At 46.4% G+C, this 288,358-nt stretch overlaps 2 protein-coding genes across 5 annotated transcripts; one reads left to right on the forward strand and one right to left on the reverse strand.

The window, feature by feature from the left end:
• Nucleotides 1–12,359: 12,359 nt before the first annotated feature.
• si:ch211-214p13.7 lies at nucleotides 12,360–96,562 on the forward strand. 2 transcript variants are annotated; one of them, XM_038802197.1, is made up of 4 exons: nucleotides 12,473–12,627; nucleotides 49,919–49,941; nucleotides 75,514–75,539; nucleotides 92,059–96,562. In XM_038802197.1, the coding sequence occupies exons 1-4, from the start codon at nucleotides 12,599–12,601 to the stop codon at nucleotides 92,233–92,235; spliced, it is 255 nt and encodes an 84-aa protein (XP_038658125.1). In that variant the 5' UTR covers nucleotides 12,473–12,598; the 3' UTR covers nucleotides 92,236–96,562. The 2 variants fall into 2 exon arrangements, with proteins under 2 accessions (XP_038658126.1, XP_038658125.1); XM_038802198.1 differs by lacking the exons at nucleotides 75,514–75,539; nucleotides 92,059–96,562 and adding an exon at nucleotides 52,178–52,834 and having other exon boundaries at nucleotides 12,360–12,627; nucleotides 49,921–49,941.
• LOC119969041 (cell surface glycoprotein CD200 receptor 1-B-like) lies at nucleotides 15,220–167,068 on the reverse strand. 3 transcript variants are annotated; one of them, XM_038802194.1, is made up of 6 exons: nucleotides 166,866–167,068; nucleotides 148,574–148,903; nucleotides 133,327–133,608; nucleotides 127,064–127,196; nucleotides 117,773–117,800; nucleotides 15,220–15,459 (listed from the first exon to the last, which is right to left on the reverse strand). In XM_038802194.1, the coding sequence occupies exons 1-6, from the start codon at nucleotides 166,987–166,989 to the stop codon at nucleotides 15,451–15,453; spliced, it is 906 nt and encodes a 301-aa protein (XP_038658122.1). In that variant the 5' UTR covers nucleotides 166,990–167,068; the 3' UTR covers nucleotides 15,220–15,450. The 3 variants fall into 3 exon arrangements, with proteins under 3 accessions (XP_038658122.1, XP_038658121.1, XP_038658124.1); XM_038802193.1 differs by lacking the exon at nucleotides 15,220–15,459 and adding an exon at nucleotides 110,041–110,196; XM_038802196.1 differs by lacking the exons at nucleotides 15,220–15,459; nucleotides 127,064–127,196 and adding an exon at nucleotides 110,041–110,196.
• Nucleotides 167,069–288,358: the final 121,290 nt, after the last annotated feature.

Genomic DNA, 288,358 nt, shown 5'->3' on the forward strand with positions numbered 1-288,358 from the left:
GAGAATCGCCGCTCGCCGTAAAAAATGGTGAGCGGCGATTCGTGGCGTGGGTCGGGCATGGGGGGGAGGGCAGAATAGCGGGAGGGCGTGAAAAATGTTGGGAGGCCCTCCCACTATTCTCCCACCCGGCGTGGGGGGCGGAGAATCGCGCCCAGGACCTCTAGGGTTGCAAACCCGGGATTACTCCCTGTGCCGTGTGCCAGTGAGGCTAGAAATAGGAAGATAGAGCAGCTAAACGTGTGGCTAAACAGCTGGTGTAGGAGGGAGGGTTTCAGTTATCTGGACCACTGGGAGCTCTTCCAGGGCAGGTGTGACCTGTATAAGAAGGAGGGGTTGCATCTAAACTGGAGAGGCATAAATATCCTGGCCGTGAGGTTTGCCAGTGTAACACGGGAGGGTTTAAACTAGTATGGCAGGGGGGTGGGTACCGGGCCAGTAGGTCAGAAGGTGAGAAAATTGAGGGAGAACCAGGAAATTGGGCCACTATGTCTCTGAGGAACAGCAGACAGGGAGATGTTGCTGAAAAAAGCGGGACTGGTGGCCTGAAGGGCATATACTTTAATGCAAGAAGTATAACACATAAGGCAGATGAACTTAGAGTTGGATTAGTACTTCGAACTATGATGTTGTTGCCATTACAGAGACCTGGTTGAGGGAAGGACAGGATTGGCAGCTAAACGTTCCAGGATTTAGATGTTTCAGGCGGGACAGAGGGGGATATAAAAGGGGAGGACACCTCAGAGGGCAACGAGGCTATATGGGTAGAGATCAGGAATAAGAAGGGTGCAGTCACAATGTTGGGAGTTTACTGCAGGCCTGCCAACAGCCAGCAGGAGATAGAGGAGCAGATAGGGAGACAGATTTTGGAACGGAGTAAAAGCAACAGGGTTGTTGTGATGGGAGACTTCAAATTCCCCAATATGACTGGGACTCACTTAGTGCTAGGGGCTTCGATGGGGCAGAGTTTGTAAGGAGGATCCAGGAGGGCTTCTTAAAATAATATGTAGATAGTCCAACTAGGGAAGGGGCTGTACTGGACCTGGTATTGGGGAATGAGCCTGGCCAGGTGGTAGAAGATTCAGTAGGGGAGCATTTTGGGAACAGTAACCACAATTCAGTAAGTTTTAAAGTGCCGGTGGACAAGGATAAGAGTGGTCCTAGGGTGAATGTGAAAAATTGGGGGAAAGCTAATTATAACAATATTAGGCGGGAAATGAAGAACATTGATTGGGGGCGGATGTTTGAGGGTAAATCAACATCTGACATGTGGGAGGCTTTCAAATGTCAGATGAAAGGAATTCAGGACCGGCATGTTTCTGTGAGGAAGAAGGATAAATATGGCAAATTTCGGTAACCTTGGATGACGAGAGATACTGTAGGTCTCGTCAAAAAGAAAAGGGAGGCATGGGAACAGACGAAGCGTGTGTGGAATATAAGGATAGTATGTTATTCTCTAACTCTGAATAAAGATTGTAGACTTCCAGTTAGCACAAATAATTTATTCAATGGGTTTGTTCTGTTTCCAGACCTTATCTAGATGTAATACAGTCAAGAGGTATGACTAGTGAAGCTAAGGTAAGCTGCCTATGCTGAGCTCTCTCTGTGTGCTGCTGCTGCTCACTAGCCTTGTGTTTCTGAAAGAGGCAGATCCTCCCTTGGGCTGGACCCTTTATACCCGTCTCTGATGCTGCCCTCTGGTGATGCTGTGGCTGTTACATCTGTCTGAAGTCCCTGGTGTATGTGCAGACGTATGTACAGATATACAGATCACTACAGAAAGTAGGAAGGAACTTAAGCAAGGAGTCAGAAGAGCTAAAAGGGGTCACAAAAAGTCATTGGCAAATAGAGCTAAGGAAAATCCCAAGGCTTTTTACACGTACATAAAAGTCAGGGAAAGGGTTGGTCCACTGAAGGACACAGGAGGAAATCTATGTGTGGAGCCAGAGGAAGTGGGTGGGGTACTAAATGAATAATTTGCATCAGTATTCACCAAAGAGAAGGGATTGGCGGATGTTGAGTCTGGAGAAAGGTGTGTAGATAGCCTGGGTCACTGGGTCAAAAAGACAAGGTGTTGGATGTCTTGAAAAATATTAAGGTGGATGCGTCCCCAGGGCCTGATTGGATCTACCCCAGAATACTGAAGGAGGCAAAAGAGGAAATTGCTGAGGCCTTGACAGAAATCTTTGGATCCTCACTGTTTTCAGGTGATGTCCTGGAGGACTGGAGAATAGCCAATGTTGTTCTTTTGCTAAGAAGGATAGCAAGGATAATCCAGGGAACTACAGGCCTTACGTCAATGTTCGGGAAATTAATGGAGAGACTTCTTCGAGACAGGAATTACTCCCATTTAGAAGCAAGTAGTCTGATGTGTTGGGTACTCTGGACCTGTGGAGACTGTGTTTACCTTAGCAGTAACATAGACAGGCTACCAACACTTGTAATAGTACAACTCTATTTTATTAAACTAAAAGCTGTTAAACTTACTTGTACTGTGTGTCGACACTATGTTAGATTTATTGAAGACCTATGCCTAACCTGACCAGCCTATACTGCTAGCACATGGTGGATGTTTGTGCTACTGACTGCGGGCTCTGTCTGTCTTAGAGGCTGCATCCCGATTGAATGGGAAAACTAGTGCCCTCTGGCTTTATAGTAACCGTGCCATAACTGGTGATTGGCTGCTGTGTTGGGTGTGTTGATTGGTCTTGCAGTGTATCAGTCAGTGTGTGTCTCTGCACCATCATATACTGAAGTGTATATTATGACATAGTCGTATTAGAGAGAGGCAGCATGGTTTTTCGAGGAGGTTACAAAGATGATTGATGCAGCTAGGGCAGTGGATGTTGTCTATATGGACTTCAGTAAGGCCTTTAACAAGGTCCCACATGACAGACTGGTACAAAAGGAGAAGTCTCACGAGATCAGAGGTGAGCTGGCAAGATGGATACAGAACTGTCTAGGTCATAGAAGGCAGAGAGTAGCAATGGAAGGGTGCTTTTCTAATTGGAGGTCTTTGACTAGTGGTGTTCCGCAGGGATCAGTGCTGGGACCTTTGCTGTTCGTAGTATATATAAATGGTTTGGAGGAAAATGTAACTGGTCTGATTAGTAAGTTTGCGGACGACACAAATGTTGGTGGAATTGCGGATAGCAATGAGGACTATCAGAGGATACAAGAGGATTTAGATTGTTTGGAGATGCAGATGGAGTTTAAACTGGACAAATGTGAGGCAATGCATTTTGGAAGGTCTAATGCTGGTAGGGAATATACAGTGAATGGTAGAACCCTCAAGAATATTGACAGTAAGAGAGATCTTCGTGTACAGGTCCACAGGTCACTGAAAAGGGCAACACACGTGGAGAAGGTAGTCAAGAAGGCATACGGCATGCTTGCCTTCATTGGCCGGAGCATTGAGTATAAAAATTGGCAAGTCATGTTGCAGCTGAATAGAACCTTAGTTAGGCCACACTTGGAGTATAGTGTTCAATTCTGGTCGCCACACTACCAGAAGGATGTGGAGGCTTTCGAGAGGCTGCAGAAGAAATTTACCAGGATTTTGCCTGGTATGGAGGGCATGAACTATGAGGAGCGGTTGAATAAACTTGGTTTGTTCTCACTGGGATGAAGGTGGTTGAGGGACGACCTGATAGAGGTCTACAAAATTATGAGGGGCATAGACAGAGTGGATAGTTAGAGACTTTTTCCAAGGGTAGAGGGGTCAATTACTAGGGGACATAGGTTTAAGGTGCGAGAGACAAGGTTCAGAGGAGATGTACGAGGTAAGTTTTTTACACAGAGGGTAGTGGGTGCCTGGAACTCGCTGCTGAGAGGACGTGGTGGAAGCAGGGACGATAGTCACATTTAAGGGGCATCCTGACAAATACATGAATAGGATGGGAATAGAGGGATAAGGACGCTGGAAGTGTAGAAGATTTTAGTTTAGACGGGCAGCATGTTCGGCGCAGGCTTGGAGGGCTGAAGGGCCTGTTCCTGTGCTATACTTTTCTTTGTTCTTTGTGGCGGCGATCCCGCGGGCGCCCAAAACTCGGTGCCAGAGAATCGGCGAGCCGGCGTCGGGGCGGCATGGCACGATCCCCCCCCCCCCCCCCCCCCCCCCCACCGGCGATTCTCCAACCCGGCGCGGGGTCAGAGAATCCCGGCCCTGATCTCCCAAAACTTGAGCGTAGAAGGTCCGAAAGTGCATTTGGATTGGTTTAATTTAAGACCATACTTGTTTATGCGCTGAAAAACATGTTTCAATCATTCAATATGTTCTTCTTTTGTTGATGACCAAATAATAATGTTATCTACGTATACCCAAATACCTTCTATTCCTTTCGTCATCTGTTCCATGAATATTTCAGATGCAAAGATCATTCTGAAATGCACTCGATTTAAACAAAATCTTCCAAAAGGTGTATTAAAAGTACAGAGATGTCTGCTTGAGTCAGTCGCATTTGCCAGAAACCTTGCAATGCATCTAATTTTGTGAAGATGCGTGCATTTGCCATCTCGCTGGTGATCTCCTCTCATTTTGGAATGGGATAGTGTTCCCTTGTGATGTTTTTGTTGAGATCCTTGGGGTCTATACATATCCGTAGATTGCCTGACAGTTTCTTCACGCAAACCATCAAACTGATCCAGTCAGTTAGTTTAGTGATTCTTCAAATTAGCTCTTGGTTCTGTAGTCGCTCTAATTCTAGCTTTAATCTTTCTCTTAGTGGAGCAGGAATTCTCCCAGGAGGATGTCCCACAGGTTTGACATCCATCCTTAACAAGTTCTTATATTTGAATGGAAGTGTACCCATGCCTTTAAATACACCTGGATATTGATTTAAACTGCTTTGAATATCATCATTCAGTATGGGTTGAGATGAAATTGCAGTATAAATCTGCTGTAATAGGTGGGACTCCTTGCAGGCTTGTGCACCTAAGAGTGATGATTTATTTGACTTGACAATCTCAAATCTTAGTGATGTGACAATATTCTTGTTGGAAACCTTTAAATAACATGATCAAATCAATAAGATTAAATTTCCATTGTAGTCTTTCAGTTTACAGGCTGATGGAAGTACCTCAGGTGCATGTTTCAGCTTGTTGAGTTCCAGCTTTGAAAGTAAGTTAGCTGAGGTGCCAGTATCCAATTTAAATTGAATTGGACAGTTATTAACTTTTACAACTGTGTTCCATTCAGTGTCCAAATTTATAGAATGAATTAGTTGAGGATGTTTTATTACTTCAGTGGATTCTTCACATTTCTCTATTATCCCAACAGAGGACGTGTTTTCCAGTGAGTAGCTATCTGTGTCAGTTGAAAATTCTCTTCTAATTTTTCTTCTTTGGATTCAGCACTTCGTACATTATTCTGTCTTGAAGTCTGTTTTGCAGATTTAAATGTGAGTGACAAACTGCACTGTGCAGCAAAATGGTTTAATCTGCCACATTGTGAGCATTGTTTTCCTCTGGCAGGGCATTATTTTTGGAAGAGGGAGGTGCCCCACCTTGAACATGTCATGACGTTGGCGTCATTACGCATGACACTTCTTCGCACACGCTCAGATCGGCTCTCATCCGTCTCGCAATTTTTTACGAAGTGCGCAGTTGCAGGGTTTGAGTGCACGCGCGCAAGATGACTGCCGTCCGAAACGTACATCTTCTTTTACACATTCAGCCTCATGGCGGATTTTTGCGCCTTTTTCACAGAGATAATATTCTTGGTACTGATTCTTAGATTGTTAATGAGCAAGGCATTTTTTGATCACGATTTCTAAAGTTAAATCCTTTTGTCTCAGCAATCTTTCTCTGACGTGCTCATCATTGATACCTAACACTATTTGGTCCCGATTTAAAGAATCATGCAGTGCTAAAAAGTTATAGGATTGTCCTAGCAGTCTCAGATCAGTTACAAAGCTGTTGAATGATTCCCCCTTGTTTTGTAATCTCTTATGAAATACGAAGCGCTCAAACATCTCATTAGTCTGTATCTTACAGTAGTCATCAAATTTGTTAAGAATAACATCAAAAGTTTTGTCTTGACCTGCAGTGTATTGAAATGAGTTGTAGATATCTATTGGATGTTGACCATCCATAGTTAATAGTAGTGCAATTTTACGAGCAAAGGTTGCATTAGTTAATTCAGATGTTTCCAGATAAATTTGGAATTGCTTTTTAAACAGCTGCCATTTTGCATTCAAATTAGCAGTTGTCCTTAGGTGTCGAGGAGCTTGAGCTTTGTCCATCGAGTTGTTTGTCTTCGAAGGTCTTGTTTGCTGATGATGCGTCTCGAGTCGAACAGTTGCTGAGACTTTCTTCTTTTTCTGAACTTAGTATATTACTCTAGCTAGTTTGCTGAAGCCAAATCCTGGTACCATTTTATATTACTCTTTGGTACGATATCATTACACTTTGCTATATATTTCCAGAATGGTCTGATGGTGTGATTCTCAAGAAACCACTGATCTTCAACTCTAAGCATAATAGATTTAATTAATAATGAATTGATTGATATTGAGTTTGTACACTCTTACAGAAGTCTAAAGAGCAATCAAGTAATTCAGAATAAAGTATTACCTATTTTAACAACACGTGCTAACTACAATATTACCTATCTCTCTAACACTCTGCTGTCTAATCACTCCAGGTTTGAAAAAAACCAAGATCCTTTGAGTTCTCATATTTATACATTTAATCAGTGCTGCCATCTAGTGGTTGCATTACACTATGATGTAGTCATTAACCCTTTATATGTCTCTATATACACACACACACTGTAATCTGCTCCTCTCCCCCGAAACCACACACACTGTAGTCAGCTACTCTGCCCCAACACATGTAATCAGCTCCAGTATTCCTCAACACACACATATACTGTATTCTGCTCTTCTCCAGCCAACACAGAGATGCTGTAATCAGCTCCTCTCCCCCAACATACACACACTGTTATCAGCTCCTCTCCCAAGACACACATACTGTAATCAGCTCCTCTCCCCAAACACACATACACTGTAATTAGCTCCTCTCCACCAACACATGCACATTGTAATCAGCTCCTCACCCGAAGACATAAATACTATAATCAGCTCCTCCCCAACAGACACACACACTGTAATCAGCCCTTTCCCACAACTCAGACACACTGTAATCAGCACCTCTCTTCTCAACACAACACAACAAACTGTAATCAGATCCTCACCCCCAACGCAGTCTTTGTAATCAGCTCCTCTCCCCCAACATATATACATTCTAATCAGCTCATCTCCCCAACACACATACATACTGTGATCAGCTACTCGAACCCAACACACACACACTGTAATCAGCTCCTTTTCCCCAACACATACTGTAAACAGCTACTCTCCCCAACACACACAATGTAATCAGCTCTGGAAAACTCACCAAGTGTCTCATGTGAATATGCTTAAAAATTACTTTGAAAGGGAAGGAGAGAAAAAGGAGGAGGTTTTAATGATTCTAACTCAAAGTGATGAACCAAATCCAGATGACTGTGAATTTGACATACCTCAAATTAAATTGTAAAACGAGGATGTTCTTAAAAATTGGGATAAATTGTTGAGTTACCTTCCAGAGGAAAAACGGACTGACCTGAAAGAGTTATTGATATCACATGGGCACGTTTGTGTAGATAAATTGGGAAGTAGTAAAATGGCTGTACATGATGTAGATGTGGGAAATGCTATTCCAATCAACCAACATTCATATAGACTTAACCGTTTAAAATTGGCATAGCTTAACAAAGAGATTGAGAGTATGCTTAAAAATGGCATAATTGAAGTGGGTTGTAGCCAATGGAGCTCACCCATAGTGATGGTACCTAAACCAGGCAGTACCCAATGGATGTGTGTGGAATATAGAAAGGTTAATGCAGTTACAGGAACGGACTCTTATCCTATCCCATGTTTGCAGGATTGCATTGAGAAAGTGGGACAATCAGCTTTTATTTCCAAACTGGATTCACTTAAAGGTTACTGGCAGGTACCTTTATCCAAAAGGGCAAAGGAGATTTCAGCTTTTGTGACTCCAGATGGTATATACCAATTCAAAGTTATGCCATTTGGTATGAAAAATGCCCCAGCCAAATTTCAATGTTTAACTAACAAAGTAGCTTCAGGATTACCCAATTGTGCGGTATACATTGACGATCTGGTAATTTTCAGCCAGACATGGAAAGAACATTTAAAACATCTGATGGCCTTGCTGATGAAACGTCAGTGGACAGCGGACTTTCAACAGGCATTTGATGGCCTGAAAGCTGTGGTAACGAATGCTCATGTGTTGGAGAATTACAAGGGACACTGGGATCAGATTGAACTAAAGTATCTGACTTTAAAGAGAAATGCCGAGGCGTAGAGAAATGGATGGATTGTGCAAGGATCTTCTTGTTCAAAGAGACTGTCAATCGAGAAGGATTTCAGTTGGAGGAAGAAGAACAAAAAAAATGGACTATATTATTATACCTGTTTGCGTGTGTTGTTTTTTAAAACGATAATGTATATTTACTGTGTGCATTTCTTAAAGGATGGTGAAAAGGTGAAAAATGAAACCATCTTGAAGTTGATCGTTTATTTTTTTTTCTTGGGGGGAGGTGTCATGTGGGAGTACCTTTAAGAAAAATAGTGTTTAAGAAATGTACCTTTAAGAAATGGGTGTTCAAGAAATGCACCTTTAAGAAATCGGTGTTTATCAGTGATGTCAGAGTGCGGGTGGAGCTGGGCTGTCTGTCAGCTTTTTACTTCTGTTTTAGGCTATTTGCTGCAGAGGTGTGTTTTTGTTTTGTTTTCAAAGCTGGATAGCTGCAGTCACAGCCAGAAGGTGTAGTAGAGTCTCTCTGTAATCTAAAGACTGTAAATCAATCCTGGTGATTTAAAACTAATAACCGTAGTGACTTTAACCTGATGTGCTTCTGGTAAAAGGTGTTTTAAGTCGTATGGATGTTAAAAGGAAAGCTTAAAGGATTACTTAGTGTTGTATTCTTTGGGGGTTTGTATTAGAATTAATGGTTGCTAGGATGTTCACTGTATGTTTTAAAAAGGTTAACTTGAGTCCATAGAATAAACATTGTTTTGCTTTAAAAAATACTTTTCGATTTCTGCTGTACCACACCTGTAGAATGGGCCGTGTGCTCCCCATACCACCATCTATTAAAAGTTGTGGATCAGGTGAACTCCATGATACATTTTGGGGTTCTCTAAAACCTGGCCCATAACACAAGGCACACACTGTAATCACTCCTCTCCCACAAGACACACACACTGTAATCAGCTCCTTCCCAACACACACAAACTGTAATCAGCTCCTCTCCCACAACACATGCACACACTGTAATCAGCTCCTCGCCCCTAACACACACACTGTAATCAGCTCCTCCTCCCAACACTTACAAACTATAATCAGCCCCTCCCCTAACCCACAGACAATGTAATCAGCTCCTCCCCAACACACACAAACTATAATCAGCTCCTCTCCCCAACATACACCTGTAAACAGCTCCTCTCTCCCGACATACACAATTGTAATGAGCTCCACTTCCCCACGCACTGTAATCAGCTCCTCTCTCCCAACACACATACACACACTGTGATCAGCTCCTCGCCTCCAACACACACTGTAATCAGCTCCTCCTCCCAACACTTACAAACTATAATCAGCTCCTCTCTCCCGACACACACAACTGTAATGAGCTCCTCTTCCCCACGCACTGTAACCAGCTCCTCTCTCCCAACACACACACACCAATCAGCTCCTCTTCCCCAACACATGCACTGTAATCAGCTCCTCTCTCCCAACACACATACACACACTGTGATCAGCTCCTCGCCCCAACACACACACTGTAATCAGCTCCTCCTCCCAACACTTACAAACTATAATCAGCTCCTCTCCCCAACATACACCTGTAAACAGCTCCTCTCTCCCGACACACACAACTGTAATGAGCTCCTCTTCCCCACGCACTGTAACCAGCTCCTCTCTCCCAACACACACACACCAATCAGCTCCTCTTCCCCAACACATGCACTGTAATCAGCTCCTCTCTCCCAACACACATACACACACTGTGATCAGCTCCTCGCCCCAACACACACACTGTAATCAGCTCCTCCTCCCAACACTTACAAACTATAATCAGCTCCTCTCCCCAACATACACCTGTAAACAGCTCCTCTCTCCCGACACACACAACTGTAATGAGCTCCTCTTCCCCACGCACTGTAACCAGCTCCTCTCTCCCAACACACACACACCAATCAGCTCCTCTTCCCCAACACACACACTGTAATCAGCTCCTCTCTCCCAACACACATACACACACTGTGATCAGCTCTTCTCCCACAACACGCACACTGTAATCAGCCCCTCTCTCCCAACACACATACACACACTGTGATCAGCTCCTCTCCCACAACATACACACTGTAATCAGCTCCTCTCTCCCAACACACATACACACACTGTGATCAGCTCCTCTCCCACAACACACACACTGTAATCAGCTTCTCCCTCCCACAATGGTAGCTAGTGTAAAGATTAAGAAACTGCATGTAATCTGGTATTGTTCGGGTCAAAGTTGAAAAGTTTAAATATTGTTTTCTTTTCTTTGTTCTAATAAAGTTTGTTTATGAAATAAGTAAGCCCTATTTCCCATATTATCAATATCACTCCTGGGACAAATCGATCTTTCCACATCACCGTGAAACTTAAAAAAGTTATGGCACTGGGCCAGTCTCTTAGCCACTGTTGAAAGCTAAACAGGCTTCCGAAACAAGTCGTGCCAGGCTGGGAGAGCAAAGGCCCCCCGATATCAGCTTGCTCATGCCACAGATCAGTCCTGGAGATGCCATGCCATTAAGAGGTGGGTAAGTTGGGGGTGTGTGGAGGCTGTGGTTGGGAGGGGGGATAGAGAGATCAGGGCGACATTTAAAATTGATGGCCTGATTGCTTCCTGTATTGGCGAGCTGAACCTGTCAGTGGAGGAAGTGAGGTAAGTGTGGCCACTTCAGGACTTTCCTGACTAAGGCAAAAAAAAAAGAATCTCAATGCTGCAGGTGTTGAGAAACACCCTGCCAGTGGTGCCAAAATGGACCTCTTTTTTGGGCATTAAATCGCACCCTGTAACTATCAGTAAAGATTCAGTAGACTGGGATTCTCCATTTTGGAAAAGAGAAAACTAGGAGGACAGCTGGTTGAGGTCATTAAAATTGTAAAGTATGATACCGTAGATGTGGAGATTATTTCCACTTGTGGGTGAGTCCAGGATAAAAGGATATACATATAAGTTAATCGCTAATAGATGATGTAGAGAATTTAGGCGAATGTCTTTACACTGACTGGTGAGGATGTTGTAGGTCCTACCATATGGAAAGGTTCATTCTGATATTAAAGATTTAGGGGAGACTTGATGAAGTAGTGAATAGAGGCATAGGAAGGAAGGATGGAATTAGAGCTCTAGGAGACTTACCTGGAATACACGTATCAGCAGTTCATTGGCATATGTCGATTATATGGCTGTTTCAGGTTAATGGCCCTCAATTGAATATTACAGATCAGACCTCTCCGATATTGCCATCTTTCCTTTACTGAATGGTTATTGCAAATCTCTAAGGTCTATTAAATTCAACAAACTCACAGCAGGAAATCCTAAATAAACTATGAATATAGATTTCAGAAATGAAATCTGTGGTGTGAAGGTGAAGAATTGATTTGCTCAATTATCAATCGGAAGTGCTTAGCTGTCCCATTAACTGGAAAGAATTCAGAGTTTTAAAAAAACTCAGAAATTGAGAATTAGTAGACATTCCACTTAGAATCCCGACTGTGCAGAAGGAGGCCATTCGGCCCATTGAGTCTGCACTGATCCTCTGAAAGACCATCCACCGAGGCATACTCCCCCACCCTATCCACGTAATCCCATCTAACCTTCACATCTTTGGACACTATGGGACAATTTATCATTGCCAATCCACCTAATCTACACATCTTTGGACTGTGGGAGAAAACCTGAGCAACCAGATGAAATCCACGCAGACAGGGGGAGAAAGTGCAGACTCTACAGTCACCCAAGTCTGGAATATGGGTCCCTGGTGCTGTGAATCAGCAGTGCTAACCACTGTGCCACCATGCAGTTTATAATATTTACACAATAAACGATCTCTTCATTCTACTTTGTGGATTTTAGCATTGCTGATAATTCACCAAAGTTCACTCCGTATTTGTAAGCAGAAAGGAGGGTTCAAAATTTCGGAACTATAACATTTCCTTTCTCTCTATGTATTGACAGATGTGCTCATTTCCACCTTTAGCTGATCTCTCTTCAACACTCTGTTCCCTCTTGAAAAGGTTATTTTTAACAGCGTGTAAGACAAGTTGTATATTCTTCGGAGCATACATCAAACTGTCGTTCAAAACTGACAGATGAGAGGAAATGACGCTCTTATCTTAATTCAACATATAACTCATTTTCCCCTCCGGTCATGTCTATGACTTCCGTCTAACGAGTGCTGGTGCTGTGTGTTTGCAGTTGCTGCTGAATAAGTTTGTGAGTCAGTCTTCAGCAGCTGCCCCTGTGACACATCCGAACGATATGGGAAATTGTTGCAAGAAAGCAAAAAAGTGAGTACAAGAGGTGGAATGTTAAGCAACAAAATGTAAAAGACTCACAACTCAATAGATTACACCCTTGATCAGCTGTTTTACCTATATCTTTAAAATTACATTTTGATCGAGACCTTTTTTTAAAAAAAAATAGATTTGACCCAGTATGGGAAACGACCTGGTTCATCTGGTTTTAGAATGAAAATGTCACTTTGAACGCCCCACGGCCAACTCTTTAAACAGGGGCAAAGTCAATGCGTTGGAAAGTTATGAGCTGCTTTGAAAAGGCGGGGCCTTTATTGACAGAGAGAGAGCAGCTGGAGCTCCAGCCAGCGAGCTGCCAGCACCATTCTCCTTTTTATCATGTTTCCTGATCCCGCTCCAACTAAAGGCTGCTTCCAACTCAAAGTGAGGAATGTGGCTCTCTGCATTTGGTTATAAGTGAAAACTGGCATTTCGAGTGATGTATGTAAATGTGAATTTCTAGATATATTTTTAGTAGGTTGTTCATTTTTTTTTACAAATATTGCCACAAAAAACAAAAAGATAGTAAGTAACAATGCAAACCAGATACAGTACAAAATAAGAATTATTGCAAATATGGGAACAAACAAGACAGAATAAATTTAGAGCAGCTTATTTAAGGAACTAGAGAGTCCAGTTTGATACCGGATCAATCCAATGTATATGGGAATTTCTGACGTAATTGGGCCTTAGTATGAATTCCTTAGATTGTCATTGCCAGGAATACTGTACACCTGGCTTCAATTATTCCCCATCAGTTTAAATGCACTTTAAACTCCACCTGTTTTTACAGACAGCTCGGTTAGCACAGAGCCTTATCCTTTTTATTGAGCATCTTCCAATAATAGGGGTTTTTCACAGTAACTTAATTGCAGTGCTAATGTAAGTCTGCTTGTGACAATAAGGATTATTATTATATTATTAATAAATGGAGGGAAAATAATTAGTGGACGTCCAAAATTTCTTTGGAGTGCAATATTGACGGTTATGCCAGGCATATATTCAAACTTGCACAGTGCGCGGGGAAGGCATTCTATATGAATTTGACAGGTGAGAACTAGCTCCACTTTGGAAACATTTCCGGCACCTGCTTACTCCTTGCCCTTGGAATATAGGTTGCCCCCCCCCCCCCCCCCCCCCCCCCCGGGGGGGCATGGGTGTGGTCAGCCTGTTGAGCATGGGGGGTCCTTTAATGCTTCAGATTGCATGTCTCATGTCATGACTTCTGTGGGGGCTGCTATGTCTGACCTAACTAGGCTTAACAGCTGCATTTACTATGCCAGCACTCTGCCCCAGTGGGTCACTTTCCTTGTAAGGTCAAACTTTCTCGTCCTTTCATGTCTAAAAGAAAACCCTAAGACAAGGTGGAAACATGGCACTGCTAGGTTCTTGGCATTTTCTTAGTTCTGTTAGTCTCCTGCTAGAGTTGCAGTGGGGGAATGTCAGCATAAGAACAAAGAACAAAGAAAAGAACAAAGAACAAAGAAAAATTACAGCAAAGTAACAGGCTCTTCGGCCCTCCCAGCCTGCGCTGATCCAGATCCTTTATCTAAACCTGTCTCCTATTTTCCAAGGATCTACTTCCCTCTGTTCCCCGCTTGTTCATATATCTGTCTAGATGCATCTTAAATGATGCTATCGTGCCTGCCTCTCCCACCTCCGCTGGCAAAGCGTTCCAGGCACCTACCACCCTCTGCGTAAAAAACATTCCACGCACATCTCCCTTAAATTTCCCCCTCTCACCTTGAAATCGTGACCCCTTGTAATTGACAACCCCACTCTTGGAAAAAGCTTGTTGCTAACTGTCGAAGAACTTCAGGGCCAATCTTTAAAGTTGTCTGATAATTTGTTTGGCATAGATAAGTATAAGTTTGAGGGATGTTGTTCAGGGAATAATTTCTGAAAGTTTCTTTCATCCTACCACGAGTCTCGAAAGACGTGCTGTTAGGTAATTTGGACATTCTGAATTCTCCCTCTGTGTACCCGAACAGGCGCTGGAATGTGGCGACGAGGGTTTTTTCACAGTAACTTCATTGCAGTGTTAATGTAAGCCTACTTGTAACAATAAAGATTATTATATATTTAACGTCAATATACTTCTCTTCTTTATTGAAATTGCAAGGAAAGGCTCACACTTATTTTAGACAATGGGCAAGTATGTAAAATTCTGGCTAATGAAGAGAGTGCTTCATGAAAGCAAACTGATTCCTTTTAGTCCCAAACCATCAAATTTGATGAAAGTATTGTCTGGCACACATTGTGTATTCTCCAGCCTGCTTACTTTATTGTAAATTAGTTCATAAAATTAAAATGAGCTTGATCATCAAGAAGGACCAAATGACTTGGGAGAATAGCAAAGAGAATAAATTATGGAACCATCTTATATCTTGTGTGAATTTAAGTGTATGAAATTAATTCTAGGGGAAACTGCTGCACAAGACGTGCTACATTTAACATATTTTTCAGAACTCCAATAACAATATAACTAAATGCGTTTTTGAAACTGATTTCAAGGGTACAATGTCAAAATGTTCCATAATATTGTGAATTTTTCCAATTTTATTTCCAGCATTCAGTACAGAAAAGGCAAAGCAAATTGTTTTTGCGTATGTTGCACAGAAGAAAATATTCATCAGACAAAATTCAATTGTATATTTTGAAAGCCGAACAAATGTTTTGGTGCTTAAGATGTTAGCAGAGACAAGTAGATGATATACTGTTCTAATCAGGCTACGCAGGTGGATCCAGTGACCCAGAGTCATTGTCTTACTTCCTTTGTATTTTCTGAACGTTTTTGCCTGTGTACCCAGATGGGTCTTAACACACCTGGAAACACATGAAGAAACAGTAAAATTGGTCAAATATTGTGATCCAAAGTTAGTATTTATAAATTGTAACTTTTACTCTATTGATATCTCTCTTTCTGTCTCTGTTTTCTGGCTCTCTGTTTTTCCTGCTCAGTTTTTTAACTTATTATGCCTCTCCGCCTTGTTCCCTCAAGCTCACCTTGTTATATTAATATATTGGTGTGCTGTGAGAGTCTGAACATTAGATTACTCTGCAGTCCAATGGAACAGAATTTAGCATGGATACAGTTTGATTGCATTCATCTTTAATATACTAGGTTCTGCAATTAATCTTTAGTGTCTTATACTGTCAGTAACTAGAAGAAGTGAAGCACAAGAGAATAACATCTCAGTAGTACTGCTTAATAAGATGGTACTAAACAAAAGCAGCTCAAAGGCAAATTATCTTGTTTGTATCACTGCCTATTTAAGCTCTGCTCTGGCTATCCGTTGTCCTGATTCCACTGACTACATCGACACATTTTAGCTTTTCAAATGGTTACTGAAAATCTCTAAGAATATTTTCTTCTGGGGCTTTTACACAACAGTAACAACTTGCATGTAAATAGCACCTTTAACATTGGGAACCGTCCTGGGACACTTCGCAGAAGCGCAATAACGCAAAAATTATCATTGAAACAAAGAAATAAATATATGGAAGGGTAACTAAAATCTTTGTCAGCATTGAGTAAAAAGCAATGAGAGTGATTCAGCTGCCACTCATAAATCAGATGGTAAACTTTGTAGCTTAAAATCGTACAATTTATTAAGGTTTGCAGGTTTAATGGGGGTGTTCAAGGGGCCTCACGGTAGCATGGTGGTTAGCATCAATGCTTCACAGCTCCAGGGTCCCAGGTCCGATTCCCGGCTGGGTCACTGTCTGTGCGGAGTCTGCACGTCCTCCCCGTGTGTGCGTGGGTTTCCTCCGGGTGCTCCGGTTTCCTCCCACAGTCCAAAGATGTGCGGGTTAGGTGGATTGGCCATGCTAAATTGCCCGTAGTGTAAAGGTTAATGGGGGGATTGTTGGGTTACGGGTATACGGGTTATGTGGGTTTAAGTAGGGTGATTATTGCTCGGCACAACATCGAGGGCCGAAGGGCCTGTTCTGTGCTGTACTGTTCTATGTTCTATGTTCTATGTTCAATCTTGCAATTAAATGCAGGCATGCCTTCAGGTCTAAAAATGCTAAATATATTTAAGGTGCATTTGTGAGGTCAACACTTGCATTAATTGTGGGCAGAATGGTAGCAACAGTGGTTAGCACAGTTGCTTCACAGCTCCAGGGTCCCAGGTTCGATTCCCGGCTTGGGTTACTGTGTGGAGTCTGCACATTCTCCCTGTGTCTGAGTGGGTTTCCTCCGGGTGCTCCGGTTTCCTCTCACAGTCCAAAGATGTGCAGGTCAGGTGGATTGGCAATGCTAAATTGCCCTTAGTGTCCACAAAGGTTAGGTGGGGTTATTGGGTTACAGGGAAAGTTTGGAAGTCTGGGCTTAAATGGGGTCCTCTTTCCAAGGGCCAATGCAGACTCAATGGGCTGAATGGCCTCCTGTACTGTAAATTCTATGATTCTATGTTTATGTACCAAGGTAACAATACACATTTAATATATCATCAAGGAAGAAATAGCAAGGCATCTGGATGGAAATTGTCTCATTGGATAGATGCAGCATGGGTTCATAAAGGGCAGGTCGTCCCTAACTAATTTAGTGGAAGATTTTGAGGACATTACCATTGCTGTTGACAATGGGGAGCTGATGGATCTCGGTGTCTATTCGGAACCCTGGATATCCGTTAACCCTTCTCAGTTTCCAAATAACAGAGGTCAAGTCTGTGCTTTTTGGCAAAGTCCACTTGTACTTTATTTGCCAGCTGTGCCACTGGTAAACTTATTTTCAATACAACATTTAGAAAGTTCCAACTAGCCCTGCAGCAAGTTAGTCAGATTGATTGTCTTTAGCGATAGAGTAGTTGAGTTTTCATTCAATTACAGATCGTAGTAATTCTTCAAATCATAATACACAAGATAAAAGTAATTTAAACAAAAGAAAGATGGTGATTAGCAAAAGCAAGGAGCAAAGGAAATAGGTTTCAGAAATATAGATGGAGTAATCCTAGGATGAGTTTTTCCATCCCGGTAACTGATTCTCAAAGAGCTTATTATCTGAAGGTCTAGCCTTCTTTTTACTTCTGATTGGCTTTAACTAATTTATAATTTACTCAATTCGGCCAAAATGTCTGTCCATCAATTTAAGAGATATATGTGTTGAAATGTATCGGTGCAAATTTCCCATTCCATAATTTTCCAAATTATCCACACCTGCATCGAACATTAATTAAAAAAACACAGTTTTCATTAAGACATTATCACCCTAGACTGGCTGTTACCATAGAAATGGGGTTACCCATCCTGGGACAGCAGCACCAGTTCTTACAATACAATGGGGCCTTTTAGCTAGTTGACGTCACTGACCTTGTAGGTGTGAAACCTAAGTTTAAGAAAGAAATTAAAGTGTATGATCTGGATTAAGTGGATTCCGAGCTATTGTTGCATGCAAGTAATGCTTAATGTAATTATAGTTAATTATTCTTAATGAGTTCTCATTTAACCCTTTTACCTTTATCATCTTCCCTTACTCTCATGGTTAGAGCTGGCTAGAAAAGTCAATTTCTATCAGGAGCCAATGGATGTGGTATATCTGGATTTCCAGAAAGCTTTTGACAGGGTGTCACACAAAAGGTTGCTGCATAAGATACTGATGCATGGTGTTAAGGGTAAAGTAGTAGCATGTATAGAGGATTGGTTAATTCATAGAAATCTAAGAGTGGGGATTAATGGGTGTTTCTCTGGTTGGCAATCAGTGTCTAGTGGTGTCCTTCAGAAATCAGTGTTGGGCCCACAATTGTTCACAATTTACATAGATGATTTACAGTTGGGACCAAGTGCAAAATGTGTCCAAGTTTGCAGACGACACTAAGATGAGTGGTAAATCAAAAAGTGAAAGTGAAAGTGAAAATTGCTTATTGTCACAAGTAGGCTTCAAATGAAGTTATTGTGAAAAATCCCTAGTCGCCACATTCTGGCGCCTGTTCAGGGAGGCTGGTACGGGAATTGAACCGTGCTGCTGGCCTGCCTAGATCTGCTTTAAAAGCCAGCTCTTTAGCCCTGTGCATGTAGAGGATACTGGATAGTTTAAGTGAATGGGCTGGAGTCTGGCAGGTGGAATACAATGTTGACAAATGTGAGGTTATCCATTTTGGTAGGAATAACAGCAAAAGGGATTATTATTTCAATAATAAAATATTAAAACATGCTGCTGTGCAGAGGGACCTGGGTGTCCTCGTGCATGTGTCACAAAAAGTTGGTTTACAGGTACAATAGGTGATTAAGAAGGCGAATGGAATTTTGTCCTTCATTGCTAGAGGGATGGAGTTCATTGCTAGGGAGGTTATGTTGCAACTGCATAAGGTGTTAGTGAGACCACACCTGGAGTATTGTGTTCAGTTTTGGTCTCCTTACCTGAGAAAGGATGTACTGGCGCTGGAGGGTATGCAGAAGAGATTCATGAGGGGGTTGGATTACGAGGACAGGTTGAGTAGACTGGGGCTGTACTCGTTGGAATTTAGAAGGATGCGGGGGTGGGAGGGTGGGGATCATATAGAAACATATAAAATTATGAAGGGAATAGATATGATAGATGCAGGGAGATTGTTTCCACTGACGGGTGAAAGCAGAACTGGGGGCATAGCCTAGTTTAGGAGGAAACTCTTCACCCAAAAGGTTGTGAGCTATGGAATTCCCTGCCCAGTGAAGCAGTTGAGGCTCCTTCATTAAATATTTTCAAGATAAAGACAGATAGTTTTTTGAAGAATAAAATAATAAAAGGTTCGATGTTCGGGAGGGAAAGTGGAGCTGAGTCCACAAAAGTTCCGTCATGATCTCATTGAATGGCGGAGCAGGCTCGATGTAGATGTGGGGGGGGAGAGGGGACATGGGTGGGAGAGAGGTCAAATGAGAAAAAGGGGGGAAAGGGGTAGCAAAGGGGAGAAAAGGTAAGGAAAGGGGGATAAGTTAGGGGGAAAGAGTGGGGGAAATATATATATATAAAGAAAGACAAGAAAGAAATAAAAGGTAAAAGACAGTGAAAATGAAATGGACTGAAAACAAGGGGATCAAGGTTTGTAGGTCTAAGGAATGCAGTTATTAATTATCCCAATTTTACCTGACTTAAAAGCTAATTGTACATTTGAGCCGGCACACTGGCACAGCGCCGCCATTCGATTCTGACCTTGGGTGATCATCTGTGTGATGTTCGCACTTTCTCCCCTTTTCTGCGTGGGTTTCCTTTGGGCGATCTGGTTTCCTCCACAGCCTAAAGATGTGCATGTTCGGTGGATTGGCCATGCTAAATTGCCCCTCAGTGTCTAAAGATGTGTAGGTTAGGTTATGGGGTTGCTGGGTTGCAGGGATAGGGTAGGGGAGTTGGGCCTAGGTAGGGTGTTCTTTTGGAGGGTCGGTGCAGACGCAATGGGCTGAATGGCCTCCTTCTGCACTGTTGGGATTCTATGATTCTTCACAGTCACTTTCTGCTGTCACTGCTTTTAAGGTTCTGGATTCAGTATAATTATCACCATGAAGTTTAGTTTCACAATTGTTCCACTCTGCATTGGGGAAAAAAGTCTAAGTTACAGTCCAAATTCAACAGAGTAAGATCTGCATTTTTCATTAAAATGGCAGATTTGTGACGCATTTGAAAACTGCTTCCTTCTTCACCTATATATTGATTTGAACTGCTTTGCATTGGACTGTTCCTGCTTGTAGTGACATTTGATTCAGAGGCATACTCTCAACACGGAAATAATCATTTGGCATATTGGATGTTATTTGCATGCAAAGACAAAATATTGTAATGTAAATGATACAACTGAATTGGAAAACATGGCTATGTTTTATGCCAGTGTTGACAATATTTAGTTTCCTTTCCACCCTCTCCCAAAGGGAAAAGCATTAGTCAAAGTTTTCCAGGAAAGCAGGGCTATCTAAAACCACTTTAAAGAAAGTCCTGATCTTACATGGAAATACATAGTTGTTAGAATTCAAATTCAGCACACAAAAACACAATGCCCAATACAGAAACACAATCTCAGATGACTAATATGTGATCAGGGGAGGGTGGGTGCAAGGACTGCCCCCTCATTCCCCCTTCCAGCTGATCATAATAGGGTTTTTGGAAATTTATAAGGATGAATGTGTCAATTCAGTATGTGTACTTAACTAGTTATGGGCTGTTTGAAAATAATTCAGTCTGACAGCTCTCTTTAATTAATAAACTTTATTGTCACAAGTAGGCTTATATTAATACTGCAATGAAGTTACTGTGAAAAGCCCCTAGTCGCCACATTCTGGCGCCTGTTCGTGTACACAGAGGGAGGATTCAGAATGTCCAATTCACCCAACAACCATGTCTTTTTGGAGGAAATGGAAATACCTGGAGGAAACCCACACAGACAGTGACCCAAGCTGGGAATCGAACCTGGAATCCGGGAGCTGTGAAGCAACAGTTCTACCCACTGTGCTACCGTGCCACCTTGAGTTTAAACGAGTAAAGGATTCATTTTTTATAGTAATAAATGCTCACCCAGGTAAAGATATTAAAATATTTTTTAAATATAAACCAACCGTCGCAGCATTCGCACATACATACATACAAGAGTGCAAAAATATAAGTTACCAAGTAGTAGAGGTTAGGTTAACTTTTGGCCAAAGTAAGATTCAACAATGTTGGGAATACAAGATGGCGTCGGAGCATGGTTACTCTCTGCGAGTTCTCTCCCCCTGTCCCTTTTCTTTCATCTTCTATCAGCATTCTGACCTACTAAAACTATTTTCCTCTTCTAATATAATTACTAACAATGTTACGCCCTATGCTGCTCTTGCTTATGTATTTGTTTTGTTTGACCCCTTGTTCCATTTGTCAATATTCTCTGTTCTCTGTTGATTATTCTTTTTGTCTGTTATGTACGTACTGTGGACGTTCCCCTGGCCGCAGAAAAATACTTTTCACTGTACTTCAGTACATGTGAGAATAAATCAAATCAAATCAAACAGTAAAAGGCAAAATGTGGAGTTCACTGATGGAGTCCTTTTCCACTGTTCATAGCTGAGACAGTATAGAGATAATCTATAGTCCTTGTTTTTATTTCCCCTGGAAACGCGACTTATAATTAAAAGACTTCTTTCGAACTTTTCTTTATTTTTAAATTTAGAGGAGCCAATTATTTTTCTTTTCCAATTAAGGGGCAATTTAGCGTGGCCAATCTACCTAACCAGCACATCTTTGGGTTGTGGTGGTGAAACCCTCAAAGACAAGGGGAGAATGTGCAAGCTCCACACGGACAGTGACCCAGGGCTGGGATTCGAACCCGGGTCCTCAGCGCCGCCGTCCCAGTGTGGACCATTGCGCCACATGCCACCCTCTTTCGAACTTTCCTGCCTGCTGTCCACAGTAGAATATAAGCAGGCAGTGTTCATGTTTGCTGAGAGAGAAACAAGTAGCTTTTTTGCTGCCTTTAGCTGTTCCTTCTCCAGACTGCCTCAAAGCCAACAGGGTTTCATAATAAAATGCTTAAAAAAATCAGAGTTTCAGTCACGTGACGACTGACCATTGATACGCAATGGAATACAATTCAAGAGTCCATTGATATTAACAAAGGAGTTTCCACCTTTCCTGGTCAAAACTATCAAAATATAATGGAGGCAGAAAGGAGTCTCCAGCACTTTCCTTTAGCACAATCAGTTTTGAGAGTTCTCCTTTGTTACTTGGTGGTCCTGGAGTCAGAAGATCTGAGGCCTTATTGTACTTGTTGTTTAAGGGTAAGCGCTGACAAAGGCAAGTGGGACATTCCACAAAGATTGGTCCAGGCATGTTCATTGTAATCCACCTCTTCGAAACTTCAAGAAGCTTGGCTAACTTGCAATCCCAAATGTCAAGTGACCAATGGCATCCTTTCAAGTCAGTTTCCATGTTTTAAAAGTTGAAACTGTCTTTTTAAAATTGTTCACTATGTAAGTCCAGTGGATAAAATTAAAATTTAATATCTGACAACACCACACCTCCGTGACTGCTCCTCGTTTTGCAGAATGAAATGCAACTTGTTAGGAACATTTCATTACACGGTGTAAGGAAAAACAAAACACATGGCACCCATGTCCATTTAAACCTTATTGTTATGGGTACACTCTGTTTTTGCTTTGGTACCTAAGGACCAGACATATTAGTCATCTGAGATTGTGTTTGTGTATTATTCATTGTGTTTTTGTGAGTTGTATTTGAATTCAAACAACTATGTATTTCCATGTTGTGGTGATATGATTTGCATAGCTGTCTGCCATTGGTGCAGAACACCGGCTTACCATTGGCCCTGGTCGGTCATGTGCCTCTCGACCGATTGGTTGAGACCAGTCATGTGAGAGGTCTCCGATTGGTCGAGAGGCTGAGTTAACCACGCCTCCTTACCGAGGTATAAATAGTCGGAGCGCCCGGCGGTCGTCCATTTTATTGTAGACAACCGCAGGGCTAAGTTAAAACATAGAACATAGAACAGTACAGCACAGAACAGGCCCTTCGGCCCTCAATGTTGTGCCGAGCCATGATCACCCTACTCAAACCCACGTATCCACCCTATACCCGTAACCCAACAACCCCCCCCTTAACCTTACTTTTATTAGGACACTACGGGCAATTTAGCATGGCCAATCCACCTAACCCACACATCTTTGGACTGTGGGAGGAAACCGGAGCACCCGGAGGAAACCCACGCACACAGGGGGAAGGCGTGCAGACTCCACACAGACAGTGACCCAGCCGGGAATCGAACCTGGGACCCTGGAGCTGTGAAGCATTTATGCTAACCACCATGCTACCCTGCTTCCCCTAGCTTATTAACTTATAAGTTCTAGCTTATTAAAGCCTAACTTTTGTATAGCAACTCGTCTCTCGTGCAATTGATGGCTCATCACATGTAAGATCTGTACTTTCTTTAATTGTTGGGTGGAATCTTGAGGCCGTCTTTGCTGCCTGTGGGATTAGTGGTGCGGGCAGGAACTTTGAGCAGAATCTCGCCAAAGAGATTGCATTTTCCAATTGTCCCCTCCCCTTGCCAGTGACGTCACAAGATTTATGCCCACAATGGGTGTGAACAACATTTCAACACATTATAATAAATTTCAATTTATTTCAATGTACTTAGCGGCCCCCATGCCAAATGATCCCCCCCTTCATGGAATATTGAAATCTGGCCAATGTGACGTCATATCAGCAAGGCTTACAACAGGTTGGGCCAGGCGTGGTGCAGTTGAGGGGATCTCTCCGGGGCATAAAGGTAAATATAGCCCTCAGTAGAGGTAGAGGGACATGCCAAGACTAACCCACCATGCAGTGCCAACCTTTGCTGGGGGCAGTACTGGGAGGACAGCCCCCGAGACCTCCATTTTGTGTGCTGGGGGCCATTGCATTGCAGCGCTGGTTGGGGCACCCATTAAAGATGGCGCCCCAATCTGGGTGGAGCCAGTTCCTGCCTCTGAGACTTCCCACCCCACCAGAGTGACAGCATAAACCATGCTCACACATTTTTTTGGCAGAGGCTCAAGATTCAGTGAGAAAACTGGTCAGTCTTCTGTGAGAGCTTGACACTTTGCCAAATTCTGGTAAGCTACCTCAGGCGCAATTCTCCCCCCCCCCCCCCACGCCGGGTGGGAGAATTGCTGAGGCGCCTGGCAAGTCCTGCCACGCCGCCCCGGCACCCGCACACGATTCTCCCACCCCACCCAAACCGGCGCGTTGAGATTTACGGCAGGCCGCTTGGAGAATGGCCGCTCGCTGTTTGTAACGGGCGAGCGGTGATTCTCCGGCCCGGATGGGCCGAGCGGCCTGCCCAACACGACAGGTTCCTGCCGGCGCCGTCCACACCTAGTCGCTGTGGGGGCCTCAAAATGGGTCTGGCCCGCGATCGGTGCCCACCGATCGGCGGGCCGGCCTCACTGAAGGAGGACCTCCTTTCCTCCTCCGCCCCGCAAGATCAATCCGACATTTCTTCCTGGGCGCCCACGGGGAGAACGGCAACCGCGCATACGCGGGTTGGCTCCAGTCAATCTGCGCATGCGCGGGAGACGTCATTTTTGTGGCGCCGGCTGCGTAATTTACTCGGCGCCGCTTTTACGCAGTGCCAAGGCCCAACGCAGCGCCGCTCCTAGCCCCTCGGGGGTGGGAGAATAGGGGACGAGGAGCGAACTCCGACGCCGGAGTGAAACACTCCGGTTTTCACTCCGACGTCGGAACCTAGTCTCCCAATAGGAGAATTTCGCCCCTCATATCTCCCATCGATTATGCCCACAGCCAGCTTTACAGAATTGCACTTACAATGCAAATTTTGCCAGCCTGATCTACTCATATCAGTATTAACACTTCATCGTGAACTTCTATAAGCCATGGATTTAATTGCCCGGATCCAGGCACTTTTACAAATCTTATTTCCAGGAAGTCAGTGGGTTGTAATTTGATTTGAAGCCCCGGTACATTGTCTGGACTTGCTTTCTGTGCCTCACTTTAGAGGACTTAGCCTCCATATTTCCGGCTTTGTTGGGGTTGAAAACCTGAGTTTGCTCATTTGATTTACCAGTGGATAACTCCTCTTGGTTTTCACTGGTGTACTTCTTGTGGGCTCCACATGCTGTGTTTGTTTTGGGGATGTTTGCTTCCCTTTGTCTTTCCTGGTGGGAAAGAATTTTCTCCTTAACTGCTCCATGTCTTCTGGAACACTACCGTCCACAGGAAACTGTTCAATTCCTGCTAAACTCTCCTGTGACTCATCAATTAAGTAGGGCTTCTCCACCACTGTCTCCTTGCCTGCTTGAGAACTTCCATGGTCTCCATGTAAATCTGAAAATAAAGTGCCTGTCAACCCAATATCTGGGTCACTCACTTCAACTTTTTGAAACTGCATGAACCTTCCTTGACCTCTTTTAACTCTACTGGCCTGGCTTCTACATTTTAACTTCCTTGGCTTCAGTCTTAACCTTTCCTAACACTGTTGGCCTGATTTCAGCCTGTCTTAACTCAACAGGTTCACTCCTGTTTCTTTTTTACGGTACTGGCCCAGTTTCTGTTGACTCAAGAGGTGTTTCTACCGCCTCTTCAACCCTCATGGGTTCTATTGCCACCTGCATGGCCTCTAAACTTTTTACAGCTTTCTGAACCTCTGCAGAACCTTCCTCTATCCTTTTCAGACTGTTATGATAAGCGAGGAAGGGGAAGAATGACTCCCCTATTCTGTGATTCCAGGTCCGACCGTAACAGGGATTTTTTTTTTGTGAATTTCGAGCATTGCCAATACTGCAGGAATCCTACTATCTATCTCTTCAGACTATAACGAATTAGACAGGTTTTATGAGTTTAAACAAAGTACAAGATAGGTTTATTGAAACTGGAGTCAGAAAGTCATAAGTTCATAAAGTACAAAAAAGGCCCTCTGGCCCATCGAGTCTGCACTGGCCAAACTACACTAAATCTACGCTAGTCCCACTTGCCAGCACTTGACCCATAGTCTCATATGTTATGATATTTCAAGTGCTCATCCATGTACTTTTTAAAGGTTGTGACGTTTCTCACCTCTACTTCCCTCACACACAGTACATTCCAGACTCCCACCACCCTCTGAGTGAAAAACGTTTTCCCCAAATCCCCTCTAAACCTCCTGCCTCTCACCTTAAACTTATGCCCCTCGCTATTGACCCTTCAGCTAAGAGGAACAGTTGCTTCATATCCACCCTGTCCATACCCCTTATAATCTTTCACAGCTCAATCAGTGCCCCACCCCCCTCAGCCTTCTCTGCCTTAAAGAAAACAACCTGAGCCGGCGGCGCCTAAGTGACGTCAGCCGCACATGCGCAGGTTGGCCGGCTCCAACCCGCACATGCGCGGTTGCCATCTTCCCCTCTGCTGCCCTGCAAGACATGGCGGCTTGATCTTGCGGGGCGGCGGAAGGGAAAGAGTGCGTCTCTCGGAGACGCCGGCCTGACGATCGGTGGGCACCGATCGTGGGCCAGTCCCCTCCCGAGCACTGGCGTGGTGCTCACTCCCCTCTCCGCCCCCCACAAGCCACAAACGAGCCTTTGGCGCCATGTTCACGACGGTAGTGACCAGGTGTGGTTGCCGCCAGCTTGAACAGGTCGGGAACGGCAGGCCGCTCGGCCCATCCGGACCGGAGAATCGCCGGTCACCGTGAAAAACGCCGGCCGGCGAATCTCCGAGCGGGGGGTGGGAGAATCGCGGGGGGTGCCAGGGCGGCGGGTCGTGAGTCGCCCGGCGCTCCTGTGATTCTCCCACCAGGCATGGGTAGCGGAGAATCGCGCTCGGGATCTTTCATTCTCCCCAAAGGGTTTAAGTGTCTGTTCATTTTCATCCGACTCGGTGGAAAGCACGTTTGTATATTGTAGCTGGCTGGCAAGGCTCCATTGTTTTAATATGACTACATATTGTTTTTATTGCTTTTTACAATCGAGCCAGGAAAAAGGTTTAAATTGTATCATTTTTAAAACGCGCATCCTCATAACATGTCTCTCTGGACTGTCCTTGACCTTTCAGGGCTATTATCCTCCAACTGGCAAGGTCATTTTCTAGAAAAATGGTGGCTCCTTGCATGGATAAACTTGGGATTACACCCACTGTTACTAGACCAATAATCAGCTCACTCTGGAAGTAAAATTTACCAGGGACACATCTACATTCTCTCCTGTGAGCCCTTGATTAATACTTTGAAATTTATCCTGCTATCATGTGACAATTCTTTAGCCCCCTCACTAGCAAGCTTGTAAACAGCCAGTGTCTTGGCGAATGCCGATCTCTTTTTTCTGCACTTTTATTCAATGAGGGATCATCTTTCCCCTTAAATACAAACTCCTGGTAATTATTCTGGCCAGTGGCAATGCCTAAACACAAGCTGACTACTTCCATGGTCACTGATACTGGGTGTAATGATACGTAGAACATAATTTGTGTATAATTTAATAATTGAACTGTCAGTAAAGATGCATAGACTGAGATTCTAGCATCCGACCACTAGGTGGCTTGATGACAGGGGACTGTTACTGGAACACACGAGGCGTGCAGCAGAACGTGGATAGCAGGCGTAGAGTCCAGCCAAATATCGAGTAGCTCCTTAGTCAACAGTAATTAATATTAGTTAATCATAATTGTATTTAGCCATAGTATCAAACTGTGGTTCACATTGCAGAAACTTATCGTTCACATCGTAGAAACCTTTATAGTGTTTAGTTAGTTATAATTTTGTTCTTTAACAAAGCCGAATGTTCTCTAATTGATTCAACCACAAGGTCATCGCCATCCGTGAACATAGAGAACATTACCTGGTACCACGGAGTGAGTGTCAAACAAATGCGGTTAGGGAAAACTAGATACAGTAAGAAAAATTGAAAAGGACAATTGGAGGCTCGACAAGAAAGAGATCTGCTGAGAAACACAAGACGGCCAGGTGAAGCGAGGTGGTAGCACTCAAGACTCCCAACCCACTCCTCACGACTGGTAATGTAGACGCCAACTGACATGCTTTTAAACAGCAATTTGCTTTTTACTTGGAGGCCCAGGGTCTCCAAGAGGCCCCAGATCAGAGGAAACTAGCCCTACTGATGACTGTATCTGGTCCCCAGGCAATTAACTTATGTAACACGATCTAGTTTGCCTCGGAGGACGACAGGAAAAGCTATGATAAAATAATTGAACGCTTCGATGATTACTACCATCCGAAGAAAAATATAATCTTTGAGCGATATGCCTTTCTTTTGTAGTTACAAAAATTTGGGGGAAGCAGGATTCATTAATCAAGGGCCAAATTGTTTATGGACTTAAATGCAAAACATTATGCGAACGATTGCTGCGCGAATATGATTTGATTTTATCCGATGCAATACGGATTTGCAAGGCCAGCAAAGTTGCTTTGCAACAAATCACTGAAATCAAGCACGGGGAAGTGGCATGAAACGAGAAAGCGAGACCGATCTTTGCTGTGTTGCAGCAAAAGTACTAAAATTGTCAGCATGGGACTGGCCACATTAGAAGACCATTGGAACATGCCACTTTGTGTCCGAGGTGCGGCAGAACACACAGCCCATGTAAGTGCCCTGCATATTGCAAAACGTGTGCCAGATGCTCAAAGTGCAGCCATTCTGCCCAGCATTGCTAACACAGGTGCCAAGGAGTGAACACAGGTGCCGAGGAGCATCAACTATGTAAATTAAATGAGAAACGACTATACCATATTGCAAAATGCCTTCCGGAATAAGCACGATGAGCACACCTGTGTAACCGATGGCGACGAAGATTAATTTTTCATCAATAACGTCAAGGAAGGCATGAAACGATTCTACAAGATAAAAGAAACGGGAACAGGCCAGGTGGACAATTCGGCAATTTAGCTAATGCTAAATCAATTCAGCACATTCATCAAAATGGACACTGGTGCTAGAGCACACTTAATAAACGGAGCAGACCTCAAGAAGATGTGTATTCAGCCACACATTCAGCCAGACAATGAGTGCAGTCTCACAGACTACCACGGCGCACAAATTAAGATGCTTGGAAAATGCATTCTGCAAGTATAGATTAATGAACAATCATATTTGGTGGAATTCGTGGTTGTAGAGGTGGATAAGAGATCACTCCTAGGCACGACAGCATGTGAGACCCTACAACTAGTCCAGCGACTAGACGGCCAAGATGGCGATTTCTTTGAACTCAACGCATTGCACAGTGACTATGTAATCGCTGACACAGAAATTCAAGACACAGACACTGAGTGCATACAGATGGCACACAGGGCAGCCAGCGATGAAAAGACACAACAGACGCCAGAGAACAAATCCAAAGCTCAGGCCACAGCACTGCTCAGAAAGAAGCACTATCAAGCTGCTACCGAAAGCATGGTTGGAACAGAAGACATGGTTGTCTCCGAGAGCATGCACCAACACAGCGACAAAAACCGTAAGTCGAATGAGATAATCAACACAATGCAACGTGTATATCAACAGCTGCAAGAACAACTAAACCAGAACGAAGGAATCATAGAAAACAATCGGCTAATCAGAAAACAGCAAAACGCTGCGATGAGTGCCTGCAGCACAGCATCAAGGACACACAGACAGAGTGGAGCCACATTCAGGCACAATGCCCTCTGAGGTTGTGGTTGAGTCCTGTGGTTTGGATCTTTATGATGAGACGAATTCTGTTGATTGCAGGATGCACAGCCCTTTTGTACCCTCTTCAAAATTCAACTGCCTTTGCAGCACATGGACACCAGCTGACATCGAACAGCACAATTGGTATAGCAAGGCAATCCCTGAAGCCAAATAAAACAGAACCACTTCCTTCAAAACTTAAACAGGAAGTTGGGCTGACAGCAAAAGCCGGGAAGACATTTAAACACCACAAGCTCAAGACAAAGAACACCCTACACATCTGTAGCGCTAACAATTATACTCAAAGCCGAGAGACTAGTACAATAGAGGCTTTATTGTTGTACGATGTTGTCCCTCCATCTGCAACAGTAGACTAAGGGTCTGAGCAGCTCTCATACATTTATACATAAGCTCCCTGTGGGCGGAGCTAGCCGGCAGGGGCTTACCGGAGGAACCTGTATTACAGGTACAGGCATACATCCCCCTACTGCAGTACACATAACTACAGTGGTTATCTCACCACATTCACCCCCTGTAAAAAATGAGTCCGGCGGGGGTGACATGTAACTGTAATACAAAGGATGCTATTTACAAGAGGGTCCAACAAGGAAAATCAAGAGTCCATCCGGTTAGCAGGTTACAGATTGAGCCGAATCGGTGGTCGAACGTTCCGCTGTGATCGGCGTAGCTGTGGTGGTGATGCCGGCACAGGCGGTGATGGCAACGATGGTGCAGGTGTTGGCGATGTTGGTGCTGGCTGCTGGCGGGATGACTCCGAGAGCAAGCCGAAATCTTCCGTGTCCTCCAGGGTGGGCAGGGTGATGAGGGATGGACCTGATGGGGACGAATAGGGGGGCGCTGGGGTTGGCGCAGGAAGGGGTGTGGGCATGGGATCGGCACCTGAGGGAGCCAGGTCCCGGAGCGAGACTGTGTCCTGGCGGCCGTCGGGGAACTCCACGTAGGCATACTGAGGATTGGCGTGGAGAAGGCGTACTTTGTCCACCAGGGGTTCCGCCTTGTGGTGCCGTACATGCCTACGGAGGAGGACTGGGCCCGGAGTCGTGAGTCAAGTCGGGAGCGACACTCCGGATGTGGACTTCCTAGGGAAGGAAAAAACACGTTCATGGGGTGTACTGTTAGTTGCGGTGCACAGTAGCGACCGAATGGAATGGAGCGCGTCAGGGAGGACCTGCTGCCAGCGAGCGGCTGGGAGGTTCCTGGACCGTAGGGCCAGCTGGACGGCCCTCCATACCATCCCGTTCTCCCTCTCTACCTGCCCGTTTCCCCGGGGGTTGTAGCTGGTCGTCCTGCTGGAGGCGATACCCCTGCTGAGCAGGAATTTACGCAGCTCATCGCTCATGAATGAGGATCCCCTGTCACTGTGGATATAGTCGGGGAAACCGAACAGGGCGAAAATGGAATCCAGGGCCTTGATGACGGTGGCAGACGTCATATCTGGGCATGGGATGGCAAAGGGGAACCTAGAAAATTCATCGACCACACTAAGGATGTAGGTGTTGCGGTCGGTGGAGGGAAGGGGCCCTTTGAAGTCCACGCTGAGGCGTTCAAAGGGGCGGGATGCTTTCACCAGGCGCGCGCGATCTGGCCGGTAGAAGTGCGGCTTGCACTCCGCACAGATCTGGCAGTCTCTGGTGACTGTCCGTACTTCCTCGGCGGAGTAGGGCAGATTGCGGGCTTTGATCAGATGGTACAAGCGAGTGACCCCCGGATGGCAAAGGCTGTCATGCAAGGCACGGAGCTGGTTCACTTGTGCACTGGCACATGTACCTTGGGAGAGGGCGTCTGGGGGCTCGTTGAGCTTGCCGGGGCGATACAAGATCTCGTAGTTAAAGGTGGAGAGCTCGATTCTCCACCGCAAGATTTTGTCATTCTTGATCTTGCCCCGCTGCGTGTTGTTGAACATGAAGGCTACCGACCGTTGGTCAGTGAGGAGAGTGAATCTCCTGCCGGCCAGGTAATGCCTCCAGTGCCGCACCGCTTCAACGATTGCCTGGGCTTCCTTTTCGACAGAGGAATGCCGAATTTCAGAGGCGTGGAGGGTGCGTGAAAAGAATGCCACGGGTCTGCCGGCCTGATTCAGCGTGGCGGCAAGGGCGACATCTAAAGCGTCGCTCTCTACTTGGAAAGGCAGAGTCTCGTCTACGGCGTGCATCCCCGCCCTGGCTATGTCAGATCGAATGCGGGCGAAGGCCTGTTGTGCCTCGGCCGAGAGGGGAAAATGTGTGGACTGGATAAGTGGCCGGGCCTTGTCTGCGTATTGCGGGACCCAGTGGGCGTAATAAGAGAAAAACCCCAGGCAGCGTTTGAGGGCCTTGGGGCAGTGGGGGATTGGGAGCTCCATGAGGGGGCGCATGCGGTCGGGATCGGGCCCCAGTAGTCCGTTTTGGACTACGTAACCAAGGATGGCTAAGCGGTCTGTGCGGAACACGCATTTCTCCTTGTTGTACGTGAGATTAAGGAGAGATGCGGTGTGGAGGAATTTATAAAGGTTGGCATCATGGTCCTGCTGGTCATGGCCGCAGATGGTGACATTGTCGAGGTACGGGAAGGTGGCCTGCAGTCCGTACCGGTCAACCATTCGGTCCATTTCTCGCTGAAAGACCGAGACCCCATTCGTGACGCCGAAGGGCACCCTCAGAAATTGGTACAGACGACCGTCTGCCTCGAAGGCAGTGTAGGGACGGTCCGATTTACGGATGGGGAGCTGGTGGTAGGCGGATTTCAGGTCAATAGTAGAGAAGACCCGGTACTGTGCAATCTGATTGACCATATCAGAAATGCGGGGGAGGGGGTACGCGTCGAGCTGCGTGTACCGGTTGATGGTCTGGCTGTAGTCCACGACCATCCTGTGCTTCTCCCCGGTCTTAACCACTACCACCTGGGCTCTCCAAGGGCTGTTGCTGGCCTCGATGATACCCTCCCGAAGCAGCCGCTGGACTTCGGACCTGATGAAGGCCTTGTCCTGGGTGCTGTACCGTCTGCTCCTGGTGGCGACGGGCTTGCAATCCACAGTCAGATTGGCAAAGAGGGAGGGAGGCTCGATCTTGAGGGTCGCGAGGCCGCAAACGGTGAGGGGAGGTAGGGGTCCACCGAATTTGAGGGTGAGGCTCTGGAGATTGCACTGGAAATCCAGGCCTAGTAAGAGTGAAGTGCAAAGGTCGGGGAGAATATACAGACGGAAACGGTCGAATTCCACGCCCTGTACAGTAAGTTTAACCAGGCAGAAACCCCGGATCGGGACAGAGTGGGAACTGGAGGCAAGGGAGATCTGCCGGTTGGCGGGATGGACCGCAAGGGAATAGCGCCTTACCGTGTCCGGGTGGACAAAGCTCTCGGTGCTCCCGGAGTCGATGAGGTAGGAGGTCACATGGCCGTTGACCAGCACCGATGTGGAAGAGGGTGCCAGGTTGCGAGGACGGGACTGGTCGAGCGTAACGGAGGCGAGCAGTGGTTGGTCGGTGGTTGAGTCAGATGAGTCCGACGAGGAGCGGTAGCGACCCGTGTCCCGTGATGGCGGCCCCTGGAGACGAGGTGGCGGCATCCGCAGTACCTGTGGGTAAAATGGCGGCGTCCATGGAGCGCACGCTATGGGGTTGGAACAAAATGGCGGCACCCATGGAACGCACATGGCTGTGGTGGATGAAGATGGCGGCACCCATGGGGCGCACGTGGCGGGGGCGGCAAAAGATGGCGGCGCCCACTGATCGTACGTGGGGTCGGGGGAAGCGGACGGCGGGGCCCATTGAGGGAGCGGCTGAGGCATGGGGACCGGCGGCGCGATAGCGGCGACCGTCCAGGACTGACACACCGCTGCTAAGTGGCCTTTCTTGCCACAAGCTTCGCAGGTCGCTGTGCGGGCCGGGCAGCGTTGGCGAGGGTGCTTCTGCTGGCCGCAGAAGTAACAGTGGGGGCCCCCAGGGGGTGCGGTGCGGCGGGCAGCGCAGGCATAGTGCGCGGGGGCGGCTGCTGGGGGGGCCGTTTGCGGGTTCCACGAGGGGTAGGACGGATGGCCCTGGGGAGCCGTTTGCGGGGTCCACGAGGGGTAGGACGGGTGGGCCGAGTGGCTAGCGGAGTAAGTTTGCACACTACGGGAGGCGGCCGTCATGGAGAGCGCCAGGGCCTTTGCGGCCGCGTGGTCGGGGGCGACCCCTTCCAGCAGTCGTTGCCGGATGGGGTCCGAAGCAATGCCTGTAACGAAGGCATCGCGCATGAGTAAATCAGAATGTTCCGTGGCTGTGAGGGCCCGGCAGTCGCAGTCTCGCACCAGAGGTATAAGGGCCCTCCAGAAGTCCTCATTCGACTCACCCGGCTGCTGGACGCGAGTAGAAAGTTGATGCCTCGCAAACAGGGTGTTCGCCGATGGTGCATAGTTCTCCTTGAGCAGTTCCATAGCTGCGGTGTAGTCGGTCGCATCTCGAATGAGCGGAAAGACGCTGGAGCTAAGTCTGGAGTACAGGAGTTGCTTTTTCTGAGCCTCCGTCGGGGGAGGGTCTGCTGAAGAGATGTAGGCCTCGAAGACTGCAAGCCAGTGATCAAAGTCTTTTCTGGTGTGAGGCGAATGCGGATCCAGCTGCAGACGGTCAGGCTTGATTCTGATGTCCATGGTGACTGGGAAATCGTACAACAATAAATTGTAGCGCTAACAATTATACTCAAAGCCGAGAGACTAGTACAATAGAGGCTTTATTGTTGTACGATGTTGTCCCTCCATCTGCAACAGTAGACTAAGGGTCTGAGCAGCTCTCATACATTTATACATAAGCTCCATGTGGGCAGAGCTAGCCGGCAGGGGCTTACCGGAGGAACCTGTATTACAGGTACAGGCATACATCCCCCTACTGCAGTACACATAACTACAGTGGTTATCTCACCACAACATTGAAGGCTATGAAATAGCAGAATAAGCCAAGAGACTGATACAGACTTTTTAAAATACTGAATACTTTAGAAATAATTTGCATGTGTACAATTTGACCCATTTTAAACATTTATGTATTTATAAATAATTCATATGTGCATGTAAATGATTTGACAATCATCTTTAAAAAGAGGAGGATGTAATGATATGTAGAATATCATTTGTGTATAATTTAATAACCGAACTGTAACGGTAGCACGGTGGTTAGCACTGTTGCTTCATGGGGCCAGGGTCCCAGGTTCGATTCCCGGCTTGGGTCACTGTCTGTGCAGCATCTGCACGCCCTCCCTGTGTCTGTGTGGGCTTCCTCTGGGTGCTCCGGTTTTCTCCCACACGTCCCAAAAGACGTGTTGTTAGGTCATTTGGACATTCTGAATTCTCCCTCTGTGTATCCGAACAGTCGCCATGTGGCGACTGGGGGATTTTCACAGTAACTTCATTGCGATGTTAATATTAATTATTAAAGATAGGTGCCGTATGTATAGACTGAGATTCTAGTATCCGACCAGTAGGTGGCGTGACGACAGGAGAACATTACTGGAACACACAAGGTGCACAGCAGAACGTGGATAGCAGGCATAGAGTCCAGTCACATATCGAGTAGCTCTTTAGTCAATAGTAATTAATGCTAGTTAATCATATTTATTTGTATTTAGCCATAATATCCTACTGTACTTATCGTTCACATCGTAGAAACCTTTATAGTGTTTAGTTAGTTAATTAATAGTTTTGTTCTTTAACAAAGCCATATGTTCTCTAATTGATTCAACCACAATGATATCGCCATCCGTGAACATAGAGAACATTACACTGGTTTGGCTCTCGGAATCCCTGTGGGCTTCTTCACATGCCAACAATTTCCTTTTAAATGGTCTGTTCCTCACATTGGTAGCACATAGAGCAGTTTTCACTGGTGAAATAACGAGAGGAGATCTAACTGAGGTATATAAGATGAAAAAAGCTATTGACAAAGTTGACGTAGAGTGGATTCATCGTCTTGTGGGGCAAACTAGAACGCAAGGTCATCGTTTTCGGATAAAGGGTAGCAGATTTGAAACAGAGATGAGAAGAAATTACCTACCTCAAAGGGTCGTGAATCTGTAGAATTCACTGTACCAGAGTGCAGTGGATGCTGGGACATTGAGTAAATTTAAAGAGGAGATAGATTTTTAATAGTAATGGGTTGAAGGGTTATAGGTAATTGGCAATAAAGTGGAGTTGAGGCCGAGATGAGATCAGCCATGATTGCATTGAATGGTGGAGCAGACTTGAGGGGCTGAATTGCTTACTCCTGCTCCTAGATCTTATGTTCTTGTCCAGTGGTTGAAAGCAAGTTGCTCGACACTTGTAAATTCGGTGTAAGTTTGTTGGCTGCTTTCAGGATGGTTCAGAATTTCCTGCCTTAAGCCTCAGGGACTAGTTCATAAGCACTGAGGATAGTTTTCTTAGTCATTTCAAGATTGACTGAAATCTCATCAGGCAACATGGCATAAACCTCGTGGGCTTTGCCTGTTAGCCAGCTTTGCATCAGCAGAGATTTTCAATTTTCTGCTGGCCATTTCATTTGCTTTGAAATCTTCTCAAATTAAAAGGAAAACACTACTTTATGCCCCCTTCTTAAATTATGGAATAATGTGGGAGAATTTGAAAGATTCAGCATTTGGCCACTTGTTGTTTTCTCACTATTGACACATTCATTGTATCCAATGAGTCTTTCCCACTCAGTTCATGCTGTTTCAGTTGAAAGCCTGCCTCTCTTTCCTTTTTCTCTTTGTAATGCCCCCTTATTGTCCTCTTTCCTCTCTCTCTTTTTCTTTTCCTCCTTTCTCGCTTTCCTTTTCTCCAGCCTGAAATTCCAGCTTCAGCTTCTTCTGTTTCAGCTGTACTTTTCCTGAAGCTAGCTGTCTATTTCAGTACCTATGCTTATTGCTGCTTTCTATAATTCAGTGTCACGATTGTTGGCCACTAGCTTTTGAATTTCTTGTTTCTCATCGAATATTTTTCTCTAAATATCTAGCCACACTGTTCAATTCTTCAAGGGTAGGACCTTTAAACTGTTCCAAGTTACCTCACCCTGTTCGAGAAAAGCACTAGCTTCTCAGAAATGGACATTATGTTAGTCCTGTAACACCGTGCACAAGAAAACGTAGATTGGAGTTTTTAAATTGATGTCTAGAGATTAATTTAGTTCCCATTTCCAATTTCTCTCATTATGTCTGTCTGTTGAAATCTGGACACTATCCCACAAATATGTTAAGACCAGGGGAAGATAGATGCAAGGATTCTTACCATTCTTTTCCCACACCTCAGTTGATCACAGCGGTGCATTTTGAAATTCATAAAGCTCAATATACATATCCAGTGTTTGTCTGAAATTATTCATGTGCGATTGCACACATCTCAGTCAAACGGGTTTTCTTTAGTTTAAATGAGTACAGAATTATTTTTTAATGTGATTAAGAATTCACCCAGCGAAAGATATAAAAATATAATATAAACATCTAAGCGATTAGATGTTGAAAAATAAAGTAAACATGCCCTGGCCATTGCAACAAACATTTAAAAAAATATAAATTTAGACTATCCAATTCTTTTTTTTTCCAATTCAGGGGTAATTTAGCATGACCAATCCACCTACCCTGCACATCTCTTTGGTTTGTGGAGGTGAAACCCATGCAGACACGGGGAGAATGTGCAAACTCCACATGGACAGTGACCCGAGGCAGGGATCGAACCCGGGTCCTCGGCGCGGTTAGGCAGCAGTGCTAATTACTGCACCACCCTGTCGCCCCTTGCAACAAACACACATACAAGTATCCAAGTTACTAGTTAAAAGTTACAAAGTGGAAGCGGTTAACCTCAGGCCAAATAAAGATTAAATGATAAAAGGATAAGATAGAAAGAGTTCACTGATTATGAGTCCTTTACTGCTGTTCATGGCTGAAGCAGTTCTCAAAGCCGTGGTCCTTGGTTTCCTCCCTGCAAGCCCTACTTTGTGGTTTCAAGTCATCTTTAGAATTTCTCTGTGGATTGTCCAGTGTATAATATAAACAGACAGCATTCATTTTAGTTGAGAGAGAGAGAGGCAAGCAGCTTTTTGCTAACTTCAGACGTTCCTTCTTCAGACTTCCCCAAAGCTGGCAGAGTTTTATAATAAAGGACTTTCAAAAATCAAAGCATTTCAGTCATGTTGGTCATTGATATTCAATGGAAGACAATCAATAGTCTATTCATTTTACGAAAGGGTTTCCACCTCACAAGGTTAAAGCCATCAACATACAATGGAAGCATGAATGGGTCCTGAGCATTTGTCTTGCTTTGTTGATTTTGTTAGTTCGGTAGAATTTGAGACTTTATTGTCATTGCCATTTTGGAATAAGCCCCGACAATGGCAAGTGCAACATTACACAAGAATGTGATCTAGGCACGTTCATTGTAATCCACCTTTTAGAAGCTTTCAGAAGCTTTGCCAACTGGTGTTCCTGAATCTCAGGTGACCCGTGGCAGCCATCTTAAGCCAGTGCTTTTATTTGAACAGTTAAGACTGCCTTTTTTTGAACCAAAATCCATATATCAGTCCAGAAGATCAGATTGAAGTGTAATATTTGATATTAACATACCTCCATAACAATAAATAGAAAGTTAATAGTGTGGTAAAAGTAAAATTCTGATTTTTGATGTTCCAAAGTCAGCAAAAAATAAAAATACGCGAATATATATGGAGTTCCAGACAGAAGGAAAGAAACAATTTACATTTATATATTGTCTTTCATACCACAAAGAATTTCAAATGCGAATGAAGTACTTTTAGAGTGTTGCCACGATTGTAATTCAGAGGAAGAGTTTATAACACAAACTGAAGGATTAGTATTATCTTTCTGTCTCTGAAATGAAAATTTAACAATTAAATTTAGAAATATAATCCCTTATTTTCTCAATTTCTCTCTCTTGGTTGCCTGCATGCCTCAAATTTTCAGCCCCTGGTCTTTTTCATTATCTCTCAACTGTGGGGATCTAGAAGCTTCAACTCGACTCATCCATCATTTGCTGCTGGTCTGATGGAATAGTTCCTTCTACTCCTGCAGTTACTGCATTATTTGACATGATATTCACTTAAATGTACTCTTTATTTTACTCTGCCAAAAGGAACTGCAAATCACCAGAAATCAACTGTGACAGTATTATCAAATCTAAGATGCATCAAGGTGACTTTTCAAGGCCATTCTTTATCTAATATTGCATTGAAAGAAACAGTGTAAGAGATTGTGATAGAGTAATTTTGTACTTATCTATTTCAAACCATTAAAACTGCAGTTATACTTCATGCTTTACTGTAGTCCATGCTGGCCTCTCCACTGATGTGCAAAAATGTCACTCTGAAGGTGGTGGTTTGGCAACCTTCAGCACTATCTGCACTTTAACTGAAATAAGTATATGGCGAATGTGACCTCAAGAGAATTTCAACCTCTAATTTACTGCTCATTGAGATTTGCTGCTAGATATGGTGGGTGGGATTTTCCACTCTCCCCGCAGCATCTTTCATGGTGGCGGAGGAGGCTCACCATTGGCCAGCAGCAGGAACTTACAATCCCACCCCTCTCAACAGGTGGAGGGGGTGGGGGGGGGGGGGGGGGGGTGGGGGGTGGATTCTTTCTTTCTTTGGGAAACAAGGTGTACCAAAAGAGTAGGGCAAAAAGACAAAAGTATGATTTAATGACAAGACGTACACCATCAGCATATCAGTTTGGCAGAACAATTGGCAGAAAGTATAGCCAGATATGAAGGCACCAATAAGGGCAGTGTATTGTCATCCATGAATCAAACTTTCATTAAAATCCCCCCCATTAACCTTACACTACGGGCAATTTAGAATGGCCAATCCTCCTAACCCGCACATCTTTGGACTGTGGGAGGAAACCGGAGCACCCGGAGGAAACCCACGCACACACAGGGAGGACGTGCAGACTCCACACAGACAGTGACCCAGCCGGGAATCGAACCTGGGACCCTGGAGCTGTGAAGCATTGATGCTAACCACCATGCTACCGTGAGGCTACCGTGAGGACGTGCAGACTCCGCACAGACAGTGCGGAAGATGGAACATTTGGGGTTGCTGCTTGTAAGAAGGCAGTGATGGGTGACTTGATGGGTTTTTTGGAGAATACGGAGATAAATACAAATCGGAACAGTAGATGTATCCAGCCTGGGACAGTATCAGAAAAACAGGAACACAATGAAATAGGAAAAGGGTCGGAGTAGGAAGTAGGGGAAAAGTAAATGAAAGGTGGCATGACTGGGGTACATGAATTGGAAGAGGCAAGAAGGAAGGGATCGACAAGGTCAAAAATGGATAGAGAAGTGATGGACCATGGCAGCAGCCAAAATAAGTATGCGCGTGGAATTAAGGTTACATCAGCATGGCAAAGAGTTTCTAACATTGCAATATTTGGCTGTATTTTTGATATTCAATTGAGTATTTCAAATGTTCTTAATGTGGAGATTGTACTGAGTTGAATAATTATCCCATTAATCTCAAAGTTTGGAAACCAAGATGACTTAGACTAGGGCAACAGTATAAAGTATTTTTAAACAAGAATGTGGCATAAAATGTTGTTAGGTCAAAAATTGCTCAGTGCTAATCTTATAGCCCCAGTTTAGAGTTGTGGTTTTCACTTGCTTGCTGTTTAGTCAAGTAATTTACTGAGAAGGGTTTCTGCACCAGTCCTATTCTTGCAATTGTATGTGCAGCTGATGTTATCAGGTGCAACAATTTCATATTTGTTCATATATGTTTGTTGTCACAATTGGGGAGGCTTTCTATGCTAATTTGGGCTTAGTGTTGATAGGACATTTTTGTAACATTCTAAAAGTTTTTCAGTTTGGCATTTCTAATTAATTTTAGCAGTTGCAGGATACTGGATGTAAAATATGTACTATCCAAGTTGACGGAATAAGTGTAATAAAGGAATTGCAAGCTTCACTTAAATGTTATAAAATTACTTTGACATAGCTCGTTTTGGTCCGTTATCTTGTAGTTGCACATATTCTGATATACTCTGATGAATGTCAGTGTGCAGCAGTGCATTTAGCATAGAGCAGTTGCAGCAATATGTGTCAGCTGTGGTTCAGTCGATAGCACATGCATCCGAATCATAAAACTCCAGGTTCAAGTTCCACTCTCAGGGCTTGAGCACAAAAGTCAGCGATGCCACTCCAGCACAGCACTGAGGGAATGCTGCACTGTCAGAGGTGCTGTCATTTGGTTGGGTCATTAAATTGAGGTCCCATCTGCTCGCTCAGATGGATGTAAAAGAACTCACGGCACTATTTTGAAGAAGAGCAGGGGAGTTAGCCCCGATGTCCTTGCAATCAACACCACAAAAATCAGTTAATCTGGTCACAATCACATTTTGTTGTGGAGGTTTGCTGAACATGAATTGGCTGCTCTGTTTCCGAAATTACAACTTCAAAAAGAGCTCTGAGGTGTCTGGTGATGGTGAAAAGTTCTGTTCAAATGCAAGTCTTTCTTTTTTCATTTTAAACTTCTACTCTTTGAGCGCCAACACTGTGCCATGAACCTAAGGTTGGAAGAGGATATCTTAGCAGAATGTAAATTGTCTGTTTCTCACACCATTCATTTTGTGGCCTCCCAAATCAGAGAATTCTGAGCAGTTTAAGTTGGAGTCCTTTGTCCACCTAGGACTAGAGTTGATTTTGCAAAACCATCTTCATGTCACTTTACTGGAGCTAGCAAAGGAGACAGGGGGCTGGATTCCCCGATCCCAACGCCGAAATCGAGTTCAGCGACGGGGTGGAGAATCCCTGATAACGCCCAAATTGGGGGCAACACTGCTTTCGCAATGCTCCGGGCAATTGGCTGAGGCCCGCTCCACGATGGGACACGTGTGGTCTAACCCGTCGAGAACTCAGCAGGGTAGGGCGATTCTCAGGCGGGGGGGGCTTCAATCGGGGTTGGGGGCACTGTGGGCGGGCGGGCCAGGGCACGCAAGTGGCCAAAGGGGGGTACTATTTTTGCTGTCCAGTTCCGTAGGCTGCGTCTGCCATGAAGCACAGCGCGGCCGCTGCAGGCCGCCGTCGTCCACATGCGCGGCCACAGACCTGGCAATGCTGCGGGTTGTATCGGCAGCTAGAGCTGGGAGCACTATGCTGCCTACCTGCTAGCCCCCTCCGGAGCAGGGAAATGGTGGCCGTTTTGCGCCAGTTTTCCTGGCGTAAAACATGACCATTTTCACACCGTGTGGGGACTTAGTCTCCCAAATGGAGAGGCCAGCCCAGGATATTTATCTGGATTAAGAACGAAGTACACCCCTTATTACTAATAAATGTATTTCTGTTGTTAATACATTTCTGTGGCCTATCTGTTATTTTGACTTATTATTGTATTCTGTCATGTGAGAGTGCCTTTATGAAATAGATGTTTATAAATGGGTGTGTATATAAATATCTGAAGTGCGAGTACCTTTAAGAAATGGGTGTCTATTACTGCAATGATGTCAGAGAGTGCGTGGAGCTGGGCTGTCCATCAGCTTTTTACTTTCATTTTAGGCTGTTTGCTGCAGGGTGTGTTTTAGTTTCGTTTTCAGAGCTGGATAGCTGCAGTCACAGCCAGAAAGGGTATTAGTCTCTCTCTCTGTAATCTAAAAACTGTAAATCGATCCTTTGGTGATTTAAAACTAATAACTACTCTCACTAGTGACTTTAACCTGATGTGCTTCTGTTAAAGGTTTTGTTTTTAAGTCTTATAGATATTAAAAGGAAAGCTTAAAGGATTACTTAGTGTTGTAACCTTTGGGGGTTGTATTTGAATTGATGGTTGCTAAGATGTTCACTGTATGTTTTAAAAAAGTTAACTTGAGTTCATAGAATAAACATTGTTTTGCTTTAAAAAATATTTTTCCATTTCTGCTGTACCACACCTGTAGAGTGGGCCGTGTGTTCCCCATACCACAATCTATTAAAAGTTGTGGGTCAGGTAAACTCCATGATTCTCTAGGTAAAAGTTAAATTCCTAGTGTGTGTGTGCTCTTTCATTTTCATAATTCAGGGTTCTCTAAACCCTGACCCATAACAATTCTCATCATTTTTATTGCAATACTGGGCTGTATTCTCCTCTGGTGGGATTCTCTATTGTGTCAGAAAATCCCGCCCATTATCATTGTTCTCCTTTGGATGATTGATATTACCTTTTAAAAGCTAATAGAGTTTGTGAATATTATCAAGAGTCACACACACCTATAAACCTGCCACTGTCATCGACCAGGCCGGTCTAATTCAGTCTCGAATATTTTCTTCGACAAGAGAGTCAAAGGTTACTGGGGACTGACTGGAAAATGGAGTTGAGGCCATAATCAGTCCAGCCATGATCTTATCAAAAGGCAGGACAGACTAAGGGGCAGAATAGCTTACTCCTGCTTATAATTCTGTGTTCTCTAGGTAAAAGTTAAATTCCTAGTGTGTGTGTGCTCTTTCATTTTCATAATTCAGCAAGGAAGCTATGCTAAACTTATACAAGACACTAGTTAGATCTCAGCTGGAATATTGTGTGCAATTCTAGGAACCACACTGTAGGAAGGATGTGAACGCACTGGCGGGAGTGCAGAAGAAGTTCACAAGAATGGTTCCAGGGATGAGAAACTTCAGTCATGAGGATATATTGGAGGCATTGGGACTTTTCCTCTTGCAGAGAAGAAGGCGAAGAGGAGATTTAATAGAAGTGTTCAAAAGCATGGGGTAGGACAGACTGGATAGGGAGAAACTGTTCCCACTCGTAAAAGGATTGAGAACGAGAAGCACAGATTTAAAGTGATTTGCAAGAGAAGCAAATATAATGTGAAAAAAAACTTTTGCGCTGTCATCATTCTCTGTTTCTGATTATTTAGGGGGCAGGGTGGAAATCAGACTAGGGATCTGGTTAGATAAGTAAAAGGCACATCTTATGCAGCTGCAGCTGGAGTGTGGGCTACAGTCCATGTCTGGAAACGTATGGCAGACTGTGGGTATAAGACTTTCAGGTTTGAGGCCAATATTGGGCCTTTTCACAGTAACTTCATTTGAAGCCTACTTGTGACAATAAGCGATTTTCATTTCATTTCATTTCATTCATTTTCATTTTTCATTCATTTTATTTCATTTCAATGTGGGGGCAGAAGATAAGGGTGGAGTTTAAGCTGAAGCTGTGCTTTGGGTTTGGCATAGCTGTGTGTGAAGGTAGAGAGTTTGGCAGCTGGATGCAGTCCAGGCCAGAGGCTCAGTATCAATCTGGACTGAGAAAGGAGATAAAGAGCAGGACTTCTGGCTCATGAGGGCCACTGGGACTGCAAAATTTAGATGCATATTATCTGCATTTTTGGTATTATGGGTGCTGTTCCAGTATCAAAATGATATCTACATTGTATGCCCACACTCCTGGTGGGGACGTGGCAGCTCAAAAAATATGCTGAATAGCCAGACTGTGACATCAGTCAGTCTGTAAACCTAAATTGATCCTAGTCATCCTATTTTTGATTTCAACGCTCCAGCTCACACTCTGCCTTCACTTGTACGAGTAGGATTCCCCACCACTGTTATTTAGAGGGATCAATAAAGTTTATTTGTTGATTGACATGTATTGGTTCTTGCTGAATGGGTAGAGTATTCAGCTCTCACGGGATTTACTGCCCGCATCCTGTCCAAATTCCAATGGGACATGGCCGTTAAATCCCGCCCCATAACTAGTATGTTCAGGGATCAATTCTCCTGCTTTAGACTAAGTGAGGAACAACGTGTGATGTCATTCAGTGGGGGCGAACATTACACGGGGCTGAAGGTATGACAAATAGAATATAAACATAAGAACATAAGAACTAGGAGCAAGAGTAGTCCATCTGGCCCCTCGAGCTTGATCCGCCATTCAATAAGATCATGGCTAATCGTTTTGTGGACTCAACTCCACTTACCCACCCTCTCACCATAACCCTTAATTCCTTTACTGCTCAAAAATCTAAAGCCATCTAATGATATTAAAATCAATGCAAATTCATGCTGATCACGTCATCAGCGGGGGTAGGGAAGATTTAAAACCGAGATCTCCCTGGCGCAAATCCTGTTCTGGCACTTCTGCAGGATTTAGCAACCATAACGGGATTGGCGCCCGTGGGGAACAGACCCAAAAATCACGCCCAGAGTTTATCTGATAAAGAATATAAACTCAACATATCTCCCAGTTTCTTTGCATTTAAAACCTGACATTATCAATCAACGTAATTTTGTATACCTCTGTCACAGATATAATTTAAGACCATTTTGATCAACTAAATGTGCATAATTAAACATAACATACCAATCATTTATCTTTGTGTCGTGACAAAATAGCTCTATGCTTTTGAGCATGTAAAGCTTTTCCAAAGTTCTAACTTGGGATCAAAGCAAAGTAATGCTATGAAGAATGTCTGTTTATTGGTCACAGCCCAATTTTTGACTTTTGCCTCTTTTGCGAAACATTCACCGGGAGTGTTTTACGATCAAATCTGGTTATCTGCTAACGTCCCCCCACCCCCACCCCCCTCCCCATTTGGTTGTACAGCTTCTGCAAAATTTTCTTTTCATAAATTTAGAGTACCCAATCATTTTTTCAATTAAGAGGCAATTTAGCATGGCCAATCCACCTACCCTGCACATCTTTGCGTTGTGGGGGTGAAACCCACTCAACACGCAGAGAATGTGCAAACTCCACACGGACAGTGACCCAGAGCCGAGATCGAACCTGGGACCTCGGCGCCGTGAGACATGCAGTGCTAATGACTGTGCCACCGTGCTGCCCCCTGCTTCTGCAAATCTTAACCAGAAATTTGAATTCAAAGTATGATGAAGTTAATCACAAATATTGCAAAATAAGGACACATTCAGCATTAGCATCAATTATTGTTCAGGAATGTGGAGATTTTGTGGAGGCCCTGCAGTAAACACTTGCCCTTTATTAACTTGACTTTTGCTCATGTTTGTAAACATTTTCACAACCATTTCAAAAACTGGTAGTTTTACGCTTTTCAAAGCTGGATTTAGTGCACTGGTATTTTAATGAATTGAGCGATCATTAACTGCTTCAGAAATGTTACAATCGACTTTATGGGAGGTGTGACCGAACTGACAATTTCCGTTGTTTGTGGTGAAGACAAAATCAGCAGCATCAGATGTGACTAATACTGTGGTTTATTAATACAACTTTAAAAAAGGATGAAAATATGCTTCTCTAATTAAGTTATTAGAATTATAATTTATTATAGTAGTATATGACAAAAAAGCATTTAACTTTGACTCAGTTATTCATCTAAATGCATATTTTAATGTCTGGTAGCACCCTGCCTCTGCGTTAAAAGATCATGGTGAGCAGAGATAAGAGAACATGGCTGTTACTTTTGGCTCCCTAATGCTATCGGTACCAGCACTACCAAAGTCCAGACATCGGAAAAAGGTGGTTGAAATGCTTCCAGCTATTTCTGGTGTGTGGGTGCACCAAGTTCATGCAGATGCTAATGTTAAACAGCCTCTAATGCTGATTGGCACCCAACAATAATTTTGGATCTTTCAGATCCTGTTAACATCCTCCTTTGAACACACACACACACTGAACATGTGTTGAGCTACACACAGGACCTTCCTTCACACGCCTGTAGCATAGGCTGCACAGACGCTGCCTGATGTGCAATACGGAACAGCAAAATGTACTTTCTTTTCCTATATCATTTCTTTCTGCACATGAAAACAAGTTGCAAAACCTATCAAATGGCAAAAAAAAAGTCTAAATTTGAGGCCCACTTTGACCTTTAGGCACAGGCCAAATGGCCCTCCTGGTCCCTCCTCTCCTCTGTTTAGCTCTTGTTCCAGCTTATCTGTTCCAATATCACCAGAACATCCCCATGCAATAGTTTGCCATCCTGCATCCATGTGATTATTCCCAGTGTGCTTTGCTCCTATTCTCCCCCTGCAAGTTGTTATTCAGCAGGAAGGCAATGGCAGACTAGATTGTCACTGGACCAGTAATCCAACGACTCCGAGTAATGTTCTAGGGGCCCAAGTCCAAATTTTGCATTCAATTAAAATCTGGAAAGTCAAATGACAAACACAAAAGCATTGTCATAAAAACCTATCTGGTTCACTAATGTCCTTTAGGAAAGGAAATTTGCCATCCTTACTTGGTCTGGCCTACATGCAATTCTGCCCCACAGCAATGTGGTTGACTATTAAATGTCCTCCGTGATGACCTGGAAAACCATTCAGTTCAAGGGGAATGAGAATGAGCAACGGAATGCTGGCTTCACCAACAACATCCACATCCCATTAATAAAACTCAACATTGGATGAAATGTTCCGGCCTTTCCTGCTGGCGGGATCTTCTGGTCCTGCGACAGTGACCCCCCACCCAGTGGTAGAAGGTGTGGGTGTGAACAATGGAAAAAGCTGTTGACAGCGGCGGAACCAGAAGATCCTGCCGTTGGCAGATGGTGGGACTTAGACTATAAGACCATAAGACATAGGAGCAGAATTAGGCCACTTGGCCCATCGAGTCTGCTCCACCATTCAATCATGGCTGATATTTTCTCATTCCCATTATGCTGCCTTCTCCCCATAACCCCTGATCCCTTTATTAATCAAGAACCTCTGTCTTAAAGACACTCAGTGAATTGGCCTCCACAGCCTTCTGCAGCAAAGAGTTCCACAGATTCACCACCCTCTGGCTGAGAAAATTCCTCCTCATCCTGTTTTAAAGGATCGTCCCTTTAATCTGAGATGGTGTCCTCTGGTTCTAGTTTTTCCTACAAGTGGAAGCATCCTCTCCACGTCCATTCTATCCAGGCCTCACAGTATCTTGTGCATTTCAATAAGATCTCCCCTCATCCTTCTAAACTCCAACGAGTACAGACCCAGAGTCCTCAAACATTCCTCATACGACAAGTTCTTCATTCCAGGGATCATTCTTGTGAACCTCCTCTGGACCCTTTCCAAGACCAGCAGATCCTTCCTTAGATGTGGGGCCCAAAACTGCTCAAATACAGCCTCAGAAGTACATCCCTGGTCTTGTATTCTAGCCCTCTTGACATGAATGCTAACATTGCATTTGCCTTCTTAACTGCCGATTGAACCTACACGTTAACCTTAAGAGAATCGTGAACAAGGACTCTTAAGTCCCCTTGTGCTCCTGATTTCCAAAGCATTTCCCCATTTTGAAAACAGTCTATGCCTAGATTCCTCCTTCTCACGTGCATAACCTCACACTTTTCCACATTGTATTTCATTTGCCACTTCATTGCCCACTCTCCGAGCCTGTCCAAGTCCTTCTACAGCCCCCTTACTTCCTCAATACTACCTGTCCCTCTACAGATCTTTGTATCATCTGCAAACTCAGCAAAAATGCCTTCAGTACCTTCTTCCAGATCATTAATGTATATTGTAAAAGGTTGTGTTCCCAGCACAGACCCCTGAGACACACCACTAGTCACCGGCTGCCATCCTGAAAAAGACCCCTTTATCCCCACTCTTTGCCTTCTGCCAGTCAGCCAATCCTCTTACCCTTAACACCATGGGCGTTTAACTTATTTAACAGTCTCCTATGTGACACCTTGTCAAAGGCCTTCTGGAAATCGAAATAAATCACGTCCACTGATTCTCCTTTGTCTAACTTGCTTGTTACCTCCTCAAAGAACTCTAACAGATTTGTCCGACACGACTACCCTTTGACAAAGCCGTGCTGACTCAATGTTATTTTACCATGCATTTCCAAGTGCTTTGCGATCTCATCTTTAATAACAGACACTAAAATCTTACCAATGACCAAAGTCAGGCTAACCGGCCTATCATTTCCCATCTTCTGCCTCCCTCCCTTCTTAAACAGTGGTGTTACATTAGCCACCTTCCAGTCCCCTGGGATCCTTCCTGTCTCCAGTGATTCCTGAAAGATCATCACTAATGCCCCCACAATTTCCTCAGCTATCTCTTTTAGGAACCTGAGGTGTAGTCCATCTGGTCCAGGTGACTTATCCACCTTCAGACCTCTCAGTTTCCCCGGAACCTTCTCCTTAGTAATGGTCACTGCGCTCATATCTGCCCCCTTGTTCTCCTGGTGCTCTGGCATCCCACTAGTGTCTTCCACCGTGAAGACTGTTGCAAAGTAACTATTCAGTGAGTGTGCCATTTCTTTGTTTCCTATTATTAATTCTCCAGCCACATTTTCTAGTGGTCTAATGTCTATTTTTGCCTCTCTCTTACCATTTATATATTGAAAAAAATCTCTTCATATCTTCCTTTATATTACTAGCTAGCTTGCACTCATACTTCATCTACTCCCCCCTTATTGCTATTTTAGCTGTCCTCTGCTCGCTTTTGAAGGCTTCCGAATCCTCTGGTTTCCCACTAGCCTCGCCACTTTGTATGCTTTTTCCTTAGCCTTTATGCTGTCCTTGAGATCCCTCATCAGTCATGGATGCCTTGTCCTCCCTTAGCATATTTCCTCCTCCTTGGGATGAATTTCTGTTGTGTCTTCCCTGCTAGGCTCCTTCTCCAATGAACTCTGGCCTGCTCCTCCCTCATGTCTTTGTAGTTACCCTTATTTAATTGTAATACCGTTAAATCAGATTGCAGCTTCTCCCTCTCAAACTGCAGGGTAAATTCTATCATATTGCGGTCTCTGCTCCCTAAGGGTTCCTTCACCTTAAGTTCCCTCATCAAGTCTGCCTCATTACACATCACCAAATTCAGAATTGCCTGTTCCCTAGTAGGCTCTGTCACAAGCTGCTCCAAAAAACCATCTCTTTGACATTCCACAAATTCCATTTCTTGGGATCCACTACCAACCTGATTTTCCCAGTCCACCTGCATATTGAAGTCCCCCACTTCTCTGCTGTCAGAAAACAGGCCACTGAGTGAGTGGAAAGTCCCATCCATTATCTATTTGGTGAGGCCGGATTTTCCACTCCACAGCTGTACTTTTGATCAGCAGTCCTCCAGGTGCTGTGGCTGCTTGGATCTCAAACCCACCCAAAAGTGCCTTGGTTCACCTTGCTAAGCTGTAAAGCCATATCATTGAAATTGTTGTTCATGTGATTAGTATTTGTGTCGATGTGTTTGGTCCATTTTTTAAAAATCAGTCTCTCAAATGCAGTATGTGGCAATTTAAGTTAAAATAGTGCCTTGAACAAGAAGATTGAGATGAAAGCTACCTTTCATTAAATATTAATATGAATTATCTTTCTTTTCTTTCAGAAAGGAAAGTATCCAAGAATTGGGTAAGTTTGATTTAATGTGACAGTTGGATTACAACTTAGAAATACTGCGCCATAGTCTTCCAATAATTATATTGATTTATACCGAAGAAAAATAAAATATTGGCAAGTTAAATTGCATTGGATTCTCCTCATATTCAGTTAATGCAAAGAACAGGCTCACGGATGAAGAATCGTGGCTCACGGATGAAGAATCGTTATCAAAGTGAGGGGTTGGAAGGCTGCTCCTTCCCATGAAACTGCACTATAAGATAAACCTATACCCCATAAATAAGAGGGGGAGGCAAGTGTGGAACATAATGATTTAAGGGTAGATTTCCCAAGTCCTCATAGGTGGGAAAGCACTTTGAACACAGCAAGCAAGAATTGGGAAATCGTAAGAACTTTATTGATGATCGTGCTTCCAGCCTGATGAGGAAGGAAGCAGCGATGGATGTGGTTCTGGAGAATAAAGAGGAGCAACTGTAGCATGTTTCAGTGGGAGTGCATTTTGGGCAACAGTGTTCATTACATCATTAAATATTGAATTTTTATGGAAAAGGGCAAGATACAATGAAGTGTAACAATACTTTGAGGAACTCAGTTAGTTCTAAATAAATCTGGCCTAGGTCAATTGAAATCAAAAATTACTTAGGCAAAGTAGAAATTGAACAATGCCTGACCTTCAAAGAGGAGATGATTTGGTAATGGAGGATATGTTTTCTTACAAGGATCTCTGGATGGCTAGAAATATAAAGGTTAAAATTAGACAGAAAAACTAAGTGTATAAGAGTAAGGTTAATGATATAGTTGAGGACCATGTTGAATGCAGGAAGTAGAGAGATCTAAAATAAGAGGGTAAAAGAGAGATGGTATGTAAATGGATTAACAGTTATAGATTAACAGAGGCCTCCTCCTGCTCCTATCTTCTATACATCTATGGATCCTGAAGGTCTTCCAAAAGTATATAAATGATAAAACGATAGTCAAAGGAAGGGTTGGACGGATTAGGGACCAAAAAGGAGATACTCAAATGGAGTCATGGCTGAAGTACTAAATGAGCACTTTGCATCTGTCTTCATGAGAGGAGAGGTTGCAGTCAATGCAGCAGTAGAGGCGGACATAATGGCAATATTGGATAGAATTAAAAAAGATAAAGGGGAGAAACATAAAAGTTAGAAATTCACAAAGTAGAAATGTCGCTCAGTCCAGATGGGTTTACTGAACGAAGTAATGGGGAGATTACAGAACCTCTGAGAACAATCTTCCAATCGTCCTTCAATATGTGGGTAGTGGCAGTGCACAGAAGAATTACAATGTGATATCTTTGTCCAAAAAATGAAGAGGAATAACTCCAGTGCTACAAGCCAGCCAGTCTAATTTTGATATTGGGGAAATGATCAGAGACAATGGGAAGAGTTTTCTGTCCCTGACAGCAGTAAGAATCATGGTGGGTTGGGGCATTTAATTTGGGGGAAGGCAAAACATCTGTTTTCCGACAGCAGAATAAAGTGTTGGAGTTTTGTTCTCCCAACTTTCAAGACAGGTTAAAGGCGGTACGAGCTTCAAGGCTATTTGCATGCATGTGCACCACATGCATTCTCAATAAGAGGCCACCTCAAATGTACTCTACAAATTAAGTTCCTCACCAGCAAGAATCTAGAAATTTCAGTTTTACAACTGTATGCTGTGCACATGCCGAGCATCAACTTTCCCATGACTTTGAGGTCCGTAGATGTTGCTTTCTCTTTCTTGGGAACCTCACACAACTTCACTTGAATGTTGTTAGCAAATGTTGCACCAAGGCCAGACAAGGGAGGCAGGCGGAAGCTGAAAGCAGGGAAAATAGGCAGGAAAGGTGGAATGAAGGCTGGACAGGCTTATGTGGGAAGCGTGGGAAGGGTGTCCGGGGAGGAGGGGGGGGGGGGGGGGGAATGTCCTTAGAAGGGGGGGAAATGTCTGGGAAAGAGAGGAGTACCTCAGAGGGTGGGGCCTGTAGTACCACTGGTAGGGCCCTGGGCGGGGGGGGGGGGGGGGGAACAACTCAATGTACTGATGGTAGGCAGGAATAGTCACATATCAGAGGGGGGAGTGGGATGAGGTAGGGTGACAGGTCCAGGGAGTATGGTAGGTGAAGAGCTCATTGGGTAGGTAATTAAAGCAGTCAAAACAGGTTCTTGGATAACAGGAGGGGACAGGGTTGGGGTGGGCATGGACTATGAACTGATGTATATATTGAGCACTTCTCATACATTGGCAGCTACCTCTCTCAAAAGGCCATCGTTGACGGGGATATCCAATACTGGTTTTGCTGTGTCAGCTCTGCCATTCCAATCATCAACAGTAAATGTGTAACACCAGCACTCAAGATGTTCAATGTCATCCAGGACAAAGCGACCCACTTGATTGGCGCCTCATCCACTTCTTCCACCATCCAGTCCCTCCGACACTGATGCATAGTGGCACAGTGGCAACAGCGTGACCATCTACAAGATGCATTGCAGCAACTCACCAAGGCTCCATCGGCAGCACCTTTTGCAATGACCACCACTAAGAGGACAAGTTCAGCAGATACCTGGGAACACAACCAGTCTTAAGTTCCCCTCAAGTCACACACCATCCTGACTTGAGACTATATCTCTGTTTCTTCACTGTCGTTAGGTCAAATCATGGATCTCCCTCCCTAAAAGCACTGAGAGTGTACCTACACCATATGAATTTGAAGAATTCAAGAAAGTGACCGCCTTCTCAAGTGCAATTAGGATTGGGTTTAGATAGTGACATCTACGCACTGTGAAAGAATAAGAACAAAGATGTCCACAAGTCAACCAAAGTCCTAATAGTTGTTGTCACTACATTCTTGTATTGCAGTCAGACCTGGACTTTGTATTAGCAATACATAAAAGCACCAGCAAAATTCCCTCAGAAATCCTTCTGGTTTACTGGGAGAGCCATCAAGTAGTGTCCTTCTTGAAGTCAGCTCCATAAGTATTCAGGCAAAATTCCTGTCAACTCAACACTGATGGACTGGACATTGTGTTCAGATGGCCGAAAACTATCTCCTCTGCCATGTCCTGTTTTCTCATCTTTAAAATGGCCAAAACTCCTTGAAAGGATGAGAAAAATGCTTCAAAGACGCACTAAGGTTATTCCTGCAGACCGGCAGCATTGACATCAGTGACTGGGAGAGGTTTGCCACCCATCGATCAAAATGGCAACAACCTACTCATCAAGTTGCATCTTTGAATCACAATGTCTTCCTGATGAGGCAGAGCAGTGACAGAGAAGAAACAAAAAGATGCAAATCCTGCTCTCCCGATCCCATTACTGAATGACATCCTGCCCCATGTGCACAAAAATCTGTATGTCGAGAATTGGCCTTTCAGTCACATGAAGACATGGCAGAACGTTTTGGTGCTGAATAGACATCATCCTCAAATAAGGGACGGCTGCAAATGAATGAAATCCAGGAAACAATTAATTGGCATTTGTAAAACTATGAGTTAATTACGGAATTCAATGTATAATTGTTAAAGGAAAATCATGTTGGACTGACTTGATTTTGTTCTTTGATGAAGTAGCCAAGAGTATTAATTAAGATAGTGTGGTCGATGTGTATACATACTTTCACAAGTCATTTGATGGAGTACCACATGATAAACTTATTAGCAAAGTTAAAATTATTGGAATTAGAGATGATGCACGAAGCAACGCAAAATTGGCTAAGGGACAGTAAGTACAGAGTAACGATGAAGTACTCTTTTTCAGACTGTATGGAATTATAAAATCAGTATTGCAATTACTTCTCTTTTTGATTAAAAAAAATAACCTGGACTTGGGTACATAGGCCATCATTTCAAAGACTACTGTATGAACTGATACTTAGGCAAGCAGTACGTTATGAGGAGGATAGTAACAGACACCAGGAGAATGTAAACAGGCTAATAAAATGAGCAGATGAATGGCAGATGATATTAATGCCGAGATGTATGTGTGTAAAGTTCCTGATGAGAAACAGTAAGCTATTCAGTAAGAAGTACTCAAAATCAGAACTTCATGTTCTGTTAAAACATGGATTATTTTCAATTACTTTTTACAACTCCCTCTGCTGGAATATTTGTACGGTAACTGTATGTGTCTAAAATGCATAATGCAATTTTCAATACACTAAATCCCCCCCCCCCAGTGAATGAGAAGCATAGCATGTTTCATTGGTTTATCTCAAAAAGCATAAACAATAAACTTAAGCATAACTTGAATATTCAGCTTCACCAGTAACACTATTCAATATGCAAACTTCTGTATTAATTTAACAATGCACTAAGTCATATACAATGAATTACATTTAAAATAGTTCGCATTGTACCATATCACTTAAGTATGGTGGACACTTTTTCATATGAGCAGGGTATTTTCTGACATCAGGTGTAATCTCACATAAATCATTCTTCATCTGAAATATCGGTGACGGAATCGGATTCAATGCTGGAGAACGGTATTTTCAGTGCTTTGAAGAATGATTTCCTGTGATGGTCTGTGAACCGTGCTTAGAAGTGATCATTAACCATTTAGTGTTTGGCCATAGCAATGGTTGGATGCCACAGGGAGTTGTTTGCTTTCCAACACAAATGTCACATTTCATAAGCACTTGATCACCTGTTGTTAATGGTGTAGCTCAAAATTTCATATTTTGCTCTGCATTTACTTACATTCGATCCTTTTGTTCTCGATTGTGTTCACATATATGTTGCACATCAATTCTGCGGGGTAGCTCAGGATATGTGATCAGAGGATGAGCAAAGATAAGTGTGGCAGGAGGCTTTCCAGTAGTTGAGTGAGCAATGCAAAGAAAGCACTCTTGCTTCCATGACTTGCTCTCAGCTGTAGCTGTGCATATCACATTTTTCTAATTACTCATAAATCTCCCAACTTCTCCATTTGTTCTGGGCTAAACAGGGTGTCCTGATGGATGAAGAGAGCTAGTTTTAAAATTTACAAAACAAATCATCGCAGCTGAATTGGGGTCCATTGTGTCACATCTGACTGCTTGAGAGATTCCAAACTTGGCAACAATATGGAAAGACTTTGGAATGACTGCTCTTGTAAAAGTAGATGTAAGTAGATTCCATGATGGGGAATCTGCTGTTGTTGCCAGTGAGAAAAAGTAGGTGTTCAGCAGTGGGGAAAATCTGTGTGATTGACACTAACTTCAATCCATAATCCTAAGGTAGTTCAGCCAACTTGAAAGGATTTGACATTGTGCTTGTTTGACAAGGCAAACACTGATTGATTTTGTGTTCTACCATGCGGTCAATTCCTGGGAACCAGACCTCTTCCCTCAGGAGTTGTTTGGTTTTGTCCATTCCCTGGTGGTCTCCACGTGTGATATTGACAACAGTCCCTCAATGTTGCAGATTGACAATTGCAGTGTAATATGAGAGCAGATCTGTTTGTAATGGCAAACTCACTTTGAACATTGAGAAGCTCTTAGGCATGGTTTAACCTGGACCATCCTCCCCGAACAGGTGCCGGAATGTGGTGACTAGGGACTTTTCACAGTAACTTAATTTGAAGCCTACTTGTGACAATAAGCAAATTTCATTTCAACAGCTGCTTTGCACTTGGACAAGAGCACAACACAGCCATTAGATCGAAGGGGGAGGCTAAAATTGAGAATCTTGCAGGACGACAATCATTTTGCAATCTAACTGGCCCAATCCTGTTGGCAAGAACTGAATTCTACTGCGGCGTGGCAAGAAACCAATAATCACCAATTAATGCCAATCTCCATTCAAATAGCGGGAACGACCCCTATCGAACGGGCTCCCGTTATCTAAATTCCTCCCCAGCATGCGGTAATGCAGGTACCAAAGAGTATATATTCCTTTTTAAAAACGTGAACCTGGTGGGATGGTTGCTTCTGGAATCCACGGAGGTGAGCAGCCAGCTTTGATCCCGGGCAGTGAGATCAGGGGCACTGTGGTTTGAGGTACAGGGCCTGCACCCAGGGGCTCCAACTGTGACTGGGGTGCATGGACAAGGGGGATTCGATAGCACCCTGAATGATGGCAGGGGATGTGAGGGGGGAGGGCGGGGGGAGCCATGGGGGACTGGAGGGCTCCTCTCCAATTTCCTACAGATATTACACAATGGATGATATCTTGGATCCCGCGGAGGCTGCCATCATGGTGCTGGTGGCAGGTTGGGCTGCTAGACGCTGGAGAAGGCAACAGCAGCATCGACAGAGGCTCGAGGTGGAGTCCCACGTGCAGGGCTCCACCCCACACCCTGAGGACCAAGCCGCCCATCAGGCTAGGGAGGAACACAGAGGAGAAGGCTGATGATGGCTTAATGTGTACAGACATTGCTGATTTTTCGAGCAGATGATGGACAGCGTGGGCCTCAGGATGCTTCGCCTCAACCAGAGGATGGTGCGGCACCTGTGCCATGTCCTTGTGTACCACTGCGAGGCGGAGGATACCTGCTCCCTGTGGCCGTCAAGGTCACCGTAGCCCTGAACCTTTACACCCCAGGACCATTCCAGGGCTCGAGCGGGGAAGTTGTGTGGCATTTCACAAGCTACACCCTTCATCAATTGAGCGAGTTTCCACTTCCTAAATGTTCAACTTATGTGCAACCACCAGCTTCGGATCTGCACAGATGCGCACATTTCTCAGGGAGTGTGCATGACAGCTACATCCTGGGCAGTCAGAGATCCCTGGCCTCTTCGAGGATCACCCCAGATGGCCTGTTGGCTCTTAGGGAATTGCCAGCACACTCCAGAGCATGTTGGATTGGAATCCAGGGGCTGGTTTAGCACACTGGGCTAAATCACTGGCTTTTAAAGCAGACCAAGGCAGGCCAGCAGCACGGTTCAATTCCGTACCTGCCTCCCCGAACAGGCGCCAGAATGTGGCGACTGGGGCTTTTCACAGTAACTTCAGTGAAGCCTACTCGTGACAGTAAGCGATTTTCATTTCATTTCCTTCACATCGGTTGCGGTAGGAACCTGGAGATGACCTCGGGATGGAGGAGCAGCTGGATTGAACTCCAGGTGCCCCTGCGCCACCTGACTTTGCCAGCCTTGCTGGCTCCCCTATGTCTCCACCATGGCATCAACGTCCTCAATGATGCTTCTTAGTGACCAGAACATGCTCTGGAGTGTGCTGGCAAGGTCCACCTGAGACTGGAACATGTTCCCCAGTGACTGGGACATGCTCTGGAGTGTCTCGGTGATGCCCACCTGAGAGTGGGACATGATCCGCAGCGCCTCAGAATGGTCCACCTGGGACTGGGACACATCCACCAGCGACTTGGATTTGCTGCTGAGGCCCTCAGCCATTGCTGTCACTGACTGAACCATGCCTTGGACACCACAGCTTATGTTGCTTAGATCATGCACAGGCTTTGCACTGTGGTTGCCACCCTAGCACTGTTGGCCTCAGTGCTATGCATCGCAGGCACCATCCCCTGTGCCCTGCAATCGGCTATGGACCTGCTGGAGTGTCCAAGACGTCCCCCTCTGAATCTCACTGCCGCACCGTATTGACTGCAGCAGCTCCGGGTAAACCTAGCCCAGAGGCTCAGCATCTGACTGGGACCCAGCTAGGTCTTGAGATCCAGCAGTCTCTGACTGTTGTACCCCTATGAATATTCCTGCCTCCACCTGATGTGGGGGGAAACCACCCCAGATGGGCCGGCTCCATTGGATGGTGATCCTGCGGGGAACAGACAGGTGGCCAATGCGAGAGAAGGATCATTCTATCTGGTGTCAATATCTCACATGTGACAGGTCATCTGGATGAGGGCCGATGGATTCTCACCACTGCTCCATACTCCAACCTCTACATCAGTGACTGATCTGTCATCGGCAAACTCCATGACCTCCAGGGCCCTTTCCTCGTACAGGGTGGGTGAGGACTCTGGTGTCCAGCACCCTGTCGGCCATCTCAGCCCTCTCCCTTCTGTTATGGGGCCAACATCTCCTGTGGAGACACAGAAGGGACATTGAGAGCCACATTCTTCATGCAGCGTGGGGTTAGGGAGGGGAGGGGAGGAGCAGGTGGGTGGGAGGGTGAAGGCCTGTGCACCACTTCTGGACAAGGGTGGGCTGGGGCACAGTATGGTACAGGGTGGGAGCGGGGGTGGTACCAGGTGCATGGTCGTCCGCGGAGGGTGGGAAGGGGAGGGAGGTGCCAGGCGTATGGTCGTCGGTGGTGGTGGGGAGATTCCAGGTGAAGGTCAATAATCTTCTTATGGCACTGGGTGCCGGTCCTCCTGGTGACACTCCTCAAGATGGCGACTGCTGACACTTCCTCCCAGGTAGCACCTGCTGCCCTCTGGTTGACCCTCTGAGCCCCTCGGGGGAACATGGCATCCCGTCTGGACTTCACCACATCCAACATTCTGGCCAGGTCTGCATCCCCGAATCCTGGTGCAGATCTGCGCGGTGACATGGCTGCGTGCTGTCTAGGATTTGTTCTGTGGGATGGATTTAAGTGCTGCTCCCCCTTGTTAGCAGGAAGCTGGCTGGCGCGGTCCCGGTGAATCAGCCAGCGGGACAATCATTTGCGGCATGAAGTCCACGGGGCCTCGTAAGTGCCTGAACGGGCGGTGGAACCAAATTCAATGGTGATATTCAGAAGGGAATAGAATAAATAGGGTGTGGTGTTCTTTGTGTTGCTTATTCAGGATGGATTGCGTAGTGTTCCTCAAAGACCACAGTATAGCTTTTATTTAAACAACCTTTTAGAATACAGAATTGATCAATATCATCGAACTATACTCACCTACTGCTAATCTCACTCACTGGTACAACTTTAATCTAACCTTTTCATACTAACTGCTCTGATGACCTCGCTTGAGCTGTCTCCTGCTTATGCCTCCCCTAAGGTTTAGCATCACTGCTTTATACAGTAGTATCTGCAGCTCCCTCAAGTGGCTATTCATGGTACTACATTAACCCTTGTAATGCTGATAGTTATGATAATACCACATCCCCTTTCTTTGCAAAATAAAATATCATCAGTATTACAGTGTTTGTGATATTTTCTTTTATCTCTCTTCCAACAGTATTGCTATCTAAATGACTAGTAATGACTGTTTTGGGCAGCATGGTAGCACAAGTGGATAGCACTGTGGCTTCAGAGCGCCAGGGTCCCAGGTTCGAATCCCCACTGGGTCACTGTCTGTGCGGAGTTTGCACGTTCTCCCCGAGTCTGCGTGGGTTTCTTCCGGGTGCTCCGGTTTCCTTCCACAGTCCAAAGACGTGCTGGTTAGGCGAATTGGCCATGATAAATTACCCTTAATGACCAACAAAGGGGAAGAGGGATTAGGTTCTGGGTTATGGGGATAGGGCGGAAGTGAGGGCTTAAGTGGGTCAGTGTAGACTTGATGGGCTGAATGGCCTCCTTCTGCACTGTATGTTGTATGTTAACTATCACTACCTTATTATCATACATTACAGTATTTGTTTAAATTATTACAGTTCCATCACTTGGATGAGAATGGTTAAATTACATTCACAAGTTCAGTCTCTCTGGAGGTTGTGTTCTTCTGGTGAAACGTCTCAGTGGAATATTCAAGGCATTATATTGCTCTAGCCCATCCTCTATCTGTGTTATTGCTAAACTTGGATCTTGTAAGGCAATGTCCTTAATTATGTTGTCTCGTGGAACAACTGTTTTCCGTTGAGCTTGAACGTTGTGCTGGACACGAAGTAACGCTCGTCTGTTCTGAACAGCACTCCTCGTTCTGTTTGCACTAGGTAGGATCTGGGTGTTACCTGTTTTAGATCTGCAGCAAGATTGGGCTAACCACCTTTTGGATCTTGAATCCTCACAAAGTTCGCTTTGTGAAACTCAGGTAAAGGCCTGGTATGTCTGTTGTGTACCTCTTGTTGCTTCTTCTTTGTCTTAGTGATTATTTCACTTATCTTCTTGTTATCAGTTTCTGGACTGATGAACTGTGGTACCTTGCTATTTAAGGATTTCTACGGCTGGTGGTAATGTGGTTCATAGTTTCTCCACAGCAGCATTTATGGCTGTGAGAGACCCAGACTGGTCCCAATTGCCATTTGTTACACAGATTCCTTGCTCTGTGCAGGTTGATGAATCTGACAAGTCGGACATGCGTGCACATAATGATCAATCTCTCTGTTTATTCCTGGCCCATACGCCAATTGTCTGTCTCGCCTGCGACACTTCTCGATGCCTTGACCCTCGTGAATCTGCTGCAGAATCCCTTGACCTAAACTTGCAGGTATCACTATTCTGTCTCCTTTTGGCAGGACACCATCTATTGTAGTCAGATCATCTCTTATGTCTTAAAAGGGTGATCTGGATCCAGCCGGCTATCCTTCCCTGTTGTATTGTTTTACCTTCTGGAGCATTGAGTCCTTTTCCGTTTCGGCTTTTATGGTCTGTAGTTTGCGAGCAATTACTGGTAGTATCTCAGCTTGCGATTCCTCTATTCAGACTAACTTAGGTTCTGATGTGTAAGCATAAGTGATTGCCCTGTTTCCTGATGTTTCAGCATCAGTAGTAGTTAGTTTCCAGGGCCGGGATTCTCCGACCCCCCGCTGGGCCGGAGAATTGCCGGGGGTAGGCGTGAATCCCACCCCGCCACCCTGACGGCGGTTTTGCGATGGGGGCGGGAATCGCACCGTGCCGGTCAGGGACCGTTGGCAGCAGCCCCCACGGACGATTCTCCGACTCGCGATGGGCTGAGTGGCCGCCCATTTTCGGCGGGTCCCGCCGGCGTGAAATATACCAGGTCCTTACCGGCGGGACCTGGCTCTGCGGGTGGCCTGCGGAGTCCTCGGGAGGGGGGGGAGGGGATCTAGCCCCAGGGAACCCCCACAGTGGCCTGGCCTGCAATCGGGGCCCACTGATCTGCGGGCGGGCCTGTGCCGTGGGGGCACTCTTTCACTCTGCGCCGGCCGGTGTAACGGTCCGCCATGGCTGGCGTGGAGAAGAACCCCCATGCGCATGCGCTGGGATGACACCAGTACACGCTGGCACTCCCGCGCATGCACCAACTCGCGCCGGTTGGCGCGGCACCCACCCCGCCGATGCCGGCCTGGCCCCTGAAGGGGTGGAGGAGTCCGCTCCTTCGAAGCGGCCTGATGCCAGAGTGGTTCACACCACTCTCCGGCACCAGTACGGCCCGCCCCGCCGGTTAGAGGAGGAGAATCCCACCCCAGATGTTTCATCATCAGTCAAAGCTATGTGTTCTGCAGTTACGTCCGGCATCAGCCAAAACTATGTTTTGTGATGTTTCAACATCAATCAAAGCTTTGTTGTTTGATGGTTCATCATCAGAATGAGCTATGTTTCCTGATCTGGCAGCATCTGTAGGGAGAGAAAAGAGCTAACGTTTTGAGTCCGATGGCTCTTTGTCAAAGCTAACAGACAGGGAAAGTGGGAAATATTTATACTGTGGAGTGAGAATGAAAGATGAGTCATAGCCACAGAAACCCAGGGAAACCGGGTGCTAATGGCCACAGATACCAAGGAGAAAGAATATTAATGGCAGTCCCCAGAGAGGACAAAAGATGTGAAAGGTCAAACAGCAGGGAAACTAACATCAGAGGATGAACTGTGGGTGTGGGGGGAGGGGTTTCCACCCCTCCATCACTTTCACCTGGACAATCTCAGACACTTTCCTTCCCTTCCTTGATCTGTCTCCATTTCCGGCAATAGACTATCCACTAATATCCACTGCAAGCCCACTGACTCCCACAGCTATCTGGACTACAGCTCTTCACACCCTGCACCCTGTAAGGACTCCATCTCTTTCTCTCAACTCCTTCGCCTCCGTCGCATTTGTTCCGATGATGCCACTTTCCAAAATGGTGCTTCGTAAATGTGTCCATGGTGCTGTGAGGCAGCAGTGCTAACCACGGAGCCACTATGCCATTGTGCCTTACTCCTCAATTCTGCTATTCCACACATAAAACCATTCACCTCTCTACCTCTTCCTCTTCATTTTAATACTCAGTAAAATCTTTTTGTCCATGCTTTTTCTCAATTGTCTGCATATTTTCTTATGTGCTTTAGTGCCATATTTTGCTTGCTATCATTAGTGCAGTGTCGAGCAATGTTTTGTAACCTTAAAGGCGCCATACAAATGCATGTATATCAGCTACATTGAGAGCAGTTTCACTATAAATTGTCAATATTTAACTGCAACTGTTAGAACTTAGGTGGCAATATGTTGGGTTTTGAACATTTAACACTAAACACATGTGTTGGACTTCAGCATTATGGGAAGAGCTGAGAGAAAAGGAGAAATCGTGGGCAGCACGGTAGCATTGTGGATAGCACAATTGCTTTACAGCTCCAGGGTCCCAGGTTCAATTCCGGCTTGGGTCACTGTCTGTGCGGAGTCTGCACATCCTCCCTGTGTGTGCGTGGGTTTCCTCTGGGTGCTCCGGTTTCCTCCCACAGTCCAAAGATGTGCAGGTTAGGTGGATTGGCCATGATAAATTGCCCTTAGTGTCCAAAATTGCCCTTAGTGTTGGCTGGGGTTACTGGGTTATGGTGATAGGGTGGAGGTGTTGACCTTGGGTAGGGTGCTCTTTCCAAGAGCCGGTGCAGACACGATGGGCCGAATGGCTTCCTTCTGCACTGTAAATTCTATGATAAATGATGAAGGATATCCTACCATTTTCATAATTGTTCCAAAACCTATCAGACATTGAAGTGAGGGGTCCCCAGCTGTCAGCAAGTCAAATTCAAATTTGTGGAGTATCCTTCTGAAGTCTTTGGTTAAGTGGCACAAATCAAGTAAATCACTCGGCTCCATAGTCAGAGGGACAGTCATTACATAGCTGATGGTGTCCGCAGACCCGGGGACTCTAGCTGCCAATTACTCAGGAGAACTGCTTCCATGGTACGCTGCAAGTGTCAATACCATCTCCTCCATAGACATGCTGCCCCATTATCCTTCAAAGTGACAGTAATGCAGAACACATACAAGTGTGACTTCAAATTTAGATGTAAAAAAACAAAGTAAAAAAAAAACAACCACAATGTGCCCACGCTCTATAATCCCTGCTGGCGAATTAGGAAGCAGTTTCGCTTTCCCATGTTCTTCATATTCTGTCAATCTAACTTATTTTGACAGGCTCAAAGCAGCCTTTGGAACATCTGAAACAAATGATCCAAACTTTTAACCCCATTTTAAATGCTCAAAAAAAATTGTTCCCTGATGTGGTTATTTACCCATAATTGAATGTGCCAGGTAGCTGACCTGACACACACTTTTCCAATTTTTCGGGTCCCATCTGAAACGGATGAGAAAAAGTTAATTAGTAATATAAAAACAGATAGGAAGCTGTTCACCAAGTACTGAAAGGGGGAAATTACCTGGACACTTTATTCCAGGCGACGGTTGCACCATGCGGTGACAGACTGTTAAGGGGATATTGAATAACTTTCAGAGAACATATATCCCAGTGAGGAAAAAAATAAGTGAGAAGGTCGCATCATCAATAGCTGAATAAGAAAGTTAAGGATAGTACCAAATTGAAAAAATATATCAATCTCCAAAGATTAGTAGTAGGTTTTAAAACCCGTATAAAATGATTGAAGAAGTAATAAAGAAGACGAAAGAAGCAGATGAGAAAAAGTTAGTAATATAAAAACAGATAGGAAGATGTTTTCCAAGTATCGAAAGTGGAAAAGTGTGACTAATGCGAATGATGGTCCTCGAGAGAGTGAGTCTGGGAATTGTGAATGGAAAACATGGAAAATGCAGAAGTGTTGACAAGGTATTTTTTGTCAGTCTTGACTTAGGCCAGAATATGTTGGATACGTGCCTGATGTATGGTGCACTTGTTTGAAATTATAGTCGGCGGACGTGCGTTTGAGCCTGCCAATAATAAAACAGGCAATTAAGCCCATTAACAACCTAATTGCCTCCAATATTACGTTATTCATACAATTTAGCACATGGTGCACCAGCACCACAGACAGGTGGCCAATCCGTGTTTTCACATTTATCATCATTTACCAAGGGCAGGATAAAAGAGGATCAGAGCACTGACTCCGTAAGTTATTTGGAGTTCAGGTGGCAAATTGCTGCTGCTTTATTGCTGAGATTCCATACCATTTCCTGTGATTTCTTCTGAAGTATTTGCCTTGTTAGTTTTGTTTTGAGGAGTCTTGTTTTGTCAAATCTCTTGGAGCATTTCTGCCCTTAAGTCCACAGGGCTGTGCAATCTGCATCTCAGCAAATGGGGTATGTGTACTCTACTGTGGGGCCCACTGCTCAGGAAGAAGAGATGAGCAGAAGGAAGGTGAGGCTAGGTGTCTGCAGGCTGCATTGTCAGGAGAGACATTTGGGAGGAGAGGTGCATCTGTAATTATGGGTGATTTTAATCTGCATATAGATTGGGCAAATCAAATTAGTCACAATACTATAGAGGATAAATTCCTGGAGTGTATACAAGATCGTTTTCTGGACTAATACCTTGACGACCCAATGAGTGAAACGTGCATCCAAGACTAGGTATTGTGCAATGAGAAAGGAATAATTAGCAATCTAGTTGTGTGAGACCCCTTGGGGATGAGCGGCCATAACATGATGAAAAAACTTCATCAAGGTGGAGAGTTATTTAGTTGATTCTGAATCTTAATAAAGGAAGCTACTATGATATGAGGTGCGAGCTGGCTATGATAATTGGGAAATGTTATTTAAAGAAATGACGGTGGATAGGCGATGGCAAAGATTCAAGGAGTGCATAGATGAATGGAGGAACTGCAGCAACTGTTTGTTCCTGTCTTGCGCAAATATAAAACAGAAAAGGTGGCCAAACTTACAAGGGAAATTAGAGATAGTATTAAATTCAAGGAAGGAGCATACAAATTGGCAAAGGAAAACAGCAGACCTGAGGATTGGGAGCAGTTTAGAATTCAGCAAAGGAGGACTAAGAAATTGATTAAGAAGGGAAAAATAGAGTACGGGAGTAAGCTTGCGGGGAACATTAAAACTGTTTGTAAAGGTTTCTATAGGTATGCAAAGAAAAATGGATTGGTGAAGACAAATATAGGCCACTTGCGCTCAGAAACAGGGGAATTTATAATGGGGAACAAAGAAATGGCTGATCAACTAAATACATACTTTGGTTCTGTCTTCACAAAGGACAGAAATAAGGTACCAGAAATGTTGAGGAAAACAATGTTTAATGAGAGGAAGGACCTGAAGAGATCAGCATATGTAGAGAAAGCGTTGGGGAAACTGATGGGACTGAAGGTCAATAAATCCCCTGGGCCTGATAATCAAAGTACTTAAGGAAGTGGCCCGTGAAATAGTGGGCGCATTGGTGGTCCTCTTCCAAGATTCTATAGACTCTGGAACAGTTCCTACAGTTTGGAGGGTAGCTAATGTAACCCCACTATTTTAAAAGGGAGGTCGAGAGAAAACAGTGAATTATAGACCAGTAAGTCTGACGTTGATTCTAGAATCTATTATCACAGATTTTATAACCGAGCACTTGGAAAACAATGCAACACTTGTAAAATTAAAGCTTATCGGTTTAGGGGTAATGCATTTGAGATGTATCGAAAACTGGAAACAAAGAGTAGGAATAAATGTGTCTTTTTCCAAATGGGGTACCGCAGGGATCCGTACTAAGACTCAAGCTATTCACAATATATATTAATGATTTAGATGAGGGAATGAAATGTATAATCTCCAAATTTGCATATGACACCAGGTTGAGTGGGAGGGTGAGCAGTGAGGAGGACGCAGAAATCCTTCAGTGTGAATTGGACCAGTTGAGCGAGTGGGTAAATGATGGAAGATGCAGAATAATGTGGATAAATGTGATGTTATCCAATTTGGTGACAAAAATGGGAAGGCATATTATCTGAATAGCCATAAATTAGGAGAGAGGAATATGTCACAAGATATGGGTGTCCTTGTACATCAGTCACTGAAGGTAAGCACGCAGATGCAACAGGCAGTAAAGAAGGTAAATGGTATTTTAGCTTTGTGGCCAGAGGATTCCACTGCAGAAGCAGAGATGGCTTGCTGCAATTGTACAGGCCTTGATGAGGCCACATCTGGAATATTGTGTGCAGTTGTGGTTTCTTATCTGAGAAAGAATATTCTTGCTCTAGCGGGAGTGCAGAGAAAGTTTACCAGGCTGATTCCTCTGATGGCAGTAGAGATGTATGAGGGGAGATTGAGTGGGTTATGATTGTATTTGCTGGAGTTCACAAGAATAAGGAGGGATCACATAGAAATTATAACAGGGCTAGACAGGGTAGATGCAAGAAGGATATTCCTGATAGTGAGTGTGTCCAGAACCAGGGGTCACAGTCTGAGGGTCATTTAGGACAGAGGTGATGAGAAATTTCTCCACCCAGAGAGTGGTCAGCCATGATCATAATGAACAGCTCGAAGGCCAAATCGCTTCCTCCCGCTCCTATTTTCTATGTTTCTATGACAGCGGGTGTAGCACCAGCAGGGAGAGAAGGGGACTCAGATGATGCCACTGTCCTACTGCCAGAATGTACAGGCAGTGATCCAGCTCCCTCAACATGTCAGATGTTCTGTGCCACAGGAAGCTCTATCTCTCTACACCATGAAATTAATATGCCAGATGATTGGGCCAGAGATCCCCTCCAACGGTGTGCTATCCAGTGCCAGTGGCTCTGAACGTCATGGTAGCGTTCAATTCATTTACATCCAGAACCTTCCAGGGGTCAGCATGGGATCTAATATAATATATAATATACAATATAATAATCTTTATTGCCACAAGTAGGCTTATATTAACACTGCAATGAAGTTACTGTGAAAAACCCTGAGTCGCCACATTCCGGCACCTGTTCGGTTACACAGAGGTAAAATTCAGAATGTCCAAAATACCTAATAGCACGTCTTTCGGGACGTGTGAGAGAAAACCGGAGAACCCAGAGAAAACCCCATGCAGACACAGGAATTTTGTGCCGACTCCACACAGACAGTGACCCAAGCCGAAATCGAACTTGGGACCTTGGAGCTGTGAAGCAACAGTGTTAACTACTGTGCACCGTGCTGCCCTGGGCACGATTTTGAATGAGGGAGGAGACTCAATAGGGAGGGAATCTGTATAGGGGGAGGGCATAAAGGTGTTAGGGCCCAAAGCGACTCCATAGCAGGATATGCTTAATTGGGGGGGGGGGGGGGGGGCACGGGGGGGGGGGGGGGGGGGGGGGCAGGGGGGAGGTATGCCTGATGTCCACAAAGATGAATGGATAAGTGTAGAACAGGGTCACCCTCATGCCTGGGGGGGTGGGGGAGTTCTCTCATTAATTTTTATTGTGGGGGGGTGGTGAGGAGGTTGCCCCTCAGGGTCGAGGGGGTTGCCCATGTTTTCGGTGGGAGAGTTTCGCATTGTTTGTGGGTGCGGAATGTGGGGGACCCTCAAACTCACTTTGAGATCAGAGCACCCTTTCAAAATGGCGCCCTGATCTCTGAGGAGCTGCTCTGGCAGGAGAGTTTAGTGCCCCACTGCAGAAAAATTTCGAGGTGTGGGCTTGACCGGTGAGAAACTGCCCAAGCTCCAAAAAGATGACCAAGGGTGGGTGAATAGCGGGCTGGATCTCATCCAAAAATCAGATGGGAGCACCTGGCAAACCCACCCGAAATGTCTGTGTGGTATGTTGCAATCAACTGTTGATACCTGCATCAAGCTCATTTCTGATGCTCTGTTCAGATGGATCCTCACATTCATTCATCACTGGAGGACAAAGGCAGCCAGGCTGAATGAACCAGAGGTTTTGTAGCTATTGCTGGATTGTCCTGAATCCAGGGTGCCATGGACTGCACTCGTGGCCATCACGGCACCGGTGAGACAGCTGGGTGCCTTCGTGAATAGAATGGCTTACCACTCGATGAACATGTCAATAATATGTGACCACAAAACCCAAATTCCGTATGTCTGTGCATGGTACCCTGGCCTGATGCATACATACTGTGACAATCCCATTTTCCAAGGCTTTTCATCGCTCCAGATCGGCTGGATAGGTGGCTGCTGCATGACAATGAATATCCCTTGATAGGTGAAACAATTCTGAGAAAACGTCTATTCCTGGTTCAGCAATGACACAAAACTGCATCTTCTAGAGAAGAATATCTGCAATCTGTCATGACTTTCAATGTTAGATTAAACAGGATTGCATCGCACAGATCATAAATTGAACTGACCTCTAACTGTTGGATGAAAAACTAGCCTGTTACCCCAAAGAGGGTTATATTGTTCCATATCTTTGATATCGCATGCTATGGATTTGTCTGTCTACATTTCTCAAATTCCTTGCCATTAGAAGTCATCAGGTGTATAACCCCAGTAGTAAACAGTTTTTCACACCTCAATATCTCTCGTGGCCTGATAATCGTGTTACTGGGCAAATCAAATCTCATTATTCCTCGAGACAGCTCCAATCTTGTTACTTGTCTGTTACTTCATTTTCATCTCAAATTCACTGTTGACCTCGTTAATTTCCCAAATTCCTAACAGGAGAGTAAACAGGAAACTACAAGTCAGTTGGCCTAACATCTGTCATAGGGAAATTTCTATAACCCATTATTCTAATGTAACCAGGTAAAGCCACCTTAGGTATGTGAAAGGTAATTGTGTTTAACTAATTTATTAGAATTGTTTTCAGAAAGGAGCAAACAATCTGCAGATGTGTACTTGGATTACCAGAATGCATTTTATAAGGTGCAACATCAAAGGTTACTGCAGAAGATAATATTAAATTGTGTAATGGTTAATATATTAGCATGGATAAAGGAATAGTTAGGTAACAGGAAGCAGAGAATAGGGATAAATGGGTCTTTCTTGGGTTGGCTTTGTATAACATGTGGAGTGTCACAGAAATTACTTAAAAGGGTGACACGGTGGCACAGTGGTGAGCATTGCTGTCTCACAGCATGTGTTTGATTCCAGCCTGTCCGTGTGGGAAATGCTCATTCTCCCCCTGCGTGGGTTTCCTCCGGGCGGTCCGGTTTTCTCCCACAGTCCAAAGTTGTGCAGGTTAGGTGGGGTTATGCAGTTACGGGTATATGGGAGGGACGTGGACCGGGGTAGGGTGCTCTTTTGGAGGGCTGGTACAGACCCAATAGGCCAAATGGCCTTCTTCTGCACTGTAGGGATTCTATGGGACTGGAACTTAAAATAGGGAAGTTTCACTGAAGTGCTACAAGGCACAGATGTGTGAGACCACATCTGGAATACTTGTACTACTTTGGTCTCTTTAATTGAAAAATATATAATTGCATTAGAGGCCATACGTAGAGGGTCCACTACACTCATTCCTGTGATGAGTCTTATCTTATGGAAAAAGGTTGGATGGGTTGGATCTATTAGAATTTAGAGGAATGAGAAGTGATCTTATTGAAATATATGCAATCCTGAGGGGATTTTACAGCATAAATACTGGGAGAATGCTTCCACTTGTGGGAGAAACTAGAACCAGGGACGTAGTTTAAGAATAAGAGGACTCCCTTCAAGGCGGCAAAGAGTAGGATTTGATTTTTCATAGCATCAATAGTATGTGGAATTCTCTTCCTGAGAAAGCAGTTGAGGCTGGGTCATTGAATTTATTAAAGGCAGAGTTAGACAAACATTTGATAGGCAAGGGTCATTGGGGGGAAAAGTGGAGTTCAGACCACAACCAGATCAGCCATGATCTTATTGAATGGTGGAACAGGTCTGATGGGTTGAATGGCCTCCTCCTGAACCTAAGTCCTACGTTCCTATTTTGCACAGCTAATTGACGAGAAACAGTTTATCTGATAGTAGAAAGCACAGAAAAACACACGTAACTGAATTTCTGGGCATTTCAAAAAAAACATAAACCCTGACATCTGTGTCAGCTTGTATCAGTTTCCTACAGCTTTCAAAACCAAACTTTGCACAACTAAAACAATGCGGTTTCAAATCTCCTCTCTGCAGAATACTCCTGGCAAACGTCCAAGTGATCGAAAACAAGCTGGATGAGTTAACGCTAGACTTACCTCTCAGAGAGAAGTGAGAGATTGTTGTGTGCTCTGTTTCAGAGACATGGCTCATTCCTGCCTCACTGGCCATACAACCGGATTGCTTCGCAGTTCATCGGATGGCCCGCACCGCGTCATCGGGCAAAGCGAATGTTGGAGGGGTTTGCCTCCTCATCAACTACTCCTGAACTTCGGTGGTGCTCAGACGTGGCGACCCTGGCAAACTACTGCTGCCCGGACCTGGAATACCTGACTGTGAAATGCCACTCATACTATCTTCCATGGGAGTTCACTTCTGCCACCGTCATGGTGATCCCTAGGCGGAAGTGAAGGAGGCTCTTGATGAATTGTACACCGCCATATATAACAGTCAAACAGAATACCCTTGTTCATCCTGGCCGGGGACTTCCACAGGCCAACCTCAAGAGTGTACCACCAACATTCCACCAACACATCACCTGTCCTACTAGGGGCCTCACATCCTTTACCACTGCTACACAAACATCAAGGGCACCTACCAATCCATCCCCTAACTGCACTTCAGAAAATTGGTCCAAAAGACATTGGGCGCGATTCTCCGCTGCCCATGACGGGTCGGAGAATAGCGGGAGGGCTTTCCCGACATTTTTCCCGACCTCCCGCTATCGACCTCCCGCTATCGATCGCGGGCAGCGGGTCCGAAACCCGCGCACTCTTTGTTCCTCCGCCGCCCCGCAGGATCAGTCCGCGGGGCGGCTGAGGGGCATGACGGCCCGCGCATGCTTGGGTTTGACGCATGTACGTGATGACGTCATTTGCGCATGCGCGGGTTGGAGCCGTCCAATCTGCGCATGCGCGGCTGACGTCATCATGTGCGTCAGCCGCTGTGACCCTTGGCTCGCGGGCTTAGCGACGGTCGCTAAGCCTGCGATGCCGTGCTTCGCGGGGCCGCGCTCCTAGCCAAGCCCCAACCAGGGGGAAGAATCGGGTCCCGGGAGGGGGCGCGGAGGCTGCCGTGAAACACGGCCAGTTTCATGGCAGCCTTTACGACTCTCTGCATTTGCGGAGAATCGCGCCCATTTTTCCTTCTCTCGGCAAATAAGCAGATACTTAAGCATGAGCATCAGGTTAAGAAGGTCATGCTATGCTGGCCCAAGGCAATGGAAGTGCTCCTATGCGACTGCTTGGTCTCAGTGGACTGGTCCCTATTCAAGAACTCATCGGCCAACCTAAGTGTGTATGCCACCATCGTCACAGATTTCTTCAGCAAGTGTGTAGAAGATTGCATGCCAAAGAACGTACTACGTGCGTTCCCCAACCAATAACCATGGTTTAATCGGGAGATTCACTCCCGACTGAAGTTCAGGTCTGAGGCGTTCAAGACATGCAACTCTGACCTATACAAGAAATGTAGGGACAACCTCTGCAAAGCTATCAGGGATGCCAAGAGCCAATACCAAATTAAGCTACAGTCACAGACGAATGACACGGACTCTCATCAGTTGTGGCAAGGCTTAATCAATATAACTAGCTACAAGACAAAGCAGAGTAGAACCACTGGCAACAGAGCATCTCTCCCAATGAACTCAACGCATTCTATGCTTGTTTCGAGCAGAAAACCAACAAACAGTTGTCAACTGTCCCAACAGCCTCACACACACCCATAAGCACAGTCACAGCTTCAGAAGTCAGATTGGCATTCTTGAAAGTGAACCTACGGAAAGCAACGGGTCCTGACAGAGTCCCTGGTCATGTACTAAGTTCTTGTGTGGACCAGCTGGCGGATGTGAGCACGGACATCTTCAACCACTCCTTACTCCGTTCTGAGGTTCCCACATGCTTCAAGAAGACTACCATCGTATCTGCTTATGGAAAACACATGGTCAACAGTAATGGCAGAAATAATTTTGCAGCCCAATGTTATTCCAGGAGAAAGCCTGAACAACCAAAGAGTATCAGCGCTATTGATGAAGTGTGTTCAGAGGACACACTCTTTGTAGACATGATCTCCAGCGAAGACAAGGAGACTCAAGTCATACCAAATAATAATGTATTTGTACAAATCTGCAACAATAGTGAATTGAAGGCAAATAATCATAAGGATAAATGGACAGTGCCATGAAATATAAATGGCGCAGTGACAACAGTTAAGTTTGACAACGGTGCGAAGGCCAACGTCATCAACCTGTCCGATATAAAAAAGCTGTGAATTGAACCAAAAATAGTTAACAGACGGTATTGTTAAGAGATTACAATAGTAACAAAATCTTGTTTTTAAGAGCATGTGAGCTTAATGTCGACGTAAAAAACAAAATTCACAAGTTGAAGGTTTACTGATGCCACGACCGTGGTGGGTCAGATCTCAAACAACAATGAGTTAGAGTACAGGAGGGAGTTAGAGAACCTAGTGATATGGTGCAATGACAAGAATCTCTTCCTCAATGTCAGCAAACTAAGCTGCTGGTCATCGACTTCAGGAAGTGAAGTACCGTACACACTCCTGTCTGCATCAATGGTGCCAAGGTGGAGATGGTTGACAGCTTCAAATTCCTAGGTGTACACATCGCCAACTATCTGTCCTGGTCCACCCATGTCGACACTACAACCAAGAAAATACAACAACGCCTATACTTCCTCAGGAAACTAAGGACATTCAGCATGTCCACATTGACTCTCAACAATTTTTACAGACGAACCATAAAAAACATTCTATCTGGCAACATCACAGCTTGGTAAGGCAACTGCTTGGTCCAAGACCGTAAGAAACTACAGAGTTGCGAACACAGCCCAGTTAATCTCACGAACCTGCCTCCCATCCATTGACTCTGTCTATATATCCCACTGGTTTTGGAAAGCGGGCAGCAAAATCCTCCCATCCGGGGTACTCTGTCTTCCAACCTCTTCCATCGGGCAGAAGGTAGAAAAGTCTAAGAACACCCACTAGTAGATTCAAAAACAGCTTCTTTCTTGCTGTTACCAGACTCCTGAATGGCCCTCTTATGGACTGAACTGATCTCTTCACTGATCTTCTCTACTGTGTAACATTACACTCCATATTTTCACCCGATGTCCATGTCTATCACTTGTCCTATGTTTTTCATGTATGGTACGATCTGACTGGACTTTACGCTGAACGATACTTTTCAATGTACCTCGGTACATGTGACAATAAATCTATATCTAAATCGTACGTCAGTTGAGCTGGCATTTGTTAACCCTGGTGGCAAAGTTTTCAAACCTTCTAAAACATACTTCTGTCACCAGGTTCATCATATCCTGTATTTTTTTTATCATACTTATTGAAACATAAAGTTTGATTAAGGTTAATACTACTTTGAAATGTGGCTGCTGTAATTTTACCACACTGAGCCTCTGGCTAAACATTCCATGGCCTCAAAGTATCTTCTTCTTCACAGTCCAATATTGTTTGTGGAAAAGCAACGTGCAGCTTTTAGTTGGTTTTGCTTTGGCCTTACAAAGCATACTTATGTAACATTTGCTCAAGTATTTAAATTCAGTTAAGTTATGTCAAACAAGTGTCCATACAAGGCCTTGTCAGTTTGACAATTTATATGCAAGCAACATTGTTAAGTGCAGCTGCCCCTCTAAAAGGGCCATTAAGAAGACCAGGCTGGTGGACCACGGATTTGTTGACAAAGTTGCCTGTTTCCCCTGCTGAGTTTTGAAGCCACAGGCAGTGCATAGGAGAAGGGAGCAGTTTAGGAACAACTCAGGTCAACATTGCAGTCATTTAGAAGAAGTAGGTACACTTGTTGTTAGCACATTTTCACACCCATATGTGGTATTTTATCTTTTGGAGAATAGTGGGGGATGTGGCTCACTGACCCAGCATGATGTCTTGAATTTGATGCTCATCTATATCAATCTACATAAAACATAACAAGTATTCTTGAAAGAAAATGTTTTTATTAAAGGCTTCAATTTTACAAAATCATACAAAACATACATATTTTTATAAACCCCTTGAAACATCAAACATGAAAAAAATACAAAAGGGAACACAATCCCATCCCACACACCCCCCCCACCCACAAACCATCCTCCCCCACCACAGGGAATTCCAGACCCTTCAAAAATGCTGGCATCTCTAAACCCCCCTCTGGCGGCTTCAACCAGTAAAGGTTCTTATAGAAATCCTCAAACAAGCCACTTACTCTATCTGTGGTGGACTTCAGCTTACAGCTCAAATTCCTGACCTGAATGATTTCCCATGAGTCCACCTGGTGCCTCAACTGGTGAGACAGGAGACGGTTAGCCGTCTCCTGATATTCATAAATGACCCCCTCGAATGCCGCAGTTAGCGTATCACCTTACCCATACACAACAGATCAAACTGCGTCTGTAGTTTCTTCCTATTTGGCAAGAGCTCCAGGGCAGTCCTGGAGTCCACCTCCAGAATATTGTCAACTAGCTTCTCTTACCTTCCTATTCATGTGTGCCATGTATGATATAATCACCCCTCTGATAACCGCTCTCAAGGTCTCCCACAGTGTGGAAGGAGAGATAGACCCGTTCCCATTGAACCCAACATACTCATCTATAGCCTCAGAAATTCTCCCACAAACCCCTATATCTGCCAATAGCCCAGTGTCCAATATCCTACCGGACGTTGAATAGGACCAACCTGTAAAACCAAGTCTACCAAGTGCAGGGCATGGTCTGAAATGGCTATAGTTGAATATTCTGCTTTCTTCATCCTAGGAAAAATTAAATACACCATGCTGCACAGAATTGGAATATTTTTAATATTCAATGGAAATACATGGGGCTGGATTCTTTGTTGATGGGATCGTCCGCTTCACCGCAGAGCACTCACGCCCACAGATTTCCTGATGGCATTGGGTGCCCACAATGGGAAACCCCATTGGCTATCAAAAGTTGCCCATTAAAAGATGCCTATTTTGGAGTACTCCTTATGAACTGGGGAAAAGAGTCCCACCAAAGAAGTTGGACTCATTGAACCATGTCTAAACAGGTCCAACAGGCCGCAGCCCCTCCCCCCACCACACTCCCGATCACTAGCTAAAAACCTTGCTGCTAGCGAGGTAGCCCCCCTCCAGGATAAATATTGAGGAACATTAAGAAAAGGAACTCCCTCGCCTGTCCCCATTACATATAGAAGAAAATAAAATCCAACAGCCTTGCAATGTTCAAATTTTCACCAGGGACCATGGGCGGGATTCTCTTTCCCGTCGTACCTGTTTTCCAGCACAGAGTGCCCCCGCCGGCACCGGGATCCTCCATCCCGGCAGCTGGCCAATAGGGTTTTCCATTGTGGGCACCTTCGTCGGGAAATCCCTGGGCGTGAGTGCTCTGCCAGTGAAGTGGAGGTTCCCGCCGATGGAGAGTCCAGCCCCATGTATTTCCATTGAATATAAAAAATATTCCAATTCTGTGTAGCACGGGTTGCTGAATTTGTATGCTTTGACTTAAGTAGGAGTATGATTTTGATAGAATATGAATTGTTTGCTTGTATGAATTTGTTTTGTGTTTTATCAGCCTGTCAGTTGTTGAATTTATCAGTTCAGTACTTTTGTGTTTTATTAAACCTAAGCAACTGAATGTTCATTGTTTCATAAAATGTATGATCAATTCTAGGTGAACAGAAGGATACCAATGAAAGAGTAAGTAGCAACATATTTTTGTGTTCTTTCACATTTATGAAGCTTATGCCGGTTGATATTTACGATATTCAATTCTTTTGCACTTCTCCTTTTATGCAATTAAAGGGATGCTTTCTTAATGAAAATGCTGGATGAACCCCATCATGTGCTGATCAAAGAATGATATAATGAAGCAAACCCCATTTTAACATGTCATTGCATTTCTTGCACATTGTATACTTGTGATAAGACCCCCCTCCATAACAGAATGTGTTTTGCTAAATTAAAATGGATAATGCTGGGAACACACAGATGGAACAGTTCAGGTTCAAAACCATTGTTCAGAATATCCTGCTTCCGTCTTTTCCATTGATGCTGCCTAACCTGCTGAGTGTTTCCAGCATTTTCCATTTATATTTCAAATTTCCAGCAACTGCAGTATTTTGCTTTGCGTTTTGCTCGGCACGTTTTTTATTCAGGCTGTGGTTGACTGAATCAAGGAGGAAAATTATCACAGCTAAGACCATAAGACAATAAGGCATAGAAGCAGAATTAGGCCACTTAGCCCATTGAGTCTGCTCCGCCATTCAATCATGGCTAATATTTTTCTCATCCCCATTCTCCTGCCTTCTCCCCATAACCCCTGATCCCTTATTAATCAAGAACCTATCTATCTCCGTCTTAAAGACACTCAGTGATTTGGCCTCCACAGCCTTCTGCGGCAAAGAGTTCCACAGATTCATCACCCTCTGGCTGAAGAAATTCCTCCTCATCTCTGTTCTGAAGGATCGTCCCTTTAGTCTAAGATGGTGTCCTCTGCTTCTAGTTTTTCCTACAAGTGGAAACATCATCTCTATGTCCACTCTATACAGGCCTCGCAGTATCCTGTAAGTTTCAATAAGATCCCCCCTCATCCTTCTAAACTCCAACAAGTACAGGCCCAGAGTCCTTAACCGTTCCTCAGACGACAAGTTCTTCATTCCAGGGATCATTCTTGTGAACCTCCTCTGGACCCTTTCCAAGGACAGCACATTCTTCCTTAGATGCGGAGCCCAAAACTGTTCACAATACTCCAAATGGGGTCTGACCAGAGCCTTAGACAGCATTAGAAGTACGTCTTGTATTCTAGCCTTCTTGACATGAATGCTAACATTTCATTTGCCTTCTTAACTGCCGAATGAACCGACACATTAACCTTCAGAGAATCATGAACGAGGACTTCCAAGTCCCTTTGTGCTTCTGATTTCCTAAACATGTCCCCATTTAGAAAATAGTCTATGCTTAAATTCCTCCTTCCAAAGTACATAACCTCCTCTGCAAACTTAGCAACAGTGCCTTCAGTTCCTTCTTCCAGGTCATTAATGTATATTGTGAAAAGTTGTAGTCCCAGCACAGACCCCTGAAGCACACTACTAGTCACTGGATGCCATCCTGAAAAATACCCCTTTATCCCCACTCTCTGCCTTCTGCCAGTCAGCCAATCCTCTATCCATGCCAGGATCTTACCCTTACCACCATGGACTTTTAACTTATTTAACAGTTGTCAAAGGCTTTCTGGAAACCTTGTCAAAGGCCTTCTGGAAATCTAAATAAATCACGTCCACCGGTTCTCCTTTGTCTAACTTCCTTGTTACCTCCTCAAAGAACTCTAACAGATTTGTCAGACACGACCTCCCTTTGACAAAGCCGTGCTGACTCAGTCCTATTTTACCATGCACTTCCAAGTTTTTCGCAATCTCATCTTTAATAACAGACTCTAAAATCTTACCAATGACCAAAGTCAGGCTAACCGGCCTATAATTTCCCGTCTTCTGCCTCCCTCCCTTCTTAAATAATGGTGTTACATTAGCCACTTTCCAGTCTTCTGGGACCCTTCCTGCCTCCAGTGATTCCGGAAAGATCCTCATGAATGCCTCCACAATTTCCTCAGCTATCTCTTTTAGGACCGTGTGGTGTAGTCCAACCAGTCCAGGTGACTTATCCACCTTCAGACCTTTCAGTTTCCTCAGAATAGTCTCCTTAGTAATGGTCACTGTACTCACCTCTGCCCCCTGGTTCTCCTGGAGCTCTGGCATCTCACTGGTGTTTTCCACCGTGAAGACTGATGCAAAGTAACTATTCAGTCCACCTGCCATTTCTTTGTTTCCTATGACCACTTTTCCAGCCACATTTTCCAGTGGTCCAATGTCTATTTTTGCATCTCTTAACTTTTATAACTACTTTATGATATTTCTGACAAACACTTTCTGGAATTACTGCCGCTAAAAAAATAACAACATGCAAAACAAACAATTAAATGAATCGATTCTTCAAAAATACTGTTCAGGAATATTTTCATTAGTAACATGCTCGCTAAGCGCAGAATCATTTCATTTTTATTTAACTTTTATTTTAATCTTTGTGAATATTGATAAAGGTACTTGTATGGACTGCAAAACATGGTTTTATTTGGAAATACTATCTGGATATGCTTACTGGTCTTCATTGTAAGAGTACAGGAGCAGTGGTATCTTAGTTATATTGTACAGAGCTTTGCTCAGACTACACCTGGAGTATTGTGTGCAGTTTTGGTCTCCTTATCTGAGAAAGGATATATTGCCACAGAGGGAGAGTAGCGAAGGTTCACCACATTGATTCTGAGGATGATTGGATTGTTGTATGTGGAGAAATTGGGTCAACTGGGTCTGTATTCACTGGAGTTTAGAAGAATGAGAGGGTATCTAATTGAAATATATTAAATTCTGACAGGGCTGGACAGACTGGATGTAGGGATGTTGTTTCCACTTATGGGAGGGGGGTGGGGAGGGGGAGTCTATAAAATGGCTCACAGTCTCAGGATATGGGGTAGGCCGTTTAGGACTGAAATGAGGAGAAACAGCTTCACTCCGAGGATAGTGAACCTGTGGAATTCTTTACCACAGCACGCTGTGGAGGCCAAGTCACTGAAAGAAGGAAATAGATTTCTCAGGTGTCAGTGGGTATGAGGAGAATGCAAGCGTATAGTATTGAAATAGAGGATCAGCCATGATCATGTTGAATGATAGAGCAGGCTTGAAGGGTTGTATGTCGGCTTCCATTGTTTATTGGGTGAGATGGGGGCACAGTCGTGTGGTATTCTCTGTGTTTCTTATTTCAGGATGGTTGGCGTAGTGTTCACAAAGACCACAGAACAGCTTTTAACTTAAGCAATGATTTTATTTACACTACTAAACTGGAATTCAACACAGAGTCCTTAAGAATACACAACTGATCAATAACATCTAACTACACTCATCTACTGCTAATCTCACTACTGGTATAAACTATAATCTAACCTTACACTATCTTCTCTTATGACCTTCACTAGCTATCTCCTGCATACACTCTTCCCCTGAGGTCTAGCATCACTGTCTTATATAGTTGTATCTGCAGATCCCTCTAGTGGCTACTCTCGGCACTACATTAACCCTTGTAATGTTGACAGGTTAAATTCTAGTGTAATTCTGACTAATGGCTAGTAACTATCACTAACTCATTGTCATACAATGCAGTAATTTGTAATGACTGTTACATCACTTAGATGAGTATAGGTTCATTAGACAATCATTAGTTAAGTCTCTTTGGCGGTCGTCTTCTTCTCGTAGATCGTCTCAATGGAACGTTTAAGGTTTTGGATTGCTCTGCTACATCTTCTAGCTGTGCCTGCGCTAAGTAAGGATCTGGAAAGGCAATGTCCTTGAATATTTTATCATGTGGTACAACATTTGAACGTTGAGGTTGAACCTTATGCTTGACACGCAGCGATCCTTGTTCTGTTCATATTAAATAGAATCTAGGTGCTACCTGTTTCAGAACGTTTGAAACATTTTGCCAGCTTCTTTCTGGATTCTGAATTCTCACAAAGTAACCTTCCTGGAGTTCAGACAGAGTTTTGGTATGTTTATTCTAGACCTCTTGTTGCTTCCTTTTTGTTGTTGTGATTCTTTCATGTATCTCTTTATTATCAGTTTCTTGACTGATGATCTCTGGAAGTGATTCTTAGCCTTCTTCCATCAACATTTGAGCAGGTGAGAGACGCTTGATAACGGTATCTCTCAGTATGCTAACAACGCAAATGACATGTCTTTACTCGCTTTGTGGAATAACTTCTAAATTATCCCTACTCGTTTTTCTGCTTTTCCATTAGACTGAGGATAACATGGGCTAGATGTCACTTGGTTGAAATTATATTGCTCTGCAAAATGTGTAGACTCCCAACTCGAGAAACAACAGACCATTGTCAGAGACAACGTTAAGAGGTCTCCCATGGCGTGCAAAAATTGATTTTGTTGCCTTAATCACTGATTTGGCGGTCGAATCCTTCAGCATCATTACCTCTGGAAAGTTGGATTTTTTGGGCAGGATTCTCCGACCCCCCGCCAGGTCGGAGAACCGCCGGGGGGGCGGCGTGAATCCCACCCCCGTCGGCTGCCAAATTCTCCGGCGCCGGAGATTTGGCAGGGTCGGGAATCGCACCAGTCAGCGGCCGCTGGCAGCGGCCCCTCCAGCGATTCTCCGGCCCGGGATGGGCTAAGTGGCCGCCCGATTTTTGCCGGTCCTGCTGGCGTAAATTAGAGTAGGTCCTTACCGGTGGGACCTGTTGGTGCGGGCGGCCTTGGGGGTCCTCGGGGGGTGGTGGGGGGACCTGGACCCGGGAGCTGCCCCCATGGTGGCTTGGCCCGTGATCGGGGCCCACCGATCCGCAGGCGGGCCTGTGTCGTGGGGGCACTCTATTCCTCCACGTCGGCTGGTGTGGTCCTCCGCCATGGCCGACGCGGAGATGATCCCCCCTGCGCATGCACTGGGATGATGCCAGCACACGCTGGCGCTCCCACGCATGTGCCAACTCGTGCTGGCCAGCGGAGGCCCTTCAGCGCAGTTGGCATGGTGCCAAGCCCCCTCCCCACCGGCCGGCACGGCGTAAACTACTCTGGCACCAGCCTAGCCCCTGACTCCGCACCTTTGGGGCGGCCCGACGCTGGAGTGGTTCACGCCACTCCTTGGCACCGGGATCCCACGCCCGCCGGGTAGGGGAGAATCCCGCCCATAGTCTATGACTATCAAGTAGTCATGACCCTGAAAATAGAATAAGTCCATGCCCAATTTGTTTCATGGGCCAGTAACGAGTTCCCTCTGTTGCTTGGTTTCTTTTCTCTGTGAAGGCTGGTGCATCTGACAAATTATACATGCTTAAACATATTGGTCGATACCTCTGTTTATTCCCAGCCAGTACTCCGATTGTCTGGCTCGCCTATGACACTTTTCAATGCCTTGATGACCCTCGTGAATCTGCTGCAGCATCCCTAAACGTAAACTGGCAGACATCACTATCCTGTCTCTCTTGAGCAGGACACCATCAATTGTAGCAAGATCATCTTTTATATCTCGAAAGGCTGATTTGCATCCAGTAGGCCATCCTTTTTTATGTATTTTTTAACCTTCTGGAGCGTCAAGTCGTTTTCAGTTTCGGCTTTTATGGTCTGTAGTTTGCGGTTAGATACAGTTAGTATCTCGGAACTTAAACGAGCTTCAGATTCCATTCTTTGGGCTGACTCGGGTTCTGATGTTTCAGCATCAGTGGTTGCCCTGTATTCTGATGTTTCAGCATCAGTGATAGCTTTGGAAAGGTCAGTCACCACACGTAAGTCTTCCCTGGACTCGTCATCTTGGTCATCTGAAGTACTGGTTGAGTGAATCCTTTCAACTAGCTGCAATCTTTCACAAGCATCGGCTCCAACCAATGACGATTTCTCACCCGCTACCACCTCGAAGTTGATGGGTATCTCAATTTTCCCATTCTTCACAACGAGACAGCATTACCACTTTGTGTTGCTTAGGCAGCATGGTAGTATAGTGGTTATCATTGTAATCTGTGAACCTACAGGTGGACTGTTTTATCAGAGATTTTATAATTGCTTGCTTTAAAGTTCGGTATGTGATAATATTTGCATGCGCTCCTGTATCAATCTTAAATGGATCAATTCTCCATTTATTTCTAATGAGTAAGTCAACTCCTTAATTATCTTTAAGAGTGCTTTTACTGGTCTTTCCTTCCGCTACAGTAAATCAATCCAGTAAATCAATTCTATCATGAAGGTATCTGAATGTGAATATGGTGAGCAATCCTTTCTATCCATTACGATATTGGACTTTTTCTCTGCATTCTGTATACTTTGGATCCATCTGAAATCACTGTAGGACTTTTTAAAATTTGGTTGCTGGCACAGTTGCTGATAAACGACACTGTGCTGCGATGTGGTTCAGTCTACCACAATTGGAACAATGTTTCCCTTTCACTGGACAATTTGTTTACTGTGGGCGTGTCCACGGCGTGTGCACGCCATCATGCTCGCAACTTCACTTTCAAAATGGCCACTGGTAATTGTACGCAGTTTACTTTGCTGCGCATTAATGGCATCAGCCACGTTTCCCGATTTCACGCTCTTTTCCTTAGCCCCAAATGTAGCATGTTCACTCAATGCCAGTTTGCTGGCCTTACACATATTTATAGCGTCTTCAATTGGCAACACCGGTCTTCTTAATATTTTCTCGTGTAACCATTTGTCATTTATTCTGAACACAACTTGGTCACGCAGCATAGATTCGGAGGCAGAGGGACAATTACAGGACTGCACTGGGAACTTAAGAGCTGTGGTGAAGGAATCTACTGACTCTCCCCTTAATGACGGCCTTTTCCTAAACATGTAGCGCTCATAGGTCTCATCCACCTGTTTCTTACAGTGTGTATCGAACTTTTGAAACACCATGCTGTATTTATTTTTATCCTCATTTGCCCTGAATTAAATGAATTAAAGAGCTCCAATGCTTGCGGTTCAGCCAAATTTAGTAGGAATGCTTTTTCCATTGGTCTGATGCATTTTCAAGCGCGGAGGCAGAAATAAAAACTTCAAACTGTTACTTAAAAAAAGCCCAGTTCTGCCATAGTTTACTATGTGTCTTGAAGTGGTCAGGCGTCTTGAGACTTTTCAACTTCTGATCAGTCTTTATCGTAGATCTTTTTCTGAGTTGCAGCTTCTGGATTGCTTCTTCATTCTCGAATGCTATTCTAACCTAATGTAATTGCTGTTTCTTTTAAGGAATAGACTCCTGGTATCTTGTGGTGCTCTTTGTGTTGCTTAGGCAGCACGGTAGCATAGTGGTTAGCACTATGGCTTCACAGCATCAGGGTCCCAGGTTCGATTCCCAACTTGGGTCACTGTTCATGTAGAGTCTGCACATTCTCCCTGTGTCTGCATGGGCTTCCTACGGATTCCTCCCACAAGTCCCGAAAAACGTGCTATTAGATAATTTGGACATTCTGAATTCTCCCTCTGTGTACTCAAACAGGTGCTGGAATGTGGCAACTAGGGGTTTTTCATAGTAACTTCATTCCTGTGTTAATGTAAGCCTACTTGTGACAATAAAGATTATTATTTCAGGATGGTTGGCGTAGTGAAAAATGAAATGAAATGAAAATCGCTTATTGTCACAAGAAGGCTTCCAATGAAGTTACTGTGAAAAGCCCCGAGTCGCCACATTCCGGTGCCTGTTTTAAACAAAGCTATGATTTTATTTACACTAATAAACTGGGATTCGACACTTAGTCCTTAAGAATACACAACTGATCATTAACACCAAACTACACTCATCTACTGCTAATCTCACTACTGGTAAAAACTATAATCTAACCTTACTCACACTATCTGCTCTTATGACCTACAGTAGCTATCTCCCACATACACTCCTCCCCTAAGGTCTAGCGTCACTGCCTTATATAGTTGTATCTGCACCTCCCTCTAGTGGCTACGCTCTACACTGCATTAACCCTTGTAATGCTGATAGTTAGGACAATACCACAAGTCGCGCAATGGCTAGCACTGCTGCATCAGATCACCAGGGACCCGGGTTCAATTAAGACATTGGATGACTGTCTGTGTGGAGTTTTCACCTTTCCCCCGTGTCTGCGTGGGTTTCCCCTGGGTGCTCCGGTTCCCTCCCATAGTCCAAAGATGTGTAGATTAGGTGGATTGATCGTGCTAAATCATCCGTTAGTGTCCAAAGTTAGGTGGGGTTATGGGGATTGGGCGGGGGAGTGGGCCTAGTTTTGGGTGCTCTTTTGGGTGTTTGTACAGACTTGGTGGGCCGACTAGCCTCCTTATGCATTGCACGGGTTCTATGGTGCACTCCTGTTTCTATTTTCTATGTTTCTATATTCAGCAACCAATTCTGGTCATGATTTTCTTATGGGCTGCAGTCTTTGGACTATATCATGTGTGGCATTGCTGTGATGAAATTATTTTATCCCAGAATTGTGCATGATAACTTTCTATTTATGTCATTAAAATATTGAAATATTTAAATGTAGAATATTTATAAGCCGGCTCTTTGACACAATGAGTAAAGTCTGAAAAGTGATAGGTTATTTAACATGCAGTGTTCACCTTTCTCCCTTGCTAATGTGTGTTTCTTTACAAACTTTTTAATGTTGCAACTTTATATTGGAAATTAGTTAATAATACCTGATGTGACCATCAATTCACAAGACACGTGGTTGGAAGTGAACAGTGGTTTTAATAGTCTTACAACTGAGCCTGCCTGCGATGAGATGAACTGGCAGCAGGCTCACAACTGCAGATCTTTATACTTCCAGTTAGTGGGAGGAGCCATGGGCGGAACCATGAGTGCAGCCAAGGGTGGAGCCCAGTACAAACTCCTCATCTCCCCCTATGGGCAGAGCCGCGCAACTGCTCATATACCAGAGACACAACACATACAATATAACAGTATGAATTACTAGGATTGTGATTCACCACAATACCTTTAATACAACAATACATTTAAAAATAGTATTTTATAAGGGCGGCACGGTGGTGCAGTGGTTAGCACCGCCGCCTCATGCCGCTGAGAACCCGGGTTCGAGCCCGGCCCTGGGTCACTGCCTGTGTGAAGTTTGCACATTCTTCCTGTGTCTGCGTGGGTTTCACCCCCAAAACCCAAAAGATGTGAGGGTAGGTAGGTTGGCCACACTACATTGCCCCTTAATTGGGAAACCAAATTGTGTACTCGAAATTTTAAAGGAGGTATTTTTTTCATTTGGCTATCTTTCCATTCAGCCACACATAGACCACTTGCTCAGAATGAAGTAAATTCATGACATTATTGATTTCACAGATGTCATGATATAAAAGTAGCCAGAATATGCCACTAGAGTCAGGCCAATATGAGTCCATTATTCAGTAGCAAGGAAGTGAAGGTACTGCCTACCAGTTTGTTGGAGAGAGTTTGTTAAATGCTGTTGGAATGAAGTAAGTTGAGCCTTTGGGCACCCTGCTAATGCAAAATGAATATACAGGGGGGGATTTCTTCCAAAAAATGACTAAAAGTGTCACATCCGGCAGCAAAACCGATGAAAATCCCGCTGGCTATTCTGGTGCGATTCACCCACACTTGGGTGTTGATTCTCCGTCGCTTGCAACGGTAGTGGGGTTCCCAACCCAGCAGAAAATCAAGCATCAGGCTTTCCGATGCTGGAAGCCCGTTTCTCCACGCCTCGTGATGCTCTGGCCCTCAACACATGGGCGTGGAGTGGTGTAAGTCTATTCAGCCGTGGCTCTGACAGGTGGACCCATCCTGTGGTGGGTCAAGGTGATAACTATGTACGGTAGGTGCCCCCCAAAATCCATCAAAGGGCTCCCTCCCCCCTACAATGCAAATCTTGGCTCCCAGCCCCCAAGCCCCCTTCAGACACCCATCAAACCCAACTTATATCCCCATCAGAACCTCCATGAGACCACCAAAAAAGACCCCACATCAGACCACCAACGGAGACACCCATCAGACCCCCAACATAGATCCCCATCCGATTCAAACAGAGAACCCCCATCCGACACCCCATTAGAACATCAGAACCCCACCAGAGACCTCCTCATCAGATCCCCAATAGACACCCCCATCAGACTCCCAACAGAGATCTCCATCAGACCCTCCCCACCCCCTACCACCCACCCCAAACAGAGACACCCGTCTGAATGCTGAAGAGCAGTCCAGGCAGTAGGTTGAAAAATCTCTGCATTTTCACTTACCCTTTCCGAACATCTGCTGACAAAAGAAGTTAAAGCAGCAGCTGTTACAAGTGTCAGAGACTTCCTGGATAGTCCTAGAGCGCAATTCTCCGGCCCCATTGCGCGCTCGCTCGAGCGAAACGAGGCCGGTGAGCAGTGGGAGCGGCCAAAAACGAGAACTGTGCCAGGCCCCAAACAGTTTGGGATGCAACCGGCCCGCTCCCGTAGGGCGAAATTGGGATCTCGCCATAACGTGGCGAGAAACCACTTATCACCACTTAAGCCCTATTTCCATACAATTGATGGGAGCCACCCCATATCCAACACCCTCCCCTCATTCATCGGCCTCCTCAGCAAATGGTCACGCTGGCCCCGATTTGTATTCCTTTTGAAAAACATGAATCTGGTGGAAGGGCTTCTGTTGGGAGTCAAGGAGGTGAGTAGCCATCTTTGCCCACAGGCAAAGAGCCCGGGGGTGCTGGGCTTGCCACCGCAGTGCTCGGAGGGAGTGGGGGACCCTCGGCTAGGGGTGCGTAGCCATGGGAGGGTGCGGGGAGGTGGTAGGGTGGGCAACCAGGGGCAACCGCTCATGACAGCACCATGCCTATCCCTGAATCATGTGCACCAATTCTGGGGGGAACCCTTGTCCCTGCCCGTCTGCCTCACCAACCAGCCATAGGCCCCACCGACTGCCGAGGTCTCTGGCCATACACCTGAGGCTATTGTTGATAGGAAATTGGCGATCGTGGTTAAGTGAGCACTTCACCCAACCCAAGTGGATTCCCGTGTGTGGGCCATATAGCATATGGGAGTCATTGCCTAGCACCCCCAATCACATCTTGATGCCTGGACCCTGTACCTGAACAATGCGGAAGGCAGCACCACACACGCAGTGGCCACTATCCGAACACCCAGGGAATGAGACACATCTCCGGGGACACATCCACGGCTTGAGGGTGGGTGAGTGCAATGGGGACAGTTCCAGCTCCCGGTTCAGGTGACGTTATGGGAGGGTGTCCGGTGCATAGGCTCGGGGGTCCAGTGAGGGGGCCCCGCTGTGGCCAGGTGTGTGTGGGCAGGGATTTTGGGTAGGAGTGGTGGAAACAATGGGGGAACGGAAAATTCTGGGGTGGGAGACACCATTGTTTGTCAGTCTAATAGCCACTCCCAATGCCTTGCAGATATTGAATGCTGTGGCAGTAATATTGGACCCAGAACATGCCCTAGTGGTGCTGCTGCTAAGCTGGGTGGCCAGACGCCGGAGATGGCGGCAGCAGCAGCGTCAGCAGTAGCTCGAGGCGGGGAACCATGTCCCCTACCCAATCCCATTCCCTGAGGACCCGGTCATCCATCAGGCCAGGGAGGGAACCAGGGGGGAGTTCTGTGACAGCCTAAGGTGTATAGGCATCGCTGGTCATTTGAACAGGTGACGGACAGCGTCTGCCGTAAGAGACTCTGCCTCAACAAAGAGATGGTGCGGCACTTTTGCCATGGACTTGGCACTGAATGGAGGAGGAGGCCACCTGTTCCTGGTGGACATCAAAGTTACTGTACTTTTACCTCTCAGAATCATTCCAGGGCTTGAGCAGGGACCTGAGTGGCATCTTGCAGACCACAGCCCACAGGTGCTTCTGACAGGTCACACGGATGCCCTGCTTTCCCGGGTGGAAAACTACATTATCTTTGACATGGACCAAGCCCAGCAAGATGCTGGACAACAGGTTTCTCCACCATCGTCGGGATGCTCCAGGTCCAGGGCTAATAGACTGCACGTAGGTTGCCCTGTACTCAATGGGCCATCTGGGAGTGCCCTACGTGAACAGAAAGGGGTTTCACTCCCTGAACATGCAACTTGTGTGTGACTACCAGATTAAGATCATGCACATGTGTGATGCTTCTTGGGGAGTGTGCACGAGAGCTATAGTTGGTCATCCCCGGCCTTTTCGAGGACCATCGCAGGATGGGCGACTGGCTCTTGGGGGATAATGGTACTCGCTGACGACCTGACTAATAACGCCACTACGGAAGCTGGAGACCGAAGCGGAGACCAGGTACAACGAGGCCCATGCAGCCATCCGGGCTAAGATTGAGCAGTGCATCGGACTCCTCAGGATGCAGTTCCACTCAGGTAGTGCATTGCAGTACAGCCCCAGAGGGTCATCAGCTTTGTGGTGGTCTGCTGTGCCCTCCACAACCTCGCACAGGAGCGGGGCATTGAGCTGGAGGTTGGTAATGAGGAAATTGGGGCCACTTCCGAGGAGTTGGAGGAGGACGAGGACGGCGTTGAGGATGGTGAGGCGACACTGGACTGGAGGATTAGCCAGAAGTTTCAGGACAGGCAGCAGCGGCAAGAGTCCGGCAAGCCCGAAGGCCAGGGAGGCCGTCATACCCTCCCAATTCACTTGGGAGCTGGCCTGGTCTGTCACCCACCACTCCCATTTCCCACCCTCCCAGGGTATGTGTGACATCACTCCAGGGTGCTGGGACTGTGTCAGCACCGTCGGCAGGTCACTATCGAGGGCAGGGGGCGTGGTGATAACCCACAGAGAGCTGAGCGCCAGTGCTCCTCAATCTATTCTGACCACCAGGGCCGGCTCAAGGCACCGGCAACTCGGGCAGTCGCCCGGGGCGCCATGTGCTAGGGAGCGCCAGAGACTCGGGTCCCGCGCATGCGCAGTTGGGCAGGTGCCAACCAGCGCATGCGCGGTGGCCGCCCTCCCCCAGGGCGACCCCCCCGCTCAGTCCGCTCCCCCGCTCGGTCCCCCCCCCGCCCCCCCCCCTCGGGTCCGCCCCCCCTCGGGTCCGCCCCCCCCCCCGCAGGTCCGCCCCCCCGCCCCCCCTCGGGTCCGCCCCCCCGCCCCCCCCTCGGGTCCGCCCCCCCGCCCCCCCTCGGGTCCGCCCCCCCCCCGCCCGCCCCTCGGGTCCGCCCCCCCGCCCCCCCCCTCGGGTCCGCCCCCCCTCAGGTCCGCCCCCTACGCCCCGCCACGCCACCCCGCCCCTCCCGCCCCGCCACCCCGCCCCTCGGCCCCGCCCCACCACCCCGCCCCTCGGCCCCTACCCCCGCCCCTCGGCCCCGCCCCCCCGCCCATCCCCCCCCCCCCCCCCGCCCCCCCCCCGCCCCACCCCCCCTCGCCCCCGCCCCCCCTCGCCCCCGCCCCCCCTCGCCCCCGCCCCCCCCAAGGGCACCGAAGTTCAGCTTGCCCGGGGCGCCAGCAACCCTAGGGCCGGCGCTGCTGACCACTGCCTGTTTGCTGACTGCTCGCTCACATCCATCACCTGCATGCGGTGTGCCCGGGGAGCACTGCGGAAGAAAGTGACAGAGGCATCATAATGGTTTTGCACAAGAGTATTTATTATGTGTAACAATTCCCCACTCTCCCGATGGTGCCTCCATTGGGCAGATCTGCATCCCCGAATCTTGGGGCCAGTGTCCTGGGTGATGTTGTTGTCAGCTGGCTGGGGATTGCTGGCAAGAGCTGTTTAAGTGCTGCTCGACTTTGTTAGCAGGGGGCTGGCAAGCGCAGTGCCGGCGAATTGGCTGGTGGCCCTTCATTTGCAGCTGGAAGACCGTGAGGCCTCGTTAGGTGGACCAATTAACATTGAATAGAAATTGCCGGCCTCGCTGGACTGAGCACCGGGAAGTTCACAGCAGGTTCTGCTCACTACAACACTTAGAAATCTTTCTGGAGAATTGCGCCCCTGGTTTCCAAGAATTTGCTCCGGCCTCACGCTGCGTAAATGGGGGCAGTGAATCCCGGAAGCTGGGAGATCCCAGCTTCGAATACGCTGAGCATATTTAAATTAGTTTAAAGTCTCATTTAAATATGCGAGTCTGGTTCAAGCCCAGCAAGGGTGTGAACCAGATCGTATCGAGCGTCATGGGCCAAGAGCATCATGCTTGGCTTGGTGCCCAGTGTGAACACTGCCTAGGCTCTCCCAGCATCCTCTAGGAATAGCGGAGTTACTGACAGCTGGCTGCAAAGCAACATTGGTAGAGGCATGTAGGTAGGTCTCCTTCCCACTTTGAGGTGCGGGGATCTCAACAAGAGAAACAAAAATAATGTGTACAGTACAAATTCTCTGAATAAAGTATACCTAACTGCTGCCAATGTGATGATTTTATTGAATGAACAGTCCAAAGAACTACTGTGCAAGCAGGTCTTATTGAAGTTAGGAAATTAAAGCGAAAGGTAGAAGATTAGCCATGATCTGATTGGACGGCAGAATAAACTCAGACGTCCATGGGGCATGCCCCAATATTTCTAATATTCCATGAAGCAAACTATTTTGTAATGGAATCCGATAGGTTCACTACACACTGCGGCCACTTAGCTCATTGTGTCTGCTCGTGCGGAAACACAAGGTAATTCCATTTTCTTATTCTAGTCCTCACATCCTTGGTAGCCTCATCTGCTTTCAAAATTGATCTACTTTCTCTTAGAAAGACGTTGGTCAAGATACTCCATTTGGGAGACTAAGTTCTCCCGCTGGAATTGAATTGCTACTGATTTGAATAGGGTTTGCCTATTTAAGGGGTCTCTGTGGAGGCTCTCCCCATTTAGAGGGTCTCTGGGCAGGGTGTCTCCCTCTCTCGGGGGTCTCTGGGGGTATACCATTTTAGGGGTCTGTGGGGAGGACGATGGGGGCGGGTGTGTTAGGGAAGGGGAGGGCTGGGCAGGTCATGCATTATGGGGGGAGGGTGACCCTCAGATGGACTCCCTTAAGGAGTTACCCCTTGGCCCACTGCGGGGGTCACCAAATCGGGGTCATGCTGGGAAATACCAGTAGTGATACTTGCCCACGTGATTCCCAGACCAGAGTACTGGAGAATCATGTGAGCTCGGAGACTCTGGTACTGGGCCTGCTGGCACATGTGTATGAACCCTGATCCAGCTGCCAGTGGGGGACCAGAGCTTAGAGGTCAGTTTGGCGCCAGCTCAGGCCTTGATTTTGGCCAGACTATCGATTCTCTGCTCGATCACGATTCGCATTTCCAGGATTGCGGAGCGGAGGATCCAGGCTATTGTATTTCATGACTCTCCATCCCACAAGAATTGTTCCAAAGGGAAGGAGAAGACTAATCAGGAATGTTTTGACTCACAAACAATATAACAGTTACAGCTATATGTGCAGTACGTTGTTGGAATCAACTATTTCATGCTGACCATGTGAATGCTGAAAAATATTGCAGTGACTCTTGAGATGGTGGTGCCTTGGTAATGTTGCTGGGCTGGTAATCCAGAGACCCAGCCTAATGCTCTGGGGTACAAGGGTTCCAATCCTAGTAGCTGGTGGAATTTAAATTCAATTATTTTTATTGAAAGAAATCTGGAATATAAAACTAGTCTCAGTAACGGTGACCACAAAATTATTATCGATTGCTGTAAAAACCCATCTGATTCACTAATGTTCTTTACGGAAGGAAATCTGCCATCCTTACCTGGTCTGGCCTACATGCAACTAGACCCACAGCAATGTGGTTGACTCTTACCTGCCCTCTGAAATAGCTTAGCAAGACACTCAGTTCAAGGAAAATTCGGGATGGGTAACAAATGCTGGCTGTGCCCATGAAAGAATAAACAACGTACAAAACCATACACAAACTTGCAACTTATGTGAAATCATAGATCATAGAATTTACAGTGCAGAAGGAGGCCATTCAGCCCATCGAGTCTGCACCGGCTCTTGGAAAGAGCACCCAACTTAAGTCCCACACCTCCACCCTATTCCCCTTTTACCCCTGTAACCCATTAACCCCACCTAACCTTTTTGGACACTGCAGAAAGAGGGCAGAAAGTACAATTTAGGCAAAAGATCAGCCATAATCATATTTACATAGATTTTACAGTGCAGAAGGAGGCCATTCGGCCCATCGAGTCTGCACCAGCTCTTGGAAAGAGCACCCTACCCAAGGTCAAACACCTCCACCCTATCCCCATAACCCAGTAACCCCACCCAACACCAAGGGCAATTGTGGACACTAAAGGTAATTTATCATGGCCAACCCACCTAACCTGCACATCTTTGGACTGTGGGAGGAAACCAGAGCACCCGGAGGAAACCTACGCACACACGGGGAGGATGTGCAGACTCCGCACAGACAGTGACCCAAGCCGGAATCGAACCTGGTACCCTGGAACTGTGAAGCGATTGTGCTATCCACAATGCTACCGTGCTGCCCATTAATTTTGCAAGCTTCAACTTGGCAATTTGGCAAGCTTCAACTTGCCAAAGAGCTTTCTACCCTTCCTTGCTTCCTTTCCACCAACAATTCTAATTTTACCAGCCTTAGGTTCCCTTGGTCTTATCCACTGTTAATATTGAATGGCATGAGGGCTTTATGGAGTACTCCTGCTCCTATTTCTTAAGCTCTTATGTCCTTTTGTCCACTGCATTAATACCAGTGTTCTTGTTATGCCTAACTGCACACAGTATACATTTTTGTTTATTTTATATTGCAGAAAAATGAAGAAATCCTGTATGCCACAATAGAACACAGCAACCCAAGTGCTCCGAATGAACAGAATCAAACGAGTGACAATACTTGTGAATATGCAGTGATTAACTACAATTGCAAGCAAGAAACCACCACTTCAGAACAAGACACTCAAGAGTATGAGGAAGTGATCCCCAACTAATGGAGTGTAAAAGAGAAACAGTTCCACATGATTACAGCTGCATTGTAAAGGTGCAGACTGCACAGCTTTGCTGGAATTATAGAAACAACAAATGCTGTTTAATGACTTTACCACTGAGGCCAGAGAATTATTTCATTGCTCCCTTGTTTTGGGAGAGTTTGAGTTAAAAATGAGAATTGTTCGGGTGTTTTCGTTGTGGATTTGGACTCTAGTGATTTTTAGGGATGAAGGAGTGCTCCCCATTCACCTGCCTCCTGTTTATCTCTCATTCCTGCTGACAAGCAGACATCATTCAACACAATAGCCCAGGTTTTGGGGTGAATGGCAAAGCAACCATAATCACTGCTGACCTTGAAGAGAGCTGCCCACAAAAATCTAGTGATCTCCGTAAACTGTAATTCCCCATTCCTGGTGTTATTTTGATCCCAGTGCCATGTCAGGGGAATCTCTAGCGGTAGGATAAGCAGCCAATAACAATGAAGAATTCTTACAAACAGAAAACCAGGCTGCAAAATGCAGTGATTATTCTTCAAGTATTATAAATTTTATACGTAGCAAAATAAAGAGTTGCACCTATTAGAAGCTGAAATGTCATTAACTTTAAAAAATGTTTATATTGCATTAAAAGCTATGGAATCTTATACTAATGGGAAAAAGATATACAGGGAACTGCACGGTATAAAATTTGTTTTTCATGGCCACAGACGTTCTTCAGTAATAATTATTGCTTAGTTCACCAATAAAAACCTAGTTGCACTGTATGAACAGGGCATGACATTTTTGGTTTTTAAACAGCAATATTACAGCGTAAAAAGAGAAGTTCTCAGCAGATCAAGTGATTTCTAAAGATTGCCATCTGTGAACCGCTCACCAAATGAAGGAGCAGGGAATAACCAACAGTTACTTCTTATTTTTCACATTTAGCAGCATGTACGCAGATACCAAGTTACTGTCAGTTCTCCAGTTACAATGATGGCTAAATGCTGGCAATTCTACTGTCACATAATCCAGGCCAATTAGTTCTCTATTCTGATATGCTATTTGATTCCAGGTGATACGTAACTGGACCAAACAGGGAGGAACTTTGCATGTTGAAACCTAACTTAAATTTTCCACTCGACTTCTGATGGATATGCAAGTGACTCAATGATAGATTGGATAATGTATTTACTTATTATTCATTCATGTTGTATAGAATTCCTATTTTAGGCATAAAATGTATTTCATCGTCTGCTTTTTTAATGCTTAACATGCCCAATGTCGTCCAACCTGGCTTCATTTCACCTAGAGACACTAGTGCAATTTAGTGTGCAACCTTTTTTCACCTCAATATTTTCTGTTTTTGTTTTACTTCAAGTGGGATAAGATATGTTTTGCAAAGTGTTTTTTTTCCTTTTGCGTGAAGTTTATAGAAATCCTGACACAAGTCTTAATAAGGAAATTATGGCAGTGAAATTGCCCTTGGGAGTAGAACAAAATGGGTACTCTTTTACACCCGGCCAATTTTCTTTTCCATTGCAATCATTGAAGAAAGCTTGGAAAGTGAGCTGATGATTTGGTATCATCTACTACCCACGATCGATTTTACCTCCTATAGATTTATTAGGATTTGAGAGTTTATTTTAAAGAAGAAAGTACCTGTTGCCCTACATTCAAATTTGAATGTCAAAAAATATTGACGGTTTTCTAAAATGATTGTAACACAAATTCCAAGTGATATCCTAGTCTCTGAATGCAGAATTAATGAAACTATTTTGTAAAATGCAAATGTTACTTTTTTAATTTTATGCACGGTTGAAAATATGGAGATTTGTGTTGTTTTGAGTCCTAGACTTCTCATGTTCTGATAACTGAAAGTGTATTTATATTATTTTATTGCTCATTGATGGTATGTTGGCGTCGTTGGCTCAGCCAGCTGACCATCCCTGATTGTCCTTGAGAAAATGTTGGTACGCTGCCTTCTTGAACCACTGTGGTCCATGTTTTGTAGGTATACCCACAGTGCTATTAATGAGGGAGTTCCAGCAAATGAAACCTATCATGGTGTGCTTCCATACTTGTAAGAGACAACTACATTTTCCATTCCCTGCATGCTTCATTTAAGACATACTAATGGACCAAACATCCAGTTACTTTGTGAGTGAATTAAAGGTTGCACTGGTGGTGCCCAGCAACCAACAGCAGACAGCAGCAATTTTGTGGCCCCCCAGAAACATTCCTCCGGAAAAGTTACATGCCCTTTGTGGGCCTCTAGTTAGATTGCCTGATGCCGCGTACAAATGGTTAGATCCTGTACAGTGGAAACTCTTTATCCGATTGTGCCATAACATTGTAGACAGATCCCTACGAGACTAGGGGCCTGATTTGTGTATAAACAATCGCCTGTTTAGGTGAGACTGGGTTCTCCCATATATGGGTCAATCTGAAAATTGCATTATGTGAGCCTTGGGAGTCTAAGGGTCGGTCAAAGTCCTTCTCTTTGCCAGTCACTAGTTTGCTAGGCAACAAAATGGACAGACAGTAGTTAAAAACTATTCCTTTTAATCTTCAGTGATAGGTATAATGAGTTGCATACTATGAGAGAAAAATTTATTTATGGACAAATGAGAGGCAATGATAGGCCATTAAGAGGAATTTAAAAGTAACTATTGCGCAGGCAATTAGTGGAGTAGAAGGAATCTGAGCAAACCACATAATCAGGAGATGAAAATAATCTCTCTGCTTGGAAGGAAATAAATTAAGGTTTGATTGCTGATAAATCTGACTTAGTAGACAAAGGAAATTTCTGCCATTAAAAAGTGCAGGCTTTCAAAATACTTGCTACTGCTATGTAAACTAGATATGTGTCTAATTTACATCAAAACCAGTGGATTTTATGTGCAATCAGGTGTGAGAGTGGGTTCTTTTGGGTCAAAGTGCTCCACTCAATCGCAGCAATTATGTTTACACATTTAACAATTCAGCAGACGCTATGGGATAAATTTACCCATTCTGCACTTCTAATCTGTGCTCAAAGGGATATATGTTAAAGACAAGAATGAAACCAAGTAACTGCAATTGCTGACCAATGATGTTTTTGAGGCATGGGTTCCCAGAAAATGCACCTGAACTACCAACATGATCTGACATAGGTAATCTGCTGGGTTTCTGGAAATGCTTTTGAAGATGTTTTACTGGTATCTCGGCAGCACCGTCTTACTCTCTCTCAAGGCTGTCCCTGTCCCCAGTTTCATTTCATCCTTCCTCCGACAAGATATCCATTAGCTAGTAGGTTTTAATGAAGCCGATGTTATACTTGTCAGACTTACCTGAAAGCTCAGTAAATAAATGTGCAGTGTAGTGCTCTATTTGGCCACACTGGCTAGGTCCTGTGTAGTGTGAGCTTATCTCAGCTAGGGCAGTAGGAGTACAACACTTAGCGTCAGTGGCACAACGCTATTGCTTTTTAAAAATATATTTGTTCTCAGGACATGGCCACTGCTGACAGGTCTATTTGCCTGAGAAAGTGCTGGGTCTTGAGCTGCTGTGGACTTTGTGATCAATCTGCTCTCAAGATGACGTTAGGCAGGGAATTTCAGAATTGTAACCCCGCAATGATGACCATTAAATTCTAGGTTCTAGCCACATTTTAGTGGAACTAGTTGGAAAATGCATGATTTGGTTTAGCTGTAGTGACCCCTTATCGGAATATCTTGCTTGTAGTCACGAGAGTGGCTTGAGCATGTAAAAGTTGTTTTTCAGATTTGGTGAATGTCCATGATGTTGACAGGGAATGCACCTACATGACCTTGGCCTTACCTTCAAGGGTTCTGGCCAGACAACATTCCACCTAACCATGGGTACTGTAGCAACCATCCCCCTTGACCTGAGAGGGTGATAGGGCTGAGGCCACACAGAAGAAGATAAGCTGCTCACAGAGGGAAGGTGGGGGAGGAGTGCTCTCAGCACGAGGCCTCATCTTCCAGGGTCTTCTGGGAACATTTCTCTAACCGTTGTCAACCTAAGTCAAGGACAGTGTGTGCATTGTTACAAACGCTTTAATCATAAACTCTTGTTTTGATTGTTTCCCTGACCAGCATTGAGGAACCAACCACATAATCTGGCCATTTCAAGACCTCCACCTTCTATCCTTTTCCATTGAACATTGACTTGTAACCTTTTGGGAAATTCCTTGATTTTATGTTTTTGTGTGTGTGTGAATTAAGGTATTTAGAAAGAGTAATTATTACACTTCGATATATCATACTGTATGTTAAGAAAATTTACCTTTCTATTTGACAAGATTGATTTTATAATAAACCAATACTTTTTGTTGCTTGTTGAAGAACCTTGGGCATTGAGTGGTCATTTTGAGATTAATAGGTAAAGTACATATTTGGCCGTATAGCTAGCTGGAGAAATAATTTTAATGTATGCTGTAACTCATGGAGTAGTGGATCTAGAGACAGTGTTCGGTCATAAAAGCATTGACTCGATTCTATGAAGGAGCTGCTCACACGGGTCTGTTATGTCTCGGAGGCAGACCTGCAGCCTCAGAGCAGAATGTGGATGGAACTGATAGTACCTGTGATGGTGACAGTATCTTCAGGTCAGGGTCCTTTCACACTGGACCAGGCAACACCTGTGACATCTTCCAGTTCACTGTCCTCTTTTGCACAAACGAGAGGTGACAGAGGCTCTTCAAGCCAGGACAGAGCTGTTAATTTTATTCTCTCTGACATGAGAGAAGCAGGTTGAGCATGCACTTGGCTTTTCCGGGATAGCCTTGGTGCATGGTGTGTGTACTATTTTAGGGTGCTGTATCTAAATGAAAAGATGAAACTGTAAAGGATTTCTGAGGTGTTCAGACAATAATTCCACTGCCTGGCTCATTCTGGATGAGTCAGACAATGTGTATAATTCATTGTGATCTGATATACCTGGCAGAATGTCACCACTATGAGGGCATAGACCTTACCGTTAGGAATATGGTGAGCAGCTGAGGAAAAGGAGGGTAGGATGAGCATGTGGAAGGATAATAATCTTTATTAGTGTCATAAGTAGGCTTACATTAACACTGCAATGAAGTTTCTGTAAAAATCCCCTAGTCACCCCACACCAGTGCCTGCTCGGGTACATGGAGGGAGAATTCAGAATACCCAATTTACCTAACAAGCACATCTTTTGGGACTTGGGAGGAAACCGGAGTACCTGGAGGAAACCACCCAGACACGGGGAGAATGTACAAACTCTGCACAGACAGTGACCCAAGCCAGGAATTGAACCGGATCCCTGGAGCTGTGAGGCAGTAGTGCTAACCACCGTGCTACCGTGTCGCCCTGTTAAGCAACACATCCCACTTCTGGTTAGCTGCCTGATTGCCTCATGTGACCATGGTTCCACTGAGAACGATTCAAAATTCCCATCCTACAGGAAGCAAACAGCTTAATATCACTCTCAAAACTAAAATAAAGACTGCCAGAAAATAAACATTCTGTGTTAACGTTACCTAGCCAATTATTTTGTATGGCATACAAAAGTCAACATACGCATTCTCTTCGTGCCTGTCTTGGGGGTGCCCTTGACTGTCCTAGATCTCCTATGTGGTGTTACTCCAGTGACTGCATTAGAGCAGGAGGAAGGCTGTTTTCACTGTGAGGAAAGGCTTTGCAGCCTTTGAGTAGGTCTGGGCCTTGAAGGACTCCACCATCTCAGACTGGAGTGCAGCAGTCTGGGCTGGCCGATAAGCAGCAGGAAGAGTATTGATGGAATGGCAAGTTTGGAGCAAGAATGCTGTCCTCCTGTGAGGGGACAACAAGTTCATGCTCAGTGGAGTTACTGCCATTCTCCTGGGATGGATTGTCAGCAATCCGAATAATCTATTAGGGTGCAGATTGCTAGATTGCTGTGAGATGACGCAAGCCCCTTTGAAAACTGGAATTCAGTGTCCTCATCTCCATGAAGGAGATTGTGCTGGCCATCATTGGAGCACCCATAACTGTGGCCCTGGCTAGCAGCAGGTCTGAAACCATAGTAGATGGATATCTTTTCTCAATCAAAATATTTATGTTTGAAAAGGAGCCAATTTAACCAGGCTTTCTCGAGTTAAAGAGTGAGTGAGTTTATTAACCAGCAATCACAAGAAAATGACATAGATAAGCTGCAGGGCTGGGCTGAGAGGTGGCAAATGGAGTTTAATGCAGAAAAGTGTGAGGTGATTCATTTTGGAAGGAATAACAGGAAGACAGAGTACTGGGCTAATGGTAAGATTCTTGGTAGTGTGGATGAGCAGAGAGATTTCGGTGTCCATGTACATAAATCTCTGAAAGTTGCAACCCAGGTTGAGAGGGTTGTTAAGAAGGTGTACGGTGTGTGAGCTTTTATTGGTACAGGGATTGAGTTTTGGAGCCAGAAGGTCATGTTGCAGCTGTACAAAACTCTGGTGCAGCCGCATTTGGAGTATTGCGTGCAATTCTGGGCGCCGCATTATAGGAAGGATGTGGAAGCATTGGAAAGGGTGCAGAGGAGATTTACCAGAATGTTGCCTGGTATGGAGGGAAGATCTTATGAGGGAAGGCTGAGGGACTTGAGGCTGTTTTCGTTAGAGAGATGAAGGTTAAGAGGTGACTTAATTGAGGCATACAAGATGATCAGAGGATTAGATAGGGCGGACAGTGAGAGCCTTTTTCCTCGGATGGTGATGTCTAGCACGAGGGGGCATAGCTTTAAATTGAGGGGAGATAGATATAGGACAGATGTCAGAGGTAGGTTCTTTACTCCGAGAGTAGCAAGGGCGTGGAACAGTAGTGCCTGCAACAGTAGTGGACTCGCCAACACTAAGGGATTCAAATGGTCATTGGATAGATATATGGATGATAAGGGAATAGTGTAGATGGGCTTTAGAGTGGTTTCGCAGGTCAGCGCAACATTGAGGGCCAAAGGGCCTGTACTGTGCTGTAATGTTCTATGTTCTATGACAAACACGTGCATAAACATTTGTATAAATTAGAAATGAGAACTAAGTCGAAAGTAAGTTAACAAAAGTATATGGAACAGGCCTTGACCCGTGAGGAGCTGATGATTGAGTGTTGCGACTGTTGTCATTTCAGTAGTGCTTACTTCAGCTGGTGAATAGTCGGTTTCAAGAGTCTTGTGTTCTGCAATTTGGCTGATTTGCTTCCCTGTTGCCTTTGCAGCTCTGTGCTCTTTGATGAATTTGCTTACTTCCACAATCAGAGAGAGATATACCGGCCATACCTTTTACAGGGGTTCTGTTGCTGGTTGAAGATTTGCTTCTGTGTCACTTACACGCTAATAGCCCAGCACTAGTTCACACACACAAACACACACACACAGACTTGACCCAGTGTTTCAGCTGGCTGTTATGCGAGTCTTTGTATTTTCTTGGAAGGCGAAATCCACAAAACCATTTGGGACATGATGCTCAGAATATTTCTTGTTGAGATGATACCCAATATCTCCCATTGTCCCCACAAGAGATGACATTTAGTTTCTGCATGCTTCAGAAGTATCCTTGCCTGGAAAAAGGGTGGTGCTCCATTGTCTCTTAGAGAATCACCCCTCTGCAATTCAGCCAGTGACAGATTTTACATCCTCAGCCATTTTTGCCTTGTATGTCCATTTTTAAACAACTCACATGTCTTATTTAAAGTTCAATACTTCCTGGCATAATTCTATGGTTTCCCTTCATTATTATAAACAAATGATAAAACATCTTTGGGTTCCCCTTGATTTTCCTTCCCAATATTCTTTCATTCCCACACTTTGCTTTCTGAATTTCCTATTGATTTCATCCCTTCTCTTTTTATACTCCTCTCGCCTTTCTATTGTTAAGTTCTCGGTGTCTGACATAAGCATTCCTTTCCTGTTTTATTCTACCCTGTAAGCTCCTTGACATACAGGGGGCTCTAGATTTGTCTGTCCCACTATTTTTCTTTGTGAAAGCATATTTACTCTCAACCCCTTGAAACTCCCCCTTGAATACCTCCCACTGCTCTGACACTCAAGTAAATGTTTCCAGTCCAGAATTGTTAAATCACGTCTCAGCTTAGTGAAATTGCCCATCGTTTTAGTATAATTATGGAAAAAGACAAACTGAATTATGACAACTACTACCAAAATGCTTACTTCTTTCACCTGCTCAAATTCATTCCCGAAAATAAAGTCCAGAATTGTGTCCTCTCTTGTTGCACGTGCTATAAACTGGCCAAAAGCTACCCCAGTTAATATTGTGCAGTTAAAATCCCTGACTATTACTGCTGACTGTTTTTGCACCTCCCAAAAATTTGACTACATACTTGCTCTTCTAACTCCTCCTGACAATAATACATTCCCTTTGGTGTGACTGCCCCTTTTTTGTTCCTAATTTCAACTATATGGCCTCAGTTGATGACCCTTATAATATACCATCCCTCCTCACAGCTGTAATTGCTTCTCTACACAAAATTGTCACCACCCCTTTTTAATCCCTGACTTTCCCCCATCTATCTCGTCTGAAAACTGCAACCAGGATCAGGGTTCATGCTTGCGCGCCAGCAGGCAGATGCCAATGGGTCATTAGGACTCAGAGTCTCCGGGCCCTCATGATTCTCTAGACCTCCGTCCTGGGAATCACATGGCCACGGATCAGCATTGGTATTTACCAGCATGGCCCTGGCGTGCTGGACCTCGCCATGGGTAACCCCTCAAGGGAGTTGCCCCTAAAGTCCACCCGAGGGCCACCCTCCCCCCACAATGCACGACCTGTCCACCCTTCCTGTACCATATCCTCCACTAACACCCCCAAAGAACACCCCAAAAAAAGGAGTCCCCTCCAGAAAACCCCTAGATAGGGAGACCCTCCCACAGAGACCCCCTAACTAAAAGGACTCCCAGAGACCCCCTAATTGAAGGGATCCACAGAAACCTCCTAACTAAAGGAACACCTGCCCCCTCACAGCCCCGCACCCCCCTCTCCAGAAAAGAGAGCCTTGCTTGGAAGCTAGAGAGCAGTCCGGACAGGGACAGTGAAAAAAAAACTGCTGTTTTTACCTTATGCCCACTTACCTGAGCATACACTTGCTGGCTCAGAGGAAGCACCACGTGTCCATTCCTGGGAAGAGAAAAGCAGTGACCTCAGAGCCTTTAGCTTCAAATCATTCATTCATTTCTCCGAGTGGGGTGTGATTAACAGCTTACATTAACATAGGTGTCAGACTTGCTTCATTCATCTTCCTTCATGGAACAGTAAGTCTAAGTGCTGTAACTACAATGTTTATAAACATCAATCACATCAAAGAGAGTTTGCACACCACGTGAAGCTAAAGCCTTTGAGGGATCCAAACACAGGTCAATGCTTTTCTCTTTCGAGGAATGGACACGTGGTGATTCCTCTCTCTGAGTCAGTAGGAGTATGCCCAGGGAAATGTTACAGCAGTAATTGTTTTCACTGACACTCTCTGGACTGCTCTCTACCTTCCAGACACTTGACTATTTTCTGGGGGTCTGTGGGGAGAATCGGACACCTGAACGCAATGCTCCGAACCCCAGTTGGCAGCGAGAACGAGTTTCCCGTGGCAGGCCACCTGGACCATGTAAATAAATGCAGATGGGTCATAATGACCTATTTGCATCTATTTAGCGGGTTGGGCACCCTATGCTCTGCCCTCCCCTGATTCTTCGGTTGCTGCAGCTGGGAATCACAAGGGCCGCAACCGGGCCACCGTGTAGTTCATGGAACCTGTCTGGGCACAGGAGGTCATTGAGGCCCTGGCATGGAGAACTGCGCCCACTGTGAAGTCCACCACGCCAGGGCCACGATACTAAAGACCATCCAAGGCCCAACCCACCCAACCCCGAACACCGCACATCGGCCCCGACACCATTCCTGCTCCGCAAAGCCATTCCCAACCCCTCAGCTTTCCTGGGCGCCCCACCCCCAAGTACGAGCTTGACCAGACCCACCCTCCCCCATCCCAGCACCCCTGTTATAATGACCCATTTGCATTTATTTCCATGCTCCCTGGTATGTGGTGTGGAACTCATTCACGCTGCCAGCGATGGGTTGGAGCATGGCGCTTGGGCGCCGATTTTGCCCCGACGCTCAATTCTCTGGCTCATCGGGGAACGGATTCTGGGCATTCCAGGGACAGAGAATCCCAACACATGGGCGGGATTCTCAACTGGCCGACGGCGGAAATGCGATTGGGCGAGGAATAGCGTCCAACAACAAAATGGCGGTCGGCATCGGCTTGACACTAAATCGGGATGCTCCAGCACCCCAAAAATGTTGTAAATTCGTCGCTCGCCGCTCAGGGAGAAGTACAGTGAATGTATCATTGGCGGACCTGACACCCTATTCTCTGGGACCTCCTAGACTCAGCGCCTCCGATGGGCTGAGTTCCCAATGGTATGCTTGACTTTTGCTCTCGAAAGTCATAACCCTGGCCTCGTGGCTGCTGAGCAAGAGAGAGGAGCTAGGAAATGGCGTGGAGTGACTGTGGGCTGCCAGGGTAGGGGTGTGGGGGTGGGGGAGGGACATGCATGGGTGGAGATGACAGACCATTGTACACCAACCGAAGGGCTACCACTCGATGAACATTCAGCTGGTCTGTGACCATCAGCTGCGAATCATTCACCTCTGTGCCCGATACCCGGGCAGTGTTCATGACTCCTTCATCCTGGCACACTCGGTGATTCCTGACATGTTCGAGGGGTAACCCCCCCCCCTCCAGCCAACGTGCACGGGACGCTCTGATCACCTCCAGGTTCACCGACTAGGAGGGAGGGGGTGAAGAGGGCGGAGAGGTACTGGCCAGGGGCACGGACACCACATTCCAGACCCACAACCCCTCACCTCCCACACCGCCAAACCGTCCTCTTGCACACATCTCCGTTATACATACCTGCGGCGCTACGAGCCGCGGCCCTGGGTTGGTAGTGACAGCGGGTCTAGTCCTGGGATGGAGGATGATTACAACCCACTCTGCGATGAGCTCCGGGGCTCCAAATCGTACGACAACATCTGACTCATGCCCACAGTAGCATCTTCCATTTGGGTGATCCCTGCATCCGAGCTGGCCAGTCCATCACAGGGTTCTACCGCATCGGGCAGCACGGTATCATAGTGGTTAGCACAATTGCTTCACAGCTCCAGGATCCCAGGTTCGATTCCCGGTTTGGGTCACTGTCTGTGCGGAGTCTGCATGTTCTTGCCGTGTGTGCGTGGGTTTCCTCCAGGTGCTCCAGTTTCCTCCCACAGTCCAAAGATGTGCAGGTTAGGTGGATTGGCCAGGCTAAATTACCCTTAGTGCTCAAAATTGTCCTTAGTGTTGGGTGGCGTTACTGGGTTATGGGGATAGAGTGGGGGTGTGGGCTTGGGTAGGTTGCTCTTTCCACGAGCTGGTGCAGACTCGATGGGCAGAATGGTCTCCTCCTGCACTGTAAATTCTATGAAATTCTATGATCCCTGGGCTGGGGGTGCTGAGGACGGTCGGGGCATGGGGGGTGTGTGGAGTACGGTCCTCCCCACATGGCCTGCAGTAGTCCTCCAACCCCCCACCCCCAGGCCAGCCTGCAACAGCCCACCCCCACACCCATCAGACAGAGCACGAAAGCAGGTTTGAACTGTTTTAACAGGTGATTATTGTGGCGACATATGTACAGTCCGTGCCCTAACCCCTATGACTGAACTCTGCCCTGCACCCATGCCAACCTAACTGGTGTCTAACTTTCTGGCCGTACGGGCCCTTACATTACGCCTAGGTAGTTCCCCAGACGGCACAGCAGGAGTGGTGTGACTACTGCCCTGCAACAAGTGTTCCCATTGGCATCCGTCTCCTGGGGCGACCCGGCCTAGATTGGCCCGGCTGCTGCTCGGGTGTCCGGGGTGGTGTGGCGCTGCCCTGTTCTGCCCGCTGCCCACTAGATGCACCAGGGACAGGAGGGGGGAGCCCGAGGTGCTGCGCTGTTCCGGCATCTCTCCTGCGGGAGTCACCGGATGGGCCCCATCACCTCCTTCTCGCTCGGGGTGCCCGATGGCCCCCAAGCTACTCCGTGGGACGGGGGTGCGTTCGGAGCTATCCCCTGAGGCCCCCCCGCCACGTGGCATTGCCAGCTGTGGAGGCCCGCTCTGGTCTCGACCAGCGTGTGCACTCTTGCGGCCATGGAGCACAGGGAGTGGACCATCTCCATCTGGGACTGCACCACATCACGGTGTGACTGTGCCACCACCCTGTGAGTGTGTGCCACATCAGCCTGTGACTGGGCCACCTCCCTCTGGGACTGGGCCACCCTGCCTAGTGTATGCGCCACGGCCAGTGCCTGGGCAATGCCTCCGATGTTCCCAGCTATGGCCCGCTGTGACTGGGCCATGCTGAGGAGCACCGCTGCAATGTCCAGGTAGCTCTCGCACATGGCTCCCTGTGAGAGTGCAGCCCTGTCCTGGGCCTCGGCCACCTCCTGCACAGAATGCCCCAGGCCTTGCATTCACTGATCCAAGGCAAAAACCGTCGCCCCCAATCTCTCCACCGTGGATGCCACCCTGCAGTATCGCCTTGGGTGGCATGCATGAGCGGCACCACCCCCTGCTCCTGCACATGGATAGACTCCTCCACCTGCGCCGTCACCCCCTCTTGTAGTCCCTGGGTCTCTGACTGCATCTGCACTGTGGCTGGGACAGGATGTTGCAGAAGCCCGGGGCCTGTCTGGACGGCAGCTGGTTCCTGGGTCTGGGCCTGACTTCAGACCGTCCGGCCCCTCGGCTGCTCCTACCTCCACCTGCTGTACCGGAGCGGCTGTGTGGTGCGCAACAGTGAGTATCCTTGGAGCCTCTTCACTAATGTGCCCAATTGAGGTGATAGTGTCTGGTGTGGTGGACGGTGTTGGAGACAGCTGTGATGGAAAGTCAGTGTCCTCCTCCGACCCAAGCTACGGGGTGTCCTGAGTCTCAAACAGACGGCTGGTGTTTGGGCCGCTCTCTCTATCACTGCTTGACTGTCTGGGTGACACCGGCTGTGGCACTGGCTGGGGGCGGGGGGCTCCGGATGGACTGGCCCCACCTCCGGCAGGTCCAGGAAGACACAAGACGATATGTATGGTTAGACAGCGGGCCGGTGGGGGCGGGGGTGTGGGAAGGCGGGGTTGAAGGGGGTGGGGGGTCTGGAGTGAGTGGAGGTGTGGGGTGATGGGGATGGAAGGTATGGGGTGAGGGGGTGGGGGCGTGTGGGGTGAGAGGGTGTGGGTGAGGGAGATGGAGGTGTTTGGAGTGAGGGGGTTGGGGGGGTGAGGTAGGGGTGGGCGGGGCGGGTTACGGATGTGTGGGGGGAGGTGGGGTTCGTGCCAGGGGCACAGCGCTGCCTACTCACCCTGGCCAACCTGAGGAGGACCTGGAGTTTCTTCCTGCACGGCATGCCAGTCGGGGCGACGTTGCCACGATGCTGACCGCCTCCGTCACCAGCGCTGAGACAGAGCGAACGGCAGCCCCGGGTGGCCTTGCCCCCAGGCTGGTGTACAGGGTCATCCTTCTCTTCCCCACGGCGTCCATGAGGGTATCCAGCTCAGAGTCTCTGAACCGTGGCGCTGCTCTCCTTCCAGCCATCCTGTTGGCTGAGATGGTGTGTGTGGGGGGTTTGGATCGTGCAGCTGCAGCGTGTGAGCCTCATGTGCGCCCGTCTACAACCTCCTGTAAACGCAGGCTATCCTCATCACTATTTACCACCCCACCAATTTTCTTATCATCTGCAAACTTACTGATCAGCCCTCCTACATTCATATCTGAATATAAAGCACAAACTGCAAGGGCCCCAACACTGATCCCTGCAGGACCCCACTGGACACAGGTTTCCTGTGTCAGAAAATCACCCCTCTGCTCCTGTCACTCAGTCAATTCTGTTTCCAATTTGCCAAATTTCCTTGGATTCCATGGGTCTCCCATCTTTACCTTACCAAAAGCCTTGCTGAAGTCCATGTCAATTGTATTTCCCTACTCTACACACCTGGTCACCTCTTCGAAATATTCAATCAAGTTGGTTAGACATGACCTCTCCTTAACAAATCCATGCTGATTGTTTTGATTAATCCCTGCTTCTCCAAATTCAGATTAATTCTGTCTGTCAGAATTGCTTGCAATATTTTCCCCACCTCTGTGGTTAGACCAAGTGGCCTGGAATTTCCTGGTTTATCCCTTTCACCCTTCTTGAATAATGGTACCACATTGGCTATTTTTGCTCCCTGTCCACTCTGGCCAAATCATATCATATTAAAATCAGTCTTTCCCTAATTTAGAACTTTAATTCAGGCCCATCCTTGACCTTTTCAATAGCAACCTTGAATCTAACAGAGTTGTGATCACTGTCTGTAAAATGCTCCCCCATTGATACTTCACCCACTTGCCCGACTATATTACCTAAAACTAAATCCAAACCACCCCTTCTCTTTTAGGACCTTCTACGTATTGGCTTAAAAAGTCCTCCTGGATGCATTTTAAGAATTCCCCTCCTTCTAAACTTTTCATACGATGACTACCCCAGTTCATGTTGGGGTTATTGAAATTCCCCACTATCACAACCCTATTACTTTAACACTTCTCTGAAATTTGCCTACATATCTGCACTTCTATTTCTCTTGGACTCTAAGAGGGCCTGTAGAACACTTTCAATAATACGATTGCTCCTTTTTGGTTTTTAAGTTCTATCCCTAAGGCTTCATTTGAAGAGCCTTCTAAGATGGGCTGCACGGTGGGCGGTGTCCCAGTGATTAGCACTGCTGTCTTACAGCGCCAGGGACCCAGGTTCAATTCCTGTCTCGAGTAACTTCTGTGTGGAGTTTGCACTTTCTCCCCATGTCTGCATGGGTTTCCTCCGGGTGCTCCAGTTTCCTCCCACACTCCAAAGAAGTGCAGGTTAAGTGGATTTGCCACTGTAAAATTGTCCCTTAGTGCTCAAAGGTTAGGTGGGGTTACGGGGGAGTTGGCCTTCATAGGGTCGGTGCAGAATCGATGGGCTGAATAATAATAATCTTGGCCTCCTTCTACACTTTGGGGTTTCTATGATTCTATGTTGTCCCTCCTTACTGCTGTAATTGATTCCCTGGTCAAAGTTGTGACATTCCCTCCTCTTTTACCTGTTGCAGCAGACCCACTCATGGTGCCATGAAGTTGACTGCCACTGCTTTCCCCTACGTAGAAAGGGGGATGTCCATAGGGGATCATTGCACTACCTGCCCTCTTCTACTCTGCCTGGTGGTCACCCATGCCCTTTCTACCTGTTTAATCTTCACCGATAGTATGACCACCTCATTGAACGTGCTATCCATGACTTGCTTAGCATCATGGATTCTCCACGGTGAATCCACCCTCAGTTCCAGCTTTGAAATGTGGTTGCCAGTAGCTGCAGTTGGACACACTTCCTGCACACGTGATCATCAGGAACAACTGAAGCTTCAATGATTTGACATATAGCACAGGAGGAGCATATCATGGGTCTGGGCTCTCCTGCCATGACTACCCCTTATTTACTTCCTTTTTCAACAAAACATTATGTTTATATAAGAATACCATTAATTTACCTCCCTTATGGTAACTTTACTTCCCTTCCCCAACTTTGCTTACTTATATTACTTTATTATAATGCCCTTGACTTTCACTTATTTGTGTTATTTCTCAGTTAATCGCTTCCTCCAAAGAAAAACACATTTTAAAATCACAATTACTTCTCTGCAACACTGACTATGAGGACACTGTTTCAAGATCGCTTCAATCCTATGCTGGCTGCAAGGCCACTGTTAAAAGACAAAATAAAGAGAAAATATGCAATTAAATACCGAAATTGTGAAGTTGCTGTCCGAGTTTCTATGCTCTTCTAGAAGCTGTGCTGCACCAATCTTTCATTATTGAAAGAGATGGAACATGTGAAGTAAGGGTAGTTATCCATGAGATACCCACTAACATTGCTGGATAAAGGGTGATTTCTCCATCCCAGGACGCCCGGAACATCTTCCTCAATGGGACTGAGATTCGGACGTTGGAGTAAAATTGGATTGGTTCCAGGCACCGACCTGATTGCGATGCTCCGACCCCCCCCCCCGCTGGAGGCAGTGACGAGGTCCACGACTGCATGCTGGAGGGGGGATGTTAATAAATGTGAAGGGCCTTAATAACTCATTTGTATCCGTTTTGCGGGCCCAGCACCCTATGCTCCGTCCTGGCACCCTATGCTCCGGCCCTCCATGATTCTCCAGTCCCTGTGCCCGGGAATCACGTTGGTGCTGATCACTTGTGGTTTCTACCAGAATGGCCCAGGCATGGTGGATCTCCCAGTGGGCTAAGGGGGTAACCCCCTCCCAAGGCATTACCCCCTTGGCCCACCGTGAGCTCAACCATGCCAGGGCCATGCTGGAAGAGACCATCTGAGCCCATCCGAGGGCCACCCCCGCTACAATTCACTAACTGCCCACCCCTCCTCTACCAGGCCCCCCAGGGGCTTCTATAATAGGGGGAAACCCCCAGGGAGTCCTGAAATAGGGGGAACCCCCTACAGGGACAACCCACAGGCTCCCCCATCCTACTCAGACACTCCCTCCCCAATAAAAAGGCCTCTGTCTGGAACCTTTGAGAGTAGTCCAGAGAAGATTTCGAGCTGTAACACGTTGAAGCTCCATGTGTCCATTTCTTGAAGGAGAACAGCTGTGACCTGCCTCTAGTTTGCACAGATCCATTCATTGCAAGCCATTCATAACTTTCTAGTAGTGGTCTGCGACTGACAGCTTCCATGAACCATCTGCAGCTTTGATTCATTCATCTCCCTTCATGGTTCAGTGGCATAAGTGCTGAAGCCCCAATGTTTACAAACATTGACCACATCACAGAGAAATAAGTGCAGTGAAAACACATGCTTGAGTGTTTGGAATGCATCTAGAACTTGAAATATGAACAGTGAAGGGAGGTGAATGAATCAAAGGTGCAGATGGTGTGAGTCATTGATTGGGGTGCACCACAGGGGCGTCCTGGCTCCCCACAAGGACCCACTTGTGCCGATTTGCTGCACTCAGACCTTGGCCAGTGTGTACGCAGTTGAGGCATGCCCATTGTCGGCGTGGCATGTTGAAGCCAGTTGGGTGGGCTTTGGGATCTGTGCTGAGGACGTGATTTTTAACTGGACCACTGGGAGGTCCACCATGCCTGGTTCCATTTCCCTGCCTCAGGGCCTCTGCTGTTATTCCTCAACACAGTGGTCTAAGCCATACAGGCTGGTATGATAGGAGGCAAGCAGCAGGTGGATTGGTAAGGTCCTTGTGCAGTGACAGGCTTGGGTTGAGGTAAACTTCTCCAGGAGCTTTTTGTTGCAATTGCCCCCCTTATGTGAGGGGGCTGCTACTCAGATGATAGCTGATTATGGGTGCCTGGTTGCTACTGGCTATGGCTGGCTTATAGTGGGTGGTAATAGGGATGGTGATAATTAGTTGCTGACAGCCCATTTGTTTGTTGATGGTGATAGCTGTTTGACAACGAAATGGGTAAGTGTGATAATTTTTCTGCTCAGTCTTTGACTACTGCACAATTGCCAATACAGTTACATGGACTGCAGTAGTTCAAGAAGGCAGCACAACTTTCTCAAGGGCAATTAGGGAAGGGCAATAAATGCCGGCCTGGTTAATGATGTCCACATCCCATGACTGAATAAAAACAAACAGATAAACTACTCTGTTAGTTAGAACATGTTGCAATAGAACAACTTGAAGTTGCCATTTCTGCATATTTTGATTACTTCTAAAACTTTTCTTAACATGTTTACATTTAAGAGCTTTAAAACCATTTTAACCATAACAAAATCCAAAAATATTATAATTTTAATGTAATCTAATATCATTAACATTGTAACATGCTTGAGCAGAATGTTTTCAAGACTGCCTCAGTTTTTGTGGTTGAAATGAATCATAAATTGAATTCTCCATCTGTATAAAAGGTCCATTTGATTGAGATGTATCCTGTAACCAAACACATAGCAATGTATTTATATTGGATTTTGATTTACAATAGCCCTATAGTAGATATCATAAAATCACAGGCCAGGATTTTACCACTTGCACAAAGGTCCTGACATTGAAAGGAAACACATGTTGCTGGCAATGTAGAGGAGGTAGGTGGGCTTAATCCCAAATTCTATGGTGGCAGCCAATCAAGTGACTGCTGAGGAGAGCAAGCCACCCCCAAGATCTGCCGGCTTAATCAAAGGGCCAACAGCTTTAGCATCGCCACCAGGACTGGTGGGCACTGCTGAGGCAGATGACAGGAGCCTACAGCAGGTTGGACAAAACAAAAAATCAGAAGTGTTGAAGGAGAAGTCCCTCCAGTGACATAATTGGGGCCGCAGTGTTGCCTTCCCTGGCCGTGGTCCCCTCTTTGCTGTATAAACCTCCCCCCTGAGCTGGAACTGGGAGACATCCTCCACTTAGCCCCTCGAATAATAGAGTTTTACAAAACAGAAGGAGACCATTCAGTAAATCTTGGCTGTGCCAGCTCCAAAATGTTTCTTTTATTGGTTCATGGGATGTGGCTATTGCCGGGTGGGCCAGCATTTATTGCCAATTCCTAATTGCCCTTAAAGCGAGTGGCTTGCTAGGCAATTTCAAAGGGTATTTAAGAGTCAACCACATTGTTGTGGATCTGGAGTCACATGTAGGCCAGACCAGGTAAGGATGGAAGATTTCCTTTCTAAAGGACATTACAGAACTAGATGGCTTTTTATGACAATCGACAATGGTTTCATGGTTAACAATAGACTTTAATTATAAATTTAGCCCTCTGCCGTGGTGGGATTCTAACTCTGGCCACCAGAACAGTGCCCAGGGTTCCTGGTTTGCACATCCAGTGCCAATACCACTATGCCACCACCTCCCCTGTTTTCCTTCAAGTGTTTATACAATTCCCCTTTGAAGGATACTATTGAATCATAGAATCATATAATTTACAGTGCAGAAGGAGGCCATTCGGCCTATCAAATTCTGCACTAACCCTTGGAAACAGCACTCTACTTAAGCCCATCCCTCCACCCTATCCCTGTAACCCAGTAACCCCACCTAACATTTGGGACACTAAGAAGCAATTTAACAAGGCTAATCCACCTAACGTGCACTTCTTTGGACTGTGGGAGGAAACCGGAGCACCCGGTGGAAACCCACGCAGACACGGGGAGAAGTACAAACTCCACACTGTCAGTCACCCCAGGCCAAAATTGAACCCGGTTCCCTGGCGCTGTGAGGCATCAGTGCTAGCCACTATGCCACCAGTGCTATAATGTTCTAGTTGGATGGCCTGATTTATCTTACAAGAACACTTGTAGCTTAAGCTATAAGCAATTTATTGACGTTAACTGTGGGTCAAATATACACAAAACAACAGGTGAATAACAGTATGAACATGCACAAGCAACCTCTCTCCCAGCTCCCTAGTCAGTCTGAAGTCACCTGACTCCAACATTCACTGATATACTAATAAGACGCCAAGTGGTCAGTTGGTGAATTACAACACAACCATGACATCATTGCATCCCCTTCCCTTTGAAGGAATAAATTAATATATTATCATCATTATATTTGCAGGGCAGCACGGTGGCCTAGTGGTTAGCACAACCGCCTCACGGCGCTGAGGTCCCAGGTTCGATCCCGGCTCTGGGTCACTGTCCGTGTGGAGTTTGCACATTCTCCCCGTGTCTGCGTGGGTTTCGCCCCCACAACCCAAAAATGTGCAGAGTAGGTGGATTGGCCACGCTAAATTGCCCCTTAATTGGAAAAAATAATTGGGTAATCTAAATTTATAAAAAAAAAATCATTATATTTGCATGTGATATCATTAGCCTGTGAGTCTAACAGTATTAATTTTCTTATATCTATTGCCCCATCAGGTAATCTTTTCCAAATCTTAACCACTCATACAGTCGACATAAAGCACTTTCTTTGATGGTAGAACATATGAATAAACTCTGTTTCAGATGCCAACAATTAAACACTGTAATTTCAGGGAGAGTGCACCTAATTTAAGACTGAAAGGAATGGTGCACCTGGACGTGAATCAAAGTTGGCAGGTTAACACAAAGGCAAAAACACTGGCTTAGAGCTTTTTCAGTCTTCCCAAAACATATTTGTATAAAATCACCTCTCAGATAACTCCTTACCAGCCTTATGTGCCCTGTTTCTTGTGCTTTTTCATAAATCAGACCACTAGCACCTGAGGCACCAGCCCTCTGGCTATTTCCTCTGCTTGAATGTTTCCCTTTGTGTCTGAGTAACCAGAATTGGATACAATACACAAGGCGCTACTGGCCTGAGTATGTTTAGTTTAATCAGGATCTCCCCTAGCTTATGTTCAACTGTTTAATGTGAAATCAACATTTTATTAACTTGTTCATTGCTGTGCTGTCTTGGTTGTAGACTTTTAATTTCAAGCCTACTTAGGCTCCTAGATCTCTTTCAAATTCATCCACCTGTCTTTTAATACTGTGTAACCCTGTTGTTTATCTTCCTTTCCTGATATTTTTACAATGAATTCAATTTACCATTGGGCTGCCTGATATTATTCTGATCAACTTGCTCTGTAATTTCTGAACTATCTCCTCTTGTTCCTCTGCCCTGCCACTTTGGTATCATTAGAAAGTTTGCTAAATTTGAACATAAGACCATAAGAACATAAGAAATCTGTAGGAGTAGGCCGCACAACCCCTCAAGTCTGATCACTATTGATAAGATCATGGCTCGTCTCCTCCCACAATTCCACTTTTTGGCTCTTTCTCCATAGTCCTTGATTCCCTGAGTGTCCAAACATCCATTCATCTCAGTCTTGAGACTTGGTAGCAATCCCACCTCTGAGTCATAACATTGTGGGTTCAAGTCCTGCTCCAGGAATTGAACACCAGGCTGACATCCAGTGCAATAGCAAGGGAGTGCTTCACAGTAAGAGGTGCAGTTAAAGGTATTGAGATTTGAAACCAAAACCTCATCTGTCATCTGAGGGAACATAAAATACTGGTTACCCAAGTATTCTGGCCAAATTTTATCCCTCAATCAACATCACAAAAAAGATTATATAGTTGTTATCATGTTGTTTGTGAGCACTTTCTGTGTGCAAATTGGCTGCAATGTTTCCTATTGTAAAGACAGTTAGGACGTTCCGAGGTCATGTTATATAAATGCAAGTCTTTCTGTTTCTCAACACCTGAGATTTGACACCCTTCTGGAGCACAGAACTGCAAGGATTGATGCAATGGGTAGCCAAGTGATTGTGTTACTGGAATAGTGTTTCCAAGACCTGGACTAATAACACAGTGACGTGAGTTCAAATCGCACCAGGGCAGCTGGGAAATTTAAATTCAGTGAACTCAATGTATCTGGAGAAAATAATCCAGCATCAATAAGGGTCACCGTAAAACTACTGGATTGTTGTAAAAACCCAACCTATTCCGTAACGTTCCTTAGGGAAGGAAACCTGTTGACTTATCTGGTCAGGGCGTTGTGTGATTTCAGGTGGACAGCAATGATGCTTAACTGGCCCCTGAAATAGCTGAGCAAGATTGATAAAAATAAAACCCTACAGACATGCCAGAAATAGTACCAGACATACTTAAAAATGTGGTGACTACCTAGTGAACGTACAAAGATGGCTAGATGCACGCTAAGTAGTGAAAGCAACATGCAACAGGCAAAGCTAAATAATTCCAAAACCAACAGAACAGGCTAAATAAAAACAGAAAGTGCTGGAAAGACTAAGCAGGTCTGACAGCATCTGTGGTGAGAGAAACAGGTTTAATGGGTGGAATTTATCGACTTTTCATGCCGGTGGGATATTCCGATCCCACCGATGGCGCACCCCCAACTTGGGTTTCCTGGGTGATGAGGGTGCATTCAATGGGAATTCCCGTTGACAATGGCGGGGCCAGAAAACCCCGCTGGCGGGCTGCCATCGCTGTTAAAAAATTCCCGGCGGGTTGCTCGGTAAATCCAGCCCAATGTTTCAAGTCCATATATCTCTTCTTCAGAGCTCAAGAGGGGTGGAAATGTGATGGATTATATCGTTGGAGAGGGGGTGCAAAAGGTGTTGCAGAATAGAAGGTATGGGATAGGTCAGAACTCAGGGGAGGTTGACAAAAATGTCATGGACACATGACAGGCAGACAGATCAGATTAAATCTATGATGTGGGGATGCCGGCATTGGACTGGGGTGAGCACAGTAAGAAGTCTTACAACACCAGGTTAAAGTCCAACAGGTTTGTTTCAAATCACTAGCTTTCGGAGCACGGCTCCTTCCTCAGGTGAATGAAGAGGTGGGTTCCAGAAACATTCATATAGACAAAGCCAAAGATGCAATACGATATTTTTGATTCAAAGTATCGTATTGCATCTTTGATTTTGTCTATATACATATTTCTGGAACCAACCACTTCAGTCATCTGAGGAAGGAGCAGTGCTCCGAAAGCTAGTGATTTGAAACAAACCTGTTGGGCTTTAACCTGGTGTTGTAAGACTTCTTGCTGAGATTAAATATGTGCAGTCCTGTCACTTTCAATTATGAATAATGGTGAGCAATTAAATGGTTAATGGGGGCAGGCCATTCCATGAGTATCCCCACCCTCAATGGTGCAGAGCTCAGCATGTGACTGAAAAAGGCAAGGTGGAACAAAATGCAAACATCTTCAGCCAGATGTGCCGAATGGATGTTCTATCTTGGCTTTCTCCTGGGGTAGTACCTTCATAGAAACCATTCTTCAGCCAATTTGATTCTCTCCACTTGATATCAAACTATGGCTGTATCCACTGGGTATGACAAAGGTTATGGATACAAACAGCATGCCGCTGCAGCGCTGAATACTTCTAGTCCAGAGCTAACAGTTCACTGTTGTTCAAATACAGCTAAAATACTGGCACCTAACCAATGATGTGGAAGTTCCCCAGATAGATCTGCCCAGTAAAGGCAAAACTAATCCAAGCTGCCAATTACTCTTCCATCAACTTATACTTAGAACATAGAACATAGAACATAGAACAGTACAGCACAGAACAGGCCCTTCGGCCCTCGATGTTGTGCCGAACAATGATCACCCTACTTAAACCCACGTAACCCGTATCCCAACAATCCCCCCATTAACCTTACACTACGGGCAATTTAGCATGGCCAATCCACCTAACCCGCACATCTTTGGACTGTGGGAGGAAACCGGAGCACCCGGAGGAAACCCACGCACACACGGGGAGGACGTGCAGACTCCACACAGACAGTGACCCAGCCGGGAATCGAACCTGGGACCCTGGAGCTGTGAAGCATTGATGCTAACCACCATGCTACCGTGAGGCCCCTTACAATCAGCAAAGTGATGGAAGGAGCTGTTGACAGTGCTATCGAGAGACACTTAAGCAACAAGAATCTGCTCACTGATGGTCAATCTGAATATCGCCAAGACCACTCAGCTCATGACCTCATTGGTCCAAGCATGGACAAAACAGCAGAACTACAAAGTTGAGATAAAATTGACTGCCCTTGACATCAAGGCAACATTTTACCAACTGTGACATCAAGGCGTACCAGTAAAATTCAAGTCAATGTGCAATATGTTGATAATATTACTGAGAGTTAGGGTTCTATTTTGGTTTGAAATAGTGGCTGGGATTCTCCGAGCCCGCACCAGGTCGGGAAAATCCCGCCAGACCGCTTGCAACGCCGGGCCGCCGATTCTCTCGTGACTGGAGAATTACCGGCAATCGTGCCCGCTCGGTTATCGCGGCGCCAGTTGGGGGCCGCTGAAATAGGCCCCCGCGGTGATTCTCGTGGCCAACCGAATTCCCACTGGCGTCGTTTACATCTGGTACCACCCGGGGGGAGCTCGGACCCGCGGCCACATTGGCGGTCCTGGTGGGGGGTGGGGAGAATCTGACTCCAGGGACGGGCCTCAGCGGTGGCCAGGCCCGCGATCCGTGGGCCACCGATCGGCGAGCCTTCGCGATCTGGGGGGGGGGCATACCTTATTCCGCATGGGCCCGCTGTATGGCTCTGTCATGTTGGCAGCGTCCGTGCCGTGCGCATGCGCAGCCACGCGGTCTGGACAGCAGGGCCTTGCCGGCAGCCAGAGCTGTGGGATGCATGCCGGGGCCCTGCTAGCCCCCTGGAAAATGGAGAATCATCCCAGACTTTCGAGGAAAAAGTCCGGAGTGATTCTCGCCTATTTTCCGGCGGGCGTGGTGACTTAATCCCCAAAAGGGAGAATCCCGACCACTATCTATGGATCTTATCTTGGCCAGTTCACTTTGGAATTTCTGCTAGTGGGACAATTAACTGTTAAGGCAGGCTGGGAACGGGATCGTAGCTGTTTGTGAGGAACTTGTGTTGATGACTTAATTACTTTAAAGGTATTGAAAAGTCGGGGTTCAAGGAACTGTATTTGCTTTAATTGCACTGTAATCAAGGACTTCTTTGTCAGCTTTGAAGGAATAAACAAATATTTTGAGCTCAGCAGCTTGAATGTTTGTTTTTATTCATTTATGGGATATGGGCTTCACTGGCTAAGTCAGCATTTATTGCCTATCTCTAATTACCCTTGTGAAGGTGGTGGCTAGCTGCCTTCTTGAACTGTTGCAGTCCATGTGGTGTTGTCCATGTTGGTACTTTATCCAAAATCCGGCTATTTGAAAGGGTTGTCTGGAAACTGCACATTTTTCTCTGGAGGATCTAGACATGCTCCAAGAACAGAGAAAATGTGGGAATGAAGAGCCCATTCTCAAGCTGATCCCAGAGGACAGAATCAGCGAGAATTGTGGACACACATGACCTGAATCCATTGCATTGCTTTGAGATCTGCCTCTCCCTGTCCGCCATATTCTCTGGAATCGAAGCTGCCTGTTCTGCTGCCGCATAATCCAAAATCCTCAATAATGTAAAATCCGGCATTGTTTTGGTACTGAGGGTGCTGGGTTTTGCCATTGGACCTGTACTTCATTAAAGAACTCAATCAAATTCTTCGAAAATAATTTGCCTTTAACAAATCCATGCTGACGTTCATTTATGAAACTCAATGCTTTCAAGTGCTAATTACTTTTGTCCCAGATTATTGTAAATATTTCCCAACTATCAATGTTAGGCTGACTGGCCTGCAGTTACAGGTGATATCTTTCTTTCCATTTTGAAGATTATGTAACATTTACAATACTGCAGTCTTCCATTACTCTACTCCCATATCTAAGGAAGACTGGAAGATTCTGACCAGGTCCTCCACAAGTTCCACATTAATTCAGTATTCTGGAATGCATTCCTTCCACGTCGGGCACTCTTTATACTTTGAGTGTTTCTGACCCTCTTATTATCCCCTCTTTCTTAATTTTTAACTTTGGTTCCCTTTGGCTTCCCTTCAAATGTTTAATTTCAACTGAACAGGCGATGACCATTGAAAATAAGGATTCCTCACCGTGTCTCACAAAGTCAATCACAAACTGCTACCAGAATATGAGATATAGGAATAAAGTGGAAGAAAATGACCATGTGGCTAAATATATTAAACTGCAAAACAATATTAAGTGACTTACCTGACTGGACCTGGAGATGCAGCAATTTCTGTGATAAAAGATATAATTGTAAATTGAAGTGAAAATGCACACTTTAAGATTTTAGCTTTGTGTGTTGTTTACATTTCAAGGTGTTTATTGAGATTATAGTATATTGCCTGACTCTAAAAGATAACTAAAAAACAAAAGCTTTTAATATTTGTGCTAAAAAAAGGCTTTTAAATTGCTAATGTATTGAATTCATTTACATTACACATTTATATAGGGCGCGATTTAATGGCCTTGTGACGTTTGACTTGGGGATGCGATGAGGCTGTTTAATTTTGTGAGAGGTCTTTCGTGAGATTCACAATGCTCGGAATGCCTCGCGAGATCTATCGAGATCTCATGAGACGTCGTGATCTGGATCTCGCTTCGCTGGGCAAGACCTAGACTAACATATTTAAATGAGCCATTAGGCTCATTAAAATATGTCCACACTAGGTCCTCCCGAGGCCCGGGAACTAACAACCTCACCTGGGAGAGCTCGCCACATGGACCAGGCATAACGGCCGCCTGGGAGGAGGGGTCTCCCAGGCAATTTGAGGCAGGGTGGTACCCTAGCATTCCCGCTGATACCTGGGCACTTCAGCACTGCAGCTTGGTATTGCCATCTGTGCACCCTGCCAGGGCCACCCTGATAATGATAGGATGTCCAGGAGTACTGCCAGGCTGGCAGATCATTGCACGGTGCCAGACTGGCAGTGTCAATGTGGTCAGGTGCCAGTTTTCCCATGCCAGTGTTCGGACCGTGGGTGTCCCTGCCAGGCATCGGGCCTTGGGGTGCCCCCTGAATGTGCCCTGCCCTGAAGAGGTGCGGTGAGGGGGGGGGGGGCTGAGAAACTTCTAAGAAGTAAATTGGGGCAATTGGGGGTGGGAGGGGGATCCAGGGGCCTTAGTGGTGATCCCAAGGGGATGAGTTCCCCTCAGAGGCCAAAAAAACATGGCACAGTCCCGTTTAGTAGCGGGGTAATTCCCAGCACTGCAGGTTTCAAGAAACACCCCAGTATACAGTCCCAAAACCAGACTCTGTCTTTTTTTCATTAAATCGCGCCCACAGTTTATCGATGTTTATATAATAGGAAAGGATTCCTGTTGTTTCAAAATTCAGTCACAACCAAAAACTCCCATGGAGAATGAAAATAAAGGGACATTGGAAGTAGGAAATAAGGCACAGGAGCCATAGGATTTGTGTCAGAAGGAAGTTGTTTTCAACCTGGGGTATCTTGGGGTTCCAGGGGTCACATGATCATAATCACTTGTTGACATGGTATATGGCCCAAAATGATAAGCGGGAGGCCAACAAGAAAAATAAAGGGGAAACAGGCATACCAAATCTAAAAACTGGCATTCAGAAAGGAAACAGGGCGTGTGGGTCTGATAAGACATGGTATAAAACTCCAAATTGGGCGATCTCAATTCACATGTGTGAGTAAGAAAGAAGCTAATCGCAGACAGAGCAATGTTTGGTGCCCGGCTCACTGAGTAAAAAAAAACAACTATCCTAAAATTGGACAATAACCAAAATAATAGAAGGTAATTTTTGCCAAAGCACTGGCGATTGGATTTTTCAACTGTTTATATCGGATTAATTTTCATTTTTTAACGTTTCTGGTTTGGTTTCTCTCTTGCAGCACTTTCCCCCCTGGCAGCTACAGATTTCTCTGCAGTTCCATTGCTTCTATTGTTTGTTATAAAGAGGAGGGGGTTTAATTTATAACAGCCCCGATTTCTCCCCCTCAACACCTGTCCGCAAACAGAATGAATTTTTTAATTGTATGATTTCCCTCTTGTTAAGTGATGGTGTATTTTCCCCAACCCTTCAGTTTTAGAATGATCCAATCCGCCAGAGTCACAGGGCAAAGACCACAGACAAAATAAGAATTATTGTTTGATGTATTGTCGAATGGCATATTCCTTCAGAGAGGTTAGCAGGCTGAAATTGATTTGCTGTGATCCAACTATCCACTAGAGCTGTCTTCCATGATGGGAGAACCCCGTAGAGATGAACTCGTCTTGTAGTAATAATAATAAGAATCTTTAGTGTCACAAGTAGGCTTACATTAACACTGCAATGAAGTTACTGAGAAAAGCCCCCAGTTGCCACATTCTGGCGCCTGTTCGGGTACATTGAGAGAGAATTCAGAATGTCCAAATTACCTAATCGCACATCTTTTGGGGCTTGTGGGAAGAAACCAGAGCTCCCGGAGGAAACCCATGCAGACACGGGGAGAACGTGCAGACTCCGCATCGACAGTGACCCAAGCTGGGCATTGAACCTGGGACCCTGGCACTGTGAAGCCATAGTGCTAACCACTATGCTACCATGCTGACACTGGCGTTTCATGCAATTTAAACCTGGACAGAACTCTGGTTCTGCTGCTGTTTGTTTTATGGAAGATGACAGACTGTCTCCTTTAACTTCACAAGGTAACATTACAGCCTCCAGCAGCTTGAAGTGGTGTCATGTGACATAACACTCTCTTCCTCCTCTTGGTTTGGACAAAGGTTGCATTTTCCTGGTCTGGATTCTGGAGATAGTTAATATTTAATCTGTCAATAAATTTACCAGAGAATTCATAGAATCATAGAATTTACAGTGTAGAAGGAGGCTATTCGGCCCATCGAGTCTGCACCGGCCCTTACAAAGAGCACCCTACTCAAACCCACATCTCTACCCTATCCCCGTAACCCAGTAACCCCCACTTAACCTTTTTAGACACTCAGGGCAGTTTAGCATAGCCAATCCACCTAACCCGCACATCTTTGGACTGTGGGAGGAAACCCGAGCACCCGGAGGAAACCCACGCAGACAGGGGGAGAACGTGCAGACTCCGCACAGACAGTGACCCAGCCGGGAATTGAACCTGGGACCTGGAGCTGTGAAGCAACTGTGCTAACCACTGTGCTACCGTGCTGTCCTTTGTCCCCGCAGATAGTTTGTCTCCATTGGCCAGGGCTTTGCCTCAAATGTAAAAAGGCCTTTATGCATCTCTTCAGAATTTGATTTCTGCAGTCATTAGTGCATCTTTAGAGATAACAAGATTCCTGTCATTTTCGGAAGGCTAGAAATTCCTTTCTGTGAGTCATAGACAGTCAAGGCTTTTGTCAGTGTTCTGCCTTTGGCCATTAGATATTTAAAAAATAATTTTATAAAGTAGCCAGAATGATATAGATATATAGACATATTGGGCGGGATTCTCCGACCCCCCCCCCCCCCCCCCCCCCCCCCCCCCCCGCCGGGTCGGAGAATCGCCGGGGAGCGGTGTGAATCCTGCCCCGCTGCTCCAACGCCGGCTGCTGAATTCTCCGCCCATTGTCTTTCATGCCTTCTTGGCATGACATATTACACAGCCTTTCATTGATCTTCTTCAATTTTTTACTCCACTTTTGCAAAAAGTTTCAGATTACAAAACAAATTAATACTCAAAAACACAACTTGCATGTGATAAGAAGTGCAATGGCTCACTTGTAATTATGACTGTCACCACCATCATATTCTTCAAGTACTGCTAACTTGATTCATTCTTATACCACAGAACTTGAAGGTGTATACAGAATCTCTGATTTGTTGGTAACGGAGATCAATGAAATGAAATGAAAATCGCTTATTGTCACAAGTAGGCTTCAAATGAAGTTACTGTGAAAAGCCCCTAGTCGCCACATTCCAGCGCCTGTTCGGGGAGGCTGGTACGGGAATTGAACCGTGCTGCTGGCCTGCCTCGGTCTGCTTTCAAAGCCAGTGATTTAGCCCAGTGCTAAACCAGCCCCTGAACAGCCTCATATTTGCCAACTACTTTTTATGGAGACAGCATTTCAGACTTGAGCCTGGATTTTTTTCTCTTCGTATAATCACTATCAGAAGCGTGGAAGTGCATTACTTCTAGTCATCAAATTAACCCCATGCTCATCCCACTAAAGTTTCTGTAATGAATTACATATGAATATCCAACAAAAGCTCCCAGCATTATCAAATTAATCCATTTTGATGGGAAATGGCACATGTCTGCAGGATCAAAATGTCTTGTAAAGATACACTTTCACAGACTTTATTAGTAAAAACAAACAATATTTATTAATAATAATTATGCAGCAGCCGCATGGCTGTAGCTAACTCCCAAAGTGTCTCTTTGCCTAAGAGCCTTTCTCACTCTGGGGTGATTCCACATTCTGAGTCCCAACTGGATGCACAGGCTCTGCTGTGCTGCCCTAAAAGGAACAATCACCACATCCCTTTTCCTTTCAGCCCTTTATACAATCTTCAATAACTGAGTCACTCAATCCTAAATGTTAACTCAACATTATGGACATGAGTTAGACAACTATAAATCGAGTCTTTGAGGAAGTTTCCTGTTTCTTGTAGAGTGGCGTAATTCTGTTCTGTGAAATGCTTCCGTGGGATTGGCATTAACAGGAACTGCAATAAACAGGTTCCCTTTTTGGCATAGGAGATTCATTACTATTTGCTTCCACAGAATTATGTCGATAACAGATCAACCTGGTACTTTGCTGCTTACGGGTTCAAAAACGTTACTTGATGGCAACACTGCTGGAGCATCTCTGTACTCCTCAAGTGGACAATGTGTGTACGAACAATCCGTCCCTCTACCCCCAACTTGGTATGAAAGGGGTCCAGTCTTAGAGACAATAATTCCGGGGATCCAACCTAATCCACTACTGACGTTTGTCATGTATATGGATTTGTTTACCATAAATCACCATGCTGCACTATGTGAACCATAGCGTGCTTTTTAATTACTTTGATTGGCTTCTACCCTCCCTGGCAAGTTTGGAAACATGAGGCTCAGTCTTGTTTTGAGATGACATCTCATTAGTAGTTCTGCTCTCGGAACTCCCATTGTTGCATGTGGAGTGGTACTATAGCTGAGGAGAAATTGTGAAATTTTAGTTTCCAAGTTTCCTCCTAATGTTTTCTTTCGGACAAACTTGAAAGTTTGGATGGCTGTCTTGGCTGATCAGTTTGATGCTGGGTGATAACAACAGTTCTAATGTGTTTAATCCTTTTGAGAGCAGTAGCTGCACAGTGACCCACTGATTAGCACTGCTGCCTCATGGCATTGAGGACCCGAGTTCGATCCCGGCCCTGAGTCACTGTCTGCCTGGAGTTTTCACATTCTCCCCGTGTTTGCGTGGGTCTCATCCCCACAACCCAAAGATGTGCCGATTAGAAGTATTGACCACGTCAAACTTCCATTTAATTGGAAAAAAATAATTGGGTACTTTAAATTTTTTTTTAAAGAAAAATAAATACTGTTGAATGCAGTGAAGTTTTGAAACTCAGCACTTGTGAATATTGTTCCATCGTCTGAAGCCATGACTTCAGCTAATGCATGAGTTGAAAAGCATTGGTGTAATCTTTCAACGGTAGCATGTAATGTAGGTGACTTCACCTCAAAAGATTTCCTCCATTTAGCATGTGCATCAATCACGAGCATAAACATTGAGTATAGGAATGGACCGACATAATCAATACGGATTCATACCCATGGTCACCAAGCCATTCCCAAGGATGCAGAGAAGCTGTAACAGGCAACCTTTGTTGCTGTTGGTGGTGTTGACAGTGTTTGACTAGCTTCTCAATATCAGCATCAATACCAGGCCACCACACATAACGCCTGGCAAGCATCTTCATCTTAGAGATACCAGGATGAGTGCAGTTCAGGTGGGAGCAGCTCTCCATCTGGTACAGGAACGACTATTCTTGCTCCCCAGAGAATTAAGCTATCCTGACAACTCAATTCATTCTTGCGTGTAAAAAATGGTTTGATTTCCTGGAAAACTGGCTTATTTACCCATCCTATAAATATTTTGTTCCTCAATTTGGACAGAAGTGGATCTCAATTGGTTCAGTTTTTCATTGCTTCGTTGAAACGAACAATATGTCTAAAATATTTAATACCATTATGATTTCTTGTGATGCTGGAGTATACGTGATACTTTCTTGCAAGAGTAGGCAGCCAATGGCATCCGCATTCATTATGTATGTTCCAGGTTGGTGCTTCAAAGTAGGGGAATTTAAGGTATTGCAGGGAGGGCACACTTCTCAAAGCAATCCATATACCTAACCCATCATGCACCACCTACCCTTCATGTGGTAGAGCTGCACAAGATACAGTGGACTTATTAACTCTGTGAGAACCTTCTGAATCAGAGTAGAAGCAAATCATTCTCAATCCCGCTACCTAATCGGAACATAGAATCCGAACAGAGAATCCCTACAGTGCAGAAGGAGGCTAGTTGACCTATCGAGACTGCACCGACCCTTTGAATTAGCACTCTACCCATGTCCATCTCACCCCATCACCATAACCGCATAAACCTGCTCATCCCTGGACAATAAGGGACAATTTAGCATGGCCAATCCACCTAACCTGCACATCTTTGGACTGTGGGAGGAAACCAGAGCACCCAGAAGAAACCCATGCAGACAAGGGGAGAAAGTGCAAACTTCACACTGACCGCCGCCCGAGTCTGGAATTGAACCTGGGTTCCTACACTATGCGGCAGCAATGCTGTGCCACCGTACTGCCCCTAATAGAAAAGGTTTGGAATGAGCACAACATTAAAGCTGCTACTGCTCCGCAGGCATTACTTCATCAGAAGTGTGACAGGAGTTCTGATTACATGTTTAAATATGGTTTTCACTGTCCTTCCAACAAAGTAACGGCAGGATATGCTCCTGTTGGGGCTCGTGAGAATCACGACAATAGGTTGCCACTGGCTATGGCAACTGACGGATGGGCCCACCACAGTGACCATTAAATTATGCTGTATATCTGTGGTGAAATTGTTTTTGGTAAGAATCTGAGATTGCTTTGATGGATGGACACTGTGGGCGCGATTCTCCGCTCCCCACGCCGGGTGGGAGAATCGCGAGAGGGCCGGGCGAATCACGCCACGCTGCCCTGGCACCCCCCACGATTCTCCCACCCCCCCCACCAAAATGGCGTGTCACGTTTTGCGACACGCCGCTCGGAGAATTGCCGCTCGCCATTTTTCCCGGCGATTCTCCGGCCCTAATGGGCCAAGCGGCCTGGCGACCCCGACCGGTTCACGCCAGCGCCAACCACACCTGGTCGCTGCCGGCGTGAACATCGCGCGACAGGTAAGTGTGGGGCCTATGGGGGGGCGGAGAGAGCATTGAGCACCACGGGCGTGCTCGGGAGGTGACGGGCCCGCGATTGGTGCCCACCGATCGTTGGGCCGGCGTCTCTAAGAGACGCACTCTTTCCCCTCCGCTGACCCACAAGATCAAGCCGCCACGTCTTGCGGGGAAGTGGAGGGGAAGACGGTAACCGCGCATGCGCGGGTTGGAGCCGGCCAACCTGCGCATGCGTGGCCGACGTCACTTAGGCGCCACCAGCCACGTCATTCTTGGCACGCCGCTTTGACACAAGCACCAAGGCTCAGCGCCTGAGATTCGCGCAACGCCGCTCCTAGCCCCCGGGGGGGGGGGGGGGGGGGAGGAGGAATAGGGGGCGAGGAGCGGCCTCCAACGCCGGAGTGAAACACTCCGGGTTTTACTCCGGCGTCAGACGTTGTGGAGAATCGCACCCAGTGTATGAGTCAATGCACAGAAAGAAAGGTCTGTAGGTAGTGGTATCTTTGTGGTAAATTCGAGAGATGTAGATAAAGATTTATTCAATGGTTAGATGCGGTATTATTGAGAAGTTATTTATATTACTTTGACACCAGTAACAAATAGTCAACCACAATTTCATTAGAATGGCAATCACCAGGTGCTCGTCTCCTCGCACCTCCTGGATAAGGCCTCATTAGAAGGAAACATTTTGCAGTAGGTATACAACTTGAGACCTTCGTCAAACTATGTCATAGAGCACTCTAGATTAATGTGTTTGATCAAGAGGTTGTGCATATTTTTCGCCTCCTTCAACATTGGGGAATCTAACTATTTTTTTCCAATTAATATTTTTTTCCAATTAAGGGGCAATTTAGCGTGGCCAATAACCTACCCTGCACATCTTTGGGTTGTGGCGGCGAAACCCACGCAGACACGGGGAGAATGTTCAAACTCCCCACAGACAGTGGTCCAGAGCCGGGATCGAACCTGGGACCTCGGCGCCGTGAGGCAGCAGAGCTAACTCACTGCTCCACCGAGCTGCCCAGCTATTTGTTTTTAAATGACAATGCCATTTCATACTGCTAGTGATTGTTTAGACAGAAGTGGGAGGCTGGGATGACCCCAGAACAGAAAAGTTCAGGAAAGCAGTGGTTACAAACTACTGTGGTTCAGTGAAGTTCAGTGAGGTTGGCGTGTGGAATAATATGTTGGCCATTTCTCTTGTGATGGGCAGCCTCTGTTCCTGAATAGCTGAAGCTGGGGACACTGGTTTCCATTTTCTCGGGTGGGTACAATGTGCCCTTTGTTCTGCATGATTACTGTAATGAACTCCAATTGGCTTTATTGGTTTGCCAATTGGAGTATGACCTCCCTCAATGATAGCTCATTGAGGGGGCCCATATAATCACCTGTGTAGGCTTTGTGAGCAGTCTTAAGTTGACTGGACTGCTAGCAGCACTGTTTGTAGCTGCTCCTGTAATATCGTTATTGTAAATAAATATTGGTGTGGTGACGGAACTCCTGCCTCCTGTGGATTACTACAATTAATTTGCTTTCTCCAAAAACAAAATACCAGGACCTTCCGAATGGAAACATGTAGTTGTCTCTTTAGTAAAAACAGAAAATGCTGCATTAACTGAGCAACGCTGGCAGATCTGTGGAGAGCGAAACAGAGTCAATATTTTGCGACTATATGACTTCTTCGGAGTTGTCTCTTTAAAGAGCTGTCTCTTTAGAATGGGCTTGGGGATAAAGAATGGCAGTCCCATGGGAGAAGGCACAAACGTAGATGGTGAAGATGTTGCAAAGAGCAAAAACAAAAAACAGATAAAAAAGCTTAGAAATGAGGGAGCAATTTGTGCGATAATGTAAATTGGATCACAGCGAAACAACAGCCACCTTTATCTCTCAGTCTTTGTTTCCATTTGACAAGTTAAATCGAAATACTTAATGTATAATACAGTAAACGGTGACTTTGGAATATGGTAATAGCATACAAATGAGACTTACTGACAGACAAACTGAAAAATACTGGCAGACTGGGCAAGCGCTACCAGCAATGTGACAAGGTTTGAAATGTCAGCACTCGCTGGAAGAGGAAGGTTAGAATTTCATAATAGTTTCCTTTTCCTCTTGACACGATCACAAACTCCATAAATTGGCAAACCCACCTGAATGCAGCTTGATTTTGCAGATCAAAGTATCTAAGTATAACAAGTGTTACTGCAAGAAGGCCCAGGCAAGCAGCTAGGACACCAGCAACAAGATATAAATGGAATAAATTATCTGGAGTCGGTTGTGAATCTGCAAAAGAAATAAGCACTAATTCATTCTTTCTCTGAGAGTAATGTGTTGGGAATGTTTCTTTAAAATATTTGGGCTTTTTAATAAGAACACAGGGAGTGCACACCAAGTAAAATAAGTAACAAAGTTTATTTACACAAACGATATGTACACTACCGATAGATCCCTACTGGGTTCCTCTGTGGTCGGTGCCTTACTAGCTGACCTTTTACACATGAATTAATTGAGATACCCAGGGTTAATTGAGATACCCAGCCCCTAGTGGGGGAACTCGTACTACGTAAGGAGCACAGGGAAGACAAGCATCCCCATCCCATAAATTCCATCCGGGATATTACAGGTTTGAAACCAGAGTTTCAGGAAAGGAAATACAACAGAATTGTTTTGAGTACAGCAATCATTACTTCATTTACTCACATCAAAACCTGTATAATGTACGCAATGAATAAAATGTTAAAATGTTATATATCCTTTCTCAAAGGTTTGTGCAATCTTTGCGGATTAACTGGAAAATTTCATGGGGTGGAAATTTATTTGCAAAACTGCAGTGTTCTTCCTTTGCCCTTTTAAGTGACTATATTACACAGAATTACATAGAGTGTACAGCAATAAAAACAAGTCATTCAGTCATCTGGTTTTAAAGAGGAGGTGGTTCAGGTACAGTTGACATACATTGCCACACGGGGGAAGTAGGACAAACAAATTCAGTGCTGCCTCGAGGACAAGAGAGATAGAGAGCAAAACAAAGCTGAAAAGCATGCTTGACTGACATCATGTTGACAGCACAGGAGAGAGTTAGAAGCAATATGAAGAGTTCAAAGGGAGCCACGGGGAGTAAATTCTCCATCCCGGGATGCCCGAAGAGCTTTGCAGCGGGGAATCAGGCGCCTGGCAGAAATTGGGATCAGCGCTGGGCGACAATCCGTTTTCGATGCTCTGACCCCTTTGCTGGCGGCGAGATAAGGGTTTGCGCCCGGGTGCCAGTGGGAGGATGCAAATGGATCATTGAGACCAATTTACAATAATTTGCACCCTCCCACTGCCGTGCAGACACGGAGCCTTATCTTGCTACCAGTGGGGGATTGGAACATCGAAAACGGAATGGCACCCGGCGCCGATCCTAATTTCTGTTGGATGCCCGATGGATGCAAATGAATATTAATAGGTTTTAATTATCCATTTGCATCCACTTAGCGGGCATGGCACCCTGTTCTCTGGCCTGCCATGACTCGCTGGGCCGGGTACCATGTGGGCAGGGTTACTACAGTCTCACTAACTGTGAGACATGCCAACACCGTTGCAACGTTGTGCGGCGTGCAATGCGATGACGCCATTTTGGAGGGCGCGGAGACTCAAAACCTAGCATCACACCGGCGTCGCTCCCGATTTGGGCATCGGAAGGGATTCTCCGCCTGATCGCCGATTACAAAATCGCCGTCGGGCAACGGAGAATCCTGCCCAGTGTCTCCCAAATGGAGAATCTCGCCCATGATCTCATTTTGAACTATGAGGAAAATAATGATACGCTTCAAGAGGGCACAGACAGGAATAGGTGAACATGTCGCAGATGAAATTTAATGCAGAGAAGTATGAAATAGTATATTTTTGGAGGAAGAACAAGGAGAGGCAAAATAAAATAAATGCTAAAATTATAAAGGGAGCACAGAGACCTGGAGGTACATGTGCACAAACCAGTGAAGTTGAGAAATTGGTTAAAAAAAGCAGACAGGATCCTGGGCTTTATTAATGGAGGCACAGAGCAAAAAATAAAGAAACTAAGATGAATCTTTATAAAAGCTTGGTTCAGCCTCAACTGGAGCAGTGTGTCCAATGCATGGACACCACATCTTAGGAAGGCTGCAGAGAGAGTGCAGAAAGGTTTTATGAGAATGGTTGCATGGGTGACTTCCTTCAGTTATATAGATTGATTGGAGAAGCTGGGGTTGTTCTCCTTAGAGAAGAGAAAGCTGAGAGGAGCTGAGCTAAAAAGCAAAAGGGTTCTAGACAGAGAGGATGGAGAAAAACTGTTCAAATCAGTGGAAAGGCCAAGAATCAGAGTGCCCCAACGTAAGCTAATTGAGAAAAGAACAAGAGTAACATGAGGTAAAACCTTCTTCAGCATCAAGTGATTCAAAGCTGGAATGCACTGGTAGAGGCAGATAGAACCAAGAGTTTCAAATGGGAATTGAGAAAAAGTTGCATGTTGGAGAGTGGGACTAACTGATTTGCAGCGTGCTAGCATGGACACAACAGGCTGAATGGCCTCCTGTACTGTAATAATTCTATGTACCTATTCCATGATTTTGTATTCCATGCTACTACGCATAAAGCTCAGGACCTCAGATGCTTTATTAACTGCTTTGTTCATCTATCTCGCTACCTTCAAAGATTTGTGGCTGACCATTCGTAGGATTATTTTTTGAATCCATTTAAAACTGTACCTTTTAGCTTAAATGTACTCTTTCTCCCTATTCTTCATCCCAAAATACATTACCATGTATTTTCTATGTGGATTTCATCAGCCACATGTCTACCCATTAAACCAGCTACTCCATGTATCCTTGGAGACTCCTAATATTTTCCTCACTGTTTGCTTTACTTACAAGCTTTGAGTCATCTGCTAATTTTAACGTTGCGTCCTATATCACAAAGTACAATTCATTAATGTACATCAAAACAGCAGCGGTCCCTGGTACTGAATCTTAGTGAACTCTGTTGAATACTCCCTACAGTTTAAAAAAACAGTCAACACAACTTGGCTTTCTATCTCCTCGTCAATTGAGTATCCATGCTGCAATGACCCTTTTTATCCCACAAGCTTGAATTTTGTTAACTCGGGTACATACTGTTCAGACCTGTAATTTTAATAAAGTTTAGTTTTGCTGGTTTGCCCATTGTTTTCTCCCTTTCAATTTCCTTGATATTTTGTTTCATTATCAAAAACCGAGGTGTAATCCCCAGTGCCTTCCTGAATTCTGGTATCAGAGTTAGCATGGTTGCATGGATTTAATGAAAGGGAAATCATGCTTGACAAATCTACTAGAATTCTTTGAAGATGTAACTAGTAGGTTGACGCCGAAGAACCGGTAGTTGTGAACAAAGAACAAAGAACAAATAAAATTACAGCAAAGGAACAGGCACTTCGGGCCTCCCAGCCTGCGCCGATCCAGATCCTTTATCTAAAACCTGTCTCCTATTTTCCAAGGTCTACTTCCCTCTGTTCCCGCCCGTTCATATACCTGTCTAGATGCCTCTTAAATGATGCTGTCGTGCCCGCCTCTACCACCTCCGCTGGTAAAGTGTTCCAGGCACCCACCCCCCTCTGCGTAAAAAACTTTGCACGCACATCTCCCTTAAACTTTCCCCCTCTCACCTTGAATCGTGACCCCTTGTAACTGACACCCCCACTCTTGGAAAAAGCTTGTTGCTATCCACCCTGTCCATACCTCTCATAATTTTGTAGACCTCAATCAGATCCCCCCTAAACCTCCGTCTTTCCAATGAAAACAATCCTAATCTACTCAACCTTTCTTCATAGCTAGCACCCTCCATACCAGGCAACATCCTGGTGAACCTCCTCTGCACCCTCTCCAAAGCCACCACATCCTCCTGGTAATGTGGCGCCCAGAACTGCACGCAGTATTCCAAATGTGGCCTAACCAAAGTCCGATACAACTGTAACATGACCTGCCTACTCTTGTACTCAATACCCCGTCCGATAAAGGCAAGCATGCTGTATGCCTTCTTGACCACTCTATCAACCTGCGTTGCCACCTTCAGGGTACAATGGACCTGAACTCCCAGATCTCTCTGTACATCAATTTTCCCCAGGACCCTTCCATTGACCAAATAGTCCGCTCTTGAATTTGATCTTCCAAAATGCAACACCTCGCATTTGCCTGGATTGAACTCCATATGCCATTTCTCTGCCCAACTCTCCAATCTATCTATATTTTGTTGTATTCTCTGACAGTCCTCCTCGTTATCTGCAACTCCACCAATCTTAGTATCATCTGCAATGATTTATTTTGTGGTTTATTTAGATTTTCAGAAAGCTTTTGACAATGTCTCACATAGCAGATTACGATGTAAAGTTAAAGTGGATGGGATAGAGGATCATGTCTTGAGATGGATAGAAAGCTGGCGGCAGACATCAAGCAAAAAGTTGGAATAAATTAGTCTTTTTTCTGAATGGCAGGCAATGACTAGTAGGGTACTGCAGGGATCTGTGCTGGGACTCCAACTGATCACATTGTATATTAATGACTTGGACGAGGGAACTAAATGTCTCTAAATTTGTAGTTAATACAAGGTTGATTAGGATGGTGAGCTGTGAGGAGGATGTAGATATGCTTCAGCGTGATTTGGGCAGGCTGAGTGAGTGGGCATATGCATGGCATGTGGATAAATGTGAGGTTATCCACTTCAGTAGCAAAAATAGGAAGGCAAATTGAGAGAGGTGGATACTCAGCTAGATCTTGATGTCCTCGTGCATCAGTCGCTGAAAGTAAGCACGCAGGTACAGCAGTCAGTAAAGAGGGCAAATGGTATTTTGGCCTTCATAGTGAGAGGATTTGAGTATAGGAATAGGGATGTTTTACTGCTACTGCATAGGGCATTGGTGAGGTCACACTAGAGTATTGTGTGCAGCTTTTGTGTCCTTATCTGAGGAAGGATGTTCTTCCTGTGGAGGGAGTGCAGCAAAGGTTTACCAGGCTGATTTCTAGGATTGTGGGATTGTCATATGAGGAAAGACATATGATCAGTTAGGGTTATATTCATTGGCGTTTAGAAGAGTGAGAGGGGATCTCATAGCAATGTTTAACATTACAACAAGATTAGACAGGGTAGATTCAGAAAGAATGTTCCCAATGGTGGGGAGAGTCCAGAACTAGGAGTCATAGTTTGAGGATAACGGGGTGAACCTTTTAGGACTGAGGTGAAGAGAAATTTCTTCACCCAGAGTGTGGTGAATCTATGAAATTCACTATCACAAAAGTAGTTGAGGCCAAAAGGTTGTGTAATTTCAAGAAGGAATTAGTTATAAATCTTGGTGTTAAAGGGATCAAGGGATCGGTGGGGAAGATGGGATCAGGGAATTGAACTTGATGTTCAGCCATGATTATAATGAATGGCGGAGCAGGCTCGAAGGGCCAAATGGTCTCCTCCTGCTTCTCTTTTCCACTTATCATTTGTGGCTATCCTTCCAACTTTAGGGGTGCATGATTAAGGCTTGGCAATCTTGCTGTGCTCTCTAATTAACGGTGTATTATCCTCTTGATGATAGAAAACACTTTGTAATGCCTATCTCTAGGGGCAGCAGGGTAGCATGGTGGTTAGCATAAATGCTTCACAGCTCCAGGGTCCCAGGTTCGATTCCCGGCTGGGTCACTGTCTGTGTGGAGTCTGCACGTCCTCCCCCTGTGTGCGTGGGTTTCCTCCGGGTGCTCCGGTTTCCTCCCACAGTCCAAAGATGTGCAGGTTAGGTGGATTGGCCATGCTAAATTGCCCGTAGTGTCCTAATAAAAGTAAGGTTAAGGGGGGGTTGTTGGGTTACGGGTATAGGGTGGATACGTGGGTTTGAGTAGGGTGATCATGGCTCGGCACAACATTGAGGGCCGAAGGGCCTGTTCTGTGCTGTACTGTTCTATGTTCTATGTTCTATGTACTGTCATTCCACTTGGTCCAGAAGAGGCATATTCTATGGCTAAATTGCTCCAAATTCCAAAATTCCCACTTAAGTTTAGACAGTTAAGTTGGGTCTTTTCCGATGCTTTCAAATTGGCTACTAAGTTATATATTAACCTTGGTACACATGAACATGCTCGACCTTTCAGAAACAGCACAACGTTGTGCATTCCTAACAGTATATGAAGAAGGGCAAATCATTTATTGCTAAGAATGCTTTGACCTTACATTAACAATTTCACTTCCATGAATCTTTTATTCCTGAATTCTTCAGCTTAATCACCCCTAAAGTCCTCATTTTACAGAGTAAAATGATTATTTCAAATTCAGACATCATTACTTGTATTTTCTGAATGTTATTTTTATATTTAGATTTGTTTAATTATGCTTTACTATAAACATCAGCATGACCATGCAAGATATACATTTTAGATATGCTTACCATGTGGGCCTTGCATTGGAATGGTATAGTTTTGTGTCCCATCAAATGCTGGATGACGTACGATGCAGGTTACTTCCTCACTGAACAGGTGGATGCTAATGTTATACTGGCTTCGTACAGTCACTGTTCTGTTACCGTGATGGTTTATATTGTTTGAGAAGTTTCCTAAATCTTTTGGGTGCCAAGTAATTTCTGCAGCTGGTTTCCCATTTGAAGCAGTGCATGTAGCCGTCATTGTGTCATTTAATCTGTTTTCAATATTGAAAGATACTACAGGTGGAACTGGAAAAGACAGAACAATACTTGAATTGAAACTTGCAATGTGGACATCGTCTGGATTTTTGTTTTGCTGAATTATCCAACCAACCTAAGTTATTTTTCATAATTGTACATTAGCTTCTTTGTAAATTTCTTAACAATACACCAAGTACTGAAGCAGACAATGGATGACATTGTCAATATGTCAGCTGACAATATGTCAGCATAACATATTGTTGCACAAACTCAAACTAACATGTTGAAACTGAGCGAGCACTGACAACTGCCAGTTTGTGGAATCCAATGTGTTGCCAATTTAGGGTTTCATTCAAATCTTGGTAAACACCCTCCTACATTGGCCAGCGTTAATCATTCCTGTAGTTCTGTGGTAATGCTTCTATATTTAAAAACAAATAGTGAGAGGATTAAAATGGAAAAATATTTCTGCAGCTCTGCAAATTAATTTCTTATTAACGACCTTGACAAGAACTTAAAAATTCAACTTGTTCATTTATCTACTTTTGAAGGGACGGCATTTCTGATGCTAATCGTAGACAAAATGGCTGTTATTTTTTTCTAGTAACATTGCAACACTTATCTTTCATTTCTACCTTTTGTTAAAGTTGGAAAAGAAAGAAAATATAAACTTGTATGATTCTTTTTTTAAAATAAAGTACCTAATTCTATTATTTTTTCAATTAAGGGGCAATTTAGGATGGCCAATCCAACTACCCTGCACATCTTTGGGGATGAGACCCACGCAGGCACAGAGAGAATAGACAAACTCCACATGGACAATGACCAGGATCCAACCCGGGTCCTCGGCACCGCGAGACCCCCAACTGTGTCACCGTGCTGCCCCCAACCTGCATGATTCATATTGGGAATATTAGGATTTAAATTTAAATTCAGCATAAATCTCAACTGCCAGTGGCAGGTTGTATGGCAAGGTTATGTTTGAAAAAAGCTGTTTGCTTCCAAGGGAACATTATTTTGGATTTATGCTCTCCCAATTTTGATGGCAGATTAAAAGCAAGATAAAGGTCAAGTTTCCCACTGAGCAATGATGGGAACATGTTTACATTTACTAGCATCTCTATAATGTTCATTAAAAGGCCAACACAACAGAAGTACGTTCTCCCCCAACCCCTCTCAAATTAAACGCCCCAGCGGATAATAAGAATTGGCTGTTTTACAACTGTATGAAACTGGTGTGCATCTGGCACGTTTCCACACCTTGAATGTCAATAGATGCTGTTTTCACCTTCCTTTAAAACTGCAATTGTGAAATATCAGGTGCCCGTGGCACAATCTGTGCCCAGGCTGGACACAGGAGGCACGACCAGCAGGAAGGGATAAGGGAGAGGAAGGACTGGGGCTGAGGGAACATGGGTGGGGAGGAGGGGAGACAGAGGCAGAATTGGGGGGGAAGACCAGAGGGTGGAGGTGACAGAGGCAGGACTGGGGGTGGGAGAACCTGAGAGGGGAGGGGAGATAGAGGAAGGACTGGGAGAATCACAAGAGGGGAGAAGGGTGACTTGCAGGACTAAGGTGGAGGAAACATGAGGGGGTGGGAGCAGACAGAGGCAGGACTGCGAAGAACACAAGAGTAGAGATGCAAGAGAGCGATAGGGCTGGGTGTTGACAAAGGATAGAGTGGAGTAGAGAAAGACTGTCTGGAGGAAGAGTTATAAGACTGCCAATGGAAGATTCAGAGACTGTCCTGGGATTAAAACATGCTATGAGGGGCATATTAAAGAGACCATCCTGGGGATGTGCAAAGCATGTTAAAGAGCTCTGCATGGTACATTTGTCTTGGTCCTGATCTTGGGTGGGAGAAGGCTTCTCTGGGCAGTGATAGTCATGCACAGCATGATGTGCAGGGTGTGGTGGGTTACCTAAGGCATTTTGTTCAGGTAGTTTGAGTGATGGTGTTGGGAGGCAGTGGGCACAATAACAGTTACGGGAGGCATCTGGATCTGGTATGTCAGTAACTGAAAAGTCAAGGGGTGGTATTGGATAGCCTCATGCATAGGGTGCCCCAAAAAGCAAGGATGCATTTGACCTTGTGAAGGGGAGGGGTCACATTGACAAAGGGCATGGGAATATAAACATTAAAGGGTTCAGGGGGAGAACAAGAGTATCCATGTCATCAATAAAGGGGTCAAGGGTAACAGGGCGAGGATGAATAGTGAGAGAAGGAATGGGAGTTAGGAAGCCATGAACATGGAGGAGGATTGGAGGAAGTTGGTGGATGATTGGAAATTTAGAAGCTGGTCTCACTCACAAAAATCAATACATGATGTTGTAATCAACTAAGAATGACACAGAAAAGCAAAAAGGAAAAAAACATCAAATGGGGAGGTGTTTCAGGGCATGTAGGAGGAGATCAGCCAAAAATGTATTATTTATTCTACAACAATGACTGCAAGACATGTTAATCAAATTTGTTTCGTGGAATATATAAACAGGAGGTTTAAGAACTGGTTCTGCCAAGTCATTGCAAAGTACATTTTGGAGAATCAGTTATAGCATTTGTTGTGGCAAATTCCTGTGCCATCCATAAGCAACAGGACTTCAGTGTGACAACAATAGGATAATCACTAACCTTGATGAGCAATTCTGCTGAGGCCAAATAATACCTCCCAGAGTCTAAGGGTCACAGGTGTATTGTCCAACCATCATGCCACATATGATGCACCTTTTTTGATTTCCCAGATGTGGAAACAAGGTCTACTCACTGGGATTAAAACATGCTATAAGGAGCTGGTTTAGCACAGGTGTAAATCGCTGGCTTTTAAAGCAGACCAAGGTAGACCAGCAGCATGGTTCAATTCCCGTAACAGCCTCCCCGAACAGGCGGCGGAATGTGGCGACTAGGGGCTTTTCACAGTAACTTCATTTGAAGCCTACTTGTGACAATAAGCGATTTTCATTTTTCATTTCATTCACTGTACTGAGATGGTGTGAGATTAAATGCAACCATGGATCCAGATGGGAGCTCATTACGTGGGTGGTGGGGGGCACATTTTGACCCTTCAATGAATGCAGGACCTTGCATCACATCATTTACATACTTGGGACTTGGAGATTGATAAATGCGAATTATGTTGACTATAGTGTGGAGTATATACAGTGATAAAATAATAAAACACCTGCCCCATTGTCTATTGAAAACTTCTGAATTTTTCTCACCCGAATGCTAAATCCATGTACAGTCCCTGGCATCGACAGCAGAGGTGGCTTGCTGACTGCTCTGTCCTGCTGTCTGAAATGACTTTGGTGGGTGTCCTCTAATGGTCCAATGCCTGGAGAGCCCAAGCCTGCTCAGGGTCTCCTACACTGGACCTGAGATAATTGATGGGATGACCGGCAGAGCTAATTTGGTGCAGCAGGTCATCTTTGAGTGTCTCGGGTGGAAGTCCTCTAGGGTATCTGCCTGGCGCTCCTCATCCCTTTGGATGCCCAAGAGCCCCTCCCTGATTCCAAGAGGAGCAAGGGCGCTTGTTGGGAAGTCAAGATGCCATGTCCCCCTTGCCTAGCCACTACTGGGATGCACCCATAGCTAGAATGATGGTGATGGTGTGTATATCCACATGCAAATCCAACAGAAACTGCTGGACCTGGTTCTCCAAGGTGGCCACCATCCTGCCCATGAAGATTTCAATGTGCTTGCATCCCAGAGCCATGGCATCAGACAGAATATGGACAGATTCCTCTTTACTTTGTTCCACTTTTCTGCCTGTTGTTTTTGTGCCTGTCTCTGCATCTCCAACATTTCTCTCGGCGGCGATTCCTCGGGTTCGTCATTGGACACAGACTCAGCATGGGCCTAGTCTCCAGAAGTCCTCCGAGTGTCAGAGACCTTGGTTGTCATTGTCTCCACCAGCTGTGGACCCGTGACAGTGATGTGATCACCAGATTGTGAACCTGAGCCTATTCTAGAAGTTTATCCCATTGAAGTGCATGTATCTGCGCTGATGGAGGGTGCTGGTGAACGCAGTGACGCGGTTTCATCAGATGGTCAGTCTGCCTCCTCATCTGAGATGGTCTGGAGGCAGAGACTGAGTAGTTTGCCGGACGATGTCCTTCACCTTTACTTTCTGGTACCTGGAATAAAGAGAGGAGAGAATTATTGATTGACTAGGCAGCCTGCTATAGTACAGACCCCTCACAGTCATTGTTCGCAAGTGACTGATGAATCCTGAATGCAACCTCACTGGCTTGTTGGAAGAGGCCGATCTCACTTTTTGGGCACAAATTATCCCTATGCCGTCCAGCCAGTCTGTGGCCTGTTCCTTGTAGGGGAGAGTGTCCTTAACTCCATGGTCCTCCCTCCGGGCTTGGCCCTCCCTTTTGTTGTGGGAAATCCTGTCCTGCATAAAGGCATTGACTATGAGCGCTATGGATGAATGAGCAGTTCAGAAGCAAACATGCATGTTGTGTCTACTGAGCCCGACCCAATATGGGATTAAGATGCATCTAACCTGCAATGGTGAGCTTAAAGTGGCTGGCAGACGTGATGAGAGTGCAGGTTTGGAGTCAACAGATGTTTTTCTTATCCTGGCAGAGCACAGCAGATCATTCATCCTTTTCCTGCACTTCCGGGCTGCCCTTTTTTTTAACCTCCCTAGCGACTTCCTTGAAGTCTGACGTCGTCAGGTGGGAGGACCTCCTGCTCCCATCCCAACAGGACTGTGGTGAATGTGATTCACACTATATATAGTTGCCAATATCACTCCATGTATATATGTTGGTTATCTACCAGTTGTAAGGTCAATGCTGTATATAGTTGCCAATATAACTCCGTGTATATATGCTCACTATCTACCATTGTAAGTGCAGTTACACTATCCGACCACCAGGGGGAGTCGCTCTGGGAGTATGCGATAGTTTGTACTGGGCTCCTCCCTTGGCTCCGGCCAGGACTCCTCCCCCTGGGACCGATGTATAAAGATCAGTGCCTTAGAGCCAGCCGGCAGTTCATTTGGAGTTCAACGACGAATAGGCTGGCTCTGTTGTAAGTGTATTAAAGCCTCTGTTCAGATCCAACTACACGTGTTCGCTGAATTGATGGTTCCATCAATTTAATACACTTAAGAAGCTGCCGAAGTAAAGCATGGAATCCGCTCTAAAACCAGGACGTCAAGAACTCGATCCGCAGGATGCAGAGGCGAAAGAAACCTTCTGCCACTGGCTGAAATGTTTTAAGGCCTACCTGGCCGAAATCAGCACCGCTGAAACTACAGAGGAACAAAAGCTCAGCCTACTGCATGCGAGGGTAAGCCACAGAATTTCTACACAACTAAATCCAGCCGGTTCCTACACCGCAGCGCTGGCGATTTTGGAAAAAATGTATATTAGGCCCATGAATGAGGTCTTTGCCCGCCATGTGTTCACGACTCGCCGACAACGGGCTATTGAAACTTTAGCTGAATTTGCACGCGAGTTGAACAATCTCTCAAATGACTGCAATTACCAGGCCGTAACCGCGGCCGAACATAAGGAGCTTGCTGTGCGGGATGTTTTTGTAGCGGGCCTTCGATCTAGCTATGTACGCCAGAGACTATTAGAAAATGGGGCCCAGGGCTTAGAGACTACCGCAGAGGCTGCTATCACAATGGAAGTTTCCTTCCGCAGCCTCAACTCATTTACCGCGGACCCCGCTAACCCCACATGGGCCCCCGACCTGAGGACCCCCCAAGCCTGTGCCGCAAGGCACCCCAGCTATCGCGCTGCCACAGCCGGTCGCCCTACTGTCCCAGTCAACTACTCAAACTATCCAGCTGCTCCAGCTAATTACTCAGCTCCCCCAGCCAGCTACTCAGCTCGCCAAACCAGTTATTCAACTGCTCAAGCCTGCCACTATTCAGCTCGCCAAACCAATTATTCAACTGCTCCAGCCTGCCACTTCTGTGGACAAAGCCAGCACCCGCGGCAGCACTGCTCAGCCCGATCCGTGACCTGCAGCAGCTGCGGGAAGAAAGGCCACTATGCTAAAGTGTGCCTCGGCGGAAGGGCCCCAGCCCTCAACACCCCAAAAGTCCAAAAACATCGCCCCCAGCACCAGCAGGCCCGCGGGGCCCGAAACGCTGCGGCTTACGCTCAGGCTCTGCCCCCTCCCGCTACGTGCGATCCATGGGGGCCGCCATCTTGGCAAACCTCCACCATGTGGCCGGCCACGTGCGATTCACGGGGGCCGCCATCTTGGACGCCATCTTCATCACCACCCTCCACGTGCGATCCACGGGCCCTAGCTGCATCCCCAAACTCAAACAGCTCATCGGAGGAGTACAACCTCCCCGGGCAGTCACCACATGGCCCGCAACTCAGCGCAGTGTTCCTGCATCAAGCTCGCCAGAACGCAGCGGCATCTACTTGACAGGACGCCCGATCGGAAGAATTCGACTACCCCGGGCACCCACCACACGGCCCACAACGCAACACGGTCACCCTCGACCAATCTCGCCCCAAGCACCTGAGAAATTCGATGACGGAGGTCCAGATCAACGGGTACAACACGTCGTGCCTCTTCGACTCCAGGAGCACAGAGATCTTCATACACCCAGAGCTGGTAAGATGCTGTTCCCTCCCTATTTATCCCGTCAACCAAACTATCGCCCTCGCTTCGGGCTCCCATTCCATCCAAATCCAAGGTCGCACTACAGCAACGCTAACGATTCGAGGCGCTAGCTATTCCAAATGTAAACTGTATGTCTTGCCCGACTCTGCGCGCCACTCCTCTTAGGCTTGGATTTCCAATGTAATCTCAAGAGTCTCACCCTCAGCTTTGGCGGGCCCCTGCCCCCACTCACTATCTGCAGCCTCGCCACGCTGCGCATCGCCCCCCTCCTCTCTTCGCCAACCTCACCCCGGATTGCAAACCAGTAGCCACCCGCAGCAGGCGGTACAGCCTGCAGGATAGGGTATTTATCAGAACGGAGGTCCGAAGGCTGCTCAGTGAGGGGATCATAGAGGCCAGTAACAGTCCCTGGAGAGCTCAGGTGGTGGTCGTCAAGACCGGGGAAAAATTCCGCATGGTCGTCGATTATAGCCAGACCATCAATCGCTTTACGCTCCTAGATGCGTATCCCCTCCCCAGAATCGCAGACATGGTAAACCAGATCGCCCAATATCGGGTATTTTCCACGGTGGATCTGAAGTCTGCATACCACCAGCTCCCAATGCGCCCGGAGGACCGCCACTACCCGGCGTTCGAGGCTGATGGCCGCCTCTTCCATTCCCTCCGGGTTCCCTTCGACGTCACTAACGGGGTTTCGGTGTTCCAACGAGAAATGGACCGAATGGTAGACCAGTATGGGCTGCGGGCCACGTTTCCGTATCTGGATAATGTTACCATCTGCGGCCATGACCAGCAGGACCACGACGCCAACCTCCACCGTTTTCTCCAGACGGCCCAAAAATTAAACCTTACATATAACAAGGAGAAATGCGTGTTCCGCACAAACAGACTAGCCATCCTCGGCGACGTCATGGAGAACGGAGTCCTGGGCGCAGACCCGGACCGCATGCGCCCCCTCTTAGAACTCCCCCTCCCCCATGGCCCCAAGGCCCTCAAACGGTGCTTGGGGCTCTTATCGTACTACGCCCCGGGGGGCCCCCAATATGTGGACAAAGCCCGCCCACTCTTCAAGGCCACACTATTTCCCCTGTCTGCTGAGGCGCGCCAAGCATTCAGCTGCATCAGGGACGACATCGCCAAAGCAGCCATGTGGGCGGTGGATGAATCCACTCCCTTTCAGGTTGAGAGCGACGCCTCAGAGGTAGCGCTAGCAGCCACTTTAAACCAAGCAGGGCGGCCCGTTGCATTTTTCTCCCGTACCCTATCCACTTCAGAACTCCGGCACTCCTCAGTCGAGAAGGAAGCACAAGCCATCGTGGAGGCTATCCGACACTGGAGGCACTACCTCGCAGGTAGGAGGTTCACCCTCATTACCGACCAACGGTCGGTCACCTTCATGTTCGACAACTCGCAAAGGGGCAAAATTAAAAATGACAAAATTCTTTGCTGGAGGATTGAACTCTCCGCCTACAATTACGATATGAAATATCGACCGGGGAAGCTCAACGAGCCCTCGGATGCCCTATCCCGTGGGACATGCGCCAGCGCGCAAATCAGCTGCCTAAAAGCCATCCACGATGACCTCTGCCACCCAGGGGTCACCCGGCTCGCCCACTACATCAGAGCCCGAAACCTGATTTCTCCAACGAGGAGGTAAAAGCGGTCACCAGGGACTGCCCGATCTGTGCGGAGTGCAAACTGCACTTCTATAGACCAGACAGGACCCACCTGGTCAATGCTTCTAGGCCCTTTGAACGCCTTGCGATCGATTTCAAAGGGCCACTCCCCTCCACTAACAAAAACATTTACTTCCTTAACATTATTGACGAGTTTTCCCGATTCCCCTTCACCATCCCATACCCCGATATGACCTCTCACACAGTCATTAGGGCCCTGCATAGTGTCTTCACTCTGTTCGGTTTCCCCAGCTACGTGCACAGCGACCGGGGTGCGTCCTTTATGAGTGACGAGCTGCGTCAGTACCTGCTCGACAGGGGCATCGCCTCGAGCAGGACTACCAGTTACAACCCCAGGGAGAACGGACAGGTGGAGAGGGAGAACGCGACGGTCTGGAAGACCGTCCTACTGACCCTCAGGTCTAGAAAGCTCCAAGTTTCCCAATGGCAGCAAGTCCTCCCTGACGCGCTCCACGCAATTAGATCCCTCCTGTGTACAGCTACCAACCAAACCCCTCACGAGCAGCTCTTCATTTTTTCCAGGGGCACTACCACAGGGGTCTCACTTCCGGCGTGGCTGAGGATGCCAGGCCCGGTTCTCCTAAGGAAGCACGTCAGGGCGCACAAAACCGACCCCATTGTTGAAAAGGTGTGCCTGCTTCATTCCAACCCACAGTACGCATTTGTAGAGTTCCCGGACGGTTGACAGGACACAGTATCCCTCCGGGGCCTGGCACCCGCTGGATCCAGCCCCCCATCTACCCCCACCGAGGAACTCCTTTCCCCGTTCCCTATGCGGCCGCCCCCTTGCGCCTCCGATTCTGCGAGCCCACTCCACCAGTCCCGAGCACCAGCACCAGCCCGCCCCCCGCGCCCCCAGTCTCCATTCGACCAGGAGGTGTATGAGGCTCGGACAAGACTCGCCCCAAAGCCGGCAACCATACCCCAGACCTCGACGCCCGCCCAGCCACCGCAAGAGGCTGCAACCTCGGTGCTCCGCAGATCAAAACGGACAATTCGTCCACCGGACAGACTGTCTCTTTGAGCCATCACCCCCGCCGGACTTGATTTTTTTAACAGGGGGTGAATGTGGTGAATGTGATTCACACTATACATAGTTGCCAATATCACTCCATGTATATATGTTCGTTATCTACCCATTGTAAGATCAATGCTGTATATAGTTGCCAATATAACTCCGTGTATATATGCTCACTATCCACCATTGTAAGTGCAGTTGCACTATCCGGCCACCAGGGGGAGTCGCTCTGGGAGTACGCGAGAGTTTGTACTGGGCTCCTCCCTTGGCTCCGCCCAGGACTCCGTTCCCTGGGACCGATGTATAAAGATCAGTGCCTTAGAGGCAGCTGGCAGTTCATCTGGAATTCAACGACGAATAGGCTGGCTCTGTTGTAAGTGTATTAAAGCCTCTGTTCAGATCCAATGGCACGTGTTCGCTGAATTGATGGTTCCATCAAGTACCTCCCACATTACCTGGAAGACCTGGAGGAGAATCCCCCGGGATGCTTTGCTGCACTGTGGAGTGAAGGGTTTGGATCATTTAGGTGCCAAGGAGTATCTGAATGACACAACACTTAGCCTGCAAAGAATGAATGTGTGTGCAGGTGCCAGTTAAATATGGCACCAGGATCTTCGATCCTGTGAGGTAACCATGATGTGGATGAATCCCTGCCCTTCCTCCTCGAAATCCAACGAGTTATTTGCTGAAGCATAATTAATTAGCTGAAAAGCAGAAGATTGCACTGGGTCATCCGACCCGCCGCCCAACGTTGATCACGCCGACTTTCCTGCCCGCCACCACACTTAATCTCTCAAATGGAAAGTTCTTTCCCACATGATAGAAGTGAAGTGGGTTTGGACAGTTCCAAACAATTGTTAAGGTGGCCAAAAGTTAGGAATGGCATTCGGTTTCTTAGAGATGAAAGCAAGTCTCTAAGAAGATTGTTCAAAGCATTCTCCCATTTGATAGATTAATAGATTAAAACCTGCATTGAATTTTTGATATTTCAACCAACATTCCCTCAAGTTAGATACAACTAAGTCCAGAAATAGTGTAAAACTCCCTTTGCTCTATCTAACATCAGAAAACAATCCACCAGAGTGCCTTTTTCCACATGGTAATCCTTACGGCTCTGGTTCAGAATGTTAACTTAAAGACAAGATGCCAACTTTGGAAGTATGGTATATATTGAGCAAACTTTCAGGGGCTTTAAGCGCATTATTTCCACATTTGTGTTCCAAGTGAACTGAAAATTAGAAACTTTAGGGGACAATCTTTCCTCGATACTCTAGCTGCTGCCGAGCCTTTGACATTACCAAGATGGAGGTTTAAGCTAAAACACCAGTTTAACCCACATTAAGCACAAGGCACCATCTTGGTAAAGAAGCTGACAGTAGGAATAGCTGTCCAAAACATTAAAAAGCTGCTTTCAAAATTAAACTGCATTATAAATCAATTAAGGAGCTCCACAACATCCTGATGACTAGCATTTGTCAAGACTTAACCAGCACTACCTAACTATCCATATTGATTCTGAACATTCTCTGAGGACCTTCCCTTCGATCAGTAAGTGCTATGCTACTTTATTTTGTTGGACACCCTGGGCTGAATATTACAGGGAGAATGGATCATTCACCGCAACTAACCCCCCCCCCCCCCCCCCCCCCCCCCCCCACCCCCCCACCACTCCATCCCCTCACTCTGGAATCAAAGTCGGCTTGGAGCCAACATGCTCAATGCTACCATAACGCACTGCAGACAGGCTAAAGGCCAAGTGGGATCTTCCTCCCCTCACTGGGGAGAATGTCCTGTCCCTGAGGGCTGCAGGGCAATCTGATTGGCCCAATCAGTCCCTGCCGGGACTGTGAGAGAAAAAGGAAAAATAGATTCCTGAAGCAAGTAAGTAATCTTGGGCAGGGAGAGTTAGGGCAGGTCTTGGAGGGTGACACAGTGGTGGGTTGGTGGGTTTATGGCTTCAGTTTGTTAAGAAGAGGAGGGGGGTCTCCGCCTTAGGTGAATCGCTGCCCGACCCAGAAAGGACATCAACCGAAGATCAAACCCCATCCTTTCCTTTACTGCCCTTTGAAGAACTTTTAAAAAAGATTAGCTGCTCATGCCCGCCTGACTGTCCGTTTGAGTAAAAAACCTATAGTGCCTATTTTACCATTTCCGGGCATTTATGAATGATGACAATGTGTCATTCGGGTTTGAACTAAAATGGCAGGGGGATGGGAACCTACATAAGGATTCAGAGCAGGTGAATCAAGAACATGAAGAAAAAGACAGGAAGGAGAATAAGGCAGAGAAATCAAGGGCCTATATCAGATAATGACACCGTAAAAAATCGTAGGACAGGATAAGGAACATTAAAAGGACTAGCCTTAATGTTTTGTACCTGAACGCACAGAGCATTCAAAATAAAATGAATGAATTAATTGTGCAGATATATGTAAAGGGATATGATATATGTGGGATTATGGATACATGGCTTCAAGGTGACCAAGGATGGGAAATAAACAATGAGGGAGCATCCAAGGGAGTCAGTAGTCGGAAGTCTGCTAAATGCCAGGACTCTTCTGAGTCCCAGTCAAATGGCAATCCTCTGGACAAAATTATCCCAGAGCTGATGCAGATGCTAGGACATGACCGTGAGATTCAGGAGGGATGTCAGCAACATTCCAGTGAACGCATAACCGATTGGAGGAGTCCTACAGTCTATGAACACAGGAGATGATGGTGGCAATGCATGGCATTGAGGCCAACACTGCTAGAGTGGCGACCGCGTTGAAAAGCCTGCAGCACGAGATCAGCATCTTGAGTGGTGGTGCCGAAGTCATGACTCAGTCTTTAACGACCATGACTGAGGGACTTAATATCACATCGCTGTCGATGGGGAACATGTCCCAAACACATGTGGACATGGCTGAGGCACTGCAGAGCATGGTCTAGTCACTGAGAAGACTTGCATATTGACCTGATAACAGTACTGACACAGGCCCATCACCCTGGGGTGATGTTACACAGACCTTGGGAGTGGGAGAGGGAGAGGAAGAAGGAGGGGAATAGGAAATAAGGAAGGGAATGGGGGGGGGGGGGGGAGTGGATTGGATGAAGGAGGGAAATAGGTGGGAGGGGGTGAGCTGACGGGCAAAGACTTGGTCTATGGGAGGAGGGCGAGGATGAGGGTTTCCCAGGTTCTCCGGGCCTGCTGGACCCTTGCCGTCTGCTGTCCTCCATCCTCCTGCTTATCCTTGGGTCCTACCTGGACTGGTCCACAATCCCATTCTGGTTAACCTCCTCCTCCTCCTTCTCGGATAAAGCTTTAAGTCTCACCTCCTCCTCTTGCATGTCTCCTTGCTGCTGTGCCAGATTGTGGAACGCATAGCAGATCATCACAAAGGTGGAAACCCTCGAGGGAAGGGTGTACTGCAGTGCACCATCAGAGCGGTCCAGCGGTTCAATCCACAGCTCAATGACAGGACGGGTGGCAACATGGGCCTTGTAACATCAGGTCTGCGGTCTGCCCACTGGCATTAGCAGCCAGGACCTCAGTGGGTACCCCTTATCCCCCAAGAGTCAACCCGTCACCCTGGGTGTGGTGCTCGATCTCTGGGGATCTCCGAGTGCTTAGCACGTAGCTGCCATGCACACTCCCTGGGAAGCATGCACATGCATGATCCGGAGGTGGTGGTCACACATAATCTGAACATTCAAGGAGTGGAACCCCTTCCTGTTAATCAACGGCACTCGCTGATGCCCTGTTGCGTGCAAGGCAACATGCGTGCCATTAATTATCCCCGGACCTGGGGCATCCCGGTGATGGCGGAGATTCCAGCAGCCCAGGTATCTTGGTGGGCTTGGTCCCTCTATGATGATGAAGCTTCGAGAGGTCAGGAAAACTGTCCAGGCTTCAAAGTTTGATTGAAATGAGGTGCAAAAATCATTATCTGAGATCGGGCACATGTACCCATGAGAAGCCTCTTGGGAAGTGTGAAGTGCTCCCACAATCAGCAAGGCCAATTCCTTGTTCGCAGTAGCCTTCAGCTGTGAAGCTAGAGGCTGCATATAGTAAAAGGGAGTTAAAATGACCTTCAGCATATAACCAAGAACAGGGCTCTGTCCTGGAAGTGTTTGGTAGGTCAGACAGGCAGCAGCTGTAGTTGCTCCTGTCATGTGTATCCACAATTTTTAAAGATGGCTTGAAAGCTTCACAGATGAAAAGCACCTCCCCCACAAACCCCCCGCGCCCTTGAGCTGCCAGCCAAAAAATGGAAATGGCTACTTACCTCCTCAGTTCCCCTCAGCACCCATTGCGCCAGCTTCACGTTTTTAAAAAGGAGTAATAAACGCCATCCACGTGATTTCTCACTGGGGAGCTGATTAATTCCCGTGAGGCAGTTGCATTTGACTTCAATCTTGCTAATGAGATGGAAATTGATGCAAATTGGCACCAACGATATGCTCGCCATATTTGGCCGCGATCAGGAAGTTGCCGTCAAGACCGGGCCGGTTAGATAGAAAACGGATTCACGTTCGGCGCAAATCTCGATTTTAGCCTTTCCCGCTTTTTAACCAGCACGCCCAGATCTGTGTCGGGTGCAACACAGTGTTTTACTCACACCCATTCAGTATCAACCTGTAAATTCTTCCGACACAAGCCAATGGCAAGCAGAGTGGGAAAAATTCTGGTTTGTCACTGTTGGAAAAGATGATGGAGTCTCTACCATTAATATCCATAACTCCAGATTACAACACTCATGTAAAAGTGCATAATACCATAGCAATTCAAGATACACTTAAGCTGGAAATTGGTGATTAGCAGGAAATTATAATACCTAAATTAATGACAGATAGATCCTTGTAACTACAGGAAAAGGATATGGGTCCCAAAAGTGAAAGAAAATTGAGCTATGAAATACCTTATCCAGACCTCTGCCACATGGATTTCTGGGGCGGGATTCTTTGTCCCGCTGCACCAGTTTTCTGGTGTGACGTGCACCTGCTGGCAGTGGGATTCTCCGTCCCGCCAGCCGGCCAATGGGGCTTCCCATTGTGGGCAGCCCCACGCCGTCGGGAAATTCCCGAGCGTGAGTGCGCTGGCGGCGCAACTGAGAATCTGGATTGCTGAGCTCATCCAGCATTTTCTGTGTTTATATTTGAAAATTTTAAGTTGTCTTACCTGTCACAGATGATGAGTCCCTGATAGCTGATATCAGAGATGTATTTTTAAGAGATTTAGCTGTGATGAAATGGTGCATGTGAGGAGTGGGGGATGGTCAGACTTTAGGCCAGCAGGATGGGAGGAGGATGGTGGTGTTTTGTTGTCAGATATCAAGGGATTCAGACAGGCAGTTCAGGTTGGACAAGGAATTAGACCCAAACGAATGGTTTGGGGTTGTGGTCCAGGTTTCTTAGATTTTTAGCGCTGTCTCCACTTCCTCCTGTCTTTGGGTTTTGGGGAGCATTAAAATTACCTCCATTATGTCCAGGGTCTCCACTTGCAAAAAAGAACAGGCAGCTAGTTGGTTAAAGTGCAATAAAAATGCTACTTTCCGGCAAATACGTTTGTCAATATTGAAAATATTCTGAAGAAGATCATTTGTGTCCGAAACAGTTAATGACTGTCTTTCTCTCCACAGATGCTGCCGGACTTGCTGAGCTCATCCAGCATTTTCTGTGTTTATATTTGAAAATTATAAGTTGTCTTACCTGTCACAGCTAATGAGAAAGTTACTTTATGAACTCCTTTTTGATGTACGATTTCACAGGTATAATTCCCATCATCAGCGAGGTGCACAGGTTCTATCTGGAGATTCATTTCATTATTAGATATATTACATGATGCACTTTGAATTCTTATTCTGGTATTGTTGGAAAACCTCGCCACTTCATTCAAATCACATCGAAGTGCTGCTATACGGCCATTTTGGAACATTGGATTAAATGACCATGTTATAACAGTCACGTTTCCATGAAAGGAGCAAGTCAAAAGCACCTTGTTACCTAGAAACGTCCTTACTTTTTCTGCAACAGGGGAACCTAAAAAAAGGAATATGGAAAAGAAAGTTCTGAGTAGTAAATAGAAGCAACAGTAAATTCATTTAGATTGTAGCTTAAGAAGCATTGTCCAGACTGATGATAAATTGATGATTTTCTTCATTGACTTTTGTTTGCTGAATTTAGTGTTTTATAGACACTGAATCAAGGGGAATTTACATATAAATTGAAGACCATTGCTGTAAGTGGGTACATGACAACTAAGTTTGCTTTCAGACAATCCAAATTTATAGCAAACTCTCTAATTTGTTAGGCTTTTCACAGTAACTTCATTGAAGCCTACTCGTGACAATAAGCGATTTTCATTTCATTTTCATTTCATAATGGGTTTTTATTAATCAGAAATCTAGAATCAGAAAATGAAAGGTTTGATAGTGGAGATTTTATCGTGCTTGCAATTGAAATATTATAATTCATTCAAAATGTAAGCATTTTGAACTTCAGGAACAGAACTTAAATGACACAATTGTATCTGGAAATCCTGAAAATCTAAGTAGATTTTCAGCGAGGAATTGTTTTCTAATATCTTTGTTGCAGTTTCAGTTTTTGTTGGACTTTTATCAGATACTTGCGAAGACTTTCTGAGCAGTTTTGAAATGTTTCTTTTTGTGTTCATGTATTTTAGTACACCATTCTTTCTGAAAGTTCCCCAGAAATAATTAAATGTGTCAATTGTCTCACCAAGTCTTTACTGATCCCTATCTTTGTCTTTCTTTTGTTCTCTGTGTGTACTTTAGCTTATCTTGATTTTCTCAATCCACAGCCATGAACCATGCCTTGTTTCTTTCTGTGAAAATCCCCGAGTCATCACACTACGACGCCTGTTCGGGTACACTGAGGGAGAATTCAGAAAGTCCAATTTATTTAACAAGTACGCCTTTCAAGACTTGTGGGAAGAAAACGGAGCACCCAGAGGAAAGCTTTTGCTGTTTAGCACAGGGCTAAATCGCTGGCTTTGAAAGCAGACCAAGGCAGGCCAGCAGCACGGTTTGATTCCCGTAACAGCTTCCCCGAACAGGCGCCGGAATGTGGCGACTAGGGGCTTTTCACAGTAACGTCATTTGAAGCCTACTTGTGTCAATAAGCGATTTTCATTTCATTTTTAAAGATTCATCGGACTCGAAACGTTAGCTCTTTTCTCTCCCTCCAGATGCTGCCAGATTTGCTGAGATTTTCCAGCATTTTCTCTTTCGTTTCAGATTCCAGCATCCGCAGTAATTTGCTTTTATGCCTTGTTTCTTCTTCTCCAGCTCAGTCTCTCTTGTTATTCCCAAATGTGGTACCTTGGCCACAACAAAGGTAGTCGAACGCGTTGTTAAAGTGAAATCTTCTTTACTTCAGAAGACATTGAGGTAATAACACAGTTTGGCTTCAGACACCAGCGGCAGCTAAACACAACTGTACACCAGCTCCTCGTGGCTAAACTAAAAACCGCCACAAACATGTGCTCCCGATGACTTCTCACGCACATGCCCACTGTTGTTAAAGACATCCAGACACATAATAAAATAGAAGATGAGTTTCCTCTGGGTGCTCCGTTTTCCCCCCACAAGTCTTGAAAGGCGAACTTGTTACATGAATTGGACATTCTGAATTCTCCCTCAGTGTACCCGAACAGGCGCCGTAGTGTGGTGACTCGGGAATTTTCACAGTAACTTCATTGCAGTGTTAATGACAACTACTTGTGACACTAATAAAGGTTATTATTATTAAAACCCTATTAAAACACTCTATAACATGTCTCCCCTCTCCCCTCCTTAAATTTCAATTCTCCTAAAGGAAAGACAACAATAAACATCATAACACACATGACACAACGAACACATCAGTCTTTCAGGAATCTTGCAGCTACGTTGTGATCTGCATAGAACCACTCATGACTCAGTGGACACTGGTAAGTCTTGGTTCAGTTGAGCCGGACTGAAGGGTGCAGAAGTAGGTTAGTTATTAGTGAAAGAATATCATGCAACTTCCCCCGGAATAGAGTCCACTGGATACCCCTGAGCAACAATCCTGTCATATTTCCACAGCAGCATTTCCTCCTGCTGTGTGATCCGGAAACTTAGCTGTCTCATAGTTGTAGCGTGGATAAATGTGATCTTGGACAGTAATTCTCTGGCCGTTGGGATTCTCATTTCCTGCCAGCAATGCACCTTCACCCACGGATTTCCTGGCGGCATGGGATGTCTTCAATGGGAAATCCCATTGACAAGCAGCACAAGTCGAGAATCCTACTGCCAGCGAATGGCGTGTCACTGAGAAACACACAGCTGGGGGAACAGAAAATCCCACCCCTGGTGTCTGCGGTGACCCTGCCATTCATCAGCTTCACCAGGAATGATACTGGACCACTTTGGTTCAGAATAACTCAAGGCAGCCACAGTTGGTTACTGCCGAAATTTAGACACAGTCATCAGGATTGAAATGCCTCTCCTTTGCATGTTGGTCAAGTCTCTCCTATTTTTCCTGTCTTCTTCCCTCTCTCGCTTTGACATGAAAGGAAATGAAAATGAATGAAAATCGCTTATTGTCACGAGTAGGCTTCAATGAAGTTACTGTGAAAAGCCCCTAGTCACCACATTCCGGCACCTGTCCGGGGAGGCAGGTACGGGAATCGAACCGTGCTGCTGGCCTGCTTGGTCTGCTTTAAAAGCCAGCAATTTAGCCTTGTGAGCTAAACCAGCCCCATTGCTACATCTGCATGTAGCAGATCCAGATGAGACTTTGAACTGGATTCTCCGTTTCAGCAGCTAAGTGCCGGTTCAAATGAAGAATTCGCTGGCGTTTTACGACGCCAAAATTGGCACCGAACCCTCACCGATTCTGGGACCGGTGAAAGGCTAGCAGCCATGCCATGAAAAGCCTCTTTATCTGTCAATACAGACGCAGAATGGCTAGGTCCATTGCCGCGCATGCGCACGGTGGCCACGCCATAAAACATTACTCCGGCTTCACGTGGACCCGGCCTGCCAAAAACTGCCCCCTATAACCCACCTCGCCACCCCCTGACCCCCCCCCCCCCCCCAATCAGTCCCTGCAGCCCCCGCTGAAGCCCCCCCGCCAGCGGAACGGCTTCCTTCCCGACTGTGGTGGCGCTGGACACAGTTTGAAGCCGCCACACCAGGTTTATGAAAAGTGAGAAGTCTGGAAGTCGGCCCATCGGGCCCTAGCATTGGGGAGGGCCTCATGTGACATCCTGAGGCAGTCCTGATGGCACGCGGCCACTCCTTGATACAGCAGGACAAAATACGATCCCTAGTCATCCACTGTTTAATCTGTGTGGCATTCGCAGTAGAATTCGAAAGTCATTCAAAAAAGAAAGTAGTCTCTGGAGGAAATGCTGTTTTGGTTGGCATGTCCGGTAAAGGGAGACCACTCAGCCCATCTGTCTTTGCATTGTACTTTCCTGCCCTGTACACAATATCGGAGCTCAGTGCGTATTCTCGCTAAGGCCATGGGAGGAATGCACCTGGACTCACTAAAAAGGCTAATCAATGGCTTGTGTCTGTACATATGGTGAATGAATGCCCATAAATATATTGATGGAACTGTTTCACAACAAAAACAATGACTAGACCTTCCTTGTCTAGCTGCAAATATCCCTTCCAGCTGTTGTCAGCATGTGTGATGCAAATCCAATGGATTTTTCTGGCCCGTCCATCAGATGAGAGAGTACTGCCCCATCACCATCGGGGGGGAAATCACAGGAGAGAATGAGCTCTCTGTTCTCTTCAAAATGAACCAGCAAATTAGCTGATTGTAGCAAAACCTTCACGTTCTGAAAGCTTTCTCTTGTGCTGGCTCCCACTTCCATTTGTGGAGCAACACATTGATTCCAGCACTGTTGAAAGGTCTGGCAGCCACTTCTCGTAGTAGTTCACTAAACCCTCGAACGATCTGAGCTTGGACACATTTGTGGGATTTGGAGCTTCTTTGATAGTTTGAATCTTTTCCTCCACAGGGCACAGACCTCACACTGTGATTCTGTCACCCAGATATTCCACACGCTCGACCTGGAAGATGCATTTGCTATGCTTCGAATGCAGACCTGCTTCTGAAAATCTCTTAATCCAGATTGTTGAGATGCTCCTCCTCAGTTTTCCCTCTGATCAGGATGTCATTCAAATAAGCTGCCACATGGGGAATCCTCTACAACAAATTGTCCATTATCCTTTGAGAAATCGCCAGACGGCAAGACATCCCAAAAACCAGACTGTTGTATTTGATTAAACCCTTGTGGGTGTTGATTGTGGCATACTGTTCCCAATCCTCTTCTAAAAAGAGCTGTCAGTAGACTTGGACTCATTTCAAGTTTGGAGAATTTCTTTCCTCCTGCCAGAATTGAAAGCAATTAGCCTCGGCAATAGGTAAGCATCTAGCTTGGAAACCTGATTACTGGTAGGTTTGTAATCCTCACACATATGCACAGTGCCATCACTTTTAAGAATTGGTGCAATTAGATCTGCTCAACACAAAAACTGAATGGGTTTGATGATTCCTCGCCTTTGCAGCCATTCCAACCCCTCCACTTTGCCTTACATGGTATAAGGCCGTGTGCTGGGCTTAAAAAAAACAAGGAGTAGCCTGAGGATCCATGAACAACTTAACTGTAGTGCAACTCAGTGTATCCAGTTCATCTTTGAAAACCTCAGGATATTTCTGAGTGACATCCTTTATCATTGTTGTCATTATCTCACCTCAGTTCAACTGAATTTTCCTGAGCCAGTCACGGCCGAGTAGACAAGGTCCATGCCCTTTTCCTACCCAAGAGCTGTGCTCTTGCTTCTTGGTTATAATGCGCAATGTCCACCTCAAATGCTCCAAGTAATGATATAGTCTTGCCATTGAACGTTCAAATTGATCTCTGCCTACCTAAGGACAGGCACCTGCTCAGAGCCCCAAATTCTCCTGATGGTCTCCTCACTGATGACAGGTGTAGAGGCCGCTGTGTCCACTTCCATCGTAACTTTCTGTCCATCACCCTCCTTTGTAGCATAAATAGTCTCCGTGAGAACCTGACTCACATTGAGCATGTTGTAAGAAAGCTCCTCTTCCTGCTTTGTGCATTCCAGGTAATGCTTAGCAAACTGAGGCTTCTTTGAATTTGAAATTCCTGTCCAACCTAAGACTTGCTCTTAGCACTCCTGCAGCTTTTGTGTCAGTGTCTATGATTTTACAATCATTTGCATAGTGTGTGCTTACACACTTGAAACATTCTACTGCATTCACCTTTTTGTTTGCTGGCTCTTATCTTGCATGATGTACTGCACCTGCCTGTGTCCCACTATGTGCCTTTGAATATCCTTTACAGTGCTGGCAGTCATGTCCATGCCCTGAGAAACTTCTAGAGCCTTCTTGAAAGCTAGTGTGCTTTCCCCCAACAAGCAATGCTGTATACGGTCTTCAATAATGCCATAGGCCAATCTGTCCCAGAGCATATCCTCCAACATTGTCCCAAGTTCACAGTGTTGGACAATCACTGAGGGCTTAACAAGGTGATAATTCTGAGCAAGTGCAACTAATTCCGCAAATGAAATGTCCCCAAGGTTTCCATGGTGTTGCTAAATTTCTCATTCGCTTGTAAGTCTTTGCCCCATAAACACTCAGGAGAATTCAGCACATTTTAGCTTCAGCTACAATTTTATTTGCCAGGAAAAAGTGTCCCTAACCTTTTTACATCCTCAGTCCAGTCCTCATGCCCCTCCACAAACTCACTGATAGTCCCAAACATAGCCATTGCCACTGATCACTTTGCAAATGCTCGCTCCTCGCTATACAAAACTCTGTGCCACTACGCTGAGCCTCAAATTATTTTCTTCTACTTTTTGATGCTGTAGTCAAAAAGATGTGGTAGCTTGAACACAAGAAAGGTAGTTAAATGAGTTGTAAAAGTTAAATCTTCTTTACTTCAGAAAACATTGAGGTACTACTACAGTTTGGCTTCAGGCGCAAGCAGTAGCTAAACGCAACTATACACAAGCTCCTTGTGGCTAAACCGAGACCCGCACTCCTGATGATGTCACACGCACATGTGCACTTTTGTTAAAGACATCCATACACATAATCAAATAGGATGATGGTTATTAAAACACTATTAAAACACTGACACCAAACAATGCCCAAAGTCAATCTCTCACTTCAACCTCCTGACTTGTGACCTAGCTGATCCTCTATCTCCATCATAAACATGCCCAAAAGATTTTTCTCACTTTTCTCTGTGTGTGAGTTCACCGGATCTCTCTTCTCTCTACTCATTCTAATCATGACCAGTTTCCCTCTTCCACCATGTGAACAATTAGTAGAAACCTTAACCTTAAAATTTCTCACAACATACTTTTCTTTAGATGACATGCCAGGCGAAATTCTTTGTTTGAGAGACAAAGGGCACGATTCTCCCAAAAGGGAACAAAATCCCCGAGCGAGCACATTTAGCTGCGTGTTTCCCGGCACTCAGTACCGATAAACACATGGCGATTCAAAACGACTCGCGTTGAATAAAGGGCCTGAATGGGGAATATGCGATTGAAAGTTCCTTTCACTGGGACTCCCCATTGCTTTGAGATCGAGACGGTCTGGATGTCTGAGTCCCCCAGCGCAAATGCATTATGGGAGGAGCCCCCCCCCCCCCAGCCCCATTCCAACACCCACGCAGGGCCACCCCGTTCTGATTGCGCGTGCTTGCAAAAAATGCCAGCGCGGCACCTTGGCGGGGGAGAGGCAGACGGAGGTTAAATGGTGGAACCTGACATAGAGGGGAGCCGCTACACTAGCGAGTAAGCTGGTGTACGGGAGGACAGAGAAGGGTGAGGCCGCGGCACACTCCACAATAGTCCTCAATACCGGGGTCCCACAAGGTTGCGTACATCGTCCCCTACTATACTCCCTATATACACACAATGTGTGGCAAAATGTGGCTCCAACTCCATCTACAAGTTTACCGATGACACAATTGTAGTGGGTTGGATCTCGAACAACGATGAGTCAGAATACAGGAGTGAGATAGAGAACCTAGTGGAGTGGTGCAACAACAACAATCTATTCCGCAATGCCAGAAAAACTAAAGAGCTGGTCATTGACTTCAGGAAGTGAGGTACGGTACACACCCCTGTCTGCACCAATGGTGCTGAGGTGACAGCTTAAAATTCCTAGGTGTTCACATCACCAGAAATCTGTCCTGGTCCACCCATGTCGATGCGGCGACCAAGAAAGCACAACAGCGCCTCTACTTCCTCAGGAAAATAAGGAAATTCGGCATGTCCGCATTGACTCTTATCAATTTTTACAGATGCATCATAGAAAGCATTCTACCTGGCTGCATCAGTCTGGTATAGCAACGGCTCGGCCTAGGACCATAAGAAACTACAGAGAGTCGTGAACTCAGCTCAGTCCATCACGCAAAACCGCTCCCCATCCATTGACTCTGACACCTCCCACTGCCTTGGGAATACGGTAGCATTATCAAAGACCCCTCCCACCCAGATTACTCTCTCTTCCAACTTCTTCTGTCGAGCAGGAGATACAGAAATCTGAGAACACGCTTCCCTGCTGTTACCAGACTTCTGAATGATCCTTTTATGGACTGAACTGATCTCTTCACACATCTTCTCTACTGAGTAGTGCTACACACCTCTATGCTTCACCCGAAGCCTGTGCTTATGCATTTACATTGTGTATTTATGTATGTCCTATGTTTTTTCATATATGGAACGATTTGGCTGGACCGTATGCAGAACAATACTTTTCACTGTACCTCGGTACCTGTGACAATAAATCAAATCCAAATCTCAGGAGGGAGGAAGCGTTGGCAGGAGGGAGGGGCAAGCCAGAAATTCAGGGGAAACAAAGGGCAAAAGAAGGTGGGGGTTGGGGTTGTAGGGGGGGGGGGGTGGTTAAGCCAAGGGGGGAGGGGGGAACTAGGAAGAGGATGCACAAGAGTAAAAGTGAATAGGAGGAGGGACAGAGGATAGGAGGAGGGGGAGGGTAAAGCATTGGTTGCAGCAGACAACACCTGTGTGGTGAATGTAACATGGTAATTCACACTGTATCTTTGTAAGCGCAGTAGCGTTATCCGACCACTAGGGGGAGTAGCTCTGGGAATGCTCAGGAGCTTGTACAGGGCTCCACCCTTGGCTCCGCCCATGACTCCTCCCCCTTGTGCTGCTGTATAAATACCCTTGTCCAAAGCCAGCCTGCAGTTCACTGAGAGTTCATCAAAGGGTAACAGGCTGGCTCTGTAAGTAGATTAAAGCCTATATTCATATCGGAAAACACGTGTCTGGTAAATTGATGGTTCCATCAACCTGGAGATGGCAAAAAAGAAGAAGCAGTTGGTTGCCATTTTGAATGGCCTGAGAGCAGAGCAGGCCCGATCGGACAGGGCTGGGCTCACAAGGTGAGCATGGTTAATTGAAAAAAAAAGAATTGGGCACTCAAAATGTATTTTTTTTTAAATTTAGATTAGCCAATTATTTTTTCCAATTAAGGGGCAATTTAGCATGGCCAATCCACCTACTCTGCACATTTTTGGGTTGTGGGGGCGAAACCCACGCAGACACGGGGAGAATGTGCAAACTCCACACGGACGGTGACCCAGAGCCGGGATCGAACCTGGGACCTCAGTGCCGTGAGGCGGTTGTGCTAACGACTAGGCCACTGTGCTGCCCCTCGAAATGTATTATAAAAAAAAGAAACAGGCGCTGGAAGCACCGCGAGGGCTGGGCGAAATAGTAGAGTACATCAGCTCCATGCAATCAAGGAAAATGCCGGGACCATATGGGTTCCCGGAAGACTTTTACAAAAATTCTCAGCAGCACTGGCCCTGCACTTGTGGGAGATGTTCAACAGCTCACTGTCAAAGGGGGTTCTGCTGCTTAAGGGGGTCCTGCTGCCCATGCTGGCACAGGCCTCGGTCTCACAGTTTCCCAAGAAGGACAAGGGCCAGACAAAGTGTGAATCATACAGACCCATCTCTCTCTTAAAGTCTGACGTGAAAACCTTAACGAAAGCACTGGTAAGCTGACTGGAGATTTGCCTGTCAGAAGTGATTGTGGAAGATCCGACCGGGTTAGTTAAGGCAGACAGCAAACAGCAAACATCACATGTCTGCTGAATGTAATAATGACCACCTGGGGAGAGGACACCAGATGTGATTGTCTCCCTGGACGCTGAGTACGCCTTCTATCAAGTAGAATGGAGATGCTTCATGGAAGTGCTTGAATGGTTTGGGATTATGGCAGGGTTCACCTCATGAGTTAAGCTCCTGAACAGCACTCCTATGGTGAGCGTACAAGGCAATCGTAACCAGCTCCAAAAACATCCGGCTGTACAGGGGAATGAGACAGGGGTGACCGCTATCCTCGCTCCTGTTCAGACTGGCAATTAAGCCGCTCGCTATCGCCTTTAGATCAGTAGATTGGCGGACGGGCATCTGGAGAGGGGGCAGAGCATATAGCCTCACACTATTCAGATGACCTGCTCCTCTACGTGTCAAACCCCCGAGCCAGCATGGGAAAGATAACTGGATTCCTCCTGTAGCTCGGCACCTTTTCGGCTTACAAACTCAACCTGGGGAAACGTGAGATCTTTCCAGTAAGCCCCAGAGAGGGAGGGGCGAAGCTGGAGGAACTGCTGTTCAAAGTAACCCAAACCAAGTTCAGGTACCTGGGGAATCCAAGTGGCCCACACTTGGAAGAGGCTCCACAAATGGAACCTCTCCAGCCTGGTGGAGGAGGGGAGCAAGTTCCTGCAGAGGTGGGACTCACTCCCTCTTTTGCTGGCAGAAAGGGTACAGACAGTCAAAATGAATGTGCTGCCTAGGTTCCTCTTCGTATTCAGCTCACTCCCGATCTTCATCTCCGAATCCTCCTTCAATAGGGTTGACAAGTTAATCGTGGCCTTCGTCTGGGGGGGGGGGGGGGGGGGGGGGGGGGGGGAGGAGAGTTCCTAGCATACGCAAGTCCATTTTACAACGCGGGCGGCACGTGGAAGGCCTGGCTCTACCAAATCTGCTGTACTACCATGGGTGGCCCATGCGGAGAGGATAAGGGGATGGCTAAGGGAGCCGAAGGCAGACTGGGTCCGAATAGAGGAAGCCTCCTGGACAGAGACGCCTCTCCAAGTGCTGACCACCACATCACTCCCAGCCCCCCATACATACACTCCATGAGCCCAGTGCTAGTAGCCACCCTCAGAACATGAAACCGGTTTGGGTGCCATTTTGAACTGAGTGAGATGTCCACGGGGTCCCCCAAGTGCAACAACCATAGGTTCACACTGGCGACGATCGATGCCACATTCAGGATGTGGGGGTATGAAAAAGGGACGCTGACAGCAGAAGACATGTACGTGGACAACAAACTGACGTCTATAGGGGAGCTTACAGAGAAGCTCCAACTCCTGAAAGGCAATGAGCTCAGATATCTGCAGCTGCGTAACTTTCTCCTCAAGGAGACAAAACCATTCCCCAGTGACTCGCATACACATTCCTGGACACGATGATCGGGCCGGACTAGTTAGGAGATGACAAATGCGGCACTATATATAGACGACTTATAGAAAGGGTCAGGACTCCACTCGACGAGACCTGATGAACGTGCGGGGAAGGACTCTGGATCGAGGTGCTGCACGGAGTCAACTCCACCTCCTCCTGCCTGGGCTAAACCTGATGCAGCTCAAGGTGGTGCACAGAGCATACTTTACCAAGACATATATGAGCGGGTTCTTCCCAGAGGTGGAGGACAAGTTTGAGCAGCATCATGGCCGTCCAGCCAACCACATCCACATGTTCCTGTCTGAGACTCAGGGAATTCTGGACAGCCTTCTTCGAGGCTATGTCCAAGGTGGGTGGAAATGGAGCCGTGTCTGTCTGTGGCAGTCTTCGGGTGTCAGAGCATCCAGAGCTCTGGGTAGGGAAATGGGCGGATGCCCTGGCCTTCGCCTCACTGATCGCCAGGCGGGGACATCTGCTGGATGGAAGTCGGCAGCATCAGCCTGGGCCTTGAAATGGCTCTCAGATCTGGCTGAATTTCCGAGGCTAGAAACGATAAAATTCGAAATAAGAGGGCCCAAGGAGAGATTCCACGGCACATGGAGCAAATTCACAAGTCTCTACCCAGACCTATTTGCAACCAGCAGCCAACTAAGGTGGGGGGGTGGGGGGGGGGGGGGGGTAGCTAGCTAAGGCTGGTGGAAGAAGAGGGAGGCAGGAAAAGCCGCCCAGAGGGAGAGTAGCTCGCGATGAACTGGGAAAGAATGGAAGAATGTGGGGGGGCACTCAATGGCGGGATCAAGGGCTTCCCCTTCAAGGGGAGAAACCAGTGTAGCAAATGGACCCACCCACCCTCAAAAAGGACTTGTCCCCCCCCGCCCCCCAACCAGTGGAACGGAGCTCGCTGATGAACGAGGGGAAAGACTCCAACTACACTGTATATACAAGGGTAAAGCTGGGGGCAACCCCTACCGCCAAGAGGCAGGAGCCTCAGCTGAAACCCAGCAAACCACTGTGTAAACCGAATACTTATAGATGTGAGTAGCAAGTAGCATTGGAGCCGCAGTCAAGGTCATGCTCACAGCGAGGGGCTCAAATCTTGTTGTTCCTATTCTTGGTTATTATTACTGTTGCTGCATTGCCTGTTACATGCAAAACTCAGTTTTGTCTTTTACTTTTCTGTATCTATAACGCCAAACACCAATAAAAATATATTTTTTAAAAAAGGATTGGATGATTGTTCATCAGATAGTGGTGCTGCCCATGAGATACCAATGGCAACATGTGGGAATTCGGAAAACCCAGGTATCAGTCAATGGGCATTTCTCCTGGCCAAAGCTGCATAAGGATGGAGAGCAATTCTGTAGAACCTGTCGTACTTAGCAGACAATAGGTAAACCGTAACATGGGATTAAACCAGCACCTTTAATACCCATACAGTGTTTGAAGAACCATTTAGTCCGATATTGATAGACTGTGCAGGACCATTGCCTGAAACAAAGGCAGGGCATTGATACATTGTTATGGTCATGGATATGACTATCCGATTTCCAGAAGCTACACCTTTGAGAACAGTTACAGCTGAGGTAGTAGTGGAAATGTTGACGCAGTTTTTCACACACTATGGCCTACCCTCAGAAGTGCAATCTGACCAGGGTTCTAACTTTACACTTCAAATTTTCCAGGGCGTAATTTGTAGTTTAAGCATCAAACAATTAAAATCAACCGCCTATCGCCCACAAACTCAGCGAGCTTTGGAAAGATATCGGCAGACTCTCAAAACCATTATTAAGGTCTTTAGGCAGCTTTGCAGCAGCATGGTTATTACAAATGTTTTTTGTTTTTAAAAACCAGTAGTGATTTGCGCCAGCAAGATGTCATAAGGTCAAGTTGGATGCATTCCACGGGGCTAAGGACATAAAGCCATTTAATTATATATAAATGCATGCACATTTATGGAAATCAGGTTCACCTGATCACGTCACCAACAGGGAAGATATCAAACCGAGATCACACCAGCGCAAATCCTGCTATGTCCCCCTTGAAAGATTTAGCGGCCATAAGAGGATTTGCGCTCACGTCAAACGGACCTGAAAAAAACGAGCCATTGTTGAAGCATTTGCAACTACCTTTAGCCAGGAGTGCTGAGTAGGTGATCCATCTTGGTCTCCTTCCCCCAGCATTACAGGTGCTGGTCTTTACCTCATTCAATCATTCCTCATAATAAGAACAAATGGTTGAAGGCACTGGGTGCAACAAAGGCCTTAACTAAATTCTGACTGAAGACTTGTGAACTAGCTGTGCCCCAAGTCAATATGTTCCAGTACAGTAATAACACTGGCATCTACCCAACAATGTGAAAAAACACCCAGTTGTACCCTATCCATAAAAAAGCAGGACACATCCTAGCCGATTAGTCTACTCTGGATTATCAGCAAAGTGATGGAAGTTGTCACTGAGAGTGCTATGAAGTGGCATTTACCAACAATAACTTGCACACTGAAGCTCAGTATGGGTTCTGTCAGGAACACATGGGGGTTCCAGACCTCATTACATTCTTGGTTCAAACAAGGTTAATGAAAGAGCTGAATTCTATAAATCAGGTGGGAGTGACTGCCCTTGGCATGAAGGGACCATTTGACTAAATGCGGAAGCTAGGAACCCTAGGAAAATTGAAGCAAATGGGAATCAAGGGGGAACTCTCCACCAGTTGCAATCATGGGCATGATTCAGCCACCATGTTGCACCTGGCATGGATCCGGGTGAAACAGGTGAATCGCACGAGAGCACTAAATCAGGCTTCCTGCTGGATGCCAGGCCGACCATGAGTCATTTGACTTGTTCCGCCTGGTGCAATCTGGATCTTACCCTTGCTGGCCATGAACCAGGTTAAATGAATCAAATGCACCCAGCGCCCGTGAGTCAACAGCTGCACCTGCAAGACCTTGCCAGGGCGCCATTTAGCACTTGTTTCCACAAATGTGGACCAGGCATGATGGCACCATGGGAGGTCCCCCAGGCCACAGAGACCCCGGGTGGTTGGGGACAGGGGAGGGTGGTGCCATGGCACACCCCTATCACCTGGGAACTTTAGCACTGCCAACCAGGCTCCCCGGCAGTGGCAGCCACGCACCCTGGCAATGTCACCCAAGCACACTATCAAGGTGCCAAACTGGCAATGCCAGGGTGCCTGGGTGTCAGGTTAGAATTGCCAGAGTCGGAGCCAGGGTGGCCTTGCCCATTAGAGGGGAAGGTGAGGAGGGTTCCCAGAGGCCACGGAAAGGTTGGTGGTGGTGACGAGGGGTCCAGAAAGCCATGGGGTCCTGATCTGTGAGAAGCAGCAAATCGCTAGCAGGAAATCAAGAAAGTGTGACCTCGGCAGATAGAAACTCCCCAAGGCCCAAAAAACGGCCAGTGAATAGCAGGGCGAATCTTGTCGCTACAGCCAGTGAGAAACACCCCATCAACACCCCAGTCCAAAGATGTGCGGGTTAGGTGGATTGGCCATGCTAAATTGCCCGTAGTGTCCTAATAAAAGTAAGGTTAAGGGGCGGGGGGTTGTCGGGCTACGGGTATAGGGTGGATACGTGGGTTTGAGTAGGGTGATCATGGCTCGGCACAACATTGAGGGCCGAAGGGCCTGTTCTGTGCTGTACTGTTCTATGTTCTATGTTCTAAATGCGCCCAAAAGCAGACTTTAACTATTTCTGCTGAATGATGTCCGTGCCTCGCACAGAAGAGGATAGCTGTGGATGTTCAATCATTTCAGACCTAGATATTACTGCAGAAGTTGCTCAGTGTCGTCCCTTAGGTCCAACCATCTTCAGTTACTTCATCATAACCTTCTCTTTAACATAAGTTCAGAAATAGGGATTTTGCTGATGTTTGCACAATGTCCAGCATTTATGTCATGCAATGCTGCATGCCATAAGACTTGAACACAATTCAGGCTTGGGCAGATAGTTGGCAAGTGGCATTCACAACATAGAAGTGCCAGGCAATGACCATATCCAGCAAGAGAGAATATAGCCATCTCCCTTGATATTCAAATACATTACCATCATTGAATTCCTCCACTATCAACATCATGAGGTTGGATGGGAGAGTTACAACTGATGCCAGTCATATTAATATTGAGTTGACAAAAGCAGGGTTTTCTGCTGGAAGTAACTCACTTTCTAGCTCTCCAAAGTCTGTTCAAATTCTACAAGTCACAAGCGTGATGGAAGATGCTCCATTTACCTGGATTAGAACAATTCAAAAACACTGAAGAATCTCAATGCCATCGAGGGTGTAGCAGTCCACTTGGTCACCACCACATCCAGTTTGTAAACACTCATTCCCCCAACCACCAACACACAGTGGCAGCAGTGTGTACAATCTACAAAATGTACACATTGTACAATTTGCTGAAGCTCTTCGACAGCACCTTTCAAACCTGCGCCTTCACCGTCTGGAAGGACATGGCCAACAACATCTAGAACATAGAACGTAGAACATACAGCACAGAAGGAAGCCATTTGGCCCATCGAGTCTGCACTGACCCGCTTAAGCCCTCACTTCCACCCTATCCCTATAACCCAATAACCGCTCCGAACCTTTTTGGACACTAAGGGCAATTTAGCATGGCTAATCCACCTAACCTGCACGTCTTTGGACTGTGGGAGGAAACCGGAGCACCCGGAGGAAACTCACGCAGACACGGGGAGAAGGTGCAAACTCCGCACAGACCGTGACCCAGCGGGGAATCGAACCTGGGATCCTGGCGCTGTGAAGCCACAGTACTAGCAACTTGTGCTACCGTGCTGTCCCTCTTGCAAGTTCCACTACAATTGGGGCCTCACGGTAGCATGGTGGTTAGCTTCAATGCTTCACAGCTCCAGGGTCCCAGGTTCGATTCCCGGCTGGGTCACTGTCTGTGTGGAGTCTGCACGTCCTCCCCGTGTGTGCGTGGGTTTCCTCCGGGTGCTCCGGTTTCCTCCCACAGTCCAAAAATGTGTGGGTTAGGCAGATTGGCCATGCTAAATTGCCCGTAGTGTAAGGTTAATGGGGGGATTGTTGGGTTACGGGTATACGGGTTACGTGGGTTTAAGTAGGGTGATCATTGCTCGGCACAACATCGAGGGCCGAAGGGCCTGTTCTGTGCTGTACTGTTCTATGTTCTATCCTAACTCGCTGTTGTTCCTTCACTGCCACTGCATCAGAATTTTGGAACTCCCTTCCTAACAGCACTGTCCTAACAGCACTGTGAGTGTGCCCCCACAGAACATAGACTGCTGCAGTTCAAGAAGTGGCTCACCACCCCCTTCTCAAGGGTAATTAGCGATGGGCAATAAATGGTGACCTTGCCAGCAACGCCCAGATTACATGATGGGATAAAAAATTGCCCAGAGGACAACAGAGATACTTCAAAAGTAATCCACTGTTTGTATTCTGGTCTATATATGCTTTTAATAGCCAGTGGTGAACAAATGTTCTGTGTGCATGGAATGCAATGATTTGTGGTAAATATTTAATTTGATATAACTTGCTGTAAACTGATATTTTTAAAGCACTAGCTATTATATATTGAAATTAAATATTACTAACTTAAAATTAAAATTACATATCAATTTAAATGAATGTCTTTAGCTGATTTCTTGTTTAACTTAATGAATACTTTTTCTCAAAATTAACTTTTGGAATGTGTGAATTTATAAATGTATTCACAAACTGCAGAATTATTTTTTGACATCAGAAAGTTGGTTAACCTGAAAAACTAAACTTAAACAGCATTTTATTTATTTTTTAAATGAAAGGCTGGATTCACTGGTTCCCAGCTGTGTGTTTCTCGGTGACAGGCTATTCACTGGCGGCAGGATTCTATACTCCCGCCGCTTGTCAATGGGACTTCCCGTTGAAGGCCCCCATACTGCCAGGAAATCCACTGGCCGGGGGTGGGGGGGTCACTGCCGGTGGGCAAAGTGAATCGCAGCGGCTGGAGAATTCCAGCTGAAAGTGCTTTTAGCACGTTGCACTTTTAACTAAATATACAGATGAAAGTTTGCACAATAGCCCATTAAGGTTGGGACTTGAAAGCAGTAAATACAAGTGTCAAGTACTGATCCTGCAATTAGCGCTTTGGCCACAAGACAAATTTAACACTTGTCAATAGCAAGTATATTGATAACCTTTCTGTGTTATTTCTTTTTATATCCGGTGTATGATTTATAATCCTGAAATTATACCTTGTTTAAATCTATTTTGACCTCAAAACCAAAGTATATATTATCATTGCAATTATCGTAAAACTTCAATTTCAAATGCAAGATAGAATTAAGTGTCCTGGAATGCAGATTTGGTTCAACACAACCATTTCCTATTTCCAAACATTACATTAAATAGTGAAGTGAAGCAAAACATTGGCACAGACATTTTTTAAATTAGTTTACCTGTACCCTTCTTCAATTATTATATTTCAAAATGAATGTTGAATTAATTTATCGTTCATCAAATAATGACTTTGTTACGGCGAGCACTGAATTTGTTGCTTGGTTGATTATTTTAGTGTTCCAGTTCATTGCTTTTTTTCAATAATTATTTTAGTTTCCTTCTTGCTATGCTCTGGAATTATTCCCGTAATTTCTTGCCCTCTTTACCTCCCTTATTTGACCAAACATTTGTCATTTTCCCTGATCTCCCCTTATGTGCCATGGTATCATATTTGGCTTAATAATGCAGCTGTAAAGCAACTTGTGTAGTTGTATTGCAAGTAAAGATGCTGAATGAATATGGGTAGTTGATGTTGTCTTTCTGTCCAGGGACACTTTCTGGATCCCACAAATTGATCACATTTTCTGTGGCTGAGTAACACTTTCCTTTAAGGAAACATAACCGATGCCACCCACAACTTGTGAAAGCATGAAAAGGAGCTGAAACCTGACAGGCACTGGTTACTGAAGAGGAAATGCAAATATAATTGAATCTTGTTGAATTTGTGTTTGATATGAAGGTTTGTGGAAGTTTCCAGCTATTGATTGGCACAGGACTAGCAATCAATTTCAAACAAATGATATATGACCAAACACACTTATTTCATGCAGTACACAATGGAATAAAGAAGATAACTAAATTCCTTGAAACAACAATAAATTGCATTTATATAGAACGTTGAAGATAGTCAAACCTCTCAAAGTGGTTCAGAGAAGTATTATCAGACAGAATTTGCCACATGAGCCACATGAAAAGATTTCAGTGGTCAAAAACTAGGTCAAAGATGTGGCTATTAAGGAGTGTCTTAAGGAAGGAGAGTTGGGTGTGAGATAATAAGGTGGAGGGATTTATGGAAGGAGTTCCAGAGTTCAGGACCTAAACAGCTGAAGACACAACTACTAATTGTAGCGTGAAGAATACCCAGGATATGCTAAAGATTTAAAGGCACCATTCGTATGAGAAACTTAAAAAGAAAACATGCCATACCTGGTTCTGCAAGAGCAATAAGGCTAGCCAGCGACAAAAGAGTAACCTGCAGCCTTTTCATTGAATGTTTCATTTCAACTCGCACTGCTTTCCTTGAATGAAATCTTATTTCAAAGAAATTCATCAAGTCTCAAAGTCCAGAAGCCACTATGTAGTCGATTCCTACAGAGCAAAACACGAGTGTGATTGTTTATAGACAAGATGTTTTCAAACCAGGAAAGTGCCATGATATTTATATCTGCCATATATTTCCTGTTCTAAGTATCATATTTGAAGTGCTCTAGTTCTTTTGGATTGGATAAGAGTGCCTATGAACATTATTGCGTAACTACACTATTAACAATGTCAGAAAATGTTTGTGGTTAGATGTGTCAGAGCTAGGAACTTTCAAATCTAAATGATCAATGGAGGCTTTTCTTGATACTAATTGAGTTGGGCTTTAAGTATGTGGGGAGATATTACACATTATGCAAATGCACATATAAAATATAATGTGGAAACAAAGGGAAATTTTATTTTATGGCTACCTTGATGCAAATTGGTAAATGCATTGTATAACATGATACCATGACACTGAACCATACTTTACAATAAGGTCCGGTGCTCAAGGTTTAATATGTATGGCATCCTTCCACCTCTGACTGAAGATGGACCTGCAGAAAACAATCCATTTCCAATGGAATGCCTTCATATGGCATTCCTTTGCCAATTGCTGGAGGGGTCAATCTTTGAGAGGCAGGTTTTGCTGCAAATGGCCAAGTGTTGGTTGGTGCTTTTTGCATTGGCGCCTGTTGCCAAGCTGCTGTAGCCACTGTTCATCATGGTGGTGCATGCCAGGCCACAGCAGATGTTGCTCTTTCCCTCAATCATCAACTATTAACTCCTGGATGTGATAAATGATGTCGAGGGACATCACGTCACACTTGCAAGCATCCTTAAAGCAGGTTTGATCAGGCGCAGATATGCAACATCTGGACCCATGACCATAGTTTTCTTGATGCTTATAGTTAGGGAGAGCAAATTATAAGCATGGAAGATAGTCCATGAAACTTTGTAGCTGAATTTCCGTGTGGGCAAATATTACAGCATTGTCAGTGTAGAGGCGTTATCTAATCAGGACACATGTTTTTATCTTCACTTTCAGTCTTGACAGATTGCAGAGGTTATCACCTGACCTAGCACACAAGCAGCTTCCTTCCACATCTGCAGGGAAGACAGAATCAAGGCTAGAACATAGCCTGGTTTTACACCATTCTCTGTTCTTGAGTTGAATTTGGTTGTGGAGATCCAAATGTTGTTCCACCTCAAATCTGTTCCATAGCCTTAACTACAATACTTGCTTGCTACAATTTGAAGTTTTTTATTATAGAATCATAGAATCCTTACAGTGCAGAAGGAGGCCATTCAGCCCATCGAATCTGAGTCAACCCTTCAATAGAGCACCCACCGAGGCCCAATCCCCGCTCTCGCCCTGTATCGCCAGTCAACCTTTGGACACCAAGGGGAAACTTAGCATGGCCAATCCACCTAACCTGCATATCATTGTGAGAAAACCGGAGCACCCGGAGGAAACCCACGCAGACACAGAGAGAAAGTGCAAACTCCACAAACACATTTTATGTTTCATGTTTTCTGCTTCCTGGTTTGTAACCTGTGTGTTTGAGTGAGGATTCTTAAATGTTATTGGCTAAAGAGTCTTCTTGCTACTTACCCTACTTGCAGATACCACAGATCCCTAAGCAAGGCTCCCATGTTGGATCAGATGTTTGATTATTACAAACTTCCAATCACAAGCCTGCAAAAAAGTATGTTGCAACTGTATACAAGGTGAATAGCGTAAGTCATCCCTTCACGATTGAGAACGGGCCATTAAGTTAAACGTGCACTTTCCATGACAAAACGTAACAGTTTTGTTCAATGGTAAAGAGGAATGAACAAATTGCTCTTGTTTGTACAAATGAATTAGTTTTGACTCCTAAATGATGGCAGCTTGGGGTGGATTCAATGGGAAATCCCATTTTCAGTGGCGGGCCCAGAAGATCCTGCCGTCGGCCAGCAGTGGGCTGCTTCCCGTCACAGAGAAACATGCCACAGGGAGGCCAGAGAATCTCACCCAGGTGCTTTGGGGTGTTTCTACTATGTTAAAGTTGCGACATAAGTGCAAGTTATTGTTGCAGTAAATGGGGATTCCACTGTATGTCTTTTGAATTTGCAGGAGCAGAATGAGAGCGCCTTTGGTGAACTTTACTTATTAATAAATAATTTATACAATCCATTCTCATTATTATCATCGCCTTCTGATAAAGGAATGATTAACAATCAGATACAATACAATATATGTACAAAAACAGGCTGTCCAACCAGCCTATGCCAGTATCATGTCAATATACAAATTTTTATTAGTCTTTAATTTTAACACAAATTTGAGCACTGTAGTTTCAAGGTCATTGTCAATGTTATGCTCATACAGTATATCTACCAATTATTATTCTTAATATCAGTGTAAATAAAATGTTGCATTGTTTTAATCTTTAGCCCTGTATTAAATTGTGGTAATATCCATAGATGACCATGGTCCTCAATCATTATACCCTCGGCTCCCAGCAGACTATCTGAGGGAGCATTTGAACAAATGAAGCTAATATAATTTGTCTCTGAGTTCTTAAGCAATTGTGTGATGTGGAATGTGAGTGATTGGCTCATATATTTGATAGCACATTCAGGGTTATGCTGGTTCCATCAATTAGAGGAAAGCACATGCGGCCTCATTATTTAAGAAGGGAAATAAATTGAATTATCGGAACTATAGACCTATCATATTGAAATCAGTTGTTAGGAATCTGCTGGAGAGCATAACAGGGGATGTGATTTATGGTCACCTGGATAAATTGATAGTTAATAGGGTCTTCAAACATGGCTTGAAGAAATATGAAAAAAATTGCTTGTCCTTTAGCACTAACCTGATTAAATCCTATGAATGCTTTTTGAATGATGAAACATAACATTTTTGACGTTGAACTTCCTGATTTTCATACAGAATTTGGAAAAATGCTGTATTGGGAAGAATTGAATTTTATGTGTTATGGAGGCAGAACATTCTCATTAATACAGATGGGTCTGAATGGGCCCCGGTCACAACTAGAATTCCAAAAGGCTATGTTGGAATCACTGCTGTTAATTATTTTCCTTAATGAGTTAGATGAGGTCAACAAAATAATTCCTAAAGCCACAGATTGTTCACAGCAGTCGGTAATTTAGGCCAAATCAATACGTTGCAGACAGAGTTAGATAAGCTAGCAAATTTGATGTTGAATATTACAGTGTCACGCAGTTAGGGTGGGAAACTCCTGTTTCATCCTCTGCAGGGCAAGTATCAATTTTTTTTGTTCATGAGATATGGCTGTCGCAGGCTGTGCCAGCATTTATTGCCCATCCCTAATTGCCCTTGAGGGTCAGTCAACCACATTTCTGTGGGTTGGAGTCACATATAGGCCTGATCAGATAAGGACGGCAGATTTCCTTCCTTAAAGGACATTAGTGAACCAAATGGGTTTTTACAACAATCATTTCATGGGCACCACAAAACGTTTTAATTCCAGATTATTTAAAAAAAAAATTTAGAGTACCCAATTATTTTTTTCCGATTAAGGGACAATTTAGCGTGGCCAATCCACCTAAACTGCACATTTTTGGATTGTGGGGGTGAAACCCACGCAGACACGGGGAGAATGTGCAAACTCCACACAGACAGTGACCCAGGGCCGGGATTCAAACCTGGATCCTCAGCACCGTCGGCAGTAGTGCAATTCCAGATTTTTAAAATTGAATTCAAATTTCACCATCTGCAGTGGCGGAATTTGAACCTGGGACCCCAGAACTGTACTCTGGGTCTCTGGATTACCACTACACCACTGTTATCAATTCAGAAACAATCCTTCTGTCATACTTTGTGAGTGTTTCCCACCCTACCTCCTCCTCTAACCAACCCCCCCACCCCACGGTGGTTGGGAAGCGGGAGCAGGGGAGCGGGAGCAGGGGCCTGTCGTGAAGGTGAGTGAGTGCCTTTAAATTTGCTTACCTTTCAGCGGGAGCAGGGTTTGAGGTAATATCAGGTAAGCTCTTCTTTCTTTTTCTTTTTCTTGTTTTTTTTTAAATCAAGAGGTGATGTCAGGGAAGGCAGTACAATGCTCCTCCTGCAGAATGTTTGAGGTGAGGGACGCCGTCAGTGTCCCTGCCGATTTCATCTGTGGGAAGTGCACCCAACTCCAGCTCCTCAAAAACCGTGTTAGGGACCTGGAGCTTGAGCTGGATGAACTTCGGATCATTCGGGAGGCAGAGGGGGTCATAGATAGGAGCTTCAGGGAAATAGTTACACCAAAGACTGGAGATAGATGGGTAACTGTAAGAGGGACTGGGAAGAAGCAGTCAGTGCAGGGAATCCCTGCGGTCGTTCCCCTTAGTAACAAGTATACCGTTTTGGATACTTGTGGGGGGGACGACTTACCAGGGGTAAGCCATGGGGTACGGGCCTCTGGCACGGAGTCTGTCCCTGTTGCTCAGAAGGGAAGGGGGGAAAGGAGTAGAACATTAGTAATTGGGGACTCAATAGTCAGGGGCACAGATAGGAGATTTTGTGGGAGCGAGAGAGACTCACGTTTGGTGTGTTGCCTCCCAGGTGCAAGGGTAAGTGATGTCTCGGATCGTGTTTTCCGGGTCCTTAAGGGGGAGGGGGAGCAGCCCCAAGTCGTAGTCCACATTGGCACTAACGACATAGGTAGGAAAGGGGACAAGGATGTCAGGCAGGCCTTTAGGGAGCTAGGATGGAAGCTCAGAGCGAGAACAAACAGAGTTGTTATCTCTGGGTTGTTGCCCGTGCCACGTGATAGTGAGATGAGGAATAGGGAGAGAGAGCAATTAAACACGTGGCTACAGGGATGGTGCAGGCGGGAGGGATTCAGATTTCTGGATAACTGGGGCTCTTTCTGGGGAAGGTGGGACCTCTATAGACAGGATGGTCTACATCTGAACCTGAGGGGCACCAATATCCTGGGGGGGAGATTTGTTAGTGCTCTTTGGGGGGGTTTAAACTAATTCAGCAGGGGCATGGGAACCTGGATTGTAGTTTTGGGGTACGGGAGATTGAGAGTATAGAGGTCAGGAGCACAGATTTGACTTCGCAGGAGGGTGCCAGTGTTCAGGTAGGTGGTTTGAAGTGTGTCTACTTCAATGCCAGGAGTATACGAAATAAGGTTGGGGAACTGGCAGCATGGGTTGGTACCTGGGACTTCGATGTTGTGGCCATTTCAGAGACATGGATAGAGCAGGGACAGGAATGGTTGTTGCAGGTTCCGGGGTTTAGGTGTTTTAGTAAGCTCAGAGAAGGGGGCAAAAGAGGGGGAGGTGTGGCGCTGCTAGTCAAGGACAGTATTACGGTGGCGGAAAGGATGCTAGATGGGGACTCTTCTTCTGAGGTAGTATGGGCTGAGGTTAGAAACAGGAAAGGAGAGGTCACCCTGTTGGGAGTTTTCTATAGGCCACCTAATAGTTCTAGGGATGTAGAGGAAAGGATGGCGAAGATGATTCTGGAAAAGAGCGAAAGTAACAGGGTAGTTGTTATGGGAGACTTTAACTTTCCAAATATTGACTGGAAAAGATATAGTTCGAGTACATTAGATGGGTCATTCTTTGTACAATGTGTGCAGGAGGGTTTCCTGACACAATATGTTGACAGGCCAACAAGAGGCGAGGCCACATTGGATTTGGTTTTGGGTAATGAACCAGGCCAGGTGTTAGATCTGGAGGTAGGTGAGCACTTTGGAAACAGTGACCACAATTCGGTGACCTTTACGTTAGTGATGGAAAGGGATAAGTATACCCCGCAGGGCAAGAGTTATAGCTGGGGGAAGGGCAATTATGATGCCATTAGACATGACTTAGGATGTGTTGGTTGGAGAAGTAGGCTGCAAGGGTTGGGCACACTGGATATGTGGAGCTTGTTCAAGGAACAGCTATTGCATGTTCTTGATAAGTACGTACCAGTCAGGCAGGGAGGAAGGGGTCGAGCGAGGGAACCGTGGTTTACCAAAGAAGTGGAATCTCTTGTTAAGAGGAAGAAGGAGGCCTATGTGAAGATGAGGCATGAAGTTTCAGTTGGGGCGCTTGATAGTTACAAGGAAGCGAGGAAGGATCTAAAGAGAGAGCTGAGACGAGCAAGGAGGGGACATGAGAAGTCTTTGGCAGGTAGGATCAAGGAAAACCCAAAAGCTTTCTATAGGTATGTCAGGAATAAAAGAATGACTAGGGTAAGAGTAGGGCCAGTCAAGGACAGTGGTGGGAAGTTGTGTGTGGAGGCTGAGGAGATAAGCGAGATACTAAATGAATACTTTTCGTCAGTATTCACTCAAGAAAAAGATAATATTGTGGAGGAGAATGCTGAGACCCAGGCTATTAGAATAGATGGCATTGAGGTGCGTAGGGAAGAAGTGTTGGCAATTCTGGACAAGGTGAAAATAGATAAGTCCCCGGGGCCGGATGGGATTTATCCTAGGATTCTCTGGGAAGCCAGGGAAGAGATTGCTGAGCCTTTGGCTTTGATTTTTAGGTCATCATTGGCTACAGGAATAGTGCCAGAGGACTGGAGGATAGCAAATGTGGTCCCTTTGTTCAAGAAGGGGAGTAGAGATAACCCCGGTAACTATAGGCCGGTGAGCCTAACGTCTGTGGTGGGTAAAGTCTTGGAGAGGATTTTAAAAGATACGATTTATAATCATCTAGATAGGAATAATATGATTAGGGACAGTCAGCATGGTTTTGTGAAGGGTAGGTCATGCCTCACAAACCTTATCGAGTTCTTTGAGAAGGTGACTGAACAGGTAGACGAGGGTAGAGCAGTTGATGTGGTGTATATGGATTTCAGTAAAGCGTTTGATAAGGTTCCCCACGGTCGGCTATTGCAGAAAATACGGAGGCTGGGGATTGAGGGTGATTTAGAGATGTGGATCAGAAATTGGCTAGTTGAAAGAAGACAGAGAGTGGCAGTTGATGGGAAATGTTCAGAATGGAGTTCAGTTACGAGTGGCGTACCACAAGGATCTGTTCTGGGGCCGTTGCTGTTTGTCATTTTTATAAATGACCTAGAGGAGGGCGCAGAAGGATGGGTGAGTAAATTTGCAGACGACACTAAAGTCGGTGGAGTTGTAGACAGTGCGGAAGGATGTTGCAGGTTACAGAGGGACATAGATAAGCTGCAGAGCTGGGCTGAGAGGTGGCAAATGGAGTTTAATGTGGAGAAGTGTGAGGTGATTCACTTTGGAAAGAATAACAGAAATGTGGAATATTTGGCTAATGGTAAAATTCTTGGTAGTGTGGATGAGCAGAGGGATCTCGGTGTCCATGTACATAGATCCCTGAAAGTTGCCACCCAGGTTGATAGGGTTGTGAAGAAGGCCTATGGTGTGTTGGCCTTTATTGGTAGAGGGATTGAGTTCCGGAGCCATGAGGTCATGTTGCAGTTGTACAAAACTCTAGTACGGCCCCATTTGGAGTATTGCGTACAGTTCTGGTCGCCTCATTATAGGAAGGACGTGGAAGCTTTGGAACGGGTGCAGAGGAGATTTACCAGGATGTTGCCTGGTATGGAGGGAAAATCTTATGAGGAAAGGCTGATGGACTTGAGGTTGTTTTCGTTAGAGAGAAGAAGGTTAAGAGGTGACTTAATAGAGGCATACAAAATGATCAGAGGGTTAGATAGGGTGGACAGCGAGAGCCTTCTCCCGCGGATGGAGGTGGCTAGCACGAGGGGACATAGCCTTAAATTGAGGGGTAATAGATATAGGACAGAGGTCAGAGGTGGGTTTTTTACGCAAAGAGTGGTGAGGCCGTGGAATGCCCTACCTGCAACAGTAGTGAACACGCCAACATTGAGGGCATTTAAAAATTTATTGGATAAGCATATGGATGATAAGGGCATAGTGTAGGTTAGATGGCCTTTAGATTTTTTCCATGTCGGTGCAACATCGAGGGCCGAAGGGCCTGTACTGCGCTGTATCGTTCTATGTTCTATGTTCTATAGCATATAGCTAACGAGAGGTACAGAAGTAAGTGAGGTAACTGGAGGGGAAAGCAAATAGGATGTTCAAATGCTTTCCTACTACCATCAAGATTCAATTTAAAGAGCGCTATATTATTTAAAGCTTTTGTCTGTGCGTCAGCTATTGTTTGGTAAAAAAAATGCAAACGACAAAGGCTATTTGCAGTGAAGTGTAAACTAAATAGTTCTAGGCCTCTTAGTAATCAGAATCGATTTCAAGAGTTAATTGGCTTAATTTAGAAACATCTGGGCTTGGAGAGGAATATGAGTGAGGTTTTTAAAATGATGATTAGAGTAGATATAGTCTGTGTGAATGTTTGAATTTTGGGAACAGAATAGTGTGACTGGGGGAATGTAAATAATATCCTGAGGTAATCATAGAATTTACAGTGCAGAAGGAGGCCATTTGGCCCATTGAGTCTGCAGCGGCCCTTGGGAAGAGCACCCCACTTAAGCCCATGCCTCCACCCTATCCCCGCAACCCCACCTAACCTTTTGGACACGAAGGGCAATTTAGTATGGCCAATCCACCTAACCTGCATATCTTTTGACTGGGGAGGATAACCCGAGCGCCCGGAGGAAACCCACGCAGACCCCACTCAGGCAGTGATCAAGCCGGGAATCGAACCTGGGACCCTGGAGCTGTGAGGCAACTGTGATAACCACTGTGCTATCATGCTACCCTAATCAATTAGATTAGATGTCAAATTAGAATTGTTTCACATTTGAAGGCAAATATACCTTGCAAACAACAAAGATGATTTCTTAATGCATAGAAATTGCTAAATGGTTTGTTTAATAAGGACATTAGGAGTCCAGATCGAGTGAAAATAAGAACAAAGTTTTATTAACAAACGATATGTGTACACTACCTGGTAGACCCTTACGAGGTTCCTCCCTCTCATTGATGCCTCACTTGCCGACCTTATGTGCAATGGGTAATTAGGTTACCCTGCTCGTATTCTGTAAGGAGAAAGGGGTAGACACTCCCACCCTTTAGGGCAATGCAGGATATTGTGTTCCTCCCCCCCTCCCCAAAAGTCTAAAGACCCCCTCGATGAGTGATGGGTTAGAGAAGGAGGAGCAGACAGAGGATGTTGGAGTCTCTTCGGCTCCGGTAAGCATTCTTGGAGCTGATGCCCCGGATCAATTGGCATATACCACATTGGCGAATGCCGGTGGAGGAAAGACAATCATCAAGAAGCGGCTGAACTACTGAGTCGATGGGCAGCACGGTAGCATAGTGGTTAGCACAGTTTCTTCACAGCTCCAGGGCCCCAGGTTTCATTTCCGGCTCGGGTCACTGCCTGTGTGGAGTCTGCATGTTCTCCCCATGTCTGAGTGGGTTTACTCTGTGTACTCCCGTTTCCTCTCACAGTCCAAAGATGTGCAGGTTAGGTGGATTGGCCATGCAAAATTGCCCTCAGTATTCAGAAAGGTTGGGTGGGGTTACTGGGTTACGGGGAGGGTGGAAGTGTGGGCTTGGTGGTGTGCTCTTTCCAGGGGCCAGTGTGGACTCGATGGGCCAAATGGCCTCCTTCAGCACTGTGAATTTATGTCGAAGATCTTCGAGATCTGTGTCTGCATCTCGGTGTCGGACGACACAACATTGGGCATTTCGGCATCAAGAGAAACTGGAGGCATAACAGCAGGCTGGTTCGGCAAGGGAGCCGGGAGATCCAGGGCAGGCTTTTTCGTAGACACTTCGCGAGGGAGCAGCCGTCAGGAGCGAATGTGATCTAGGTGTTACCTCTGAGCTGCCCCCAGACCCGAACTTGGTAAGGGACTGGTCCTGTTGGATGGGCGACAATCCCTGACAGCCAGTGAGTACTGCCGTTGAAATTACGAATGAACACCGTGTCATCAGGTGCAAAGCAGTGAAGAGACTGACATTGAACAGCACAACGTCCTTACAAATCTTGGTAATGACACACCTTCACGCCGATGTCTGGCAGAATAAGACTGAGTCATGTATGAAGTCTACGACCCATCAACATCTCTTCAGGGGCTGCCCCGATGCGACTTGGTCTGGTACGAGAATAAAAACCTTGCCAGTCGTGTGTCTTATGGTGGGCAAGTGAGCTGCCGGGTCGGCCAAAGACAAGTTATGCACCCCACTCTTGGATAAGATCGAAAGTGGTCTGCACCACCATAGACACAGTTGCTCCCATATCAAGCTCTTTTTGGAGCATATGACCATTCACCAAACAGAAATGCAAAAAGGGACACATGGGGCACTGCAAGACAGTTCAGCTGCATCTCAGCCTCATCCTCGGCCTCTTCTGGGTGATCCAGATGCAAGGCTTGGCCACGGGGCTGACTCCTACATCAACCAGTGAGCCTGGAGCACTAGCGGTCCTGGTGCCGGCAGGCATGTCCAAACTGGCATCGTCACATGGTGCACGGGGCAGAATCACCACCAACCAAGTCCGGGGACAGTGCACGAAGCCAGAGTTGCCGTGGCGGTCGGTCCAAGCTGCGGGCTTACTACGTGCAGGTTAATACCCCAAATGTTCACTTCCATCCCCTGTATCTCCCAGATTCTGTGTTCCGTGCTTTCTTGGGATAGGGAGCGCCTGCAGAAAAATTAGTGAGACATCACCCAGAAGTTTCTTCTGAGATTCCATGTTATTAATACCACAGACCAAGTGGTCGTAGGACAATATTGGATGAAATACAAAACTCAGCTATCTTCCATAGCCGAGACACAAACCCGGTGATGGACTCACTGGTGGACCTCTCCGCCTTATTAAACCGATATCTTTGAACGATTACTGACGGGGCTGGGTTAAAGTGTTGCAGCACAAGTACCACAAGCTGTTGAATGTTTGTATGTCCGGCGTCGTTATTATGTGAGATGCCAGATCACCCCATAAGCATGCAGTCCAGAGGCCATCAACAGTATGACGTTCTGGTGCTCGTTCTTCATGCTATTGAAGAAATAACGCATTCATTCAGCGTATTGGATTTAGCCTTCAACACCGGTGTCAAATGCATCTAACCACCCAAACAGAGGCATGGCAAATAAAGAAATCCAAACCTGGGTCCAGAAAATCGGGGCGGTTGCTCAACTGAGTAGGTTGGCAGCTTGATAAGGTTCAAACCAAAGAAATATAAGAACATAGTTTTATTTACAACAGAATATTTACATTTACAGGAGCACCCGACCGGGCACTTACTGGATAATTGAGATGCCCTCATGGGGGAAGCACGTACTACACTAGGAGAATGGGAAAACAAGCATTCCCACCCCGTAAGCCCTGAGCAGGATATTACGCTTTACTGTAGTTTCAGGACAAGAGCTTTCCCTACCCAAATAACCACAGGCAGTCACATGGCAAACTGATGAGGAATCGGTTTAATGAAGATCAGCCATGTAGCCTGATCAGGCTATATAAGCAGAGTACGAAGTTTTGCTACGAGGAGAAGCCCATTTGCCATGTGCAGAACTGTGTGTAAAATCCAGGAGTCTGCCTTGGAGAGTGGAGGGACTTGTTGTGCGCATAACCTGTGTGTAACATTTGGCTCAAGGAATTGGTTCCAGTCTTTAATACTGGCGTCAAATGCATCTCACTGGCCAAATCGAGGCATGGCATAGCAAAGAAACCCAAACCTGGGTCCAGAAAATCAGGGAGGTGGCTCAGCCGAGTAGGCCACAGCATTGACAGCAAACATGCTTACTACTCATCGCCAGTTTACTAAGAACACTGGGAGTCCACACCGAGTAAAAATAAGAGCAAAGTTTTATTTACAAACGAGATATGTGTACTTCCCGGTAGACCTGTACCGAGTTTCTCTCTGGGCAGTGCCTTACTGGCCCACCTTATGTGTACTGGGTAATTTGGCTCCCCCGCCTCTTGCAGGGAAGCTCATACTCCACAAGGAGCACGGTAAGTCAAACATTCCCAAGCCGTATGTCCCATGAGGGCCGTTACAGTTTATTTGATTGAACTTAATATTCCCCCATTAGTTGCATGATATAGTCCAAGAGAATGCGCACTTCATCTGTATAGTAAGTAAGAAACGGAACTTATTTTTAGATTTTATTCGGCAGTTCCTGTGCAATTGTGAAATGAGACATTGCAACCTACAATATAAATCTCACCGGAAACCTGGCAGTATATTATTCGTGGGTATTGTTCAAACACCCCTGCAGTCTGCAAAGTATTCAAACCTCAAGAAGATCGCCTTTTGATAAGATCAAACTGTTTTGCTGGTTCCCTTGAGTTTGTAAAAACAAGACAGATTGTGGTAGCATTTTCATCCTGTTTGCCTGAGTTCGCTTTCATGATAATTACCACGAGAATGTGAATTTTAAAAGTAAGCAGGATTGTCTAACTAGAACCAAGTCAATTTTGATGACCCACACATACTAGGGCAGACTGCTTAGCAGCAAGTGGCTGCCAATCGCCTTTTACATTGTACTAAATTAAGCAAAAATATTGTTTGCTTCTATAAAGAAACTAATTTTGTTCAGCTTCCTGAAAACTTTTAATCAGCTTGATGCAATTCTTCAGCAAAACACCCAGAGAAACACACACTTCAATCATATAATTGAGCTGTTTGTTTATTAAGCACCTGCTGCAATTTCATGAAGAGAAACAATTGCAATGATTTGAGAAGGGGTTTCGCACAGGTGGACTAGAAACAAAGGTTGGCCAGGAAAATGGTAAATGAGCAAGAGCAGGACTTTTAAACCATTTATTCATTCATTTTATTTCTATTAATACTTTCTTTCCCTTTCACCAGCTTTTTTCCTTTGTGTTGTTTGTCTGGGTGTATGTGTAGAGAGAGTGGGTGTAATTGGAAGTGGGGGGGGGGGGCTGGGGAGGGGGGGGGGGGCTGGGGGGGGGATCAGCCAAGCTAAATTGTGCCTCAGTGTCCAGGGATGCACAGGTTAAATTACGGGGTTATGGGGATAGAGCGGGGTGGCTAGGTCGAGTGCTCTTTTGAAGGGTCGGTGCAGACCTGATAGCCTGAGAAAGCTCCAAACTCCTTCAGGAGCTTCATGATTCCTTCCATTCTGGCTTGGGGGTTTGAGACAAGAGAGGAGTAGGTCATCTCCATCGAGTGAGACTCTATGCTCTCTGTCCCCTCTCTGGATACTTTTCCAACCTTTTGCTGTACTGAGGGTGATTGCCAGTGGCTCGATTGCTAGAGCAAATGGAAGTGGGGACAGTGGGATCCCTGCCTTGTGCCTCTGTAGATGTTTAGAGCTGGTGGTGTTAGTCGCCATGGGAGCGTTGTGCAGAAGTTTCACCCAGGCGTGAACCCTGAACCAAGCCCTAACCGCTGCAATACATCTATCGGATACTTCCACTCGAATCTGTCGAAGGCCTTTTCTGCGTCCAGGGAGATGATCACCTCTGGTGTTCTGTCCCTAGGTGGGGTCATTATCACGTTCAGCAGGCGCCTGATGTTCGAAGTTTGCTGCCTGGCCTTGACAAAGCCCATCTGGTCCTCTGCGATCACCTCTGGTACGCAGTTCTCCAGTTGCCTTGTCAGGATTGTGGCCAGGATTTTCCGGTCTACATTGAGCAGGGAGATAGGTCTGTTGGACATGCACTCAGTTGGGTCTTTGACTTTCTTGGGTATCAGCGAGATTGAGGCTTGTGCTTGTCATGATATGCAGACACACACATAAAGATATACAGACAAGCAGCTAATGGACACAGAGAACAGGACATGACCAATAAGCAGGCAGGACACTCAGGGGTGGGATCTGACTATATAAGACAAAAGGCACTCACACTCCGCCTCTTTCCACTGATGAACATCGAGAGAGTTAGTCAAGGGTGTTGTTACAATCTCGCACCTACAGCACGTGGCTAAGAGCTAGTCTGGTTCAGTCAGACAGAGTAACCATACTTAAGTTAGCAGAGAGTCAAACTCACAGAGAACTGCGCTAACTGTGCTATTAGTTCAATAAACCTGATTGAACTAACTTCAAGGTTTGAAGCATCTTTCTGATCTGAGCTGCATCCAGTTGCAGCCAGTGTTAGACCATTGTTCCTAACACGATAGTGCTAGTGTTAGTGACAGAGTGCCCCTTAGTAGTGAGTCTGTGAACATCTCCCACAGGTGCAGGGTCAGTGCTGCCGCGAATAATTTGTGGAAGTTCACTGGGAATCCACCTAGTCCCAGGACTGTCCTCGCCTGTATTGGGTTGGTGCTCTCCATGCTTTCCCCCAGTTATAGAGGATCTTCCAGCCCCTTTTCCTATCCACCCCCATGACTGGCATGTCCAGTCCATCGACGAACTGTTTCATCCTCGAGCCGCCCTCAGGAAACTCAGAGGTGTACAGCCCCGGTAGAAAGCCCCAAATGCTTCATTGACCCTTTTATGGTTCAGCTACCAGTCTGCTGTTATTGTCCTGATCTGCACTATTTCCCTTGTGGCTGCCTGCTTTCTCAGCTGGTGAACCAACAGGTGGCTGCCTTTGTCGCCATCAAAGGTTCCCTGTGTCTAACCGAGTTGGTACACTGCTTTCCGAGTGGAGAGTGTGATTTTCTCTGTTTTGTCTATCAGGATGTCTTGAGTATGTAGCGTTGAACAAAGAACATGAAGCTAAGTAAATGAAAAAAGCTTATTTATTTACACTACTTAAATAAAATTCAAACAAGTTCCGAGGTAAAGGTTATAAAATTAAACTATACGATATCTCTAGCAACAGATCTCTCAGCTATACAACTATTCTCTCACACGCCTAAACACCTTTTCCCAGAATCCCAGGAGTCACATGATATGTATATTACAGCTCCTTCTCTCCTTCTGGTTGTGAGAAGTAGTAACATCAAATTATTAACCATTGGTCTTCTTTACAATATACATATTGTTACATTCCCCTGTCTTTGAAGATATTTGTATATCACTACAAACATATACATGGTAAACATTGTATGCTCTATACGTATAAGTGAATATTGTTGTGTGTTAACAATTTTTAAACTTTTTACATTTCATAAATTGAGTTGATTCGAGAAGACCTTTTTGACCTTGTTTGTTCAGCAGCAGATGTGTCTGCTTTTTTTGGTATGACTACATCTCGCTTTTGTGATGTTGACGTTGTAGCTGTTGACTTGAGTAGCTCTGTTTTAAACTCAATATTTGGAAAAATCATCTGAGTTGCTTTCACTTTCAGAAGTTCTCTCCTGTTTCTTCTCAGAATAAAACCTTAATTTTTCATCACGACATATGAGTGTGGAGCTGCCTGGCGAATCATACGTACAGTGCAGGACCATCCTCCATTGGGAATCTGTACCCTGACTGTATCACCTGGTTCTAGTTTTGTTAGTTCTTTAGCTGTCCTGATGTAATACTATTGTTGCATTTGCTTGTTCTGCTTCATATTGTTGACAACATCTTCAGTATAAGGATCTGCTATTTCTAAGTATGGTAATGTTGTATGTAGCTGTCGATTCATCAGTAATTGAGCTGGTGACAGACCTGTAGCTAATGTAGCTTTGCCACTGAGTAAAGCTAAGGATGAATCGCTTCCTGAATTCAATGATTTCTTTAGGAATTTCTTCACAATGTGCACACCTTTTTCCAACTTTTCCATTCGATTGAGGGTGTAATGGGCTTGGCATAATATTTTTTAAATCATACTTTTGTGAAAATTGTGTCCGATCGCAGCTGTTAAAGTATGGATCATTGCCTGTCATGACAGTGACTAGGATTCCATGTCGAGCAAACACTTCTTTGGTGGCTTTGATTACGGCTTGCGAACTAGAGTTGGGTAATCTTATCACCTCGGGGTAGTTTGAATCGTAATCGATGATTAGTAAATAATCTTTACCATGGAACTAGAATAGATCGATGCTAACCTTTGACCATGGAGTCTTTACAAGATCATGCATCGTCAATGTTTCTTTTTGTTGCTGTGACTGGTTGCGTTGACATGTTTCACACTGTGACACAAGGTTAATGATGTCTGCATTAATGCCTGGCCGGTAAACTGACTGTCGAGCTCTACATTTGCACTTTTCGATTCCTAAGTGTCCTTTGTGAACCTTGGTTAGGATTGTTTGCCTTAGCTTAGTTGGAAGCGGCCTTGCCTAAGCAGGGATCCGTTGATGCTGTTTAGATCAGCTCGAATGTTCCTTTAACTAGAACAATTTCCTTCAGGCCAACCATCTCTCATATAATGCATCACACACTGTAATGAACATTCTTTTTTATCAGCTGTCTTAAAGTTGTTGTTCTTGAGCATACGTTTGAAATAAACTTTCCAAGGAAGTTTATGACACCTCGCAGTCTGAGAACCGTTTTTTTGTCCTTAGGCAAAGACATCTTGTTAATTGCTACAACTTTCTCGGTGTCTGGCTGCACACATTGTGCTGAAATCTGGTCATCCAAAAATAGAACATAGAACATAGAACATTACAGCGCTGTACAGGCCCTTCGGCCCTCGATGTTGCGCTGACCTGTGAAACCACTCTAAAACCCATCTACACTATTCCCTTATCATCCATATGTTTATTCAATGACCATTTAAATGCCCTTAATGTTGGTGAGTTCACTACTGTTGCAGGCAGGGCCATCCACTCCCTTACTACCCTTTGAGTAAAGAACCTACCTCTGACATTTGTCCTATATCTATCTCCCCTCAATTTAAAGCTATGTCCTCTTGTGCTCGCTATCACCATCCGAGGAAAAAGGCTCTCACTGTCCACCCTATCTAATTCTCTGATCATCTTGTATGCCTCAATTAAGTCACCTCTTAACCTTCTTCTCTCTAATGAAAACAGCCTTAACTCCCTCAGCCTTTTCTCATAAGATCTTCCCTCCATACCAGGCAACATCCTGTCAAGGTAAATCTTCTCTGCACCCTTTCCAATGCTTCCAAATCCGTCCTATAATGCGCCGACCAGAACTGCACGCAATACTCCAAATGCGGCCGCACCAGTGTTTTGTACAACTGCAATATGACCTCATGGCTCCGAAACTGAATCCCTCTGCCAATAAAAACTAACACACCGTTTGCCTTCTTAACAACCCTATCAACCTGGGTGGCAACTTTCAGGGATCTATGTACATGAACACCGAGATCTCTCTGCTCATCCACACTACCAAGAATCTTACCATTAGCCCAGTATTCTGTATTCCTGTTACTCCTTCCAAAATGAATCACCTCACACTTTTCTGCATTAAATTCCATTTGCCACCTGTCAGCCCAGCTCTGCAGCTTATCTATGTCCCTCTGTAACCTGCAACATCCTTCCGCACTGTCCACAACTCCACCGACTTTAGTGTCATCTACAAATTTACTCACCCATCCTTCCAAGTCCTCCTCCAGGTCATTTATAAAAATGACAAACAGCAGTGGCCCCAAAACAGATCCTGTGGTACACCACTAGTAAGTAAACTCCAGGCTGAACATTTTCCATCAACCACCACCCTCTGTCTTCTTACAGCGAGCCAATTTCTGATCCAAACTGCTAAATCACCCTGAATCCCATGCCTCTGTATTATCTGCAATAGCCTACCATGGGGAACCTTATCAAACGCTTTATTGAAATCCATATACATCACATCAACTGCTGTACCCCCGTCCACCTGTTTGGTCACCTTCTCAAAGAACTCAATAAGGTTTGTGAGGCACGACTGACCCTTCACAAACCCGTGTTGACTATCCCTCATCAAATTATTCCTTTCTAGATTATAAATCCTATCTCTTATAAATCTTTCCAAGACTTTGCCAACAACAGAAGTAAGGCTCACTGGTCTATAGTTACCGCGGTTGTCTCTACTCCCCTTCTTGAACAAGGGGACAACATTTGCTGTCCTCCAGTCTTCTGGCACTATTCCTGTAGCCAATGACGACATAAAGATCAAAGCCAAAGGCTCAGCAATCTCGTCCCTACCTTCCCAGAGAATCCTAGGATAAATCCCATTTGGCCCAGGGGACTTATCTATTTTCACACTTTCCAGAATTGCTAACAGCTCCTCCTTATGAACCTCAAGCCCTTCTAGTCTAGTAGCCTGTATCTCAGTATTCTCCTCGACAACATTGTCTTTTTCCTGTGTGAATACTGACGAAAAATATTCCTTTAGCACCTCTCCTGTCTCCTCGGACTCCACGCAAAACTTCCCACTACTGTCCTGGACTGGCCCTACTCTTACCCGAGTCATTCTTTTATTCCTGACATGCCTATAGAAAGCTTTAGGGTTATCCTTGATCCTACCTGCCAAAGGCTTCTCATGTCCCCTCCTGGCTCTTCGTAGCTCTCTCTTTGAGTCCTTCCTAGCTAACTTGTAACTCTTGAGTGCCCTAATTGAACCTTCACGTCTCATCTTAAAATAAGTCTCCTTCTTTCTCTTGATAAGTGATTCAACTACTTTAGTAAACCATGGTTCCCTCGCTTGACCACTTCCTCCCTGCCTGACAGGTACATAGTCATCAAGGACACGCAGTAGCTGTTCCTTGAACAAGCTCCACATTTCAATTGTGCCCAGCCCCTGCAGTTTCCTTCTCCATCCTATGAATCCTAAGTCTTGCCTCATTGCATCATAATTGCCTTTCCCCCAGCTATAACTCTTGCCCTGTGGTATATACCTATCCCTTTCCATCGCTAAAGTAAACGTAACTGAATTGTGATCACCAAAGTGCTCACCGACCTCCAAATCTAACACCTGTCCGTGTTCTTTACCCAGTACCAAATACAATGTGGCCTCGCCTCTTGTTATCCTATCTACATACTGTGTCAGGAAACCCTCGTGCACACATTGGACAAATGTAAAGTACTCGAACTATAGCATTTCCAGTCAATATGTGGAAAGTTAAAGTCCATAACAACTACCCTGTTACTTTCGCTCCTATCCAGAATCATCTTTGCAATCCTTTCCTCTACATCTCTGGAACTTTTCGGAGGCCTTTAGAAAACTCCCAACAGGGTGACCTCTCCTTTCCTGTTTCTAACCTCAGCCCATACTACCTCAGTAGACGAGTCCTCATCAAACGTCCTTTCTGCCACCGTAATACTGTCCTTGACTAACAATGCCACCCCTCCCCCTCTGTTACCACCTTCCCTGAGCTTACTGAAATATCTAAACCCCGGAACCTGCAACAACCATTCCTGTCCCTGCTCTATCCATGTCTCCAAAATGGCCACAACATCGAAGTCCCAGGTACCAACCCATGCTTTAAGTTCACCCATCTTATTCCGGATGCTCCTGGCATTGAAGTAGACACAGTTTAAACCACCTTCCTGCCTGCCGGTACACTCCTGCAACCTTGAAACCTTACTCATGACCTCACTGCTCTCAACCTCCATTATACTGGAGCTAGAAGTCAGGTTCCCAACCCCATTCTGGATTAGTTTGAATATGAGTTTGGGTATACCAAATTGGCATTTGGCCCGATTGTGCTTCAAACCAAACTTGTCTCTCCATTGCATTACTTGAAGAAGTCTTGCATTCTGTTCTTGCTGAGTTGCTGGCCATATAACTATATCGTCAACATAGACTCTGACACCTTCAATACCTTCAATCATTTGCTCCATTGAACGATGGAATATCTCTGAGGTTGCTATTATGCCAAAGGGCGTTCGGTTAAAACAATATCAACCATAGGGGTATTGAATGTGCATAAGTTTCTGCTGGTTTCATCCAGTTTCAGTTGCCAGAATCTTCTAGAGGCATCTAATATCGAAAAAATCTTGGTGTGTGCCATTTCACTTGTGTTCTCTTCACATTTTGGGATAGGGTAGTATTCCCTTTTTATAATTTGATTGAGGTCATTTGGTTAATGCAGATTCTGAGATCTCCATTCAGTTTTTGACGCATGCCATTGAACTAACTCAGTTACTTTTGTGATGATTCCTAGCTGCTACATGCGGTTGAGTTGCTGTTTGAGGCATTCTCTCAAGGGAGCAGGTACACTCCTCGGTGGGTGAATAACCCGGTTTGGCATTCTCCTTCAGCTGTATTTTGTACTTGAATGGTAACGTACCCATTCCTTGAAATACATTTGGAAATTTTTCAGTTATGGCATCTATTTGATCTTGTGCATGGACTGGGATTTTGTCTGTGCTGTGAATACTCCTCACTAGCTGCAGTAGCTTGCATGCCTGCACTATGAGTCATAATGAACGCTTCGGTCCCACTATCTTGAATTTTAAAGGCATCTCCATGTACTGGGAGGTAACATGTTCCCATTGTATTAATGTCATTGCCACTATAATAATAATAATAATAATCGCTTATTGTCTCGCAACTGACAGTCATTGTCATGTATTTGAGACTGTTGGTTTAATTTGGCTAAGTCTAATTTATTAATTAAATCAGCATGAGCACTGACATCCAATTTGAATTGAATGTCCATTCCATTAATCTTCAATGGAATTGTCCACTCATCCTCAGTATTGACAATCAATATTGGCTTTAAGTTTTCCTTTGTGGAATTCACCTTTGGAATAGCATAATTATTTTCTACAATGCCGACAAAGAAAGTGTCTTATAAGTCGTGCACATGTGGAACAGTGTCAGGTTTGACCGCTCTAATCGCACATTTATTTGCATTAACTAATTGTACAGTTCTGTCTTTGTTAGCTAAACTTCACTTTTTGTACTGTGGCGACATTGTTCCCTTTCTGCACTGTGCAGCAAAATTATTCTGGCTGTGACACTTAGTTCATACATTCCCGAAGGCTGGGCATTTTTTCACTGCATGGGCGTGGCCACACCGTTTGCACATCATGACACTGGTTGCGTCATGTGAAAAATGGCCACTGTGTGGTGCTGTTTTTTCAAGTGCGCCAAGCATCAATGGCGCCAGCCATGTTGTTAGTTTTCACTCCATGTTCGCGAACCAACATTTCGGAGTATTGATTCTTAGCATGTTCATTCGCACGACACGTACTGATAACTTCTTCTAGTGTTAATTTCTGTTGCCTGAGCAATCCTTCACGCAGCTTTTCATTATTTATTCCGAATACAATCTGATCATGCAGAAGGGAGTGTAATAGCCGTGACAATTTACAGGTCTGGACTTTGAGCCTGAGATCTGTTGCAAAACAGTCAAATGATTCATTTGCCTTTTGGAATATATAACACTCAAATGTTTCATTCATCTGCAGCTCACAGTGTCTCTCGAGCTGTGTTATATTTCTTTTCATCAACTCAAAGTGGAATGATTTATACAATTCTAATGCTTGAGGTCCAGTCCCTGTTAAGAACCGAGTAATCTTTCACTGATCGTTGGCCGCTTCAAGGTCTGAGGCTGAGAAGTACAGTTCAAACTGTTGTTTGAAATTCCGCCAGTTTACATCTACTTTACCGATGTCCTGGACTGCTTTCAAGTCTGCAAACCGTCCATGAATCTTTGACTGGGCTCTTCTTTGATGCGACTGGCTTCCACAAGGTCATTGCGATCAGAGTCTGGTTGAGATGTTTTTTTCAACCTTCGCAAGTTTTTTTCTGGCAATATTTCTTTCTCTCTCTCTAAACTTTACTATACTACCTTGGAACCCCATGCCTGGTACCATGTCACGTTCTCCGTTTTGTCTATTAGGATGTCTCAAGTACTTAGTATGGAACAATGAACATCAAGCAAAAGTAAATGAACAAAGCTGATTTATTCACAGTACTTAAATAGGGCATCACGGCTGCACAGTGGGGAGCACTGTTGCTTCACAGCTCCAGTGTCCCAGGTTCGATTCCCGGCTTGGGTCACTGTCTTTGTGGAATCAGCACGTTCTCCCTGTGTTGCCGTTGGTTTCCTTCAGGTGCTCTGGTTTCGTCCCACAAGTCCCGAAAGAAGTGCTGTTAGGTAATTTGGATATTCTGAATTCTCCCTCTGTGTACCCAAACATGTGCTGGAATGTGGCAACTGGAGGCTTTTCACAGTAACTTCATTTCAGTCTTAATTTAAGCCTACTTGTAACAATAAAGATTATTATTATAAATGAGATTCAAACAAGCTCCTAGGTAAAAGATTATTAAATTGAACTATACGATATCTCTAACAACAGGGCGGGATTCTCCGACCCCCTGCCGGGTCAGAGAATCGCCGGGGTCCGACGTCAATCCCGCCACCACCGTGTCCCAAATTCTCCGGCACCAGAGATTTGGCGGGGGCGGGAATCGTTCCGCGCCGGTCGGCGTGACCCCCCCCCCCCCCCCCCACCCCGGCGATTCTCCGGCCCGCAATGGGCTGAAGTCCCGCCGCTGTCATGCTTCTCCTGCCGGCGTGGATCAAACCACCTACCTTACCGGCGGGAGCAGGATGCGCGGGCGGGCTCCGCGGTCCTGGTGGGGCGATCTGGCGCCGGGGGGGTGCCCCCACGGTGGCCTGGCACACGATCGGGGCCCACCTTCCTTCCGCCTTCGCCATAGTCTTCACCATGACGGAGGCGGAAGTGACTCCCTCCCCTGCGCATGTGCGGGGATGACGTCAGCAGCCGCTGACGCTCTGGCGTATGCGCGGAATTCCGTCGGTCGGCGAAGTTCCTTCGGTCCTGGCTGGCATGGCGCCAAAGGCCTTCCACGCCAGCCGACGGAGCGCCATCCACTCCGGCGCGGGCCTAGCCCCTCAATGTTAGGGCTTGGCCCCTAAAGGTGCGGAGTGGTTCACGCCACTCCATCCCACTGGGATCCCCTGCCCCGCCGGGTAGGGGATAATCGCGGCCCAGATCTCTCAACTATACAAATAATCTCTCTCACGCCTAAACATCTTCTCCCAGAATCCTAGGAGTCACATGATATATGACTGCTCTTTATCTCCATCTGGTGGTGAGAAGTATTAACATCAAATTGTTAACCCTTTATCTTCTGTACAATATACTTATTGTTACAGGGAGCAGTTCAAATTCCATTTGCATCTTTTTCTTGTCCACCAGCAGTTCTGGGGTTGGAACCTCGGAGTACTGCTGGTCCACCTGTATGGATGTGAGGTTGGATGTGAGGTGACCTCCCTCCACTTGCCCACCGGTAAGGGGAGCTCCGTGCATGACCTAATGGTGCCTCTCCGTTGGGTGTGGTTGGGGCCTTGGTGTCTCATGCATTCGCCATCTCCCTCTGTTCACAGCTCCAGGCTTTTGTTGCCTCTTTTTTGATCTTCGAGCTGCTACTGCTTGGCATTGCTAGTTCTACTGTTGTTGAAAGAGGGTGAGGGGATATTTTCCCCCGGTTCTGGTGGGTTATTTTTGGTTAAACATGTCTAAATCCAAATTCTCAGGAGAGCCACCCTGCATGTGTCCACTTTGCATGTCCCCATCACCAGAAGTCATAAAATTCAGGGTGATTTGATACATAGAACAGTACAGCACAGAACAGGCCCTTCGGCCCTCGATGTTGTGCCGAGCAATGATCACCCTACTCAAACCCACATATCCACCCAATACCCGTAACCCAACAACCCCCCTTAACCTTACTTTTTAGGACACTATGGGCAATTTAGCATGGCCAATCCACCTAACCCGCACATCTTTGGACTGTGGGAGGAAACCGGAGCACCCGGAGGAAACCCACGCACACAGGGGGAGGACGTGCAGACTCCACACAGACAGTGACCCAGCCGGGAATCGAACCTGGGACCCTGGAGCTGTGAAGCATTTATGCTAACCACCATGCTACCGTGCTGCCCCCATACAAAGCTGAAAGAATCGCCTTGCTTTTGCTCGAGGGACAATCTCCACAAAAAGCCCTCATAATTAAAGGCAATTCTGGAGTTAAAATGCAAGGCTGGAAAAGATAAAGAACAGAAGTAAATCTTTGGCACCTGCTAATTATTTTGGACTGGTTTTGGGAGAATTGAATGACTGCTTAAGGGGCAGTATAAAGTTTGGAGCTAAGTGGTTTCACTTCCTCTTATTCACAACGGAAAGCACTTAGCTGTTTTTGGTATGGTGAGTAGCTGTCAATCACAGCTTGAATGTTTATAAACATTGTGGTTCGTATCAAAGCAGGGTAATGTAGAGGCATTCAAGCTTGAAGGGAAAATAGATAAAGAATCCACTAAACATCTGTCTCTGGCCTAATAAATCTGTTAATCTCTGGCTAGTACAATGTATTGCCATGTGAAATTGAATGGGAGCTTTGCATTTCGAAGGCTGAGAGGGGATCTGCAGCCTTGTCAAGTGTACTTTGCTTTTGAAGAAGCCTCTGACACTACTGCTGCTTTGAACACTTTTGGCTGAAGTAGCAGATGTTAGGGATGGATAATTGAAAATGCAGTGATTTTTCACTGTTCAGTCTGGACTGCTCTTCAGCTTTCAGGCAGGGGTGACTGATGTGGGTCTGTAATGGGAGTCTCTGATGGGGGGTCTGATGCATGTGTGTTGTGGGGGTAACCCTTTATTCCTGTGGTGAGGGGGGGGGGAGGACACCACTATCTGTCAGCAAGAGGGGGCAGGATTTGCATTGTGAGGGGGTGCCTAATGGACAGGGGGGGGGGGGGGCTGGTGGTGTTAGTGAGTGGGGATTCCAGCCCATTAATTATATTGAAATTAATACAAATCACTAATTTGCATCCTCCCACCGGCATTGGGGGAGGGTAACATGCTGAGGTCGCCAGAGGGGATCAGAACATATCAACCTGTTTTTCGAGGACGCTCCATTATCCAACTGATCAGGAATCCTGATCGTGGATCGGGCGATGGTGGACCCACCCCATAATCTTTGATTTGTAAATGGTTTTGAGTGGAAACTTGGGTAAGAAAAATCAGTTTTTAGAATGGGTGTATATTGCGGCTTGGTACCAGAATCGCCAATTGTGCCCAAAGTGCAAACTCCAGATCCGAGGTTTTAACAGGGGATTAGTTCTAATCACTTAGGTTGGAGGACAATCTGACAATTTTCACAATGTTAAAGGACAACATTACAATCCATCCGACCCAGTCAAATGTTCTTTGTTCCTGCCATTAATTACATGTGGATTTGAAAAAGATAACTTTTAAGATGATATGTGGCGGGATTCTCCAACCCCCCGCCGGGTCGGAGAACCCCCGGGCGGCGCCGCGAATCCCGCCCTGACGCCAGCTGCCGTATTCTCCGGTGCTGTTTTTCAGGCGGGGTTTACGGCACGCCAGTCGGGGGCCGTTGGCAATTCTCCGGGCCCCGATGGGCCGAGCGGCCAGCCGTTTTTGGCCAGTCCCGCCGGCGTGTGTTACATATGGTCCCACACAGCAGGACCTGTCAGGTAAGTTGGCTGGGGCAGTCCTCGGGGTGGGGTGGAGGATCTGACCCTGGAGGGGGGGGCCAAGGTGGCTTGGCCCGCGATTGGGGCCCACTGATCTGCGGGAGGGCCTGTGCCATGGGGGAACTCCTTCCTTCTGCACCGGCCCTTGTAGGGCTCCGCCATGGCCGGTGTGGAGAAGAGAATCCCCGCACATGCACCAAAACACGCCGGCGGTCCCGCGCATGCGCGAGATCACGCCGGCCCTTTGGCGCATGCGTGAACTCACGCATTCCCTTCGGCGCCAGCTGGAGCAGCACCAACCCCTCCAGCGTCCACCTCGCCCCCGAGACAGGTGAGGATTCCTCACCTTGGGGACCCGTTGACGCCAGAGTCATTGGCGCCATTTTTCCCGCCGGCGTGGGGACTTAGTCCCCGGAAGGGAGAATCCCGGCCAAGGTTCTGAGAGTTGCAGCTTTGTTTGAATTTATTTTATATAGATCCCCAAAGAGGTTCTGTATAAGGAACTAAATTTGTAAATTACAGATTTAAACATTTTCCTCAGTGGCCCATGTCTTATGAGAAAGTGAAAAAGTTTATTTTCTTCAAGACTGAGTGAGGCACCTTTTTTTAAAATAAGAATTTGTTCTGCTGTGAATTAATTAAGTGGTTTTAAATGAACATTCTTGTCACTCCACTTAGCAAAATTGCCATAGTTGAGATCGTCATGGTGATGAATCATACTCAATTTGTAAATTTACAATCAGAATCCCACATTTAAAATTTAGCCAGTACTGTGTTGCTTTACAATATTATTATTTTGTGTAAATTCAATGTCCTTCTGCTCTGCAAATTTGAACATTGTTTTTAGTCATTTTCAGCAAATAATTCTAAATAACAAAATCATAAAGTGCTTTCTTATTGTATCCAAAATAGCATTGTAAAGTCGCAACCACTAATGTAAAATTAACATGTAGAAAAATATAATTTATGTACCTGTGGCCGATATTCCTCTTTAATGTGCAGAAACTGAGACAAAAGTTTGCATCATCCACATTATAGCAATTAACATTTTTTACATATTGCCTGGCCCATATCTCTCCAAAACAAACTTTAAGAAAACAAATTAATTCAGTTTGCTCTCAATCCGGACAATCAACCTATTTCCCATTGTTATGGGCCAGGGTTTAGAGAACCCAAAAGTGTATCATGGAGTTCACCTGACCCACAACTTTTAATAGATTGTTATGGGGAGCACTCTGCTGTGGTACAGCAGAAATGGAAAAGTAATTTTTAAAGCAAAACACTGTTTATTCTATGAACTCAAGTTAACCTTTTTGAAACATACAGTGAACATCTTAGCAACCATCAATTCAAATACAACTTCCAAAGAATACAACACTAAGTAATCCTGAATAACTTCCCAAACAACATCCAGAAGACAGAAGAAACAACATTTCAACAGAAGCACATTAGGTTTACATTCACTACTGAGAACATTTATAATTCTGAATTCACCAAATGATCAAGAGATAGTCTTTTCATGGCAGAGAGAACAGCAGTACACCTGCTTGGTCTGGCTTCAGCTCCAACACTGAAAATGAAACTAAAACACACCCTGCAGCAAACAGCCTAAAATGAAAGTAAAAGGCTGACAGACAGCCCAGCTCCACTCACACTCTGACATCACTGATAAACACCCATTTCCTAAAGGTACATTTCTTAAACACCCATTCCTTGAAGGTATTCTCACATGACACCTCCGCCCAAGAAACAAAAAACCCATCAACTTCAAGATGGTTTCATTTTTCACCTTTTACTATCCTTTAAGAAATGCACACACAAACAGGTATATTAATATAGTACTTTTTTGTCCTTCTTCCTCCAACTGGAAACCTTCTCGATTGACAGTTTCTTTGAACAAGAAGGTCTCTACACGATCCATCCATTTCTCTATGCCTCGGCATTTCTCTTTAAAGTCAGAAACTTTACTTCAATCTGATCACAGAGTCCCTTGTAATTATCCAACACAGGAGCATTGGATATCACAGCTTTCAGGCCGTCAAATGCCTGTTGAAACTCAGCTGTACATTGAAATTTTCGATGTTTCTTCAGCAAGTCCATCAGTGGAGCAATCACACGACAAAAGTTTTGCACAATTGTTCGAACAAATCCACTCATGCCAAGAAATCGCATGATTTCACTTTGTCTTGAGGGGATCGGAAACTCCTCAATAACTGTTGGTTTCACATCCCGTGTGACCATTCGATCCTGTCCGATTGCATGGCCAAGGAAAGTGACTTGGACTTTTCCAAATTCACTTTTGTGGCTAGGTTTATCACCAAACCCGCCTCCTGAAGTCGATCGAATAACTCCATCAGATGTTTTAAATGTTCTGTCCATGTCTGGCTGAAAATTACCAGATCGTCGATGTATACCGCACAATTGGGTAATCCTGAAACAACTTTGTTAGTTAACCGTTGAAATGTGGCTGGTGTGTTTTTCATGCCATATGGCATAACTATGAATTGGTATATACCACCTGGAGTCACAAAAGCTGAAATCTCCTTCGCCCTTTCAGATAAAGGTACCTGCCAGTAACCTTTAAGTCAATCCAGTTTGGAAATAAAAGCTGATTGTCCAATTTTCTCAATGCAATCCTCCAAACGTGGGATAGGATAAGAGTCCGTTCTTGTAACTGCATTAACCTTTCTATAGTCCACACACAACCGTTGGGTACCATGTGGTTTAGGCACCATCACTATGGGTGAGCTCCATTGGCTGCAACCCACTTCAATTATGCCATTTTTAAGCACACTCTCAATCTCTTTGTTAACCTGTGCCAATTTTAAAGGGTTCAGTCTGTATGGATGTTGTTTGATCAGAACAGCATTTACACATCTACATCATGTATAGCCATTTTAGTACTTGCCAATTTATCTCCACAAACTTGCGCATGTGATATCTTGTCCACGGCCCGTTTCATCACATTTGTGCAACTTTCAAATGTTGTCTGGCCAATTCACCTGCTCTATTTAATCGTTCCTTAAAATTTGACACGTAATTCAATAACGTAATTTCCAATTTCTCACTCACCAAGTGGTCCTCTTACCTCATGATCAAAAATTAGTTCAAAAGGACTGAATTTGGTTGAATCATTAGGTGCATCCCCAATTGCAAACAGTACGAATGGAATCCCTTTATCCCAATCCTCTGGATAATCGTGACAATAAGCCCTCAACATTGTCTTTAATGTCTGATGCCAGCTTTCTAACGCTCCCTGCGACTCTGGATGGTACGCAGTTGATTTAAATTGTTTTATTTCTGAGCTATCCATAACTTCTTTGAATAACCTTGAGTGTACCGATTGTATTTCTATGGGTAGTCCACATCTATAAAATAATTTAAGTAACTCCTCCACAATCGTTTTAGCTGTAATATTACGTATTGGAGCAGCCTCTGGAGACCTAGTGGACACATCCATTATCGTCAAAAGATATTCCCACTTTTTGTTTTAGGAAGTGGGCCTACGCAATTAATTAGGACTCTTGTAAAAGGTTCCTCAAATGCTAGAATGGGTATTAAGAGCGCTGGTTTTATCACTGCTTGAGGTTTCCCTATTACTTGAGATATGTGACATGAATTCCAAAATATAACTATATCTTTACGTAGTCCAGGCCAACAAAAATGTTTCTGGATTTTAGCTTGAGGTTTCCTTATTTCCAAATGACCTCCCACTGGTACCTCATGTGCAACTCACAACACCTCCTTTCTATACCCTACCAGCAACACTACTTGAACTTCTGCCTACTTTTCACCCCCCTGCATATGTAAAGGTCGCCATTTTCTCATCAAGTCATCACTTTTATGGTAATAACACTCAGATTCCTCTTCTGTGTATGCTTTCCGATATATCCGTTTTATTTCTATATCTTTCTGTTGTCACTCCGCCAATTTTCCTGAACTAAAAATGCCCGCCTCATCCTCCACCTGTTCTTGTTCTTTTTCAACCATCTGATCAAAAATTGCTTCTGATAATTGCACTTCAACTTCATCTTCACTCTTTGATTTCTCCTCTTGTCTTAACCTGTGACTTTGTGACCTTGTTACTACACAATCCGGAAAAGTCCCAGGATATTCGTCCTTCATCACTTCAATTGTCTGATTTTCCACTGGCTTATCAACCACAGTAGGCATCATTCTCACCTGCGATCGAGCTATATCATTACCCAAGATAAACTGAATTCTTGGACAAGATCGTTTCTCTATTACTCCTACTACCACTTCACCTCTCTTCACTGGACTTTCCAACCTCACCTTATATAATGGAACACTACTCCTCTCACCCTGAATTCCACATATTACCATTTTTTCTGGCAATATCCTCCGAAACTACGTAACTCCTCATCTCTTACCATTAAAGATTGACTAGCTCCCATATCTCTTAAAATTGTGTCTTCTTTACCTGCTCCTCCTGACACACATGAGTAAACTTTACCCACACAACTAAATCCTTTAACGAAATCTGGCACCTACTTATCAATCACCTCTTGATCAGGCTGCACAATCTTTTGCACCTCCTTCGCTTCTCTTGGGCATTCCTTTACCACTTTAACAAACCCTACTGTCTTATCCTGTTTTACCACATCAGCCTTCCCAGTGCTTTTCTTCAACCACCAACACTGTGACTTTACATGGCTTAGTTTAGTGTATGAAAATGAGAAATGAAAATCAAAATCGCTTATTGTCACAAGTACGCTTCAATGAAGTTATTGTGAAAAGTCCTGAGTCACCACATTCCGGTGCCTGTTCGGGGAGGCTGGTACGGGAATTGAGCCGTGCTGCTGGCCTGCCTTGGTATGCTTCAAAGGCCAGCTATTTAACCCAGTGTGCTAATTCAGCCCCTTTTGTGAAAACATTTAAAATTTAACATTTCTTTCCACCCTCCTGGATTTCTTTTTGAATCTGAGGTACACTCTTCTTATTATCTCCCATCTGATCACCTTTATGTATCCCACTTGAGTATTTCTCATGTCTCCAGTTTCTATCTCTCACAGGCTGAAACTGATGTCGGAAACCAAACTTTGATTTATGAACTAATTCATAATCATCTGCCATTTCTGGTGCTAATCTCACAGTTTTAACCCTCTGCTCTTCCACATGAGTTCTCACTGCATCAGGAATAGAATTTTTAAACTCCTCCAAAAGTATAATTTCTCTGAGAGCTTTGTACGTTTGGGCTATTTTCAAAGCCCTTATCCACCTCTCAAAATCACTATGTTTGATCCTTTCAAACTCCATGTATGTTTGACCAAATTCTTTCCTTAAATTTCTAAACCTTTGTCTGTAGGCTTCAGGCAATAGTTCATATGCACCGAAGATGGATTTTTTCACCTCCTCATACGTCCCAGATACCTCCTCCGGTAGTGATGCAAACACTTCACTAGACCTACCTATCAGCTTTATTTGAATCAGTAAAACCCACATGTCCTGTGGCCATTTCATTTGTTTAGCTACCTTCTCAAATGAAATGAAAAAGGCTTCTACCTCCTTCTCGACAAACCTTGGCAATGCTTGGACATATTTAAATAGATCCCCACCAAGCCTTTGACTATGACGCTCTTTCTCACTATCTTCATCACTATCATCCAACTGTACGTTTCCTTTTATGCTTGCCAATTTTAACTGTGTCATGTTTCATGGCCATTTTCTGAAGTTCAAACTCTCTCTCTTCATCTTTTTCCCTGATCTGTATCTCCCTTTTTCTTTCTTTTTCCTCTCTTCCCTTTCGTATTCAAGCTGCGTTAATTCTTTCTCATGTTCCATTTCTTTAATTTGCAACTGAATTTTTGCCATTTCCAATGTGTCAAACTGTATCTCGGGCAACTTTAAATGCTTAGCCACCGCCATAATTACCTCATCTTTTCAGGTAATGTTAACTGTAATGTATTTGCCAAATCTAACAGTCTGCTTTTAGTCTTTGCCCATAAAGTACTGTGTGTGACCGTCTCCACCCCTAAAAATTTCAGAGCCTCTGAAAGAGCCATTGGCCACAACACACTCCCTACTCAAACTAAAATACCACACCTGAACAGCACCCACAATATGCTCACCCCTCACTGTATTTAAGTTCACTAAGCCAATTCAATAGATAGACTTTTATCGTGGACAAGCCCCCAATTTGTTATGGGCCAGGATTTAGAGAACCCCAAAGTGTATCATGGAGTTCACCTGACCCACAACGTTTAATAGATTGCGGTATGGCCCGCTCGACAGGTGTGGTACAGCAGAAATGGAAAATTAATTTTTAAAGCAAAACAATGTTTACTCTATGAACTCAAGTTAATCTTTTTGAAACATACAGTAAACATCTTAGCAACCATCAATTCAAATACAACTCCCAAAGGATACAACACGAAGTAATCCTTAATAATTTCCCAAACAACACCCAGAAGACAGAAGAAACACCTTTCAACAGAAGCACTTTGGTTTACATTCACTACTGAGAACATTTATAATTCTGAATTCACCAAATGATCAAGAGATAGTCTTTTCATGGCAGAGATAACAGCAGTACACCTGCTTGGTCTGGCTTCAGCTCCAACACTGAAAACGAAAGTAAAAAACACCATGCAGCAAATGGCCTAAACGAAAGTAAAAAGCTGACAGACAGCCCAGCTCCACCCACACTCTGACATCACTGATAAACACCCATTTCTTAAAGGTACATTTCTTAAACACCCATTTCTTAAAGGTACTCTCACATGACACCATTGGCTGCCATTGGCACTCTGGATAGGACAGATCTGACAGTGAATCAGTTGTGTATTGTAAACATAGATAATATGGGTCAAATCCAGAATGTAAAGGAAGTCAGATTGGTTTCAGAAGTGACTGAGAATATTAAACCGCTGATATCAATAGAAAATCTCAATTTGTAAAAATTGGTGGCAGCTTTCTGGGACACTGTTACATCGGTGACAAAGACAAATTGAAATTTAACTGAGGCCACAGATAAGTTTTGATTCATTATTGTTTATGATCAAAGTATGAGGTTAGTTTGTGTTCTGATCCTTAGAGTGCTTAGTCTCTATTTAAATAATTTGCAGCAACAAGCTTTAACAAATTTAAAAATAAAGAAGATAATGTGTTATTACATAAGAACATAAGAACATAAGAACGAGGAGCAGGAGTAGGTCATTTGGCCCTCGAGCCTGCTCCGCCATTCAATGAGATCATGGCTGATCTTTTGTGGACTCAGCTGCACTTTCCGGCCCGAACACCATAACCCTTAATCCCTTTATTCTTCAAAAAAACTATCTATCTTTATCTTAAAAACATTGAATGAAGGAGCCTCAACTGCTTCACTAGGCAAGGAATTCCATAGATTCACAACCCTTTGGGTGAAGAAGTTCCTCCTAAACTCAGTCCTAAATCTACTTCCCCTTATTTTGAGGCTATGCCCCCTAGTTCTGCTTTCACCCACCAGTGGAAACAACCTGCCCGCATCTATCCTATCTATTCCCGTCATAAATTTATTTGTTTCTATAAGATCCCCCCTCATCCTTCTAAATTCCAATGAGTACAGTCCCAATCTACTCAACCTCTCCTCATAATCCAACCCCTTCCGCTCTGGGATTAACCTAGTGAATCTCCTCTGCACACCCTCCAGCACCAGTACATCCTTTCTCAGGTAAGGAGACCAAAACTGAATACAATACTCCAGGTGTGGTCTTGCTAACACCTTATACAATTGCAGCATAACCTCCCTAATCTTAAACCCCATCCCTCTATCAATGAAGGACAATATTCCATTTGCCTTCTTAATCACCTGTTGCACCTGTAAACAACGTTTTGCGACTCATGCACTAGCACACCCAGGTCTCTCTGCACAGAGCATGTTTTAATATTTTATCATTTAAATAATAATCCCTTTTGCTGTTATTCCTACCAAAATGGATAACCTCACATTTGTCAACATTGTATTCCATCTGCCAGACCCTAGCCCATTCACTTAACCTATCCAAATCCCTCTGCAGACTTCCGGTATCTTCTGCACTTTTTGCTTTACTACTCATCTTAGTGTTGTCTGCAAACTTGGACACATTGCACTTGGTCCCCAACTCCAAATCATCTATGTAAATTGTGAACAATTGTGGGCCCAACACTGATCCCTGAGGGACACCACCAGCTACTGATTGCAACCAGAGAAGCACCCATTAATCCCCACTCTTTGCTTTCTATTAATTAACCAATCCTCTATCCATGCTACTATTTTACCCTTAATGCCATGCATCTTTATCTTATGCAGCAACATTTTGGGTGGCACCTTGTCAAAGGCTTTCTGGAAATCCAGATATACCACATCCATTGGCTCCCCATTATCTACCGCACTGGTAATGTCCTCAAAAATTCCACTAAATTAGTTAGGCACAACCTGCACTTTATGAACCCATGCTGCATCTGCCCAATGGGGCAATTTCCATCCAGATGCCTCGCTATTTCTTCCTTGATGATAGATTCCAGCATCTCCCCTACTACTGAAGATAAGCTCACTGGCCTATAATTACCCGCTTTCTGCCTACCTCCTTTTTTAACAGTGGTGTCACGTTTGCCAATTTCCAATCCGCCAGGACCATCCCAGAGTCTAGTGAATTTTGATATATTATCACTAGTGCATTTGCAATTTCCCTAGACATCTCTTTTAGCACTCTGGGATGCATTCGATCAGGGCCAGGAGACTTGTCTACCTTTAGCCCCATTAACTTGCCCATCACTACCTCCTTAGTGATAGCAATCATCTTAAGGTCCTCACCTGTCATAGCCTCATTTCTATCAGTCACTGGCATGTTATTTGTGTCTTCCACTGTGAAGACCGACCTAAAAAACCTGTTTAGTTCCTCAGCCATTTCCTCATCTCCATTATTAAATCTCCCTTCTCATCCTCTAAAGGACCAATATTTACCTTAGCCACTCTTTTTTGTTTTATATATTTGTAGAAACTTTTACTATCTGTTTTTATATTCTGAGCAATTTTACTCTCATAATCTATCTTACTCTTCTTTATAACTTTTTTAGTAGCTTTCTGTTGCCCTCTAAAGATTTTCCAGTCCTCTAGTCTCCCACTAATCTTTGCCACTTTGTATGCTTTTTCCTTCAATTTGATACTCTCCCTTATTTCCTTAGATATCCACGTCAATTTTCCCTCTTTCTACCATCCTTCCTTTTTGTTGGTATAAACCTTTGCTGAGCACTGTGAAAAATCGCTTGGATGGTTCTCCACTGTTCCTCAACTGTTTCACCATAAAGTCTTTGCTCCCAGTCTACCTTAGCTAGCTCTTCTCTCATCCCATTTTAATCTCCTTTGTTTAGGCACAAAACACTAGTGTTTGATTTTACCTTCTCACCCTCCATCTGTATTTTAAATTCCACCGTATTGTGATCACTCTTTCCGAGAGGATCCCTAACTATGAGATCGTTAATCAATCCTGTCTAATTACACAGGACCAGATCTCGGACCACTTGTTTGCTCATAGGTTCCATTACATACTGTTCGAGGAAACTATCGCGGATACATTCTATAAACTCCTCCTCAAGGCTGCTTTGGCCGACCTGGTTAAACCAATCGACATGTAGATTAAAATCCCCCGTGATAACTGCTGTACCATTTCTACATGCATCAGTTATTTCTTTGTTTATTGCCTGCCCCACCATAATGTTACTATTTGGTGGCCTACAGACTACTCCTATCAGTGATTTTTTTGCCTTACTATTCCTGATTTCCACCCAAATGGATTCAAACTTATCCTCCATAGCACCGATGTCATCCCTTACTATTGCCCGGATGTCATCCTTAAATAACAGAGCTACACCACCTCCCTTACCATCCACTCAGTCCTTCCGAATAGTTTGATACCCTCGGATATTTAACTACCAGTCTTGACCACCCTTTAACCATGTTTCAGTAATGGCCACTAAATCATAGTTATTCACGATGATTTGCACCATCAACTCATTTACCTTATTCCAAATACTATCAGCATTCAGGTAAAGAACACTTATGTTGGCTTTTATACCTCTGTTTTGAATCTTAACACCTCGATCAGTAACCTTTCCTAAGTTATATTTCCTCTTAACTTTTCTCCTAATTTTCCTTGTCTTTGAACCCATATCTTGATGTAACAACCTGCCGCATCGCTTACCATTTACGTTTTTACTTCTCGTTTTATTCCTTTTAGCATTATTGGGCCTATTCACTGAGCTCCCCTCAGTCACTGTACCTTGTATTGTCACCCTTTTTGATTTTTGACTATGGCTTCTCTGCCTTACACTTTCCCCCTTACTTCGTGACAATACGTGATTTTCATTTCATTTCATTTCATTGGTAGGGAAAGCTCTTGTTCAGAGACTAGAGGAAAGTATTTGCTTTCGAGCACATCGCCTCTGGTGACACCATAATATTTGCATTCATGCCGGAACAGCTATATAACTTCTCATCTTTTATATCTCTCAAATTCACATGGTCTCCTGACTTGGCCACAGGACTAAAAGAGATCAGCAGCGTTTCACTATGTAGATTTTCAGGATTGCAAGATACGGTTCATGAATTTATTTGCTGAGCTGCTAGAAGGTTATAGACCAGTATCCCTTGGAAGGTGGATCAGTGAGACATAACAGACGACAGCCCTTTTTGGTCTATTGCAAGTTGCTGACTGTGAAGTACCATCTCAAGGTAGATTTCCAAATTGCGTTAAAAATAACTCATACTTCCAAACATTCTTTGTGGAAAAATGTTCTAAATTTCAATGATCTAACCTTCCCAAAGTGACAAAATAACATGAAGCCTAACTTCAAGATTAAGTATAAAAAGACAATCAAAGATAATACTTTCCCCACAGAATACAATTGTTTTTCAATTTTTAGCCTTAACTGCATTGATCTTGCAGAAAGGCATTGAGTACATCGAATGTCTGTATTAAAAAACATTTTTAAAAAATTAACTGACACTTACTGGACTACGATCCCCTGCAATCTAACCCCTGCCTACCTATCCCCCAATCCTAACCACCAACCTAACAAACCTACTTTCACACTGTAGTGATATCATGATTGTGTTGTAATTCACTGACTGGGTATATAAATGAATGTTAGAGTCAGGTGACCTTAGACTGACTAGAGAGCTGGGAGCGGTGTTGCTTGTGCATGATCATACTGTTATTCACCTGTTGTTTTGTATATATTTGACCCTCAGTTAATGTTAATAAATAGTTTATAGCTTTAGCTACAAGTGTTCTTGTAATATTAATCAGGCCATCCAACAAGAACATTACATGCTACCAGGGCTGGATAGTAACCTGCCACGTGGTCCACAGAGATTTGAAGATTTTGCAGACTGCAAGAATTAACAACATGGAGGCGTTGAAGCCACCAATGAGTCTCAGGTTTCATGGTAATGGTGGACAGCAACTGGCGTGTGTTTAAACAGCAACTTAATCTGCAGTAAATTTAGGAGATCAATCAGGTTTGCGTAAGGTAGCGATCCTCCGAACAGCGGCAGGGCCCAAAGCAATTGTTCTGTTTAATATGTTTAACTTTGCAAACGATGAATATAGTAAAAATTTTAATGAAGTAATTTGAAGATGCACATTGCACCCCTAGAAAGAATGAGATTTATGAACGCTATGTGTTTAGATCACGTTTACAGAAGACCAAAGAGCCCATAGATCATTTCATCACTGATTTAAAGTTAAAAGTTAAAACCTGTATTTTTAATGTGGTGGAATCTTCTATGATTCGGGACCAAATTAAGTTTGATGTGAATGAAAATAAGCTGAGGGAATGGTTGCTAAGGGAATCGGAGTTGTCTTTGGAACCAACAGTTAAGATTTGTCAGGCTCCCGAGCTAGCAGCTCAGCAATCTAAAATGTTTCTCAGTAATGGCGGTGTCTTCTTGGAGGAAAGCACTTTGGCTGCTGCCCTTTTTCCAAAAAGGCGGGAAACTTCCAAAAAAGGCAGGAAAGTTCCTGCAGCCCCTCGCACACCAACAAACAGGTTAAAGATAGGGACAAAAAATTTCTGTGTAACAGATGTGGCCAAAGGCACAACTTAAGGCAGTGTCCAGCATTTGCCAAGCTTTGTTCCAGATACAAAGGAAAAAATAACTTTACTCGGAATTGTTACTCTAAGTTCAACTCCAGATTAGTTAGCATTGTGGAAGACACAATCTACAGTGATAAAACATCATTGTTTGTTGGAGTAAAAAAAAAGAATATTTTGGAGAGATCAAAAAAATTCTCCAGCACTTAAAAATATGCAAACTGATGCTCTATTTAAAATAAATGCAGTTGATGAGGACAAATAGCTGCTACCACTTGAAGTGAACGGCACAGTGGGTGTAATTGAAGTTAGACACTGGTGCCAAAGCCAATTTAACCAGCATAACTGATTTTAAAAATCTCAAAATTCAGCCGATTAGAAGAAATCACAAAATATCTCTGAGAGATTATAATGCTTCAAGCATTCTATGTTATGGTGCTTGTGACCGGAGTGTGGTGGTGAAGAACACAGTTTATTCCATCTCATTCTGTACTGTATCTGAGGGTTTGGATTCATTATTAGATGATCAGTCCTGTGAAAAATTTGATCTAGTGCAGTTGGTATATAGCATCCACACAGAACTGGGGCAGTACTCCAACGATTCTGAGAACATTGGACGGGATTCTCGCCGGGTTGGAGAATCATCGGGGGGGGGGGGGGGGGGGGGTGACGTGAATCCCGAACCCGCCAGCTGCCATATTCTCCAGTGCCGGAGTTTTGGCGGGGGCAGGAATCAGTGCCCCCCTGTCATTCTCCGGCCTGCGATGGGCCGAGTAGCCGCCCGTTTTCGGCGGGTCCTGCCGTTGTAAATCACAACAGGTCCTCACCGGCAGGACCTGCCTCCACGGGCGGCCTGCAGAGTCCTCAGGGGGGGTGCGGGGGCATCTGGCCCCACGGTGGCCTGGCCCGCGATCGGGACCCACCAATCCATGGGCCAGCCTGTGCTGTGGGGGCACTCTTTCCCTCCCCACCGGCCACTGTCAACCTCCGCCATGACCGCTGCGGAGAAAAATCCCCTGCGCAGGTGCTGGGATGACGCCAGCATACGCTGGCGCTCCTGCACATGCGCCAACTCACGCCGGCCAGCGGAGACCCTTCGGCGCCGGTTGACGTGGCGCTAATGTCCTCCTTGCTGGCTGGAGCGGCGCCAAGCACTTCAGCGCCAGCCTAGCCCCAAAGGTATGGAGGTTTCCGCACCTTCGGGGCGGCCCGACGCCAGAGTGGTTCATGCCACTCCTCGGCGCTAGAGTGGCCCGTCCCGCCAGTTCGCGGAGAATCCCGCCCATTATCAGCAAATCCAGCGATGTGTTCACTGATTTTAGTGGACTAGCTTTCACAAACAAGATACAATTTAAAGAAGATGCATTCGCAAAAGCACCGATACAAACTATTAATCGTGAAATTGCTGAAGATATAGATCTGCATGTCACTCTCATTTCTACCTTACCACCCATATCAGATACAAAACCACATGTTTTTAGGAAGATAGGAGAACCTAGCAATGGGGTAAATTCCATGGTATGTGTGAAACAAAAACATGGTGATGCTCGTATGGGCATGGATCCCAAAGATCATAATGGAAAAGTGTACATACTGTAAAACAATCATCACAGAAAGCAATGAACAGCCAACCTGATCCATAGCTCATGAAATCACATGGCAAAGCGTTACTGTTGTCACATGGTAGATCGCCAGCAGAGTTACCCATGAATAGAAGGTTGCGTACCACATTTCCATACTTGGAAAAGGAGGAGAATGCAGTGGTACTGCAGGAAATGGAAAACATTAAAGCAAAATAATTCCCCAATGGGTCACTATCAGTGCGGAGTCTGCACGTTCTCCCTGTGACTGCTTGGGTTTCTCCGGGTGCTCCGGTTTACTCCCATAGTCCAAAGATGTGCAGGTTAGCTGGATTGGTCATGCTAAATTGCCCTTCGTGTCCAAAAAGGTTAGGAGGGGTTATTGGGTTATGTGGATAGGGTTCGAAGTGAGGGCTTAAGTGGGTTGGTGCAAACTCGATGGGCCGAATGGCCTCCTTCTGCACTATATGTTCTATGTATCTATTTAAAAGCAGTTCTATGATAGAGTTTGACGAAATTTACCACCTCTGAATAGTGATGACATTGTGAGAATAGAAGATTAAAGTAACTGGTCGAGAAAAGCAATTGCACTTGAAGAAGTTGCACCTTGTTCCTACAATGTACAGAGGAAGGGTTGGTTTTAAGAAGAAATCATCCCGCATGGGTTGGTTTTAAGAAGAAATCACCGCGCATTCTTGAAAACCAGATAAGGCTTTCACAACAACGTGATGAATGACAAATCTACGTCAGAATCAACGTCAGCTGAAGTGTCAGTTCGTTCAGCAGTTCCTGAGCATGCAAATGCCAAGGAGAACATTGAATATACAAGTTCTGAGCAGCAAGCAGCTAGTTTGAGAAGATTTGGTTCGTGCTATAAAAGAAGGGCGCAAGGCTTCCTGACCTTCGACTCTCCAGTACTTGACTGAAGGCCTTAGAGGTGCACTTCCCTACATAGTTCTTGTCCAGTCTGAGTCGGAAGGTTGTGAGCAATGAAGCTGCAGGATTTCCAGGTAAGTAACCAGCAGTGGATCAGTGGCAATCCGTTTTTGCAGATGTTCAGGTGCACTATTGCTGTAACTATCCTTTTCTTCACATATACAGTTGTCAACACAAATTTTCTTCAGATTATTGCTGTGACTTTGCTTTTCCATTCCTAGGCCAAGCAAGGTTCCGCTGGAATTTTTGACATCTAAATTCTTTGAAGAAAATTTATTATTTGACCATGCCACCAACACAGGTTATTTACTATTATATAGAATAAGAATATCATAACTTTGCACATCTCTGTCTATCACCTGTCTGCCACACTTCCTGTGCTAAGCTTTGGTGTCAGATTTCTAGCATCACAAAGGGATATATGCAAGTAATCTGCAATTAATAGGTTTACATTATTGATTTATGAGGAACCAGGATGATTTTTAAAAATGTGTTCAGTTGCTAATAGCAGCAACTTGCGTTTACGTAGCACCTTTAGTGTAATATAACCTCCTAATCGATTCACAGAAGCATTAGAAAGCAAGATTTGACAACAAGATACATAGGTGATATTAGGGTAAATTGCTCTAAGCTTGACACAAGAGGTTGCTTTTATGATGCATCGTAAAGGTGGAAAGCAAGGTAGAGAAGTTCAGAGGAGTAGAGAAGAAATTCCAGAGCGATAGATCTAGGCAGCTGAAGGACCCAATGGGGAAACAATTTAAATTAGGAATGCCCAGGTGACCTGTATTAGATTAACATGAATAACTCCAAGTGTTGTGGAGCTGGAAGAGATTATAGTGGGTTTCCTCTGAGTGCACTGGTTTCCTACCACAGTCCAAAGATATGCACGTTAGATGGATTGGCCATGCTAAATTGCCCTTAGTGTCCAAAAAGGTTAGGTGGGGTTACTGGGTTATGGGGATGCGGTGGAAGTGTGGGCTTAAGCAGGGTGCTCTTTCCAAGGGCTGGTGCAGACGCAATGGGCCGAATGGCCTTATTCTGCACTGTAAATTCCCCGGCGGGGAAGGGGCTTGGCACCACGCAAACCAGTGCCGAAGGGCCTCCGCCGGTCGGCGGAGTTGGCACATGCGCGGGAGCGCCAGCATGTGCTGATGTCATCCCAGCGCATGCGCAGGGGGGGTTCATCTCCGCTGTTACAGCGGCCGACGCAGAGAAATAGAGTACCCCCATGGCACAGGCCCACCCGCGGATTGGTGGGCTCTGATCGCGGGCCAGGCCATCATGGGGGCACCTTCCGGGGCCAAATCCCCCCGCGCCCCTCCCGAGTACACTGGAGGCCGCTCGCGCAGCCAGGTCCAGCCGGTAAGTACCTGTTATAATTTACGTCGGCGGGACTGGCCAAAAACGGGCGGGCCCCCCGGCACACCGCTGGCAGAAGAATCCCCTGGGGGGGTCGCTGCCAACGGATGCCAAACAGCGCGGCGCATTTCCCACCCCCGCCAAATCCCCGGCGCTGGAGAATCCTGCCCCATAAATTCCAAAATGTGTTTGCCTACAATTTTATTAGCAGGTTACTGATTACTGAGAAAAAGTAGGACTTTATTTTGTAAAGAGAAATTACTTCCCCTTAATCAAATAAGTATCATGCCACAAGGCGACTTGTGAAGGAATCCAGCCATATATATAAGGAGTTATTTGATTAGGAATAGTGATTGTTCTGTGAAGTAGGGATGAAAAAATAAAAGCAGAGTTGGATTCAAAAGTTTATAAACATGCTTGGGCATAATTAGTTGTTCAAAGACACCAACATACTGTGGCATGGGATATGGTATATCCTCTAGCACACGTCAGTCATGAGAAACAGGAAACTGCCTCAATATCACCTCAGCAACACATTGATAAATTGCAAGATAACACAATCTATATAGTAATAACCTTTATTGCAACAAGTAGGCTTACATTAACACTGCAATGAAGTTACTGTGAAAGCCCCTTGTCGCCACATTCCGGCCAATGTTCGGGAACATCGAGGGAGAATTCAGAATGTCCAAATTACCTAATAGCACATCTTTCGGGCCTTGTGGGAGGAAACCGGAGCATCCGGAGGAAACCCCCAAAGACACAGGGAGAAAGTGCAAATTCCGCACAGACAGTGACTGAAGCCGGTAATCGAACCTGAGACTCTGGCGCTGACGGTGACCCAAGCCGGGAATCGAACCTGAGACCCTGGCTCTGTGAAGCCATAGTGCTAACCACTGTGCTACCAGCAATCTAACAATGGATAACTGAGTGCAGTAAGGAAGTGACCACCATATGCACCTTTACTATCTTGTTTGCTTGAAGGCTGCTAACTAACAAAGGATGTGGTCCAGCATGTGTGTTCCACATGCTTCTTGCTGGTTCAGCTTTTTTATGGTATAAGTATTGGAGCCACATGGTATGATTTTTAGATTTGCTGGATTCAATCCAGCATCTCTGGTAGTAAAGGTGTAGCTACTATAGCGTAGAGATGATAGTTCTCCACTTAAATGGGATAGAATTATGTTTCTAGTGTTACGGCACCCTGGGCGAGAGCATGGTCAATTCCAGCCCCCCTTGATCCAGAGTCACAGCACAACTGAATGAACAAATAGTTCTTAGAAAAATACCTGAAGTCGTCGGCCCTTGGCTGCCAAATAATTACAGTCACCAGGTTTGCAAATTTAAACACAGTTACCTTTTATTCATAACCAAAATGAAATATGCAGCAAATACAACTGGTTAACTATAATCTAACTTGTTATCTCCCATTTTAACTTGTCCCCCATCCTCTACACATGCACAGATGACAAACAAACATGGGGGAGGGAGAGAGGGGTGAAAATGCTAAGTGAAAGGAAAAAGAGTCTTTGTTTCAGATGATTGTTAAGCAGATCTTCATTCAAAGTAAGTTTTCAAATCCAGATTTTTGTTTGCAGTCGGCAATGGTGTCATTCATTTATTCAGGTTCTCTGTGGGTTCAGAAATACATCAACTCACAGCCTTTCTGGAGAGAAGAGAGGGAGCAGACCCTTGTCTGTGTCGGTCCAAGTTTCAACCCTGCTCTCCTTAGGTCTATGAAAATCATCCCACTCAGGCAGGATCCAATCACCACCTGTTACTGGGCAGAATAATGCCTTTTGGCCAATTATTGGCCACCAGCCAACCAATTGAACTGAGTCCCATCCCATCTCTTGGGAGCCACAAATTCTGGGTTCTGCTGTCCAAAGCTAGCAGCACCATATACTATGTTGTAACCTCTTTAATTTCTCCTTCTCTCAGCTGTTTGACTTAAAAATACATGCCCATTAAGCATCCATGGATTAAAAATGATAACGCAAAAACACAGAAAGAGGAAATAAGAGAATCAACAGGAAAGACCAGAACACAAGACTCCATCACTTTCTACTCAGAGTTTTAAGTAAATACTACTTTAAATATAGAGTCATACAGGACAATAGCACAGAAAAGGCCCTTCGACCAATGTGTCTGCGCTGGTCAAAACAACCACCTAACTATTCTAATCCCATTTCTTAAAACTTGGCCCACAGCCCTGTATGCCTTGGTTTGCAAGTGCAAATCTAAATACTTCTTAAATGTATTGAGGTCTCTGCCTCCACCAACGTTTCAGGCAGTGACTTCTAGACTGTTTCCCTCAGATCCCCATTAAACTCATGCCCCTTACTTTAAATACCCCTGGGCATTGATTGGTCCATCAGGGCAAAGGTTTTGGCCTGTCTGCTTATCAACACCCCTCATAATTTTATACATCTCAATCCCCCTCAATCACCTCTGCTCCAAGGAAAACAATTGCAGTCTATCCAATCTCTCTTCATAGCTAAAAGCCTCCTGCTCAGTCAACATCCTGATAAATCGCATCTGTACCCTTTCCAGAGCTATCACATCCTTCTTATAATAGAAACATAGACAATAGAAGCAGGAGGAGGCCATTCGGTCCTTTGATCATGGCTGATCATGTGGATTCCAGACACTGTAGGCGATAACTATCATCGCTGCACTTCAGAAGCTACACCTTTATGAGAGATGCTGGAGATCAAATCTAAAAACAAATCTAAAAATCACACTGTATGGCTCCAATATTTATATAGTAATTATTATTCTCGGTGCCTCCTAGGGTCCTGCCGATTATTATGTATTCCCTTGCCTTGTCTGTCCTGCCCAAATGCATCACCTCACACTTATCCGGATTGAATTTCATTTGCCACTAATCAGTCCATCTATATCCCCCTGTAATGTAAGACTATGCTCCTCACTATTTATAGTCCCTGGTGGTTCCTTTCCTCAAAGAAGGGAGTTAGATCAGTTCTTTGGACTGAATTAAGTGTCTTTGAGCTTGTTTGCTTCAACCTGAAGTAAGAATGATCATTTGAAGGGTGCACTGATCCAGAATGGTCACAAAAAGGGGCTAGGATTATAATCCACTTCAGAGATTTATATTGTATAGATTTTCAAAGTATGGAAAGGAATTTAAGCTCCTGATCAAACTGTTGGTATAAAATGAGTCACGTACATGAATACATGAGAAGAATGGAGAGTAAAAGTATCATCTGAAAACACAAAGGGCCATGGGCGCGATTCTCCGGACTCACAACGGGGTGGAGAATAGCGGGCGGCGCAAATTTTTACGGCGACGCTGGTCCGACGCCTTCCCGCTATTCTCCGAACCCCGCACAATCACCGAGTCGCCATTCCCGCCAAACGCCTCTATTACGCCCCCGACACGACCAGAATCGCTACTAATTGCCCCCCCCCCGCTATTCACCGGCCCGGATGGGCCGAAGTCCCGACTTAATCGCGCACTGTTTACACGGCGTGAAACACACCTGCTTTTTAAGTTCGTCAACCAGTCGTGCTGGCTGACGACTGCTTCCAGGAGGTTAGCGCACCGCTCAGCGCACCGCTCAGCGCACCGCTCAGCGCATCGCTTGAGTCTGGCCACAACGGGGAAGGCATCCCTGAGAACGGGAGGGGGGGCCCAGAGCGGGGGAGAGTGGGGGAGATGGAGGGGGCAGTGGGGGAGGCGGAGGGGGGGAGTGGGGGAGACGGAGGGGGAGAGTGGGGGAGATGGAGGGGGGAGTGGGGGAGATGGAGGGGGCAGTGGGGGAGACGGAGGGGGAGTGGGGGAGATGGAGGGGGGAGTGGGGGAGATGGAGGGGGCAGTGGGGGAGACGGAGGGGGGGAGTGGGAGAGATGGAGGGGGGAGTGGGGGAGATGGAGGGGGGGGAGTGGTGGAGATGGAGGGGGCAGTGGGGGAGACGGAGGGGGAGTGGGGGAGATGGAGGGGGGAGTGGGGGAGACGGAGGGGGGGAGTGGGGGAGATGGAGGGGGGGAGTGGGGAGATGGAGGGGGGAGTGGGGAGATGGAGGGGGGAGTGGGGGAGATGGAGGGGGGGAGTGGTGGAGATGGAGGGGGCAGTGGGGGAGACGGAGGGGGAGTGGGGGAGATGGAGGGGGGGAGTGGGGAGATGGAGGGGGGGAGTGGGGGAGATGGAGGGGGCAGTGGGGGAGATGGAGGGGGGGAGTGGGGGAGATGGAGGGGGAGTGGGGGAGATGGAGGGGGCAGTGGGGGAGATGGAAAGGGGAGTGGGGGAGATGGAGGGGGAGATGGAGGGGGGGAGTGGGAGTGGGGGCTAGGTAGAGAGTGAGCGAGTGAGCCGGACCGTTATCCGCTGAGGTCTTGGCTGATGACCCCTATACGGAGGCCTCAGACCAATGCGGAAACACGATACAACGAGGCCCATGCAGCAACCAGGGGTGTGGTGGAGCACTGCCTTGGCCTCCTGAAGATGAGATTCAGGTGCCTGGACCGCTCCGGAGGGGCCCTGCAGTACCAGGCCGACAGGGTCGCTCGCATTGTTGTGGTCTGCTGTGCGCTGCACAACATTGCGATGCAGAGGGGAGATGATCTGCTGCAGGAGGCGGAGGGAGAAGCCAGTGGCAGTGGTGCCAGCACAGAGGAGGAGGAGGAGGAGGAGGAGAGGGAGGAGGAGGAGGATGGAGGAGGAGGAGAGGGAGGAGGAGGAGGAGGAGGAGGCTGGCGGAGTGGCAGGCGCAGCACGCAGACACGACCCAGGTGCTGGTGATGTCCAGGAGGCGGCACGACGGGCCCGGCGAGGACGGTGGGCACGCGACGCCTTGGTGGCAGCATGGTTCTCGCGTCACATGTGACGTCCCCGCTGAACACCAAACCACCACCTGCATCACTAGTCATGCAGAGGGTCAACACACAACTGCCACCACCACAACCCCCCCCCCCCCACAACGCCACCCCCCCACCCCCGCCCCCCCCAACCCCCTCTCAGTGTACACTGCTCCACTTAGACATCACCCTTACCACTGGGTCCAGACGGTATGGCACAACATTGATGGCTGTGTCAGCGGGTGTGATCAGTGCCATGTGGAATGATGACAGCCCGCTCTGCGAAGAGCTGTGAGCTCAGAATCGTTAGAGAGAGTCTGACCCATGGCAATAGCTGAACCATCCACCTTGGTGGCCGCTGAGATCGTCACGGACACTATATCACGTGCCCGCGTGGGCTAGCTGTGGGAGGGGGTGGGGGGAGGGGCAGGGACTGCACACCCGGCACCGAAGTTTCACCGCTCGTCAACCCCAGCGACACTCGGTCACCATCACGATTCCTGTGGCTGTGGAACAATCACACGGTATTACAAGTAAGGTGGAACAGTGCGTTTAATGTTAACAATTATTTACAGGTGCCCTAGCCCCTACAACTAAACTGTGCCCTTCACCCGTGCCAACTTACTCAGTGTCTATCTTAGTTGCCTTACGGGCCCTACCACTACGTCTAAGTGATTCCCCAGATGATACAGCAGGAGTGGAGGAGGATTGCTGCGAATCGCCCCCTTCGACTCGTTTCTCCTTGGCCAAGCGTTTCCTGGGGCGACCCGGCCTTGATGGGCCAGGCTGCTCTGCGGGTGTCTCGGGTGACATTGTGCCACCCTGCTCTGCCTGCTGCCCACCCGATGCACCAGGGATGGGACGGGGGGAGGCCGAGAATTCCGGGACGTCCCGTGATGGAGTTAATGGGACCGGCCCCGAAACCTCCTCCTCCCTCGGGGAGCACAGTGGCCCCCGGGCCTCACTTTGGGACAGAGGTGCGAGCGGGGAGGTGCCCCGTCGTGCCGCCGACACCTGGCGATGCCAGTCCTGGAGGCCTGCAACGGTATCCACCAGGATCCGAAGGTTTGCAGACACGGAGTCCAGGGAGTTAGACATTCCCGCCAGGGACTGTGCGACCTCAACCTGTGTGTGCACGACGCCATCCAGCACATGTGTCAGGCGGTTGATCCTCTCGGCGACTGACTGCTGTGACTGTGCCATGACCTGGTGAGACTGGGCCAAGGCCTGCAGGGCGCCGGCAATGTCGTTTTGCCTCTGGCACATTGCTGCCTGTGAGAGGGCAACCCTGTCCAGGGCCGAAGATGACGCGTGCACATTAACCCCAACGCCTTGCATAACCTGACCCATTGCCTCCACCGCGGATGCCACCCGTGCGGTGTCGGCCTGGGTCTCTGCCATGAGCGGCACCACTCCCTGCTCGTGGACGCGGTTCGACTCCTCTAACAGCGTCTGCAGAGCCAGGAAGACAGCCCTCATCCCGTCATTGTTTCCCTGGGTTTCTCGAGGCAACGGCTGTGCAGGTGGGTTGAGAAACTCCAGGAACTCCGAAAACGTCTGGGAGCCAACTGCATGCTGGGCCTGGTCTGGCCTCCGCCAGTCCGGGCCCTCGGTTGCTCCGACTTTCACCTGCTGTACCTGCTCAGCTGTGATGTGCGAACCAGACTGTGACCCAGGAGCCTCATCACTAAATAGGGCCGCCGGGGTGAGTGTCTCTGGGATGGTGGATGGTGTGGGAGATAGCAGTGCCACAAGCCCGATGTTGTCGCAATTTAGCGCCTCCTCTATGGTGTGGGGCCGCTCAGAGTCCGGAGGGTTATCGCTGGCCATTTCCGTGGCTTGTGGTATCGCCACCCTCTGGGCGTCCTGCTCCGCAGATTGGGTTGGCGAGGATGGGACTCCCCGCTGATCGGGCACCCTCTGTCGTTCGGCCCTAGGTGAGGCGGGGGCAGATGCCTGTGTCCGTCTGCAGCCAGACGGCCCTGGTCGTTCGGCATCACGTCCTAGGGAAGAGAATGAGATGGGTTATTTAGATTTGCTCGGCAGGCCGCTGGACGGTCCCAGTGGGCAGCGTGTGAAGGGACAGAGGATGGGGGAGGTATCCCAGTGGGCAGGGTGTGTGAAGGGACAGAGGATGGGGGAGGTATCCCAGTGGGCAGGGTGTGTGAAGGGACAGAGGATGGGGGAGGTATCCCAGTGGGCAGGGTGTGTGAATGGACAGAGGATGGGGGAGGTGTCCCAGTGGGCAGGGTGTGTGAAGGGACAGAGGATGGGGGAGGTATCCCAGTGGGCAGGGTGTGTGAAGGGACAGAGGATGGAGGAGGTATCCCAGTGGGCAGGGTGTGTGAAGGGACAGAGGATGGAGGAGGTATCCCAGTGGGCAGGGTGTGTGAAGGGACAGAGGATGGGGGAGGGGTGGGTGTTTGTCATGCAGGGTTGTCTCACTTGTTGCAGCTCTGCCAACCTCGCATAGCGCGACATCCCGGGTGCCAGACCCCCCAACAAGGTCCAGTGCCCTCTGCTCAAACGTGGTGAGGGGGTGCAGGTTGGGCGAACCCTCTCCAGTCTGATGCCGCTCACGGGTGTTGTGAGCGGACTTGTCCTGTTGGGGGAGGGGGCATAGGTAGATCATTACAATACGGCAGGTATCAGCAGTCCATTCAGATACTGGCACAGTTTGGGGGTGAAGTTGTCATAAGACGATTGCATCTCTTCACGGGGGCCAGAGCGCTGGGTCTGTGACAACTTTGTGAACCACCCTCAACTAACTCTGCCCCAATCCCCCTCCACCCCCCGTGCCAGGGGGGGAGGTGGGTGATTAAGTTAAGGGGGAGGGATGGTTGTGACCAGCGGGCACCTTCTTGGCACTTATCCTGGCAGCCCTGGTGAGGTCGTGAAGATTTTTTCGGCACTGCTCTGCTGAGCGAGGGGTCTGCCCCACAGCACTGACGGCAGCACCCACCTCACGCCAGGCCTGGCGTACCGCACTGGCAGGTTGGCGATGCCCTCTCCACGGGCAGATGATGCCCCTCCTCTGCTCGACAACATCGAGCAGCGTATCCACATCTGCTTCAACAAAACGAGGTGCAGCTCTCCTGGGCTCCGACATCATGGCCTACAGATTCTGTGCTCGCCCGCGCTTTTTTACAGCGTCGGGCGGCGCCACGTGGGCGTGATCGTATCGTCGCCGTGTTCCGTCGTCATCGCGCACGTGATTGATGTGGCCGCGTTCCTAGCCCATTTCCCGGACGTGAATACGTCGGGAAATGGACCCTTCCCGACCGTCGTCAAACGCGCCCGTTTTTGACGCCAACTTCGCGATTTTTCGCGGGTGCGGAGAATCACGCCCCATGACTTCCAACTGGGTAAGAAAGATGGCTTTCAGGAATTGGAAGAATTTAGTTCATATTTACTTGGTATTGAAAATTGTGTTGAAATCTCGGATCACCGGAAATGCTTGGGGACTGATCAAAAGACACCTGGCAAGCCCCGGCATTGTCCAGCTCTGGCAGATTCAAGGAAGCCACACAAACACCTTTTTTTACTGCACTAGATGCTGTAAAATAGTTAAGTTTAAACGGACCAATGAAATTAACAGTCCAGGGAGAATGCCAGTGCCTAAGGTAAGTGGATAGGATTTGGATAGTCATAGGGTTGAGGGGTGTGGGTGTGAGGAGACAGGTCAAGGGGTGAGGGGTTTGGAGGTTGGGGATGGGGAGTGGGGTGATTGGAGATCGGGGGGGGGTCAGATTTCGGAGGGGGTTCAGGTTGGGTCGGGCCCGTGGGTCCCCACTCCGAACTTCTCCGAACTAACTTCCAGCTCCATCTTTCTCCTGGGCAACTGATGTTGAACTTGACTTTCCCCAATCTTCGTGTCATATTTAACCCCAAGACGAATATCCAAACACATATCTACCCCATGACAAAGACATCCGGTGAGATCTTCTGGCTGGTCTTGCCAAGGGTACACCCCAACACAGGTTTACCGGCAACATGAAATCCACCCCAACGTGGGGTGGATTCAATAGGAAATCCAATTGACAGTAGCGGGACCAGCTGATCCTACCACCGACCAACGGCAGGCCACCTCTCGCCTTTGACAAATACGCCATGGGGATGTCAGAGAATCTCACTCCACTTATTTTCACTTCTCCAGTACTCCACACTGCCCCAGCCTAGTTCATCTGTAGCGGAAACCCTCACCCATGCCTTTGTTATGTCGAGACTCGACTATTCTGATACAGTCCTGTCCTATCACGCAAATTCTACCGTCCATAAGTTTCACACAATTCAACATTCTGCTACCCTTTTCATTATTTGTACCAAGACCCATTCTCGCCGATCTACTTTGACTCCAAATCAGTAACACTCTTATTTTTGTTTGCTACATGTTCTGATCCCTCTTTATCATAAAATCATAGAATTTACAGTGCAGAAGAAGGCCATTTGGCCCATTGAGTCTGCACCAGCCCTTGGAAAGAGTACCCTACTTAAGCACACACCTCCATCCCATCCCCATAACCCAGTAACCCCATCTAACCTTTTTGGACACTAAGAGCAATTTAGCATGGCCAATCCATCTAACGTGCACATCTTTGGACTGTGATAGGAAACCAGCGCACTCAGAGGAAACCCACTATAATCTCTTCCAGCTCCACAACACTTGGAGCTATCCTTGCTAATCTTCTACAGGTCTCCTGGGCATTCCTAATTTAAATTGTTTCCCAATGGGTCCTTCAGCTGCCTAGATCTATGGCTCTGGAATTTCCTCTCTACGGCTCTGAACTTCTCTACCTTTCTTTCCTCCTTTACGATGCATCATAAAACCAACCTCTTGTGTCAAGCTTAAAGCAATTTGCCCTAATATCATCTATGTATCTTGTTGTTAAGAGGCTGGTTTAGCTCATTGGGCTAAATCACTGGCTTTTAAAGCAGACCAAGCAGGCCAGCAGCATGGTTCGATTCCCGTACCAGCCTCCCCGGACAGGCACGGGAATGTGGTGACTCGGGGCTTTTCACAGTAACTTCATTGAAGCCTACTTGTGACAATAAGCGATTTTCATTTTTTCATTTTATTTCATTTTTTCATTATCAAATCTTGCTTTCTGATGCTTCTGTGAATCAATTAGGAGGTTATATTACACTAAAGGTGCTACATAAACCCAAGTTGCTGCTTTTAGCAACTGAACAAATTTTTAAAAATCATCCTGGTTCCTCATAAATTAATAATGTAAACTTATTAATTGCAGATTACTTGCATATATCCCTTTGTGATGCTAGAAATCTGACACCAAAGCTTAGCACAGGAAGTGTGGCAGACAGGTGATAGACAGAGATGTGCAAAGTTATGATATTCTTATTCTATATTAATAGTAAATTACCCTGTGTTGGTGGCATGGTCAAATAATAAATTTTCTTCAAAAAATGTAGATGTAAAAAATTCCAGCGGAACCTTGCTTGGCCTAGGAATGGAAAAGCAAAATCACAGCTATAATCTGAAGAAAATTTGTGTTGACAACTGTATACATGAAGAAGAGGATAGTTGCAGCAATAGTGCACCTTAACATCTGCAAAGACGGATTGCCACTGATCCACTGCTGGTTACTTACCTGGAAATCCAGCAGCGTCATTGCTCACAACCTTCCGACTCAGGCTGGACAAGAACTGTGTAGGGAAGTGCACCCCTAAGGCCCAGTTGGAAGTCACGGCCATTTGTGTTTTCAGATGATATTGCCAAGGAGCACTGTGTAGATGAGAAATAGGAGGGAGTCAAGGAAAGATCCTTTGGAAACACCACAGATAACATTGTGGGAGTGAATGGAAAAAGAAAGCTCTTGTTTACATGAATGCTTGGGGAGTTGAAAAATGTTTGACTGGAGGGGATTGGGCTTGTTAAGGTTGACTTTTACTCTCCATTCTTCTCATGTATTCATGTACGTGACTCATTTTATATCAACAGTTTGATCAGGAGCTTAAATTCCTTTCCATACTTTGAAAATCTATACAATATAAATCTCTGAAGTGGATTATAATCCTAGCCCCTTTTTGTGACCATTCTGGATCAGTGCACCCTTCAAATGATCATTCTTACTTCAGGTTGAAGCAAACAAGCTCAAAGACACTTAATTCAGTCCAAAGAACTGATCTAACTCCCTTCTTTGAGGAAAGGAACCACCAGGGACTATAAATAGTGAGGAGCATAGTCTTACATTACAGGGGGATATAGATGGACTGATTAGTGGCAAATGAAATTCAATCTGGATAAGTGTGAGGTGATGCATTTGGGCAGGACAAACAAGGCAAAGGAATACATAATAATCGGCAGGACCCTAGGAGGCACCGAGAATAATAATTACTATATAAATATTGGAGCCATACAGTGTGATTTTTAGATTTGTTTTTAGATTTGATCTCCAGCATCTCTCATAAAGGTGTAGCTTCTGAAGTGTAGCGACGATAGTTATCGCCTACAGTGTCTGGAATCCACATGATCAACCATGATCAAAAGGAATCACAGAGCAGGCTCAAAAGACCGAATGGCCTCCTCCTGCTTCTATTGTCTATGTTTCTATTATAAGAAGGATGTGATAGCTCTGGAAAGGATGCAGATGAGATTTATCAGGATGTTGACTGAGCAGGAGGCTTTTAGCTATGAAGAGAGATTGGATAGACTGCAATTGTTTTCCTTGGAGCAGAGGTGATTGAGGGGGATTGAGATGTATAAAATTATGAGGGGTGTTGATAAGCAGACAGGACAAAACCTTTGCCCTTGATGGGCCAATCAATGCCCAGGGGTATTTAAAGTAAGGGGCAGGAGTTTAATGGGGTTCTGAGGGAAACAAATTTCACCCAGAGGGTGATTGGAGTCTAGAAGTCACTGCCTGAAACGTTGGTGGAGGCAGAGACCTCAATACATTTGAGAAGTATTTAGATTTGCACTTACAAACCAAGGCATACAGGGCTGTGGGCCAAGTTTTAAGAAATAGGATTAGAATAGTTAGGTGGTTGTTTTGACCAGCGCAGACATATTGGTCGAAGGGCCTTTTCTGTGCTGTTGACCTGTATGCCTCTATATTTAAAGTAGTATTTACTTAAAACTCTGAGTAGAAAGTGATGGAGTCTTGTGTTCGGGCCTTTCCTGTTGATTCTCTTATTTCCTCTTTCTGTGTTTTTTTCGTTATTATTTTTAATCCATGGATGCTTAATGGGCATGTATTTTTAAGTCAAACAGCTGAGAGAAGTAGAAATTAAAGAGGTTACAACATAGTATATGGTGCTGCTAGCTTTGGACAGCAGAACCCAGAATTTGTGGCTCTCAAGAGATGGGATGGGACTCAGTTCAATTGGTTGACTGGTGGCCAATAATTGGCCAAAAGGCCTTATTCTGCCCAGTAACAGGTGGTGATTGGATCCTGCCTGAGTGGGATGATTTTCATAGACCTAAGGAGAGCAGGGTTGAAACTTGGACCGACACAGACAAGGGTCTGCTCCCTCTCTTCTCTCCAGAAAGGCTGTGAGTTGATGTATTTCTGAACCCACAGAGAACCTGAATAAATGAATGACACCATTGCCGACTGCAAACAAAAACCTGGATTTGAAAACTTACTTTGAATGAAGATCTGCTTAACAATCATCTGAAACAAAGACTCTTTTTCCTTTCACTTAGCATTTTCACCCCTCTCTCCCTCCCCCATGTTTGTTTGTCATGTGTGCATGTGTAGAGGATGGGGGACAAGTTAAAATGGGAGATAAGGAGTTAGATTATAGTTAACCAGTTGTATTTGCTGCATATTTCATTTTGGTTATGAATAAAAGGTAACTGTGTTTAAATTTGCAAACCAGGTGACTAATTATTGGGCAGCCAAGGGCCAACGACTTCAGGTATTTTTCTAAGAACTATTTGTTCATTCAGTTGTGCTGTGACTCTGGGTCAAGGGGGGCTGGAATTGACCATGCTCTCGCCCAGGGTGCCGTAACACTAGAAACATATCTCTGTCCCATTTAAGTGGAGAACTATCATCTCTACGCTATAGGAGCTATACCTTTACTACCAGAGATGCTGGATTGAATCCAGCAAATCTAAAAATCATACTGTGTGGTTCCAATGCCATAAAAAAGCTGAACCAGCAAGAAGCATGTGGAACACACATGCTGGACCACATCCTTTGTTAGTTAGCAGCCTTCAAGCAAACAAAATAGTAAAGGTGCATATGGTGGTCACTTCCTTACTGCACTCAGTTTCCAAGATTCAGTTGAGGTTATCCATTGTTAGATTTCCGGTAGCACAGTGGTTAGCACTATGGCTTCACAGCGCCAGGGTCTCAGGTTCGATTCCCGGTTTCAGTCACTGTCTGTGCGGAGTTTGCACGTTCTCCCTGTGTCTTTGTGGGTTTCCTCCGGATGCTCCGGTTTCCTCCCACAAGGCCCAAAAGATATGCTATTAGGTAATTTGGACATTCTGAATTCTCCCTCGATGTTCCCGAACATTGGCCGGAATGTGGCGACAAGGGGCTTTCACAGTAACTTCATTGCAGTGTTAATGTAAGCCTACTTGTTGCAATAAAGATTATTACTATATAGATTGTGTTATCTTTTAATTTATCAATGTGTTGCTGAGGTGATATTGAGGCAGTTTCCTGTTTTTCAGGACTGACGTGTGCTGGAGGATATACCATATCCCATGCCACAGTATTTTGGTGTCTTTGAACAACTAATTATGCCCAAGCATGTTTATAAACTTTTGAACCCAACTCTGCTTTTATTTTTTCATCCCTACTTCACAGAACAATCACTATTCCTAATCAAATAACTCCTTATATATATGGCTGGATTCCTTCACAAGTCACCTTGTGGCATGATACTTATTTGATTAAGGGGAAGCAATTTCTCTTTACAAAATAAAATCCTACTTTTTCTCTGTAATCAGTAACCTGCTAATAAAATTGTGGGAAACACATTTTGGAATTTATGGGGCAGGATCCTCCGGCACCGGGGATTTGGCGGGTGCGGAAATCGCGCCGCGCTGTTCGGCGCCCGCTGGCAGCGGCCCCTTGGGGATTCTCCGGCCCGTGGTGTTCCGAGGGGCCGCACATTTTCGGCCAGTCCCGCCGGCATAAATTATAACAGGTACTTACCAGCTGGACCTGGCTGCGCGGGCAGCCTCCGGGGTCCTCGGAGGGGGGAGGGGGGGGGGGGGACGGGACGCAGGGGGATCTGGTCCCGGGAGGTTCCTCCACAGTGGCCTGGCCCGCGATCGGAGCTCACCAATCCGCGGGCGGGCCTGTGCCATGGGGGTACTCTATTTCTCTGCGTCGGCCGCTGTACCAGCAGAGATGACCCCCCCCCCCCCCCCCCGCGCTTGCGCTGGGATGACACCAGCACACGCTGGCGCTCCCGCACATGCGCCAACTCCGCCGGCCGGCGGAGGCCCTTTGGCACTGGTTGGCGTGGTGCCAAGCCCCTTCCCCGCCAGCCGGTGGGGCGCAAACCACTCTGGCGCCGGCCTAGCCCCTGAAGGTGCTGCGGACATCGCACCTTCGGGGCGGCCCGAAGCTGGAATGATTCACGCCACTCTTTCGCGCCGGTGTTACCCGCTCCGCTGGTTTCCGCAGAGTCCCACCCCCGGTTTCTGAGAGTGGCTGTCAGATTTTATCCCCTCCTGACTTTCTCCCTCAATTTTGAACGCTGCCAACCATCAGTCTTGATAATTGGGTCACCCTTAACAGCACAAATAGATCAGGCTGAGGTAGATCCTGAATTAAAATTTCAAATCGTTTTCAACACTTACCAACTGATATTTGATGTCAGCTGAGGGCATTAGCAGCAATTATTTTCTTACACATGACAGCTGTTCCAGACAAATCATATTAACATTTTATCCTAGAGTTAATTTTCAAACAGTGCTTCACGTAGTCAGTTTTTATCCCACGTAATTTAAAAAAACTTCTATCATCCTCCATTTCATCTTACATTTCTTCAAAGCAGAGAACTCAGTACCTGTACTCATTAATACAGCTTGAAGATTTGAATGTCACAACTTGGAACTGGCCAGCGTCCTGCCATCTCTGATGGGGTTACAACAGCCTAGCAGTAGAAGATTGTCGCCTGTCTCGGCTGGGAGACTCTGACTTGACATTCTCCTCACTTCACACTAACTGGCTGATCTGATGCCAAGAACGTGTCCTATTAATTTTCATGCCACATTTGGGCGGGGTGGGGGGGGGGGGGGGTTTGGGGGAGGGGGGTGCAAGTGCAGAGGTGCAGGACAGGCCCCTTGCCGTTGAGGTGTTTTGGGCTTCCTGATCTCAGGTGGAGTTGTTGGAAGCACTGTGGTGGAGCTCTTTTGTGGAAACATAGAAAATGTATGGCACAGAAGGAAATCTTTCATCCTATTGTGTCTCGGTCAGTTGTACAGGGCACTAGCGTGACCACATTGGAGTACTGTATACAATATTGCTTACCTTATTTAAGGAAGGCTGTAAATGCATTGGAAGGAGGGAAGGTTTGCAGACTAATACCTGGAATGGGTGGGTTGTTTTATGAGGAAAGGTTGGACAGATAGGCTTGAATCCACTGGAGTTCAGAAGAGTCAGCCGTGACTTGATTCAAACATATAAGATCCTGAAGGATTTTGACAGGGTTGACATGCTTCCTATTGTGGGAGAATCCAGAACAAGGGGTCATTGTTTAAAGATAAGGGGTTGCCCATTTAAAACGGAGATTAGGTGATTTTTTTTCACTCAGAGAGCTGTGAGTCTTTGGAACTCTCCTCCTCAAAAGGTGGTAGAAGTGGAGTCTTTGAACATTTTTAAGGCAGAGTTGGACAGATTCTTGGTAAGCAAGGAGATAATAAATTATCAGGGATAGGTGGAGTGTGAATTTGAGGTTACTATCAGATCAGCCATAATCATATTAAATAGCAGAGCAGGCTTGAGGGGCTGAATGGCCTACTCCTGCTCCTTGTTCATTGTCAGCTGAAAAAGAGCTATCCAGTCTAATCCCACCCTCCAATGTCCCACACATTACTTCAAGGGCATATACAAGTATCTTTTAAATGTAATATGGGTTTCATCCTCTTACTGCCTTTTGGGCAATACATTCTCAACCCCCACAACTTTCCGGGTGACAAACTGTTCTCCTCAACTCCCTTTTAATCCTTCTGCCCATTACTTTACATCTATGCCCCCTGATTATTGACCACTAGGCTAAGGGTAATTGATTTTTCCTATTTTTGTTCTGATCTAAACAAAACAACTTTCCAGATTTTACTCACAATTAAAATTCTCCAGCACCGTAGTCTCTATTATAGGGAGGTGGTGGCTTTTGCCTATCAACAAGCAATGCAGAACAACATTGGCGTCTGATTGGGGGAGTTCCCTTCGAATGGGAAAACACTGTCCCAGAGGTTGAGAGGTGGTGGAGAGCAGTTCTGACGAATCTCCTGATGGTCTGGTGTGAAGATTCTGGGGAGAAATTCTCCATTGTCTGACACTGACATTGCAAAACGTGATTGGGCGGACAGTGGGTTCCGACCCCAAAATCGCGGTGGGCGCCGATTTGACATCAAATCGCAATCCTCCGTCACCCCGATAGCGGCATCAATGTGGTCCAAACACACGTACAGTAAACACCGTTTGCATGTCATTAACGGGCCTCACCCAATAGTTTCCAGGGTCTCCACGATTCTCCAATGGACCGATTTCCCCACGGCGCAGTTCACTTGTGCTTTTAAAAATCGTGAAACCAGCGTCATGGCTGATGAGGAAGAGATCACCTAGGCTAGGCCCAGCACTAGCTCCCTTACGTTTTGTGGCATGCATCAATGATTTCACCTTAAAAGTAGGCGATACGATTGTGAATTTTGAAGATCATAGAATTTACAGTCTGCGTACTGTGGTATTATTATACATGCCAGTAAAGGATTAACAAAATGTACACAGAGAGCCACTAGAGGGAGCTAGTCTAAGCAGTATATAAGGGATGATGCGAGCCTTGTGGGACAGAAGGTTGGAGTAGGTGGTAGGAGCGGGAGCTGGCTAGAAGGACTGAAGATAGTGAGAGAGCAAGAGAGTAATTTATTATGTTAGTGAGTTAGATGCAGATGAGTATAGTAAGTTTAGTTTGTGTGATCAATCAACTGTTTGTTTCTTAGGGATAAGTGTCAGATCCATTTCATAGTGTTTAATAAAATAGTTTCGTTGGTTTACAAGACTCGGTGTTCTCTGATCAAGTCTACACATCGAAGCCATCCGGATAGAGCTCAATACATGCACAGTCCAGACAGGTCATTCCATACATAAAAATACATAGGACATATAAAAATACATCACGTAAATGCATAGACACAGACATCAGGTACAGCATACGGAGAGTAGTACTACTCAGAGAAGATGCGTGAAGAGATCAGATCAGTTCATAAGAGAGTCATTCAGGAGTCTGTTAACAGCGGGGGAGAAGTTGTTTTTTAACCTGTTAGTGCATGTTCTCAGACTTTTGGATCTCCTGGTCAATGGGAGAAGATGGAAGACTGAATAACCTGTGTGGAAGGGGTCTTTGGTTTTACTGCCAGCTTTCCCAAGGCAGCGGGAGGTGTAGACAGAGTCGATAGATAGGAGGCAGGTTCGCATGATGAACTAGGCTGTGCTCACGACTCTGTAGTTTCTTATGGACTTGGGCCAAGCAGTTGCCATACCAGGCTGTGATGCAGCAGATAGGATGCTTTCTATGGTGCATCTGTAAAAGTTGGTAAGAGTCAGTGTGGACATGCTGAATTTCCTTAGTTTTCTGAGGAAGTATCGGCTCTGTTGTGCTTTTTTGGTCACAGCATTGACGCGGGTGGACCAGGACAGATTGTTGGTGATGTGCACACCTAGGAATTTGAAGCTGTCAACAATCTCCACCTCGGCACCATTGATGCAGTCAGGGACGTGTACGATACTTCGCTTCTTGAAGTCAATGACCAGCTCTTTAGTTTTGCTGACACTGAGGAAGAGATTGTTGTCATTACACCACACCACCAGGTTTTCTACTTTCCTTACTCTTACCAGTGAGGAAAACAACGCAGGAAGCAGCAGTTGTAAACACAGCTCAATTTATATAAGGGCAGGGTGCCATGGGTTGTTTCCAATGATTTTTTTTTTTTTTTAATTTAGTGTACCCAATCATTTTTCCAATTAAGGGGCAATTTAGCATGGCCAATCCACCTAGCTTGCACGTTTTTGGGTTGTGGGGGCGAAACCCACGCAGACACGGGGAGAATGTGCAAACTCCACACAGACAGTGACCCAGAGCCGGGATCGAACCTGGGACCTCAGCGCCGTGAGGCGGTTGTGCTAACCACTAGGCCACCGTGCTGCCCTTTGTTTCCAATGATAGGAAAGATCATCACATTCTAATGATCAGTTACCTTCCACCTTAGACTGGACAGCCCACAGCCAGTGTCATGATATGCAGGCACACACACACACACACACATAATGATATACAGACAAGCAGCTAATGGACACAGAGAACAGGACATGACCAATAAGCAGACAGGACACTCAGGGGTGGGATCTGACTATAAAATACACTCACAATCCGCTTCTTTCCAATGATGAACATCTAGAGAGTTAGTCAAGGGTGTTGTTACAATCTCACATCTCCACCACATGGCTAAGAGCTAGTCTGGTTCAGTCAGACAGCATAACAACACTTAGCAAAGAGTTGAACTCACAGAGAACTGTGCTAACTGTGCTATTAGTTCAATAAACCTGATTGAACTAACGTCAAGGTCTGGAGTATCTTTCTGATCTAAGCTGCATCCAGTTGCAGCCAGTGTTAGACCAATGTACCTGACACAATAGCCAGTAAGGTTACTGGCCACCATCTGGCTCCTGTATTAGTGTGTGAGGATTAGGGATCCTATGCCGACAAGTAGCGGCACCCATGAAACAAAAGATGAAGGTTCACTGGCTTGGAAGCTGGAACACCAGGACTATGTACCCTGGCAGCAGGAGGACTTGCTGTCAACAGCAGAGATTGACCATGAGCTACACTCAACATCGACATTACTGCTCTCCAAGGGACTGTAGATTGGCTCGCACTGGATCAATACCAATTATACTTCTACTGGCATGACCAAAGTGCACTGTGAAACATGAAGTTAGCTTTGTTTTCAACAACGGATTGACACAGATAATTGAGATCCCTGTTATGAACACTGAACTGCTCCTATTCATCTACCTTCAGATGGAGGTTTTGTCACCATTCTCTGCACTCATGCATTTGGTCGTCTTTGATGCTTCCATTCACACCTTATCTAGACACATAGTTTGCTTCTTCACTTGTTCCATTATTGTTTCCTTTGCCTTTGCAACATGTAACCATTCAGCGTTTAATCTCTCCTGTCCTCGACCCTATCACAGGCCGTCCCTTTCATTCTTCTTCCCACTCTCCTCACTTACCACTGCTGAAAACTTATTACATTTCTAAACTTTGCCCTGTTTGTTGAAAGATCACAGACTGAAACATAACACTCTCTCTCCACAGAAGCTGCCAAACTATTTTGCATATCCAACATTTCCTGTTTTTGTGTCAGCACATGTTGTTTTGTTTGCAAATACTTCAGTTGAGTTAAGTGCAAAAGTTCTCTTAATGCAGTTGGCAGCAGCGGCGTGCAGAGGGGGGGGCCGACAGTGCGTTGGCCCCGGGCATCCATTGGATGCAGGCATCAGCAGATCTTCCTCAAGGCTCCCCTTCCTCCCGTTCGCTTCTACCCGCAGCGTGTGCGTATGCATGGGGATGACGTCAGCAGCCGCTGACGCTCCCGCTCATACGCGGACTTCCGTCGGCCGGCAAAGTCCCTTCGGCCCCGGCTGGCGTGGCGCCAAAGTCCTTCCACGCCAGCCGGCTTTGTCCTGGATGGTGTGAAGCTACAGACAACGTAACCCGTGCAGAAATGGGCAACATTCCACGTCTTCCTGTGGACGGCTCAGCTTGATTAAAGTAGTACATAGGGCTCACCTGACCAAGGGTAGAATGAATGGTTTCTTTCTGAGAGTATTCCCGGGAACTGGCCATCCACATCCATATCTTCTGGTCGTGCCCCAAACTGGTAAGCTTTTCAGTCTCCTTCTTTCGCACCTTGTCAGCAATTCCTAACGTTGATTTCGAACCTTAACCTTTGGTGGTCATTTGCAGGATGGCGTAGTTGCTGGGGCTGCAATTAGGGTAAAGGCAGATGTCGTCACCATTGCCTCGTTCGTGCCTGGAGGCGAGTTCTCCTGGGGTGGACATCTCCTACTCCGCCCAGCATCTTGGTCTGGTTGGGTGACCTAATGGATTTTTTTAATCTGAAGAAGGTCTAGTACATGGTTCGGGGGTGGGTTCTACCTTCTTTAAGGAGTGAGTCAGCGCTAGTTTCTGTGAGGGGGGGGGGGGGGGGGGGGGTTGTAGTTTATGGGTAGGGATAGCGTTTTTTTCTTTTTGTGTGAGTTTTATATTATTTTGTGTTTTACCCACGATAGTTTTGGTTTAAATTTATTATAAATAAAAAATCGTCAATAAAAATATTTTTAAAAATATCAAAATGCGGACCTCCTAAAACTACAGGTTATATACCAAAACATATGAATTAGATAGTCACAGCAGTAGGATAGCAAGTTGTGAGGAGGACACAGCACAGAGTCTATAAAGGGATATAGACAGATTAAATGAGTAGGCAAAAATGTCAGGTGGAGTATAATGTAGGAAATTGTCCACTTTGGGAATAATAAGGAAGCAGATTATTATTTAAATGAACAGGCAGCTCAGTGGCGCAGTGGGTTAGCCCTGCTGCCTCACAGTGCCGAGGTCCCAGGTTCGATCCCGTCTCTGGGTCACTGTCTGTGTGGAGTTTGCACATTCTCCCTGTGTTTGCGTGTGTTTCACCCTCATAACCCAAAGATGTGCAGGGTAAGTGGATCGGCCACGCTAAATTGCCCCTTAATTGAAAAAAATGAATTGGGTACTCTAAATTTATAAAAAGACTACTGTGTACAGTTTTGCTCTCCTTTTTTCGAGGGAGGATATACTTGCATTGGAGGTGGTTCATTGAAGGTTCACAAGGGTTGATTTCTGGGATGAGGGGTTTGTCTTGAGAGGAAAGGTTGTGCAAGTTGAGCCTGTACGTATTGGAGTGTAACGGAAAGAGAAGTTATATTATTATAACAGGTTTCTGAGGGGGCTTGACAGGGTAGATGTTGAGAGGATGTTTCCCCTGGATCAGGAATTAGAAATCGGTGGGCACAGTTTCAAAATGAGGGGGCCTCTCATTTAAGATCGAAATGAGGATAATATTTTTGTTGTAGGTTGTTTATCTTTGAAATTCTTTTACACAGAGACCAGTGGAGGCTTGGTCCTTGAGTAGGTTCAAGGCTGACTCAGACAGCTTTATGACAGACATTGGAGTCGAGGGTTATGGGGAGCACAGCAGCATAGTGAATTTAAGGCCACAATCAGATTAACCATCAATTTCTAGAACAACGAAGATGGCTGGATTGGGAAAATAGCCTACTCCTATTTCTTACATATGTTATGTGTTGGGTGGCACGGTAGCATGGTGGTTGACACTGTTGCTTCACAGCACCAGGGACACGGGTTTGATTCCCGGCTTGGGTCAGTGTCTGTGCGGAGTTTGCACATTCTCCCCGTGTCGGCGTGGGTTTCCTCCGGGTGCTCCGGTTTCCTCCCACAAGTTCCAAAAGATGTGTTAGTTGGTGAATTGGACATTCTGAATCCTCCCTCTGTGTACCCGAACAGGTGCCAGAGTGTGGAAACTAGGGGATTTTCACAGTAACTTCATTGCAGTGTTAAATGTAAGCCTACTTGTGACAGCAATAAAGATTTTTATTATTATATTTTCACTGAAACTGACACAAATTTGGGAGTCTGAACAAGTACTGAATAATAGTGATACCCAGAAATTGCTCTCATTTGGTTCTATGCACCTCTGAGGGTGCACTGTTGAGGTTCCCCAGAATACACTTCCAAAGCAATCAGTGAATCGTTGTCAGCATCCACTTTTATGCTGTTAGTCTTGTGTTGAATGTAATACACTCAGGCTCTAATTGCCATACTAAGTTGATAATTACTTCCAAATGATCTCTCTGTACTGAAGGCTAATTTATATTTGTGAAATATCAAATTTCTGATCAAAGTTTTGTCAAGTTTACAATAATGTAGGTCTTTTCTTCACCTGATCAATCATTTATTAAAATTGAAAGTGAAGTTTACACAGTGCCAAGTTTGACGTTATGAGAGGCTTTCTGATATTCATTCATGGGATATGGGCATGGCTGGCAAGACCACTGCTGCCCCACAGCATCAGGACCCGGGTTCAATTTTGGCCTTGGGTCACTGTCTTTGTGAAGTTTGCACATCCTCCCCGTGTCTGCGTGGATTTCCTCTGAGTGCTCCGGTTTCCTCCCACAGTCCAAAGATCTGCAAATTTGGTGGATTGGCAACGCTAAATTGCCCCTTAATGTCCAAAGGTTAGGTGGGGTTATGGGGATGGGGTGAGGGAGTGTGCCTGGATAGGGTGCTCTTTCAGAGTGTTGGTGCAGACGGCAAATTGATTTTGTGCAGTTATCCATGTCACAAGGAAACACGTTTGCCGGTGTAACTGCCTGAAGGATTTTGCTGTCCCTTGGCCCCAGTGAGAGCATTGTGAAATGCATTCAAAAGTGTGGCATCGGAGGAACTATAATGACACAATGCAAGACTGACCTTGCTTTAAGACGAGTGCTATTGCCATGCGCATAAAGTGTGTATGTGTGTGTGTGTGTGGGGGGGGGGGGGGGGGGGGGGGGGGTTGGTGCTACTTGAGTCTTTGGGGCATACAATCAAGATTTGCCCTGGGCATCACCAGACCTCTGCACGCCACTGGTTGGCAGTTTTGCCAGTAATGCAAGGTTGCTCCTTTGCAGTGTTCCATCATAAGGCATCATCATATTGATTTAGAGTTGAACATAATTCATAACCTTAAGTGACTTAAACTGGGTCATTTATAGTTCACCCACAATAGACAGAGCTTTGCGCAATTCAGATCACATTGGGTTTGGCTTCAGCTTTGAGTTCAGTTTTAGATTATGTTCATCTGTTGCTTTAAAAAGTATGGAACAAATCTTTACCGATTGGATTGGGGTTCACCTGAGAGCTGCTGACCTAATCCATGGGGCAGGCAGCCTTATCGGATTCCGGATCTATTGTTGGTAAAATTCTCTGATGCCAAGACGTGTTTACAGAGCCTGTGGGAACCAGCTACCTGTCATTTTACCAGTCGCCTGCCTCCCTCCCTTACTGCTTGAGCGTGGTAAAATTCAGCCCCTGGTGAGCATGCAGAAAACAAAAAAGGAACAATTTTCAATTGTTAGCTGCACATTCCTCACATGGAAAATGACCACCTTGCATCCTCAAGGCCCTTCTCATGCAATTGGCAGGCTTGCTTGTAAATGGTTGCAAAGCCTGCCCACCTGTTTGGCAGAAAGACTGTTCAGCTACACAAATTAGAGTACAACACTATTGTGAGGGCTGGATTACCAATCTGACGGACAATAGTGTGTGCAATACAGTGAGAGTTCTCCAGACGCCCTTTAAGGGACTGTCGGTGGGCGCTCCAGTAAATGGCTTCCACTGTGTCCTTTCTGCTTGCGGACCAAAAGGAGTTTGCGGACCAAACACACCCAGTTTTCCAGGTCCTTTAGCAATTTTAGCTCTGCAGCTGTTCCGAGAAAGTGGGAACAACCCGCCTAAGGATCCAGAATCACTCACTCTTACCATTCCGGACTCCATTCCAGAAATTGGCATTCTGGGTGGTTTCGAGAGTGAGTTAGAGGGATCAGTACTGAGTGATTCACACAGCATGTGGCCATGATGGAGGTCAGTTAGAAAGAACAACCCAGGAAAGAGATGATGACAGTGCAATAATTGTGTGGAAACGGCCCAGGAATGGATGTTCATTTGTTTCATGAACTTCAAATTCAGAATGCTGATATTTACATTTGAATTTGATTGGGTAAATTTTGCAGGGAGAGCATAAGTTCCACTGCTGGACTTGGATGTAGAAGGCAACCTTACTACAGTCAGCAACAGGACCCAGGGAGGCATGTTCCCAGTGGTGGCCAAATTAATGGTCGCCGCTGGGGCCGCTGTGCAATTCAGTTCAGTGACCAGCTTCCAAGAGCTGTGACACAAACAGAGGGCTGGCAGATCAGCAGCATCAGCAACGTAACCTCTAATGCTGACCTGTGCTGAGACAGCAGCTCCAGGGAGAGGGAACCTTAATGAAAAAGTGCCCTCTAAAAGAGATTAGTGGAACTAAGGAACACCACGACCAGGCAGACGGACCCCAGAAATTGGGGATTGGGCCCAGGCGGTGTCATTGCCATGGAGGTCGTCATTGCCACTGTAGGTGCCCTTACTTGTACCATAGAACGTTGACAAAGGAGGGCATCTGCTGTCCCCATGAACCTGAACCTACATGATACATGGTGGCACAGTAGTTAGCACTGCTGCCTCACAGCGCCAGGGACCCGGGTTCAATTCCAGCCTTGGGAGACTTTCTGTGTGGAGTTTGCACATTCTCCCTGTGACTATGGGTTTCCTCTGGGACCTCCAGTTTTCTCCCAGAGTCCAAAGATGTGTAGGTTAGGTGGATTGGCCATGCTAAATTGCATCTTAGTGTCCAAAGACGTGCAGGTGAGGTGGAGTTATGGGGATAGGGTGCTCTTTTGGAGGGTTGTTGCAGACCTGATGGGCCGAATGGCCTCCTTCTGCACTGTAGGGATTTTATGGATACTGGAAAGCTGGCATGACCTCTAGGTACATCCAAAATTAACTTTATGTATTGTCAAAAGAAACAAGAGATATGGCAGAATAATTTAGGTATTAGAGCACAGCCAAATTGGCACTGTACCACTGCCGCGATACTACAACGAGAGTAGGGGGAATATTTCCCCTCTGTGCAGAGCTGAATGAAATCAGGAAACCAATCGCTGCGAATGGGGTTATAATGTCACGACAGCAAGCACACAGAGAAAGGTTTTCTACAATCTTATCTTGAAATGCGTGCCTGTAGACATTTTCCTTCAAATTCATTTAAGATTTTGACACTGGAGATTTCCACTTTCATGGAAAAAGTATGTTTTTTGTTTCTCGTGAATGCGGAGAAAGATATTGGAGGGGGTGGACAGATGAGTTGCATGTGTTTTTTCATCAGAATGGGGAACTTTCCAAGTTGAATCATCACAAACGTGAAAGGATTTTTCAAATGTGCTTGCTCCACCACTATTGTGGTTCCTCCTCTTCTGAAGTCACTGACTCATCTTGGAATGTAACTTCATGGAAACAGATTCCCTTTTATCCCTAAGCCAAAATCGACAGGCTTTGCACGTTTATGCTATTTCTGTCATTTATTCGGGGATCTTCTGCCAAATTTATGATGGATGACCAGGTGAAACGTCCCTGAATTACAACACTGCTTGTGTACCACCATTTTTAGGTAAGTTGAGTCAGTGGAAAATACGTGACAGAAATGCATTATAATATCATAAATGTGAAGTTATCCACTTCAGAAGTAAAAACTGAATGACAATGTATTATTTAAATGGTGATAGGTTGGGAAATGTTGATGTAAAAAGGGACCTGGGTGTCCTTATATACCAGCTACTGAAAGCAAGCATGCAGGTACGGCAAGCAGTTCAAGGCAAATGGGCTTCATTGCAAGAGGATTTGAATACTGGAGCAAGCCTTACTGCAACTATACAGGGTCATCGTGAGACCACACCAGGAGTATTGTGTGTAGATTTGGTGTCCTTACTTAAGAAATTATATATTTGCCATACAGTGAAGATACGGGAAGCACAGTAGCACAGTGGTTAGCACAGTTGCTTCACAGAGCCAGAGACCCAGGTTCGATTCCCGGGTTACAAAGAAGAAAGAACAATACAGCACAGGAACAGGCGCTTCAGCCCTCCAAGCCTGCACTGGTCATGATACTACCCTTGGCCAAAACCCTCAGCACTTCCTCATGCCGTAGCCCTCTACACCCATCCTATCCATGTATTTGTCGAGATGCCTTTTGAACGCCATTAATGTATCTGCTTCCACAACCTCCCCTGGCAACACGTTCCAGGCACTCACCACCCTTTGTGTTCAAAACTTGTCTCTCACATCTCCTCTAAACTTTGCCCACAGACCTTAAACCTACGCCCCCATGTGACTGACCCCTCCACCCTGTGAAAGAGTGCCTGCCCATCCACCCTATCCATGCCACTCATAATCTTGTAGACCTCTATCAGGCCGCCCCTCACCCTTGTCGTTCTAATTAAAACAGTCAGAGTCTATTCAGCCTCTCCGCATAGCTAACAACCTCCTGACCAGGCACCATCCTGATAACCTCCTCTGCACCCTCTCCAAAGTCTTCACATCCTTCTGGTAGTGTGGTGACCAGAATTGTATGCAATATTCCAAGTGCGGCCTTACCAAGGTTCGATACAACTGTAGCATGACTTGCCAATTTTTATACTCGATGCTCCATCCAATGAAGACAAGTATTCCATATGCTTTCTTGACTACCTTGTCTACTTTTGTTTCCACTTTCAAAGATCTGTGGACCTGTATGCCCAGAAATCTCTGACTTTCTATATCCCCATGAGTTTTGCCATTTACTGTATATTTCCACTCTATGTTAGACCTACCAAAATGTATTACCTTACATTTGTCCAGATTAAACTCCATTTGCCATTTCTCTGCCCAAGTCTCCAACCTGTCTATGTCCTGCTGTATCCTCTGATAATTCTCAACACTATCTGCCACTCCACCAATCTTGGTGTCATCTGCGAACTTACTAATCAGACCAGCTACATTTTCCCCAAAATGCTTTATGTATACTACAAACAACCCAGCACAGATCCTTGTGGAACACCACTAGTCATAACCTTCTATTCAGAAAAACACTCTTCTACTGTTATCCTCTGCCTTCTGTGACCAAGCCAGTTCTGTATCCATCTTACCACCTCACCTCTGATCCCGTGTGACTTCATCTTTTGTACCAGTCTGCCATGAGGCACCTTGTCAAAGGCTTTACTGAAGTCCATGTAAACAAGATCTACCGCCCTCCCCTCATCAATCATCTTTATCAACTCCTCAAAAACTCGATCAAGTTAGTGAGGCACAACCTCCCCTTCACAAAACCATGCTGTCTATTGCTAATAAATCCCATTTGTTTCTTTTGTGAGGGCCACGAAGAATCCAGCACGAGTTGAAGGATAGAAAGAAATAACATTTATTTTCAAGAACATATATATACACAACAGCAGCAGCAACTTCCCTTGCTGCTCACTCTCCTTTAGCCGGTTCCAAACTGGCCAGCTTTATTTATGCAGGGAATCTGCTAATGAGTTCTCCTCCCCCCCTCATTGGGGAAGCTCATACTCCCAAAGGATTGTGGGATTGTCATTAGTCCCCAGCCAGTGGTAGGCAGGCAGGTTATAACATCCCTCCCCTCCAAAGTCCAAGGAATCCACCAAAGACCCTGGCGAAGGAGGGCATTGGACTCGTTTTGCCGCAGGCCGGACACCATTTGCACAAGGCGCTGGATCGGGCGACGTGTAACGAGATGGAGAACGTGCTTCCGTGATGAACGGCATAACAGTTGTACATCTTCGGCCCGTGGGCCCGAGGATTCCCCCTCTGAGGCATCCTGTATCTCCATCTCAGAGTCGGAGTCCTCTGCCTCCGTCATCTCGGCGTCTCTATCTCCACGCAGTTCTGCAATGACCTGCGTAGGCTTTGAGTGCGGCACCAGAGGAAGACTGTGAGGAATACTTTCCACTGTGTCTGGTCTCTGTGGCTGCAGAAATGAGCTCCGGGGACGGGGAATCTTTGGAAGGGATGGTCTTCTGGACCAAACGTGGTCTACATGCTTGCGCTGGAGATGACCATGGGCTTGCACCTCTTAAGAGATAGGGCCCATTTGGTGAAAGATTACGCCAGGGACCCACTGGGCACCACCAGCAAAATTCTGAATGAACACTGGGTCACCAGGCGCAAACTGCCGAATCGGCCGATGCTGAGGAAAACGATGTCCCTGCCGTTCTTGTGTGCGGCGTACTTTTGCATCAATGTCGGGGAAAACAATGCTAAGGCGGGTGCGAAGTCTCCGGCCCATTAGGAGTTCTGCGGGAGCTACCCCAGTTACCGCATGTGGGGTGGTCCTGTATGAAAACAAAAAAAGAACCAGTCTCGTGTCCATCGACCCGGAAGACTGCTTCTTTAGGCCTCGTTTGAATGTCTGTACTGCGCGCTCAGCCAACCCATTTGAAGCCGGGTGGTAAGGGGCAGTGCGGATATGGCATATGCCATTCATCTTCATGAACCTCGCAAACCTCACTTGTGAACGGAGTGCCGTTGTCCGTGACCAGCACCTTGGGGAGTCCATGCGTACTGAAAGACAAACGCATCTTCTTGATTGTTGTGCAGGACGTTGTGCCGACCATCTTATGCACCTCTAGCCATTTAGACTGGGGATCAATTAATAGAAGGAACATGGATCCTTGAAAAGGGCCGACGAAATCCCCATGCAAGCGCGCCCAAGTGATGTAGGGGTGTGGCCGGCGGAAGCTTCTGATGCTCCTGGCAAATGGAGCAGTTTTGGGCCACCTTCTCAATGTCGGTGTCGAGGCCTGGCCACCAGACATAACTCCGGGCCAACATTTTCATTTTGGTCACACCTGGACGCCCATTGTGCAAGACTCTCAGTATCAGCTCCTGTCCTTTTTCCGGGACAATCACACGCGTCCCCCACAAAAGGATGCCGTCTTCCACACTAAATTCTGACCGCTTGGAGGAAAATGCCCGCAACTCGCCTGGGAGCTGTCTATGCTGCCCACTACACAGGACTATGTGCCAAATCTTTGACAAGACTGGCTCCGTCTGGGTCCACTCACGGATCTGTGATGCCGTGTCAGGCAAGGTGTCCATAAAATTTAGGGTTGCAACCACCTCACCAGTCATGGGGGTCGACATGGGGCCGGTCGATAAAGGCAATCGGCTCAGTGCATCGGCATTCGCTATTTGGGTTCCTGGTTTGTGCTACAGAGAATACTCATCGGCAGCGAGCAACAAAGCTCAGCGCTGGATCCGTGCAGAAGCAATGAGCGGTATTGGCTTATCCTTTCGGAAAAGTCCCAGCAGAGGCTTATGATCAGTCACGATAGTGAAGTGGCCGCCTTACACATACTGATGGAAGCGTTTCACCGCTAAGACCACCGCCAGGCCCTTCTCGATCTGTGCGTACTTTTTTCCGCTGCAGTCAATGTGCGGGAGGCAAAATCTATCGGCCGCTCGGCCCCGTTCTCCATCTTGTGGGACAGGGCGGCACCAATACCATACAGGGATGCATCACATGTGATGAGCAAAGGCTTTCCAGGATCATAGTGGGTTAGTAACCCAGACGACGACAATTGTTGTTTTACCCGCCGGAAAGCGGTTTCTTGCGGCTGACCCCAAACCCAGGTGTGATTCTTCTTTCACAGAAGGTGCAACGGGGCCAGCGTAGTTGCCAGATTGGGGAGGAACTTCCTGTAATAATTTACGAGGCCGAGAATAGGACAAAGATGCAAAATGTCAGTCAGTGCATGAATTGCATGCACCTTCTCTGCGACGGGGAGCAAACCTTCGCGGTCCACCCGATAACCCAGGTAGACTACTTCCTTCACCTGAAAGACACACTTTGCGCAATGTAAATGGACTCCAGCCTCTGAAAAGCGTCTAAGGACAGCCTCCAAATTTTCCAAACGTTCCTGCTCCGACATCCCTGTAATCAAAACGTCATCTTAGTAGGCAGCGACACGCGGTAAACCTCTCAAAATGCCCTCCATGACGCGTTGAAAAATAGCGCGAGCAGAGGACACTCCAAAGGGCAACCGTGTATATTGATACAGGCCCCGGTGTGTATTAGTCGTTACATGAGGGAAACGACCCTCCTAGCATCCATGAACAACAGGGGTCATCGTAGTTCTTGCAATATCCAATGGTTCCCCCGTGTGGGTGGCCAATCTGGCCTGTGTGTTGGTTAATGTAAGGGTCTGTATACCCTGGTTGATGAGGTCGAATGTCCCCTGGGCGATCACGAAGACCGCTGTGCCAGTGTCCAACTCCATCTCAAGCGGGTGACCATTGACCCGCGGGTGACCATTGACCCATACTGTCACCTTATGGGGGCCACACAGGGAGCTGCCACACAATGCAGCTGCAGGCAGTCGTCCTCCGTCTCCACGTCCTCGGGAGTTGTCGCCGCAGGTTCATCCAAATGGAAGGTACGGCCCCTGGGCTGGCCCCAGTTTCTGTCGGAACGAAGGCGCCTCTGGCGCCCCCAGGACCGGCGTCCGCAATGGGGTCAGCCCCCACAAGTCTGACACGTACATGGCTCCTCATCCATTCGTTCTGGAGAAGGCCACCTTCGGGGAGGAACGTCCGACGGCCACTGGTGTCGATCCGGACGTCGCCTCGTCCAAGGTGCCACAGGGGTGCGGGGGGGACGCTTTCAGACGGAAGGGGTAGCGCCCCAAGGCATGCACCTCCATTCCCTGTAGCTCCTGCACTGCCCGTTCTATGCTCTCTCGGGACAATACTATTTGAATGGCCTGTTGAAAAGTCAATGTTGGCTCAGCTAACAACTTTCTCTGGGTGGCCGCATTGTTAATACCGCAAACCAAACGTTTGCGTAACATTTCTAACAAGATCTCACCATAGTCACAGTACTTCGCAATCCTGCGTAGCCTGGATAGAAACTCGGCAAGGGATTCTCCTGGGGTCCTCTCAGCAGTATTAAACTGGTAACATTGAACTATCGTGGATGGGGTTGGGTTAAAATGTTGCCCCACTAAGTTCACAAGCTCATTAAACGTTTTGGTGTCCGGCGCAGCTGGGTACGTAAGGCTCCTAATCACCCCAAACGTATGCGGGCCGCAGGCGGTGAGCAATATGACCACCTGGCGCTCGTTTTCGGTGATGTTGTTTGCCCGGAAATAGTAACGCATCCGTCGTGAGTACTGGTTCCAGCTTTCCAGCACAGCATCAAAAACATCCAAACATCCGTACAGAGGCATGGTGTAATAGAAAACAACTTCCAACCTGTATCCAACAAAAATTCAGGGAGGTGGCTTCAGCAGTGTAGACAGCTATTCACTTTAACCCTCGTCGCCAGTTTTGTGAGGGCCATGAAGAATCCAGCACGAGTTGAAGGATAGAAAGAAATAACATTTATTTACAACATATATATGCAACAGCAGCAGCAGCAACTTCCCTTGCTGCTCACTCTCCTCGAGCCAGTTCCAAACTGGCCAGCTTTGTTTATGCAGGGAATCTGCTAATGATATCTCCGATCCCCTCATAGGGGAAGCTCATACTCCCAAAAAATTGTGGGATTGCCATTAGTCCCCACCCAGTAGTAAGCAGGCAGTTTATAACAATTTCCAAATGGGTATGAAACCTGTACCTGAGAATTCTCTCCAATAATTTACCCACTACTGACGTGAGGTTCACCAGCCTATAGCTTCCTGGATTATCCCTGCTACCTTCCTTAAACAGCGATACCACATTAGGTATGCTCCAGTCCCCTGGGATCTCACCTGTATTCAATGAGGGTACAAAGATGTCAGTCAAGGTCCCAGTAATTTCCTCCCTTGCTTTCCTCAGAATTCTGGGGTAAACCCCATCCGGTCCAGGAGAAGTATCTACTTTAATGTGATTTAAAACACCCAATAACTACTCCTTTTTGATGTCAATATGACCCAGAATATCCACACACCCTACCCAAGAATCACCTTCCACAAAGTTCTTGGGCTGGATTATCCCCCCCACCCCGATGTCAAAATCGCTTTCGACGAGGGGCTGGAGAGTGCCTGATGATGCCAAAATCGGGAGCGGCGCCAGTTACGCGATGCTCATCCCCCTGAAAAGCGGCGTACTCTAGGAGTACCCTGCGCCAAATACCCACGACGTCAGGCCATTGCCTGAGGCCCGCCCCTCAATGCTCCGTCCCCGACTGGCTGAGGTCCCGACGTCGTGGGACACGTACGGTCTCACCCGTCGTGAACTTAACGTGGCGGCTGCGGACTCAGTCTGGCGCTGCCACAGTCGGGTGAGGGCCGATCTGCGAGCAGGGAGGGGCTTCATTTGGGGCTGGGGGCACTGTGGGCGGGCGGTCCGGGACGTGCGAGCAGCTGAAGGGGTGTATACTATTTTTGAGGTCCGGGTCCGCGGGCTGAATCTGCCATGAAGCACGGCATGGCCACTACAGGCCGACGCTTTGCGCATGCACGGTCACAGACCCGGCAATGCTCCGGGCCATATCGGCAGCTAGAGCTGGGAGCGCTACACTGCCTGGCTGCTAACCCCCAGCAAGACAGCGAATCAATGGCCGCATTCACCGCATTTTTCAGGTGCCCGCGGGGTTCCCGCTGCGCGGTCGGTTGACAGCAGCCCCCCCCCCCCGGAGATTCTCCGGGCCCCAATGGGCCGAGCAGACGATGAGTTTCACCCTGTCCCACTGGCATGGATTGCTCACCTCATACATGGCGGGGCCTTGGAAGGTAAGTGTCCTGGGGGGGCGGGGGGGGAGACGCAGGTGGATCTGACCCGGGGGTAGGCTGACCGATTGGCGGGCGGGCTGGTACCATGGGGCCTACTTTACTCTGCACCGGGCACCTGTAGGGCTCTTCTATATTAACCAGGGGGCAGTGCGGAGAAGGGAACCGCCGTGCATGTGTGGAAATATGCTGGCCATTCCGCGCATGTGCGAGATCATGACGTCCGTTCTGTGCATGCGCGGATTGCGCGGGAGTGTTTCCCCGCTGGCTGGAGCTCGGGATTTTAGGGAACCCCGCCCTTAGTCTCCCAAATGGAGAATCCATCCCCTTTTCTTTGGTGAACACTGATGCAAAGTACTCATGTAATACTTTGTCTATTTCCTCTGGCTCAAACATAGATTCCCCCCCACTGTCCTTAAGTGGTCCAATCCTTTCCCTGGCCACCCTCTTGCTTTTTCATAGGTTGGGGTCACTGCCTATGCAGAGTCTGCATGTTCTCCCCATGTCTGAGTGGGTTTCCTGCGGGTGCTCCGGTTTCCTGCTACAAGTCGCGAAAGACATTCTGTTCGGTAGTTTGGACATTTATTCTCCTTCAGTGTACCCGAACAGGCGCCGGGGATTTTCACAGTGACTTCATTGCAGTGTAATGTAAGCCTACTTGTCACAATAACAAAGGGTCTGGATTCTCCGCACCCAGATGCCAAAATCACGGCCGGTACGGGGGCGGAGAATCCATTTTCCCGTATTTTTCCTCCTAGGATCTACCTGATGCCATTGCTGGAGGCCCGCTCCGCTATTCTCCAACCGGCTGAAGTCCCGAGGGCGTGGATCTAATGTGGTCCAGCCGGTCGGGAAACTAGCGTGATGGTTGTGCATTCAGTCCGTGGCCGCCCTTGTTGGGGGCGAGCCGTTCGGAGGGCGGGGGGGGGGGGGGGGGGGGGGCCTTATACGCGGCCGGGAAATGTTTCCGTGGGCCGATACGGTGAGGTGTGCGGCCGATCGGGGGGTTTATTTTAAGGGTCCAGCTCCGCGATCCGAGTCCGCCATGGAGCATGCCATGTGCGGCCTCCGACCTGGAAGTGCGGAGGTCTGGATCTGCAGCGAAAGCTGCTAGATCTACACCGCATCCCTGCAGGGCTCGGAATATGTGGCCCTTTCATGCCAGTTTTTCTAGCGTGGAAGTCCACAGTTCTAAAGCCGGCGTGGGGACATTGTCCCAATAACGGAGAATCAGCCCAAGATTTAAAAAAAATAAAAATTCTGACAGGGCTGGACAGATTGGATTCAGGGATGATGTTTCCTCTGGCTAGATGGGTGATGGGAGGTGGGGTTCTGTAACAAGTGGTCACAGTTTCAGGGTATGGCGGAGGCCATTTCGGACAGAGATGAACAGAAATCTCTTCACCCAGAATATGGTGTACCTGAGGAATTGTCTGTCATATTAGGCTGTCGAAACAATTCATTGAATATTTGAAGAAATATATAGCTGGAATCCTTGGTTCTAAAGACAGAGTGGGAGTATGGTTCTAACTGCTTGTTGACGTGGATCTCTCAGCCATGTTAACATTGATTGACAGGGCATGTTCGATGGGTTGAACAGCCTACTCCTGTGCACATTTTCTATGTTTGACTGTTTGATCTAACATTCCACAATGTAGCTGAGAAAGAATGCTGTCAGTGGTTATAGCTATAGCAGTAACAGAGAGCAGTTTATTTTAATTCATTTTCTGGCAGCTTTGCATTTGGGTATTATGCAGCCTAACATTATTGGGGGTTTCAATGTTTTCTGGCAATCTCCAAAGGCTCATGAAGAAACTTGCTGTAATCACAATTGGTTCTTAATTTCATAGCTTTTTGACCTTTTGGGGTAGTTTTTATCCCCAAAAATGGATGAACTTGGGTTAGGTAGGAACATAGAACATTACAGCACAGAACAGGCCCTTCGGCCCTCGATGTTGTGCCGAGCAACGATCACCCTACTCAAGCCCACATATCCACCCTATACCAGTAACTCAACAACCCCCATTAACCTTATTTTTAGGACACTAAGGGCAATTTATCATGGCCAATCCACCTAACCCACACATCTTTGGACTGTGGGAAGAAACCAGAGCACCCGGAGGAAACCCACGCACACACGGGGAGGACGTGCAGACTCCGCACAGACAGGAATCGAACCTGGGACCCTGGAGCTGTGAAGCATTTATGCTAAACACCATGCTACCGTGCCAAATAGTGACAGATTCAAATCTAAACATATAGGGCGGGATTCTCCTTTCGGGGGACTAAGTCCCCACGTCGGAGGGAAAACCGACGCGAACCACTCCGTCGTTATCAGCCCCCGAAATTGCGGAATTCTCCGCACTTCCGGGGGCCAGGTGGACGCCGGAGGGGTTGGCGGGCCAAAGGGTCTGCGTGAGTTTGCACATGCTGAAGGGCTAGCGTGATCCCATGCATGCGCGAAACTGCCGGTGTGGTTCCGCGCATGCGCAGACCAGCCGGTGTATTCTGGCGCATGCACAGGGAGTTGTCTTCTCCGCGCCGGCCATGGCGGAGCTCTACAGGGGCCGGCACGGAAGGAAGAAGCGCCTACACGGCACAGGCCCTCCCGCAGATCGGTCGGCCCCGATCGCGGGCCAGGCCACCGTGCCCCCCCCCCCCCCGGGGGTCGGATTCCCTCGCGACCCCCGAGGACCGCCCAAGCCGACGTACCTGCCATGTCCTGCCGTGACCATGACTAAACACGCCGGCAGGACTGGGCAAAAACGGACAGTCGCTCAGCCCATCAGAGCCCGGAGAATTGCCGGTGGGGGGCGCTGACCGGCGTGTCGTGAACCCCTCCCCCGCCAAAAACCCGGCGCCAGAGAATACGGGATTCGTGCCGCACCCACGGCGATTTTGCGACCCGGCGGGGGGTTGGAGAATCTCACTGATAGTGTGGGATTCTCCGATTGCCAACTCCGAAATTGCACTCGGCGATCGACCGGAGAATCCACATTTACGCTGGAATTCGGGGCGGTGCTGTTTTTGCGATGCTCCGCCCCGTCAAAAATGACGTACTCTGGGAATACACCACACGCCCTATGGACAGCCTCAGGACGTCATCTGAGGCCCTCCCCCGATGCTCTGCCCCCGATGGGCCAAGTCCCTGACGGTGTGGGGCACGTGTCCTCACACCATTCGGGGACCTCTCCTGGCGGCTGTGGACTGAGTTCAGCACCGCCACAGTCAGGGGGGAGCCATTCCGCTGGCAGTGGGGTAGGCTTCAGCGGGGGCTGGAGGGACTGGTGGAAGATGGAAGACTGGGAGTGGCGAGGAGGTTTACAGGGGGACAGTTTTTGGCAGGCCAGTTCCGCTCACGGCCGCTACCATGTTGCACGGCACGGCCATGGAACCGCCCATTCTGCAGCTGTATCCGCAGGTAATGCCGGGTGCTGCGCGGCTGCTAGCCTCCCACCGGGCAGATGATCGGTACGGGTGTAATGCCAATTTTCTGATCGTAAGACCATGAGGATCCTGCAGAATCGGAGAATCCAGCCCATACTCTTTCAAACTCACCCTTTTTCACTGTTAACAGAGGCAGACTAAGGACCAGGCAACCAATGAACACTCAAGTCAGTTGGTAAAAACTTTTAAGGAAGATCCAGTTTTTAAAATTCATTCATGAAAGGGGAATGTGGCTGACAAAGTCAACGTCTATTGCCAATTCTGAAGTGTCCTTGAGAATGTGGAGGTGAACCAACCACCTTATGAATCGCTGTAGTCCATCTGATTTAAGCACATCCGCAGTATTTTTAGGCAGGGAGTTCCATGATTTTCACCCAGTGATTGTGAAGGAACGGTGAGATAATTCCAACTTAGGATGATGCAAGTCACGGAGGGGAATTTAGCAGATGATGGTGTTCCCAAGCGTCTCCACCGTCTTGGTAATCTCTCTCTTTCCCCCACATCACCACAATCTCCTGCTCCCACTTGCCACAATCCCTCCGCGCCACCTGATTCCCAATTTCTGCTCCCACGGCCGCTTAACCTAATTGTTCTGACATTGTTGGCAAGGACGCTCTGGAGAGAAAAAGCATGGAATATACCTGGAGTTAAACTCCCAGACGTTTGAGCCTCCAAAAATAACTACTCCTCCAGCATCCTACCTGCTCTGAACTCATGCTCAGTAGATATTGGAATATTTGCCACTATTGAACACGCAATGAAGTATTGATTTCATTCAATACTATCACAAATGGAAATTCTCCCCAGTTGCTTGAGTCACACATCATTTGGTTTTCTTTTAGAATAGTTACAATGTTGACTTCTTAATTGACCATAGTCCTTTATGGGTAAATATTTCCTCTGAGCTTAAAAAAAAATCCAAATGACGATTCTTTGATGTGGTCTGAAACCCGAATCAACTGAAGTGAGAAGTAATTCTGTATGTTCTAAAGCATCGCTATGGAGCTGCTAATTTTTTTTTAATGACAACAGCAATTTTCTGCAAATGATGCATGTTTCATGATGAATATTAATTGAAGCTTCTGTGGAATGCTTTGCTGTCTTATGGGTTCATTGCAAAGGCTCTGGCCGACCTTACATCTTAAAGGGCATAATATCATTGTAATTACTAAGATTGATATTACCACAGGAATAAAATACTGCAGATGCTGGCAATCTGTAATAAAAACAGAGAGAGCAGGAATGCACCAATGGAGACAGCAACAGGGCCAACATCAGAGCTTTGGACAGAACTCCATCAGAAAGATTTATATTCACCTCAGTTTGAAATTGCTTTTGGAATAGCAGCATAAATTAAACTGAATGAAAATTACATTTAGTATTTGAAAAACATAGATTTGATGATGGAAAATGTAAATAGGATCAAAACATGAGTCATAAGCATCAGCACCACATGTATTTTGAAATTCAAATGAATACAGACACAAGCTTACATCGGAAAATGCTCCTTCTTATGGTATCAGTGTGGCTCAGCTAGTAACACCTTTGCGCTCGGAGTCGAAAGATGTGGGTTGTGTAATCTAAGTTGACTTTTCGGTGCAGTACGATGCATTGCTGAAGGTAAATTTGGTCAGATGAGATGATGGGGGGGCAAGGGGGGGGGGGACGATTCTCCCACAAAATGACAAATGTTGTTTTGGTCGGGGGGGCCAGAGGAGGGACAAATCTCCCAGAAAATTACATGTGTTGTCTTGGGCAGCAAGTCAGGTGTGAATCTGACTAGGGGCAGCATGGTAGCATGGTGGTTAGCATCAATGCTTCACAGCTCCAGGGTCCCCGGTTCAATTCCCGGCTGGGTCACTGTCTGTGTGGAGTCTGCACGTCCTCCCCGTGTGTGCGTGGGTTTCCTCCGGGTGCTCCGGTTTCCTCCCACAGTCCAAAGATGTGCAGGGTAGGTGGATTGGCCAGGCTAAATTGCCCTTAGTGTCCTAAAAAAAAATAATGTTAATGGGGGTTGTTGGGTTACAGGTATAGGGTGGATACGTGGGCTTGAGTAGGGTGATCATTGCTCGGCACAACATTGAGGGCTGAAAGGCCTGTTCTGTGCTGTACTGTTCTAATTCTAATTCTAATCCTGCTGGCTGTTCCCACATAATTCCCATTGCAATTTACCCACACTTGGTCATTTTTTCTTAGCTTTGGGGGGGCCTCACTGAATTCTCCCACAATTACAATTATTTTTGGAGTGGGGACCGAAAGCGGCAAGACCCTCTCCTCAGAGATGGGACGCCAAAGTTAAAAGCTGCTCCGATCACAAAGATAAGTTGAAGGTCACCCACCCCTTCCACCCATGGACATCATGACATCTCCCCTCTATCACTAAATGTTCCTGCTATGCCCCCCTCACACACACACACACACCACACAGACATGAGGGTGACATGGCTTGGCACCCCCACCCACCCGGCTCACCCACCCTTGCCGGCATTCGGGCATCGGGTGTGTCTGCTGTTACGATCCCCAACAGTTACAGAGCTTGTATAGCATTTGCTTCCCCTCCCACAGATATCATAGAGTGTTTGCCTCCATCCACAACATTGGCGACAAGGATCAAGTGGAGCTGCCGTAAGCAGCAAGTGCTGTGGCCTCAGACCGTTTTTCAACTACCTCGGGAGGCCGCACTACAGCCAGCAGCCATGGTATACATAGGTGAATTCGAGCCTTTGGTGCTGACCTGGATGGTTGGGCTCAGTACATCGAAAGAGTTCAACTTTTTTTCCGCATGAATGCCATCACCAATGACGAGTGACAGACTGTCACCTTACTGACCGCCGTTGGCGGACTGACTTATGCAGTAATCAGGAACTTGACTTACCTGGACAGGACAGATGGGCTGTCGTCGCCAAACTGATCGACTGGGTGGGCCATCACCTAAATCCACAGACCCCAATTAGTGTCCGATGATACCTTTTCCATTTGGCTTCGCAGACACCAGCGGAATCCACTGGGGAATACTTGGTACGCTTACGGGGACTCACTGCCTCCTGTGAGTTCGGAGCTGCCTTGGCTGAATCGCCACAGGACCGCTTCATTTGCGGACTTCGAGACCGGGAGATGCAATGTAGCCCTCTAAAATGGACACCAGTCTACAAAATGGAGAACTGCTAAGACTGCAGGGAAAAACAGCCATAGTAAGGACAAACAGCTTGCAGAAACTTTCAACAGTGAGACACTCGTAAAAACCGATTTCAAGGCAGTTGCAGAAACTCAGCCAAAGGTGCAAATAGGAAAACGATCTGCATACTAATGAGATGATACCGGCCCAGTCCCAAATACAATAGAAACATTTTAAGTATCGATTGATACTTTCTATAGCTACCCAGCCAGAATGGCGCCAGAGAACCCAGGTCAATGACCCCTAGGAACCGCCCCCGCCATCGAGGAACGACTCCAGGATAGGGGAATTCGAATGATTTCGATTGGGAAAGACCCAATCGATACCTAGCAGGTGAAAGAGCCCGCCCCAAGGGGCACGGACCTCTAGGACCTATAAAGAGAAGGTCAAGCACATGATTCGGTCTGTTGCTTCCAGACTCCGGCCCAGATCTGTTGCCTCCGACCCAGATCTGTTGCTTCCAGACTCCGGCCATTGAGCATCAGCCATCTTTCAGTAAGTGCCAAAACAACGATCGCTACGTGACCCAGGCATTGTTATACTCTTGCCGACTATTAGTGAACAGAAGGTGCAGTCCAGAAAGGAACAAAGGCCTTGTCCCCTGACCTTGCTGGTTCCTACTTAGATACGTATTTAGTCGTTTAATAGTATAAATAAGTATTAGTCTTTTAGCGTGTGCATGAGTATTTATTATATCTGTTATAATAAACACTAATTGTTTAGACTTACTGATCGGTGTTAAGACTTATTGCTTTGAACTTGACCTTGATAACTTGTGACGGTGTCTGTTACGGCACCTGGCGACTCCTGAGCATAGATACAGATACAGAGCGCTAGCCCAGGAAAGTGCCAACTGCGAGCTCCTGGCGGCCATGAACGTTGGGCATCGCCAAGAGCATCAGCCGATGCCTACCGGAAGCAAGGTGACAGGAACTTCCCAGGTCGGATGTCACCGCAGGTCCCGCAACCGCTGCAGCTACCATGGGGCTTTCCCCGACTCATCGTTCCCAGATGGCAGGCGCCTGTATCGAGCGGGGAACCAAAGCCAGGAACGAGGCTCTGGATAATCAGGTGAGGGCGCCATCCTCCGGCAATGGACAAGTCACCATTTCCCCCCACGAGACCGCATGCATTTCCTGAAGGACTTGGACGCTGTGGAGCCAAACTTATCGCTGCTCTGTGTAACTGGCCCCAGAATGGCACCTATCAGGGTGACACTGCTGCCAAACTAACACCCCACTGAGATGGAACTGGACAGTTTTGGTCGCCAGTCTACACACATTTGCTGCCATCCGGACAGGTCTTCAGCAATTAGAGCTTCATGACATGGCGGGCAGCTCTTGGAAATCGAGGGCACCGTCCACTTGCCCATGGCATATGGAGACCAGTCCGTGTGCTTACAATTGGTGGTAGTCTGTGGTAATGGGCCCAGCCTATTGGAGCACGATTTGCTGCATCACCTATATTTAGATTGGCAACGCATGCGCCAGATGTACCCCCATGGACCGGATGGAGTGCTGTACAAGTTCTCTTCGGTTTTCAATAAAGGCTTGGCCTCGGGACCATCAAAGGAGCAATGGCCACAATCAATGTGGAGGGAAACGCCCGCTCTGTGCCGTATGCACTTCACGCCAAGGGAGACCAGGAATGGAACCGTTTCGAGCAGCTGGAGATTATTTGCTCTGTCCGCTATGTCTATTGGATCGTGCCCAGGATGTCCACGCTGCTCAGTCCGCTCCACCAACTACTGAAGAAGGGACAGAAGTGGGACTGAGGCCCGGGAAGCCTTGGTCCCAGGTATAAATCGACTTTGAAAGAGAAAATGCTGGAAAATCTCAGCAGGTCTGGCAGCATCTGTAGGGAGAGAAAAGAGCCAACGTTTTGAGTCCACTGACTCTTTGTCAAAGACAAAGATGCTGCCAGACCTGCTGAGATTTTCCAGCATTTTCTCCTTCGTTTCAGATTCTAGCATCCGCAGTAATTTGCTTTTATTACATATCGACTTTGCTGGTCCGTTTCAGGGGGCCACATTCCTTAAATTAGTGGACATCCACTAGAAGTGGATGGAAGTACATCGGGTCCCCACCGCGACCACACGAGCAACGATGGACGGACTGAGGGCTATTCTTAGCATGCACAGACTGCCCGAGATCCTGGTGTACGGCAATGTGAGGATGTTCACAAGCCAGGAGTTTGCTTTGCTCATGGCCACGAACGGCATCAGGCATGTACGTACGGCCCTTTACCACCCGGCCTCCAATGGGCTAGCTGAATGCGCGGTACAAACATTCACTAGAGCCATGAATGGATGACCCCAGGGTCGTGGGAAACGCAGTTGCCGCAGTTTATTTTCAGTTATCGAACGACGCCTCCTGCCAAAACTTCCATTGCACTGGCAGAGTTGCTCATGGGGCTCTGACTCCGGACGCGTCTCAGCCTCGCCCTCCCCAACTTCAGGGTATGGGTCGGTCAGCAGCAGGACCACTTGGAGACAGACTCTCATGACGGGTGACACGGTTTGTGTGAGGAACTTTGGGACCAGAGCCACATGGATCCCTGGGGTAGTCCTCCATGTGACGGAACCAGACTCTTAAGCAATCCAGGTACAGGGCACAGAGACACACCGCCGCCTGGACCATTTACGATGACGTGACTAGCAACCCCCGGCCCCAAGCAGGAACCGGACTCCCTCCCCGTACAGCCGAAGAACTCCAAGACCAGAGGGGAACTAGGGCCCCACCTGCATGTTCTGCCTCCTGTTGACGGGTGCCGGGGAACTTGTGGCAACTGTTGACCTGGCCAGCGACGGTGTAGACAGCGAGACGGATTCCGGTATGGTTAAACCTCCCAGTGACGATACCCCAACATCAATTGCACCAGCAGCTGTACCGGCTGGACCATGCCAGCTGTGACGTTCATCACGGAAGCGGCAGATCCCGGTACCCTACACACCTCCCGGGCTGGCTATACCACCCCTGGAACTCCGCCCATAACCCAAGCGGCCACGGGACCCTCCACCTGAGGACATTTCTCCAGACTTGGGGTGGGAGTGGGGGAGGGGGGAAGGGGAGTTAAGGCCCCTACAGGAACAGAGCTTGTATAGCATCTGCTTCCCCTCCTATACCTCAGAGTATAGGCTACTCAGGTGACTACGAGGACAGAGCTTCCTCCTAAGGAAGGAAGAGCTTCCCACAGAATATAAACCCCGATCTGGAAGCAGTTTGGAGAAGGAGACCCTATGGAGGGTAGTGAGTAGTGAGTAGTGAGAGTGATTATTATGAATAGTGTGGAATAATGTGAGCTGTACCTTGTCAGCTTGGCCTCTCGTGAAGTCAATGCCTTTGTCTACAAAACCCGCCTAATTAAAAGAGATCCCACAATCGGGATGCCAAAGAGCCCCCCCCCCCCCCCTTTCAGCCAAACCTCATTGCAGACCTTCATCTACATGTCCCCCTTCAGACCTCTCCCCACTCAATTTCCCTCCCCCCCTTCATGGCCATGACCCCTCTTGGATGCCAGGACATGACAATGTCCCTTGGCACCCTGCTGTGCCCCCTGGCATCCTGGCACTGCCCTGTCCCCAGCCTGCTGAGGCTGCAATGGCCCCTGACCCCATCGGCTCTGGCCATCACGTCTGGTTTCCGTTTTGGAAACCCTGTACTGCTTCCCGCCGGCCTCACGCTGCGTCAGTGGATGTGGTGACCCAGAAGCCGGGAGACCCTGGCCTCGATTGGGCTGAGCATATTTAAATTAGTTTAAAGACTCATTTAAATATGCGAGTCTGGTTCACGCCCAATGAGGGTGTGAAGCAGATCGAGAGCGTTACTCTCTGTTTGGCGATGGGCACGATCCCTGTTTAGGGGTTCTCCCGCTACTCTTCATCAGTATCGAGCATGGTAATGATCACATTCTTTTGGCCTGATGAAGATTAGTCATATTTCAACATCATCAAAGCAACTTGTTGTCAGCTGCATTCCTGAGATCCAGAAATGTGATTCTCCACCCAATCACGTTTCCCGATTTCACGATCGCTCAACGGGGAATCCCGCCCCACTGTAGCACAGTGGTTAGCACTGTTGCTTCACAGCACCAGGGACCAGGGTTCGATTCCCGCTTGGGTCACTGTCTGTGAGGAGTCTGCACATTCTCCCCATGTCTGCATGGGTTTCCTCCAGGAGCTCCGGTTTCCTCCCACAAGTCCCGAAAGACATGCTTGATAGGTGAATTGGACATTCTGAATTCTTCCTCACTGTACCCGAACAGGCGCCGTTGTGTGGCGACGAGGGGATTTTTACAGTTACTTAATTGTAGTGTTAATGTAAGCCTACTTGTGATACTAATAAAGATTATTATTATTAGTAGCATTATGTCTCTGCGGGGAGTCCCTTGACCATTGAATGCCACCGGGTTACATGGTCACACTGAGTTGTACTGCTGCGCAACCATCAAAATGTTGCCACCCCCCCTCCCCCCGCCACCGGCCCCTTCAGGATGATGTAATCTGCACTACATCTCTGTCCCCATCAGTGACTTGCACCCAGCCTGTGATGTAGGGAGCATCTATCCTCACTACCCGTCCCTGCCAACAAGGGTACTGGTGGCTGCCGCAACTGATGTTAGCAATAAGCTCTGTGGCTGATGCGGCCATCAATTCAACCAGAGACACGAGTTGGAGTAAACTGTGGCTTTAATCGGCTTACAACTGAGCCTGCCTGCGACTATGCTGAACTGAAGGCAGACTCGCAGGACCGCAGCACTTATACTTCCTGAAGGGGCTGGAGCTGAGGGCGGAGCCCTGTACATGCTCCTCATTTCCCCCTGTGGGCAGAGCCGCGCAACGGCTCACAGATGGAGCCCACAGGGACACAGTAAAGTACAGTGTAAATTATAGTGGTTACACATTCACCACAGTGGCCTCTGTTTTGTTTCTCCCAGTATGGTGTACTGTGGGTTTCCTCACTGGGTGGGCATTGTGCTATCCCACCAGGAGGATGGTAAACTGATGTATGGGGGGGAGGTTCATACTGTGCAGCTATTCGTCTCCATGCGAAGAGCCTGGCGGGTTGGTTGGTCTTACAGATGGGGTTGAGCAAGGGTTGTATGCACGTGCTCGCTGCTGCCACTGGTGGGGGACCAGAGGATCGGAATGGGATTGGCAGCGACCATGTTTTTCAGACAACGTTCGATTCTCTGTTAGATCAGGAAACGTGCTACCAGTGTCCGGAAGTGGAGAATCCATCCCCTCATGTGGTAAATGGTTGTCTTATCTGCCTTCTAACAATCATCCCACTTCTAAATCATTTATCACATGTAAAACAGGATATGCATGCTGAATTTCTCAAAGATGTTGGGCGGGATCTTCCATTTCACCAGAAGCACACACACGCCCGTGGATTTCCCGAAGCTGTGTGGGTGCCCACAATGGAAAATCCCATTGTCTGTCTGCCGGGACTGCAATTAAGTAACTGTAAAAATCCCCTCGTCGCCACACAACGGCGCCTGTTCGGGTACAGTGAGGAAGAATTCAGAATTCAGAATGTCCAATTCAACTATCAAGCATGTCTTTCGGGACTTGTGGGAGGAAACCGGAGCTCCTGGAGGAAACCCATGCAGACACGGGGAGAATGTGCAGACTCCTCACAGACAGAATCAGAATACAGATGTGGCGGGACAGGGAATCCCACCCATTTTGTCTGAGATTTCACTGACATCCTCACTCAATTTCCAGCTAATGAAAAAATGTAACTCTCTCCTGTCGACAAAATGATGTAAATAACCTTTTCCACTTTGCTGGTGTCTATTAGAAAATGACTAAATGTAAAGGTGCACTTTTGTGAAAACTTCTCAGATACCTCCCGTCATCATGGCCTCTCAATTTATCATGGGCTGGAACTGTGCATTCATTTCTGTGGTGTTGGCTAGTTTATTTTCCCAAAATTCATTCTGTTTTTGTTTCTCTCTCTAGAACGCGTTCAGGTTGATTTTTTTCAGTCTAATTCAGCAATTATTTTATTTAGAATGTTTGTGTTTTATTCGCAAACACCTGCTGCCACCATTTTACATCTTGAAGTTTCCAGAAGTTTGATTATTAAACACTCACCATGTGCTGCAGAATGCTTAATGCACAGACTTTAGTGCAGTACTGTGTAATGTGGCATCCTGGGTATTTATGTATGCCGGTGTATAACAATAGAGTTCATACACTTTTCAAATAATACGACAATATAAAGTGACAAGTGAGGACCATATTATTTGCCAGTTGGAGGTAGAGTAGACCTGCTATTTTAGAATATATTTGACTTTAGAAATTTTTATCATTAATTTCAAATGACAGGCTCTGAAAATGAAAAGAATGACAGACTGAAAGAGAAAGAGAGAGAGAGAAAAAAATCAGAATGAAGAAAACCTCGGCATACAGGGAAATGTAGAGGGACACAAGCAAGAGGCTGAAATAAAGAAGATGAAACTTACTGAAAAGGAAAGGTAGAAACACAATAGAAGAATGGAAATATCTGAGGCAGAGCAGTAAACAAAAATGAATCAATGGAAAACAAATGGAAAGACTGAAAAAGGAATTTGAACAAAAGGCAAGCAATGATGGTTACAAGAGGAAAGAGACACTTGTTTTTATCTTTACCCATAAGAGAATTCAGCGAGTAACTTTTCCAAACAAGCTATCGTTTCTGCATGCCCTTATTTTGATGATTAATCTGAGGCAACCAGAACCCTTAAATACACAGAATCCCTACATTGCAGAAGGAGGCCATTTGGCCCATTGAGTCTGCTCCGCCCCTCTGAAAGAGCACCCCATCTAGGCACACGCCCCCAATCTATCCCCGTAACCCAGTAACCTCACCTAACCATTTGGACACTAAGGGGCAATCGAGCATGGCCAATCAACCTAAGCTACACATCTTTGGACTGTGGGAGGAGAACCACGCAAACACGGCAAGAATGTGCAAACTCCGCATAGGCAGTCGCCTGAGGCTGTAATTGAACCCGGGTCTCTGGCGCTGTGAGGCAACAGTGCTAACCACCGTGCTGCCTACAAACTTCAAGACAGACAGTCCTCTACACATCCCCTTAATGAAAGTTGAGGCTTGGGGGGATCAGGGGGGTGGTCACGTCGCGGGCCCGAGAGATTGGGGCTCCATCTCGCTGCACTGAGGAGTTCCGGCAAGCTTCAGTGAAGAGAATGGGACTAAGCACTTTCCCCGCTGAGGGTCCCGGCCTACCCAAATGGGCATTAGATAGTATGCTGTTTCTCAGCACTCCAAGCACTGGGAAACACATGGCTAATCGTGCTACGGGACTCTGTCCTCATTTGGGTCGATCATGCCCTGCAAAACACACAGTTCCTCCATAATTATAATTATTGGAAACATGTGACCAGTGCAGCTTCTAATCAAAACTACCCAAATAGTATTGTCAGCCTTTGAAACTCAGGGGGAAACCTCAGAAAGGTTAAGGCATTTGCGCGATTAAAATGTTAGTTTAAATGTAATTATCTGACCTGTGGACTATGCGGTAAATGTAATATGTACCGTGTACTCTTGTAGATTCCATTAAGATATTCACTATATCAGCGAAAAGGTCATGTTTTACGATTTCCTCTCCATTTAATCACAGTAAAGCATCAAATCTTTTACCACGGGAGCTGCAAATCATTATAAAGTGTAGTGCAAAGTCAGATTTTTTTCAATATATTGGGCTCCTCGGAAGCAAAGTGGTCTTCAGCGTGCCGTGAGCTGATTGGGTCTCATGTTCTGAAGTTTTAAATGTTTCAAGTTATCAGAAAGGTTTCCTCCAATCTCTGACAGTTAATTGATGATCTAATCTACAACTAGACTTCTTTTTGTTCCATCAATACTGTATTAGTGTGAGTCCCTAATGCAGAGTATTGTTTTGAACACAGAGAAACTTTAATAAATGTTTATTGGAAGCAATTTTTATTTGAATCAACATTTGTTTCATTGATGTCTTTTGAATGCCAGGGATATTCCTTTACTTCACAATTCCAACATACACTCCGATAAAAATTTATCATAAATACTTCATATTTTTTAAAATAGTTTAGTAGTTCAATAAACCAATCACACGTGATTTAAAGGAGAACTAAAAGATTTTTCCTTTTCATACATTAGAAGGTAAATTCAGCAATCCATTGTTTTTAACCGAGATCCATGGGCCAAGTCATAAAACAGAAGTGACAAGTTCAAACTCATAGTTTACAGTGTAGAAGGAGGCCATTCAGCCCATTGAGTCTGCACAGGCCCTTGGAGAGAGCATCCCAACCGAGCCCACAGCTCCACCCTATCCCTGTAACCTAACCTTTTGGACACTAAGGGGCAATTCAGCATGACCAATCCACCTAACCTGCACATCTTTGGACTGGGGGAGGAAACCGGAGCACCGGGAGGGAACCCATGCAGACACAGGGAGAAAGTACAAACTCCACACAGACCGTTACCCGAGGCAGGAATTGAACCCGGGACCCTGGAGCTGTGAGGCAGCAGTGCTAACCACTGTGCCGCCGCGCTGCCCTCATTCTCCAAACTGCTAGGAATGTAGGATTGCTAAATTTACAGTTATTCTTCCCTTCACTGCTGAGCCTCAATTACTGGAGGTGCATTCAAGATGCCTGAGGATATGGGTGCATCATTGAGTTTAACCATGGCTTACTTTCACCTCATCTCCATTTGCCTGCATTTGTTCCCTATCCAACAGAAATCTGTCAAACTCAATCTTGAAAATTGGACTTGGCACCGAATGCACAGCATTTCAGGAAGTAATCATTTCCACAAGGCATAGGGTGAAAACTTCACTCATAAATAGCCCAGTTGGGAATCCCGCAGGAAGTGACTCACCTCCTTACTCCCCAAAGCCTGTCCAACATTGACAATGTATCAGCCAAGAATTGGATGCACCACTCACCACGTATAGGTGAATACGTGCAGCTTTAGTAACACAATTAAAAAGCTTGACACCATCCAGAATTAAGCAATCCATTCAATTGGCTGTCCAGCTATTGCCTTCCTTCTCTCTGCCAGAGCGCACAGGAGTAGCAATTTGTATCTGCAAGATGCACTGCAGCAATCTGCTAAGACACCTTTGACAGCGCCCTCCCAACCAGTGACCTCTACCACCTAGAAAAACGAGGGCAGCAGACACATGGAAAAACCACATTCACACACCATCCTGACTTGGAAATATATCACTGTTCCTTCACTGTTGCTGGGTCAAAATCCTGGAACTTCCTTTCTAACAGCATTGCGTTGATATCTACAGCAAACTGTACCAGTCTGGTTCATCGTCATCTTCTCGAGGCCAACCAACAGAGTCACAGAGTCATGTAAACCCCAAAGAAGGCTATTTGGTCCATGAAGTCCATGTTGGATCCCTGCTTGATCACCATAGCTTGCAAGTTAATTACTTGTAAGTGCCGGTCCAATTTCCTTTTGAAGTCGTCGATTATTTCCGCTTCCATCGTCCTTGTGGACAATGAGTTCCAGATCTTGAATACTCACTGCACAAATAAAGTTCTTCTTCACAATTCTCCCTGCCCAAAATGTAAAATACGCTCAAGCGTAACAAGGCCGATGAATAGCGGGAGAGGCAAAAATTGAGATCCGCACCAGGCACCAAACAGTTTGCAATGCAACCAGCCCGCTCCCGTAGGCAAAATCGGGATCTTGCCTCAGCAAGGCCAGAAAACAATTATCACCACTTAAGCCCCATTTCCATACAATCAAAGGTAGCCCCATATCCAACGGTGTCCCGTCATTCAGTGGCCTCTCCAGCAAGTGCTCACGCTGGCGTCAATTAGTACTCCTTTTGAAAAACGTGATCCTGGTGGAATGGCTTCTGTGGAGATCCAAGGAAGTGAGCAGCCATTTTTGCTCACAGGCAACAAGGCCGGGGGCACATGGCTTGCCAAGTCAGTGTTCGGCGTGGGGGGGGGGGGGGGGGGGGGGGGGGGGGGGATCTCCACAGGGGTGGGCTGCTATGGGGGTGATTGGGGAGAGGTGCTGGGGGGCAACCGGGGGGGGCAATCGCTTGCAGCATCACAATTCCAACCACTGGATCATGTGGACGCTTGTCAGTGCCTGTCTGCCGCACCGATCATGCATAACCCTCACTGACTGTGCTGGATAACACCTCACTACCAATGGTACCACACCCCCAAGCCACCCCAGCCCCTAATCCACACCTCCCCACCACTTACCTACCCACCCCACCACTCCCTCCCCCCTACCCTGGTGCCCCCAGTGATCCTCAACGTGATTGACCGTCCTGGCTCTACCACTGTGTCTTGGTATTTCCCCAGGATGCACATCAAAAGAGGAGGCAGCCAACAACCTCCCTCGTCAAGTTACATTTACGCCCCTGGAGGTTCTGGGTCTGGAGGCACATGCACAGCAGTGCCATCCTGTCCCGTGTACAGATCTCAAGACGCTGCCTCATCAGAGGGGTGGAACTTGGGTGAGCTGTTGCCCACCATCGCCATTCCATGGGACAGGACTGGCCAGACAGTCAGCGCCCTTCCTCCCAATCAGTGCCCATCGGGCCTTGGGATTCACCTTGGGATGGAGGGGCAGCTGATTCGAGCCTTTGCTGTTGCTGCATCATCTGGCTTTGCCAGTCCTGGCAGTTCCCCATGGTCCATACCATGGTGTCGACGCCCTCGGCGATGCTTCTCAGTGACCAGGCCATGGTCTGCAATGCCTCAGCCATGTCCATCTGAGACTGGGACAAGCTCCGCAGCACTTCGGCCATGCCCATCTAAGAGCGGGACATGTCCTGCAGAAACTCATCAAGGTTGGCCTGGTGCTGGGTCACATGCCCCAGCAAAGCGGTCATTCTGCCGAGACCCTCAGCCACGGCCATCACCGACTGCACGATGCCTTGGACACCTTCACTCATGGTGCCGATGTTGTGCACCAGGCTCCTCACTGCGGTCGCCACCCTAGCAGTGTTGGCCTCGGTGCCACTCATTGCCGGTACCATATCCTGTGCCCGTAGCCTCTGGGACTGCTCCAATTGGCTTTGGATCTGCTGCAGTTATGAGAACATCTCCCTCCGACATCCCGGCCACTTCCTATCATCTCCATCAGCTCTGGCTAACCCACTTCCACAAGCTCGGCATCAGGCTGGGACCCAACTGGGTCCTGGGATCCAACAGCGCTCCGACTGTTGTCTCGCCTGGGGGTTCCTGCCTCAGTAGTGTGGTGCTCACCAGATTGTGCCCCAGAAGCCTATCCACTAATATTTCCCACCAAGGTGTGTGTATTTGCATTGGTGGGGGGTGGTGATGACAGCTGTGCCACGACCACAGTGGCATCCTCGGAGCTCTGCTCCGAGTTGTTCTCCTCGGAGTCAGGATAGAGGGCCGACCGGGATGGGCCAGCACCGTTGGCTGGAGTACCTGTGGGAGAATGAAAAGTGGTCAGTGGGAGGGATGGGTCAGTCTGTAAGGCAATCATTACTCACGTTTGGCAGGTCCCCTCGGCTGGAGCCTGGTGGTTCCTCACCTCTGAAGTGTCCGCCAGCTTCTCCGTGGGTGACCGCTCTATCCTTGGCCATGCTAATCACCTCCATGGCCTGATCCTCAGAGGAGGTGAGGATTCTTATGTCTGACACCCCTCTGCTGGCCTGGGCCCTCTCCTGCCTATTGTGGGAAAGCTTTTCCTGCAGAGACACAGAGGGGGCATCGTTAACCACACGTGCGGTTCAGTGGTGGGAGAGGAGGTGTGAATGCGGGGTGGAGGGGGAAGAGAGAGCTGGGGGTCACTTGGAGTGTTGGGGGGTGGTTCTCCCATGGGGAGGGGTGAGCGGAAGGGTCTTGGGAGGGGGTCGGGGGGGTCATTGGTGTCTACTCACGCGTGCTGCCCGGTGTAGTCGTTGACCTTCTTCCTGCACTGTTGGCCAGTTCTCTTTATCATACTGTTGGAACTAACGGCTGCCGCCACTTCACCACAGACAGCCTTGTGTCTCACCCTCCAAGACCCCCAGGAGAACAGGTCATCCCTCCTGGCCTCCACCACATCCAGACACCTCCCCAGGCCTTAGTCCCCTAATCCTGGGGCTTGTCTCCTTGGCGCCAATGTTGCGAGCTGGCTGAGGTTGGCTGAGCAAATGCAGTTAAATTGCTGCTTGACTTTGTTAGTGGAGGGCTCCCAGTCAGTGATGCCCTCATTTTCCCTCGAAAGAATATTAAAAACCTAACCTTGTAGCTAAACTCCAAAGATGATCTTTCCAGCATTGCTGGGCCGAGCGCCAGGAAGCTCGCGGCAATTCCTGCTCCCTCCAACACTTCGAAATATTTCCGGAGAATTGCGTCTATAGGTTTTTTCTGGTTAAATCGCGCTGTTCGTCATATTTTGGGAGAATTGAACTTTGTCTCCCAAATGGAGAATCCAGCCCTGACTTGAGCACTTCTGTCTATAGGGGGAGCTCTGTTGCAAAATTAGCAATAGAGGCAAGGAAACTACAGAACAGAGACGGATAGCTGAATTTGTCTTGCTAGATTTTATAAAATTCGACGAAAAATCCTAAAAGGCAAGTAGACCTCCCTGGCTGAGTGACTGATTTGCTCTCCTGCATTGAAGTCTATAAAAGAGCACACATTTTAAAAATCTGTCCCATACTGTTGAAGCATACTTTCAACAGTACAAATGAGATCTCTCCCGGCAAGCAATTTGTTGTGAATCAATTCTCCTTTACAAATTAAAGAGTGTGAATTACAGCCTTCTGACTTTGATGGATTTTACCTTTGCCTGGTCACTTGACTTGCATATCAAATAGTCTGTTTCTGACAACAACCCTTTGCAATCATTATGCATGGGAATGCTTCACACGCATCCAATTTTTCAAAGCCAGCAGAGAAATTTTGATACAATTAACAAATTACAACTTTCCATTAGTGGGTTGGCTGGGCGAGATTACCCCCCCCCCCCCCCCAACCCCGTGGAAATATACACACACACATAAAATCTTAACTTCCATCCTTACATGAACAGCACGTGTGTATTGGTTTAATTCACTTTTCCTCCTCCCACTCTCAGACAAAATAATTGCATTGAGGGATGAGCAAAGAGAATTTAATTCAAAATTCCCAATTTATTGGCCAATCTAAAATTTAAAACATTTACAATAGAGGGATGTTATTGTCTGAAGCAAGGCGGAACATTGGATCCATTCCAGGAACATTTAAAGTATAAACGCTTAGCAGCAGCTCCAAGAGAACAGGGAAGTGAGTGACATTTATGATCAAAATCATGAAAGCGATCACAAATCCCTTTAAACATAAGGATCCCTGTTTATTCTAATAGTGGAATATATTAATGTCAGTGGCATTTTTAATTAAAAAGCGCAGGGCACAATAGAAAAGAATAAGACATGGCAGATCTGCTAATCTCTCAGCACCGTCTCTCGCAGCAGAAGTACTGTAATCTAAAAACAGGAGGTTGTTACACAGGCATAGCAGCCATTCAGAATATGCCCAAGATAATCAAGACGAGAGTGAATCTGTCGTGGTCTGAATGTACTGGTTGAAATTATAATCTTGCCAAACATTTAAAAGAAATGTTTGTTAATGTCAGTAGAACAGTTTGTCATTGTATTTTAAAATAAATGCTTAGTGTTGTTGCAGTACTTGGAATTGTCGGCAACGCTTTAAGAAACCACAGGAAACTAAATCAGCTCACATACATCCACTTCTCAAACACGCGATTGTCCCAAAAAATGGATGAGGCCTGAATTCTCCGCCGTCGGGATTCTCTGTTCCCACCAGCAGCGCATCCCAGCACGTGGGTTTCCCAACAGTGTGGGGTGGCTACAATGATAAGTGACGGGAACAGAGAATCCCGCTGCCAGCTAACGGCATGTGGCCGAGAAACACGCGGCTGGGGAAATGAAGAATCCCACCCGAAGAGGGTGGGTTTGGCGGGGGTTTTCCTTCTGGCCTTTCGGATGAGATCCAGATCTGGATTCACCCACACTAGTCATTTTTTTGGGGCCTTGTCGAGTTTCTCACTTGTTGAGCCCACACTTCGAAATATTTTCATCATTGGTGGGCTGAACTTGCCGGCGAGATCGACTCCTCAGAGATCAGGGCACTATTTTGAAAGGGTTAAATTTAAATAGATTATCTGGATCACGCCCAACGAGGGCGTGATCCAGTTAGTGCTGGGCGCCGCAGGTCGGGTGACTCAAGCGTGAAGCCTGATTTGGGCCTCTCCCGTGATGCACCCGGCAAACCCAGATTGACACTGGGGCGCAATACAGTGGAAAATCACACCTTTCATATCTATATCAGGCTGAAAAATGCCATCTGGATAGTTTCAACAAGAAGTGTGAAAGACACCATCCTGTTAAAGGAGCTTGCGTATGTATGCCTAACAATTGCTGGCAGCATACGGAAGTGGTGATGCGAATCAGTGTACAACATTTTTGAAATACACATACCACACCTTTTCTTTTCTTCATGTTTTCTCTGGTTTGCTGTAACACTAACTTCAACAAGGACTGTAGTGAGAGTAAGTTTATTTAACTAATGTGGCAGTTGTAAGAAAACACTTATGCTTTGCCCAAGGTCCCGGGGAAATCTTCCGCGTTCCAGCCAAGGGACTCTTGACAATAACTATGTCATCACCTAGTTATGTGACGACCCGGTCTACATCCTCCCTGATTGGTTTGAGCCCCCTGTAGTATGAGGTGTAACAGTGTGCGCAGTGAAAACTATATACGGGCATGTGTGTACAAACACAGTTCGCTGTTCAACAGGGTACAATGGTTTGTGTGAGCAATGAGATTGGGCTCTTGCAACTTTGTGCATAGCCCATTATGTGTACCCCTCCACCTTCTTTCAATATGTGCTGGGAGGGAATAACAGAGAATATAAAACAAACAATGTCCACAGTCCAACCAGTGAATGTGGTGATGAAATCCCAATATCGTGTGTTGGGCCTCTTCAGGTTCCCAGAGCGTGTGATAAGAGGTGGCCTGTGTCCATTATGCTGGACTCACAAGACAAGTCATGTGTGTGTTGTACAGATGTGGTAACTGCTGGGGAAATGTGGCCACAGACTCCGATGGGGTCTGACAGATGTGGTAACCGCTGCCACAGACTCCGATGGGGTCTGTAGTTACATGGGTGTCCAGGGTCTGCGGTTAAGGCAAGATGGTTGAGTAGCAGCGCCAGCTGTTGGTGATGGCTCTGAAACTTGCAAGAGGTGACTGATATCATACATACTGATTGCTGTTGGAAGCAACCATGTAGCTGTTGCGTTGTGGGGCATTATAGCTGACAACCGCCAGCTAGTCATGGCCAATGTGGTCTGGATACGGACAGTTTGGTCTGGTGCCAGGGGCTATGGCTGTGAGCATGTCGATCATAATGTGCCTTGTTTCAGCCTGTATTGCAACAGTTTATTTTGAACATTAGATTCAAGTTTGGGCTGCAACAGAGCCGTTGCAGTGGGAATCATGATCCTAGCGCACCTCGAAAATAGTCGCTGTGCGGACGAGGGCAGGCCCTGTCACAGAAGGTTATGCTGGCTGAGTAGCACAGTATACTTGAGTGGTCCCATGCACACTTTTCCAAGAGGTGATTGAGCGTACTGTTCTTTCTGCTCGCCCATTCGACTGTGGCTGGAGGGGACTACTTGTGATGTGCTCAAAGTCCCAGATGCATGCAAAATTCTGAAACTCTGCAGAGACAGACTGTCGAGCATTGTCTATCATAATTCTCTGCGGGATACCATGTGTGGCAAAGTGTTTCTTGAGCTTGATGATCACTGTGTTTGGAAGGTAGTCAAATTTTAACCACAAATGAGTCGACAAGGACCAAGTGCTGTTTATCATTCCACTGAAAAATATGAGCCGCTATGAATGCCCATGGGAGGCCTGGGACTTCATGCAGATGTAGGGGCTCCTTTGCTTATTGTGGATTTAGCGCATTATAAGGTGAGCATCTTGAGAGATCCCTGTCTATATCGGTGAACATAGAGGGCCAGTACAGTGATTCTTTGGCCCTGGCCTTAGTTCCTTCCAACCCAGATACCCTTGGTATGTTGGATGTAGTATCATTGGAGGGCAGGCGGAATGACAAATCGTTGACTATGCAAGTTTAGGCCATATTTAGTGGTTCTTTCTTCTCTGAAGACAAAGAATATGTGGAATTTATGAGGAGGCTCCCTGAAAGATTCTGGCCAACCTTTCATTATTATGTCATACAGTTGTGTGCATGTGATGTCAGCTTGTAAAGCCTGCTTAAGCTCCTGGATGTTATGAGGACAACACCTCAGTTTTCATTATGTCCACATCTGCCCTGTGATCAGCCTGGTCCATAGTGGGTAGGAAAGCTCTAAAGGGGGCATCAACCAGGTAGAGTTAATTTCCAATTAATATATGATGCTGATATTATAGCACTGCAGTTTTAACATCATGTGTTGCAATCAAGCAGGCACAGTTTTGCGAGGTTTCTTCAGGGTAGTTATAAGCGTTTGGTTTCAATGGCCACGGGGCGACCATATATGAATCGTGAAATTTCCGCCGTGCAAAAACTAGAGCAAGCAGTTCCGTCTCGATTTGTGCATGAGTCTCAGTGTCCATTGAGGTAAAGGTCTGCCATTTTTCTACATGCTGCACCGAGTCCCTGCTGGAAGGTATCTGCCGAGATTAGCATAGGATCCTGAACATCAAAGTATTGTCCGACCAGTGGGGTTGCTCATGATTGCTTGAGCCAGTGGAAAGATGCTATGTTATGTTCTTGCCAATACCATTTGACGTCCTGGAGGAGGAATTGGCAAAATGATCCAGTGACCTCATTGTAACACAGAATGAAATTGGAGAGGTCATTTGTCATGTCCATAAAATGCTGCAAGCCATGCTTGTCCACTGTATATCCACTTGTCGTATGGCTGCAATCTTGTCTGAATCAGACTTCATGCCAGCGGAATGCCAACATATGCAACCTGATTTACCAAACATTTGCATTTGGCAGGGTTGAGCTTCAAATGGAGATCCCTGACTTTGTCCAGGACACAGTGAAGACGTGCAGCATATTCTTGCACATTACAATCCCAGATCAGGATATCATCTATTATGATCTCGCATAGTTGATCCACGAATATTTGCTTCAGGCACCGCTGGAATACCTCACTACCAATGGAGATACCACATGGAATATGGCGGAAAACAGTATCTAACAACTGGGGATATGAATGTAGTCAGTTTTGAAGATGCCAGATCAAAGGGGATTTTCCAAAATCCGCTTTACTTATGGGATAGTGGCTATCACCTGCTCCGCTGTCTTAAGGGGGTGGTGTGTCTGAGTAATGCTTTGTTCAGATGCACTGAGTTGATGCCTATCCTGACTGCAACATCCTTTTCTACAGTGGCTACCATTGCTGAAACTCATTCCTTGTCCTCCTCTTCTGGGGTGATTATGCCCAGCGCTGTCATGCGATGCAATGCATCAATGACCTTTTGCCTCATGGCTACGAGTACTCTTTTTGGAGCACATAATGTCAATGGAACCAGGTCAGTTAATTGCACGTGATACACATCAGGTAGTTTGCTGATGACGTGGCAATCGAAAATGTCGCTGTACATTGTCATCTCTGGGGCTTGAAGTTGTAGGGCATGCATTTCTGGACCAAATCGAATGAGCCCTAGCATGAAGCTATCTATAAGCCCTAGCATGGCTTTACATTCTGATACAGAATGTGGAAATCAAAGTTTCCTTGTTCACAACGAACGGCAGCTACGCCCTCGGTAGCAATTGTCTGTCCGCCATAAGCCAGGAGATCAGCCTGCTGGTTGGGATCTGGTATCACATCTGGGTCTATCACCCGTGGCTTTTTGCCAGGGAGGACATGACACTTTGTCCCAGTATCGATCTTCAATCTAAGTCCTGTGTTACTACAGAGTACATACTGTCGTGTATTGTACTCTGGGGTACTCTGCAATTGGATGCAGCTTTAACCAAATGATACTCCAGACCTTGAAGTTAGTTCAATCTGATTTATTGAACCAGTAGCACAGTTAGCACAGTTCTCTATGCGTTCGACTCTCTGCTAACCTAAGTGTGGTTACTCTGTCTGACTGAACCAGACTAGCTCTTAGCCACATGCTGGAGGTGTGCTACTGTACATACACCCCAACTCACTCTGTAGATGTTCATCAGTGGAAAGAGGTGGAGTGTGAGTGCTTTGTGCCTTTTATAGTGAGATACCACCCCTGAGTGTCCTGCTTGCTCATTAGTCATGTCCTGTCCTCTGTGTCCATTAGCTGCCTGTCTGTGCCTGTCTGTATATCATTATCTGCATGTCTGCATATCATGACATCTCCCATTTTAAAATATTTTCTGTTGGCATATGGGAACGTACTTACATGTGGTGGCATATGTGAACATATTTACAAACGGTGGCATATGTGAACATATTTACATGTGAAGACAGCTGTCTAATGTCAGAAAACAGAACATAGCAAACAAAACAAATGTTCATAAGTCGAGTCTCTGGGGCTTGCGTCTGATCATTGTTGACCGCCGGAGAGGTGGTGGTGGGGACGACGGCACCTTGACAGGTGTGATGGAAGCCTCACTCGTGGCCTCATAGTTCGAGGTATCAGGAGGTGGGAAAACTTCAGGGTAATTGGAGAAATAGTCAATAATCAACACATAGTCACGACCATTCGCATGAAAGAGGTCGATGCCAACCTTGGACCACAGGGAGGTCTCGATTTCATGCTGCTGGGGCGTCTCCTTGCTCTGCGCTGGCTGGAAGCATTGACAGGTCGCACAGTTGAGGACCATGTTCGCGATGTCCTGGCTAATACCGGGCCAGTAGACAGCCCGCCTGGCTCTGCGTCTGCACTTCTCGACGCCCAGGTGTCCCTCATGGATTTGGCGGAGCAGCAAGCTCTGGAGACTGAGTGGAATGACAATCCGGTCCAGCTTGAGGAGGATACCATCAATCACCGTCAGGTCATCCTTTACATTGTAAAATTGAGGGCACTGCCCCTTCTGCCAGCCATCGACGAGGTGGTGCACGACATGCTGCAAGAGGGGGTCTTTGGCTGTCTCCTCGCAGATACGAACCACCTTCTCATCAGACTCCGGGAGGGTGCTAGCACACAGCTGCACCTGTGATTCGATCTGCCGGATGATTTCCAGCGGTTCACTAGGCAATGTGATGGAGCGGGACAATGCATCAGCGATGATGAGCTCCTTGCCAGGTGTGTACACTAAGTCAAAGTCGTACCTTCTGAGTTTGAGGAGGATGTGCTGCAATCGAGGCATCATGTCATTCAGGTCCTTGTGGATAATGTGGGCCGTCCGGCTCGACAGTGAATGTTGGCAGGCCGTAGACATAGTCGTGAAACTTGAGAATGCCAGTGAGAAGACCCAGGCATTCCTTCTCTATTTGCACATACCGTGTTTCGGTGGGTGTCATGGCCCTCGATGCGTAGGCAACCGGTGCCCAGGATGAAATGTCATCGCGTTGAAGCAGCACCGCACCAATGCCATCCTGGCTCGCATCTGTCGAGATCTTTGTCTCCCTGCCTGGGTCGAAAAATGCCAAGACGGGTGCAGTGGTGAGCTTGGCTTTCAGCTCCAACCACTCTGCCTGATGCGCTGCTTTCCACTCAAAGGCAGTGGACTTTTTTACCAGGTTTCGTAGGGCCGTGGTGTGTGAGGCCAGGGTTGGGACGAACTTGCCCAGAAAATTGACCGTGCCCAGGAAGTGCAACACCGCCTTCTTGTCTTCAGGGACCTTCATGGCTTCATTGGCTTTGACCTTGTCTCTGTCCGAGCGCATGCCCTGCTGAGAGATCTGGTCACCTAGGAACTAGAGTGTCAACATGCCAAAGCAACATTTGAACCTGTTCAGTTTCAGGCCATTGGCATGGACGCAGCGGAATACCTGCTGGAGACGGTAAACATGCTCTTCAGGGGTCGTGGACCATATGATGATGTCGTCCATGTACACACAAATCCCTTCAATGCCCTCCATCATCTGCTCCATGATGCAATGGAAGATCTCCGATGCCGAGACAATGCCAAACAGCATGCGATTATAGCAGTATCTGCTAAACGGTGTGATGAAGGTGTAGAGCCTTCTGCTGGACTCATCCAGCTGGATTTGCAAAATCTATGTGATGCATCGAACTTGGTGGAAAAACATGCGTGTGCCATCTCACTGGTGAGTTCCTCCCACTTCAGGATGGGGTAGTTTTCACGCATTATATTCTTATTGAGATCCTTGAGATCAATGCAGATACGCAGGTCTCCCGAAGGCTTTCTGACACATACCATCGAGCTGACCCAGTCAGTCGGTTCAGTTACCTTGAAAATTATGCCCTGTTGCTGAAGATCCTTGAGCCGTGCCTTCAGGCGCTCGCTCAGCGGAGCCGGGACCCGGCCTAGTGTGTGGACCACTGGCTTGGCATCAGGTCATAGCAGAATCTTGTATCGATATGACAGCGTGCCCATCCCGTCGAACACATCCGGAAACTGAGCGAGGATGTCATCAATGCCGTCATCGCACATGCGCAGTGCCGGTGTCGGCCGCTTCGTTATCCCATTCGCATCGCGCATGCGTGGGGCCCCGGGCAAAGCGCGTAAAATGGCCGCTTTCATCAATGCTAAGGCACAGGATCTGGGAGATGGCCTGCACACTCTCTGCCTCGTGGGAGGCAAGTTTCTCATTTTCAGCCGATTTGTACTGGGCATAGTGATTTTGGCATGCTCATGCACTGTGCATGTTTTAATAACACCTGGCAGGGTCATATGCTTGATTTTCAGTAGCTGCTCCCTTAGAGGATCAGAGTGAATTCCAAAAACGATTTGGTCTCTGATCATGGAGTCAGAAATGTCACCAAAGTTGCAGGACTGCGCTAGAAGGCGGAGGCTAGTTAAAAAGGAGTTGAAAGATTCATCTTTCCCTTGCAGACGCTGTTTGAATATGTAGCGCTTGAAGATTTCATTGGTGTCCACTTCACAGTGACTGTCAAACTTGTCCAGGATGGTTTGAAACTTTGTCTTGCCCTGGCCTTCGGTGAAGTGAAAAGAGTTGAAAAGTTCGATGGCTTGATCACCCGCTGTTGAGAGGAGAAGCGCAATCTTCCTTGCATCAGACGTACCCACAAGGTCTGAAGCTTCGATGTACAGCAGAAACTTTTGCTTGAATATCCGCCAGTTGGCACTGAGATTGCCGGAGGTCCTGAGCTGGTGAGGAGCTTGAATTTTTTCCATGGTGCAGGGATACATTCGCTGGTCATCACGGAACGGACTGACGTAAACCACCTAGATTAAGCAGTCTCCTGGTAGCATGTTGTTTTATGTACTCTGTGATAACACAGGCTGCAACTGGATGCAGCTTGAACGAAAGGATACTCCAGACCTTGAAGTTAGTTCAATCCGATTTATTGAACTAGTAGCACAGTTAGCACAGTTCTCTATGAGTTTGGCTCTCTGCTAACCTAAGTGTGGTTACACTGTCTGACTGAACCAGACTAGCTCTTAGCCACGTGCTGGAGATGTGATACTGTACATACACCCTGACTCACTCTGTAGATGTTCATCAGTGGAAAGAGACAGAGTGTGAGCGCCTCGTACCTTTTATAGTGAGATACCACCCCTGAGTGTCCTGCTTGCTCATTGGTCATGTCCTGTTCTCTGTGTTCATTAGCAGCCTGTCTGTGCCTGTCTGTATATCATTATCTGCATGTCTGCGTATCATGACATATACAGTGTGGTGAAGATCTCGCCTTTTCGGTGGCAGATAACACACTTTCGCAATATATTGTCGCTGTTGATGTTGTTACTGCTGGTTCCGTGGCCAGACTATTTGGGTTGAATTGTAATTAAATGATCTTACTAACTCGCCTAGCCCTTGGAGATCAATTAGCAGACATGGCATTGTTAAGAGTAGCGCTGTTGTTGCTTGGATCTGCTGCATTTGCAAAGTGGTTCCACTTGCTGCATCAATTGCACTTTTTTCCAAATAAAACACCTAGTGCTCTGTTTGGGGAGTGCTGGCTGCTGCAGTGGGTGCAGGTCACCCCCTGCACTATAAAAACTTCATTGTCCTGCCCAAACTGCGGCATTTCCCACCTAAATTCTCTGCTTGATCTCTCAGGCTCTTCGTTGAGAACATTTCCACCGCAGATTGTAACATTAAATCTTTATGTGCAGCAATTGTTGATGGACCATATCACTGTTTCTTCCACAAACAAACTGATCCCTAACAAACTCTTCTCTAAAATTTGCAAATGCGCATTTTGTCACAAAAAATTTCAAAGTGGCAAAATAAAATTAAATATACTCATGTTTTTTGGTTGGTGGAATGAAAAATATAGTGATCAAGAATAAGGTCCTTAACCAGAAGGCATATGACTTTGAATTTGTTGAAAACTATCTCAGGGTCATTTTTCTCATTGTCGGATTGGAAGGTAAATGATCAAAACTTTGCTACCACTTTGGGACTTGCTAAATTGAGGAAAATGTACGCCTGTACATTTTTATGGCTTGTCGTAAAGCTCTGCACCGCATAATATGAACCACTCCTGTTTTAACTTATCTCAGTTGTCGGCCACATTTTCATCGGAGATTATGTGGGTCAATAGTTGAAAGACATTGGGCTATGCTGCCAGTCCTGACATCATGTCATTTTCTATGGTTCTGAACGCAACAAGGATTGTAGTAACAGTAAGTTTATTTAATGAACTCTGCACCTGCAATACACACTTGTGCTCTGCCCGAGGTCCCAGGGAATTCTAGTGTGCTCCCATTACATGATGTTAAATGTGACTGTGTCATCGAGTAGTCAGGTGACCATGCAGTTTACACTTCACATTGTAGAACAAAGCGTCAGAAAGAATAAAGGACCCTTGACCCGTGCTATATAAAGGGGATCATGAAATTCTTGCAGCGCAATTACCCAATTATTTCTTCTTCTTACAGGTGCAATTTTACAGATTGCCTGTACTTCGGCAATGTTTGAATAGTCTACAGAGTGGTGGGGCTTATGAGAAGGTAGCTCTGTTGACCCCCATCCTCATCCTCCCTCTTGGAAAATGAGCACAGCATCCAGCGGCATGGAGTTTTGTACCCGCCCACCTCCACCCCCACCCCCAGTGAGGCCTGGAATTCTGCCTCTGGTCATTATGGGGAAATAATGGTTGTCATCGCCTAGTAGTAAGCAGCTGAGAAGGAGAAATGTAAGAGGGAGAAATAATTGCGACAGTATGTGGAAGAACAGGAACAGGGAAAGGTATCTGCACTCTACATGGTCACATTATTAAGCAGTAATTTCAATAACCTCAGCCACTCTCTGCTCACAGTCCCACAATCCATACTTTTCTTCTATCACTGACTATTGCATTGACCTTTTTCTGACAATGCAACAATAAAACCCATTACATAAATTACAATTTTATAAATTTACACTTTAAATAATGCATGCAAAATCAAAATGATCACCATTGTACAATCACTATGTGCCTGCATTCTGAGTGCATTTGCTTGTCTCACTGGTCCTATATAGAACATAGAACATAGAACAGTACAGCACAGAACAGGCCCTTCGGCCCTCAATGATGTGCCGAGCCATGATCACCCTACTCAAACCCACGTATCCACCCGTAACCCGTAACCCAACAACCTCCCCCTTAACCCTACTATGTGGTGCCTTCCCAGTGGCTGAAGCATCACTTATGGGAGGATGCTGACCTTCAGTTGAGGAGTGTGGTAGTCGGTATTCGGGGTATTACGGTACCCAGGTTGATGCTGTAAGACCATTGGTGTACCTGAGACAGCAAGATCATTGGTGAAGCCTGCCTGCTGGTTCCACCCAGTAAGGCGGAATATAAGAGCCTGTGTCTCCCTAGCAACTGCATTCTGTACCTGTGCTGCTGGGGGAAACATCTAGTCCAATAAAGCCTTCAATTGTCATCCAATCTCGCTTCTGGAGTCATTGATCGAGCATCAATTTATTGGACTAGATTTTAAAGAATGGAGCTCCGAATCAAGCCCGAGTATCTGCAACTCAGCTCCCACGCAGCAAACTCAGCGGCAACCTTCAAACACTGGCTGGCGTGCTTCAACGGGTACCTCAGGACGGCCACAACTACACCCACGGAGGACCAGAAGATACAAGTTCTTCACTCGAGGGTGAGCCCAGAGATCGACAACCCATCGAGGATACGGACGATTTTGAGGCCGCGGTGGCCCTCTTGAAAGGATACTATATTCGCCCAGTAAACCAGGTCTACACCTGATATCTGCTAGCGACGAGGCGAAAAATCCCCGGGGACTCGCTGGAGGAATTCTACTGTGCCCTCCTGGTGTTAGGTAGGAACAGTGACTGCTCGCAAGTTTCAGCCAGAGACCACACAGAACTTTTGATCCAGGACGCATTTGTTGCAGGTATGCTGTCCTCCCAAATCCGCCAGCGGCTGCTAGAAAAAAGACACTCGGCTGCAAGGAGGCATGGGCCCTTGCTAGCTCCCTGGATGTGGCCTCTCGAAACGCCCGCGCGAACCTCCTCGACCGCGCGGCAGCTCCTTGGGCAGCGTGGAATCCCCCCCACAACTGACTCCGATGCATCCCCATCCCCCCACAAGCCTGTGCTGCGCGACTACCAGGCAACCCCGGGGGGGCCCCGCTGCTATTTTTGCGGACAAGCCAAGCACTCCCGGCAGCGCTGCCTGGCCCGCTCCTCCACCTGCAAAGGATGCAGCAAAAAGGGCCATTTTGTGGCGGTATGCCAGACCCGGGCGGTTGCCGTGGTCTCTGGGGGCGAACCTGGACCGCCACCACAATCCTCTACACGAGCCACGTGCGGCCAACGGGCGCCGCCATCTTCATTTTTGAGAGCCACGTGCGGGCCCCGGGTGCCGCCATTTTGTTCCCCAGGGACCACGTGCGACGGATGGGCGCCGCCATCTTGCACACCCCCAGCCATGTGCGACCAGTGAGCGCCGTCATCTTGGCTGGAGTCTCAGGACCCAGGTTCCGATGACCACACATCGCCCGAAGAAAACCTCCAGCTTTTGCCACGACTTGCCTTGGACCAGTCTCGGCCCCGAACGCTCTCGACCACGACGATGACCTTGCCCATCAATGGGCACAAAACATCCTGCCTGATCGACTCCGGGAGCACAGAGAGCTTCACACACTCCAACACGGTAAGGCGCTGTTCTCTTCCCATCCACTCAGTTAATCAAAAAATCTCCCTGGCCTCCGGGTCTCAATCTGTACAGATCAAAGGGTTCTGCGTAGCTAACCTCACGGTCCAGGGAAGGGAATTTAAAAAATTCCGCCTCTATGTCCTCCCTCACCTCTGCGTTGTTACGCTCCTCGGGTTAGATTTCCAATGTAACCGCCAGAGTTTAACTTTTAAATTCGGCAGCCTATATCCCCCCCCCCCCCCCCTCCCCCCCCACTGTCTGCAGCCTCGCGACTCTAAAGGTCGAGCCGCCTTCCCTTTTAGCAGACCTCACCCCGGATTGCAAACCCGTCACCATCAGGAGCAGATGTACAGTGCCTAGGACTGGACATTCATTAGGTCGGAAGTCCAGTGGCTACTGAAGGAGGGTATTATTGAGGCCAGCAACAGCCCCTGGAGAGCTCAAGTAGTGGTTGTAAAGACAGGGAGAAGCATAGGATGGTCATCGATTATAGTCAGACCATCAACAGATATACGCAACTCGACGCGTACCCTCTCCTCCGCATATCTGATTTGGTCAATTAGATTGCACAGTACAAGGTCTTTTCCACGGTGAATTTAAAATCCGCCTACCATCAGCTCCCCATCCGCCCCAGCGACCGCAAATATACTGCATTCAAAGCAGACGGGCGGCTCTTCCACTTCCTAAGGGTTCCCTTCGGTGTCACAAATGGAGTCTCAGTCTTCCAAAGGGAGATGGACCGAATGGTTGACCGGTACGGTTTGCGGGCCACGTTTCCGTACCTCGATAACGTCACCATCTGCGGCCACGACCAGCAGACCATAACACCAACCTCCGTAAATTCCTCCATACCGCAAAAATCCTTAATCTAACCTACAACGAGGACAAATGCGTGTTCAGCACCGACCATCTAGCCATCCTCGGCTACGTAGTGCATGATGGAGTTATAGGTCCAGATCCCGAACGCATGCGCCCCCTCATGGAGTTTCCCCTCCCCCACTGCTCCAAGGCCCTGAAACGCTGCCTGGGGTTTTTTTCATCTTATGCCCAGTGGGTCCCCAACTATGCGGACAAGGCCCGCCCACTAATTCAATCCACGGTTTTTCCCCTGTCGGCAGAGGCCTACCAGGCCTTCAGTCGCATCAAAGCAGACATTGCACGCAATCGATGAATCCCTTCCCCCAAGTCGAGAGCGACGCGTCTGATGTAGCTCTGGCGGCCACCCTCAACCAAGCGGGCAGACCAATGGCCTTCTTCTGACGCACCCTCCACACTTCAGAAATCCACCATTCGTTAGATGGAAAGGAGGCCCAGGCCATTGTAGAAGCTGTGCTGCACTGGAGGCATTACCTGGCCGGCAGGAGATTTACTCTCCTCACTGACCAACGTTCGGTTGCTTTCATGTTCGATAATGTACAGCGGGGCAAGATAAAGAACGATAAGATCTTACGGTGGAGGATTGTGTTCTCCACCTGCAACTATGAGATCTTGCATCGTTCCGGGAAGCTAAACGAGCCTCCTGATGCCCTATCCCGAGGCATGTGGCAACGCACAAGTGGACCGACTCCGGGCCCTCCACGAGGACCTCTGCCACCCGGGGGTCACTCGATTCTTTCATTTCATCAAGACCCGCAACCTGTCCTACTCCATCGAGGAGGTCAGGACAGCTACCAGGAACTGCCAAATCTGCCCGGTGTGCAAGCCGCACTTCTACAAGCCAGACGAAGCGCACCTGATAAAGGCTTCCCATCCCTTTGAACGCCTCAGTATGGGCTTCAAACGGCCCTTCCCCTCCACTGACCGCAACACGTACTTTCTGAACGTGATTGTACTCCCGGTTCCCATTCGCCATCCCCTACACCGACATGACTGCAGCCACCGTCATAAAAGCCCTCCACAGTATCTTTACACCGTTCGGTTTCCCCGCCTACATACACAGTGATAGGGGTCCTCCTTTATGAGCGATGAACTGCGTCAATTCCTGCTCAGCAAGGGCATTGCCTCTAGCAGGATGACCAGTTACAACCCCTGGGGAAACGGACAAGTAGAGAGGGAGAACGGAATGGTCTGGAAGACCGTCTGCTGGCCCTTACGGTCCAGGAATCTCCCAGTCTCCCGCTGGCAGGAGGTCCTTCCGGATGCTCTCCGCTCCATCCGATCACTGCTGTGTACCACAAACAACCAAACATCTCATGAATGTCTCCTTGTTTTCCTTGGAAATTCTCCTCTGGGACCTCGCTCCCAACCTGGCTGGCACCTCCTCGATCCATCCTGCTCTGCAAATACGTGCGGGCGCACAAGTCGGACCCATTGGTCGAGAGGGTCTACCTCCTTCACGCTAACCCTCAATATGCCTACATGGTGTACCCCGACGGCCGACAAGATACGGTCTCCCTATGGGACCTGGCGCCCGCTGGATCCCCCCCCCCCCCACACCCCCACCACCAACCCCACCCTCCCTCCCACCGGTGCACCCCACAGCCATCCCCTTCCCAAGTGGATCGGTCCTCCCACCGGTCCCATCCAGGGGTGATGAAGCTGCCGAAGAAGCTGAAGCCATGCTCTCCTGGCCACGGATGCATGAGCCGGTGCCTGCATCACCGCCAAAACTGCGACGATCGCAGAGGACAACCAGGGCCCCCGATCGACTAATTGCTTCATTTTGAATGTAAATAAATACTATAAATAGTTGCGACAAGTAACGAGGTAAAACACTGTACTAATGTATACCGGGTACCATCATAACCTCAACTCTACCACTGTATAACGCCCCACATGTTCAAAAGAATAAGCTCCAAGCTCCACACAAAGCCCAATTCTAAGTTTGAACTAGGCTCCTCCATGTTCCTTGATGTTAAGCAGAGGCTTTCTTCGGGCCTTCTGGTTCATCAAGCATTTTGTTACGTATGCATTAATCTTCTTCTGTAGCTTGGCCCATTGGCATACTCATCTAAGTCTTCTACTGGTGTGCACCTCACCCTCTGCTGAGCTAGCACCAACACTATCCTTTTCCCTAATTCTGACTGCTGTATACTTGTGCCCAGTTTCTCTTCACATAGAAACATAGAAACTAGGAGCAAGAGTCGGCCATTTTGCCCTTTGAGCCTGCTCCACCATTCAATATGATCATGGCTGATCCTCTATCTCCGCGCAATATTTTCCCCATACCCTCTGGTGCCGTTAAAATCGGGGGAAAAATCCTCTTTCTTGAATACATTCAGTCAATAAACAAAGGGCTCATCTGGGCTCACATGCAGATCCCTCCCATAAGTGTGCATTGTTCCAGACTCTGAGCTGATTGCTGTAGGTTTAAGGTACCCCTTCACATTTACTCCCTTCTCTGATTGGGAAGGTTCTAGTTCCTGGCTATCTGAAATTAAATGGGTGGACTCTGGTGACGGCAGAGAAGAAAGCAAGTATTTATTTATCCCATGTTCAGCTAAAGAATCAGATGAGATTGTGGGATGTGGGTGCAGTGGGGAAAGAGAAAGAGGATTCAGTATAGAAAGTTTCATCATGAATCCTACAGTGACACCAGAGGCCATGGTCTCAGTGATGCCCTTTCTTGTAATGGCCAATAATGCCTCCACTATTCACTTGTATAACAGTGGGGACATGTTACCTGAGGGTAGAATTTGGGCAGTTAGGTGCAGGGTCATATTGTCAGTGCCAAACATTCTCAATAGTGACAGGATCCATTCTGACCCCCAGTGCTTGCGTGCATGTTGCTGTCTAGTGGGTAGGGGAGGCAGTCAAGGAATTCAAAAGGGCCCTGGCTGACATCACTGGGAGGCTCAGAAGCAGGAAGGTAAATTGTGGCCAGGATGTTTTAAGAAGACCTCACAAGAGTTATTGGAGAGGGGACAGGAATGTCTTAAATTCTGCTTCCACCACCTGAAGGCGTAAGAATGGGCTGGCCCAAACCAGCAGTGCCTTTCTTTACAGACGTAACGTTGGGTGGCAAAGCTGTCATCAGGAGCTGCCTGCAAGTTGAATCGAATGGCCTCAGCGGGAAGCTGATGTGCTATGTTTTCTGCCATGTCAACCTAGAGGGAAGAGGAATCAGGATTTGGACAACTCAAACAGGTATTTGTGTTCAACCTTGCTTCTCCAGCAGGGGGAGCAGCAGGACTCCTCTGGTTCATACAAGGGAAGCTTAAACATTGCAAAGGAAAAAGAATCAGTTAACATGTTTTTTGTTAAATCATAATGTTGGAGCTGTGGCTTTCTTTGCATATTTTCCACATTGAACTTGACACCTTATAATGACTTTTTCTAATCAGTTCCTGTTCAGAAATCAGTGCTAAAAAGATTACATAACTACAGAGGAAATAAAGACCATCATTACTCAATGATTCCAATTGGAAATGAGCCAATCACAACTGACTGTCTCGATATGAACAAAGCACATAAATTTCCTGGTATATCTGCTATATTCATGAGTGTTGTAACCCACACGGCACCCACATCCCACTATCTCTTCTGATTCCTAAGCTGCACATGGGGTAAATAAATACTTCTTGCTTTTTTCTCTGCCATCACCAAAGTCCACGGGGATCCACGGGGCCGATACGATTAGACTTCCCATGAGCCTTGTGGAGTATGAGCTTCCCTGCTGAGGGGCAAAAAGAACCCCCTTATCAGCGGGAGAGGAAATAAAGTTTTTAAACCCGGTCCGAGAATGAACCCGCACGGTAGTCCCTGTGTACATAGTCTTTTCGTATCTCTGTATTAAATCTTTCATTTCCAATGCTTCCGATGTGGCTGCTTCTGTGAACTCAGTACTGGCGATGAGGATCAAGTGGAGTAGCAAACAGTGCTGTTTTTGCTGTGCCTAGTTACCTCTCTGCAGACCTCTCGAGGATGGTTCACCCGCAGTTACAATGCTGCACTTCGGGAAGCTAGACTCATTCGATGCAGTTATAGAAGTTTGGTCCAATATGCCGTGCAGATTTTTTTCAGCCCAATACCAGTATCAGGGATGAGAGCCAGACTGTGATCCTTTTCACAACCTGTGAGGCAGCCACTTTTAGTGTGATTAAGAGCCTGGTATACCTCACCATCCCGGATTCAAAGTCCTTCGCGGATTTGGTAGTACTAGTGGCAGAGCATTACAACCTCAAGTCATTGGTCATCGTCCAGCGCTATCGCTTCAGTACGGCCAAGAGGACTCCTGGGGAGTCCACAACAGAATTCTTGGCACGTCTCGGGCAGTTTGCAGAATATGGTGTCACTTTCTCCGAAAAGTTGTGGGATAGATTGGTCTGCTGCATAAACAACATGGCGACGCAATGCACGTTCCTCGCCGAGTCACAGCTGGACCTCAAACGGCCTGTGGAAATCACTCTGTTGCGAGAAAGCACAGAGCAGGGCATATAGGAATTGCAAGGGATGGAATTCCTCAGCTTAGGGCGTGCCCCTACCCGGAGAGCGGTGCCACCTCGTTAGGGTAACCTGGTTCTCTGCCCAAGGCAGCAGCCCGCTGGGGGTTGGGCTGGTGGCCTAGCTCCCTAACGACCAGACAGGACCCCTCTATGCTCCGGAAGAGGAAGGCCTTGGGAGTTGTGGGACGCAGACATTGGAGAGGCCACAGGGAGTGGCGACAGCGGGATGGTCCATCTATCCGCCGCTCTGCTCAAACTGGTCGTCTGGCCCGGTCCAGCACCTTTTTTGTGGAAGAGCTTGTAGATGATTGTCTACAGTTAAACTGTGTTGCAGCTCCCAAAGTTGCTCCCATTAGGATCATGGTTCGGGTCAATGGTCGCCCATTGCTAATGGAGATAGACACAGGTGCCACCATCTCAGTTGTTGGAAGGTTTTGGGAGGCTCAAGGTGGGAGTGCAGCAGCTGCCATTATGGGATACTGAGGCTTAGTTGGCCACGTACACAGGAGAAATGCTGGCCATAGCGGGGACCACAGTGAACCCGGAGGGCTAGGGGCAGCAGTCCACCCATTTTCCCCTGATCGGGTGAATTGTGATGGGCCCAGTTTGCTGAGCCCTACTGGCTACAACGCCTCCAAATTGATTGACAGAAGGTTTTCCAAATGGGCTCGGGAAGCCTCAATAGGGTGTTGGTGAAGTGCCCCCTGGTTTTCCAGACTGGGGATGATCCAAGGCGCACTACGCACTACTGCCTAAGGTGGAGGTGGAATTCGGTCGGCTCGAAGGCCTAGGGATCATCTGGCTGGTATTCTGGGGCCAGGGTTTAGAGAACTCGAAAGTGTATCATGGAATTCACCTGACCCACAACTTTTAATAGATTGTGGTATGGGGAGCACACGGCCCACTCTACAGGTGTGGTACAGCAGAAATGGAAAATAAATTTTTAAAGCAAAACAATGTTTATTCTATGAACTCAAGTTAACCTTTTAAAACATGCAGTGAACATCTTAGCAACCATCAATTCAAACACAACCCCCAAAGAATACAACACTAAGTCATCCTTAATAACTTCCCAAAAAACATTCAGAAGACAAAAGAAGCACCTTTTAACAGAAGAACATTAGGTTTACATTCATTACTGAGAACATTTATAATTCTGAATTAACCAAATGATCTGGAGATAGTCTTTTCATGGCAGAGAGCTCAACAGTACTCCTGCTCTGTCTGGCTTCAGCTCCAACACTGTAAATGAAACTAAAACACACCCTGCAGCAAACAGTCTAAAATGAAAGTAAAAAGCTGACAGACAGCCCAGCTCGACCCACACTCTGACATCACTGATAAACACTCATTTCTTAAAGGTACATTTCTTAAACACCCATTTCTTAAAGGTACTCTCACATGACACTGGTGACACTTGCGGCCATCTCCATCATGAAGACCGACAGCTCAGTTTGCCTCTGTGGCGGTTATAAATTGACGGTGAATAGGGCCTCGAAGCTGGACCGGTATCCGATGCTGTGGATTGAGGACCTATATGCGAAGTTGGCCGGAGGTCACTCATTCACCAAGCTTGATATGAGCCATGTGTACCTCCAGCTGGAGCTGGACCCAGAGTTTTGTCAGCACGTGGCAGTGAACACACATAGGGGGCTGAATGAGTATAAGAGGTTGCCTTTTGGTGTGGCATCGGCCTGTGCCATTTTCTAGTGTGTGATAAAGAATATTTTGTGGGTGTTGCCACGCGAGCCGTCTATTTGGAGGACGTTTTGGTCACAGGGATTGATTGAAGGGGACCATCTGACTAACCTGGAGGAGGTGCTCCATCTCTTTGTGGAGTCAAGCTTTGCCTCCGCAGAGAAAATTGAATTTTGCACTCCCAATGCCTGAGAAGTGATGCAATAGGGTTATCATGTGGACAAGGAGGACCTCCACCCGGTTTCAGACAAAGTCCAGGCCATCCAACAGGCCTCCGTGTCGGTAGGAGTAACAGAGCTCCATTCGTTCTTGGGGCTTGTAAATTACTATTGGAAATTTATCCCGGGCCTTGCAACTACGTTGCCCACCCAACTCCACTTTGCTGGAAGACTGGTATGGGACACAGATCATGAATGTTGTGCTTCGAGTAGGCTCCCACTGACAACGAGTCCTTTGATGTCTTCCAGAGCTGACGAGATTGTTGCTACTATGCATTTTATGTAAGTTGCTGGTCATGGCTGCCTGGATACGTACATGGACTGACCTCTTGCTACCCACAGTTTGTCATATCATGTGGTATGGGGCCCAGCATCATGCCCTTCCGAGTGAGCTGAAAGCTTTTACCTCGAAGGTCGCTGGGTTCAGCGTGGAGGACAGTATACTCCTTTGGGGGATGCACATGATGGTTCTGCACAAGGGGCAAGGCCCCATCTTTGCTGACCTACGTAACAGACATCCCGGCGTGTCTAAGGTGAAGATGCTCACCTGAAGTTATGTGTGGTGCCAGGTTTGGACACAGACATTGAGCAGCTTGCCCAACAGTGCAAAGTGTGCCAGGAGCAACAGAAGCTCCCACCTATGGCACTGCTTCACCCCTAGGAGTGGTCATTTCAGCCATGAGTCCATGCCAATTTTGCTGCCGCATCAACGACTTTGAGAGTGATGATCGAAATGCTCAGGCTCTCTTTTAGCATGCAAGGCATCCCAGAGGTACTGGTCTCCGACAACGGAACACCGTTTATCAGTGTGGAGTTCGGAAATTTCATCTCATGAATGGAGTGTGCCACATATGCACAAACCCATATCGCCTCGCTTTAAATGAGTTGGCTAAAAGAGTGGTCCATACGTTCAAGCATGGCATGAACAAGCAGACCTCGCAGTCCCCGGACACACATTTGGTACCGTTTCTTTTCCATTACCACTCCACGCTTCATGCCGCCACTGGTGTGGCACGGCGGAACTTCTCAGGGGACGTCAGCTTCGAACTCGCCTCGTCCTGATTTCCCCAACATTAGTGGGATTGCCATGTCGAACTTGCCCCACCGAGACGATTGTTACCAGGTGATGCGGTCGAAGTGCGCGACTTCGGAGATGGCGCCAAATGGGTTCCTGGCACTATCATTCAGCAGACCGGGCCTGTGTCGTACCGAGTTCATGTGCAGGGCTGGGAATTGAAGAGGCACCTCAATGATCTTTGCGATAACTGCCCAGTGATCCACAATCCACTTTTGGAGGAACTGGCACAACCCCAGGCCACCCTGGCACCGATGACTCTGCAGGCGTTGTCCCACAAGGGACTTGAAGCCGAGAAGTCAGGATCTGCAATGGAGGTTCCATCATTGAATGTTTCCGGCGAGGGCTGGTGGTGCCGCCACAACATTCATAGCCTGCTCATTATACACCGCCTGACTGTTTCCCGCTGACACCCGGGACGCAGCCTCAGGTTAAAAGGTGCAGAATCCCCCTCCTTCTCCTTTTTGGATGAGTTTTCACTTTGGGCATGAGGAATGTTGTAACCGACACGGGACCCATGAGGCCGGGCCGATTAGGCTCCCTGTGGGTCTCATGGAGAACGAGCTTCCCCGCTGTGGGCAGAGCACACTTATCGGTGGGAGAGGAAATCAGAGTATTTAAACCCGACCCGAGTGTGAGCCAGTGCGGTATTCCCATCAGGTATCTCTGTACAAAGGCTTTTGTTCTAATGCTTCCCGTGTGGCTGTTTTTGTGAACTCAAACATGAATTTATCCACCTTTGACATTGAAAGAGTAGAAATTCTTCCTGTGCCAATAGGTCCAGATATATTAATCTATAAATGCAACAATAATAGTATGTTACACTCCAGTATGGGAGGTCTTGTGGCACAATGGATAGCACCTTTGCCTTGATGTGAAAAGCTCCAGGTTCAAGTCTCATCCTGGGACTTGATGGGCAAGGGAGGTGTGTACATAAAGGGGAAATTATGTTTAACTAACTTGCTGGAGCTTGTGGAGGAGGTAACAGAAAAGATCAGTGAGGGTAACACAGTTAATGTGGTGCACATGAACTTTCGGAAGGAATTCAATACAATGCCACACAGTAGACTTGTGAGAAAACTCTAAGCTCATGGAATAAAAAGTAGCAACATGGATACAAAATTGGCTGACTCATAGAAAAAGAGCAATGGTCAGTGGCTATTTTTCAGGCTGGAGGAAGGTTTGTATCGGTGTTCCCCAGGAGTTGGTGTCTAGAGCTTGGTGTGCAGGGGACAATTTCAAAGTTTGCGGATGACACCAAACTTGGAGGTATTGTAAACTGTGAAGGTGACAGTGTGGAACTTCAACAAGACACAGACAAGTTGATGAAGTGGGCAGATAGGTGGCAGATGAAGTTCAATATGCAGAAGTGGTTCATTTTTGTAGGAAGAACATGGTGAGACTATAAACTTAGGAGTGAAATTCTTGAAGGGAAGCAAGAGCACAGGGACTTGTGTGTATGTAAACGTGCATGTCTCATTGAAGGCGGCAGGACAGGTGGTGAGAGTAGTTAATAAAGCATATAGGGCTGGATTCCCCGCAGCCCAACGCCGTAATCACGGCTGGTGCCAGGACGGAGAATCCACTTTCACACCGTATTTGGGCCTGGCACCGGTCTGGCGATTCTCCGGGCACCGAAAATTGGCGTCGCCGCGGAGCACACTGCCAGAGGCCTGCCCAGCAATCCTCCGATCCCGACCGGCCGAATTCCCAACAGTGTGGAACTAACCACCTATTGCCGATCTGTATGCTGGAGTGGCGTTTCAGACTGTTCTCCTTAGAGAGAAGAGAGCCAAGGGGAGATTGGATAGAGATGTTCAAAATCATGAATAGACTGGACAGCGTAGACAATGAGTAATTGTTCCCACTCTTAAAAGGATCAAGAACGAGAGGACACAGATTTAAAGTGATCTGAAAAAAGAAGTAAGCGTGGTGTGAGAAAAACATTTTCACAGAATGAGTGGTTCGGATCTGGAATGTACTGCCTGAAGTGTGGTGGAGGTAGGTGCAGCCAAGGCATTCAACAGGACATTGTGGAGGGTTATGGGGGAATGGCACTCAGTCATGCTCATTTACAGAGCCAGTGCAAAGACGATGGGCCAAATAGTCTCCCCCTGCACTGTAATGATTCTGTAATTGATAATAACACTGCAATGAAGTTACTGTGAAAATCCCCTGGTCGCCACATTCCGGCGCCTGTTCGGGTACACTGAGGGAGAATTCAGAATGTCCAATTCACCTAACAAGCTCGTCTTTCGGGAATTGTGGCAGGAAACCGGAGGCACCCGGAGGAAACCCACTCAGACATGGGGAGAACATGCAGACTCCGCACAGACAGTGAATCAAGCCGGGAATCGAACCCAGGACCCTGGAGCTGCGAAGCAACAGTGCTAACCACTGTGCTGCCATGCTGCCCTCTGATTGGGCTGAATGACCTATTTGTGCACTGAATACCGAATGTAATCCAATATGACGTATTTTACATACAAGTTGTTTTCAATCTGGAATTCACTGCCCGACTGGTGGTGGAAATAGATTCATTAATAATTTTCAGAATGAAAGTAAATAACTGCATGAATAGAAGAACTTTGCAAAGCCAATGGACTAAGAGCTGAGGAGTAGGACAAATTGAATAGCTCCCTCATAGAGCTAGCATTGACATGAATGATGGGCCAAATTGCCTCTTTCTGTGCTGTATCATTCCGTGATTCAAAATGTGTCAAAATGTTTGGACATCAGTCTCCAACTATCATGTATACATTACTACACTGCTCATTTCCCAGGTGCGTTGAACAGCCTTTATCAGATATAGATCCCTTGTCAAACAGTCATTTCAATTGCTGTATTTCGTAAACAATTTATTCACACAAAATAAACCACAATGCTACAGAACAGAATGTCTCTAAACATCAATCCTCATGCTTTTAACAGACCGTTGTGGTAAAATGGCCAATGGTCTGAATTTTAGGCCCAATACAGAATTGGATACTTTTAATTAAGAATTGGACATTTTAAATTAAACTGCAGTCAGAACCACAGACAATCCTGATGGAAATTCAAAACGCCAAGTTTAAATACAGTGGACAGAGAGAGACAGCCGGGATAAGTCGAGGCCTGCCCTGTAAACAGGACACGGAAGTTAATCTATCCTATTTAAATGGATTGATTGTAGTGGATTGCCCAGATGAAGCCAGACTTTCTGGCACCTAGATTTCCCGCCACTACCATGGCCGAGATTCTCCACTCCGGCGCAAAAACGGGAGTACTTTACGGCGGCACCGGTTCCGAGACCCGATTCTACGTTCCTGGGGGGACTAGCACGGCGCTGGAGTGGCCCACGCTACTCCAGCTGCCAGTCCCGGCATCGAACCAGCGCTGCGGGGTCCACGCATGCGCAGTTGGGCCAGCGGCAACTAGCATATGTGCAGTGGCCATCATCCCCGCGCCTGCCCCGACACCAAATGGCGCAGGGATCCAGCAGCCGGCGCAGAAGAAAAGAGGTCCACAGCCATAGAGGCCGGCCCGCAGATCAGGGTCCCCAATCGCGGGCCAGGCCATTGCAGAGGACCTCCCCGGGGTTGCCCCCCCCCCCCCACCCCCACCCTCCCCCCCCCCCCCCCCACTCCCACAGGCCACCCCGGACACTTCAACCCCGAGGTCCCGCTGGCCCAGTCGGCCCTAGAACGGCGCCGGCGAGACTCGGATTTTTTCGGACGGCCGCTCGGCCCATCCAGGTAGAGAACCGCGGCGCCCGAGGCCGTTATGGCCGTTAGCGGCAATTCTCCGTGCGGCCCAGCGCCCACCCATTTTTTCACGGGCGGGAGAATGGTGTCCCGGCAACAGGGCAGCGTGGCACAATTCGTGCAGCCCCTCCGCTGATTCTCCGGCCCGGCGGGGGGTCGGAGAATCGTGACCCATATGTGGGATAATGTTGCGTGAGGACATTGCACCTGAAGATGCAGCCCTGGGGGTGGGTTCCTGGTGTCCTGCAGAGATGCAATCGGCAACTCCATTGAGCATTGTGGTCCCTGCTCTGTGACCTCAATGGCCAGAGAAGCTTCTGGAAGGACTCGAAGAGGGGTTTAAGGAAGAAGCATCCAGAGACTGTCCCCTGCGAAGACTTAATGCTGTGGCAGCAGAGAAGACTCAGCGGCGGACCAGAGAACAGAAGGAAGCAGTGTGCATGACCCACCTTCGCATACAAGGACCCTGAGACTACTGAGACTCAGAGGATTAGACCCACAGCACGACCCAGTTCATCGGCACAGGTAGTATTAAGAATCTTAAGGCACATGATAGTTGGAGTAATTTAAGGGGTAACTGTTTTATTATGTTTCAAAACAGACCTGGGTTGATTTGTGAACTTGTGTCTGTCATTTGTTCATCTCGCAAATAAGGGTACCATGTGGATAATAAACTGGTCGAAGTATCTGAATTTTACAAACTACACCGTACTCTGTGTTTTTAAGTATTTATGACTTCTGCCTGCATTACTAAAGAAATACAACAAAAGCAAAACTGACACTGACCCCTTCTTTTCTCAGGTTCAGTCATAAAAAAGTTACGAGCCTATCATCAACAAGGTACAAGTGACAGGTGAGCCAAAAATCATTAATATCTGTACTGGCATGGAATAGTATTTTTATTATGAGTGTCATTTGAACTTCAGTTTTTGTCTGGATCTCAATTTGTCATTTAAGTAGTATTTACTGTGAAAAACAAAGACTTCCAGTGGAGGGAATGGAATGAGTAGTTGCACATTTGTTGGCTCCCGATCGAGGTGGATTTTTTTTGTCCTTCCCCACCAGAATTGTGTGGTGTTTGATGGTAAAAGGTTTATGGGTACTGAGGGAATGTAATACTCCTCTGGTGAGACTGGTTTATGGTTCATTGGATGACGAGTGCAACGGGAAAGAGGCAGCAGCTTGAGTGAGAGAGCAATGGAGGTGCGACATAGGAGAAGATGGCGGAGAGTAGGGGGGCAGTGCTGCCTGCCCAGTGGTCTATAAAGCAGCTGGTGGAGTTCCTCAACAGCAAGTTCCAGCAGCAAAGGATGGAAGCTTTAGAGGATCTGGCTAAGGCGGTGGAGCCGCTTAGGGTGGCGATTGAGCACGTGGAGCAGAGACAGGAGACACAGGGTCTGGCAATCCATAAGATGGAGGAGAGGATGGGGCAGCATGTGGATCGATCAACCTCATTGGAGGAGGAGATGGGGATGGTGACGAGCAGTCAAAAAAGGCTGAGGGAGAAATTGAAGGATCTTGGGAACTGCTCCTGTAAGCAATTTCTCCAGATCGTGGGGATGCCTGAGGGTACTGAAGGAGCGCAGGCCACCAAGTATGTGGCAAGCATATTGGATAAGCTGATGGGGGGGGTCAATGATCATCTCTTGAGGGGGAACCGCATCATTTTCTCAATAGGGAGAAGATTGTGAGGTGGGTGAGGCAGACAAAGCATTGCACATGGAATGAGAAAGAGCTGCGTATTTATCAATAACTGGGAGTGGAGCTAGCCAAGTGGAGAGCTGATTATAACCGGATCAAGGCTGCCCTCTAAAATAAGGAGGTGAGGTTTGGTGTTTTGTGTGGGTGCATGCAAGATGAAGCATTTTTATTATTTTTCTTAGAACGGGTTAAATCAATAAATACTATTTTCTTTCTTTTTAAAATGCTTGAGGGCATCTATCTGTTTGTGTCTCTTAGAGTCACAACATGGAAGTAGTGAAATACACTTTGAATTGGCAAGCATATCCTTTTAAAAAATAACTATTTTGATCAAACAAGGAGTGGGACAATAGTTGTCTTTTTAATTCAGAGTACCCAACTCATTTTCTCCAATTAAGGGGCAATTTAGTGATGCCAATCCACCTAACCTGCACATCTTTTGGGTTGTGGGGGTGAAACCCACACAGGCACGGGGAGAATGTGCAAACTCCACACGGACAGTGACCCAGGGCCAGGATCGAACCTGGTACCTAAGCGCCACGAGGCAGCAATGCTAACCACTGTGCCACCGTGCTGCCCTTAGTTTTTTTTTTAATTTGTTCAGTGGATGTGGGCATTGCAGACTGAGCCAGCATTTATTGTCCCACCATGTTATGTGGACCTGGAGTCCAGGTAAGAATAACAGTTCTCCTTCCCGAAAGACCATTAGTGAACCAGATGGGTTTTTATGACAATGGTTTCATGCTCATCATTAGACTCCCAATTCTAGATTTTTTAAAATTCAAATTTCATCATCGCAGTAGCAGAATATGAACCTAGATTTCATAGAATTTACAGTGCAGAAAGAGGCCATTCGGCCCATTGAGTCTGCACCGGCTCTTGGAAAGGGCACCCTACCCACACCTCCACCTGATCCCCATAATCCAGTAACCACACCAAACACGAAGGGCAATTTTGGACACTAAGGCCAATTTAGCATGGCCAATCCACCTAACCTGCACATCTTTGGACTGTGGGAGGAAACCGGAGCACCCCAAGGAAACCGACACACGCACACGGGGAGAATGTGCAGACTCCGCACAGACAGTGACCCAAGCTGGGACCCTGGAGCTGTGAAGAAATTGTGCTATCCACTATGCTACCATGCTGCCCAGATGTCTCTGATTTGCTAGTCCAGTGACAACACCACTATATCACCACCTTCACACATAGTGGAGCCACTCCACCTCGTCTCTCCTAGTCATAGTACTCTTTACTTCAATTACTTCTTGTAGTAGTGAGTTCCAAATTCTTACCAAAGTTTGTGTTATGAAGTTTTGCTTGAATTCCCAATTGGGTTTATTGGTGACTGTCACATATTTATGGTCCTTAGTTTTGGTCTCACTCATAAGTGGAAATATCTTCTTCATCCACACCTTATCTGTCTCCTTCATAGTTTTAAAGAATTACTGTAGGTCTGTCTGACTTATTTTACTGTAGAAAAATATTTTTCACTGTACCTTGGTACACGTGACAATACACAAATCCAATCCAATCCAATCAGGTTATCCCTCAGCTTTCTGTTTTCCATCAGTTCCACCTTTGCTGAAAAAAGTATTCCCTTTTATATTCTCTCAGTGGCATTATCTCAGTGAATTCTTTTTTCACTTATTTCAGTGATACTATATTCTTTTTATAATATGGGACCAGAAAAGTGCAAAGTATTCCATGTGTGGTCCAATAAGTACCAAAGTAAGTTTAACTTAGTTCTCTGGTTTCCAGTTGTATGTTTTTAGAAATAACCCGCAATGTTTTGTTTGCTTTTTTAACTGATCTTTCAGTGACCTGCATATCCGTACCTGTTTATCTTTCTTTTTCCACATTTCTTTGTGTTGTTCGCCATAATCCTGTTCATCAAAAGGATAACATTGATCACCTGCTTTCCAAACATTTGTTTTACAGAGCATGTTGTTAAGATCTGGAGAGCACTGCCTGAAAGGGCAATGAAATCTGTTTCAATAACTGAATTGGATAACTTGCTGAGGGAAAACACAACTATGAGTAAAGAGCAGAAGAGTGGGAATAATGTCCCAAAGAAAGCCTGTAGGAATTATTGGGACACGAAGGCCCTGTGCAGACAAAATAAGTCAGACAGCATAGCAGACCAGGATGTGGTTTTGACCATGACAGCAAGTCCTTATAAAAGCACCCCTGTGAGTGCAGGCAAGTTTAGCAAAGTCCTGAGAGTTACAAGGGGCGCGATT

Source organism: Scyliorhinus canicula, chromosome 7 (genome assembly GCF_902713615.1).
Source record: "Scyliorhinus canicula chromosome 7, sScyCan1.1, whole genome shotgun sequence".
NCBI lineage: Eukaryota > Metazoa > Chordata > Chondrichthyes > Carcharhiniformes > Scyliorhinidae > Scyliorhinus > Scyliorhinus canicula.

What these genes read in the sequence shown, in the direction of transcription:
- si:ch211-214p13.7 (XM_038802197.1), top strand. Translation starts at nt 12,599, where the DNA reads ATGGGAAATTGTTGCAAGAAAGCAAAAAA. An exon ending in TGTTGCAAGAAAGCAAAAAA is followed by an intron (nt 12,628 to 49,918) that starts GTGAGTACAAGA and finishes CTTTTCTTTCAG; the next exon opens with AAAGGAAAGTATCCAAGAAT. An exon ending in AGAAGGATACCAATGAAAGA is followed by an intron (nt 75,540 to 92,058) that starts GTAAGTAGCAAC and finishes TTTATATTGCAG; the next exon opens with AAAAATGAAGAAATCCTGTA.
- LOC119969041 (XM_038802193.1), bottom strand. Translation starts at nt 166,989, where the DNA reads ATGAATTTCTTTGAAATAAGATTTCATTCAAGGAAAGCAGTGCGAGTT. An exon ending in TATTGCTCTTGCAGAACCAG is followed by an intron (nt 148,904 to 166,865) that starts GTATGGCATGTT and finishes TCCTTTTTTTAG; the next exon opens with GTTCCCCTGTTGCAGAAAAA. An exon ending in TCCAATGCAAGGCCCACATG is followed by an intron (nt 127,197 to 133,326) that starts GTAAGCATATCT and finishes TTTCTTTTGCAG; the next exon opens with ATTCACAACCGACTCCAGAT.